Source organism: Podarcis melisellensis, assembly GCF_964234715.1.
Source record: "Podarcis melisellensis genome assembly, chromosome: 6".
NCBI lineage: Eukaryota > Metazoa > Chordata > Lepidosauria > Squamata > Lacertidae > Podarcis > Podarcis melisellensis.
The window spans coordinates 31299336-31520771 of NC_138538.1; the positions used below are offsets into that span (position 1 = coordinate 31299336).

General features: G+C 42.9%; 7 protein-coding genes and 2 long non-coding RNA genes across 20 annotated transcripts; 3 read left to right on the forward strand and 6 right to left on the reverse strand.

The window, feature by feature from the left end:
* Positions 1-829: 829 nt before the first annotated feature.
* Positions 830-30338, reverse strand: LMOD1 (leiomodin 1). Its single transcript, XM_081914419.1, has 3 exons — positions 29893-30338; positions 6188-7927; positions 830-3725 (listed from the first exon to the last, which is right to left on the reverse strand). Exons 1-3 carry the CDS (start codon positions 30151-30153, stop codon positions 3699-3701), a joined length of 2028 nt encoding a protein of 675 aa, XP_081770545.1. The 5' UTR covers positions 30154-30338; the 3' UTR covers positions 830-3698.
* A 4169-nt stretch (positions 30339-34507) lies between these two features.
* On the forward strand, positions 34508-42398 carry TIMM17A (translocase of inner mitochondrial membrane 17A). Its single transcript, XM_081914489.1, has 6 exons — positions 34508-34654; positions 36451-36550; positions 36920-36983; positions 38501-38629; positions 39082-39192; positions 41225-42398. Exons 1-6 carry the CDS (start codon positions 34629-34631, stop codon positions 41293-41295), a joined length of 501 nt encoding a protein of 166 aa, XP_081770615.1. The 5' UTR covers positions 34508-34628; the 3' UTR covers positions 41296-42398.
* LOC309371637 lies at positions 39100-41213 on the reverse strand. Its single transcript, XR_014169234.1, has 2 exons — positions 40488-41213; positions 39100-39846 (listed from the first exon to the last, which is right to left on the reverse strand). It is a non-coding gene; the product is annotated as an uncharacterized lncRNA (long non-coding RNA).
* A 2270-nt stretch (positions 42399-44668) lies between the features above and the next one.
* LOC309371634 lies at positions 44669-45935 on the forward strand. The gene is made up of 2 exons (XR_014169230.1): positions 44669-44717; positions 45605-45935. It is a non-coding gene; the product is annotated as an uncharacterized lncRNA (long non-coding RNA).
* On the reverse strand, positions 45736-58191 carry LOC309371606 (alpha-1,6-mannosyl-glycoprotein 4-beta-N-acetylglucosaminyltransferase-like). Of its 4 annotated transcripts, XM_081914434.1 has the most exons (5): positions 58055-58151; positions 57446-57479; positions 56225-56404; positions 51886-52033; positions 45736-47531 (listed from the first exon to the last, which is right to left on the reverse strand). In XM_081914434.1, exons 3-5 carry the CDS (start codon positions 56324-56326, stop codon positions 46387-46389), a joined length of 1395 nt encoding a protein of 464 aa, XP_081770560.1. In that variant the 5' UTR covers positions 56327-56404; positions 57446-57479; positions 58055-58151; the 3' UTR covers positions 45736-46386. The 4 variants fall into 4 exon arrangements, with proteins under 4 accessions (XP_081770560.1, XP_081770558.1, XP_081770561.1 ...); XM_081914432.1 differs by lacking the exon at positions 57446-57479 and having other exon boundaries at positions 58055-58191; XM_081914435.1 differs by lacking the exons at positions 57446-57479; positions 58055-58151 and adding an exon at positions 57951-58027.
* Positions 58192-73303: 15112 nt separating this feature from the next.
* On the reverse strand, positions 73304-76109 carry LOC309372569 (putative G-protein coupled receptor 139). Its single transcript, XM_081916243.1, has 2 exons — positions 75981-76109; positions 73304-74599 (listed from the first exon to the last, which is right to left on the reverse strand). The coding sequence occupies exons 1-2, from the start codon at positions 76051-76053 to the stop codon at positions 73674-73676; spliced, it is 999 nt and encodes a 332-aa protein (XP_081772369.1). The 5' UTR covers positions 76054-76109; the 3' UTR covers positions 73304-73673.
* A 2503-nt stretch (positions 76110-78612) lies between these two features.
* Positions 78613-87041, reverse strand: TMEM183A (transmembrane protein 183A). Its single transcript, XM_081914455.1, is given in 9 exon segments — positions 78613-78900; positions 79121-79276; positions 79481-79555; positions 81532-81712; positions 83326-83485; positions 84910-85062; positions 86635-86724; positions 86820-86886; positions 86889-87041. Coding segments are annotated over 9 exon segments (1101 nt in total). The 5' UTR covers positions 86925-87041; the 3' UTR covers positions 78613-78717.
* Positions 87042-92028: 4987 nt separating this feature from the next.
* Positions 92029-195709, forward strand: PPFIA4 (PTPRF interacting protein alpha 4). Of its 8 annotated transcripts, XM_081914377.1 has the most exons (32): positions 92068-92147; positions 97859-97945; positions 124796-125670; positions 143482-143583; positions 145205-145369; positions 146046-146120; positions 147040-147141; positions 147546-147767; positions 148845-148991; positions 149789-149923; positions 150814-150897; positions 151758-151889; positions 156032-156094; positions 157005-157096; positions 161195-161336; positions 162999-163204; positions 164891-165131; positions 165486-165521; positions 169169-169302; positions 171216-171382; positions 172208-172301; positions 172910-172991; positions 173999-174199; positions 175563-175625; positions 178282-178308; positions 179452-179627; positions 180612-180709; positions 181328-181503; positions 181749-181817; positions 190909-191086; positions 191939-192035; positions 194498-195709. In XM_081914377.1, exons 3-31 carry the CDS (start codon positions 125434-125436, stop codon positions 191995-191997), a joined length of 3705 nt encoding a protein of 1234 aa, XP_081770503.1. In that variant the 5' UTR covers positions 92068-92147; positions 97859-97945; positions 124796-125433; the 3' UTR covers positions 191998-192035; positions 194498-195709. The 8 variants fall into 8 exon arrangements, with proteins under 8 accessions (XP_081770502.1, XP_081770504.1, XP_081770505.1 ...); XM_081914376.1 differs by lacking the exon at positions 97859-97945 and having other exon boundaries at positions 92029-92147; XM_081914378.1 differs by lacking the exons at positions 97859-97945; positions 191939-192035 and having other exon boundaries at positions 92029-92147.
* A 1143-nt stretch (positions 195710-196852) lies between these two features.
* Positions 196853-202487, reverse strand: MYOG (myogenin; the record flags this gene model as incomplete). Of its 2 annotated transcripts, XM_081916562.1 has the most annotated exons (4): positions 196853-197763; positions 198868-198949; positions 200821-200940; positions 201933-202487. In XM_081916562.1, the coding sequence occupies 4 exons, from the start codon at positions 202485-202487 to the stop codon at positions 197642-197644; spliced, it is 879 nt and encodes a 292-aa protein (XP_081772688.1). In that variant the 3' UTR covers positions 196853-197641. The 2 variants fall into 2 exon arrangements, with proteins under 2 accessions (XP_081772688.1, XP_081772689.1); XM_081916563.1 differs by lacking the exon at positions 200821-200940.
* Positions 202488-221436: the final 18949 nt, after the last annotated feature.

The following is a 221436-nucleotide window of genomic DNA, read 5'->3' on the forward strand; positions in this document are numbered from 1 at the left end:
TGACTGAGGACAGCTGTGTGCTGATGGCAAAGACCCTGGTGGCAATGACAGGAGAACCACAGGTGGAAGAAGCACCAGATGAGGGAGGACCGCAGTGCTGCTGTGAGTGTAGCTTGGTAACGAAGGAAGAGGTCCTTGTGAACTAAGCCTTGTTTTCTCTCCTCTTCTTGGCCGCTCTGGGCAGTTGGAAGGCTTCCCACTATTAGGAAGAGCAAAGGAATGAAGTTTTGCTTGGGCTAGTCTATGCAAAATGCCCAAATATAGACATTTCTCTGGACTCTTGAGGAGCAGTTCAGCTGCCTTTGGAGTCAGCCAGACCCTCGTCAGCCATGATTGACTTCTGCACAGAGCTGGCAGGCAACCCTCTGAATTGGCAGCGACAGGAGGGAGAAGCTCCTCTCTGGCCCCGTGCCCAACACACTCAGGCTGCAGGGTGGGCTTCTTGTGTTTGTACACAAAGAGAACCGTCCCATCCCAGCTGTGGATTTCTGCAAGTTCCTGACATGCTCGGGTGAGTTTTTAAAAAGAACAGAGAAAAGGAACCAATTCTCCACTTATTTTATCACCTATTTTGAGCCTGACCCGAAATGAAAATTCTGGACTCTGTGATCAGACCAACTACAACTGCAAGAAAACCATTGCTTCTTAACCTCAGTTGCCCACGTGTCAAGTGGGTATCAGTAACAAATGAGTTCATGGGGTATTTGAAACATGATTCTGATGCCAGATGCCCGTTGACACACCTACAAGGCTGTCCAAATCTGCACGTACTTGCATAAGTCTAAAGGTATTCACTGCCCACAGCCTCAGAATTTTCCACTACTCGCCATCAGCAGCATTTTGTGAGCTTTATTAATGAAAGTGTGGGTGATTTTGTACATATTTCAAATAAGATTTACATTCATGAGTTGGAACTGAAAACTGCAGCAGCTTCTGCACCCGAGATCACCTGCTCAAGCAATTTGTCTCTTGTTATTTCTCTCTCCTCCTCCAACATTTGTCCAAAATGTGCTACAGATCTAAATCCAATATTACTTTCTTTTTCAGTAAGCAAGCACAGATTCCCTCTCCAAAGACTGATTTAAAAAAACTAAAACCCACAAAGAACAGTTCTCTTTCAAGTGCTACATAAACCCCCTCCTGTATTTTACCCTCACTTATTAGGATCCCTCGAACTGCAGAGTTTGCATGCTCAGCTGGATAAGAGAAGAGGCAGGGAAAGCCTTTTTGAGTTGCGAGGATCTCCATAGACACATTAACAGGAGTTCCACTTGTCCTTCATGGAAGGATGAACACATGTGCAGCTTGGGGGAGAGAGCGTTCTATACTACCTGTTCCTGGGTGAGAAATCTTGCTGGTTTCTCTCCTACCGCAGAGGAACCATGAATGAGTTTCCTGATCTGGAAACTGATTTAAACAGACCAGTAAGCGAATCACTTCCCAGTCACTTGCACCTGCATCACTTGGCACCATCTCAGTGCAGACAAGCTCTGGCAGTTTGTGTGAGAAATAAAACTCTGCTCCTTAGAGAGTACATCTATTAAGATATATATCCATCTGTCTATATATTAAACTCTTACAGCCACACAAATGCATAGATAATCTTTCTTTATGTACAGGCTGAGCCACAAACTAGTTAAGCTGCAGGGAACTGAACTGGGCAACATCCTTGTAGCTGAACTGGTATACAGCTACAGCTGCTCTATTATCCATCACTCACTCCATGCAGGAGTAAGGGAGAAAGATGATGCCATTGGTTACTCTTCTTCTTGCAGGCCCCCTCCATACATTCTCTTTGTGGCACATTTGCCACTTCAAAAGTGCTTCCATGTGCTTGACCCAAATGCCCATCAGCAGCATATGGATGTTCCTGCACACTACCCAGGGAGTCTGAATTACATACATGGGCAGTGCCCCTCCACTGGAATTGCTGTTGCTGGCATGGGAAATACTCTTGCGATCCAGGCTATCTGCAGAGATGCAGAACATCCACATGTTACCAGTGCATAATGGGAAGCAACCTCAGGAGAGCATTGAGCAGCCACCATGCTGCAAAGGTAATGTATGAGCTTGGTTTTGCTTGCCTGCAAAGAGAAGAGACAAGACACAGAAGCTGAATCTGACACATAGGTTGGTTGGAAGACATAGTATCTTCACAGCCCACATGCCATGGCTTGTTGACCATAGTTCAGGAGACACTGGTCAACAGGCCACAAATGCTACTCCCTTGGGAGTGCCTCTTTCACTTCAAATGAGCAGATGTTGAACTATTTTGAAAAGTTCTGAATTGGCACAGAAACCTTCTGGTCCCAAAAACAAGCCTTATGCTGTTTCTGTAGCAAAACGAGTGAAGCAGGAGTTCTGTACTCTCTGCTAGGTTACTGTCATCTTGACCAGGCTTCCTCAACCTCGGCCCTCCAGATGTTTTGAGACTACAATTCCCATCATCCCTGACCACTGGTCCTGCTAGCTAGGGATAATGGGAGTTGTAGGCCAAAAACATATGGAGGGCCGAGATTGAGGAAGCCTGATCTTGACTATCAAGTCTCAAGTGCCAGAAATATATGAATGAGAACTTGTGTGCCCTGAGCACTGGAGATTCTGAATGAAGGTTTCCCAGTGCAAGCTTTCAAGCTCCCCCCGCCCCATTCTGGTGTACACATAACAGCCACTGCTTGCGTTTGCCATCACCTCCATTACATGGCCAACCATAATGTGCACCTTCCCTCCCATCAGGCCTCTTAAGATTAGGCATCACAATAGTAGTTTGGAAGATGCTGCTTATGTCAGAGGTTCAAGCACCATGTAGCTCCCCCCTCCCCCCACCACGGCAGCACAATCCGTAATCCTTTCAGAGCCATTGTCCACGCGTGTGCTTAAAGGTTTGATTGCAGTAGGGTGAGAAGCCGTTTACATACACACACATTCAAAACACAGAAACATGCAATGCTTTTCATGCTTCTTCAGGGAACAAAGCCAGCCTTTGCACGATCATCTATCAGAGAAATGGAATCCTTGAGATCACAGAGACATTAGGAAATTAGATTTGGCCCAGTGATTTCTCCTCCAACCTTCGGCTTCATAATATTCCAGGTAGAGTAACATTGGTGCTACCAGTTAGATTTAGCAGCAAATGGCAAGAACATGCTGCTGCTTTTTGTGTGTGCGCGCAAACACACACAATTTTGGAGTCATTTTCTGCTGAAGATGAGCCTGGCAGTTTTCTTCTTCTGTGCTGCTACCCCAGTGTGGCTTTACTCTTGTATATATTTCTAGTGGCAAGTGATTGCCGTGCTGTCTTAAGATAAGCAGGGATGCTGCAAATATAGGCTTCTTCAATACTTCCCACTTTTCTTTCAAAACTCGGAAAAGGGGGGAGGGAATTGGACAATTAACCCAGCTACATAACACTCTGAGCATCTGCAGACCTCTCCTCTCACGGGGGAAAAAAGTTTCGTGGTTGAAAAGCTCTAAAAATAAATATTGCTTCTTCCTGCCACAACGTCTCCTTGGCAGCTCATTCAGTCCTTCCATCCAATTCAGTTCAACCCCGTAGAGAACACTGCTCATTTGGGACTGGAGCAAGGCAGCTTCCTGCTCCTGCTGAGTCCTTCTCGTGTAAACAGTCACCTGAGAGACAAACATAGTGATTCAGCCTTGGCAATCTCATCCTTCCAGGGAAATCTGGATTCCGCTCCCTATTGCAGTATCTTGGGAACCTCCACCTGCCAAGATAAAAGGTGTGCTTGTTAATGCAAGATCTAAGACCATAGAAAGCTATTGGTGATGCAAATAGCAGCTTGCAGGAAGGGGGAGCAATTTTCATCCAGACCTGCAATCCTAGTAGTGCTCCCCATGTGTACCACATCTGCTATTTACATTATAAAAATGTGCCTGTTAATTGCATCTATGTGAACCTTGCTTCACATATGAAGGGCCGTTCATTTTATTTTTCTGTATGTGCTTTTTCCTGCATGGATCTACAAGCATCTACAACATATATTTAAGAACACAGTCTCTGAGGTATATGCCATGGATATGCTCCCAGTATGTTTCCGAGCACAACTGAAAGTGTTGGTGCTGACCTTTAAAGCCCTAAACAGCCTCGGTCCAGTATACCTGAAGGAGAGTCTCCACCCCCATCATTCAGCCTGGACACTGAGGCCCAGCTACAATGGCCTTCTGGTGGTTCCCTCACTGTGAGAAGCCAGGTTACGGGGAACCAGGCAGAGGGCCTTCTCAGTAGTGGTGCCCGCCTTGTGGAACGCCCTCCCATCAGATGTCAAAGAAATAAACAACTATATGACATTTAGAAGACATCTGAAGGCAGCCCTGTTTAGGAAAGTTTTTAATGACTAATGTTTTAATGTATTTTAAACCTTCTGTTGGAAGCCGCCCAGAGTGTCAGATGGGCAGGGTAGAAATAATAAATTTGTTGTTGTTGTTGTTGTTGTTGTTGTTATGATTATTATGGATTTGGTGGGTTAGTGGTCTGAGATATTATAAGCTGCTCTTCAGTTAAAACTCCCAGAGCATAACTAAACCAATGCAGTATTTTTTGAAAGTATATACAGTATAACACCAAAGCAGAAAGTAATAGTGTTAACAGGGCATGATATAATAAAACCTCCACAAGGCCTAGGTAAATAATTGATTTACCCATACAAAGAACATGAAACTTGGTTCAAGGTAATATTCACCAGGAAAGCATTCAAAACAAAGGGAGCCACCACCTGATAGTTCATATCCCTGTTTGGTGGGGCACTGTGGGGGGGGCACCTCTTATTTTCGGGGATTATCTTAATAACCAGGAAGTCCATGTGAGTGCAGGTGGTCATTTAGGAACCCAGATTCATGATCAGTTAGGGTTTTAAAGATTAAATATGTCCTGGAAATGTTTTAAGAAGCCTATTGGTGTGTGAGCATCACAACATGCATAATACTGGCAAAGTAGATACATGTGGTTCCTCATATTTTAGTTTACATATTTTGTACAATGACTCAGTTCAGGCATCATACCAGATTTGATCTGAACATCCCAAACCATGGTCTGAGCTTTCAAATGTACAGCAAACCATGGTTAAGAAGTATTTGTCTGCTTTCATTTTCCATTCTTTAAGCACCTAAGATCCACAATGACACTCTTATCTCAACTGCACAGCAGTCTCTGAAGACAGAACTACCACGGTAACTATAGCTTATCAATTGAACCTTGTTTGCACAAAGTCTAGTTTGTCAATTCAGTAATTTATTATTCTGTTTCTTTTGTCAATTGCAAACAGTGGTGTTCAAACATGGCAAAGCTTCCTTTACCATGGTTTGGCACATTGTCTGAAGTGTGTAGTGCATCAATGGTGAAGTATGAAAGTATCTATTTAGCCCTGAGTTCACATACTGGAAAGCTGAGCAGATGCTTAGATGTCACAAAACTGTCAAATGTGTGTACATATTTTGTGGATTTTACATCAATGCAAGAAACGTTTCATGTATCAAAAAGGGATCATGTTTGTTTCCAGTTCTCACCTCTTCCCCTCTTCCTTCCTTTAAATTACCAGTATTCTGTGAAATCAGCTCCCAGTGTGAACCTGATAATCCAGCTATCATCCTTGCAAGGACCCCAGAGAGGCTCATTTCCTTTTATTTTGTTGTCATTTTGGTACCTTTTAATTTTCCCAGGCCTTTTAAGCTGTCTCAGCTTTAAGGTGTTTTTTTCATCTCTGTTAGAAGCATTTTTACATAGCCCAACACTTGTGCTTGTTCAATTGTTATTGAGTTTTCAGGGGCTTTATCTTTAATAATAATTATTATTATTTATACCCCGCCCATCTGGCTAGGTTTTGCCAGCTACTCTGGGCAGCTTCCAGAAGAATATCATAAATTGTGAGCTGCTTTTAGAGCAAGGTGGCCTACAAATACTATTAATAAATAAATGCACATGTTATTTAACAGCAATGAGCCATTCTGGGCTTGGTACTCATTGGGCAGTTCTCAACAACACTCCATACTTCTTTAGAACGCAAGTGATGGAAAATATGCCTTTTATCAGACCCAGGAGATTGGGATGGGCTAGGGGGAGTGTGTGTATGTAGCACTAAACCTAGATAGCTGGCATTATTAAGAGTGTAGCTTCAATGAACCCAGCAAGGACTTCACCCCAGGATGCTTCCCACATTTGCCCTTGACTTGCCTTCTTCAGCTGTTTGACATTGGTGGAGCGAATGGCTGCCAGAAGCTGGTCTCTGGAGTTCTTCTCTTGCGGTGGGAGAGCTTTCTCTACCATCTTCCTCTGAGATGCCGGAGAGAGCGACAACCGTAAGTTTTCATTGATCAGGGGAGGAGCCAGGAGAGGAGCCAGAGGAGGAGCCAGAGGAGGTGGAGGTGGTATTTCTGGGGCTCCAGCTTTCTTAGGGGAAACTTTAGGGGACGTTTTGGGGGATGGCTTTGGTGAGGCCTTAGGTGAAGAAGCAGCTGGCAGGCCTCCTGCCTTTGGCACCTCCAATAAGTCCTTCTTCTCCCCTTTTCCCTGAGCCTGCTTCTGCTCCTGCAGGCGCTTCTGCCGCTGCTTGTCCATGTTGCGGCTCAGCAGGTTGGTCACGGTCATCCGGGGCCCTGCCAGCTCAAAGTGGTAGCCTAGCTTCAGGAGGGTGGTGTTTTCCTTCAGCAGAGTGGCTATCTCCATCTCCGTCTTCCCTCCGCAGATATGCCTCTGGTTGTGAAAGCGGAGCTCGGTCAGAGTGTTGTTCTGCAGCAGAGCACGGAAGATGGCCAGGATCCCTTTGCCCGTGATGTGATTGGAATCCAGGTTGATGCTGGTCAGCGTCTTGTTGGCCTTCAGCATGATGGCAATGGCAAAAGCCACATGGTCATCTGCGCGTGTGTTGGCCAGGGCAAAGACCTTGGCGACGGTGTTGAATTCCAAGGCCTCGGCAAAACGCACCAGGATCTCATTGTTGATGCAGTCGGAGTTATTGACATTGATCTCTATCATCTCTGGGTCATTATTCTTCACTTTCTCCAAGGGCTCATCAAAGATGCTGGTGGCTTCCTCTTCCGTGCCCTGGCTGGAAGAGCCGTCTGCCAGTTTAGAGGGGCTGCTCTCAGGATCCTCTGTTGTCCCTTTCTCTTGCCCTGACATTGAGGTTTTCCCCTCAGAGGTTCCTTTGCTATCTGTTGGGGATTTTGCCTCACTGCCAACCTTTGATCCTTGCTTTAAAGCTGGACTTTTCTCTCCATTTCTCTCCGATTCCTTTTTGTCATCTCTCCGCCTGTCTAAGCCAGACTTTAAAGCGGAACCTTTTTCTCCTGTTTTTTCAGGTTCCTTTTTATCATCTCCCTTTCTGTCTAAGCCTGACTTTAAAGCGGAACCTTTTTCTCCTGTTTTTTCAGATGCCTTTTTATCGTCTCCCTTTCTGTCTAAGCCTGACTTTAAAGCGGAACCTTTTTCTCCAGTTTTTTCAGGTTCCTTTTTGTCTTCTCCCTTTCTCTCTAAGCCTGACTTTAAAGCTGAGCCCTTTGCTCCTGTTTTTTCGGGTTCTTTTTTCTCCCCCATCTTTTTGTCCTTTTCAATCCCCCTCTTCAGCTCTGTAGCCTTTTCTTCTTTCCTTTTTTCCTCAACTGCTTTGATCTTGGCTGCCAGGCCCTTTTCTTCCCATCTTCCTTTAATTTCATTGTTGTCCACTGAGATGGCTTTGTATTTGTCTTTGGGTAACTTCTTTGCCTCCTTCTTCTCTTCATTGACTGGCCCAGTGTTCTTAGTAGTGTCCAGTTCATCCTTCCCTTTCTGATTAGCTCTCTGGACATTTTCTTCTTTTCCCCCTTCTTTTCCGAGATCAGAAGATTTGTTTCTTTTCAGATCTCTACCATGGGTTTCCTTTCGTTTTTCTTCAACAATCTTCACATCTTTCTTCCTCTCTGCTGCTTTCTCTTCCTAGAGCAGGGGGAGAAATGCAGAAAGAAATGTTTGTTGAGACAATAGCATGCTGACGAAGCAGCAAAAATGCAGTTTGCTCCTGGAGGCTATGTTTGTCATATTTAATAGGAGAAAATGACAGTGGTTAAGGAGAGCCTATCCATTTCCTCCCCAAATCAGCTTTAATTAGAATTGAGAAGAAGAATAACCTAGATGCATTTTAAGATAGGAATGTGTACAATGAAAACTAGAGAGAGATCTTATTAACACTCATTTGACTCTGACGTGGATCCATGATCAGCTCATGCCAAAACCTCCACATAATGAACTTGCCCTTTGGATCTCAATGAGCATTTCTATAAACATCAGGTCTTGCTGTCCCTTATGAGCCAAAATCCTACATCTGAATCTCTTTGGCTTACACGGATTTCATTTCTGGCATGGCCAGGACCCAAACCTTCTAGAATCTGCATATCCAGCTTCAACATGCCCTCTAGCTAAAGGACACCCATAGAAAAGGCAATCTTTTATATGACTTTGGTCTAAGAAATCTGGAAAAACAACAACCCAGCACATAGTTAAAACAAATTTGCCTTAAGACATTATTTACATTATGACCATAAACAGACTCTCTTTTGAAAAAGCAAGGATCCCTGTATTTAGTTAAGAGATTACGAGACTCATTTGAGTTGCCCTTCCAGGACTGGAATGCAAACAAGTGGGCCAAACCCTCAGACATGGTTTGCTGCTGGGTCAGAAAGGCAACCTATAGCCCCATGCCACCTATAAATGCAACAACAGCCCTTTCTCTTGCTGGCCTTTACAATTATTTTTAAATTTAAAAGCAAGAAAGGAAATAGGATAATTCCTTTTTTTTTTTAAATGCCAAAGTGAAAAAGCAGAGAGGGACAAGAGGCAAGAACCTAAATTGGTAGCTTTGACAGTAGATTAAACAGTAATTTATTATGTTTTTATATAAGTTGGAAGCCACCCAGAGTGGTTGGGACAACCCAGTCAGATGGGTGGGGTATAAATTAATACAATTGTTGTTGTCGTCGCTGAAAAGGACGCCCCTATTTTCATCGGAGAAATGCTGGAGGCTATGCAATTCACTTGCAGCCCTACCTCTGACCTACCCTCTTATACCATCCCATGAGTGGACAAAATGTCTCCCTAGTCACCATGCCTTGCAGCGATTGGCACAAACTTATTATGCTCTGACCCTGGCCTTTCTTTAAAAAGAACCAGCCTGTTGCTTGTGCCGATTAATCACAAATGTTTTGACAAACTAAAGCGCTTCAAGTTCCTCCTAAACATACTAAAATGAGCATTGCTGCTGCTTGCTGGCAATTACTGTTCCGCAGCCCCACTCAGATGTTTCCTTAAAAGGAAAAGGAGACTTGGGAACTTCTTGTTTGGAATCTGGGCATTGAGGCACTAATGATCCCCTCCTTGGTCCTCTCCCTGGTGCAGCTAGCCTTCTGGACTGGTGCCCAGGGGTGGCTGTGTGCAAGTGGTATTATTCAGCAGGTACCAACAGAGTGACTTAACTGAGCTGCAGAGCTTGGCAGGTGTTTGGCAAGGGATGTGAAAGGCACACTTGGGTTCGAGGGTTGTTAACAGCCAATACTTACTAAGCGACATCTCTGCTCTTCAGCCTTGCAGAGAGTCAGTAACAACGACTATGTAAGTATGAATGCAACCCCTAGCAGCAAATCTAGATTGGTCACAGAGAAGAAAAGATTATTTGCATTAAACATCCAGTGGAAGACAGTACTACGCTAAAACAGTCCTCAATAACCCTCAAGTAATTATCCTTAAACCAAGGCTGTGGACACAGGGCCAGCTTAAAACACAGCTAGGTAGTTCTTTCTCTCAATTCGGATTGATGCTGGTTTGAGGAAGAACATATAAAAATGCAGTATTTTGTAAGGAGTGACAGGATAGATGCAGGATAGTATAGATGCAGGATTGTGGCTAACACCGTGTGTACATTGCTTCCCAAACTAGCAGTTGGAGCATAATGGATGCAGAGTAAAAAAAAAAAAAAAAGGTGTGTTTGTGTGTGTGTGTGTGTATACACAGTGCAAGAAAGTGTGTATATCTTTCAAGTTGCAATTGCACTTGCTGTACACACCAGAGAGGGAGGGTCTTCACTCGATGCACATTACCCTATTTGTTTCCCTGTGCCCAAACACCCTCTGCACTCCTATTCAAAGAAGTCATTGTCTGCACAAGTGTCTGAACACAGCTTAAGCCTTTCTTGCATTTTCAAATCAGATTGAAGCTGCAATCCATTCGGAGTATTCCTCGAGAAACTACAACTATATGGATTGTGGCCAAGGTCATGGGTACTCGACTTTAAACACCAGTGGTGGGAGCACGCAAGAGCCAGAGTAAATGGTAATGTGTACACAGCCTAAGCTGTAGTCTGAAAAGACATGACCTTGGCAAAATTCTGAAGGTCAGGAAACTCAGAATCCCAGGAGCCACCGGCTCGGCCCACACGGGACAGGAAATAACTCCTAGGGGTAACTGGCAGGCATCAAATCTTGCCAATGATTCCTTTACTCTAAGAAGTACCTGCGCAGGGATGGTTGGGCAGGGATTTCCTCCCCCCCCAAAGTATTATTATTTCTGGAATGGGCGTGTGCACATTAAGCATATGTCTGGAAAGCATGAATCTGATCTCCTTCCTGGTCTTCATTCCTGTCTTAAATTGGGCTTTCCACATTGTTGCTTGGCTTACAACTGGGATCTGAAGTAGGCACAGGGCAAACATTTGAAACTGAAGAGCTCAAAATGGTTTCCTCAGATACAGGCCACATTTGTGTTGGGTTGCGTGGAACCCTTTGAGCAAGAGGCATGCACCCTCTACCACATCACCTGCTACTTACTACCCAGTGCCACCATAGGCCAGTGCATCTGGCTATTAAGCAGAATGCTGGTGGTTCGAGTCCACCCAGGGATGGCTGTGGGCGGGATTCCTGCATGGCAGGGGGTTGGACTAGATGGCACTTCCACCTCTATGATTCTTCCACTTCTCCAAGCCAAAACACCTTTGCAGAGGGAACTACGGGATCAATATCGATCGTCATGTGAAAGTTGTTGCAAAAGCTAGCAGCAGGAATGCGCTGATGTGGAGTAAATGGTAATGGGAACATACCCTGACTGACCCGATCCAACCTAGTCATTTAACAGAGGACTATAATCAGAGGGTTTATAAGAGCACCCAAGGAAAAAAATGTATGCTGTCACATATAAACACACCCCAACAAGCATCTCTGTATTCCACATTAACCCTCTAATTATGTATTTAATAATAATTATATCTATCCTACCCATCTCTGCAATGCAGACGCAAGGCAGGCACCAGTTCTAAACAAAAAAGAAAGGCCCCTCTGGACATCTTTTTTAAAAAAATCTTTTTTATTAATTTTCCAATAAAAAATCCAATTAACATATCCAATCATAATCCAATTAAAATAAAAAGACCAAATTATAACCCAAATTATAATTGTTGATTTTTTGGGGGCTCCCCATAGTCTGGACCTCTGAAGCATATTTCCCAATCTCAGTCCTGCCTCTCCTCGTTGTTCCCTCTGGACATCTTTTTACTTACAAGGATTTGTGCTCATGATGGTATGGAGGTGGTTATACGGGATCCTGATTTCAATACTGTTTGCATCTGCAAGTTTTGGGGCAGACATACTACTTCGTTTCCAGTCAGTGCATGTGTACCATAGCTTCTTGCTGAATCCCTGAAACTTTTCATACCACAAATGTTCCAGAGTGAGTTCGTTGTCCTTCTTTGTTGCATTATGGTGCAAGAGTGTCCCTCTCAACTGCAACAATATGGTGACATTGGCAAAGCATCACAGAACAACTAATAAAGCAGAATGATGTGTGGACAGTCCAGAATAAATCTGACACTAATGCACTATGCTTAGGCCTGCTCCCAGTTTGAGATTCTATTCTATTTCCTTTGTTAAATATTTTGTGGTAGTCTCCAGTTGCTATTAAAAATGTGAGGTTCGCCCGCCCCCAAAAGGGCGAGCAAATAAGAATAAGTCTTTTACAAAGGAAAAGATTTGCTTTTAACAGATGTAAGACCAAAACTCAACAGGCATTTTCTCAGTATAGAGATGGAAAACTTCATTGGCTGCAGGATATTTTTTTTCTAAAGAAAAGGATTTGTGAGGAATAATTCAGTAAAACAATCTAAATAATCCAAGGAAGTAAGCCAGTCACACACCACATGGCACAGCAGAAAATGAAACACCACTTCGCATTGGGAAAAGGGGCATGATACACAGTATCTGAGGATGTTCATTACAGGAGGACTCAAAGGAGGCAAAGTGTATCTAAGTCATGAAAACTAATTCCATAACTCATCTTGGTCTATGTACAGTGGTACCTCAGGTTAAGTACTTAATTCGTTCCGGAGGTCCGTACTTAACCTGAAACTGTTCTTAACCTGAAGCACCACTTTAGCTAATGGGGCCTCCTGCTGCCGCCACACCGCCGGAGCACGATTTCTGTTCTCATCCTGAAGCAAAGTTCTTAACCTGAAGCACTATTTCTGGGTTAGCGGAATCTGTAATCTGAAGCGTATGTAACCTGAAGCGTATGTAACCTGAGGTACCACTGTATTTTATATGACCACTCACAATCACAACGGATCTCTCTAATGCTATTTATGAACATTGCTAACAATAAAGTGCAGCTTATTCTTCTTGTCTGAGAAGAGATGCATTCAGAAACATGACTGCGGATAATGTTGACCACAGAACTAGCTCCGTAACATCCAAAAGCCTATTTCCACGAAGAAACATTTCAATTGTGCAGCATCCAGCTAAACTACCGCATTCAGATCAATGCACTCCCATCATAGATGAGTTGGTGGTGCCAAACTGCAGAAAGATTATGCAGTTAGCAACAGCTTATGCAGTGCCAACTGCATCTCTCAACTTGAAGGTGTCAACAGTTCCTCAAATGTCAACTGATATTCAATTACCTTTCAATGTGAACCGTTCAGACGGTGTGAAAAAAAAGAATATGGCTAAATACAGTAACATTGTTGCCCCAAAACAAACTTGAGGATGATCAACTTGATGTCTTCATCATTTTGTCAGGTGCAAAATTCGCTTGCTGGTTTTTGTGCTCTCTCTGAATCCAGCTGTTTACCCCTATTCAAATACTGTAACTTGCTCATTCTCTGCCTGAATGACTTTGCAGACAATGGATATTGTGAAAGAGCTAACAGAGCAACTAAAGCTGGGGCAGACACCTGTCACTAGGAACATAAGAAGACCCAGGTCAATGGCCCCTCCAGTCCAGCACCCTGCTCTCATAGGGAAACCCTCAGGCAGGAGCCAAGCACAGGGACAATTTCTCCTCTTGTGGTTTCCACCAACTGATATCCTCCAAGCATACTGCCTCCAGCAGTGAAGGCAGAACAATGCCACTGCGGCTGGTAGCCATTGATTCAGAAGCATGACTTCTGAAGCCTTACCAGGTTGGCATCTTTATTGGGGTGGCCACTATGACCCCTAGGTCTCATTCCCAGTCAGTCACCACCATGAGTATATGTGCAGAGATATCTATCGATCTTGCCTTATCGATAGAGCCGCAACGTCAGACAGCTTTACGATCCGCATCAATCACCTACAGCGGTCCGGCAGGCTTCCTCTCAAGCTGCGCAATAACTCCTGCTGTCTCTCCTTTCAGTCACGGCTTTTTAGCAGAGTAGAAGCACAGCGTGTAAAGCAGTCTTGCTTCTTGTAAGCACACATAGACAGGTTTGTCTATTTACAGTTCTTTATTCATACATTACAGCATTAAAGTCCAGGGCTTCTTTCAGCCATGTCCAAAGGCACGTCTTTCTCTCTCAGATACACAGAGAGAAGTGAAAGTACAGGGAAAAACTCCTCCTTCTTAGCTTCTAAAAGCTTCTGTCTCCGCCCAGCTTCTGTAAGCTGACGTTAGCAGGTGACACACACCAGGGGAATTTAACCAGATAAATTCTGAACCATCACACCCCCCCTTGTGTCCCTGCGTGATACCTGTGCAACATCTTCAGTAACACCTTGTGAGATCGATCCCTTCCCTAATGCCTTGTGCCCTCCCTTGGCAAACCTGTTTGGCATTTGTGGAACCACCTCACAGCTCTCAGAATCGCACTGTGCGAAACTTACCCACGCACCTGTGGCCTGATACCTCTCTGGTGGGATACCCTTAGTTGTGCGACTGGACCTCCTAGGCACAAACTCAGGTGTTCCCCCTGACTCACTTTGATCAGCAGGTGTATCCTCTGCATCATGGGATTCACTCTCTGACTTAAAGCGTCTTCGAATCCTCTCCATTACACTCACAGGAGAACTAGGCGCACTCTTGGGCAGTCTCATAACAGCTTGTGGAGATGCCACATCCTGCTCTTGACCCTGGTCAGTGACCTGGTCGTCATCAGCAGCCTCAGCCTCTTCTTCCGCCTCATCAGAACTGTCTTCTGGGTCAGAGAGACAATCTGAGAGAACATCACGCCTGACAGGAGTCTTTGACTTTACCTCCTCCTCTAAGAACTCAGCGTGTTTACTGATCAGCACCTTACTCTGATCACCTGATGGGTAAGCAAAACGCCATGCATGGGCATCTGGCTCATACCCACAGAAGATCATTTTCTGGACTTTGGCTCCATCTGGCCCTTGCAAAGCCTTAGGCAAAGCGACAAGCGCAGGAGTCCCAAAAGTCCGCAGAAAGTGAACCTGGGGTTTGCGGCCATTTAACAAAGAAAACGGTGTGTCACCTACCAGTGAGTTGTAGACACGATTCCAGGTGAATGACACAGCCCTAGTAGCCTCCACCCAAAACTCAGGAGGCAACCTGGCTTCTTTCAGCATCACCTGTGCAGCCTTAACCAGAGCTCCACTCCTCAGCTCTGCCCCCCCCCTTGCTGGGGTGAATTAACTGTGTGGCGTATCCCTCTCTTCTGCAAGAACTTCTGCAACGCAGAACCAGTGTACTCAGCATTTCTGTCACTGATGATCTCTTGAACCCTGGTGGAGAACCTCTGTTCCACCCCCTCAATCCAGCTCTTGATCAGCTGTGCTGCATCCTCCCTGGATTTGAGACCGTGAGCCCAGGAACTCTGCGAGAAATTATCCAAAAAAGTTAGGAGAAACCTGGCCCCCCCTAGACTTGGTTCCTTGACAGGACCGGCCAAATCTATGTGTACCAACTCAAAAGGTTTAGTGGCCACACGTTCCACCTTTGGGTAACTGCACCCTCTCACCTTTGCCTGCTTGCAAGTGTCACAATCAATGGCACTTCCACAATTTTGAATCCTACACCCCGTGGCAACCTCGGGCAGAGTCTGCAAGTCCTCTACCGACCCATGAATTGTTCTCTGATGCCATACGCATGCACATGTAACATTATGAGCGGGAATTGTAGCACGCTGGTTGGGAACTGTAGCACGCAACGCTTGTGCTTTCTCAACCTTCCCCTCACCTCCAAGAGACGTTTTAAGAATGAAAAGATCATTCTGTCCCTTCTGCACTTTGGCCAGTAACCTCCCCTCTCTGGAGATTGTGCAGACATCATTTTCAAAACAAACTTTGAACCCCTTATTCAACAAATAAGGCACAGATAACAAACAGTGATGAATCTCTGGAACAATACAAAAATCCACCGTCTCCTGTAAAACAGAAAGATAGGCATTAGTGCATTTGCGAACTCTAGTTTTCTGTCCATTCGCGAACTTAATAGTTTGTCCCTTCGGAACTGCTGTGCAATTCCACCTCTCAACTGCAGGGGTCTCTGGAACCATGTTGCGGTTAGCTGCAGAGTCTATTACAAGGCTGAGCTGGAAATTTTCCACTCCGCCGTCTTCAAACACTGCCATACTCGCAGAAACTTGATAAGACTCTTCCTGTTGTTTACCACGACCACCTGGCTCAGCTCCACGCCTGCCTGTCTTCCCAGGCCTGTTGCCATGGAAACCTGCCCGATTCCCATGAGAAGAGTCCTTGAAAACATCCTGCATCGGCTCTCTGCTCCGGTGGGGGCAACTGCCACGCCGACGTTGAACTCCAGTGGAAAAACACTGCCCGGGGCTCCTCCCAGCTGGCCTGGCCTTCCTCCTTCTGGAACGGTGCCTTCCACCAGCTTGGCCCACCCTGAAGCTCCTCTCTGCTTCAGCACAAAGCGAAAGCCTTTTAAACTCGCCTTTGGAACTCTTCGCCCCCCCGATCTGCTCACTAGCGCTCCTAGAGGCTAAGACATCGGGAACAGGGCCTGCCAGTCCAGCCTCTCCAGGACTCAGTCCATCACACAGACGTGTAGAAGCATTGCAACAGCTCCCCAACACTGTCTCAGCCCCCATTGGGCTTTCTGGGCATCCTTCTGCCTCTCCTGGGCTTCCTCCAGGGCTCTGACCTTTCGCTGACGCCTCACACAAGCCCTTCAGCAAATTCCAGGCAGCCCACGCTGTCGTTACGCCCTCCAAATGAGGCCTCAGTGATGCATCAACGCATGCTTTGAGCATCTCTAGCTCAAGTTGCATTCTCTGCTGGCTATCTTCAGCCCACGCAGCCCCACAGCTTGCAACTCCTGCTCCAGCTGCTGGCCGGCTAAGGGGTGATTTTGGCTCCCATTGGCATGCTTCCCAAAGCCCTTCGACCAAGAACCATCCCCTTATTTGTCTGGACCACGTTGCCCAACTCTTTAGAGTGAGCTTTTCCAGCGGTATATTCTGGCTTTCAGCCATCTTCTCCCGTTCTCCCAAGGTGCCCCAAGCTGTACTTACTCCGTACCAGCTGCTTGGCTCTCCCTTCCGTGGAGAAACGATATTTCAGCTGCGTCTCAGCTTTCAGCTCTTTGTGTATCAGAAGCTCTCACTGTCTCACGGAAGCAGGCAATGAATCATTCTTGCTCTCCGGTACCCACGCTGACTTCAAAGCGTTCCTGGAGCTCACACCGACTGCTTTACGAGCGTTTTCTGGGCCCATAACCTGTGCAGAGATATCTATCGATCTTGCCTTATCGATAGAGCCGCAACGTCAGACAGCTTTACGATCCGCATCAATCACCTACAGCGGTCCGGCAGGCTTCCTCTCAAGCTGCGCAATAACTCCTGCTGTCTCTCCTTTCAGTCACGGCTTTTTAGCAGAGTAGAAGCACAGCGTGTAAAGCAGTCTTGCTTCTTGTAAGCACACATAGACAGGTTTGTCTATTTACAGTTCTTTATTCATACATTACAGCATTGAAGTCCAGGGCTTCTTTCAGCCATGTCCAAAGGCACGTCTTTCTCTCTCAGATACACAGAGAGAAGTGAAAGTACAGGGAAAAACTCCTCCTTCTTAGCTTCTAAAAGCTTCTGTCTCCGCCCAGCTTCTGTAAGCTGACGTTAGCAGGTGACACACACCAGGGGAATTTAACCAGATAAATTCTGAACCATCACAGTATATATGAGAAATCAAGATTTTTGGCCTCGGCAAGCATTACTTACACTTTCTTCTCCTTCTGCATGACCACGTTTGTAGGCTCTATAAGCAACAACCTATTGGACAAGTAACTGATAAACCCCTTCCAGATTCCTATACACTACCACTAACCTCAATTGTCCTTTTTCGTTGAGAAGTTTCCTTTTATGGTCCTTCTATTCCCCCCCCCCCCAACAAAGCAATTCACAGGCTCCAGCTGACTCATGTGTTTGGACTTTCTGGCTGGACATAGTGTGATTCTGGGAATGGTGAATTGACATTGGCTGCCACACCAGCATCAGCTGGAGATGTCACAGAGGTTAACTCTGTTCCTCATTCTGACCCTGGTCACACACAACAGAATATGCTTTCGGGTACCTCTCTTGGCTTCTTTTCCTGGATTGTAACAAGTATTAGAGAATTACTTAAGTACTTTTGTAAATTCTTATGTTCACTGGTCTCACAGAGAAAGGCTGTTTAGGTCCTGCTTCTAATCAAATATCTTCCTTTTGTTTCTCCAGTTTGGGCTATATGCCTGAATAGGAACTCACTGCCTGAGTTTGCTATTAGAGGAAATAATTAGAACAGTGCTTTCCGAACTTTTCATGTCGGTGATGCACATACATAATTTTGCAACACAGTAATTCAGTTTTACTAGCAAACCGGAGATTAAACGAATCCCTTTCCAGCCCTGGGAGGAGCACAGGGAGCGTTTGTGCGACACACCTACACACTGCAGCCAACACACTAACATGTCGTGACACACAGTTTGGAAAGCTCTGGTGTAGATGCTACATAACCTGTTCACCTCTTAGGTTTCCCTTGGGCCTGATTTTCTTTGCAGATCTGAGAGCTGTTATGGTCCTTTCCTAGAGAGACGCTTTGCTAAAATTGGGGAGTGAGAGGGTCATCTCTAGAGAGATGTCCCTAGCACCATCATCATCAGCTTTTAGACACCAGGCAAATACATTCTTGTTTACTGTAGCATTCAGTTCTTAACCGGGATCATATGGTATGTTACTCTAGTCTGGACCAGTCTTTTAATAGGGTATGGCACAATTCACCCCTTATTGCAGGATAAGCTCTTTTACTAAATAATTTTATCATGTTCCTCCTTTAGTGGGTTGGGGTAGATTTGTCTTTTTATAACGTTGCTGGGTGAGTTTTATCTTTTTGATGTTTTAAGTTTTGTATTCTGCAGATATTATGAAATGAAGTAGTAGACCCACTAGAAGTAACAGACCTAATGTGCTTTAATTTTAATGGGTCTGTTCTGAGTTAAACTTCATTGATAACTAGGTAAGGTAAAAGGTAAAGGTAAATGACCCCTGGACGATTAAGTCCAGTCATAGTCAACTGTGGAGTGCGGTGCTCATCTCGCTTCAGGCAGAGGGAGACGGTGTTTGTCCACAGGGGAAAGGCTTTGAAACATTTTATGTAGTTAGTGATGAATAAACACAATTATAATAGCAATCCTTTCACTACCAATAAGGTTAATTGATGCCTCCTGAGCTGTGTGCATTTGGCTCTTTGAGTATGAAGAAGTCATAGAGATGCTCATTTCTATTTTAGGTTGTTTATAAACAGCTTCTTGGTTACCTATGGTTGTCCTAACCATCAGAGAAAAAGAAGACCTGTTATTATGTAGTCAAAGTAGTTCCAAATATAACTTGCTCTTCTGAGATTCAGTAGAGAACCAAGATCATAAATGCCTGCTACTTTCCCATCCCTGATAAATTCCAAATGAACCTCATGGACCTGGCTTCTGTCTTTTTCTCTCATTCCAGGAAAATGATTGGTATTTCCCATACAAGGTTAAGCAGATACAAGACCACCCCCGTTCCTCCACCAGCTCAAAGGAGCAGAGTAGGTAAAGCTGTTTGGGAGGAATGGACATTGGGTTAGCAATCTCCAGCACAGCTGGCAGGTTTGTGGGTGTCTGGTCTGATCAAAGGTGCATATTTTAGATAGCAGCAAAGTCGTAAACTCCAGATTAGTCAGCTTACTGTGAAGTATCTCTCAGCCCTTCAATATTTTGCCTTGTTAACCAAACACCATCTGAAAACATCACTATAATATATGGGGTCCCTTCAACTCATATACCTACACAGAAGAAAAGGCTGCAGACTGACATCCAGCGTGGAGGTGGAAACATGAGGCAAATAGAGGAACACAGGAAGCTGGTTTCTACTATGTTAGACCATTGGTCCATCAGCTCTGGACTGTCAACACCGACTGGCAGTGTCTCTTCAGGTTTCAGACAAGGAGTGTCTCTCAGCAGTACATGGAGATGCCAGCAATGGGACCTGGGATCTTCTGTATGGAAAGCAGTTGTTCCACCACTAAACTATGGCCCTTGTGCATGCGTGCACAGAGTTGGGAAAGGGAGCAAGGATGCTGTGATGGGGCAGTTCAAGCAAATGATGGGATTGTGGAGTCCATGCAAGTTGCATGGTCCACCTAGAAGAATAGTGTGTATAAAGCACCACTCAACATGGTACCTTTTTGTGAGGTATTGCTTCTGGCATGTCTGGTTTGATTTTGATTTGCCAACTAAGGACTTTAAGAAGTTCCTGTGTGCATTTATCACACAGACTTCGGTGACTTGAAGGTAGAGGCAAAGCATGTGGCTATCCTGAGTTGCAGCAGTGGCTTTATTCTCCACCTAGGGCAGGGGTCTGCAACCTTTAAGACAAAAAGAGCAACATGGACCTGTTTCCGAAGGAAAAAAAACCTGGGAGCCGCAGCGGGCGGGAAGGTGAGGTCGGGGCGGTGCGTGACTAACGCACGCACCGCCCCCATGCGATGTCATAGCCAGTACAGCGCCCGCCACAGTGGAGAGTGTCGGGGCGCACAATGTGCCTCCTCCCCTCGCTAGTATCCGCCCCGGAGCTGCGGCAAAGGTGTAAAAGAGCCACATGCGGCTCCGGAGCCGCGGGTTGCAGACCCCTGACCTAGGGCATCTCTGCTTGCAATGAACTCATCTGCAACAAGCAGAAGGTGCTGCTTCTCCCGGGTGGTATGGTGCTTAGCATGTTGGACTAGGTTGGGGGAGCTGTCAGCTCAAATCCCTTTCCAGCCACAAAACTTGCTGTTGGTTCATCATTATATCTCGGCTTAACCTACCTTCCAGATTTGTTGTGAGCATACAAGCAGGGACAAGAAGGAACAGTATATGCTGCCCTGGGCTCCTTGTAGGTGCACTGCCTTGCAGGGTGTGATAAAAATGTAATAAGCACATTATAAATACCACCCAAAGGCCTGTCAATTGTTGGCATGCAAAACTGAATATGAAAGAACTGCCTTGATGGATCAGATCAAACCTCCACTTAATCTCACACTCTGTCACCAACAGCACTAGTAAGATGCCTTTGGGGAACTTCTAAGCAGAGCATTTAGACAGAGATTATTGCAGCTCCTGGCAAATCAATGAGGAAATATTTGCTTCAGGCAAATGCATTGCCACAAGCGGTGATTTGCATGGGCTAAGAGAAAAGGAAGTAGCCGTGAACTGGGCAGCTCTATGGACCATCCCTCAGCTCTAAGGATGCTTTGAGTCTCAGCCTGAGCACTGTCACCTGCTAAGCAGGCCTTCAACCAAGCCTTCACTCTGGTCTTCTACATCTGTTTCATTATTGTATTAATTCACTTAATCAGCCGTGGAGAACAAACCACTGACACAGGACTAAAAGCTCCATGGTTTGACATATTACATTTCCATGAGGTAAGAAAAACTGATGGGGAATCTGTGGGTCTCCAGTCAAGAGAAATGGGATGATGATCTCAATGTGTGAGAGATCTTCATGTTATTACAAACTATAGAACAACTATAATGTTACATGTGTTTCAATATATTTCAACTACAGTGGTATCTTGGCACTCGAATGGCTTAGTTCCTGAACAAATCAGCTTCCGAACACCGCAAACCCGGAAGTAAGTGTTCTGGTTTGCGAACGTTTTTCAGAAGCCGACTGTCCAACACGGCTTCCAATTGAGTACAGGAAGCTCCTGGAGCCAATCGGAAGCTGTGCCTTGGTTTTCGAACAGTTTCAGGAGTCGAACGGACTCCTGGAACAGATTAAGTTTGAGAACCAAGGTATTGTATTGTTTTTAACTAGTTTGTTTATACTATAGTACTATGTATTTTATAATGGTGTTTTAAAATGCTGTGAGCCACCTTGAACTCCAATTTGGGAGAAAGACAAGGTATGAATACAATAAATATATAAACAAACAAACAGCTGGAGGGCCACAGGTTGCTCATCCCTGCTCAAAATACAGTCCAGTGCCTCAGATGATCATGACAGAAGTCACAGCATTAACAAAGACTGATTCACATGTTATTCTTGTATAACCCAGGGGAGATGGGAGGTTCTGCATACCTGGGGTGGAGCGAAGGGTGGGGTGAGATGATAGCAACATGCCAAATAGTGACACTAGAATCTCAGCTGTGACTAGATTGAAGTAGCCCAGAATTAATTTCAGCCTTGAGAAAATTCCAAACTAACAGAACTTAAAAAGTTCCAACCATTCAAAAGGGTTCGGCTGAAACAAGAGAATGCTAAAGTCCCTCCTCTACTTATGGAAGAACCAGAGGAGCACAAGGAAGACTGCATTAAGATGATGAACTTCTCAGCCTGTGAGAGATCTTCATGTCATAAGAAATTTGGCCCCGGTTTCAGCCCCGCTGCTGCTGGGATCTGGGGTTTCAGGAGTGTTAATCCCCCTATTACTAACAAGCCCAAGGAGGAGGAAGGGATTGGACAGGGTATTTTTTCTTTCTCTCCGGGGATGGAAAGAGAAGAGAGTCAGCTAGGCAAGATCTTATTACTGCAACATGATCTGAAGGGGCAGATTTACCAGGCAGCTTGACCACCAGCATAAGTTCTTTGTCTTCTACAGTTTAGCTCTGTAGTACATACATCAAATTAAGCACGTTGGTAACTCTTTGAAGATGCCGTTCAATATTTTAAAAATGTGTATTTGGGGCCTTTCTTTAGCTTGGGCCATGAAATAACTATTCCATGAAATCTACTCTTTGCAGAGCTTTGCACTACAATGGAAGTAAATCCAGTGAAACTGGGTATGCTATTTGGAAATGTGCTTTCTTTCAGATACTGTTATTAAATGGATTTTAGAAAGCAAAAATCCGATTGTGCCATATGCATTCTTTTCTTAATAGGCTGCAGATGTCCTCTGGCAAAGGATATCTTAAGGTGAGGTTCCCAGGCTTTTAAGAGCAATAAAACAAATCCAAATGACCAGTTTATTTGGTGGCATTTAACCTTACCCTTGGACTCACAAATCAAAGAAAAAAGGAACAAAACCATATGATCCAAAGGCACACCATATCATTTCTTAGGAACAAACTTTTTTGGGGGGCGAGGAGGGAACATTGTTAAAAATAACAATTAATGCTTCACTGACCTCTAGCATTGATAATCTATATGAGGATACTGGGGTGGGGCATCAGGTGTGATCCTGTCCCCATCCTCCATGTGATGATTCAGTACACATTTATATGGGTTTATATTATTGAAGGTACCATTAAGGCACACATGTGCTGTCCACATGGGGACCTTAGTAGGAGCTGTATCCAGCTAAGGCTATGTATACATTAGCAGCCTAAAATTCAATGAAGTTGTTTCCTTTCACTGCGTTTCAAGTTGCATTTGCCCATTGCTGTACACACTGGAGAGGGGGTTTGGACACTTTCACCCAATGCACATTATCTGTTTGGTTTCGCTGCACACAAAACCTCAAACTCCTATTCACAAAGCTGTCATCTGCACGAGAGCTGTCATCTGTGCACACACAATGGCTACCTCAAATGTGCACACCTCAGCTGAACTGAGAAGTGAATGTGGCTTACATTTTCAAATTGGATGGAAGTTTGAGAGAAAGTACACAAACCAGCAGTATTTCTCAAGAAGCTACAGGATACATATGGATAGCAGCTTACATTGTATGCACCTGATGACTCCAAACACCAGAGGTGGGAACACCCTTGAGCCAGTTTTTTTTAATGTGTACAGATTGTCCCACTCAGAGTAGATCCAGTGAATTTAATGGAACAAAGTTAGTTGTGTAATGGGTCTGCTTTGAGTAGGATTGACATTGGATGCAATCCCAGATTTCTCTCTTACTTCAAAAGCTTTACATTTTACACTTATCTGGTTCAGCTTCAGCAAAATTTAGCTGTCATACCTTAAATAACTTGCTGAACAGTTGAAGTTTTGAAAGGAGCTCTTCTTATACTGTATTACCTAACCCCTTGAGCAGCTTATTTTAATCAGTATTATTACTATGAACAAAACCTCAATGAAATAATAAGCACAGTGGTACCTCGGGTTAAGTACTTAATTCGTTCCGGAGGTCCGTACTTAACCTGAAACTGTTCTTAACCTGAAGCACCACTTTAGCTAATGGGGCCTCCTGCTGCTGCCACGCCGCCAGAGCACCATTTCTGTTCTCATCCTGAAGCAAAGTTCTTAACCTGAAGCACAATTTCTGGGTTAGTGGAGTCTGTAACCTGAAGCGTATGTAACCTGAAGTGTATGTAACCCGAGGTACCACTGTACTTTTTGTAGGACTACACATGAAACTGATTTCATCAAAGACAAACGATGGAGCAATGAACAGGCAGGGAGGTTGATCACCTGAAGTAACAAAAATCTACTAAACAAAGAGTAGCTACAATTGGCACTTTTTAAATGCCTTTCCGCTGGCTCTTCTAACTCCCTTTTTACTCTCACTATATTGTAAGTATTTATTCCTTGGACTTTGGTTGCTTTACATTAACTGATTCTCTATAGCTGGCTCTTAAGTCCAGAACAATGTTGAAACCAACCCTATGTTCTTGCTTCACAGCAACAGACAATCACAGAGCAAAGCTTATGACTTCCCATGGTGCACAAATATAAAAGTAACACTGGGGTAGCACCAACCATTGAGACTACAGCATTGATCCTAGGGGGACGTCTCTGTGGTTCAGGAGCTTTAAAAAGGCATGGAGGCAAATTCATGGTAGTCTTGTCAATAGCTATTAGCAATAATAGTTAAATGGAACTTCAGTATTCAGGAAAACACGAGGGGAAGGCTATTGCATTTATGTTCCTAGAAGCATCTAACCTGACCAAGTCTGGAAAACCTGTGGCCCTCCAGATGTTGTTGAGACTTCTATCAGGCTCAGCCAGCATGGCCAATGGTCAGGAATGATGGAAGTTAGTTCAGCAACATCTGGAGGGCCACAGGTTCTCCATCCCTGGACTAGTCACTGTGAGAAACAGGATGTTGGATCAGATGGACATTTGATCTGATCTAAAAAGGCTCTTCTTCATCCTATGTGTGTTTGATTTTTGACCAGGTCGTGGGCAGGTAGAACAAGAAACATTTTGAACCCAATCATGAGGGTTGATAGCAGCCTCACAATCTTGGCACCAACAGAAGTTGGTGCTAGTAAGGATGTTCCCTGCACACAAGTGTGTGTGTGTTTGTGTGTGCATGTACACTCGCACACACACACACAGAGACACTGACCAATGGGAAACCAGCTGGGTGTATGTGTACGATTGTAATCATAAAAATTGCCTGTACGAAAATTATAGAATTGTAGAGTTGGAAAGGATCTTGAGGATCATCTACTCCAATCCGCTGCAATGCAGGGATCTCAACTAAAGCTATCCGATCTCTGCTTTAAAATCTCCAAGGAAGGGGAGTCCACCACCTTCCGAGGGAGTCCCTTCCACAGTTCTTTCAGGACATTGTTAGTGCTGTGGCTGTGATCAAATTTCCACACACCCACCCACCCAATCTGAATGATGAATTTCACTACAAACAAAGAAACATGAGATTGATAATTTCCATGGAGCTGAATGCTGGCGAATTCAGGGCACATAAAAGAAAGTACTTCATTACTCAGTGCATAAACTGTGGAACTGTGGGATAAACCACAGAGCCTAGGGCTTGCTGATCAGAAGGTCAGCGGTTCGAATCCCCGTGACAGGGTGAGCTCCCGTTGCTCGGTCCCAGCTCCTGCCAACCTAGCACTTCGAAAGCACGTAAAAGTGCAACTAGATAAATAGGTACCGCTCTGGTGGGAAGGTAAACGGTGTTTCCGTGCACTGCTCTGGTTCACCAGAAGCGGCTTAGTCATGCTGGCCACATGATCCGGAAGCTGTACGCCGGCTCCCTCTGCCAGGAAAGTGGGATGAGCGCTGCAACCCCAGAGTTGGTCACGACTGGACCTAATGGTCAGGGGTCCCTTTACCTTAAACTGTGGAACTCACTCTCCACAGGAGGCACTGATGGCCACCAACTTGGCAGACTTTAAAAGTAGATTGGACAAGTTGTGGAGCTTAAGGCTATCAATGATTACTGTGCTCTGCCTTCATGCTCAGAGGCAGTAATGCTTCTGAATACCAGATACTGGAACCCATGGAGTGGGGGAGACTGCTCTTGTGCCTGGTTCTGCTCATGGGTTTCCCACAAGTGTCTGGGTGGCCACTGTGGGAATAGTGATGCTGGACTAAATGGGTGATTTGCCTCCTCCAACAGGCTCCTCTTAGATTCTTACCATCACAAATCTCCTAATGTCATGCGTAGTTTTAAGAGAGGCAAATGGGACAGAGCTGTCCACCTGCCCTGTTTGCCTGGCAAAGGGTGGCACAGCTGCTTTAGCAACTGGGTGGAAGGAAATGTTTGGCTACAATGATGGAAGCTTTAAATAGGATTGAACTGCTTGTGCACTCTTCGCAGCACACAACTTGGCAGTACAGTGTTCATGAAGCTCCTTTGCTAAAGAAACACTCTCTAGGAGAGATGTATTTTCTCCATAGCATTCAAGTCAACCCTGAGCTACAAATAAAAACAATAATAAGGGTTAACAGTGCCTTCAACTGTCTACTTCCTATTACGGAGGTTTTTTTAAATCATCCTGCATGCTCTAGTTAAACTCATTTTTTAAGAAGATGCCCTTAAACTGGATGCTTACAAAGAATTGTGCTGCATACACAGTGTGCTTAACTTTATCTAGTGGGAAACCAAAGAAATAAAGAGAAACACTGCATAATTATTTGCAGGACTAGAGCTATAAAGGAGGCATGATCTATGCATGCATGAAAGAGCCTGTGATTCACCAAAAGACAGCCAATCAACCCACAGTCCTAGGGGCTCAATGAACTTGTTGATGCTTCCTGGGACTGAAAACACGCAGGGGTTTTATCACACACCTGGCTGACAAGGATGGCTGGTGGGCTAGATTGAGTCCGGTGGGTTCACAAGCCATGCAAGGCCCCATCCACAAGCTGCTATGTTTTTCGTTTGTCTCATTGGTTTTCATCAGCTTTGCAGTTCAGAATACTTCCTGTTGATCTAGGGCGAGACTGAAAAATGAACTGTCAAGAATGACTGTTCATTGAAATACCACAGTTGTGTTGTTGTTGTTGTTCTGGCCTTCGTTCAGCTCATCTTGGAGCAGAAAAACAGGCATGCATTCCCAGTTACATGCTCCAAACCCCTAGGCTGGACCAAAGAGCCTAGCAGTCTAAATACAAACAAATACAGAACCTGCACTTTAAAAGCCACATTTTCCTTGGTGCTAGTTTCATACACATCACATGTTTTAGTTTCCAAACAGAACAGCCAGTGCAAAGAAAAACACATTTTATATATTTTGATACTCGAAATCAATTAACTATTGCCAACTTTATTCGCATGCAAGAACACAGGGTCGAAGTTCAGTGGAAGAGGACATCCATTCTTTGCATGCAAAAGCCCAGTCTAGGAGGAATGACTGCTGGATGGAGCGCAGAGAGATGAAACGCCATGGTGCATCTGCAGCAGCACAACCGAATGCCTTCTTCTGCCCCAGCTGCAACAAAGCATGTCTTTCCCCCATCAGTCTCTACAGCCACAGCAGGCGCTGCAACCTTCAAACAGTTTGACTTCACCTCGAAAAGCACACTCCTCTATTGTCTCCTGAGACACATAGATGCCAACCAATGCCTGGGTTCTCCAGGTACGGCTGGGAAAGACGCCTGCCTGTACAGTCACTGCCAGTTAGTGATGATGATTTCAAGCTATAATACCTGTCCATCATGGGCACTGAAGATCTCCGGGGAGAGTTGCTCCCTGTTGTCTCAAAACAAATTCAACAGAGACCAAGTGACTGAAAATAGTTTTTTATATTTAACCCCTCTAAGTTATCTGTTACATTTCGTAAGTTTTTCTGCTGTTGCTTTCAAACAGAAAAAAGCACTATGTTTCAACGCAGTAAAGGTAAAGGTAAAGGTACCCCTGCCCGTACGGGCCAGTCTTGCCAGACTCTGGGGTTGTGCGCCCATCTCACTTAAGAGGCCAGGGGCCAGCGCTGTCCGAAGACACTTCCGGGTCACATGGCCAGCGTGACATCGCTGCTCTGGCGAGCCAGAGCCGCACACGGAAACGCCGTTTACCTTCCCGCTAGAAAGCGGTCCCTATTTATCTACTTGCACCCGAGGGTGCTTTCGAACTGCTAGGTTGGCAGGCGCTGGGACCGAGCAACGGGAGCGCACCCCGCCGCGGGGATTCGAACCGCCGACCTTTCGATCGGCAAGCCCTAGGCGCTGAGGCTTTTACCCACAGCGCCATTGTGTCCCAAATTACAAACAGAATTTCGCAGGACTGCTGATGTTAATGTTAAAGATAAGCCTATGCCCCTGAAAGCTCTTACAATTCCCCCCCTTTCCTCACAAGTAACTGAATTCTTTTGAGCCCCCACAACCACGCGCCTGTGTAGTGAACACTTAGATCTGCAAAAGTGATCTGTGTGTGTGCAGTGGGGAGAGATCAAGCCACTTTCCCCCAGCTCCATGGCAGACAGAAATAGAACAGGGACCTCTAAGCATGGAGGTTCAATTATGGGAATTACTTAACCTGTTGAATTTCTGCCTGCTTTGCAATTATTAAAAAAAAAAACATGGACAACTCCTGCACAGACTGGTAGCAACCCCTCCAAGACAAAATATTGCAACTTTTCAATTGTGTGAAGTCAACATTACTGTGACTCTGATTTTGTGAAGGAAATCACCACTGATAATAAACACATCTCCTTTCTCCAGCTTTTCTTGCTCAGTGGCCTATGCTCCCCAAGTCAAATTCCAGCATCAAAGCAGCAGCAGGAGGAGGCATCCTATCAGAATATAGAATTGGGCAGCTTGCAAAGGCTACTGCTATGCACACAATATTATCTAATTTTATAAAATACATCAACAATAATGAAGGAAGATCATTTATTTTACCCCAGTTTTTATTCCTGCCCTGGCTTCCTGTCTGTTTTCAGATTTCTTCCTCTTGCTGTCAATATCCTCCATGGCCTTGCTTTCCCTTCTCATTTTACTGTTTTATCCCATTTATTTACCATTTTAGTGTGTATGAAATTGAGTGTCGCTGCAACTGCACTGCCCCCCACCCAGCTGTGTTGATGCTGTCATTTGCCAGGACCAGCGATGAGGCACAGCAGTGGTAGGGATGGAGGGGTAGCAGTGCTGGCAGTGGTGGGCACAGATGCATGAGAACCTGCCACCTCTGCCAACTTGGTGCTTGTGCCATCCTCACCACAACATGCTCCACCCCATCACAGTACCAGAAAGTACCCGTGTGCCATTGCCTCAGTTTCTGTTCTCAGGCACAGCTGGTACAACCATTCCCAAGGTCAGTATCACAGCCTTTGGTAAGGAAGGTGGCAGGAAGCAAACAGACCTGGAACCCCAGTCAGGCCTGAGACAGAATGGCCCTTATATGTTCCTGACCCTTATATGTTCCTGCCCCCTGCTGGGCTGGAGGACACAGAGTGGCATAGTCCAAATGGCAGAAACAAAGATACTGTATTGTGACAGTGACTTCTATTTCATAACTCTTGGGGACATATTTGCGAGAGTGGAAGGCAACAAAATTCTCCTGACACAATCATAAGCATCCTTTTGGCACCAAGTTAAAACGCATCCCTTCTCCCAGGCATTTGATGGATTATTGTTATCTATATACGGCATGTGTATGCTGCTGAATGTTTTGCTGCTGTTCTATTGTATTTGTTTTACAGCTTATTGTATGCCTTTTATTGTGACGCATTGTTCTTTCCTCGCTGAGTTTATGTTATGCTTTAAAAATTCTGAAGCCACTTGGAGATTCTTTATGTGTGAAGCACTAACTAATACAATGAAATAATATTAATAATAGAGGTAGCAGTTAGCAGTAAAACAGACACCTTGATGTTCCCTGCTGGGTTTCTTGATTATCCCCTTTTGGAAGAGCTAACACTTAAAAGATGGTTGTATTAATTCTGCTGCATCTTACCATGCTCATTACTACTCTCTAGGAGGGACAGTCCTCAGCTATTGACTCATTGATTTGCTAGTGTCCCTTAAGTGGTTTTCATAACACATAAGTTCTGTTCCTGCCTCTCCCCCCCCTCAATTGCACAAATACTCCCTTTCCCAACACTCAGTAAGAGCAACAACTTACATCCATTGATTGTTCCCTCTGAAGAATTTTCTTGCTCTCCTTCTCACAATAATTGAGCATTGCCTCTCGGTTGTATTTGCCACTTGGTTGCTTGTCAGTTTGGTCTCTCTGCCGCAACCCCACAGGAATGTTTGCATCTGTATCAGAGGCATCCAGCTCTTTTTCTAGCTCTTCCATCTCCTCAGCAGAGAGCGTAGACAATAAGTTGTCAATATCTGGATCCTCACTGACTTGACTTCGGAATCTTGCTACCCTAGACATTTTGGTAGCTTGCAGATGAAGCACAGTATGTCTATATATTGAAAAGGAAAAGTGCCAAATTAATAGGCTTTCAGGGGAAGCAGTCCAGTGAAACCAGGTTCTTCTTTCTCTCACTTTGGAGGTGTTGAGATGTTACATGAAAGCAGCTGTGACTTCCCCACAGCCTTGAGTATAATGAATATGCAGTTGAAGAACAGTTGGCCAATGAGAGTCAAAGCGGTGCGGCCTGGTTCAGATAGGCCAATCAGACATGGCAGGAGGCGGAGCTGGTGTCTATCAGAGGAGTTTGAAACCTGAGGACATTCCAGGGAATCTTCAAGTGCTGCATGACCAAATTTAGTCCTGCACATTTAGCTTTTTAAATGGGAAAGAAAACATGTAAAAAAGAAAAAGAAGAAGAAAAAAAACCCCACCCCCAAAACAAGAGATTAAACAAACGCTGCATGAAAAGTATCAGAATTGTTTGCAGGACATCCTCTACTTCAACATCACATTTATTCACAAAGTATTGTTGGCACTTAGCATCCTTTTAATTAACAGTCAATTTGCAAGAGAATGTAGGAGATCCAGGACATGCTTGTGTCTTTCATTTTCACTAAATGTTTCCATTTTAAAAAGGGGAGTAGCACATGCTCTGCTCTTTATAGTATATGAGCATCTGGGTCTTTCTTTGGAATGTTATGCAACACCAGTGGCATAGCGTGGGGGGTGCAGGGGGGGCCGGCCGCACCAGGCACAACATCTGGGGGTTAGGGTTAGGGGGCGCAAATCCACGGGTTAGGGGGCGCAAATTACTTGCCTTGCCCCGGGTGCTGACAACCCACGCTACGCCACTGTGCAACACAATGTGCTTCTATGAACCAAACAAACAATTGGGGGAGGGCCATAGTTCAGTAGAAGAGCCTCTGCTTTGCATACAAGCATTTCCTCCTTCAATCTGGCATCTCTAGGTAGGGTTGGGTGGGACCTACCGGTAGGACTAAAATCCTGGAGAGCTGCTGCCTGTCCATGGATGCTAAGCTAGGAGGACTGATGGATTCAGTATAAGGCAGTTTCCTCTGTAGAAAATGACAGCCATTTCTCTGCTATGTATGGTATGGCACACTTTCAAAGCACTGCAAAGCACACACATACTCCAACCAAGCACACAGATTAGGGCTGTAATATTAGATTACACATTTCTAGCACATTGTCACTATGTGCATGTGAAAATACAAATTAGATCATTCAGTCTTCCTGGTTTAATTCACATTGTCAAACGTATTTTGATATGGTTTTCTGATCTGGTGAGATGAAGAGCAAATTAAATGGTGCATCTCTTCTACCCTGCAGGTTGCCGGGCCTTAAGCTAACCTAAGGTGCCTATGCCTTTAAATCAGGGATAGGGAACTTGTGACCCTCCTGATCTTGTTAAGACTGCAGGTCCCACCCTCTCTGACCTTTGGCCATGCTGGGTAGGGTAGATAGAATTTAGAGTCCAACAACATCTGGATGGCCACAGGTTCCTCATACGCCATTTAAAAGCAAAAGGTCCCCTTCCTGTCCCATTTCCCCAGAGTTTCCTTTGCCTGTCTCCCTGTTTTGCCTGCTGCTGTGGGACAAAACTGGAGTCCTACTTTGCTACTACAGCAAGCAAGAGGAGAGGGTGTACAATGAAGAAGGTGTGACAGTTGCATCTTCTCCTACTGCCTCAGAACACAGAAATGGTTTGGATGATCTGCAGTAGTGGTCAAGGGAGTGGAGCAGTGGCACTTGCGGTACCTGACCTCCTGTCACTGCAGTGCAATATACCAGTAGGAAGAGGGGCAAGACAGCTGCAAGACTGGTGTGGTGCTGACACACCAGTAGAATCAGTCTGGAACCACTGGTGTGTTTCCACTGTACTGACCTTGCACTGCTTGGCCCCTTTCGCTACCAGTAAGCTTCAGTGATGCAGGAGATGGGAGGCTAGGTTAATGCCACTGTCCTCCCCCACCAATCACAACTGCAGTTCATCCATCCAATCTGTTTCTGCATTCTGAGGCTCTTGGGACCTGGTAGTTGAATCTGGCTCATTACATTTGTTATTTAGATTTACAAAGGAATTATAAAATCATAGAACTATAGAGCGGGAAGAGACCCCAGGGGTCATCTAGTTCAAGACCCTGCAGTGCAAGAATCACAGATAAATATGGTTATTTTACTCATATTTACACCTGAAGCCTTCAATGGAGCAGCTACACAAAATTACACCGCAAGAGTGTCTCTCCTTGCTCCTCTCATGGTTTCAGCAAGCTTGGGTCCAAAGCAGGAGCCAGCTATGGTTCCTGACCTCTTGGTTCAGCCTCTCCCATCCAGTGCTCATGGAGTTCTGCTTACTTCTCCCTTCTGGTAAATTTGCTTTTGCAGTTTTCCAGTTTTCTGCAAATCTTAGTCATCAAAAGGCTAAGCTCCTGACCAGCGAAAAAGAAATTAACTGTAAGTTCTCATCACTCGCTTTCAGATTGCTGCTCAATATTTTTGGTGTAGGACTTTGTGGTTTGCTTGTGCAGTTTTCTGGTTTTGTGCAAATCGGAGGAATAAAAAAATAAAAATCCTCCAATCAGGAACATACTGGAGATAGTTATGAGCAAATCCAGAAAAGAAATGAAAGCATTGAGTGGGCACAGAAAGGGGAGTAGCAGAAAGTGACAACTAAACCACCAACTCAAAACACCAAAACAAATAGCCTGCAATCCATAGTAGAACAGTTTAGAGCCTGATTTCCCCCTCCTTATAAGATTATCTCTGTTTTGAGTAATTCTGATTTTTTAGGCGCAAAGCATCAACACTGGTGGTGGTGTTGCTTGAGGGAATGTCATGTAGGCTACACAAATTAAACGGAAAAGCAAACAGCTGCAAACACTCATTAAATTCCAGTGTGGACGAGCCCAGAAGCAATACAAACGATGTGCCCCATCTGCTGGCGGCTTTTGTTATTTTTTGTTATTTTTATTGTTATTTTATTTTTTTTCTTCTGAAAAAAAAAAGCAAACAGAAACCCACTGGACCCCATCCACAGCTTTTTATGATCATTTGAGGATACCTGGTTTGGATCTAAAAGTATTTTTTTGTTTTGCTTTGTTTTAACACTGCTTTTTCACTCAACTGTTTCGTAAATTGCCACGTAATTACGGTACTCCTGTTTGTGCTTTTCTTCCTTCCCTCCCTCCTCCCGCACCACCTCACTTTCTACACAAACCCGCCCCCATGTATTTGGGCGTCAGATACTCAGGATAACTCTTCCTGCATCTGATGAAATAGGCTGTAATCCAGGAAGGTTTATGTCATAATAAATGCGTTAGTAAAAGATCATTTGTTGCTTTTTGAATATTTAAAGCGGCGCACGAAATGAACTCCCCATAAAAAACTGCCGACATTGACTCAGAGTTGTTCTGCCGCAGCATCTCCACCGTCGGAGACTTCTCTGTCTTTTGCTTTGGAAGAGCAAGTGGAAAACCAAGGAAGAACACATCTATACTATTTCTAGTTCTATGGCGGAATTTCAAAAGAGACTCCGTGTTAGCCTCTTTGCCGTCTCTTCCGGAGGCGCTCCTCGTTTGTAAACATAGAGATATAAATGATGTAGAGTCACGCTCTTTCGCAGACATAATCGGCACTCTTGCTCTCAAATCGAACTAGTGTCCCACTCTGCAAAGTACAGAAAGTTCCTCTCTTGGTGTACCACATGCGTGAGCGACACCACACTTGCCAGAATTATGACCGTTCCCGCCCCCCAGCCCGCGTCCTTCACCAAATGTTAATTTGTTGTTGTTTAGCCGTGTCCCACTCTTCGTGACCCCATGGACCAGAGCACGCCAGGCACTTCTGTCTTCCACTGCCTCCCGCAGTTTGGTCAAACTCATGCTGGTAGCTTCTAGAACACTATCCAACCATCTCTTCCCCTGTCCTCCCCTTCTCCTTGTGCCCTCCATCCTTCCCAACATCAGGGTCTTTTCCAGGGAGTCTTCTCTTCTCATGAGGTGGCCAAAGTATTGGAGCCTCAGCTTCAGGATCTGTCCTTCCAGTGAGCACTCGGGGCTGATTTCCTTAAGAATGGAGAGGTTTGATCTTCTTGCAGTCCATGGGACTCTCAAGAGTCTCCTCCAGCACCATAATTCAAAAGCATCAATTCTCCAGCGATCAGCCTTCTTTATGGTCCAGCTCTCACTTCCATACATCACTACTGGGAAAACCATAGCTTTAACTATAGGGACCTTTGTTGGCAAAGTGATGTCTCTGCTTTTTAAGATGCTGTCTAGATACGTATCATTCTACAGTGTGTCGCTCTCTTTCCCCCCTTCTCCTCATTCCTATTGGCTCGGCTCCTGGAAGCCGGACGACCAATGGCCTTGCTCAGAGGAGTCTCGCGGGGAAGCGGAGGTGCGGGGCCCACGTGACTCGCATGCCGGCAGCCGGCTGAGCGAGCGCGTTAGGTACGGAAGCCGGGAGCCAAGATGGAGGAGTACGCGCGCGAGCCTTGGTGAGGAGCCGCATTTCCGCCTCCCGCTTCTCCCGGGAGAGACGAAGAGCGGGACGGAGGGGCGGCGGGTGTGGTCCTTAGCAGGCAGGGCTGGCAGACCCGCTTAGCCTCCCTTTCTTCGGGACCGGCGGCGGGCAAGTGACCTTGGGGAGCCGCGAGTGGGTCAGCCGCCGCCGCCTGACCGGTTGCAGGGGCCGGGGAAGCCTCTCTTGGCCGGGGCGGCGGGGAGCGCCTTGCTTCTGCCTTGGCCAGCTCCCTGGCGGGTGGATGAAGTACCCGATCCCAAGGGATCCCAGAGACGCGGGATGGGCTGAAGCGCCATGTGGCCGGGCAAAATGGGCAGGTCTATTTTGTCCTTTGGCGGAACGCAATTGCAGAAAGGAGGGCGTCTTTTTGCTAAACTGGAAGCTCCTCGGAGTCCCCTTTTAATCTCCCATGTGGCAACTCGGGTTTATAACTGGCTATAAGAGAAGGTGCTCTGCAGGTCCATGGGGGCAATACTGGCCAGTTTTCGTTCGTCCTTCACCCATAATGCTTCCAATTTGCTGAGGCTTTGTAGGAAATTGCTGGACTGATACCACCAGTGCATTATGTGTATTCTTCAGCAACATGGTGCATGCTCAGGTTACACTTAAAAGCGGGTTGGTTTAAGAGATGCTGAGTGTACACTTTTGCTTTATAAGATTAAAAACACATTGTAGGATTATGCAAACAAAAAATATAATACTGCAGAACAGTAGTATCAGCGCACACCTTGCCAGCACTTTATGGATGAGGTTGCTAGATCCACTGTACAGGGGTTGGGGTGGGGAGATGGCTTGCATTTGTAAATCATTCATGAGGAGCATGCAGCCTTTGGCCTAGTATTGGAGGGGAGAGTAGGAGAATGGAAGGGGGACACTTGAAGTGATTAGAGCAATGTAAGAAGGGAAACCTCTGCAAGTCATTAGTTCTGACCTGTGTTAATGAATGGGGGGGGGGGGCGGACCATAGTGGATGGAGAATTGGAGAGACACAGGGTGCGCAGACAGACATCACCTTCAAAGACCTTCCCTGGCACCCACAGGTTTCCCCCCTCTTGGAAAAAAATAGTCCTGAAATTATAGCCAATATAATACATGTGTCTGCTTCGTGGTGTGTTTGTCCACAGCAGCTTCTCTAGCTTACAGATGAGTCCAAACTGGTTGTTGAGCTCTGAAGTATAGTTTAAAGCTTAAGTGTTCCAGACCCAATAATTTTCTGCATTGGCAAAAAACGGACGAGAGATTTTGATTATATAGTTAATGGGAAATTGCTGTTATACTTTTACAATGTCATATGTCCTTCCTTCATTTATTTATTTCCATTTATGAATAGCTTCCTATGAAACATAACAAAGCAATTAGCAATAATAACATCAACGTTTAAAACCAGACCTGGCGGGGGGGGGGATCTCCACTTAAAAGGATTGTGGAAAAAGAAGAGTCTTCAGTAGGTGCCAAAAAGACAATAGAGACAGCGTCTGCCTGATATGTAATGGGAAAGTATTGTAAATGGTGGGCACTGCCACACGAAATGGCCAATTATGACATTATACAGAACAGATGCCTTGATGAGATGTAATCTGCAGTAGGCCCTCTCCTGCAGAGCGCAGCGATCTCTTGAATATGTAAGAGGTGAGACAGTCTTTTAGGTAGATAATCTTTTTAGGTTTAGTGAATAAGGTTATAAAATAATAAAGTGATCCATTTGTTTGTTTTACTATGATGTGATGTTTGCGAGACTGAACACATTAATGTATTTGTTTTTTCATTTAGCCCTTGGAGAATAGTGGATGACTGCGGCGGCGCTTTTACAATGGGAGCCATTGGCGGTGGCATCTTTCAAGCTGTCAAAGGATTCAGAAATTCCCCAGTGGTGAGTTAAAATGATGATTTTTTTTTAGTGATAGTGAAAATTAATGCACTTTTTTTTTAAACGGAGACAACTCTATCAAGGTCTATTTCAGGATGTGGCAGAATCAGGCATAGAAGGGCCTTCCATGAGAGAGAAAATTAGATGCTTAGAACCTCTTGAGCTTAGCTCAGAAGATGACACCAATATGCAAATAAAAACAGGGTTGTTGTTTTTTAAAAAACCAACAACCCTATTTGCTGACAAAACATACAACTTGCAGCAAACAAAATATGAAGTGTGTTGTTTTCAGGCTAAATGCATCCTAAATTCAGTATGTGAAGAGCTTCAACTATTGAAATTGTTCCAATTTCGTTCTTTTATTTGTTGCAGGGTGTAAATTATCGGTTGCGGGGTAGTCTGACAGCTATTAAAACCAGAGCACCACAGTTGGGAGGTAATTGCACTATTTACACAATCTTTTTCTATTCTGTTTTTAAAGGGATATTGGTTACAGTTCTCACTTCCCTTAGTTTACCTTCAGTACATAATCGTTCTGAAATGAACGTGATGATGAAACATTTCTGTTCCAAGAGCACATGCGTATTGATTCATACAACTGGTTTCTTATGGACTATGTTGTTTTCTGCTTTCTATGTTTCCCCTCACTGCTACCTCTTAACATTTCCCTTTTTTTAAACACAACCCATATCCAATACCAGTTTTTAGCTCTGTAAGCCTATCTTGGGCTTTACATAGCTTGCTCTCCAACTTTATGAGGTACTTAATAATATGTACTGTTACACGGTCTGGAAAAAGTGCAGATGAGACTTGTTCAGGGTTATGCTTCCTTTTTTTAAAATGAAAGAATCTAATGTGGACAGGTAATTGTACGTAGAATCTATGGAAATCAGTGGCACCTGCACACATTTTAAGGATGTGTGCGGGATTGTGGCCCTGACCAAAATATCTACTTGGTGCTTTTCTGAAAACGAGCAGGGTGCCTTTTCTCATGTTTGTTTGTTTTTAAAAATCAACGCCTCGTAACTCATGCATGTCATGCCAAACTGTGGTTTAGTGCAATGTGCAAGCACAGCCAACATCAGGCATTTGCTTCTGTTCTCCTGCCACTGGGCAGGCAGCCAAATAAAACAACTGTCTTGTTTCAACTGATTTTGTTTTGAAGTGCCTGGTTTTTCACATACTAATTGCATTTTATTAATATTTCCAAGCGGATTGAGGACTTGCACAGAATATAGTACTCCAGAGCTTTGAACTGTTGATGAGAAACGACTGGTGGCGGCCAGTAGATTCAGTTGTAGAGTGCAGTGAATAGAGTCTGTTAGGAAAGGAGAATCTGGATAGTGAGAGGCTTTATTGTTATTTCGGGATTTTTAGTTAACGTGATAGGAATTATGGGACGCGGGTGGTGCTGTGGTGTAAACCACTGAGCCTTGGGCTTGCCGGTCGGAAGGTTGGCAGTTCGAATCCCCGTGACGGGGTGAGCTCCTGTTGTTCGGTCCCTGCTCCTGCCAACCTAGCAGTTCGAAAGCACATCAAAGTGCAAGTAGATAAATAGCTACCACTCCAACGGGAAGGTAAACAGTGTTTCTGTATTCTGCTCTGGTTTTGCCAGAAGCAACTTAGTCATGCTGGTTATATGTCTATGGACAAACGTTGGCTCCCTCGGCCAGTAAAGCGAGATGAGCACCGCAACCCCAGTCAGTGGCCTTTACCTTTTTAGGAATTATACTTATGAAGACATTTGTGTATTGTCAGCTTCCTGAATAATTATTGGCAGATTTTGTCATGAATTTGTCTTTGCTTCTGTTGTGGGCTAGAAGCGGAATATCTACAGTAACCATTGCCTTTGCTGGGAACATGAAACTAATATCCAGAAACCCAAATAAGGAAACTGCTGTTAAGTACTGTTTTCGCCAGTTCTGAACCCAGGTATCTTTCCCCTTCAAATAGGTAGCTTTGCTGTGTGGGGTGGTCTCTTCTCCATGATTGACTGCAGTATGGTGAAAGCAAGAGGAAAAGAAGATCCTTGGAATTCCATCACTAGTGGTGCCTTAACCGGAGCTATATTAGCTGCAAGAAGTAAGAACACCAGTTTGGAGTGAATGTTTTTTGGAAATATTTCATTGAAAATATTTTAATGTCACTTTAAAAAAATGTTAGACAGTCTTATGTGCACATATGCGCTTGACCATTCTTTCCGCGGTAAGGGTTGTATTGTTTATAAAAGTAAGAATTTATAATGAACACATGATTGCATCCATATTGCTAAGATAGGAACTTCGACAATTTTAGCATTGAGAGGGGAGAAAAATGAGTTGTAAATTCACTCAAGAATAGAATCATTGAATGCCTTTTATTTGGTAAACAATCCGTACTGCTATTTCTTTCCTGTATTAGCTCAATTATTCTTCCTAGCAAAGATGCGCACATAACACATAGCTGACATTTCCAATAGTGTTTGTGAAATAATCTGCTGTACCATTATAAAATATTTTTAAAAGCAACCTTTTTCATATTCTACCTCTTTTCAGATGGGCCAGTTGCCATGGTTGGGTCTGCAGCTATGGGAGGCATTCTTCTGGCTTTAATTGAAGGAGCTGGTATTCTGTTAACGAGGTTTGCATCTACACAGTTTCCAAATGGTAAGATGCCTACCACAGCTTGGGATGCAACACAAGATGTTAGTCATGATTCCTTGAGACTTTCCGCTGTTTAGCCATTTGAATTCTGTTTATCTGAGGGAAGGCTATTCTAAACTATATAAAGATCTTTAAACCAAATGGTTTGGAAATTAAGATGGTATAATATTGAGGAATCTGGGAGACCAGGAGTGTGACAAGATGAGCTTTCTTATGAATTATGGATTAATCCGTAAGATTAATATCTTGAGATCTTCACAGAATTGGGAAATGCAAACTGATAGAAACCAACTATTAAGAACCATGGTTCTTGAACCATATATGGATTAATTCTCATTGAGGTGGTTGCCTTTATGCACACCGTTAAACTTTTAATGATTTACACTAAAGCTTGGGTTATCAACAGAAATGGTCAGAAATAACAACTTTTCAGGTTTTATCCTAGGCTTTCATGAGGATACAGTGGGATAAGTGGTTGTGCTTACAGTTGATGGGAAGATGCCCACAATGCCATGTGTAGTGCCTATGAAAATCAGTAATGGGATCTGTTTAGCCAAAGCAGCAAAGATGCTTTGGAAAGATATGTATGAATAGCCTAAATTGTCCAAGTATGCAGATTTACCCAGGAGTAGTCCAGTTGATTTCATTGAGTCTTACCTGCTTCATCAGTGAGGCGTTCTCAAAGTAAAGGAAGGATTGAACTCTGATTAATAAGAATACATACAGAGGCTTGAACCAGCAAGACTCTGGGAAGGGTGTGTATAATAATCTCCGGCCCAGGTCATTTTATTCACGAAAGAGCTTTTTACAGAGTGTTCGTAAGAACCTATCAGATTTCTTCTGAGCATTTCAACAAACCCCACGTGGGGACAAAGTTAAACTACAAACACTAATTAAGCATGCACTTTTGGGGTAAATAAAGAACAGAACTACAAAGGAGTGCCATCTGGCAACCCCTGAGGTCAGAAACAAGCAATACCCTAAGATTAACATCATAAGATTAACATATCAGAAAAGCTACATCAAAAGAAGCTGCCCACTGTCTTTCACAGCCCAGGATGCATGCCTGCCAAAGCAACTGGGCTGTGTATGCTGTGTATGTGACTTGTCAAGAAAGAGAAATGGGCAGTAGAGGAAATGGCCAGAGATGCAGAGTGTTGTGGGATTTGATCAGAAATTCTTGTCAATGAATTAAACCCAGTCAACACAACGCATTCATCGTGGACACAATGGCTTGATGCATATTTTATAATTCCTCATAGTAATCCCACCTGACCCCACACTCTGGATATTTGCACGCCTACAATCAGGACTGTGAATGTTTCCTTGGCAACTTGCAAATGTCCATGTGCATTTAACTTCCCACTGAAATATACAGCTTGTAGCTGAAAGTCCACTATTTCTCCACTAACCTCCTGTACTATATCCTCCTGACCGTAATTCCCACCTTCAAGATCCTTACTATAAGCTGATAGGGCATACGTGAGCAACCAGTAAGCTGCATGTACCCCTCTTGCTGTGTGGCCTGCCAGTTCCCCAATGCCACCATTACTGCCATACTTGCTGCTGCTGCAGCCAAGTTCAACATAAAAGGACTTCTGCTTGCTTGCCCTCCCACTCAGAAGTTTTAGGGGTGGTTTTCCTCCCCTTCATTGCTGCACTAAACTCATATTTGATCCTGCCGCCCTTGTCTGATCTTCCTTCTTCCTGTTTCCAGCCACAGAACCTGTGCCGTAGATCCTCTAGATACTTTGTGGGCTCTATGGCCTGGCTTCCTTTCCATCAGCTCCAGTGTTATTTTACAGTGCTGAGGAGCTAATCCATGCCCCTTTTCATACTCAAAATCTCCTATTGCTCAGCACTGGGTATGAAACAGATTAATCTCAGTCTGTGTTTGCAGTTTATGTTTGGTCTACTAGTAGGTACTTAAAGCAATTGTAGAGTAAATTATAAATGCTTGATCTGAAGACATACCCACTGTTAATATGCTGCAGAGCATTGAATACTTAATGTTTGTTTTGTGTTTCAAATGCAGGCCCTCAGTTTACAGAAGACCCATCTCAGTTGCAGCCCTCTCCATTTGGGGACTATAGGCAGTATCAATGATTTTGTGTGTCCTCCTGTTTTGTGCGGTACAACCAATTGTCATCCTTTATGAACGAGCAAAATGCAGCGTTATTTGAAGACTTTTCGTTGGATGTGTGCACCTTGGTTTTCTGTACTTTTCACAATATTTAAAAGATAATTATGAATAGTAGGATTCTATTATTGCAAAGTGGATATGAGGTGCTTGAAAAACTCTCTAATTAAGCCTTGTGGTAAGAGGATCAAGCAATGTATTACAGAAAGAAAGGAATCTGTGGCCTTTACAGTGTAGCATTTATCACACTGGTGCCAATTTTAAGGAAAAGAACAGTCATACTGCAACAGAGCTGCCTAGCCCAAGATCTGATGTCTTCTACAAGAGTGGACTAGTATCAGGGCAAATGAGGCTGTCTGCTTTCAGTTTTATACTAGACAATTGGAATTGGAGACAGAAGTGAATAGGGAGTATTTATTGTCTTTCTCCTCCTTACTATCTTTATTGCACAGACAGGTGTGAGAGGTGGTAATTATTTTTCTTAATACAGTGGTCCAACATAAGCACTCAAAGGGATATATTCATAGCAGAACTACTGGAGATAGTTCATAAAAACTCTACCATTTCTTTGCAGAGTACCTAAGGACTTCAGTTTGCTTTCTCCAGAGTTGTCCTGGGCTACAGGACACTCACATTTGAATGGCCATTTTGCATCCTTTACAATTAGATCTTCTATGTAATTCACAGATTAATGTAAGAGTGGAATGTTGATCATTTTATGGTGTAATTTGCACGTTGTAGGGTCTACTTCTCAAACAAGAGAAGCATTCAGAGTAAATCTATTACTCCCAAAACGTATTCAACACTTGCACAGCCTGAATATCTCTTTAACACTTTGAATGGACTTTCCACATCCAAATATGAATTGACAATATATTACATCCACAGTCTTCTTAACTGGATCAATGATGATTACTTTTGCCTAAATTAAAATCTGTTTGCAGGTGTCTATAAATGTGGAAAATTGAACAAGCTGAAATACTCCTGCTATTCCAGTCATTCAGCATTGTTCAGTGTTCCTCGTTACTGACCGTGCTTTTCCATTAAATGTGGTTATTTATAAATGTCATTTGTCTTTGACCTAATTATGTGAATGAAGAACTTGAACATACAAGGTGAAAGGCTTCAGAAGCCAAGTCAATTAGAGGTTTGTTTTGGCTCTCAGCAAGTGCAGAGATACAAATTTGGGGGCTGGGGAGGGAATTGGCATCCTTTGTGGCTCCAGCATTGGGAGGAAACCTTGTGTGGGTCTCACTCACCAGCCTGCCCTTTGGCATGGCAAGAGGGGCAAGCAATATTGTCAGACTCTAGTCCCAGATAAGTCTGTCTACATGCCTTTCAGATAAACTAGTCTTTGGAAAGGGAATGGTAAAAACGATAAGAGCGGATTTCTAAAGAGACGACACAGATCAGGCAAGAGCAATCCATATAGGCCCATAACTAGCCCCAAACCTACAGAATAGCTATGCAATGGATTGCCTGCACCTGAGAAAATCGTGCAGTTGTTCCATAGTGTTGAAAATGTTGGCTTTTATGAGCTCTGGAGAAAACTGAACAGGGAAAACAAGGGAGAGGGATGTTTTTGAGCACAATGTCATGCTAATGCCTCATAGAAGTGAGTGAACAAAGTGTGGCTAATCCACAGAAAATGGCTGACATGGAAGCAGGTGGTACGAGTTTGGCCTAGAGCACTAAGGGCCAACATGATGTCCTCAATACATTATTGGACTATACCTCCCAATTACAACTTCCCTAAGTGAGAGTAAGCTCCTGAAGGAACACTGGATACTTACAGCATGTTGCAATATTTGGTTTATTCACAAAAACATAGACTTAGTAGAACATAGATGGATACAAGCACCACTGCATTTATAGTCCACTGTCCCACATCAGATCCTCAGAGAGAGGCACACTGCACCCCAAAATACTCCTAGGTTCCTGCATTGCAGGGGTTGAATCAGATGACCCTTATGGTCCCTTCCAACTCTACAATTTTATGATTCTGTGAAACTGTTTGAGTTGTTACTTCACACAGAGAGACCTTCCATTAGCCCAGGGATGGGGCTTTTGCATTCCAGAGTTGATATCTGCTCAACCATCATAGATACAAATAGCAAAGATCACTGGGTGTGGTTCCATCCATACACAAGAGAGGTAGCAGCAGGTTTTGGGTGTGCAGAAGTACAAACAACTTTGTGTACAGGGAGTTCCAAAATGGTGCCCAAAGGCCACAAATGCTGAGGGATGTTTGAGGGGAATGGAAATCTGGAAGGGGGGGATGGCATGGAGCACCCTGGAATAGGGCAGGATTGGCTGGCTGGCATTGAGCAGGAACACTCCATAATTAAACTTTTTGTTTCAGGTCCCATGCATTCTAAAAATCTAGCAGTCATTCTGTGCCATCAACATATATTCTTCCAAAGGAAAGTCTCCTGGTCACCAAGAGTTTTTTTAGATATACGAGACTGAAGTGCCATATGTCCTTTGTGGGAAGGGGTTTCTCAAATTTACAGTACAATGACATAGATTTAAGGTACATTGACATACTATTCCATGTTGATCAAAACTGGTAGTGGCTTAGTTCAGGACTGCATTTTGAGCACTAGTCGAGCAGATGAATTAAAAGGCAGACAATATGATAAAAGTAAAAAAGTTAAATCTAGTTACCCCACTGAACAATAGAGCCTATCTGGCTAAATAATGGGAAATCTCAAATGCAGCAAGGTTAACACAGGTGAACAAACATGGCTGTTTAGGGGAAACATCTTTAGAGACAGAATTTTTGCAAAAATGTGCATCAAGTCATTTTGATGAGAAGTAGATACCACTCACTGCTACTGTCTTGTTTCACTGTCATTTCAAGGGGCGCTGTGCTACATTTTTGACCCTAGTACATTGTATCAGGTGCCAGAATTAGAATCAGAATAATCTTTATTTGCATCAGCCGGTAGCCGTAGCAATAAAGTAAAAGACAATGTACTGAAGATAGAGGTAAAAACTTAACTATACAAAATACATTCTGGAAGTTTACGTTAATAATAAAATAATAGATCTTCTTCTGATTGCCCCTGGTAAAAACTTGGCAGTTTTTGCTGTCACCTGATTATCTTGATCTGCTAGGACACAGTAGCAATGGTTGAGCGATGTGGTATGGATAGTAGTAACCTCACTCCTAAAATCTTTATGAAGAGTGCAAGCTAGAAGCACATGAGCTACTGACTGAGCGTTTTCCCACTCACTGAGACAAGTGAGGTTACAGGGAACCAGGCAGAGGGCCTTCTTGGTAGTGACATCCACTCTGTGGAACGCCCTCCCATCAGATGTCAAAGAGATAAACAAAGATGTCAAAGAGATAAACAACTACATGACTTTCAGAAGACATCTGAAGGTAACAGTTACGGATAGGTAGCCGTGTTGGTCTGCCATAGTCAAAACAAAAAAAATTCCTTCTTGTAGCACCTTAAAGACCAACTAAGTTAGTTCTTGGTATGAGCTTTCGTGTGCATGCACACTTCTTCAGATACACTGAAACAGAAGTTTCCAGACCCTTCTATATAGTGAGAAGGTGGGGAGGGGTATTACTCAGAAGGGTGGTGGGAATGGGTGATTGGCAGATAGCTGTGATGATCCTGTTGACGACTCTTAATGACTGCAATAGGTCTTGCAAGAAAAAGCAAGGGGTGAGAAGGTGAAAAGTGGCTTTGAGATAAGAATCCAATGTCTTTGTTCAGGCCAGGTTTCAGGCCAGACCTTACGCCAAAGAATAAACGGACATAAATCGGACATCAGGAATCACAAAACAGAGAAACCAGTAGGAGAACACTTCAATCTCCCAGGACATTCTATACAAGATCTCAAAGTAGCTGTTTTACTACAAAGGAATTTCAGAAATAGACTGGAAAGAGAAGCTGCTGAATTGCAACTTATCACCAAACTTAAAACCATGGAGAAACCTGGCCTGAACAAAGACATTGGATTCTTATCTCATTATACATGACAAAGCCACTTTTCACCTTCTCACCCCTTGCTTTTTCTTGCAAGACCTATTGCAGTCATTAAGAGTCGTCAACAGGATCATCACAGCTATCTGCCAATCACCCATTCCCACCACCCTTCTGAGTAATACCCCTCCCCACCTTCTCACTATATAGAAGGGTCTGGAAACTTCTGTTTCAGTGTATCTGAAGAAGTGTGCATGCACACGAAAGCTCATACCAAGAACTAACTTAGTTGGTCTTTAAGGTGCTACAAGAAGGAATTTTTTTTGATCTGAAGGTAACATCTGTTTCAGGAAGTTTTTGATGCTTGATGTTTCATTATGTTTTTTATATTCTATTGGAAGCCACCCAGTGTGGCTGCAGCAACCCAGTCAGATGGGTGGGGTATAAGTAATAAATTATTATTATTGTCATCATAATCATCATCAGAGTTTGCATTCTTGGTCATAATAAGCTGCTATGGTAGTTACAAATCTTTGCATTCACCAATAATGTAGTATTTTCAGCTGCACCCAAAGAGTGATATTCTCTCCTTAAGTTCTCTGTGTCACCAGATTGGCCTAGCTTGTGCCCATCTTCATATTTATGATCCCATTGACATTCCCTTTTTTTAAAAAAGTGTGTAGCCGCACATAGAAATGTCAACATAACTGGAAGATGAAACAGAGAAACCACCTCACAGGACTTTTCTTTGCTTACTGCCACCTATAGCTACTCACCCTGGGAAGGAAGTGAGCTGTGATTTTGCAATCACATCTGTGCATCAGGGAGGCAAAAGAGTGGAGGAAGGACACTGTCCACCAGTTCTCTAGCTCTAGTACTGCCCATCATGTTGACTGCCACCTGAACATCTAAGTTCCTAAGGCAAAAAAGTCTCTGTTCCATCCTGTGTTCCAAATGCTTCTTAGCGCTTGGAGGCTAATCTCCCCTCTGTTGAATTACAGATTTGGTGTAGGATGTTTAATTACTGGCTTTGGCTAAATTAAACCCTCAACGGTCTACCACCCTTAGTATCACAAGATTGTCATGAGAGCGCTTGAACTAAAATTGTCATCCAATTCAGGGACCAGCCTTTGTCCAGATGCTTATGCTGCTTATGATCAGCCACTCACTCTGAGTCGTAGTCACTGTAATGCGCACACACTCAGGGGCAGAGGCAGTCCTGCCTTCCAGGCCTTGCTTGTCAAAGCTTCCATGCTCAAAGTGTCCAATTGGGGAGTAGCTAGTACAGCGCAAGCCACCCCGGCCCTTCTGGGTGCCCAACTCCACAGTCCCCGCCCGGAGATAGTCTCCTGGGCGCTGTTTGGAGCCTGTGAGGATCTGGATGCGGAAGATTTGGGTAGCTTGCTTAAAAACAATTGTGAATGAATTCCCAGCAGAGGGGTCCTTGCCCCAGAAGTAGTCTTCCATGTTGCTGTAAGCCTTGCTGGGAAGGTAATTCTCAAACGTCTTAATATCTGTAATCATATCTGCAGGAGGGTTGTCGGGGTGTGTGGAGAGGTCCTCTTCAAAGTCTTCATCTTTCAGCTTGTTTACTGTGCCCTGGAAGGAAGAGTAGTGGCCAATGTGCTGAAAGAGGGACGGCTTGAAACGGATCGCGTCCTTCTGGGTAAGAAGGAGGCGGAAATGCACGAAAAGCCAGTCGCAGGGCATCTCTTGGTAAAAGAGCAGAAGGAACTGAGCGAGACGGGGCAGGTCGCTGGAGTGGTAAAGCTTGCCAATGTAGCCAAGCTTGGAGAACTCCAGGGTAACCCAGGGGGAGCCTTCCCGAGATGCCACAGACTTTCTGATGGCCGTGGAGAAGGACTTGGAACAACGGACGTCATCCTCAATCATGAGAAAGTAGGTGGAGAGGTTGCCTGCAAAGTTCATGAGGTAGGCATAATCCACATTCTGCTTCGATCTGAATCGCACACGGTCTTCGGCATCGTTGAAATTCCGTTTCAGGCCTTCCAAGGGAGGGTAGTATTCAGAAGGCGCATGGATGACCAGCAGGCGGCCCAGCAGGACTTGCGGAGCAAACCTCTTGGCAATTTTCTCCAGTGCTTGAGAATTCCACTCCTGGTCTGGATCAGCTAAGTGGACCACCACCACCATCTCTCTCAGCTCTTCACGCGTTGATTGTTGAAAGATGGACTGCAGGGTTTCCAGAAGGTAGTTCTCTTGCTTCCGCTTGACAGAACACAGCCCCACAGTCAGAAACTCTGAAATCAGGAGCCAAAGGGGAGACACCTCATGAATGCAAGGCAGCAGATTATAACAGGCATATTGTTCCCAATCAATGGGAAAAGCAGTTCCTTGCATCTACACAAATCCGCAAGAACATCGCTAAATCAAAGTGGCTGGCAGTAAATTCAAGACAGACAAATGAAAGTGCTTTTTCACTGAAGTAGGCTTCTTTCAAAGCATGCATTTGTGAATCCAGGATTTTATTCTGGAAAAATCTCTAGCTAATGTCAGACCAACATTTAGCAAAACTGTTGTTTAGAGTTGCAGAATAGAAAAGGCTAAGTACAGTGTTGTTACTGTTTGATGCAGAGTTATTCAATTTCTGCTAAAATGTCATCTCAGGACATTTCTGACCATAATTTTTTGCTGAAGTTGACAAAACGGACTTGGAATATATGAAGAATTCAAGGTCAGCTTAGTATATTAAAAATAAACTCGACCATGGTTGCATGTCTGTGGGGATGATTTTTCCCACCCTGTTAGCTTTATGAGTTTGGATTTCAAACTCTGCTCACTCAACATGCGCCTGGATGAGGCCAACAAATGGCCATCTTTGTGTATGAAATGATCAGCCCAGATCAAAACCTTTGCGCTCTACATCTTCAACTGGCTTTTATGTAACTCGCCTGGAGCTAGATTCTTCTGTTAATTTCAGAATGTTCTGAAATCCTAAATTTCAAATTTAGATAGGTCCTGGCTAACATAGACAAGTTTGTTGCACAAGTCCTATTCACTAGTAGCAAGAAAGTGATAGTGTTTACTTTTAACCCATAAGATGGTTGTGTTGTACCAAAGGTGAACGGCTCTGGAAGCTATGCTAACATCATCTTGGCACTCACGATAGGCCTACAATTAATTGGTAGTTGCTATGGCTATGAGCTCATATATGTTTACACATGCCTGATTTGATATCCTAATTGGTTTGCTTTGATGGTACCCTTATCAGTGGGAACTGGGATGTTGGGCACAGAGCCCAGAAGAAGAACTACCTATCATGTTTTGAGTATTGGCTATCTGCAACGTGGTCAGGTGGCTGACACAGACTGCCCTGCTGTATAAATACTGTATATATCTTTGCTTGGGTGCAGACAAGCTGTCTCCTTGCTGTAGAGTCTGTCCCACAGAAGGCTTTGAGCCAGGGCAAGGGGAACAGGCAGGCTGCTTTGCTGTAAGCCCATACCTATCTTCAATAAAGCCTCAGAACTCTGGTGGTTAAGACTCTTCTTGGAACTCCTGCTTCTCACGAACCCCCATAGGCTTTCTTCCAGCTCGGAGCCTGCGGCTTGGGTTCACAACAACATTGTTGAGTGCCAATGGGATTTTAAAAATCAGAATGTTTTAGGAAACACGACAATTATAAGTTTTGAAACCAGGTTGCCTGGAAGATCTGGTCAATCTGAGCAAAAGTGAAAAGAATGTGATATATATGCTCCTTCGCTCTCTTAAAAAAAAAACCCTGTGAATTTTACCTGTGGTACAGCAGCACGAATGTTTCTGTACCTGTCCCAGCATCAAATCAGAAAACAAGAAAAATCACCCCCAAATGAAGTGACAGCAAAGCACAGGTGAGCATAAGGCTGAGAGGATGGTCCCGGCTTGTTCCGCTATCATTTCCATTTGCTGAGAAGGGAGGTGAGGGACCATCATGCGTCTATGCAGGGCATAGGTTGTCTTGAATGTGTGTGCACACAAAGAGGACATGGATAGCTCAGTTGGTTAGACCATGGTGCTGATAACGCCAAGGTTGCAGGTTCAATCCCTGTATGGACCAGCTGCATATTCCTGATTCTGTGCTATGCTATGCTATGCTATGATTCTGCTATGAAGGTGTTGTTGTTTGTGCCCATGCACACCTGACTACTTTTGGTGCATTGCTAGCCAGAGATCCTCTCACACCGAGGCAGTGGGAGAGGATATAGCTGCAGTGCCTCATACCCCTTTCCACTGCCTCTCCCTCCATTTCCTTCCCCACATCTGTGGTACTATAGGAACCCAGTGGCCTCCTGAGTACAGTGGAGAAGGAAGGCAAGTGAGCAAAAATATGTTTTTTGGATGGGAAGGAAGAATTTCCATTGTCTGAGCCACTATGCCTCTGAATACCAATTGCTGTGAATGGCAGGTGGGCAGAGTGCTGATACACCCATGTTCAATTTACAGGTTTCCCACAGGTCAGCCACTGTGAGAACAGGATGATGTTCTAGATGGGAACAGGCCTGATCCTGCAGGCTTGCCTTCCATTCTTATGAGATGCATCAACCACATCCTCACCTGTTGCCTTGGACATGCAGAAAATGAGCAAATGGACAGAAGGGGCAGTTGCCCCTTTCCTTCTTTCCCTGATAGCAAGCACAATAATTGACGAAAGCTATGGGACGCAGGTGGCGCTGTGGGTTAAAGCCTCAGCGCCTAGGACTTGCCGATCAAAAGGTCGGCGGTTCAAATCCCTGCGGCGGGGTGCGCTCCCGTTGCTCGGTCCCAGCGCCTGCCAACCTAGCAGTTCGAAAGCACCTCCAGGTGCAAGTAGATAAATAGGGACCGCTTACTAGCGGGAAGGTAAACGGCGTTTCCGTGTGCGGCTCTGGCTCGCCAGATGCAGCTTTGTCACACTGGCCACGTGACCCGGAAGTGTCTCCGGACAGCGCTGGCCCCTGGCCTCTTAAGTGAGATGGGCGCACAACCCCAGAGTCTGGCAAGACTGGCCCGTACGGGCAGGGGTACCTTTACCTTTACCTTTATGTGTTTCTGTACACTGTAAGCTTCCAGCTCTATTTCCCCACTGGATGGCAGTGTAAGGCCAGAAATGGACAGAAAACCCAACTTTTACCCATTCAGGTAAAGAAGGAAGCAGCCACAAGGGGCTCTCTTCTGTCTCAGATTTACAACCTTGATGGCAGAAAGTGAGGAGGAATTAAAGAATCTTTTACTGAGTGTGAAAGAGGAGAGCGCAAAATATAATCTGAAGCTCAACATCAAAAAAACAAAGATCATGGCCACTGGTCCCATCACCTCCCGGCAAATAGAAGGAGAAGAAATGGAGGCAGTGAGAGATTTTACTTTCTTGGGTTCCATGATCACTGCAGATGGTGACAGCAGTCACGAAATTAAAAGACGCCCATGACAAACCTAGACAGCATCTTAAAAAGCAGAGACAACACCTTGCTGACAAAGGTCCATATAGTTAAAGCTATGGTTTTCCCAGTATTGATGTATGGAAGTGAGAGCTGGACCATAAAGAAGGCTGATCGCTGGAGAATTGATGTTTTTGAATTATGGTGCTGGAGGAGACTCTTGAGAGTCCCATGGACTGCAAGAAGATCAAACCTATCGATTTTGAAGGAAATCAGCCCTGTGTGCTCACTGGAAGGACAGATCCTGAAGCTGAGGCTCCAATACTTTGGCCACCTCATGAGAAGAGAAGACTCCCTGGAAAAGACCCTGATGTTGGGAAAGATGGAGGGCACAAGGAGAAGGGGATGACAGAGGATGAGATGGTTGGACAGTGTCCTTGAAGCTACCAACATGAGTCTGACCAAACTGCAGGAGGCAGTGGAAGACAGAAGTGCCTGGTGTGCTCTGGTCCATGGGGTCACGAAGAGCTGGACACGACTAAACAACTAAACAGCAACAAAGGCAAACTAAGGCCCAATCCCCTTCTAAATCTGGCCTGCAGAAGGTCCGGGAATCAGCGTGTTCTTACATGAGTAGAATGTGTACTTTTATTTAAAATGCTTCTCTGGGTTATTTGTGGGGCATAGGAATTCGTTGCATCTCTGGGTTATTTGTGGCGCATAGGAATTCCAAAATATAGTCCGGCCCCCCACAAGGTCTGAGGGACAGTGGACCGGCTCCCTGCTGAAAAAGTTTGCTGACCACTGCCCTAGAATTAAAGGCAGAAACATGGTTCTACTGCAGAAGTCTGCGCTTAGCAAAAGATGAGATCCTATTAGTGAGCCCACAAAGGCATCCCACATTCCCAGTTCTCTCTGATCACATCCGCACCGTAAATTTAAAGCACTCTCATAGCACTTTAGCTGTCTTGACTTCCTCCAAAGACTCCTGGGAGCTGTAGTCTGTTAAGGGCACTGACCACAAAGGCCTGCAGTTCCCAGGATTCTTTGGGTGAGAGCCATTACTGTTAAAGTGGTACAAGAGTACATAAAATGCATGGTGCCAGTGTGACAGATCTGTGCGTGCACAGTCCCACATTCTCTTGCGACAGCCTGAAATGCAAATTTATTCTATGCAAACATGGACTTCAAAAATGGACCCATTGCCTGCTGTGCACCTCTGAAGTTTTGATCTGCCTTTTGGGAGGTGTGCCGTACTCACTTTTCTGGGGTGGGGGGATGCCAGCAAGATAGCGATAAGAGATGTTCAGGAAGTTGGTGGCATTCCCTAGCTTTTGGAGGCTACGTTGGTTCCAGTCAGTGTGCAATTGCTGTAGCCCCACATCCTGGGCCCACTGTCGTACTTCCCTCTGTGAAAAAACAGGACAACAACACTTAGAAGAAAGTATATGTTCCAGAGCACATCTGTGGGCCAACACAATGGGCTCCGCATCTCTAGATACGGGGACAACAAGCAAGGTAGGTTCTTGGCAACTCCCAAAGTTACCACCATCACTGCTCAAAATAGGGGGTAGCTGAGTGCCTATCAGTTTGGAAGCAGAAAGGGGATGGTTAACAACAACAACAACAACAATTTACAGTATTTATACCCTGCCCTTCTGGCTGGGCTTCTCCAACCACTCCTGGCGGCTTCCAACAAAATATTAAGCTTCCCTAAACAGGGCTACCTTCGGATATCTTCTAAAAGTCTGATTGTTGTTCTCTTTGACATCTGGTGGGAGGGCGTTCCACAGGGCAGGTACTCTGTCTGGTTCCCTGTCACTTGGCTTCTCACAGTGAGGGAACCGGCAGAAGGCCCTCGGCACTGGACCTCAGTGTCCAGGTAGAACGATGGGGGTGGAGACGCTCCTTCAGGTATACTGGACTGAGGCCATTTAGGACTTTAAAGGTCAGCACCAACACTTTGATTTGTGCTTGGATATGTACTGGGAGCCAATGTAGGTGTTTCAAGAAACGAGTTATATGGTCTCAGCAGCCGCACCCACTCACCAGCCTAGCTGCTGCATTCTGGATTAGTTGTAATTTCCGGGTCACCTTCAAAGGTAGCCCCACATAGAGCACATTGCAGTAGTTCAAGCGAGAGATAACCAGAGCATGCACCACTCTGGTGAGACAGTTTGTGGGCAGATAGGGTCTCAGCCTGCATACCAGATGGAGCTGGTAAACAGCTGCCCTGGACACAGAATTGACCTGCGCCTCCATGGACAGCTGTGAGTCAAAATGACTCCCAGGCTGTGCACCTGGTCCTTCAGGGGCACAGTTACCCCATTTAGGACCAGAGAGTCCTCCACACCTGCCCGCCTTCTTTCCCCCCCAAACAGTATTTCTATCTTGTCAGGATTCAACCTCAATCTGCTAGCTGCCATGCATCCTCCAACTGCCTCCAGGCACTCACACAGGATCTTCACCGCCTTCCCTGGTTCTGATTTGAAAGAGAGGTAGAGCTGGGTGTCCGCAGATGAAATAAGGTCTTCTTCGCCATCGTTATCACCAATTGGTAGGCTCGACATTGAGCTCTAACCCGTGTCTGGTCAGATTCAGAATGAGTTATCAGCCACTGGTGCTCTAGCTGTCTCAGTGATTGTTTCATTGCCCTCAGATTCATGCAAACCATGGGCTGTCCAGGCTCCATGCAATCGGAGAGGGCGCTTCGGAGCCAAACAGTCAATAGCCCTGGTTAACTCCACATTCCAGCGGCCACCAGGGAATCAGCTGAAAGGCCATCAGCATGGGATAAAACATCCCCTACCACTCTCGGGAAACCATTTGGATCCATTAAGTGGCGGGGGCAGACCATCCAAATCGGTCCCACCTCCCTGCAGAGAGGAAGAGTTGCATCAGGAAGTTGCACCAGGAAGTGATCTGGCCATGGCACTTCTTTAGTTTTGCTTTTACTTCATGTCAGATCACCAACATCCATAGAGGTGAACACCAGGTCTAAGGCATGTCCGCGGCTATGAGTTGGGCCATACAGTGGTGCCTTGCAAGACGAAAAGAATCCGTCCCGCGAGTCTCTTCGTCTTGCGGTTTTTTCGTCTTGCGAAGCAAGCCCATTAGCGGCTTAGCGGATTAGCGCTATTAGCGGCTTAGCGGGCTTAGCGGATCAGCTGATAAGCCGCTTAGCGGCTTAGCGGATCAGCTGTTAAGCGGCTTAGCGGATCAGCTGTTTAGCGGCTTAGCAGTTCAGCTGATAAGCGGCTTAGCGGCTTGGGAAAAAGAGGGGGGGAGGAAAACCCCCCCGCAGGAACTTGCAAGACATTTTCATCTTGCGAAGCAAGCCCATAGGAAATTCGTTTTGCGAAGCACCTCCAAAACGGAAAACCCTTTCGTCTAGCGAGTTTTCCGTCTTGCGAGGCATTCGTCTTGCGGGGCACCACTGTACTTATTCAGGGACAGCCCCATGGAGGCCATGCTTTCCACGAAGTCCCTAGCAGCCTCTTGTAAGGTCATGTCAGCGTGGATGTTAAAATCTCCTAGGACAACCAAACTAGGTATCTCCAGGAGAACACCCGCCATGACCTGAAGCAGCTCGGGCAGGGATCCTTGGTACAGCAGGGAGGTCGGTATACCAAAAGGAATCCTGTACTGCCCCTATTGCCCAGCCTCCAGAACATGCACTCAGAGAACTGGATCTTCCCAATAGGGCACCTGGTGCAAACTAATGACTTCCTAAAAATCACTGCAACCCCCCCCCCCCCCACAAGGCCTGGGTTGCTGTGCGTAAGAGAAACCTGATGGACAAGCAGCAGCTAGGACAGGCCCATCTGCTTCATCCAAGTCTCTGTTACACATGCCAGGTCAAGTCCTCCATCCACGATCAAGTCATGGATCACAATGGTTTTATGGATCATTGACCTGGCATTGCACAGCAGCACCTTCAGATTGTGTGGGTATCCCTTGCTGATTCCAGTAACCGTCCGGTCAAGACCAGACCTGGAGGCAGGGATAGTCCTCAAACAACGACTAAGCCTGCCTCCTCGATAATGACGTGGTCTGATCTTAGCGTAACTCCTCCTCCTACCCGTGATCACTGAGATCGGTTGTCCCAGTGCTCCCCCACCCCCGTGGAACCTGCCCCAGCCATTTTTTTGGCTGGGACCCACTCCCAGGCAGCCCTGACCCCTCCCCTTAAAATCAAATTAAAACCTATACAACAACAACCACAAAACAATAAAAACCAAAAACAGTAAAAGATACAAACACACCAAAATTAAACAAATTCCCACACCCGGCTAAACATCCATCCCACCCCCACCCCGAAGCCTCCTTGGAGCCTTATAAACTGTGGTGGTGAGTATGGGGCCAAGGTGGAAAATGGGCTTCATACTCAAGGGACTCCCAAGGTATGCAGAAAAAGTTTGTAGAATCATAGAATTGCAGAGAGAGACCTGCCTTAAATGTATGGTGTGTATGAAGCCAGCATAAACTCCTGTTGTTGTTGTCGTTTGTGTGTAAGCATACTTGCTTCCTAGCCACAGCTACAGGAAAACCCCGGGTTTCTCCATTATCTGTAATGAACAGCTGATTATGTGTGTCTATCAATGACATAAATCACCAAGGGAAGTCAAGACACATAATAAGGTTGGGTGTTAATTTTCAGAGAGGTAGGGAAGAAAATGGGTAGCAGAGGGAATGGTTTGTTCGAGCTGCTTGCAGCTGAGAAAGAATGCTGGAGGAGAGGTTGTTGGGTACAAGCCTTCCCTGCAATATGTTGTGGCATGTTTCAGGAGGGAGAAAAGAAGGAAATGACACCTTTTGCCTTTCCTAGTCTTTAGAGCCAGTCACACTCCACCCGCTGCTATTTAGCAATACAATGTGAAGTTTAGGGTTGGCAGCCTCCCCCTCCCCCACTGCCCGTCCGCTGCAACCTGAGTCCGAGGACTCTACATAACACAGGTGGATGTAGGAAGCTCTTCTACCTTTCAAAACCTCCCCCTGTCCCAAGAGGTCTAAGCAGCCCTGAACAAGAGTTTCTTAGGGGTGAGGATTCACCACAATGTATTTTTGTAGGAATCACTTGGAAGGATTATAATGAGGAATCAGAACCCAAGATATATATGGTGATTTGATGCCTGTCACGTTCAATCCATGTTCCTGCTATCAAGTGAGAGAATGGGTGCAAGACCAGTTTCTGAGGAAAAGAGGAAGAAGACCCTACATCTGATTTCAGGGTACCATTACAAAGGCTTAACATTTTCAATCCCATCAGTTATTATTAATTGTTTATCCCCAATGAAGCACCTTTTGGCTTTTCTGCCTCAGTAGCTGTGTCCACAGCTATCTTTGACCCCCTCTCCCCAATGAAGGACGTGTCACCAGTTATATGTAAGAATCTGGATCCCCACCCCCCTGCAAAAAAAGATGGAGGTGGGGGTGAGGAGTCAGGTCCCTATGTTCCCTGAAGAAATTTTGCAGAAATGTCTCGACAGAATCCCTGGCTTCTAGCCAAACAGCAGAACAACAGGATGGGAGTAGCAAGGCCTGTTGGGTATCAGTTTCCTTTTATTCTGCCCAGAACATGTGGTTTATGCTATACTCACCGTCTCAGAATCCTCTTGGGTCCAAGGAGACAGACTTACAAGGAGCAGGAACACAAGCAGGGAAATAGCTGCTGCAAGTGAACGCCTTAAGAAGAACCGCATGGCAACTGGAAGCCTGGATATGAGGGCTCCTTCCTAGAGGCTGGCAACTCCACAGGCCCTGGGTCCTCACGCTGTTACCTGGGGGGCGGTAATGAAGATCTGAGTAGAAAGGCTGAGATCTGTGTTCTTTTCTTTTCTTCTAATAAAAAGTAGTAGTAGTAGTAGTAATAATAATAATAATAATAATAATAATAATAATAATAATAAAAAAACAACCTTTACTGTCACTACACCACCTGTGTGCAGTGAAATTAAACAAGCCCCCCCATACACTCAGTGTTGTTCACGCTCTGTGTACTTGTCGGAAGTCAATTACACCACTATTTTTTTTCCCATTCAGCAGCCCAACAGCCCAAACTGTTCTTTAATCTCTTGGTGCGGCTGACTATACTTCTGTATCTCCTGCCCGAAGGTAGGACATTAAAGACGTGCTGGCCAGGGTGTGAGTCGTCTCTAAGAATTTTCCTCACTCTCCTGAGGCAGCGGTCCCCCACGATGTCATCTAGCGAACTCTGAGGACAGCCCATGATGCCATGTGCTGTATTCACCACCCTCCGTAGGGACTTCCCTGTCCGTGGCTGTCAAACCAGCATACCACATTATTATACAGTATGAAAGGACACTTTCTATTGTGGTCCAGTAGAAGGAGATCATCATTTTTTGTTTGACATTGTTCTTTTGCAAGACCCTGAAGAAATGGAGTCTCTGTTGGGCCTTCCTAACCACCTGGGTTGTATTGATTTTCCAAGTGAGGTCTTCACTAAGGTAAACTCCCAGGAATTTAAAGGAAGAGACTCTCTCCACACACACACACCCCTGATATACAACGGGCTAGTTCCTCTCTCTTCCTCCAAAAGTCCAACACCATCTCCTTTGTCTTGCTGATATTTAGGTGCAAGTTCTTCTCTAGGCACCATGTGGAGACTTTTTGAACCTGCTCCCTATACGCTGATTCATCTCCACCTGTAATTAGACCCATTATGGTGATATCATCTGCAAACTTAATAAATGCAGTGGATGGATCAGATAAAATGCAGATTTTCACATTGCCATATATAGTAACCCTGAAACAACGTAAGTTTAAGGTTCTTTTACCCAACTCTCTTTATAAATATCTACCTGAACTAGTATGTGGCTGACACTGGGAAGCCCCCTGTAAAGAAAATAAACAGAAGGGAATGAAAGCAAAATAGGTTAGACCACAAACGAAGTATATGGTAGAATATTTTCATTTATTTTATTTTTTCTATAAATTGATAATCTGCTCATTTATAAATATGTAACAAGACAGGGTACAAAATATCAAGATAATGTCAACAAAATACTAATAAAACAGCCATAAAACATCCAAAAATATCAATTAATTCTGATTGGCCTAATATCTGCACCTCACCTTTTAAAGTGATGCTAGAGAGGTTTAAGATTGTAACTCTACACCCCCTTTCAAGTCGGGAGGAAGTCCCACTGAATTCAACGACTCTGCTTCAAAGTAAAAAAAGCACAGGACTGGGCTGCACATCTGCCCACAATACTATTCCCTGTGCAGCCAACACTCACACAAGGCAAGCTCTCCTTTCTTTGATATGATCTCCCAGTCCAAAAGCAAAATCAGTGCTGCTCTTACCCAGCCACTTCCTGCTCAGTGCATTTGGCAATCAGCCGTTAGTGTTTCCATTTAGCACCAAAATGAGATGCAAACTAGCATAGCCCAAGCACTACTCAGCCTACCTTTTCACAGACCTTTGTCCCGTCCCAGCAGGGCAGAGTGCACCTCTCTATTTCTTCATCCAGTGGGTTCCTTTCATGGGTGTGGCTAAGCAGGTGGCTGGAAGTGACAGCAGCAAAAGAAGGAAACTGAAAGTCATGCTCCATTGAGAAGTGATGTATTGTGAAGGACCCCAGTCTTCAAAGTCTCCCAGATAGGTTGGCTATAGAGAAAGGCATCATCCTAGCCAAGGGAGGGACAAGTGCTTTCCAGCAAAGCACAAGATTCAGAATGGTCTTCCAAGAGCCGAGTGATGCAACCAGACTTCCACAACCATCCTTCCACTGGCAGCTGGCAAGGACCCAGGTATTTTCAAGATTCTCTCATCATTTGCTCTCTTCTCCACATCAGGTGGCTCTTTGCCCCAGTCTTAGGCAGATAATATGAGGGGAAATGCCTGCGGAGAAAGCAAATGTTTGTCTCAGAAACATTATACACCTATAGAGCTCTCTCCATATATTATTTATACTACGGAGTCAGCACAGCTAATGCTCTTTCCACTTAGCTTTTATTGCTTAACCACTTCCCAGCAGTTTCAGCAGAGACTATCCATGACAAATCAGTGAACAGATGTGTGGTCAGAAGCCTCCCCATTGGCCCAAGGCAGAGCCAGTCAATAAGGCCTTTGTTGTACATTGAAGAAAGGAAAGCAAATACAGAAAGAATTGGAGGAAGCAACTCTCGAGACACTGAAACCCAGAGCAGGATAAACATCTGCAGCCTGCACTTGTGTATTTAGAAGAACACGATCTTACGCATACCTACTCAGAAGAAGTAAGCCCCTCTGAATTGTGTGAGATTCTGGCCAATCCAGTTTATTGAGCACTCATTCTGATTCATTTGCAGGGATATTAAACAAGCAAGTTGTGGCAAGCAAGTGCTGTCCTACACTTCCTTGTGCATTGCTTCCCTGTTTGCAAAAAGTCTGATTCTGGGTGAGTGGGGAAAGCAGGCTTGTTGTGCAAGAACACCAAATCAACATCAATTGTGCAACGTGAATTTGCAGTTGAATCCCAACAGAAAATAGCAACTGTCTGAAAGTGTCCTTACTCCCAGGTGAGTGGGCATAAAATTCCATCCTCCATAAACATGGACAAAACCGACATTTGGAAGACATAAGTGTAGGATAGGAATGGTTTGCCTTGTGGGTGAGTTATTGCAACAGGTATGGAGAGATGGTCCCTTCTGCAACATGCAGCTTGCAGGTCACTTAAAGAGCTATCAGAACTCCAAAGGCAATGAGGTAGTGAGATCTGAGCTGAGCGATCAGATCTCTGGGAGTTTTGTCAGGTGCGTTGTCCATACCTATTCAGCAGGTATTGAGGAACATGGGTTACAAACTAGGTCTGTGTACACACCATACATTTAAAGTGTGCACACACCCAATAATTCTTGTTATTGGGTGTGTTTGTTAAGGACGCTGGGACTTGTAACTTTGTGAGGGGTAAGCTGCATTTCCTAGGATTCCCAGGAAGGGTGTGTTGTTTTAAATGTACACAGATAGCCCTCAAGGCATATTTTTGGATCACTGACAGATTTTGGATCACTGACAGCTGGACCACTAATTGAAGCTGATGGAAGGCACTCCATGCCAGCAAAGCTACTTGAACCTCAAGTGACAGCAATGGAGCCAGTGGCACCTCCATGCTACTCCTTCAGAGGGAGTGTAACCCCATCAAGGGGAGGCAACCTCCCAGCCATGTGGTCTAGGGAACCGCCCACTAACAGTCCCTCTCTTATCTGGAAACCTCAAGGTTAGATTACTGCAATGTGTTATACGTAGGGCTGCCTCTGAAGATGGTTCGGAAACTTCAGCTGGTGCAGAATTCAGAGGCCAGGTTGCTCACTGGAGCAAGACGGTCTGAGGATATTACACCGATCCTGGTCCAACTGCACTGGCTATCGATTAGTTTCCAGGCCCAATTCAAAGTGCTGGTTTTGACCTATAAAGCCTTAAATGGCTCAGGACTGCAATACCTCAAGGACCACCTCTTTCCATATGAATCTACCTGGATCCTGAGGTCATCTTCTGAGGCCCTTCTTCGTGTGCCGTCTCCTTGAGAGGTCCAGAGGGGGGGAACACAAGAACAGGCCTTCTCTGCAGTGACCCCCTGTCTGTGGAATGCTCTCCCCAGAGAAGTTCACCTGGTGCCTTCACTATACACCTTTAGGCCCCATTACTTTTTAACCAGGCCTTTTGTTGACCTGATCAACATCCCATCCCATACCCTTTCAAAATGTGGCTCTTTTGGGGGGGGGGTATTATTGGGTTATTGCTTTTATTTTTATTTTATATACTGTGATCCTTTTAGGTGAACCTCCCTGAGACCTCTGGGTATAGGGCAGTATATAAATCATCATCATCATCATCATCTGAGCTTCAGTTTGTTGGCTCTCATACAGTCCATTACTGAGGCAAGACAACAGCCACACTTGCAGATGTAAAGGAGAAGTAGAGCTGTGTGTCACCAGCATATTGCTGACCAGATACTCCAAAACTCTGGATAAGCTCACTCTGTGGTTTCATATTGATGTCAAACAGCATGAGGGATAAAATCAAACCCTGAGGAACCCCACACTGAAAGCTCCACAGGGCTGAAAAGCATCCCCCTCTGGAAACGGCAATCTAAGCAGGACCAGAACCACCACAAAGGGAGCTGGCCACTTTTTGTAATATTTATATAGCGGCAGGTGCATGGGTGAATAGGATCAATTCACCTGCCCAGCACTTGTTTACTCTTTCTCTTATTTATCCATCTCCCTCTCTCGCCATTTTTGTTCAATCAAGCATCTGTTTCTGCTTCCTCCGGACTCCACTCCTTCCTGAGTGATTAGCCCAGCCTGAGCCACCCACTGACTGACTGCCTGTGCTGTCCCCAGGACTCCTGCTACCATCCTCCTCTGTGGAGGCAGCCATGCTCTGCGTGTGCTGGGAGGAAGCCCTTTTGCTCACAGCAGGGTTGAAAAGGTGGGGGAGCACATCCGAAAGCAACGATTTAAAGAGACCGCAGTTGCTACTTTCCTGGCCTGCCCTCAAAACCACAAAAAATATGGGGAAGGAGATCCTTCACCGAGAGACAAATGATAAGCTGGTCTAAAGCAAGAAGAAACTGCTTCTCCCCACACTTGCATTTCCAAAATTAATACTGCGTATATTGTTTAAAAAAACAGCATATATGTGTATATGAAATTTAGCATAGAAATACTAACATTGTGCAAGGAATAAATCATTTTAAAACTCCAAATCACTCCTAGATCCCCTCCTATAAAATTACTTCAATGGGTTGCCTAATTCTCTTCCATGTGGGCAGCTGCCACTCTGAATTATGCAAGCTGGGGGGTTCAGGCTAGGCTAATGGGGGCCAGGGACAGGGTCTGCTGTAAATGAACTTTAGATATATGGTGTGTATTTAAAGCCCCATCCCAGAGAATCCTGGGAACTATAGTACACCACCCACAGAGCTACAATTCCCAGCACCCTTAACTACAATTCCCAGGATTCTTTGGGGGTGCTTTAAATCAACGGTGTGTGTAGACTCTGGACATAATAGGAAGAGACTCTGTAGATGCTAATGTGTTTCGTTTTTCTTAAACGGTCTTCACCCACCCTCCATGGTAATGTGTATTACATCACTTTCTTCAAAGTGTGATGAGCCAGTTTGCTGTGTACAGTACCTTGTTTTGAGGTCCCTCCTACTCATTCTGCGGAGTGAGGCCCCTGGGCCTCTGCCACAAAGCCATGGCGCTCCTACTGCCTCTTGCATTCTGATTTGACACCTCTCCTGAGCACCAAAGGCAGCTCTTTTCTCATATGCTCTGTGCAATTTCATAGTTATCCGAGGTGCATTTCCAGGGAAGGATCCCACCCTACCCGCCTCCAGAGATTCCTTTACAAAATGTTTAGGAACAAATACAGTTCTTGTTATCTCACCGGAAAAAAGAAGTGGCAGCATGGAAAGCAAATGTGGGCTGGTTGAGAATGTGAGTCACAACTTCCATTCTTGAGATGAATGAGTGAAAGCGAGGGAATCAGAAATGTCATGAGCGGTAGTAGGGCCCTGTAGCATAATGAGTAAACTCTACTTATTCTTTCAATCTGCTTACGCCGGGAATCTGCTCTAAAGCAGATTCTTGTTCTGGGTTGAGATTTCTATTCCAGCTGACAAGCATTCTTTGTAATTCCAAGGGCTGCACAACTTTCCACTGTTTTATTTTGGGACAGAGGTAACAAAGCTTTCTAGATCAAACGCATTCTCGTGGACTAGTTTTATAGCTCACTAGTTTTTTTTCTTTTACAATGCTTTGGGGAAAGGCTGCAGCTCAGTGGCACGGCACAGCTAGGCTTGCAGATGGTACCAGGTCCAGTCCAGACTTGAAAGACCACAGAAGAATAGAGTATGCACACTATATATCACAAATGAAAAGTGGCAGGTTTGCAAGTCTGTGAGCAAGTGACTTGCAAGTGACATGCCCATGGCTTCTCAGTCTGCTCATTAGGTGTTAACCATTGATGAACAGCTTCAAGACTCCTGCTCTTCTCTTTGTTTAGCATTGGAGCTACTAGGCAGCCCTTCCAGTAGATTTCTGCTTGAGTCTGCTGATTTCTGCTGGAGTCCAAGGCTGTGGGAGAAACAAGACCCTTTGGGGCTATTGATGCTGTGAACCCCTCCTTCATAGGTTCAGGTTATATATATGTGTAAATAAACCATATTTCATAAAGACACCCCAGTTTCTGCTGTGCCTTCCAAAAGGCAACACAGACCTTGAGTCTGGAACCCCTGAAACCTTGCACTACTCAGAGACGGAGGAGGTGTGCAACAGTATGAAGCTTAGGTGGTGGTGAGGAAATCCAAGAAAGTGATTTTTAAAATTCTATTTCTTCCTGCAGAGCTTCTGGCACTGTCTCTTTGGCATAGCTACAGGATTAGGGTAGGTCTGAGTAATCTCCCAGGAACCTGTTGCAGCTTGGTGGCTCTTGGTTCTACATGGGGTAACCTTGTAGTTCAAAGTTTCCTCAACGCTGCCTATTCATAAATTGACTTTCCTGTGAGTCATGTCAGCAAAACCAGCAAGGTCAAGTTATAAATGAGGAGCATGTGGTGGTGAAGAGATCCAATTACCTACGTACATAATCCAAAAGGTGAGCAATATAACAGAAAAACAAACGTCTGAATTAGTTGCCAAGCAACCACAAAAAACTGGCACAGTAAGTATTTTGTGCTCTTCCTCCCCTCGGTCCCTCCTCCCGGCTCCTGTCAACCAGCTTGAGGCCATTTGCCAGGAAAGGAAGGGACAAGGCTGTCCCCCTCCCCACCCCGCTTTATAGCAGTGTTTAAAAACAGGTGTACATTTATGGTAAATATGCACCTTTTGTGCTGGATTCTTCAAAGTGCTGCCCAAATATGCTAGAGACGTGGGTGCTCCTCCTAGGCTCACCAAAAGTCATTGGGCTGTGCCCTCAGACCCACCAAAAGTAGCTGTAAAATCTACAAATAGGCAAGGACCTTTATAAGGACCAACCAAAATGCCCCAAATGGTGGCATGTCTTCAAGTTCTCCAGAACACCAAGCAACATCATGCACAAAGCAGGAAATTTGAGGTGGTTTTTTTTTTTGGAAAAGCATTCCTTCCTTACTTCCTATGTCCTCATCTCCACATACCACTATTTCATGACAGTTTGCTTGGTTTTAATAAAGGTACTGCTCAGCTGTGGGTTTTGGAGGGTTCCCCTCATGAGCGTAGCCAAGTTTTTTTTGAGGGGGGCAGGACTTTTGTTGAGGGGGCAGAACTGAAGTGATCGGTCAGTTACTTAAGTATTTCTATTGTTTTACTTGATTGGGGGGGCATCTGCCCTCCTGCCCCCCTTGGCTACATGCCTGGTTCCGCTCCCCCCCACATGGACCAAGACTGCTGCCTTTACTTTTTATGTGCCTTCAGAAACAACTCTGCTCACTAGCTCCACCCACAACCCTTCACCAAACTCTGCCTAGGGGAGCTGAGAGGGGTGGCATCCCCCCTCCCACATTGTGTTCATCCAGCCATCTGATGCAGTTGAAGAAGCCATTATTATGTCCTGTGCTCAGTTATTCAGCCGAATATATCCAACTAGATCAAGTCTATAGCACAGAGTAATGTAACATTAGTTAAAATTGAAAGAAGGCTCAGGATTGTTTGACAAGCCACGGCAAAAACTGCACACGGGTTGCTGTGAATTTGCGTCAGAGACCTGGAAAATCTATTTCTGCAAATATGCATTTGCACCCTCTTATCGGTTATATCACTGAGTGCACCTTCAGTAAACTGAATTAGGCACAAAGCATGGGTGAGGGAGTTTGTTTCAAAGGAGGCAGCTGTCAAGTCAAGCGCAGCGGAGGTAAGAAGTGAGGCGATTTTCATCACGAAATCATGAACATAATGTAGAGATTGGCAAGAACAACAGGCAGAACGAGGGACAGCATGAGAGCAAATGATATCAAATGTGCTTGTTTTTTTAAAAAGGCTTGACAATTAAGGAAGTGCAGCACAGTGACAAATCAACACCACATCATGCAAAATCCTGCTTAAGTCCCATGTGCACACTGCGTGCTCATCACCAGCAACATTGACGCAGTTGGGCTTAAACTCTTCTCTTTCACACTGGAGCTGGGAGGTATCAGGATGAATAAAGAATCTACTTCATCATCTTCCTGACAGAATCAGGCACCCTTCATAATTCAGAGCCACACAATAAACGAGCTTTTTGCAAACCAGCAATGCCTGCCACACCTTTTAAATTATTGTATATATTGTTTAAGAGCTCTGTGCCACCCTTCTGGTGTCTATACACCACTTGGGGCAGTTAACAACTACATGAAAGCACAACACAATTATATATTTTACACACACACACACACACACACACACACACACACACACAGCAGCAGCAGCAGCAGCAGCAGCAGCAATAAAAATACAGGAAATATGCCTTGAAAAAGTTTAAATGACTGAGATTACACTTAGCAGGAAAAAAACACCCCTACTGACATAAAAAATGTATTTCCTAGCTAGAGATTCGGAGACAGGGTCTAAAGTTTTTTTGTTCTCTTTTTGTGTGTGTGGCATTTGATCTATGTTGCAAAAAATCAGACTTCTTGTGACAGCTGGTGCTGCTTTGTAACCTGGCAAATACCTTAACTGGTTTCAAAAAAACCCCCAAAATTGATGTAGCTGCATGTTTAGTCTTATTTCTGTGTTGCATCCCCTTTTGTTGAATCGTTTCCAGGGGGAAGCTGTGTTAGTCTCCGAATCTGAGGAATTGGGTTGCACTTCACAAAATTTATGCCATAGTAGATTTGTTGGTCTTTAATGTGCCACATGAGTCCTTGTTGTTTCTCTTGAATGAAATTGTAACTTACCTGGAAAGGGCTTGTCAGCATCTTGTTTTGGAATGCCTGCAGGGCTGATCTCTTGCTGTGTACTGTATTAAACTTCCTGACATGAATTATTTTAGACTCACCTCCGCCCCTTCCTTTCGTGATATTACAGGCCTGAGAAGTAGAACTTCCTTTCTTTTACAGTACAGGAGCAAGTGGCGCTGTTCAATGACTGTGGTGTTAGTGTGTTAGTGCCGCAGATCTTTCCGGTCATGCAGCTTTGGTTGAAATAAACTTCCCTTAAACTAGGTGGGTGTTTAAAGTCAAATGTCACTGAGATGACAGTTGTTTGTATTTCCAGTCTCCCTAACTGTACTCAACAAAACAATAGAAAGAAGGGGAATCTTTGCTTTAATTTCTGAAACAGTGCGTATTTAATCTTCACAAACATTCCAGAAATCGAATGTGATCACTGTCCCCCACTTGTGTGGTTTTAAAAACCAAAATATAAATCTATTAAAATGCACGCACACACAAAGCCATTATTAGAAAGGCAATTCATACATATCAAGGAGGCTGACTTACCCTTAAACATTTCCAGCTGGCCATCTGCTGTTGCCTAATGAAACTGCCTTGTCTGCTTCACATGACCCAGTTGCCTGGACAATTGAGAGGAAGCACTTACTTTTATGTGAACAGACTCACTGTAAAACCAAATTGCAAGGATCAGTTTACAGCACTAGCTCCTGGAAAAACACCACAATGCTTACGCCCTATGATCGTCAGACAAGAATGAAAGGCCAAAGATATTCAGAGACAATTAAGCAGGCTAGGTTGGCAGCCTTGAACTGTCCCAGTCTCAAGTGCTTCTGAAAGCCTGTATGACTCTAAAGGACTTTTTAACAGGGTTTTCTTCCTGCTGGTTGCAAAGAGAAGCTTGCAAATGTCACCTCAGATTATAGACTAAACTCGCCTGGAGCCAGACATACAAATGGATAGATTGGTGAATGTATGAAAAGTCACTTAAGCTGCACAGTCACTTAACATATGCACTCTATATATTACCTGCCTCATTTTTAAAACATGTTCAAATGACCCTGAATACTTAGGAGTATTCCTTCCAGCCCCAGCCACAAAGCAAGATTGAGTAATGGGTTGTGGTTCTATATTGCACAGCTAACAGAGTGGCTGCTACGCACTTAGCTGAAGCAGTCGGAGAACAAAGTCAATCCCAAGTGATTGATTATTGCCCCATTCTTCCATGCAAGCAGCATCTCAGATAAGGAATATATTTTAAACTACTTGAGTGGGAGAGAAGCCGTAATGCAGAGACCCAACTCCACACAGACTCTGTTGTTTTATGGCTACTTGCATTCTCTGAAAAGTGGAGCGATATCTTTAAGAGATCCCAGGAGTAACCAACAGTATCCCACAACTTGCATTTGTGGGGACAGCTGCTTCTCAAAATCACCCTGGCATGAATGTGGGTGAATCCCAGGGAAGATTCAGTCCCTTGTGGAGCTGTGGGTGCAGGAGACACGGATTCAAATCTCCACTCAGCCATAAAGCTTACTGGGCAACCTTGGGACCGTCACTGTATCTCAGTCTAACCTACCTCACAGGGTCGTTGTGAGGGGAAAGGGGTGTGAAAACACCTTGCGTGCCACATTAGCTTCTTGGAGGAAAGGTGAGAAAGAATGAATGTAAATAAATAGGTTTGGGGACAGCAGTGCCCTTTGGAGACTCTTTTTCTTCCTTTGGCCCTTAATTAGATTACCAGAGGGGATGGAGTGGGCTAACAATTTTGGGGTCCTTGAGTCCCACAGTACCCAGGCTCCTCTTCCTCCTCCATGCTTGCCCAACAATATACGGTAAAGTAAAAGACATAGAAAGCCATGTGAGGGAGTGTCTCCATGCAGAGTTGTCACTGAGGAAGGAAATTCCCTCAGTGAGATGAAATTCTATTTTTCATAGTAGGAGCAATGGCGCCATCTTCTGGAGCAGTATTTTGCCAGTGATGCCTGTAAGATTGGAATACAGGACAAGCTGTTGCTGCTGGAGGAAAATGTGCCCCCTCACAGCCGCCACCTTCTCCTCGTCTGCTGTGCACCACCTGCCAACTGCAATGGATACTCAAGGGAGGAAGCCGTGGTGGGTGTGCAGATAAGGGTGCATGTGCAGAGGAAGAGGGGGCTGACATGTGCAGCAGATGGATCAGCCACCTCTCCCAGTTATCTGGAGCCTGCAGTCCTGCGGCAATGGCTTCACCCCTCATGGACGGGGCTGGCACTGCTCAAATGCTTTGTCACCAGTGCAATGCAGCAGTTATTATAATCTTCTGGTTTGCATGGATAACATTTGCTTCGAACTTCTCCAGGTCTCCTCCAAACTGCCAAGCTGAACTCACGGAGGATGTGCAGGCATGTTTCATGCAGGGTCTATCAAAAACTGCAGAAACAAGCAGCGCCTGGTCCAGAGGAGACCTGACCTGGTCTCCCTGCAGCAGAATTTCTGCTGCTTACCAGGAGGGCCAAGGTGGAGGGAACGGTGACCAGATACACTGGTGGAGCTCATTTAGTGCTCTAGTCCAGTGTTTCCCAACCGGTGTTCCGCGGCACAGTAGTGTGCCGCAAGACGTTGCCTGCTGTGCCGGTTGGGAAACACTGCTCTAAGCGAGAGGGGACTCTGCTCAGGCTGCATCCGCCGTGCGCGAGGGAGGCGCTTCCTCTCGTGAGGGAGGCGAGAAGAAGGGAGGCGGGGCCGAGCAGGCGGATTGGCCCGGCGGCGGCCGTGACGTCACCCTGCGCGCGGCGGCAGATTCGAAACTCCTCAGGCGCAGGCGCGGCTGGAGCAGGAAGGCCGCTCTGCTTGAGAGGAAAGAGAGGGAGCCGCCGCCGGGATGAAGAACACCGTTCCGCGGAGCACCGTGAAGAAGCTGCTGAGCAAGCACAAGACGCACTTGCCTCAGGGTCTTACTGCCCACCCGCCTCTGTTTCCTTGCTGTGTTTGCTCAAACGGAACAAAGAGCAGGGAAAGCCCCTCCCCTCCAGGCAAGCAGAGGGAGAGAGAGAGAGAGAGCGTGCGAGCTGGCTGGCTTGGGTGCGTAGGTGAGGGAAAACTTTTGCCTTCCTTTCCTCCCTCCCAGTTATACCCCTCTCCTGCATGCTTAGCCAGCTGCACACCCCTCTCGTGCTCCTTGTCCGTTCTGTGTTTTTCCTTCCCTCCCCACTTAAAATGTGGTTTAAAAGCATGGATCCACATGGATCCTCAGGATCTTTGCATTGGGTCACCCCAAATTCACCAACAGATCACATAGCATGTCCATGGCTACAGCCTGCCCTCCAAAAATCACACACCCACTGTTGCCTGGGGCTGCAGTGGTGCAAAAACGTGGTTACAAAACATGGATCCACATGGATCCTCAGGATCTTTGCATTGGGTCACCCCAAATTCACCATCAGAGCACATAGCATGTCCATGGCTACAGCCTGCCCCCCCAAAATCACACACCCACTGTTGCCTGGGGCTGCAATGGTGCAAAAACGTGGTTACAAAACATGGATCCACAGGGATCCTCAGGATCTTTGCATTGGGTCACCCCAAATTCACCATCAGAGCACATAGCATGTCCATGGCTACAGCCTGCCCCCCCAAAATCACACACCCACTGTTGCCTGGGGCTGCAATGGTGCAAAAACGTGGTTACAAAACATGGATCCACAGGGATCCTCAGGATCTTTGCATTGGGTCACCCCAAATTCACCATCAGATCACATGTCTGTGGCCACAGCATGAAGCACAAAAATGATACATCATTAATATTCACTGCCCACGGCGGCAGCCAATCGGCTGCCGCAAAGGGCGGGCCCTCACAGGTTCACTTAAGGTCGGGACAGCCCGGGGCTCGCCCCTTTCGTTCCCCCAGCAGCAGCGGTTTGGAGGTCTTGGGCCCCCTCAATATTTTTTATAAGTCGGTATGGACCCCCCAATATTTTTTATAAGTCGGCGCCCCTGGCGCATGGTAAACTTTGTAAAGTCACGACCCGTGAAAAGTCGCATATTTGCAGCTTTGTGTGAGGAGATGGGAGCGAAGCATAAAACCTTGCTGTTTCATACGGAGGTCAGGTGGTTGTCGCGTGGCAAGGTCTTGGTTCGTGTGTATGAGCTGCGGGAGGAACTTAAAGTGTTTCTGACAAATGAGAGGTCAGATTACGCAAAGCTGCTTGCAAGTGATGAGTGGTGTGCAAAGCTGGCATACCTGGCAGATATATTTCATCATCTGAATGAACTGAACACACGAATGCAAGGCCGAAATGAAAACCTGCTTACAAGTACAGATAAAATAAATGGATTCCGTTCCATTGTGTTTATTTGATTCCTATTAAAGAGAGTTACTTTATATATAGTCAATATAGGCACAGAGTTAATTTTTTAAACATTTTCTAATGGTGCTGTGCCTCGAGATTTTTTTCATGAAACAAGTGTGCCTTTGCCCAAAAAAGGTTGGGAAACACTGCTCTAGTCCATGTGCTTGCACTGCACCCCTTCATGCTGGATACTGCTAGTAAAAAATTATTCAGCCTTGGTGAAGGTGCAGACCCACTTCTTAGACACATAGAGTGGGAAGGAACCCTCGTCCAACCCCATGCAATGCCACACAACTGTTCCTTATGGGGATCGAGTCTGCAACCTTGGCATTACCACCACCACACTCTAACCAACTGATTCTAACACCATGTAGTGATGGATTTCAGCATGGCTGCCTCAAGTCTCTAAAGACCTACATTGGCTCCCAGTACATTTCCGAGCACAATTCAAAGTGTTGGTGCTGACCTTTAAAGCCCTAAACGGCCTTGGCCCAGTATACCTGAAGGAGCGTCTCCACCCCCATCGTTCAGCGCAGACACTGAGGTCCAGCGCTGAGGGCCTTCTGGTGGTCCCCTCACTGTGAGGGAATTAGGTAGAGGGCCTTCTTGGTTGTGGCGGCTGCCCTGTGGAACACCCTTCCATCAGATGTCAAGGAAATAAACTACTGTATCTGACTTTTAGAAGGCATCTGAAGGCAGCCCTGTTTAGGGAAGTTTTTAATGTTTGATGCTTTATCATGTTTTAATATTCTGTTGGGAGCCGCCTAGAGTGGCTGGGGAAACCCAGCCAGATGGGTGGGATATAAATTATAAATTATTATTATTAATAATAAATTGTTTATTTGTGATTTATATGCATGCATGCATGCCTGAGTGGATCATGCTTGCATTTTGGGACTTACCTTTGAAGTGCAGCTACGAAGGCTGCCACGATGAGCTCCTGAACTTCAATTTTTCCCACTGGGCTATTGGGTGTTGCTGCCAGGAATGTTAAGAAATGCAGTTTGGCAGCCTCCAGGAATTCTCCAGCCTCCAGGGCTGTTTTGGTATGCATCACAGGAGCAGTTTGAGTGAGTGACGGTTTAGAGGCAGCATCATGTTGCAGCCCCAAGCACTCAGTCTGCTCCTTCACTAGAACTCACAAAGACAATAGACTAACCTGATCCCACAAAAGTAGGGATAAGAGCAGATAAGATGAAAGCTGGAAAGAGACTCTGGAGGAATGCAGCACCCTTGAATCAGGTTACAGCTGACCTTACCCCTATCCATTATTCAAGCTCCCCAGCCTGTCTAGGAGTGCAGTCAGGAGAATAAAATGAATGAGCACAAGGTAAAGAGGAAGACGACTACGGAATCCTAGGCATCACATTCTCCTCTAATCCAGAGAAAGTCATGACCAGGGGGCACATTCTAGGCTCCTCCATTTACAGGCTTGACCTTCAGGAGTAAGTTATGTTAGGGAATGCAAGATAATTTGGTGCATTTTCTAGATGGCTAAGCAAGTGGTTGTTGGTTCTTGTCCCCCCCCTGCAATAGGTTGTTTTGGAAAACTCTCTCTCTCTTTTAAATTAAGTTCCTTCCCAACTATATTGCTATATGCCATGAAGCTCCCTAGGCGACCTTGGGCCAGTGACTGTCTCTCAGCCTAACCTACCTCACAGGGTTGTTGTGAGGATTAAATGGGGAAGGGAGAACCATATAGGCCACCTTGGGCTCCTTGCAGGAAAATGTGGTGTATAAATTTAAGAAATAAACAAAGTAAAACAAAACAGGTAGTGCTAGGGTTGCCATATTCGGTTCAAATCCAGGCAGAAAAGTGTAAAATTGCAAAAAAAGAGAGAGAAGTTTTTGAGCTATTTTTAAGGGAAATCGCCAAAAATGACACTGTCAACGTGAGTTGCCATACGTCCGGATTTTCCTGGACATTTTTAGCGATTTCCGCCTGTACACTGCTTCCAACTGCAGTATTCCAGCAATGTCAAGGAAATTCCGGATGTATGCCAACCCTAGGTTGTACCAAATGAAGAGAGAGACACCTTTCAGGTTTTTGTATACTTGTTAACAACAATGGCCCATCAGAGTAAGCTTTATGCCTAGTCACTGGTCCATCTAGGTAAGTGTTGTTTAAACTGACTGGCAACAGTGCTCTTAATTCAGATTTCCATTTACTACAGAAAAACTGTTAAACAAAAATAATCTGTGATACATCTGCAGTAGCTTTATCACATTTGGGGGGTGGGTTGATGGTTTGTCATGTGTCTGGTGATGTTTCAGTGGGTGGTCCCTCTCACCGCACTCCTGCTGTATTTTTGATACAGCTGTTTTGTGCAAGAGCAAAGCAGCTGTTTCAAGCATAAGATATACATACAATGAACATGTCTTCAGGGATGTTGTTGCCAACCCCCCCTCACCTCTAGATCTCTTGCACCAGGCCCCAGAACTTTTGCTGCCTTTTAAAAACATGTTGTTTATTGATATATATATTTTAAAATACTTACAGAGCTGCTGGGCATGCTGCAAAGCTCAGTGTCAGTGAGAACTGAGCCACTCACCACTTTAATTTGCAGAGGTCCCAATCCACATACGTACTGGGAGCAGAAAATCCTGTTCATGTCCCATAGTTCAGGATGAGAACCAGCATCTGTCATCCCCTGCCCTCCCTGAAATTCAGCCTAAGTTTGCATCCCTGTTTACAAATTGTGCCAGGTTCTTTAAGGAATCTAGCAACACCCCTTCTTCCTTCCTTTCACAATGCCAATAACCATCTTTTCCTTCGTGTTTCCCAGCAAGCATATTCTTGGCAACAGAGGAAAGAACGGCAGTCTTACAGGAAATTAAATGTATGGGGAACTGATAGTACAAATATATTTCCCTCCCCGCTTCCCTGTATGTTTGTTCAGCATTAATAAAGCATGTGGGTGTTAAATCTCACAGGAATCAAGTACAAGGGCAGAGAGGCGGCCATTTAATCCATGATTTCTGCTTCCAGTGCCAGGGCTGTGCTGTTTAGATCTGTATTGTGGCTCTGAAATGATACAGATGTCCAACCCACCACAAGATTGGACAGGCGTTTTACCGTACACAATTTGACACCAAAGCAAAGCAGAACTAAGCAGTAGAATTCTGCTATACTCAGAAAGGTACACATTACTGAGCAAATGTAAGGGTTATTAGTAGTGTGTGGGAGGAAGAAACAGATTTCTCTACAAGAAGCAAAGTCAGCGCTATCGGCTTCCGCTACTTCAGGCAGTGGGCTGTTGCTATTTTAGGCTGGGCTTCAGCTACACAGAATGCACAATTATAGTTATTATTATTCAGTGCTTCTTTTCTGGGGGTACGCAAGGGTATGCAGTACCAGCACTCCCCGCCCCCTGCAAATGTTAAAAGTGCACTTACTGTAACAATGGTACTGTTGTTGTTATTATTATTTATTCCATTTACCGTATATACCACCATTCATCAAAAGATCTCAGGGCGGTTCACAAATAAAGACCCTTCTCTCTGCCTGAAAGAGTAGGAGGCTGGTGATCAAATGAAGCAGACGGTGCTGGTACATGTGGTGTTTGTGTGTGTGTGTGCAGAGGCTGTTTAAATAGTGGGAGGCAGTGTGAAAATATATGTATCAGTGGATTGGTAATGGCCCAGCAAATTCTTTCAAAATCATGGGAGAAACTCATCCCTTTGGGTGCCTTTGCTGCTGTCACTGAAAAGCAGGCATCCAGGTAGGCTGAAGCTGTGAGCCATTGGGACATGGAACCAGTTGCATCTTCCCACTTGCAAGAGCACTGAAGGCAGAGCTCAGGTGGCCTGACTCAGCTGCAAAATAGATGTATCATAATATCTCTGTTGGATGGTATGTTGTTCTATGCCTGGAAAACAACAGGTAGGGTTTTTCTTTTTGCTTGCCAGGGATGCACGATGATCTTCAGATACCGGATAAGCTCCCTTCGGAAGGCAGATTGGGTGCAGGCATAGAGATACATATTGGCAGCAGTGTTGGTCATTTCCAGCATGGTCCCTATATCTGCCACAATGTTTATGGTCTTGGAGTAATCTTTCCTTTCTATGTCATAGTAGCAGGTCTTGATGATGATTTGGGTAACAAACCTTGTGGTACAGAGATAGGCAAATGTCATTGAAACTGTCACCAGGAGGATCACGGACTTCTTTTTTGGTTTCCCTAAGTGGGTTTTAGGTGGGGTTCTATGCAACACCTCTCGAGAGAGACAGTGCACTTTGTTATGGCGCATTATCTGTCTTAGAATGAGGCTGTTCAAGGTGAAGATGATGGTGTATGGGATAATATAGAGCAGAGAAGTCTGAAACCACACAAGCCCTTCAACGTATGTTCTGGAGAGCTTAGGGTTATACTTGCAGATAGAAAGTCCTGTAGCATTCTCCACCGCCGAATAGTTTGACCAGTAATGGGGAATGGCCACAATGTAGCTGCAGACATGGATCACACCAATAGCATACAGTGTGTTCCTGGCAGAACAGATCCTCATCTTTAGCCTGAAGGTGTTGATAGTGATAAAGCGCTCAATGGTGAAGGAGACCACCAGCCAGACAGAAGTGTTGACTGCACCATAACAGAAAACATCCCGCAGGGTACACCAGGGGTCACTGTACCAGAATGGTCTTTCACTGAAATGTTCTGTGACCATCTCAAGGAGGACAAAAAGAACAAGGACCACTGTGTCCGAGAAGGACATGGCCATGAGGTGGTACCGACTGGAAGGGGCAATACGACAGTTCTTTCGCCACAAGATGAACAATGTCATAATATTTGCTGCAATGAAAAACAAGACCATGTAACCCAAGAACCAGGACCAAATTCCGTACCTGGAAGCCTGTAATCAATAAACCGTATGCCTAATACACGTCAGTGTAGCCCTGACCCCACCCGCTTTGTGCCTTGGCCCTGTATTTTCACAACACTTTTGTCTTCTTGTGTCCCCTCCACTCTGCCGTTCCCTAGACCTGTTTCCTCCGCTAACCCTTATATCTGCTTGTTCTGTTTATTCCTTCAGCTACCCTTCACCTCAACTGAGGGACCTCGTCTCAGTTTAGCAGCCCGTTTACTCTCCACATACCTCCCCAAAATCTGTATGAAGTATGGATCCCAAATATACAACATTCTCCTCTCTCATAGATGTTGAGCTACAAACATTCCGTTGCTGTTTCCTTCTCCCTGAGCAATTCAAATATTTGGAAACACTGTCCCATCAGCTCACTCAATTGGCTTCCCCATTGCAATTATTACTGCAGATAAGTCCATCGTACATGTTGGGTAAACTATTGCTCAGCTGGCAACCAAGGATCAGGTTCCAAGAGAAAATAAAGCCAATAGAGCTTCCTCTTTCATGGCACTATGCTAAGGGGTTGTATCCAGCATTTGGCATCCAACCGAGTAAGCTTTTCAACAAGTTCTCCAGTTGTAGAGTCAGAATATAAAAATGCATTTCTGCCAATGGACTCACACAAGGTATCTAAAATAAAGATACCAAACCACCTTGTGTGAATACATTGACAGAAAGGCACTTTTTATGTTCTGACACTACAACTGTGGAGTAAGTCAACAGAATTTTCTCAGGCCACTGGTGGTCCTTCAGGAGCTAAATTCTACCCTGTTCTATCCCCTGCAAATTGGGAAGAAGAGGAGTTATTTAGATTATCATTCAGCATCCTAAAACATCTATGACTGTTTCTCTCATATTATTTTTAAATAGTTCCAATGCTATCAGTGTAAACACATTTGAAGTAAATTTCAAGACAGTTGCAAGTCATGATATGTCAGCTGAAGATCACCGAGAAATAAGCTCAAAGCAGGCTCAGCTGGAATACTGATTTGTAAACATCTCTAATGGGTGTCAGAAGATGGAAGAACTGCATGAGAATCACTTACAAACATTATACAGGCTGTCAGAAATCCCAAGGACACAAGAGGGAGAGCAGCTTCTAAAGCACGACCCAGACTGTTTTTCTCTCCTCATTCAAAACTGTATTTTTCTTCTCCCCTTTTAGTGAGAAGCCCCCCCCCCCCCGCATCGCTGACTGTTGCTGTACCAGACATTAAATCTTTGTTGCTTCTGTGGTTGCATCCCTTGCTCAGGAAGACAGCCCAATTTTGGAAGACATTTCTAATTGCTGCTTACGTCCAGCATACTTACACGGGATCCCGATTATTGCTAGAAGTGGATAGAACACTTTATTTAGTGTTACCATCCAGTGTTCTGACGGCATTCTGAAATCCAGTTCTCTGGCAAATGTCTTGTCTGCTAGTGTTAAAAGACAGCCCAGTATTTTCTTATGACAGGACTGTCCTGTGTTTATCTTCCTAATTGCTATCTGTTTAAATAATCAGTAACTTAATTTAATTTAGCACCTACAAATCTCAGGTTAATTATTATCAGGTTAGTTATGAAAGGAGAGGATATGCACAGAGACAAGATTATGAGCACAAAATTAAACATGATCAACTAAAGTGGTAGAATAAGGTAATGGATATATCCGTAAATTCTCTAGTGCAGGCAAAAAAAAGGATGGATGCTGCTCTAGGTTCATGATTAAATTTTAGCCTTATTTTGTTTTAAATTTGTCCCACTTGTCTCTGATTTTACTCTTTAACATGTTTCTTGCTATTGCAACTTTGATTGCCTTTCATATGACAAGAATTTGCTTTTTGTATTTCAGTTTTATGGCTCACGAGGAAGGAAAAATTTAACTCAGAAAATGCCAAATGCCACTTGACACCAACACCTGAAATGTTCTTCTGTTTGGAAAGCCAAACACACTGATCTTTGCAGTATAGAAGAACTACGCACCAAGCAGAAAGCCTCCCACTATTAAGGTGATAATCAGATAAAAGGTCCCAGGAGAACTGAAATAGGGGTATCAAATAGAAGAAAAGGAAATGTGAGGAAACCGTGCCGTTGCAAAAACCCATACAAGATCTAATAAATGCAAGAGTTGTAGAAGTCAAAACCACAGTGAAGAGAAGCAGCAAGTGCAAGAATCTCTTGAGCCAGTCACCAGTTTCACCTCAAACCATGTTATGTGTAGTTTGAATTTGATCTTTATAATAATAGAGTTTTAACAGTATTCAAAGTAGGATTATATATAGATGTTATTTCTGTTTACTTATAAGCCACTCTGGCAGTTTTTCTGGCTGAAGAGTGGGCTATAAATGCTTTGAATGAATACATAAAATGCCCACCAAGTGTGCTCTCTGTGTGTGTATATAAAGAGAAAAGAGCTGCACCCGAGTGGGAGGGATAGTGCAAATTCAGGTTCCCTTTAAAGCTAGCTCCCACACCACTTTCTTTTCCTTAGCCTGTGATTTTCCCATTGGTTCCTTCACTTGCATACATCTGCTGCTCTTAGCTGTTTCCTATTCAAATAGAACCCACCTTCAATTTGTTAGCAAAGTAACTACTGCATTGTCCAAGCCTGAGATAGTACTTCCAGACAATAGCCATCTCATTTGAATGCCCAGCTTCAATTCTTTATCCTTTACTTTGTGGCTTGTTAATGCAAGTCACAGACCCCTTTCCTTCCTATGCATCACCTGTTTGATACCTAAATGGGTAGGAAGTGAGGGTTAGGTGTAGTGTAATGACCATGAATATGAAAAGGCAGGGTCTCCCTCAAGTAGCATTTAGCAAAGGTGCTAAATAGACAGGGGGGAGACACTATTTGCCAGATGAAAGGTTGCAGATTTCCTACATATTTATTGTCTTATCTTACTTCCTCACATCTTGTCAATGGGCTCTTCATCGGCCTGCACTACTGAATAGCTCAAGAGGAAGAGGCAAGACTTGCAGAGGTTTAATAATTTCTACAATTAATGGGTGGTATTAAATTAAGTAACTGTGCAAGCCCAAGTTCCACCTGGGCAACAGGACTTTCCCTCCCCCTCCCTAACCAAAATATACTTCAAAGTATTAGGGAAAGCCACAGAACATATTTAATTGGTGCACGGGGGGAGAAGGGGAAAATGTTCTGTGAATACAACCCAATGACATTATGTTAAAACTTGTTTTGCCCAACTGTCTACCCTAACACTACACTTTGGTGACCATGTATCTTCTTTCTATAGCTAAGAAAAATGGAGCCTTATGAGCAAGTTGCTTATAGAATTTTCCAGTATTTTGGCTAGTATATTATCCAAGTCAGAAGTGACTTTGTTATAGACCAATTACTCCAAGAAATCCTAATAAGCTAGCAAGGTAGTAAGCATTCCTCCAATTACTGCAAAATGGAAACTAAACAGTTCCCTGAAGTACAGTACACAGGGAAGTAGTTAAATAGCATGTGCAAGCAGACCGAGCTAAAGAGAACTTTATACTACAGCCAGTATCTTCTGAAGACACACATTTAAGCAATTCAGCTCTCAGTTCTATTTCACATTTGTTCTACAAAGATAGTCTGCGAACCGTTATGTCCAAGGCATAGAGTGAGTAAGTCCTGCTAAGAGTAATCAAGACTGGTGAGGATATATAACCCTGCAGTCCTTGTAGTTTCCTTACTGAGTACACCAGTCTAAGTATGCTGTAAAGAGATCACCAGAAACTATCACTTTAACTTGGATATACCACTAGTACCTGAACTGTCATTCTATATAGAAACAATAGGCTTTTCTCATGTAGGTGGTGATAATTTTCACTGGCACCAGACAAGTTTTAGCTGAAGCTTCCCCCACACCACCCACCCCAAGATCATAAAATGCCTTCCGTAAGTGCTCCTGCAACCTTATAATAAAATATTCCTTCCATTGCTGACCAAATACAGAGACTTGGCGTATCAAGTTTAGTCATTTATGGAGATGGTATATAGTATATAGTCTACAAATATAACCAGGATTCTTGAATTTTTTTCCAGTTCATATGACAAACTACTTGAGAGTTTTCAGGTGTATGAAGAAGGGAACTGTGGATGCCACCAATCAAAAAGACGCACACTGTGCACAGGGTCCATTACAACTTGCACTCCATGGTCAAATCTGTGTTTCTTGCCACTCCAAACTGGAGAATCATGGAACACCATTTTCACTCTGTGATGCCTCATGTCGGTGCTCACATTTATCGTGAACTGCAAATAAGATAAATCAGAAACATCAAGATCTGGACCTGTCAAATATGAACGCTATTTACTATAGGATTTGAATGTGCAAATTTTAAGAATAAGCTTTATCATTTGAGGAAATACTTCTTCACAATATAATATTTTTTTCTAGCAAAACTGGTAGAAAGATTGCACAGGACATAGTTTTGAAGCTATGGTTGAAAAGTACAGAAGTTCTAACACTTACCAAAGTAACTGTCATGCCCATGACTATAGGAATATATATGAAATCAAGAGTAGTGATCTGCAGCAGACAGCAGTCTTGGTCAGGGTTCATGTGGACATCTTTGTACCGGATGGGTGGTTGAAGATGTTTCAAACACTTATTCTTGAAAGACTTATTCTTGAAAGAAATATGCCCATTAGTTTGCTAGAAATTGATTCCATATCTATAAACTTTCATAACTGCAGACTATTCCTGAAATACTGGATTGCTGCTTTTTATGTCTGTTTTTAATTGTGGTTTAATATTATAAGTTTATTATTTTACTATATTGTGGAATATAAATAACATCCATGAAATTACTAAGTTGTTTAGCTTTCATACCTGCTTTTGGAATTTGAAGCTGAATTCCCACAGTGAAGGCTGTCGACCAACTTTTTTAGACCAGAAAAGCAGACACTGATGCAGGAAAGAGAAAGGTTTCTTTTTAAAACAACAACAACACTATAGCTTTAAAGCAGTTTGTACAAACATAATCAAATTAATACACTTTGCATTGCCCATGAATCAAATTGTTATTTTTTTACAGTGCTATGAGGCAGCATAACACTTGCTAAAAGCTTAAAACATGCTTCTGCCCCAAACATTACATGTGAAATCTGTGTCAAACATGACACAAACCAGTCATGCAATATAGCTATTTGCACATAGCACTCACATTGAAACACCTGAAAGTAAAGAAACCAAGAGCAGAAAAGTGACAATAAGATGAACTAGTGGTTTATTATTAGTTGAAGCTTCAGGGCACATAGCTGTGCATTCAGGTTAGGGGCATATATTCTGTAGAGAAGTTTATAATCACACGGGGCAATTTACACCTACAGTTATCAAGGTGCAGTTGGTGCAGAATGATTGCTGACAGGGCTAAAGACTTGTCAGCATCTTAATGCTCAGAGATCTACAGATTGCAGATTTGCTAGCGGGCCAGGTTATGTATTTTAACTTGTGTATGTTTTCAAGTTGAGTTGTATTTTTCTTGACTTTACTGTTTTATCTTTTGTAAACCGCTGAGCTTTTATTATTATTAAACAATTCCCTCCAAAAGAGAGAGAAAAAGACCCAAGCCCAAAGGCAACAATTGCTGATTCATTCTTCTTATAGACAATAAGAGGGACACTCTTTTATTCAAGGGTGATTCTTCCTTTTAGACCTAGGTATTGTATAGATAAGAGCCTACACTAGTAACAGTCTGTCTATTGTAAGCAACAAACCTTCATTCTTTATAAAGGAGACATGCACAAGCCAAATTTTAGTTAAGTTCAGAAGCATGCAGCAAGCAGCTTTCATGCAAACTTGCCTCTCCTCATAGCTTGTCAGAAGCATGCTCCCCTATTAATTATCCCACTCCTCTGAGCAGCCTTGGGTATGAGTTACAAGGAGGAAAGTAGTTTAACACATGAATACCTCCTAAGGGGCTGAGGACGTCATCCACATGTCAGCTGCCCTATCCTTCAGATGTGTACCATGTGGCCTGCTGCTCCAAACAGTGGGGATGTCTTTAAGGGCAAACTTCTGCTGACACCACAACGGCTCCAGTGTCCCACAGAAGCTACACTGGGAAAGAGAAAGGGAAATTAAATACAAGATCTGGATTCAGTAACCAAAGGGTCCAAGCTCCTCTGCCTTGCATGCTCAATGCGGTCATCTCCCGTAAGAGAGAGACTAAATGAGGAATACCCAAATCAAAGTGTAGAGGCTCTGTGGCTGCACAGTGCGCAAACACACTGCTATATACACAAGTACGTAACTTGCATTTCAATAATGCAAAGGTGCAATGAAGTAAGATTGATGGCAAATGCCTACGCTTACAGAATTTAAGCAAAACCATAACTGTTACTGCAACACAGATTTTTGACATTTAATTTCCTTTTATAAAGTTAATTTACAAATACATGGGATGTAGATTGTTAGTATGACTGCACTATTAGCTGTGGACACCAAAGCCGTTGTGATGTGAACATGAAGAATCAAAGATGTCAATCCTTCTTTTCCATTAGATTGGGAACTGGCTAGCTCACAACCTCCTAGGAAAGAAAAAATTGACAAGGGAGTACAAGCTGCTTTGAAACAGATATTAGTTGTGCATACAACTGCCAATGGACAAGGAAAATGTTAATCTTGTATTTTAAGAGTAAACATCTTAATTTCTGCTTTGGCAGGTCAAAGATCAGGCACTCATAGAATAAGATGCCCTTAGAAATCCAGAGCCAAGGCTTTAATAAACAGTAAGTAAATATGCACAAATGTGCTGTTGGCAAAAACAAATCCTGTCCAAAATGTGAGTTGAGAAGTAGGCTCAAACACATGCATTTCATTGCTTCAACAGAAATACAACACCACACCACTTGGATAAGAGCACATTTATTCAAACTTACTTTTGAATTTTTGAGAGTGCTTGGTGTAGTTTCTGGGATAGCTGGATTCCTGGCTACCTGAGAAACAAAAGGTCTGTACATGTGGTACAAAGACCGAATTACACACGCACGAAGGCAATACAACTTTTCCACTGACTCTGGCTGTAAACGGACCGGAAGGCATGCATTTCTGTTGTAGTGCCTAAAATGCAAACAAAAATTCATGTAAGACAAATACTAAATTTCATGCAGACTACTTAAACCAGTGTTTCTCAGACAGAGTTTGCTCCCCCTTTTGAGATGTATTCTGTTTTTGGCCACACCCTCTCCAAATCCAGTACCAACTATCTGTTCCACATAATGTCGAGCATAGATTCATTTGAAGTTATGTTCATGTAGCCTGGCTGTGTGTCAAAGAGGTCTATGGATTGGAGCACTAAGCCAACACTGGAATTAGAATGAGAACTCCACAAGGCATCTTAACATCTCCTAATAAAAAAAGTGGAAGAGCAATGACCCTCACTAAAACTAATGTGAAGAGTGCATGCAGCCCACTCATATATCTTAGTTGGTGAGGGAAGGGAGGTTCCATCTGCCTCAGCATCCCTGTCCTTTTAGGTAAACCCAGAAAAATACTAAAAATGGCAGGTATCTGACAAAGTCAGACTAAGATTTGACCCACTGAAATCAATGGACTAAAGTTAGTAAAGTTCATCATTTTATTTGGTCTGCTCCAAGTATGAAAGTCATATATCACCCTATAACACCCCCCGTCACATTTATTTTAAATGTTTGCCACCATGGATTTTTCTCCTGCACTATTCGTCAACATATGGATAATCAAAGTCCAGGTTTATAGTGGAGAACCAGATAGTTCAGCATTCTAAAAATGCTGATCATACCTACGTGAAAAATCTTGTTAGTAAGATTAATATAGAAAAAAATTGAGAAGGAATACTAGTTGAATGTACCATGTCATTATGCCTTTCCCCATTCTCATTCATCTATTTATCATGTACCATATACTTCTGATAACCAGATTGTTGGAAAATGCCCTGGGGGTGCCCCTGCAACCCCGAACTCCAAGCGTCCTCTGGTATGCGCAGCTCTGGAAAAGGCATTTCTCTTCTTCTCCAGTACACTTCAGCGACATATATCAAATGATATATGCACGCTAATCTTCTAGCTTAACACAGCAAGACGTGTGAGACACTGTAGAGCTAATCTACGTATTTATTTACACACCACGTACAGACAAAGGATTCAGGCGTCTTCTCTCTCCAGTTCCGAGAGAACAGGCAGAAGTAAAAGCAAAAGAACAGTGCAATAGCTAATACAGCGGAAGAGATAAGACTGTCTAAGCATTGCTCACCCATATTTTAATACCCTCCCTCACACAGTTAAATACAAGTGCAGTCACATTAACAGCAATTAGTATATTTACAGTTACAGTTGCTTTAGCAGAAGCTGAAAAAAATGAGTACTACACAAAACACTGAGCTGGTCAGCATAGTGATATAGCCAATGATGCCTCTTTGCTGTGATGCAGACACTGGTGTGCTTTCCTTGTCCATCGTTCATAAAGCCGATGCAAAGCTTTGTGTCAAAATCCAGTGAGCCATATAATATCTCCCTACTGCTGCACAAGAAAAGAATTCCATTAATTTGACCTCCATGCAGTGTGCCAGTTATATGTAATGCACATGGGAGGACTGCAGACCACATCCTGCACCAAAACTAGCCTACAGTTCCATTCTCCATTCTTCCTGTATGATGAATTACTACTGACAAAAAAACAGTTATAAATTGTCATACCTTCTATAAAGTCTGGTCCAAAAGGCAGCAGTGCAAGTGACAATCCAGGCTTTTCTACAGATAAGAGAAAAATTCACAGTATCTTCTGGACGTATGTAGGAAGCCAGCACCAACCAAATATCAATGGGATAGTCTTTGCCTATCACCTCATCAGAATCATCTGAAGGAAAGGGGGGAAACCGTTACTGACACTCATCCTATCAAGTCTTCAAGGCTAGCAAGACATGGACATTGCTTTGCTAGAACTAGGCTCCAAAGTGAAATTTACAACACCTTGCATCATGGTGTAAAGTTAGCCCTCTCCATTGCCCCTTTTCTTGGTTGATTATTAATGGCTACTTTATTCTGGCAGGCTTTTGTCATATGTGGTTAATAAATGTTTTTAGGCTTGATTTTAATTGTTGATCCAACCTCCTTGGTTGACTGTTTAATATCTCCACACACGCTGTCAGGGGCTCAGGAGCAGAGGCACAGGAGAGGGAGGAAATGGAAAGCGAGGGGGAGGAATCCGAGGGGAGCGTAAGCGATGACAGTGGTCTGAGGAATTCCCTGAGTCTCTCCAGCGAATCGGAAGATTCACAGAAGGGGGCGCCCATGGCCAGAGCAAGGGGGGTGCCTAGGGGGACACCCCAGGAAGAAGGGGCCAGAGGGGACTCAGAGAGCAGCAGTTGGAAATCAGGACCAGCTTCCCCACCAGAGCGCAGTGGGGGGGAGGAGTCCCAGGTATCGGGATCAGGCTGCTCACCACCAGCGAGAGGAGATGAGTCAGGATTGACCACGCCTCCATCGGAGAGCGCGGAAACGGTCGAGAGGAAGGTTGGAGGCTGGGCGCGCGTGCCAAGTTCAAATGTACAGGCGAGCGGCACAGCAGGTAGCCCGGATAGAGAGCCAGGTCCTAAAGCCCGCCGGAAGGAGGGACAAGAGTCAGGGGGGTGGGTCAGCGTAAGAAGAGTCCTGAAAGGAGGAGACCCCAGGGGGCAGAAGGACCCAGAGGAGGAAAGAACAACGGAAGAGGTGGAGTAAGGCTAGAGTCTTAAACTGGTGTACAGGGGGCGGAGACTCAGACGGAGCTTCGCCGGTCTAGGTTCTAGACGTAGAGCTGCATGCTGCGGCTTGTAAATGGAAACTGAACTTCAATAAAGACTTTTGTACATTACAACCGGCTAGCGTTGGTCCTCTGTGAGCTGGGACCTGGAGGCAGCTCTGACACACGCCTCAAGGCAATGTACAGTGTCAAGTATGTTACAATCAAGAACCTGGCAGTTAGTCTTTGCTCCCCAGCAAGTGCTAGGAAGTTATCAGCATAGTTAGCTGTAATATAAAGAGTTGCCCATTCAAACAACTTCATCTTCTAAGATCATATTTCAGGCAGCCAATTAACTGACTCAAGTTCAACCAGTAAGTTTCATGGCTGGAACATGTCTACAATGGCTTTTGGCTAAGGTTTTTACCAGCCTCAGAGGTAGTAAAAAGGAAGCTTGCATACCAAATAAGGATAGAAACTTGAGAAACTATATAGCTCTCTCTCACACAAAGTAATTAATTTGACAATTGGGAATGAGATTAAATCAACTCAGCTCTTACCTTTATGCCTCTTGCTTTTCTTTTTTCCAGACAATATTGTATCATTGGTGATATCCTTAGAATCCATTTCATCACAACTATCACAAGATTCTGCCACTGATAACACTTCATCAGTAGGCACATAAGAGGCTTCCAAACCACAAAGTGATTTTGCTAAAACCACAAAGAAAGAACATATTAAGATACAAGAGCTGGCAAATATATGTTGAATGTTATCCTAGTAATCCAACTGTTAGAGCAAAAATAAATAGCCAACTGGTAGTTTCAAAAACAACATGGAGCCTATTTTACCAAGTGTGATTTGCTATCTGCACTAGTGGTGAAATTTCCAATTACTGGAAGTAGTGTGGTAGCACAAAATGTTCAGCTTCAAAGTAAATTAGTTTACGGTCCAGATTCCCTAAGGAATGGAAGTTACCAGTTTGGCTCTGATTAAAACTTTACACAGGAGAAGGTCAAGAGCAGGGAAGCTATGATGGGAATTAGGCAAGCCAAGACAGGGAGTCCAGAGGCAGTCTGGACTCTGGGTCTGAAGGAAGGGTGAACAGCAAGCAACAGACTAAGTAAGAGAAATCTGAACATATGGTAAGAGAGAATGGGGCTTGAGAAAAAGTTCAGAGGTGACAGGGAAACTGATACAAGAAGAATCAAAGAAAAGTTTGCTTAGTATACAGAGGACTTTTAGGTAGGCTAGCTCATAACACATTCTGGTTACAGAAAGCAAGCAAGAGAGTAGTGGTCTGAAAAGCAGGAAACTTGAGTCAATAGATGATTGAAAAATGGAGTTGGGGAGGAAGAAATAAGAAGAGCCAAAAAGAAAATGGGACTGGTGCAATGATATATGTTTGTCCTACACCTAGAGGAGAAGCTGTGTACACACATACATGTTTTTATTTGTACTCCGCCTTCCCATAGTTAAAACCATGCTCAAGGCAGAATACAACAAGAAAATACACAATTACAAACATAATTAAGGTAGTCATAAACAATAATTGAACAGCAGAAAGTACACAACCAAATCAAGCATTTTCCAGATAAATCATAAGATGTAAAATGGGGAAGGGAGATTTGGATTTGGAGCATTGTGGAATCGGGACATGAGAGGGGATAGCACTCCTCAATCTAAACTGCACATAGAAATTCTGTCATTTGCATCTTCAGCTGTTTGTGCATTTAGAGCAGTAACGGGGCCAAAAAGCAGATATGATAAAAGCAAGTAGCTGAATTTTATTTATTGATTGATACTAACCATCTGGTTATTTGACTACAGGGCTCTAATAGTTTGTTAGCCTATAACAGCGTTTTCTACGGTTCTGATAGCGAGCATACCATTTCTTCAGAATGAAAAGATTACAGGGATGTGCTCATTCTTCTGTTCTAAAGGCCTACATATACATGCATCAAGAACACATGGAGCCTCCTACACTGATAAGTCTACAGTGATGAAAACAATTAATATAGTTGCTTAGTGTCTTGTCCTGGTGGGCAATGTGGTGGTCCCAGGTGCCACGATTAGACCATACATTGGGACCTAATTCAATCCTGCAGTGTTTACGATATTTTTTTGGGGGGGAGGGTAGAGGAAGGCAAGAGGGCACCCGAAAGCGTTGGACACCAAAATACAGACTGCTAATTTTTTAATGCCAACATGCTCTAAGTGGCCTCTGTAACGACTCTCCAGGTCGGGGGGAAAACTCCCCGCCGGCCATTCAAGCCCGAACTCACCTTCCTGCTGCAGCGCGTTGGCCACAGCCTTTTTCACGCGGCCGGATTTCACCACGGAGGGGTCCGAATTCGCATAATCGGCTACGGTCACTACGGGCAAAAAAACGAGAGTTTAAGGATCCGGAACAATAATGGCCGACTCCCTCCCCCCGCCCCGTCACTAGCACTGGGCCTCAGCGACTCACCGCGCTCTAAGCAGACGTCGCCGGCCCGAGCCTTGAGACGTTTCCGGGCCCCGCGTTTACGCATGGCAAAGTGGACGCGGTTACTGGCCGGTCTCGGGGCGCCATTTCCTCGGCGACAGCCAGGCCGTGGAGCCTCGCTCGTCGGCTCCAGGCAGCTCCTCAGCCATCCCCGCTGCGGCCGGCCCCGTAAACCGACGTTACCGGCAACTCTCGCGACATCCAGAAGCGCCCCGGCGCGCGAGACGGACGCAATCGGCCGACGACGCCGACCCGCCACGTCATCAGCCTGCGAAAGTCGCGGCGGCCAGTTGAGGCGCGCAGGGCAGTGTGGCTTCTCCCCGCTGCACTTGCCTCGTTTCTCACCGACGGGAAAGTGGTTGTGCGCCGCCGCCGCCGCCGATGCGTTTTCATGCGATATCTCTTCTTGAAAACAACACCACGGGTCCTTCCTCTTTTTAAGGCTTTCCCACGATCCTGCGCCCCAAGTGCGCCCCTTTCAAAGGGACAGGGTGGCACCGTATAAAGAACTGCGATCAGATTTCCGTTCAGCTTAAGCTTTAAATCACTCTCAGGCGACCCATTTAACAAAGTTGTTGAGAGATCTTTTTCAGGATGAAACGCCAATATATTGTGAATTGCCTTCTGGGCACTTTCCCCATCCAATAACTCCATACCACTCACTGATGAAAGAAATGTTGCAAACTTCGTTGATACCTCTAAGCGACTTTTAAAAGTGTTCTGCAGCATGATAGGCGAGATAATGAAATGTACATCTTTTTATTACTCTCCTCTACAGAAAGTTAAACAGAGTTCCTCCAAGGCAGGCATAGGCAAACTTGGCCCTCCAGATGTTTTGGGACTACAACTCCCATCATTCCCAGCTAACAGGACCAGTGGTCAGGGATGATGGGAAGTGTAGTCTCAAAACATCTGGAGGGCCGAGTTTACCTATGCCTGCTCCAAGGTCACCCCCACGGATCAGCAGAGTAGCTTTTACATACAACACCCCTTAAAAACATGGGGCAAACATCCGTCCCCAGCTATGCCCATGCTAGGTAGTAAAGTGGGTGATATCCAGACTAACCTACGGGAGGCCGCAACTTAAGTGAGGGTTACACTTCGGGGTTTGTACCAAAGCCAAAATTGCATATAATCAAAGCATATTGCTAAAGTTCCCTCCCCCTTGGACACCTGTCTGCCTTATTTTTTGCCATCTGCGTAAGCTGAATGTGCACAAGTTAAATGCATGTAAGTTGCCAGTGTACTGTACTTCAGTTTATTTCAACCTTCCCCACTCAGGTTCTAATAACTTTTACATTTTTTTCTCTCAAACAGTCGCCTCATCTTTTCTCCCAAGTTTCCCCAACTGAATTTGTATTATAATATCAAAGGATCTCACTCTAGCATAAACCTGAAAGCATTAAATTCTGATATATTGGCCTAGTTCACTTACCATCAGCTTTTTCTAGATGAGAGGAATCAATACTCTTTCTTCTTTCACACAACACTTACAGTTCCCCCTCCCATCTTCTAAACAGCTATAGCTGCTCCTGCTGATAAAATCATTACTTCCAGCAACTTAGCCAAGAATTACATATTTAGAGAGCAATAGGCTGTGATTTTTTTGTTTTACAGTAACGAAATAACTTGATTTATATAGACTAAGAAAGCCTATAAAAGCGAAACCAACAGAGCAGAATTCTTTATGCAATTTACCACATGGGGGGGGGGTGACCATAAATATGCTGCAAACAGATAAGGGAGGGGGAAAAGCTTAGCTTTCTCATAAGTGCAGATTGTTGATTTGCAAATATTAGCAAGTAAATTTTTTTAACATTGTCTCCTGCTTAATTGTAGATCAAGCTGCTGTTAAAGGCACAGCTGCAGGAACTGATTAAAATATAGATGTGTTGCCAATCTCAGAAGATCTAACAAAAAGCCCATTTTGGTTCAATCATTGTCTGCAAAATGTGTACACAGTTATATATTCAGTGTTAGAGGACTAAAGCCATTTATGTTTAAAATTAATTTCAGATAAATTAAGACTGCAATCCTAAACATGCACTTTCTGAGTAAACATGCATAGGATTGTGACAAAGTTTAGCAGTTATCTCACATGGGAAATTTAATTATTCAAATTTAGCTGATGATTTGCTATGTAGAATGCAGCAAGCTAAGTGGTCCAATGTCTTAATGTAATCTACACCAGACGCTAGGAAGCTGCTTTATTTTGTGCTGGTGTACATCCTAAGGCTTAATTAGATTTAGGCTGCCTGTAAGAAACTCCTTTTTAAATTTAAAAATACTTAATGGTTTTTAGCTCAAAACCATTAGCAACAGTTTAAACAGCTACAGAGAGTATGAGAACTATACCATTAAGGAGGCACTTTGTAGTGAATATAAATACTGTGTTCATCCTCCTAGACTACCTTTATGGTCTGCTACAGTGGATTGCAACCCTAAAGCCGCAGGTATTCATCCCTACTACTGTTCTTGTGCCACTGAAGAAAGTACAGAAGGCTGGAAAAAAATTGAAGTACTGTATTGAATTCAGTGGGACTTACCGGTAATCCTCAGCACCTTATGTATCTGTATTATACACTGTGCTTTGATGCGCTCAGACCATGATGTCAGATTTTTAAAAACAGGTGTTGGCACTTTCTGTGAGCTTGGACATTATTTTTTTGCCTAACATTAACTGGTTTCCTCTCCTATTTCACCTTTCTCTGCTCCAGCTTAGCCTTGATGCCAAAGGATATCTCAATATTTCATACTGCATCATGAATTAAATGTTTATTTATGGAAGTTGGCACTGGCTAATAATTCAGAACCTTCCTTCCTCTCCCAAGTACAGCTAGAAGTCATGTCTCCAGCAGAATAGAGAAAACTTGGAAAGAGGCCCATTTCCTAGCAGTAGTACATACTCCAGCCTAATAAGCTCCTTAGCTAGACTCCTTTAGATTAGCACATGGAAAATGAGTTTTTCAATCTTTTTACTTGGATCGTATATATATATATATATATGCAGGTTTTGGTGTCCTCGGGTGTCTTCCCGTGTAAAAGTTGGGGTGTCTAGGCGACGTTTCGACGAGGTCTCACTCGTCATCTTCAGGCTGGTGCTTTCGGCTTCTTGTTACTGGAACAGAGCAGGATCTCAGTGTTTGAGTTCCTATAAATACTGTTGAGGGGGTGTGGTGTATAGCCTCCAATGTTCTGGGCAGAGAGGAAGTTCCCAGGCTAGTGTGCCTTTTCTTCTTTTGTTCCTTAATTACTTGAGGGATATCTTGAGTGATTTCTTGAGTGATATCCTGAGTACCACTTAGGTGGGTCATTAGGTGTGGATTAGTTGCTAAAGTCTTTGTGTCTTGACCTCTTGAACTTTGTGAAGAGTTTTTCTGAGAAGATGGCTGTACTGCACTTAGTTGTGCTCTGGCTTGGCTTCGTGTATAGGGGCGAGCTGTGGTTTTGTGGCCTGTGTCAGCCAGATCTGTGTAGGGATTGCAGGGGGGTGCAGCATCCGGAGGTGCCACCATGGTTTGGCTACTGGATGGTGTCTGTAATTTATCTGTGGAGAGGGTCTGGGTTTGGGTCTGGTGTGGTTGATTGGTGATAGCGTTCTGTGTGCCTCTGGATCTGGTGTCAGTTTTTGTGGGGAGGGCTAATGACCCACCTAAGTGGTACTCAGGATATCACTCAAGAAATCACTCAAGATATCCCTCAAGTAATTAAGGAACAAAAGAAGAAAAGGCACACTAGCCTGGGAACTTCCTCTCTGCCCAGAACATTGGAGGCTATACACCACACCCCCTCAACAGTATTTATAGGAACTCAAACACTGAGATCCTGCTCTGTTCCAGTAACAAGAAGCCGAAAGCACCAGCCTGAAGATGACGAGTGAGACCTCGTCGAAACGTCGCCTAGACACCCCAACTTTTACACGGGAAGACACCCGAGGACACCAAAACCTGCATTCCTGTACCCGTGAAAATCTACGAAAGCAAATATATATATATATATATATATATATATATATATATATATATATATATTTGCTTTCGTAGATTTTCACGGGTACAGGAATGCAGGTTTTGGTGTCCTCGGGTGTCTTCCCGTGTAAAAGTTGGGGTGTCTAGGCGACGTCGAAACCTCGACGTCGGGTGTCTTCCCGTGTAAAAGTTGGGGTGTCTAGGCGACGACGAGACCTCGTCGAAACGTCGCCTAGACACCCCAACTTTTACACGGGAAGACACCCGAGGACACCAAAACCTGCATATATATATATATATATATATGTGTGTGTGTGTGTGTGTGTATGCAGGACCTTCTCCCAGAATTGAATAGCAATACTGTAGTGTGCAACTTGCACCCCAGTGCTATTTATTGGACTCTCAGCATAGCTGTCCATTTTCAGATTTGAAAATAAGGGGATCAGTAGCCTCACCTGTCCCGGGGACAGTCTACGGGATATCTAACAATCCGGGATAGCAGCGGGAAGCCGCGGGAAATAGTGCTGGAATAAGGGAATTTCCCGCAAAAAAAGGGAAGGTTGACAGCTATGACTCAGATAGGCGTCCATATAATCCCATTAATTACTGTGTGCTTTTAGGTAGCTCCCACTGTTTCCAATGGACAGTATTACTCATTTTAGTACATCCCCGCATAGGACTAAACCGGGACGGCATGATCTTATGCGCATTTACTCAATAACCAAGCCCCTTAAACCTGTGTTCCCTCACTTAGCTTGTGGGGAAGCCCCACTGAGCTCAACAGAACTTCAAACACGAACAGAATCGGGCTGTTGAACGCAAGCAGGTGGGTGTGCACTGCTATGTCCCGCTGAGAATGAGCATCAGCACCCACTTCCAAGGAGCAAGGATCATTCTGACTCCAAGCCAGCCAGCCACTCAACTCAAATGCTCTGATCCTCAGTATGCTTGGAGGAAATCCATCCCTCTGACATCAACGCGACTCCTTTTGCCAGGCAGCCGCGTTTAGGCTTGTCGTTTAGCAAATGACAAGGGACGTAAGAAATACTCCGTACCGCCAGCGCCGCTTTCTCCTTTTCCGCATGCGGAGAGGCGGGGCCAGAAGGAGCGGTCCTGAGAGCGCGGGGTAAGCGAGGGGGCGGGGCCTCGTCCTATTGAAACGGCGCTGGGAAATAATAGTGGAATAAAAGGGGGCGTGGCCTCCCAGGCAAGAGGCCGGCTCGGGGGCGTGGCCTCCGGCGAGCAGAGAAGGGTGAGGCGGCATGGGGGGCGGGGCCTTCCGCGAGCAGGGACGCTGCCGTGGTAGCGGCTGCGGTGCGCGAAAGCCTCCTTTCCGAAGCCGGTGAGTGGCGGTTGCTCCTGAGGGGAACGAGATGATGAGGGGGGAGGGGGGGAGAAAGAGAGCGCGGGGTGCTGCCTTCAGGTTGGTTACCTCAGCGCGCCTGAGGGCGACTTGCCCGGATGGAAGCGGGAGCAGGCGAAGCGAGGGAGCCGTTGTCTCGCTGAGGGGGCATTTTGCCGTGGTCGGGAATGCAAGGCGGCGGGGCGGTGGAGAAACGTGGCTGCCCTGTACCATCTTCGCCTCGCCGTTCTGAGGCGCTGCGGCTCGGCCGGGGTGGAGGCGGCTCGGGCGGGCGAAGCGAGCGTGACCACCCGCTCTTTCTCTCCAGGCCTCTGCCTGCCCGTCCTTGCCGCAGCATGTCAGTCAGAGAGCCCCCCTCGCCTGTTTCGCTCCGCCGCCGACGCCGCTGCTGCGGGGGGCGAATGAGGCCGCGAGCAGGTGCCCAGCGTGGCGGGCGGAGGCGCATCCATCGACGCCACCGTCCCTTTGGCTTCTCGGGCTCGCGTCATACCAGGGATGCTGGGAGTCGGGCAGGGTGGGAATGCGAAGCGAGGGTCTTTCTCAGCCCCTCCAAACCTTGGGGGGGGGGGAGTCTTCTGAGCTTAGCAGATATCGCCTGCCTCTCTTCTTCTGAAGCTACTTCGCTTCCACAGCATTGGAGGTAAAGGTGATGGGCGTAGACGGCGGTCACTCAGGGACCGCGACGCTTCAAGTGCTGGGAAAGAGTACCGTGCTCGTGTAGCCAAGCCTGGCCTTGCCAGTTCGCCACAGTCCAGTGTATTGATACTGATGATGCCCACAGAGTGAGAAGAGGGACGTGCGGGCCTAGTGCCATGTTTGCTGTGGCTTGTGGCTCTCATTGTGGAAAAGTAAAAAAGAATAAAAAGCTCCTGCTGGTTTATTTTCATTTTAAAACTTGGCACCTGCTTCTAATAGGAGTATGAATTCTTTTCCCTGTGTCTCTTAGAAGGTGTTCAGTTTCAGCTGCTTTTGTGTGGATCAGGGAGGGGTTATATTCAACACTTGGAAGATTATTATTAGAACCCAATGTATTTAGCTTAGAGATGGATTCTTTCGGTTTTGTAATTTGAGGCACAGATAGAGATCTGCAGTTGATATTCACTGTTTTACAAAACTGCGACTTTGCTTTCAGTTGGCGATTAGGATGTCATGTTATTGCATAATTATTATTTGCTTGTTGGGTGGTGTATTGTGAAATCCAGCCCATGTCACAGGGCTGTATTCCTTCCTAAAATATGAATGATATGTTTTTTTTAATATATATGATTCTATGAAATAGGAGCACTACACCATGGAACATTTGCATACTCTAATTACTTGGATCCCTCTCTTCTCAGCATTGCCATAATTTCCAAAGGTGATATGCGAAATGGCCCCTCCCTCTCCAGTACTTGTCCCGAAAATCTTAAAATGAAGCCTGAAATAAGGAGGAACAGATGGATGTGACAAATGGTTGAAAGAAACACAAGGGGAGAGCATGATAGTACAGAACAAGAGAAACAGCTGTCATAACACACCAGCTGCTGAACCATTCTTGAGCATTCTGTAAGCATCATGGCTGCTTTTTAAACTGTGTGTATGTATACACACACACAGAATTAGACAAAATAAGTGATTTCATCTACACTCAGATGTCACAAATGAATGCCTAAATGAAACTATGCCCCTTGCTTTTTAGTATCAAGTAATAAAATTCAGTCCTACATAAAATAAAAATGACAAGGTTGCAGCCTCCTACTCTAGCTCTTTAATCTGAAGCTTTTTTTAAGTGCTAGGAGTGTTCTTTCTATCCATGTGCCTCATACTTGCAAGCTATGTGGGGTCTATTGGTGATGCCCCTGTTAATCACTGTAGCCTGGTGTGAATGGATGAATAGGGTTGGCATAGGTAGCAGAGACAAATTGATTGTAGCACTACCCAGCAATGCTTACTGCAGTGGTTCTCAAACTTCTGTTTCTGGGCCACACTTTCAGAATAAAAAAATTGTTCATGCCACATTTGATAAGAAATACATGGGAAAATAAAAAGAAACAACTTCTAGCAGTGATTTATAACATAGAACATGACTACTCTATCATATGATCATGGTATAAAACAATGCAGATACTTAAGAATCTTAGAGTTGGAAAGGACCCTGAGGATCCTCTTCAATAAAGGAACCTTACTCAACATGTGGTCCCCCATTAAGTTTGAAACTATATCAGACTGCTTAGCTTTGCAAATGTGCTAGCAGTTTCATTGCTGCACCACTAAGAACATGAATCATTCCCAAAATATAATATTGATTGTCCTTGAATCTTCTCACCACACTTGCCATCCTCTCCTGCCACACCAGCATGATGCTTCACACCCTTTGAGAATCAATGGCTTAGTGTCTCACCTATGCTTCTAGCTTTCTGCTGTAGCCAAAGGAGAATATGCTTTCTAGACAAGCTCTTGATCTCCTGAAGTCAAGAAACAAATGGGTTGAGCTGCTTGTAAAACAACTCATCTGTAATATCTACAATAAAGAAAGACTGTCTTTTCTGGCAGCGCATACAGTACTTTTATTCTAAACATGGACTTGGTAAAACCAATGAGGGGAGTGGGCAGTCTAGCAATTGTCACTACACAGAAGGGATATTGTATCTTTTGTCTTCCATAAAGAGCACACAACAAGGAGAAGAACATCCTAGGCTCAGTTTTCAGGGAATGAGCAGCTGCAAGGACCTTATTTCCCACCTCAGTTCCAAAAGACCACCTCAAAAGTCTTATGCTCATAGGGATGGAGGGACGGATAAAACGATTAAAGAACCAAGGACCTCTGAGTAGTTGCATCACCTTAATCTTAGCAAGAACATCAACAGATTAATCTAACTCCCAACTGCCTGTTAAAAGTGTACTCATTGCTTTCCCACTACAGTATCAAACTGATAGCTGTCATAATTTACTCTTCAGCCTTGTGGGTCTGTTGTTTTAGATTGCAAGTCTGTATTCAGTTTGATTTATGGATAGCAACTATTTAATGGAGGCTCTTTAGAAATAATAATTGGAGAAAGAATGAAGTAGAGGTCTTTCTTTGGGCAGAGTTTTGTATATTCTGGGCTCCAAAAATCCAAATATATACTTACACTCAATTATCTAATGTATACTAAGAAAAACAGAATTTAGTTTTGAGTTTTTGTTAAACATGACTTAAAACATGATCCTAAGCATGTTCTCCATTAGTAAATGCAGGGGAATGTACCTTGCAATATTGCCCTCACAGTGTGTTACTTACACAAGTATTCAGGTTTCTACAGGGTTGCCAAACTTTTTTTGGAAACCCAGCCACCTGAGTTGTGCCATATGGGTCTCCCTTTCTATTCTGGGTGTTAATTCCCTTGCCTTATTCACATTTATAAATAAAAAATGGATGGTTGTACTCTTTAAGATATTGGGGACTACTAGAACTTGGTTTCTGAAAAATGAGATGGGCATAGTTCGGTGGAAGAGTACATACTGTGTACTCTTCAAGGTGGGATTAGGAAAGGCCTGTGTTTGAAATCCTGAAGGGTTGCTATCAGTGTAGAACATGGGTAGGCAAACTAAGGCCCGGGGGCTGGATCTGACCCAATCGCCTTCTAAATCCAGCCCTCGGACGGTCCGGGAATCAGCATGTTTTTACATGAGTAGAATGTGTCCTTTTATTTAAAATGCATCTCTGGGTTATTTGTGGGGCATAGGAATTTGTTCATTCCCCCCCACCAAAAAAAAATATAGTCTGGCTCCCCACAAGGTCTGAGGGACAGTCGACCGGCCCCCTGCTGAAAAGGTTTGCCGACCTCTGGTGTAGACAATATTGTACTAAGTGAACCCATGGTTTGATTCACTATAAGGCAGTATCACATGTGTAAAGCTTAGAAAGGCACCATGTTGGCTACCTTTTGCTTAGGCACAGCAGTATCTAAGCCAGAGGTAGCCAACATAATGCCCTCCAGATGTTACTGGACTCCTGTTCTTTTCTTGTCTGCCTACCACGAGTAAAATAAACAAGTTCATAGTGATTATACAGTGGTACCTCAGTATATGAACAGTTCTGTTAATGAACTATTCGGGCAACAAACTCCGCAAAACCAGAAGTAGGTGTTCTGGTTAATGAACTTTACCCCAGAAGACAAACGGAAGCCGAACAGTGGAAGGACACCGGTGGCAGGAGGGAAAGCATGCCTCGGTTTAAGAACGCTTTGGTTTAAGAACGGACTTCCGGAATGAATTAAGTTTGTTGACCGAGGTACCACTGTACTTTGGATACTCATATTTATTTTTGTTAAGGTGATTTCAGTTAAAAGATTTAAAGTGATACAGAAAAAGAAGGAAAAGTGAGAGGGATTCTAGCCTTATGTCTGCATCCTTGAAATTTAAATTCATTGGGCTGGATCCAGACTAAGTTAGATGAACTATGACAAATATGTCAGGAGTGATTTGTTCCATTGATTTGAATAGCAGATTTTCAGTTCACTTAGTCTGGGTTCCCCTCTTAGTTTTCTTGTTTCAAGACAATTCTCATCTCTTTCTTGAGAAGGTAAGCACTGGAGTATATTGAAATCAAGGCTGAAGATTGTATCTAAAGCAGTGCCAGCAGAGTTCTACTGGTGTAATGATATTTCCAATTCATTTTTCCCCTTTGTGTTCCATCCAAAATATTCTCCAGAGGGTTCCCTTTGGAGCTGATTTTGAGGATACATGTAGTACAAGTTCTGTTCTGCTACTGCAAGTCTCTTATGCTCGCAGAATGGAAGCATTGGATACCACTCTACTGTATATTGGCAGATTTCATGGAGGAATTAATCTGGACTGTAATCTGTGTAGCTATCAGCTTGTTGGGCTTCCAAGACTTTAGGATAATTCTTTCAAACTAGTTTTTAAAGCCATATATTTACATCAGATTATGAAATAATCACTAAGTCAATCAAAATAGTAACTGGGGTGCTAAATCTGAATGTCTAATCAATAGAAGATGGCTAGCTTTCTGTAGTGAGAGAGCTGCACATAAATGCTTACTTCATGCCTAAGAAATTAAGTCAGATTTGTTAAATAATGTTAAATAAATCTAATTCTTGCTGCAGTTCTCCTTTCATAGCAATTCTAAGGTTGGAAAAATATTCAGGGTTTTTCATGTACTGACTTTCCATAATGGCGTGTTTAGTTTATTTCTATCTGTTGCATAGGCACAGAAAATGAATGCAGTTTAATTTCCTGCACCATGAAATAGTTCTTTGCAGTATTTAAGAACCTTCTCTGCCTGTTTCCAATGTTAAGCATTCTTATGTTTCTAGGAATGAGACATTGCTTTCACTGAGACATTATGCTAGTGTTGAAATTGCCTGTACTGCAGATTCAGGCCAGTGAATACATGTACACATTTCTAGAGTTGCCTAGCATATTAGGAACCCAAACTTCAGACTATACTTCATCTTTGTCTTCAGTCTTTATTGTATTAGTGTTTGCCTTTGTACCACATCAGCATTCAAAAATACCAGAGATGGGGAAATTGTGGCCCTCTTTATGTTGTTGGATTCTAACTCTCCATAGCCCAGGAATCAGGACCAATGGTCAGGAATGATGAAAGTCGTAGTCTAACAGCATCTGGATAGTTAGAGGCTTCCCACACCTGATACGGATATTTTTAAATGGGTAATAAAGGAAACTTTCTCCCCCTTTCCACACAGCATTTCAACAAACTTTTCTTTGAATACATGCTCCACTTCTCAACACCATGGAACGTGTTTCCTGGCAGGTTTGCAACTAGCAGGAGGGTGAGCAAAGATTTTTTTCTGTAGCAAGGCTGCTGCCCTGCAGCAAAACCTCTCCTCTTCTCTGCATCATACGTGCACACTCCTGCTTGTTTCATGAGTATGGAAATCATTGTTTTAGTAGTCTTTTCCACTAAGCCAGTTAAGATGTATGGCCTCTTTGTTTGTTTATTGCTATTTTCTCTTAGATATTAGATAATTGTTATTTTGTATATTTACTTCTATAAGTAACTTTAAGTATTGCATGTTGTTGTTGTTATTATTAAATTTATTATCCACCCTTCACCAGCAGGTCTCAGGGTGGGCTACAACAATTTAAAATTCAGTATTAAAAACAGTTAAAATTAATCACAGTCACAGAAATAGGGTGGGTTTTGAAAACACCATCTCATGTTTCAAAGGCCAGTGTAAAGATTTGCTAAAAGCTGTATAGTGAAGGGACCAGACACATCTCAATTTAGGGACTGCCACAGAGAATGCATTCTTCTGGGCCACCTTGTTTCCAAATATCTAGGGTTTGGTAACTACCAAGTGGGCCCTCTCTTCTGATCTTCACATCCAAGGAGGTCTGTAGGGAAAGAAGCAGTCTCACAAATTCAGGGCTTTAAACAGTAACCAAAGAACCTTGAATTGGGCTTTGAAATGAACTGCCAGCCAGTGCAGCTGTTTTTGAACAAGGGTTATATGAATTCTAAAGGTAACCCCAGCCAGTAATCTGGTCACTGCAATTTGAATCAGTTGAAGTTTCAAAGCTGTTTTTAAGGGCAGCCCCATGTAGCCCCATTGCAATAATCCAGTCTGGAAATGACCAGAGCATGGAGTACCATGACCCAAGGGCTTGTCTGGATTGCCTTTTATGCTACCTTTCCAGGTACAGGGCCAAGCTTTAAAGCTCCATGTCCAGGCAGTTTTTGGTTTTAGTTTTTTGTCTCAGTGCTTTCCCCAGGAAAACCATGTTTTACCATTGAATCAGAACAAACAACATTTTTTAAAATCTCATAGTTGCAGTGTAGACTAGTGGAATTTAATACAAATTAAACAAAAAAATTAAAAGATAAATTAGAGTCTCTTGAAATCACCAGTTATTTAGCAAGCATATGAAGCAAAGAGAATTCTTTGTTGATGAATTAGTAGATAAGGGAACTGATAGATATTTCTAAATTTTATACATTGAAAAGAGTTGCTGATGTTACTACCTGCTGATAGTAGTTAAGAGAACTATGTAGTTATGAGATCATTTTTGGAGACAAGGGAACTTCAAAGTAAGTGTGATTTGTATGTTCCATTGAAAACAGTGGGAATTCTAAGAAATGTGTGTAGGATTGACATGTATTAGTTGGTGTTAAAAAATTACTACAAGTTATTCTGTTAGGCAAGACCTGGGAGAAATGTCTAGGACCCCACTCAGCAAAATGAGAGATGTAGTAGGTCAGTAACACCAGTATGGGCCTGGCATATTCAAGTATTTGAAATTATAGCAACTCATCTAAACATCAGGCTCTTGTGAGTCTATTTAGTCAAGAGACTAAAATTACCTAACTAAACCATGAATGCAATTAATTGTATTATGGCACTCATTGCCACAGAATGTGGTTGAAATGAGGCTCTGGTAAATTGGCAAGAGGGTTGTCCTCTGGCACATAATTGAGTTCTGAATATTTCCTCTGGATAATAAAGTGTGTACGTTCTCTACTTTGAAAAAAGATCATAATTCTATATCAAGCATAATTCTGTGGCCAGAATTAATTATAGAATTTAATGTCTTTCTGCTTATTTTCAATAACGTATTCTGTTTCCAACATTTATGAGATGAGGAAGGAGCTTGTAGGACACTGAAGCCCTGTTGCTGCCCCCTGTCTACAGTTTATGGTATTTAAACTTGCAACAACTCTACTTCTAGCCTACCATTAATATTTTGTAAGGGCTAGGAATGGGCTTTTCTAAAATTTGAACTTGAGAGTCTCAGTATGCTAGATTCTCTGTTTAAATATAAACTTCAAGAGCATATGTGTTATACATCCTGCTCAGGTAAAATTATTTTTCTGTGTTCCTCTATAATGAAATACCAGCATTCAAGTGAGAATTTGGCACCTAGCACAAAGTTAGATGTTTCATAAATAACAGCTGGGGCTGAGGACTCTCATAGTTGGTCATGGTGCTCATCATATATGGCATTACTTATATTCTATATAAAATGCATTGTCTCAAAGCACCCATTTCTGTGTTTCAGTTCCTGTGTCAATCACAATTCTCCATCCAACTGCTTTAATTAGTTCTTCCCCAACTGATTGTATTTGAACTGTCTTGCAGTATTGGGAAGATCTTACTTGTTACCACTGGGTTTTGATCCTGGCCTCATTTAAGTGGTTTAAGCAAGAGATTGGCATTGCATTGCAACCCTTATGGTATGATATAGTTATGCTGATTATTTTGTCACCATTTGATTTCCCCAGTGCATTGTGTTTTCTTTAGTACTGTCTTTTGTGAACACTTCCCACCTTTCAATTTTAATTCTTTCTGGTAAGGGAGTGTTAATGAAGCATTGAGTCACACATGTGCTGCTCTGCAGCTGTATTTATGCTTGATTTCCCCCCCCCCCCACCATTTGAAACTTTTCACTGGTTCTATTTCAGTTTGGAGAGCATAAGTACAGCATCTGCTCATCATTATAGTGACTCTGGCCTGGCTTTGATGAAACAATGCTGTTTGCCATGACACTGAAACACTATTTTCCATACCTGCCTGCCTGGATCTTAAAATATTCAGTTGAGACTCTTTTCCTATGTATTCACAAACAAGAGAGTATTTCCTGTTGTAATATCCCAGCTTTGGAATACCTTCCCCTAAGAGGTATGACTGGCACCAGTCAAGAATGTTTATACATTCTTTTTGTATACACAGAAAGCCAAGCAGAAATCTGTCTCACCTCTGAATGGATATTAATGTGCAGGGCAAAAGGTTTGTGGGTTGTATGATGAAATATATTGAATTGCACTGCTAGGTGGTATAAAAGGTATAGTTGCAAATTAATTAGAATAAGCATACTTATTCTGGAAACACTTGACTTTTAGAATTGGACATTTGATTTAAATGGATTCACCCATTCATTTACAGTTTGATTTGCCCTAATCCACCAAGCTGGGGGGGCATTCTTTAAATTATAATGATAATTCTTTTGATAAGAATTAGTTTTGTATTTCCCGATCCATGGAAATAATATGCTTTTGAGGTGGCTAAAACTGGATTGGTGGAATCGTTTATATCGTTAGATAATCTTTGCACAAAGGTTGAATAGTTGCAGTATCCCCACATGTTTGTAATCTAATACAGTTTGAGGTCTCACACTATGCTTTTGTGAATTGTAGAGCAATGGTATTATGGTAGTGGGAAATACTGTAAGACGAGGATAGTGGGTGGTGACATTACAGTCTTAGTAGGGGCTACGGTTATGTAAGTCCAGGTCCTCAAAGAATGTATGGCAGTAGAGCTGAACAAATAACATTGTACCTAAACGTTGCTGGTTCAGCCATGAAATACTACATTGCAGAAGTATTGCTTTGAAGTCCTAGATATTATCTTTGCTTAATAACAGTTGCTGCCCTCAGTATCACTGAACTTTGAATTAGTTGTTGCTAAAGTGCAAATCTTAATGATCTAATTATGTTTATGAGCAGACAGATAGTCCTGCTCATATTCTTCTTTCCACACTTCCTTTTACCAGTGTTTTGTAGCAGTGGTTTTGAAACTTAAAACACATTATTTATTTAATTTAAAATAATTTATATTTTGCTGTTCCTATCTGGGGAGGTCAGAGCAGCATACTTTAAAAACAGTAAAACAATGTTATAGCCAGTGCCAAAACTCATGGCCATTGTACCTTTTCATTGTAGTTATTTTCCTGAATGTTAGCTCCCTTACCTTGACAGATAACAGTTTCTTCTCTAGCACAATTCATAAATAGCATTGCATTCCTTCTGTTTATTTAAAAACAACAACACCTCACCCCTACTTTGCACTGCCCAAGCTGTTCAACTCTAGGGATTTTTCAGGCAGTTACTTAAAGAAATTACAGCAAAATATTCCATACCCTCAATAGGATTATTTATAAAGTAAAGTGGGGAACAATGCTTGCTTTCTTATGTCATTCATTAATATAAAAAGCAATATCTTTAGAATATATTTCTCTGTAATTATCCACATAAGATCTGCAGCTAAAGTAGTCACTTGCTTATAAAGGCATGTTTTGTAATGGTTTATTATTAGTATCTGGAATTAGCAGTGAGAGCTTTTTCAGCCATGCTTTCCATCCAGTACTCAATTAAAAAATAAAACACATGACTGTGACAATGAGTAGATTCTTTGGCACCAAGACTGACTGGGAGACTTAGTTGTTCTTAAAACCAAGTATTCTGATTTAGCTGGCTGGAATATGAGGGGATAGGGTGTTGTTCAAACTGCTGAAGAGTAAATGTTGGCTGCATCCTTACTTAGCATGCATCTGCAATCATGGACGAAGGAATGTTTAAGTTCTGAAGTGTCTCAGACTTCAGCTAGTGTCAAAAACGTCAGCACTGAAAACTGACAAGCATAAAATCTGTTAGCCAGTAGAGATTGCCTAGAAGGCTAGATCATTTGGACATTGTTCAGCAACCCCAAAGCAGCTTTGGTAGGTAGAGCAAGCATGCATGACGAGGGAGCAAGACTGATGGTAGTAGAGTGCAGTTTCTTTTCTTAACAAGTATCTGACTCTCTTTGGAGTTTTGAAGAATTCATAATAAATTATTTCCATCTGAAAATTAACTTGCTATTTTATTTGAGGGTATGGATGTAAACTCCTAGCAACTCATTTTAGTTTCTCTTACTATTTTACTTATTGTCTGAGGTCTTTCCCCCCCAAAGCCTTGGCTTTTATTTCTATATTGCTGAACTGATAAACGGAGAGCTCCAGTTGTGTAGAGCCCATGCAGTGCGGAGTGGGACTGTACCTGTTATCTCTGACCACTAGGGATATCTGATAGCCACACATTGAAGATTATGTTGGAAAAGGGCCTATGCACATACTCCAAGTATGCACAGGGCTGGTATATATTATGGCTGAATACACACTTTGATTCTGAGGGGTAGTATGTGGATTGGGCCTGTGAGTACTGGATTCTGTACTTTCAGCATTATTACTATTTTGAGTCAGATGGCTGTACATATGAGCTGAGAGGCCAGTGGACATTGTTCTACACTGAGTGGGTTTGACACACTTTTATGACTCTTTTTATTTTTTGTTTTCTGATAGAAACAATTAAAGTCAGTTTTGAATCTAACATCCACCAGATTTTTGAAATTCATTGTATATATTCAGTAGGGAGAAATATTTTGTCTCTCTGAGTTCCAGCATCATGTTAAGCATTTTGGTGGGCAGATGCCTAGAATCTAGAATATTTCAAGCCCTGCACATGTTCATGTCTTTGAATGCAGTAAAGAGTGTGTGCCGTTAATTGGTGTCTTGGCTAGAAGAGCCAGTTGAGCACTCTTCTTGTTTTTTTGCTTGCTGATTCCAATACTTGCCTGCATTGAGATAACATGTTCTGTTCTTGCTATGTACATTAGAGAGAAATCTACAGTTCACAAATGCTTAATGCCACATTTGCACTGCTAAGTCTTGGTCTGTCAAATTGCTTGTAGGGTATGTTATTTTTTCAAAATTGTGACAGATTCTTCAGTAGCGATTTTGAGATAGAGGGTTCCAAAACAAGTGGTGTTGTATGCCAGTGAGCATCTTATTATTAAATAATAATCAGCTGAACATTGGGGATGTGAAACTGCATTTCCCCCTTGTGCTTTGACTTAAATTTGCTAAACATTTTACTGATGTCATCATTTGTTTCAGAAACCATAGGGAAAACAAATTTTGAGTTTTTTGTACAGCAAGAGGTATTCTTTTCATCCAACCGTTTACTGGTTTCAGCTAGAGGACCTAGGGCACAATGTTAAATGTCTAGGTACCCAACAAGTGACATACAGTACTTTATCAGTACTTTTTCTTATCAGCCAACCCTCGTCTGCTGCTGCTGCTGTTGAATGCCAGGTTGGCTCTGAATAAGATATCCCTCATCCATGATCCAACTGTGGATGAAGAGCTGATCTGCTCTGTATCACTGAGTCCTGTGTAGGTGAGGTGGGTGGTCTTATCCAGCTTTCCCACCTGTGTACATGGTGCAGCATCAGGGTAGACTTGAGGGTTGAGGAAGGGGAAGTTACTGTGGTCTATAGAAATTCAGTCTCTGCTGGTTTACTGCCAGCATCAGTGCCCAGCAATCGAGCTTACAGAGCTGTTCTCCAAGGTGGTGTTGAGGACTCAGACTGATGGTTTTGGGGGACTTCCATGCAAGGTGGTTGCAGTGACAGCAGAAACCACAACTGAATTTCCTTGTCAGAATCTAAACTTTAGATCTATCAGCTGTCATCTTGGTCTGTAAGTTAATGAAAACAAAACAAAATACTGTTCCAAATTATCTTTGTTGAGTCTCATCTAGTGAATAAGAGAGGCAGTTCTGATCTATGATGCGTGCCTTGGAGACTACAACTTCATTTTTTTCTTGGCAAAGGATTCTAAGATTCTAGACTCATGATAAACTGATGTTGATGAGACAGAAGATAATGACACTGACCAAAGCATCTTTGGGGCACAGGTAGATTTTTATGCTGCTAGGCATAATGGTCTTCTGACATGGGATCAAATTCTATGTCGCTCTTTCTGCTTTTGATTCTGCTCTGTGATCACAGAGCAAATGTGCCTGTTGTTTTCAGGGAGGGTCATGGAGTATTTCTAAAGTTTATTCAGAATCTCCTCCTTTATTAGTTTGTGTCACAGATTCCTTGCCACCTCTGTTCTTCATCCTCAAATCTTCTCCAACTATCTATCCTTCATATTTGCCCTTCAAGCCATTGCTTACTCCATACTTTTCTCCTTGTCCTATAGCCTCACTATGCCCCACACAATAAAAAAATTCCTTCCAGTAGCACCTTAGAGACCAACTAAGTTTGTTATTGGTATGAGCTTTCGTGTGCATGCACACTTCTTCAGATACTGCTCATACCAATAACAAACTTAGTTGGTCTCTAAGGTGCTACTGGAAGGAATTTTTTTTATTTTGTTTTGACTATGGCAGACCAACATGGCTACCTACCTGTAACTATGACCCACACAGTACCTCTTTTCCAAATGCAACTTACCCTGTGTGTGGCTTTGAAAACTAATCAGTTTGACAACTTTGCATTCTCTCTGAAAACCCAGGCTGCAGTTTTCTTCGTTTCCCTTTTTAATTTCCCAAATATTTCACACCATTAGCCAAACTGTTCCAAAGGCTTTAATGCCACAAGTGTAATACAATATAAAGTGGTACCTCGGGTTAAGTACTTAATTCATTCCGGAGGTCTGTTCTTAACCTGAAACTGTTCTTAACCGCAAGCACCACTTTAGCTAATGGGGCCTCCTGCTGCTGCCACGCCGCCGCCACACGATTTCTGTTCTCATCCTGAAGTAAAGTTCTTAACCCGAGGTACTATTTCCGGGTTAGAGGAGTCTGTAACCTGAAGTGTATGTAACCTGAAGCGTATGTAACCCGAGGTACCACTGTAGATTTTTAAAAATGCTAATAAACCAGCATGTGTTAATAGAACAGTTCAAGTGTCATGTTCCTGGCTTAATAAACCATAAACTATGGTTTTGAAGCCAGGAACAAGCATTGTTCATGTGGTCTCTTCCCCTTGTTCACTAGTGTTGACTTGGAGATCTTCTTTGTTTTGGATTACATGCAGAGTGGGGAACTTTGTTTTAAAGAAACAGGATATCTGCTTTAAAACTGGTGCACAGTGGCAGGACTCTCAGTCCTGTTGAAGTTAGAAACTTCATAAACTGCCTTCCATGGATTATGAAGTTAGGAATATTATGTCTGAACCAGCCCATTAGTATGTGTCTTGTTGAGGCATTAAAAGCATGTTAATACATTGTTTGTTCTGTTAAAACTTTAAGTGAGCTGTAACACCCTATTGTTACCAGTCCTCAAGGAAAATTTGTGTGAACAAATATGTTTTGACAGAGAATGCTAATCTGTGTTAGTAACACAGTGTACTTTCCTAATATAGACAGTCCCCCACTGCTGCTGCTTCCCAGCAGCTCTTTTCAGAGTTCTCATTCGCAACCTGTATAGAGAATTATCCACAGTATTTCTGGCATGGAGCATCACGGTGCTCCTTTGTATTTGCTATTTACTCATTAAACATATTTTAATCAGGGTGGCCTTCCGCAAATACTGTGGAGCAAGAATTGACTACAGTTTCCCCACCTAGGCTTAGAAGCCACATTATCTTGCATGAACAACATATGTGTCTCTTTTTCCTCTGCTGGTGAGGAAATGTGCATGCCTGAATCCACCATAGTGGCTCTGGAGACCTGCAGATAGTACAGGATTTTTTCCTGCAATAATCTGGGCACAGTTCCATGTGAACAGACCACTGTTGTACATCATCTGTTCCCTCAGTGTGGGTAACAGAAGATCACAATCTGGTCTGTGAATACTGCATCCAGATAATTTTGAATCCAAATTCATTGCCTGCCACAAGAATTCAAACTAAAAATACTGTTAGCAGTGCTATTAAATAATTAAGAGTAATCATGCTGCATTCATACAATGAAATGGTTTCATAGCCCCACATCACAGCCTGATGGCACCTGGTGTAGCTCTGTTTCTAAAGCTAAGTAAATTGAAGCCAAGCTAGTCCTTGGTTGGAGACAAACTTGGAACCCCATGTACCCTGCTCTGAACTCATGTTGGACATACGCTAATTGCATATGAATAAAAATAAATGTGAAGTACTTGAAGAACTTTTTGTGGAGTCAGCAGCACCTTGTAGCATCTGACTCTTCATACAACTTCCTGTGTGCAGGATCACTTGCAAGCAGCTTACTTCTCTGTTATGCACACCATTAAGCAGAACGTGCTTAATGCACTCAGACTTCTATGGATATTTCCCCTTTTTTATCTTAAATAAGTCTATTTGCTCATTTTATAAAGAAGATACTGGTTGGGCCAGTTACTGGAAAATATATGCCTTGAATTCTGGGGAAATATACTTGTTGCCCTCCAGTGGTTAGTTGAATATTAACACATGTTTGGACATGGGCATGCATACCTGTAACTTCTAAAACTAATATGCTAATCCTGAAGCAAGCATATTTGCCTTTTTTTTTTAGCTCACTTGCATTTAGCATGGTGTGGCTGCCTTATATGAAGGATTGTGAACTAAATAATTCGTAAAGTTTAAAACAGGTCCAGTCATTCTATTTAGTACTCTCTTGGCACAGCAACCTTTCAGGACATTGCTGAAGATGACCTTAGAAGCTGAATCCATGTTACTCATTAACTACTCCAATAATTGCTTGATGTTGAGAGTGTGAGGTGGAAATTGGCTAATTGGCAGGATCAGCACTTCTGTGGATTTCTGGAAATCTAATAGTTAAACTACATCAGCAGAATCTGACTGGAAACAGAACTGCTACCTGGTGTGTAATTGGAGCTTTTTGAATATAAAAGTGCATGCTACAGTGCTGGGAGTTGACCTTCTATTTTTATTTGTTACAGGAGCACAATCTGTAAGCATGTAGCCAACACTAATATCTTAGAGCATCTCTCTTTCCATGATTTCTAGAAAAGATAAGCGTTATAGTTCCTTGTGTGAGTTATTTCCCAACCAGGGGGTGGGGTCTTGACATGCAAATCTGCTCCATTTCTAAGTGGGGAAGAATTGCGGTGGATTGCGTGACCACCCGCTCCCCACCGGGGGCGGGGGATCCCGGCCATGTCAGAGCCCAGCCAGCCAATCCGCTGGCTGGGGCGCGCGTGGCCGGGTCCGTTTAAGCTGAGGCGCAAGCTCGAGGGCTTCCTCTTTGGCTCGCTTCCTCAATCACCTGCCCTCCCTCCCTATTTTGCAGGTTATAGGCACTGGCCTTGCTATGGACCTCGGTTGGTCGCCGTTAAGGGGCCTGGTAGGAATTTTTCCACATGGCAAATTGGCACTGGCCATTTGGTTTTCGCCTACCTCATAGCAATCGTCACAACTTGGTTAGGGTTGCGGTTAGGCATTGTATGACCTTGTGGTGGGGGAGAGGAGGTATGGCCATCACCTGCCCCTCCAAGCTTAAGGGTATTTTGTTAAAGGAATCCGGGGGTGTTGATCTTGTCCGAAGCCCAGGTCAGGGGCTAGAGCCATGACACGACCCCGACGGGAACACCAGGGGGAGCTCGAGTTGGTATGCATCGACAGGGCTCCCCCTTCTGGTGGTTTACCCTTGCCAGACTTCCTGCGCATCGGGCAGGAGTCAGATATAGTTGGGTCCATTCAATGCCTAAGCCAATACCGCTCACAATCTGTAATCAATAAAGTTGCGGGCATGGCTACGGGGTCTTGACACGCAAGCCCTATTGTCCCTTCCATCTTGCTGTTTTATGATAATGGTATATATACTTCAACCTATGATCGTCATCAAGCTTTTGAGTTATCCTTTGGCAAACATTACAATGGGGAATCCTGAGAATGTCACCGCACAGTGGTACCTTGGGTTACATACGCTTCAGGTTACATATGCTTCAGGTTACAGACTCCACTAACCCAGAAATAATACCTTGGGTTAAGAACTCTGCTTCAGGATGAGAACAGAAATCGTGCAGCGGCGGTGCAGCGGCAGCAGCAGGAGGCTCCATTAGCTAAAGTGGTGCTTCAGGTTAAGAATAGTTTCAGGTTAAGAACAGACCTCCAGAACGAATTAACCCGAGGTACCACTGTACTGCTATTTCTCATTGCCCCAGATCCCAAAGTTGATCAGCATGTAAAGCTCAATTTGCCTCTCTTAGTGCTTTTAGCCTTCCCAGCCTTTTCCAAACAATGGAAGGTATCCATTCAAAATTATGTTGGCTAGGCCAGAGTTCAGCTATGCTAGATTAGTTTTACATCTTTAGGCATCTCAGTGTAAGCTTTGCTTTTTGGGTGGAAGTCTAAAGATGTGGGAATAATGACTATTTTACACAAACTATTTCCAGGGGTGGGCAACAGTTATCCTTATGAGTAGTTTTCACACCTGTGATGAGAACAAATGTCAGAGGATATTCAACCTCTAGATGCTGTTCCTGAGATGGCAGTATCTAAGAACAGCCTCTTGATTTACAGTTAAGCACATCTGTGTGAGAAATGCTCTCAAAAATGGATTTAAAATAACACAGGACTTAAAAAACTTAAGATGAGAAAAACTCTGTAAGATAATGTCATCTAATGAGCCCTGCAGACATAACATAATGGAGCCTTATAAGTCCAGTAATTTACTTCTTCAAATGTTAATAGTAAGGAAGTTTTAAACCCAACATTCAAAAAGTTTATTTATGTTCCTTGGAGTGAAATTTGCATTGTCATTTTAGCAAATAACAGAAAGAGCAGAGAAATGATTCTTATGTCAGTTCTGAAGGATTTCTTTTGAGATAAGTCCACCTGTTCATTCGATAACTGTAACTGTACAAAACCAAATTCTTGAATATAATATTATCTATCTTATTTTAACTAGTTTTAAGCTTTCTTTGCCATTTGTCACCACTGCATTGCTTGCTGACTACTAGGGTTGTTTTGTTCAAATTAATTGGTCTGCTATTCTTTTTAATTTCCCAAAAATAAATTTTACAGACATGGTAACTTTTTATTTTCTTATTCACCAGTCATAATTGTATCTCACAACAACCTTGAATGGTAGGTTAGGTTGAGAAATGGTTACTGGCCCAAGGTTGCCCAGTTAGCTTCATGCCTGAGTGGGGATTTGAACCCTGGTCTCCCAGGTCCTAGTCCAGTACCCTGACCACTATACTACATTGGCTTTCAAAATTAGGAAAAGGTTTGCAGCTGATGGTAGAAGACTAGTTAAGGAGGTATATGGGGAGGTGCAGAGGGGGTTCAGAAGGAATGGTTTGGGGGTTGCTGCTCCCCCCAGTATCTACCTCTGAGGCAGCTAACTGGTTTACACTACTTACATAGCAACATATGAAGCGGACTTATACTGAGTCACCATTGGTTTGTTTAGCTCAGTATTGGCTATGTTGACTGGTAGAGGCTCTCCAGGATTTCAGACAGGATTCTCTCCTAGCCCTAACAAGAGATGTAGGGGATTGAATCTGGGACCTTCTGCATGCAAAGCATTTGCTCTATTACTGATCCAAAAGGCTTGACACTGCTTTTTGGTGTTAAGACATTGACACTTGGAACATTTCTGCATTTTTTGTGGATTGTATGTATTACACCTTGAGGGAAAACAAATGTTGTTTATGTGCGTATTTATAGAAAACTAGTTTAAACTCAAATATGCAGCTGTGACATTTGTGATCTTCTTTAGTGCAGAATGTTTCTCAATCCAGACCACTGCATATGTTGGTTTTCATCTGTTACAGATGATTCACTTATTAAATAGCCAAACCATGTCTAGATCTGCTTCTGCTCGTGTTTGAGAAAAAATGTTCCTTGAAAGAAAGCACTTTTGTTACAGCAGAAATAAATCTTCTTGTACCTTTAAAAACAGATTTATTGTTACTTCTTAATTGTAGACCAGAGCCCACTTACTCAGAGAAAAAGTGTTACTCTTGGCAGGCAGAGGTGAGATAAGGGCTATAGAAAAATAGGACAAAAAAGGGCAGGACACATAAGAGATACATAAGATCCTATGTCTCTTTTGACTTTTAATGTATCTGCTGCACTTACGTAATGTTAAAAATATTAACTCCATTTAGGAACGTAGCAGCTAAATTAGTTTCCGTTGCTAGGAAGCAAACAGTAAAATCTGTTATGTAGGTCTCTGAAGAGAATTAACAATACACAACATAAAAATCAAATAAAAAGGTGGTAATTTTCATAGTCATAGAATTCGTTTTCCAGATAGGGAAGAAATCCTTTTGCTGCTACAGTTGTTGCTGTTACTAACCTATCCATGTGCTTGGATTTATTTATTAAATTTATATCCTGCCCTTCCTCCCATAGGATCCCAGGGTAGTTGCATGATGCTCAGGACACTGGCAGAGGAAGAGGCTTGCGGGAGGAGTGCACCGCCCCCGGCAGCGCGATCCTGGCGGGGTGCCATAGCCGCTGCTCCCCTGCCCGCACTGGGCGCCACACTCATATGAGTGGTGCGCCACGCCCCTGTGACGCGCACCACACCCCTACGGGCGGCGCGCCATGCCCCCGGGATTTGCACCAGCTCCGTCCCCGCCTGCTCTCCATCCCCTGGTGCCAGAGCATGAAGCTCCGCTAGCTCAGGAGTGTAAATTCTGGTTTTGAAGTGGACCTTTGATGGCCTAATGCATTAAGAATAAACACTCAAAGCCTCATTTGGCTTTGTTTCACTTTTATGCTTAAGAGCATATTGTGCTACCAAGAACAGAATTAATTGAACAGAGTACTGTACTTCTGTGCTACTAAGGGAGCCAAACATCTGCTAAACCTTAAGGGCCAGAGGTAGGAGAATCTTATGACTCATTCATTCCTCCTTTAGCAAACAAGAATGTGGCAGGTTGTCGGTCTGTGTTAAAGACAACTCAGAAAAACTCAGACTGGTGAGACTTGGGTCCCAAGGAGTTAATGTTCTATAGATTATTCCTGTATTTCCAAACTAGTTTTGGGTTCTGTAGTGGCAGCTCCTGCCTTATCCATGTAAAACTTTCTCTCCATAGTGGCTTTTTGTCAGATCTTGGAACAAACTCTCTATGCCAGGGAGATCAATTACCATGACCTCTAGGAAAGTAGGAATATTATAATCTAATAGATAAGAGTGAGGGTTATCTAAGTGTGTATTGAACCTCTTGGGTAGTTAGGTGCTTATAATATGTTCTATACAGATAAATGTAGAATGAGCCTTCGGGTGCAGGAATTCTTTGGATGTCAAGGGGTACGCACATGTCTCCTGCTGGCTGTAATACAAAAAAATATATTCATATGGTGCAGTTTCCTCATGTGAATCTTCTAGTACCTACTGTCCTTTCCCTGGTTGAAAGTTACGATATTGGCAAACGAGGCTTGTGTGTTTTTGTCCTCCGCCCCCAAAAGTAATAATTGTCTATTGATGTTTCCCAAACTTAATTCTTTGTTGATTAAACAAAAATTTCACATGTGTAAATGAAAATAGTCACTGTGCTGAAGGGTCTTCATAACTTACAGGCAGCCAAGTTTAACAGAATAGCAAAAGAAATACCATTGATTTGATATTGTAGTTTAAGCCTTGCTGTCTGTCTTTTGAAAAAATAAAATATGTTCAGCAGTGATGTGGACTGTAGTACTCATTCCCACAGGGTTTTAGAAGTCAAGACTTTCTGGCTCTGTATTGGTTCCAGGAAATTTCATTATGTATGGTGGACTGAGGCACACATGAATTCCCAAAGCGCATTGTAGCCTCTGGGCAATTTGGTATAAGAGGAGCACCATTCAATCTTTCTCTGTGTTCATAATATTGTGATAACCATAGACATCTTGTTCAGCTGCAGTGTTAATGTCTAAAGGCTTCAGTTTTGCAGTCCTTGAGCAAAATTCTGCATTGATGTCATGCCTCTGCAGTCCTTCTCTTCTAGACATTTGTAGTGCTGCTACCTGGATTATAATAAATTCACGTTTATGTAACACTGCATGATTAACTTGGTTCATAGATTTGATTTAAGATCCTGAAATTTATATTTATTTTTTAAAATGCAGAATCACATGAACACTGGCAAGGGATGAGAAATCATGTTTCATTATACCTCCAATGCCTCTTAGGGTTTTTTTTTACCTTTTATTACAAGTACAGTGGTACCTCCAGTTATGAACTTAATTCGTTCTAGAGGTCCGTTCTTAACCCGAAACTGTTCTTAACCTGAGGTGTGCTTTTGCTATTGGGGACTCCCGCTGCCGCCGCGCTGCCAACAAGCGACTTCTGCTTGCATCCCGGGGCAAAATTCTCTACCAGGAGACCTACTTCCAGGTTAGCAGAGCTCGTTATTTGAAGCGTTCGTAAGGAGGACGGTATGTAACCTGAGGTTCCACTGTAGGGAGAATGTTTCATCCTCCAGATATTGCTGAACTACAACAGTCACCATCCCTGGCCATTGGCCATGATTAGTGAGATAGGATGGGATTGCTGATGGGAGTTGTAGCCCAGCAACATCTGGAGGGCCAAAGGTTCCTCACACTTGTTTAATTAAGATGATTTGGGGTTCTTTGCAAACATGAGGACACAAAAACATCTTGAAGCAAAAACTTGTTATCGTATAGAACAAGGACCCAGAATTTAAAGAAATAGATTTATCCTTGTATTGCAGAACCAGTGCTGCTAATGCTGCTGTTCTTCTACAACTGTACACTGGATTGGCCATTTTTCTAACTGGTTGTTGAACGTTTGGAAAGTACTGTAAAAAGTGCTGTATAAGGGACTTTGACACATGTCAATTATTGTGATGCCAGATGATTGACGTGGGGTTTCCCAGCTATCTGTTGAAGGTGGCCTGCAGGGGTAGGGAGGAGATAAGCATCTGGTCTGCTGGGTCAAAAAAGATCCCCACCCCACCTTTGCACAGTGTCCTAAGACAGCAGGTTCCATCCGGCTCTTCTATTCTTCCCTCTGATGGGTCAGGAAAAGTAATTGGACTTCATCCCAACTTTCTTCTGTTTGTTTGGCCTAGAGCACCTGTGTGTACCCTATTGCACCTAGCAAGTGGAAGAAATGTTTAGAGTCCTGTTGAAATATAATGCAATATACAAGTTAAATAAATAGAGAGAACTTGCCTGATGTATGGGTCATGAAAATCAAATGGAATATGCAGACATGTATCATGGGCCCTCTTTAACAATCAGAAGAAGGGAGGTGTTGGTGTTGTCACACAATGATTGTACCTTGGCCAAGTCTCCAATACCCCAGAGGATAATTTATAAATAATAAATGCTTCCTGACTGAAATATTTTACTCTATTAACTTTCTGGCAATTGGTTATGATTCCTGGATCAAGAATATCTAAAGAAAAAACAAAAACCCTTATGTATGGTCTGATTTGAAAAATCTGGAGCTATCAGTTGATGAAACTGATGATGATGACGGCAGCCCGACTGTTGTCTCTGAAAATCCCCAAAAGTGAACCTTGAACCTGTTACTGATACTTTAGAATAATATAGGGTAGACATGGCAGCAGACTGGTCAAATACTGTAAAAGCATTTCAGCAAAAAATTAAAGAATTAGCTGTATGGGTTAAGGATACCTCCAAAATTGCCACAGAGGCTAGGGATCTTTGAAGCATAAAAGGCCATTAGAAACCTTGTAGAGAAACAGCTAGTTATATAGAGACAAATGGGGTTTTTGGAAGGAATGCTGCTGCAGACAACCTTAGGGTAAGTTTGATGATGAAAATAATGCTATAAATTGCTATACTGATCTGCTTGTATGGCTGAATGGTCTGTTTCCTGAAATGGAGCTGACAGAAAGTGATATTGACAGAGCTCACCAACCCCTTTACCCTAAGCCCAGGGCAGTAGACAGACTGGGAGATGACATTATAAAATTTCAGAGATCCTGTAAAAGACTTGTTTTATTACATATGCTGCAAAAAAGGACAATGCTTTCAATCTCCCAACTTTAGTTGAGTACTTTTGGTTGACGGAGAATAAAGAGGGGGGTGGCAGAGAGAAAAGGTGACCCTACCTACTTTGGGCTTAAGCCCCACCCACTGACTGTGTTATGTACTGAAGTTCTCACCCTGGGCCAGCAGGGGGATAGTGTAGATAGTTCAGATCCACATATGCAAATAAGGGATCGAAAGTGACGTTCAGTGATTGGATAGTTACAGAAAATGGTTACTGTTGTGTTCTAGTGGAGCTCTATATAAGCAGGCTGGCTGAACCCTTCAGTTCAGTTCAGTTCTGGCCTGTGAATAAACAAGAGCTGTTTGAAGAATCGCTGTGTCGTCTGATATGTTCACCCACAACTTAACAGTCTGTATGCAACCCCAACAGATTATCCCCCAGGGAATGCAGATCTCAACAGAAAAAGGTTGCCTACCCCTGAGCTAGGGGGAGCCAAGGTTCTGGGTTTTGAAATATTTAGGATTCCTGCATTCTTCTTAATCACACAAATGGGATCTGTATGTATGTGCCTGTGCAAACTTTCTCCAGAATGTTCCAGTGCTCTAGATAGGGAGCTGTCACTGCTACTCAGGAGGACAGTTTCAACTCTTTGTGCATTCCTTGTGGCTGGTGCCCATTTCCATGTGTATCGCAACAGGCTGACAGAGGGCAGGGTGTTTGACCCACACAGCTCTGTCTTCCCAACATCTCCCTACCACTCCCCATCCTCCAGCATCCACAGCCTGAAGCGGTAGTCTCACTCTGTCTAATGATAGACCCTGACTGATGGTCCATTCCGCTCACATCCGTAAAGCACTACTGTCCTTGGATATGTGTGCCAGATCAAACACTGCCTTTGACAGTGTTCTTTATACACTTTTCTCATAGGTACATTCCTTCTTGTGTTTTAGCCCCCAGGCGCTCTTACATGAGACTGCAAAGACCCAAGAAGAAAATACATTGCTTACCTGAAATTGGCTCCCTTTGCTTGGCCATAAGTCTAGTCCCACAATCCATTGTCATTTCCTGCTTTACGTGTGTCTTGCTCTTAGAAGGTACTCCTCTTTTTGTGCCAGTTGTGATGAAAGTCAAGATGCTGAGAGTCAAAATGCTTTTCCTAAGAGGGTGGGCGGGCAGGAGACCACCTCCTTAGTTAAAGTGCTAGAAGGTTCCATGGATGGCTCTGCACATGTTCTGATCCTGTATGTGTGGCAGCACAAATGACCTTTAACCCCAGTAAAGGTAAGTAACTTGTTTTTCTTCCTCCAGGGTCTCTGCGTTTTCAGACCTGTGGTGAGACAGATGTTCAGCCCATTTTACTATTTCCCAACTTCTTTGGTGGTCAAAATTAAGCTCTATAATTGAGGACGTCTCAGTTGAGTAAGCCAGCAGGGAAGCTGTTAACTTGAATATGACTTAATTAGTGTTGGTTTAAGAGACCCCAAGTGGGATTTCTTTTAAATGCATGCCCAGGAGGACTAAAGCTCAGTCAGAGCCAGTCAGAACTCGCTTTGGAGGCAATTTCATAATTGCCTGCCAGTGTATGAGCTTAGCCATGAAATACTAATTGGTTCTCTGACATTGCATCTAAACGGCCTTGCTATTGTGCTGACTACTTTTCTTGTCTGAAATAAGTGGATAGTGAAAGTAACCATTAACAAGCTTTTTAAACTGGTGGGAAAGCAGAAGCTTGTCTGATTAATTCCTGGAGCTTTGAATCTTGAATGATTGGACTGAGCACACACCTTATCTTCTAGTGGAAATAAAAAAGTAAAATCTAGGAAAACGTGTGAACAGAATCTATGTAATGTTCATCCAGGAAGCTCAACACTAACAAAGTGTGCATATGTATAAATGATGCCAACTTGGTTCCTTTTATGAGAGTATTTATTCTTAAATTCTTTTTTGTGGCAAGAAAAAACATTGCTATGGGCAGGTGAAAGCGATGGGTAGAGATGAAGATAAATGCATAAGGGACTTTACACTGGAAGCTACTGAAGGACAACAAAATGCATATAGTATTGCTGGGCATGTACGGAACATGACCTCTGAATGCTAGTTGTTGTGAATCATAAGTGGCTAGAGTGCTGGTGTGCTTAGGCTCTTCTTTGGGGCCTCCCATAGGCATCTGGTGGCCATGGTGAGAACAGGAGTTGTCTTTAAAGAGTTGTCTTTAAAATCTACAATAGAGTGGGATGACTGCTACAATGAAAAAATCCTGTATATAGGCATGCAGATTGTCTTCTGGAATGCCCATGTAATCCCTTCCTGAAGGTCTCCATCTCTAAAATTTCAATGTGCCTGCTTATTTTTGCCTCTTGATGTTTTGTCACATGCTAACTGCTAGTATCTAGCTGGCAGGGCTTTTCCTTCTAGTCTGAGAAGCCTGCTGGCACGCTTAGATAGACATTTATGTTAATTGACAGCATAGAGACACATTTGCCTGTCTTTCAATGCAGCTGGGACATGTCCCTTCTTTACTTGTTTTAGTTCTGGGGAAGGCCTGTAGAGACAGATTCTGTGTCTTTCGCTTTCTATGACACCTTTATTATACCTGAAGGTTACACGCGAACCATTTCTAGTGCAATTTCATGTCACTCTTGGTGGTTGATAAAACAGGCTATGGTTGGCCTTTTCAGCCTATCTGAAAATCAGTGTCCTGGTCTGTCTTGCTAAAATATGGCACCACTTGTTTAAAAAGTCATGTAATTGGCACGGCATGGTTGATGGGTTAAGTTAGAAATAAAAGATGGAATTCAGTGCTGTGTTATCACAAATGTTCTGTCTGTGTGTGAGTATTGTGGAAGACGATTCCTCTCTCCCCAATGTGCTGGTCTCAGGGTTCTCCTTTGCCCCCCTGCCAATTCGGAGGGGGGTGTAGGAGGAGGAGAGTAAGGTAAAACCCCATTGCACAAGCAGAAGTTCTTGTGCAGAATTACCACTGATAGTGCATTAGATGAATGCCACCCAATACATATAGCCTACCTTAGAACAGGAATTTGAGTGAGATATTATCTGCATGTTTTTATAATGATGCTTTTTGAATTTTGAGCTCTTTGTTTGGTTTCTCTGGCTTGCTTTGGCATTTTGTGAGTTCCATGGAAAATAGGTTCATATTTTGAGGCTGAGTAGCTGCTAAATTGTTGCAGTCATTGCAGACCAATGTGTTCTATTGATACAGAAAGAGGCAGCTGGTGGCAAATGCTCTTACTGATGCTGGCTTTTTCATTTTCCAAATAGAATGGGCGGCCGGACCCCTCCTTCTCAAGAACAGTTTTCTTGTCTGTGATCTAGAGGTGAAATCACTCCCCACTGTGACTTGGGTGCTAAGGCAGGGGGCGTGATATGTTAAAGCTTGCAACTGATGAAGAGCAAGGCATAATTATTTGTCTCATCAAAGCTTTAGTGCGTTATAGCATAGACTTCGGCAGTGCTGCTCAGTGCTGGTGACTCTGAATAAATTAGCACTTGTTGTCATGATCTCAGTAATGCAGAGGAAGAATTGTGTGTTGAGAAAGCAGTGACTGCTTTAGCTGCAGAGCTGCTCCATTTCCACAGTGATACTGATAATTACTCACTGATATATTGGCACTTGCATGACACTGGGAGCTCCTTCTGCTTTGATGTCTGAAAGGTGAATGGTAAATAAGTGCTGGCACCACTTCTCATTTCTGAAATAAGGAAGGCTTGCCCCCATTTAAAGCTGTGCATTTGCTTTGTAGTTTCTGAGCTGCTGCTTGTGGATTCCTATCCAGAATCCATGGTAGAATGTTGAGTTTTGATTAGAACATTGATCTTTCCTTTGGCTGGAGTAGCCAGAAAAGCAGCAGCTTGGACTCTGCAGCATCCTATCATTTATCAGTGGTCCTTGGTAGTTCTGACATTATTTAATCAATAATTCTTTGAAACTGTGTAGTCTTCAGCTTGGAAGCTTGCTTGTAAATAATTTTTTATATTTAACCCTCACTCATTACCAAGTGGTACTTCCACATTTCATTGGTTCACCCCAATACGGAATACTTTCTTAGGCTCAGTGGCATAGCGTGGGGGGTGCAGGGGGGCCCGGCCACACCGGGCGCAACATCTGGGGGTTAGGGTTAGGGGGCGCAAATTACTTGCCTTGCCCTGGGTGCTGACAACCCACGCTACACCACTGCTCAGGCTTGCAAGTCAAAAGAGACAAAATGTTTAGCTTGACCGCTGAAGCATTGTTTAGACCAGAGACACACACAATGTAAATATTTATTGTAACCCTATAAGAGTCATATTGCCAGTGGTGGATTTATAGGTATGTGTAGAATTAGACCTCCCTATAGCTGATAGCCACCCAAAGTTACCGGTATTTGTAGACTGTACATTGTTAACTGAGACTGTTAACATTTGAAACATAAACCTATGAACCATGAATTGCCATTGTTGAATTCTGCTATTTCAGTTTATTTCATTGCTTCCACTCTTTATTTGTACTACTTCCTGATTAAAGTGCATTGCAGGGGGTTGAACTAGATGACCCTGGGGTACCTTCCAGCCCCAGAACTTTATGCTTCTAAAGTTTGTGGAGGCTTGTCAATTAGGACAGGGGTTGCCAACCCAATTCCTTCGTTGGCCTTAATTGGTGCCCCAGAACGGGGCACCAGGCTCTGAGCTTTCTTTTTTCTAAATTTAAGTTTCTAGTCCTTCTAGAAAGAAATAATGAAGTATAATGTGCTGTTTTTGTTAAATGAGCCAGTCTGGCAGCTCCTGCCTGTCAGTGTTTTTAGCCAATGAGTAAAGTCAGAGTTGGGACTGGGAAGTGCTTTGTTTACCTGTTGTTGAAATATTGCCAGAGAATGCTGTATCTTAATGACTCTACCTTAAATTAGACAACAGTATATGCTTGGCTGTCTGGTGAAACTGTTTCTCCTATTCCTATTTCTATAGCTTGGGAAGTAAGTGGTGGTTGTTTTTATCACTGGAGAGATTTTTTACTTGAGCTGCAATTCAAATCCCCAATCTTTTGCACTTGTGGTGGAGGGTGGGGCAGAGGGCTCATTTCACCCAGCCCAAAACACAGCTGGCATAAGTTTCCCTGCCTTCCACCCTGGCTGGCATGAGCAGCAGAACTGTGGATGTGGCGGCTGCACCACACTGCCATGTCCGTCAGCCATCTGGCAGGGGCTAGGATTGGTCTTTTTTTAGTCCCTTTTTATCATTTGCAGAAAGCTGATCTTAAAAAACAACATGTGTATCACATTTTACTCTAGTCAGTTGTTTTAAGTGCATATATAAATAAACATTTATAACACCAGTGGTATATACAGTGCTGTATTTTTGGAATTACTTGGCTATGGAACAACTGTTATGATTATTCTCTTTGTTTTCTTTAGGAAATCGTATTTCTACAAGATTGCTTGAAGCATATGGCTTTCTGAAAAAGCAACTGAAAGATATAGTTTCCTTTTTCTGATGCTCTCTGTGTGTGTCACTGAATTATGTTTTAATTGAGCATATGAATGTGAGCTTTGCTGAAGTATTCAAAGTGCTCTGGATATAAAATAAGTTTGTTCTGGGTATAAGCTTTCATGTGCATGTTCGAAAGCACGTCAAGTGCAAGTAGATAAATAGGGAAGGTAAACGGCATTTCCGTGCACTGCTCTGGTTCGCCAGAAACGGCGTAATCATGCTGGCCACCTGACCTGTAAGCTGTCTGCGGACAAATGCTGGTTCCCTCGGCCTATAGAGTGAGATAATAATAATAATAATTTATTATTTGTACCCCGCCCATCTGGCTGGGATGAGCGTGCAACCCCAGAGTTGTCCATGACTGGACCTAACGGTCAGGGGTACCTTTACCTAAGGTGCTACTGGACAATTTTTTAATTTATTTTGACTGTGTCAGACCAACACAGCTACCTACCTGAATCTGGATGTAAAATAGTTTGAGCTCTTCTTTGCTTCCTCCTTTGGCACAGTACAACCGAGCCCCTCAGCTCTTTCCATTGCTGCTTATGTCATCCTGAGCTGTTACTCATACTTTCAGGAAAAGTGACAGCTCAACTGAGAAGAACCCTCCAGTGTAGAATTATCTTCACATGTGAGCACACACTTTCCCATGGGGTCTAGGTAAAAATTGGATCCAGTAACCTGTTTCCTTGTGACTCCACTATATCAGAGAGATGGGACATAATATGTTAGCTAATTACTTGTTGATTTACACATTTAAAAAACTCAGCTGGCCTTTCTCCCATATAGAAAATTATGGTACAGGATTATTGGCCAAAGAAGGATCTTCTTCCACTAACTGTCATTTCATTATCTTATACAGAAGAAATTATTTCTAGAGTCTCTCCTGTTTTGCAGGTTAGGGTGGAGAGAATATTCACATTGAAGGTTCTGAAGGTGCTAGCACTTTACACAGTTTCTCCCTCCCTCTGGAACACCCTCTAATTGGATGTCAAGGAGATAAAGAACTATCTGACTTTTAGAAGACATCTGAAGGCAGCCCTGTATAGGGAAGTTTTTAATGTTTGACATTTTATGTTTTTATATGTATTGGAAGCCACCTAGAGTATCTGAAGAAGTGTGCATGCACACGAAAACTCATACCAATAACTAACTTAGTTGGTCTCTAAGGTGCAACTGGAAGGAATTATTTTATTTTATCTTATTTATTTTGTTTTGTTTTGACTATGGCAGACCAACACGGCTACCTACCTGTAACCAGCCAGGTGGGCAGGGTATAAATAAAGTATTTATTTATTTAATTAATTAATTAGTTAATTATTTGCCCAACCCCCTAAAATCAATGGTATAATAAAGATCTTACTGAAAACCAGACAATTGTGTAAATGGCTTAAAAAAAGTAAATGGTATGTGTTGGAATTCACCATTATTATTTTTCTAGGCATTTCTCATTTCTGCTGTGGGGAGTGTGGAAAGTCTAAAGGGATCAAAAGTTGGACCAATTATGTGCATCTATAATTTTAGTCTATGGGTGAGGGCAGTAGAGATGCAGAATGTTAGGAGGTCTGGTGAAAACAAGTAAACAAAAAGGGGAAAAAGAGAAGAAAATTGCCTGCTTTACTTCCTAACCAGGTATCCTGGAGTTAGAGGTCTGCTCTGTCCTAAACATCCAAGAATGCAAGCTAGCTCTAGTTTCTATTCCAGGACAAGATGAGAAGTCTTGAGGTTTGCATTCTTGGTCTGCTGCTGTCATAATTATTTATTCTGAATGTGTGATGCAAAGATAGCAAAATGAAATCAGTTTCTATATTTCAGCCTCTTTGTGGATATAAATTGTACAGCTCATAGCTGAAATGCATTTCATGTCATTGGAGAAATGGCTTGAATCTGAACCATTGTATCCAAGGAAGAGTTAAAACTGAAAATATTCTTGACCAATACTTATAACCCCATTCTTTTTTGTCACAAACAATGTGCACTGTCTTGATAAGTGAAACACCCCATCTTCATTAGGTCAAATTTCAAACATTTGAATTGTTAAGGTGCCTTGATATTATTTGATTGAAAGGCAACAAATAATACTGTATTTACAGCATCCTTCTTGGTGGAATGGCATATACATGGGGGTCCTAAGAATATTGGGGGTAGTACCCTGACTTGGGAACACCCTCTCCTAAGAGGTATGCCTGGCAGCAGTTTTACTGGCATTTTGTTGCCCGGATAAAGCTCACCTGTTCATCTGGGTATTCATTAGTGGACTGGTGATGACTGCATATTATTTTTGGGTTTTTTATTGCTATTTTGTAGGCTATTTATGTGTGGCTTTCTGTGAACAGGGAAAGTTATCAAAGTTGCCATTGCGGCCATGTTGGCTACCCTAGCTTTAGTAGTTAAGGCATGGCTCACTCATTCAAGAATGAAACATGGTCAAGGTTTAAGAGAGAGGCAGCATGGTTCATGAAAATGTTCCTGTTATAACTAATGATCAGGAAAGCATACTCTGTGAAATTAAGGGTTGTATCCTTCACAGTAACAGTGCTTGTAGAATAACTTCTGCTCACATAGTGGAATTTCCCCTCAATCTCCCCATCCCCACTCCCAAACCTACTCTGGTGGTAGTGGAACAGATTCAGGCCTCCTCTTGCCATTGTTTGCCAGGCAGTGGAAACTTTTATTCCAAAAGACTTTTGTTTTGCCAGGCGCTAGTTTATTTGCTGAGCCTGTCCCTGGTTTCCTTTATACTCTTATGTGTATTGTGTGTGTTTGTTAGATTATTGTTTTAAGGATAGTAAATCATCCTGAGTAAAGATTTTGCATTATAATAGTGAGATACAAATCTCTTTGTAAATAAATATTGCTTCCTTTCCTCGTCAATACTTTCTCTCCATCAGCAGAAAAGTATGTCATTGAAGCATACTGACTTCAGTCTCTGGAAGAAATGACACAAAAATGCTGTCTCAGTGATGGTGCTATCTCCAACATTCTGCTATGTCAAATATGAAGACCACAAGTACTTGAGCTGATCAGGGTCTTCATGCAGCTCTAGCATTCAGTAGCATCCTCTTCAGTAAAGCTTGGCATTTGAATCTGTATTTACATACTAATAAATTGCAGACTGTTTTTTTCTGAGAATGTACCAGTATATTGTCTTCTGCTGGTGGCATCTAGTACCCTCTTTCCTGGCAAAGTGGTGCTGAAAAACCTCTTCCCAGAAATGCTTGACATTTATCTTCTTGTAACAGAAGCAGAACTGTTTCAGCTTGAATGACTCTAGCAGTGTGATAAATTTTCCCCTTGAGTGTATTTTTCATCAAATTTATGGCTAGATTCTCCTTGCAACTCCTTCCTTTTTGTGTGGATAATAATTCCTTAAAAGATAACTGATTTCTTAGCTTGTTACTGATTTTAGTTTGATGCTAAAACAATTCATTGCACTCATGTAACAGTGCCTGACGTTGCTAGCGCAGGAATTACTAAATCATAGAATTGGAAAGGACAAAAGTCTGCTTTGTCCACAGGCATGTGTGTGTCTACATATGTGGGTACATGAGCACCTACACACAGCAGAAGCACCACATACCTGAGTCTGTGATTGGGGCATATGGTTGAGTTGTGTTATCTGCACTGGTTACTGATGTGTTTCTGTGCTGGTTATTCTCTTTAAAGCCCCATACAGTTTAGGAAGAAGATATCTAAAAGTCTCCTAACATGAATCTGCCCACTCTCTTATAATCTGGAGGGTCCCTATTGCTAATAGTTACGGCTCATCTAGCAGGAATGTGAAATAATGCTTTCTCAGTTCCTTCCTTTGTAGAGCTGGCTGATAGAGTTTCTATTAAGCCATAAATATGGCATAGAAATGCTTTAAACAAATTATTATACCTTTATTCCTTCATTTCCCCAGAATGGCAGGGTAAAAATTGTTGTTGTTGTTGTTGTTGTTGTTGTTACTATTATTATTATTATTATCTCTGTCCTCCCTGTTTTTGCATATTTCTGGTTCTTTCTCCTTTTAAAAAAAGCTTTACATTTTCTTTTGTTTAAATCAGTTTCATGTCCATTCATTAGCTAGTCCTTGTAGCTGCGGTATATTATATATCAAAGCATGATAATCTGCATCTCATTGATTCTTACAAGAACATTTTAATTGATATAGTGTATCTTGACTTTATTATTTTTACCCCTCCACTTTTTTTTCTTTTCTGTTTATTTGAATTAAGCTTTGTGGCAGGTCCTTGTATTTTTATTCAGCTTGTATCATACCTACTTACTATAAGTGCTCAATAAATAATAAACATTACTGCTTTTTTATTGTACCTGTTATCTGGTCATGCAGAAAGGCCAATAACTAAGATAGCAAATAGAAATAATGTATACAATATTCTTCTTTGGAAATGTGGTGGAATGATGCTAGTGAATGTGATACTTAACTCCAAGACACAACCTTATAAAAATGGGCTGAGGAAATGGAACCTCAAACAAGATAAAAACAATCGAAATGAGGGGAAGTGGTCCATGGCATCTATAATCTATACATAGAAATATCATGTCTAAATTAAGGGTGGTAACAAGAAACAGATGGTAAACAAGTTAATTGAAACCTGTGGTGCAGAGCTTGCTGTAAAAACACCCTCTTTTGGATTATCTCATGGAAATAAAAAAGGAATTATACTAATCTAAGTTCTTGAGAGGAAAAAAATTGCAAAGCAATAGATGGACACTTTTCTAATGCATAAAATGTTCTTTTCCCACAGATTCTAGATCAAGAGCGAAGTACGACAGGTATTTGGCAAAGGCGTAACCTTGCTTGGAGAGTGATCAGTCTGCTCTGATGCCACTCAAGACTTCACAAGCCATTGGCTGATCTGTCCAAGCTGACTTCCTGCTAACGATATCAAGGAAATGAAATATTTCATGGACTTCCTAATACTTCTGAATCTTTCAAGGCAGCAAATGTGTGTGTATATGTGTGTTGAAAGGGGACATCTTATTTTCTGAATGACAGAGAGCTCTGCCATGGCTGGTGACCATCACTGGAGGGGTCTCAGGAATATATGCCAGAGTTATCTGGAACAACCCTCACAGGATTACCCTTTAGTGCTGGGGTCTTGCTGGTCTTAATTACTTTATGTATTTGATGTTAAAAATGCTCTGATGATCTTTTCAGACATTGATAGATGTAATGTAAACTTCAGCTGTTTGCAAAGAGAAATGGAGGGTTTACGGACCTTACCATGCAGCCTGCATTTGACAGTTGCCACAACCTGCAGTTGGCTACAGTAACCATGTGACCTTAGCTTACTGTTTATAGAGCCTTAAGAGGCATCCTGAGGAGGAATTTCCTGCCAGTCTCTGATCTTACTGTAACGCGGGGCATTTGCCAAGTATTGCCATGATGTGTGAGGTAATGCCTACCATCAGCGAGAGTGACCCCTTGGGGTCACAGCCGGGCTCTGATTCTGATGCCAACTTTGAACAGCTGATGGTGAATATGCTTGATGAGAGAGACAAGCTGCTAGAGACTCTTCGGGAAACACGTGAGACTCTGTCTGTGACTCAGGGCCGGCTACAGGAGACCGTGCATGAGAGAGACCAGCTGCAGAGGCAACTGAACTCTGCTTTACCTCAGGTAAGATAAATACATGGATTTTGTGGAAACTAAAAGATGGCAACAGCAGGAAAAGTCATGGGCAAAGATACTGGCATGCCAGGACAGCGGGCATGGCTTTCTTAGTCTAATTTGAGAGGATATGGCTAAAGTTGGACATGAATGTAATGCATAATGCATTGGTTTCTCATCACTGTAGACACTTGCCAGGGATGGAGTTTTGAAACCTTTTCTAATTTCCTTCTAAATTAACTGCATAGCTGCTTATAGCGGGTACTATATAATACGGCATTTTCTGCTTTAGCAAGGTGTTGGACTAGGTGATCTTTGAGGCCCCTTCTAGCTCTAATTGCAGCAATCACTTTATCTGTGTTAATACTTTCTTGCTCCCAATATTTCAGTAGCATTGACAACAGTGTCTTTCTGGACTGACGGGCACAACTCTGCAGTGGTTTTGCTCTGACTAGGAGATAGTGTTAGAAGACCACCAGTTGGCTCCACTGAAATTCATCTTGTTGGATGTAATAAGAGTCCAATCTTGCCTTCTAAGAAATTTAACATCCATATGAAACTTGTGGGTAAGAACATAAGGGAACCAGAGGTGACATATCAGTGATGCCTAACTCTTTTTATCCTTGTCCTCGGATCCAGGTGTGTCTGGATTCTCTGAGCTGATGCTTGAAGTTGGTGGTGGGCTAGATGAGGTAGAAAAAGCTTAAGTGTAATTAAGATATGATGGGAGCTGATAATGGATGAGCCAGTCAGCCTAGGAGCAGGTGGGTTGCCTCTTCTGGAGGGGGTTGCAGTTCCCTGTGAATGAGTAGGTTTACAATTTGGAAGTGCTCAATACAGCTACTTTTCCAGCTGATCGTTTGCTGGAGAAAAACTAGACATTGTTATACATGCTGCAGTAACTTTATATATACAGTCATAACTTCATATGTCTATCTATCATGATTGCAGGCAGTTCCAAGCAGGATTTGTGGGGCTCAGGAATTATAGGCCTAGGTCACAAATGGCCATAACTGCACCCATGTCTGATTACGATGGAGCTTAATCTCTCCACATGTCCAGGAAGGCTGTTCTGAAAGCTTGTGTAAGGAACATAAAATCTGGTTCTTGGGGAATTGGCCAGCTGCCACATGTAAAATACTACATTTAGCAACTAAATGTTGGTCTTTTTTGTAGCTATTTATTTAAAACTAGAGACTGCCTCAGTGCCCCAGGCTAAATTCCAAGGAAAAGAACTGTTCAGTCATAATTGTTTGCAGTTTTATTTCCAGAGTTCTAATTAATTTCCAACACCTTAACTATTAGTGTGCCAATAACAGATTTCCTCTGATCTTCATAGTCCTTTTAATTCTGGTTCTCATTTCTTCCTAAGTCAGCTTGTATAGCTCAGTTGTTTAGAGCGTTATGCTGATAATGCCAAGGTTGCAGGTTCAATCCCTGTTTGGGACAGCTGCATAGTCCTGCATTGCAGGGGGTTTGACTAAATGACCCAACTCTACAATTCTGTGATTCCCTCCTGACTCAGCTTTCATGGAATTTGATGCAGCAGTGTGCTACCTGTTGGATGGGGCATGATGTGTATGTACATGTAGTGAAGGTTACTTTGTAACTAATTAAATGAAGTACAGGTAACTTGCATCTTATGCTTATTATACTGTACTTGAGTACAGCTTTATGCTGAACACCATTAAATAATCAAATAAATTTTGTGCATGGGGGTGGGAGGAGGCAGAGTGAGGAAAAAATGGCCAGCAATCCATCAGTCTTTGGGAGAGTGGTTGAGAGAGTAATTGGAGTGTGGAGAGAGAGTGGAGGAGATAGCAGAGAGTTTGGGAGGTGGTTGAAGAGAGATTGGTGGAGGCCAGAGAGACTTGTGGAGGAGTTTGGAAAGACATTGGGGGAGGTTGGAGTGTGGAGGAGGTACTTGGAGAGAGTTGCAGACTGCAGAACAGCCCCCAAACACAAGGTATCATTGTCATCAGCTACTGAGCTCCCGTTGCTCGGTCCCTGCTCCTGCCAACCTAGCAGTTTGAAAGCACGTCAAAGTGCAAGTAGATAAATAGGTACCGCTCCGGTAGGAAGGTAAATGGCGTTTCCGTGTGCTGCTCTGGTTCGCCAGAAGCGGCTTAGTCATGCTGGCCATATGACCCGGAAGCTGTACGCCAGCTCCCTTGGCCAATAAAGCGAGATGAGCGCCGCAACCCCAGAGTTGGTCACGACTGGACCTAATGGTCAGGGGTCCCTTTACCTTTACCTTTACCTTTACTGAGAAACCAAAGAAGCAGAGGGTGGCTCCCATGCTGGAAGAGAAAGTGGTTGTGCTGGACTGTTTGAAGGCTGGCATGCCTGTGTGTGCTGCGGCATGCAAATATGGACAGAACAAGTCCAGCCCCTGTGCCATCATGGTGAGTGAGAAGGAGATTTGTGGCAGCAAGCACATCACTAACTGCAAAGGTGACCAGCCAGGTGTGGGACAAGGCCTTGGTGGAGACAGAGAAGGCACTGAACTTGTGGCTGGAAGACATGAACTGTAAATGTGTTCCTGTGGAGGGCAGCATCTTACTCCAAAAGGCTCTCAGCCTCTATGACCGCTTCAAACCTTCCACCATAGTTGTGGAAAGCCAGCCCAGTTTGGCATAACAGCTTTAAGGTCCACTTCAACCTCATGAATGTCCAAATGACTGGGGAAACTGCAGCTGCAGACAAGAGGCTGCAAAAACATAACACGTGCAACTAAAGATGCTGATGTATGACAAGGTATATCTTCAATGCAAGTCTTCAGTGCAGACAAGATGGGGCTGTTCTGGAAGAAAATGCCTGAGGTGACTCAGATTGCCAAAGCTGAAAAACAAGTCCCTGGCTTGCAAAAGATCCAGTGACTGTGCTGCTCTCTGGCAAAGTGGCTGGGCACCTAATAAAGCCATGCCTGCTGTACAGTTCTCCTTCCTGTGGCTTGGCAATCCAACAAAAAGGCCTGGATGACTTTCCCATCATTTCTGGACTGGAAGGAACTGATAGAGTCTCACCTGGAGTTTAAAGTGATGCTGCTTGTGGATACTGCTTCTGGGTAGCCCAAGGCACTCTGCTTTGCACATAGTTCCCAATACGACTTCCCTCATTGAGCCTCTGGATCATGGTGTGATTCACTGCTTCAAGGTTGCTTACATGAAGCTCACCTTCTCTTGGATGATCAATGTGATGGATGTTGGAAGTCCTTCAGTATTGCCCATTGCATCACCTACATCAAACAGACAGTGAATGCAACCAGGGCTGAAACAGTGAATGCATGCTGACAGAACATGTATTTGCATGATTTTGCAGGATTTCCAAGCATTGCCACTGAGCTTGAGGACATTGTGCCAGGCAAGTGGGTGGTGATAGCTTTGTTGACCATATTTAGGGGGAAAGCTAATTGGAGGCCAACAGGTATTGACTGTTGAAGAGCTTGAGGAACTGGTCAGATCAAGTTCAGAATATGAGGATGGTGAGTGTGAGACAGCAAGCTGGAACCTGCATAACTTTAATAAACTCATATCTGAAGAAGTATGCATGCACACGAAAGCTCATACCAAGAGCAAACTTAGTTGGTCTCTAAGTGCTACTAGACAATTTCATATTATTTTTAATATATATTTCTACTGTGTCAGACCAACACGGCTACCCACCTGAATTTTATAAACTCTTTCAAGTAACAAAGCACGCAAATCTGATTCCAGAGTTTCATGCCTCCATGGAATGCAGCCTCAAGATCATCCGTGGCATTACAGACACTATGAGACCATAAAAGGAAATGCTTGACAAACCCAAGAAACAACAGTGGCAGTTGCCAATCACAATGTTCCTGATGAAGAAACCACCAGTAGCAACATTAGATGAGCCCACGCAACCCACCTGTGGTTCCAAACCACAGCCAAGCCCTTTTTCTCGTCTGCACATAATCCCCCAAAGCATCAATTAGCAAAGAAGAGGAGGAGGGAGACTAAGAGCTGCATTTGTTCCTCATTGGTAAGTGAAGCAATGTTTTTTGAGGTTTCAAGAGGTTGCTCTGGTTTTACACAATTTTGCTTATACACTAAATGACCAGGAGCATAACCCTTGTGCAAGATGCGAGTTACCTGTATTACTACCTTTTATGTACATGAGGGAGAGCCAAATGTGAAGTTCTAAGCTAGCACATAGCACTGTAGGATATGAAGAACTTAGCATCTTTTTGCAGTATGCTTATAAACAGATTGTCAAAAGCAGTGCTACAAACTTCCCAGCATGGACTTTGTGTGTGCCCTTAGCACAAGTACCTAAACTCATGAAAGTTTTAATAAACTTTTTTGACACAATAATTGTATTCTGTGCAAATTCATAATTAGCATTTTTTCTACAGGTACTCTAACATTAATACTGTGATGCTATAGAGTGTTTATTCTCATGAAAATCCATCCCTGATAACTGAGGGGAAGCTGAGCAGGTTTGGTACAGTGTTGTGGCGTGGTAGTACCAGCAGGTGGTGCTGAAATCTAGGGAAGACCCATAGCTGGTGCCCAGGGTAATGTTTTATTTATGCTAGCTTCCACCCCCCACCCCCTGATTCAGGTGGAATCGGAGGTGTTCATTTACAATGCTGCAGGAACTGCTTAATCATGCCTTTGCCTGTTTATTTTCTCCCAAACTGTTCCATTCTGTTACGCGTTTTAATATGTTAGGTACACGCATAATAACATACTATGTGTGTTCTTCATTTATAAGAGAACTTGGATGCCTCCAGTCACAATTCCAAGTATGAGCATTGTATCTTATCAACATCATTTGTCGCTTCTTTCGTGCATTCTTTTCAAACCCAAACATTTATTCCTTGCTCACACCATTTGCAGTTGATTCATATTATATCAAGGGCATTAAATACAGATTTACACTTGGAAGACAGTTTATATAGGGAAAAGATACAGTGTTTATACTTGGAAGCTTGACAGAAGGCATTCAGGTTCTCTTGCAAAGGAACAACATACATACATATGACAATATTTGTCATAGGGAAAAATATGTGTAATACAGTTCCAGGGTGTGGTTAATGCCTCTGTCTTAAAGATGGCCTCCCTGGATCAAGAGGTCTTAGAAAATTACTGTCCCCTCTCTAGTATTCCTTTCCTGAGCAAGGTGATTAAGATGGTGGTGGCAAGCCAGCTGCAGGTACACCTAAAGGAAGCAGATTATCTAAACCAGGGGTTGGCAACCTAAGGCCCATGGGCCACAAGCAGCCCACGGGGGTTGTTTTACCAGTTCACGAGCTGCCCCCGAACCAAGCGGCCCACTTAATGAGTCCCCGCGCATTGCACTAAACCGGCACAGTGCAGTGCCACAAATCGCATTGACTCAGACGCTGGAAAACACGTCTGCGCAGATGCTGGAAATTGCGGGCGCGGGCGCTCATGTGCACCCACAATCCGGACTATGGAGGGATGAGCCCAGAGAAAATAGTTTGCTCAATTCAGCTTCGCACAGTACTTAAAAGGTAAGAGAAGACAGAAAGCCCTGTCCTTAATATCTTGTTTTATCATAAATCTTGCAGACCTCTAGGCTGCGGAAATACTCCAATAATGGAGTATTGTGCTATTGTGCTATTACATCATCTAGCACAGTAATTTTCGATGTTTACTGTAACAGCCTAGGAAAAGGCATATCTTACCCAACCGAAGATGCTGTGGGTGGAACACATTTTTTTTGCTGACAAAGTCCCACTCAGTTTATACTCAATTGAGGGTCCCTGTTAGCAGCTGTTGGTGGCTGTCAGTGGAGGAGGAACAAGCAGCCTGAAAACAGCCCATTTGGGCTGCTCCTTCCTCCTCCACCTTTGTCGCTGTCGGCAGTGGAGGAGGACTGTATACTGTCAAACAGGTGGAGGTTGTGAAATTCACCTCAGAGAGGCAGATCTTGCACAGAGCAGGTCTCTGGGGCTATGGCCTTTTCATTGCCTACCCCATTAGCTGGTAGTTGAAATCCGGGCACCATAATGGGTGTCTCCCATATATTTATTATTTAAACTTCAGTGCTTAGAAGATTTCAAAGGGGATATATTTGGTCTACTTCCCACGTTACTCCTCCTGGAGCAGAATCTAGAAGTCATTCATACAAAATCAGAAAGTGGAATTTTTTTTTGCAAGTATTTGAGTCATACAATGGTGTACTAAGCTGCTACTGATTTCTTGGCACACCACTATCTGTCTCTCAATGAGATGTGAGTAAGTATTCTACCCTTCCCACACACATTATAATTTTACTCCAAGAATGCATAAAATCCAAGCCAAAGTTTGACATTGGCTTGAATCAAAAGTAATCCATATACCTAGGTTTATTTATGTTTGTTTATTTCACAGCTAGATTGTAATAAAGCCTCCAAGTGGTTTACAGTAAGAATTATCAGTAAAGAAAATAGTTAAAAACAACTATTTAAAACATTAAAAAAAATTAAATTCAATTACGGTATATGCTTAAGAGCCAGGTTAAAGTGCATGTCAACATTTTACATATTGGATAGGTTTGCCTAAACGAAAATATTTTTAGCAGGCACCAAAAAGAGTGCAGTGAAGGTTCCTTGCCACTAGTAACAGCTGCAGTTTTAAAGCATTACAAAGATTTTGCACAAAGTCCAACATTAACTGACATGGACTTTTATTGTCTAAAACAAGTGCAGACAATGTGATACCCTCCAGAAGTTGTTCAACTATAATTCCCATCAGTCCCAGTCAGCATGGCCAGTGGTGAGGGTGGATGAGTGTTGTAGTCTATCAACATCTGGAGAGCATTGTGTTTGGCTACCTGTGGTCTTAGCATTCTTACTGAAGAAAATTGGTAGGCATGACACTGTAACACTTGGGAGCTTCCAGGCAGGAGGATAATAAGCCAATCCTAAGTGTAGTTGTCACTGTCTCCTTGTTTCATGCAGATGATTGAATGTGTATGTGTGTGGAGTGGGGATGGTTGAGTTTACCTTCAGTAAAATGCAGACAAGATTATTTGAAAACAGTGCGAGTGGCTGTTACTAATATTGTGTGTCCAAGGCTCTGAGTCTCATGTGCATATCTTTCAGAACAGAAGAGAGCCCAGGGTTGGGATTAACCTTGGCAGCCATGTTCTGAGGTGATTATTTAGCAGGTCAACCATGAACCCCAAACTGAGATGCTAGGCCCTGCAGCATGCTGCAGAGCCTAGCTAAGGGTATGACAGCTCACTTTCTGGCTTGTAGTGAGAAGGGGGAGGACCTGTATTTTTAGAAGGGGGAAAGAAACTCAAATATTTCTTGCATTATAGTACTACCAACCCCAGGGTACTTCACATTCAGCTGAGCAGCGACAGCAGTCTGCAAGAGCTTGGCAAGGGAGGGAGAGCTAAGCACTCAGCCAGACAGGCTGCTTACAAGCCCAGTATGAGCACCTTCTGGCCTTGACACATTTTGGTCTTTCTGCTTCCTCACTGAGCTGAATGACCTTCTGCCCTTGGCAAATTCCCAGTTGGGTCAGCCAGATCCAATAAATTCCAAGCTGGTCAAAAGGTACCCTGGCCCTAAATGGGCTCTGCCGTAGCTGATTTTCAGGCACACGCCCCTTTGTGGCCTCACATGCTCAATGCCCATGTCTTGGATTGAGAGCCACAGCTCTGGTGTCTGCACTCATCCATGTTGAGCAGCTGGGCAGAGAGCATGCCAGGTCAGCCAAGGGAGGGTTACGCCTCTCGGGCTCTGCAGCCGCTTGGATTAAGGGGCTATGCGGATTTACTCTCTGCTCTTGCTTCAATTCCTCTCCCTCCGACGTTCTGTATAGGGAACATGCAAGCAATGCAGAGCAAACTAGGTCATTGCAAAGGGACTTTGTGCATCTGTGAGATCCTCTGGGGGAGGCTGCTGGCTCTCCCGGCTCCCAGCTTCTGCTTGTAGCATTTTTGCCTCCCTTACCAAGTCGCACTGCTGCCTCCCCTGGATCTTGAAAAGGGATGTGATTAGCACAGGCAGCAGATGGGGAATTTCCGTGAGCTCCAAATGCCTCCTCTTGACAAGGGCTTCGCTGACACTATTCCAGTGCCCAGTTCTCCTCCCGGACAGACAGATTCTGCAAGAAGCAACTTCCTGCTGGTTTGAACCTCAGGCACCAGGGTCTGCAGCAGGACATGGAACTTAGGCTGCCTCTACTCTTCATCTCTGGATTTAGTTGCTGTTCTCCCCTCGGCCTGGCAGAGCCATGGATTTACAGATCAAGCTGGCTATGATTCCCCAGCATGAATACAGGGAACAAATCCATAACCATCCATCTGTCCAATGGCATTAATTTCAGCATGTACATGTATCAGGTAAGCAGGATACCCCTTGCAGTGTCTGCCCACCATAGCTTTTCACCTTTTCTTGGTAGATGGAAATACTCCAGGCTCTTAAAGCAAGTGTTGAGGCCTATCCGAACCTCCACAAGCAGCTGCTTTTCTTCTAGTTCTACTTCTTTCAGGAGTTGTGTTGCCTATAGGCATGAACTTCTGTTCATATTTGTTTGTTAAGAAATTGAAGTATCAGTGCTATAGGCTACTCCAAATGTCTTGAGGGGGAGAGGAGGAAAGAGCAGTGTTTTTTTCCTTAAAAAATGTTTAGGGGTACTCTCACTTTCCTATTCATATTGAAATACTGCTCCTCAATAAGGCCAAACTTAGAGTCACAAAATGTTTAGGTGTATGCGTCCCCCCGTGTCCCCCCAGAAAAGAACCAATGGGAAAGAGTGTTGGGCACAGTTAGCGCTATCAGGTGCTTCCCCTGACAGATAAGACAAAGAATATTTCCTAGGGAGTTCATTGAGTACAAACAAAAGAGCAGTTGACCTTTGGGAGCTTCTGATTTATAGTGATCTGTTTACCTTAACATGCTTGAACAAACAGACCTGCAGGTTTGGAATTTAGAAGTGGGAAATGCCGAAGTATGAACATATAGCCTGTTGCTTTCCCCCTGCTGTTTGAAACTACTTTGTGAGCTGCCCACTGTACATCATGATAAAATGGCTAGATCTTTGCTTTATTTTGAAGGGTCCATGTGAACTAGGCTCATACTTTCAAAGGGCTGAAGTTTTTCCTTCCTGGTGGACGATAGGTGATTTACCTTTTTGGCAAGTAATTGCCATAGCTCCAAAGGCACTTCCCCAAGCCTGGGCTGAAAAAATTCCAGGGAGTCTGTAGTCACCACACTCCTAGAATTTTGATTGGTAGCACCACGGAACTGGACAAAACACATGGCATGCATGTGGGACCGATACCTAAAAATTCACACCTATCAAAAAATGTGTGAAATTTTGTTTTCCACCCTCAAACCTGCCTACTCCTTCCTTTCATTTCTGTCTTTATGTATACATACCTCTCAGGCAGCCTGTGAACAGACAATACATTTTCCTTCAGGAGCACGACCAGTGTTGCTGCTGCAACGTATTTGTATTTATTTTCCTGTGACCATCCTGGGCATCTATTGGATATGCCCAAGAGGAATAATAAAGTCTCTTTACCTGCTCTATATGCTTGACTAGTTTTGGAATTAGGCTGTGATTAGCATCATGGATTGCACCTGACAGTCTCATTTTTATTCTCCCCTGATATCTCTCAGAAAGGTGACTGTTTGCATAATGGTCTACCTTACATCTCGTCATTTTCTAGCCCGACCTAGTGGCTTTCCCCTGACAGTGGGATTGTAGGAAAAACCAATCTTTTAAAAGGGAATTAGACCAATTCATTTACAATAAAGCTACTAGTCATAGCGGCTACAAGCAGCCTGCACAGAGCCAGCAGACGTCTGAATACCAGTTGCTGGGGACTAACCATAGAAAAGAACTATTGCCCTTATGTCCTGCTTGTGGTCTTCCCCTGAGTATCTGGCTTCATAATGTGGGAAGCACAATGCTGGACTAGATAGGCCTTTGGTCTGATCCATCAGGAGATGGGTTCCTTAAGTCCAATACTGATTCATTTGGACATTCTTTTTTCTTCTTTAAAATTCTCCTATGTGCACATTGGACTAATTATCTGTGATGCAGTTAATAACTGCATTGTTTCTGTATCTCTTTTGATCCACTATGCCTGGCACAAACAGTTATTCCAGTTAGATGCCAAAAAATGTGACTTACATCCTAAGTAGACTCAATTCATTCCTTGAACTCTGAGGCAAAGCAGTAGGGAAAAGAAGAATTGTCCTTGTATCTGAAAAAAATGTTCCACATGCTCAGTCATTGCTGTATTTGGCTCTTCCGATGTTAAGAAAATCACTTTACATAATTGATATGCTCTTAACATTTAAAATCACAAGTTCTTTTGTTTTTGCTCAAACAGTTGAGGTGTGACAGATATCCCTTAAGGTAGCCTGTGCCATATCCACTTAAGGCTTTAAAATTAAACTTGATACCTTCAGCTACACCGGGAAGCAAACGAGAAGCAAGTATAGGTTTTAAATCTCTGATATAAAATGCGTCCAATAATTCATTGCTTTCGAATACTTGAACAATCGCATTTGGTGTCTTCTGACGTTTCTCAGTAGTCTTAAGTTTTTAAGAGTTCTTAATTGAGCCAAGATTAGGCATCCGTGTTTCACTTTCTAATCCATTTATAGGTGTCCCTGCCTAATCTGGAAAGCTTATGGCTATGCAATTTACCATCCAAGGGTTGAGAGAAAAGGTCTGGTAAGGTCTAATCTAAAATGTCTGTTGGAAAAAGTATAAGCTTATAAGGGATTTCAGTAACTTGAGGATGAAGGACTTGTTAAACTTGTCCACAAGACAACCATCTTCTAACATGGTACCAAAGTGACTAGGCAGCATAGGACTGAAAGGTAGTATTTAGCTTAACATTAGAATAAATCTCCCAAATCTTCATCTAATTGAATGAAAGCTCATGCCATAATAAACCAGTTAATCTCTAAAAGCTGCAGCCTTTTTGTTTTCTTGCTTTTATGTTAGGCGATTAGAACATCCTGCCTGGGGATATTGTAGAGACATTCTTCCTCAATGGGATCATTCCATATCAAGTGATCCAACTTTTAAATCTCATGTCATCTAATTTTCTTAATATTTTGTACACTTGTTGAATGATCAAATCTAAGTTTAAATCTAAAATTTAAATTTTTTATCTCATCCCATTTTTGAGTTATGAGGGTTTGAAATTTCAAAAATTTGACAATTTTGGCCTTCCCAGACCTACACAAAAACCTTAAAAGCTCAGCCCAAGATTGAGATATGTCAAGACCTAAAACACCAATCTCTTCAGAACTTCATGGGCCTTAATATATGTCACATGATGAACTTACTCTAAATTTTAAATTTAAGTTACAAAATTTTAAAGTGATTAAAAAATTAATAGGATTTTAAAATTCCAAAAAATTGTACAATATTGATCATTTAATATTTCTAAGAGCTACCTGCAGAATTTCATCTTGGGATCTCAATGGGATCACCTTACAAAAAAATTTTTTTTGTACATGTCTGCCTTATTGGGTTCTATTTAGGATAAATGGGTCTTCTCAAAGAAAAATATAACAGAATAAACACGGCCACAACCATAATATTAGTTGCTTTAGGCATTTCGTTATAAAGTTATAAAGTTATATAAAGCTAGTCAGGTTTTTCTTTTAAAAATGTGTTCCAAAGCTGAGTGATAGCTTGCTATTGCATGATAGCATTAACACTTTGAAAGAATTATTGTTAGTACTTTATTTCATGAAGCACAACAAAATACATATCAAACAAAATTATGACACGGCTGGAACTGTTTAACTGGTGCTGAGATAACATCCCTTCTATCCAGTTCTTATTTCCAACAAATGAGTACAGAAAAGAAGAAATGTTCCTGAAAGACGCTTTGAAAGAGTGAAAGTGCTCAGGGGAACACAAGGATTTCATTGCTACATCCAGTCCAACAGAAATTGTGACCAATGTGTACTCCTTTAGCAATGAGAGTGAGAAGTTTGACAGTGAAGGAGGTGCAAAATCTCTGGATATGACTGAGATAACTGGATATGTGACCTGTGGATACAATAAAACATGTTGCTTAACTTATATGCTGTTGGTGGACTATGAAAGTGAAGAAGCAACTGTGACCTCCTTACACCCGCCAGGGCCAGCATCATCATTTGTTTACCCATCTAGTCAGGATGTACTTAAGTTAGGGTGAGCACAAGTTCCAACAAGCGTTGAACCAAGGACTGCAACTGGCCGCACCCACACTTTGACAAAAAATGAAACGTGCAACCAGTGCTCTTGAAAAGCGTTTGGTGTAAAGTATAATGTTTTCAGCCCCATTTAATGTGTAAGAATCCCCCTCTCTAATTTTGTTTGATATGCATTTTGTTGTAGCTCTTATAAATATTAAATAATACATTTACCGGTAACAAAAATTATATTAATTTTTAAAATTGCCTTTTAACTTTTTAAATTTTGTAACTTACATTTTATATTTTGAGTACACCATGTGACATATCATATTAAGGCCCTAGTCCAACACTTTTACCACTTCTAGTACATAGCTCATTTTCAGGCATGAAGGCAATCAGTAGCAAGCAACATTCCTACAGGTGGCGGTGCAGTCTCTTGAACCTAAAGATAAATGCAACTGAATTTAAGGAAATGCTTATTTAACTTAAAAAAACAAAGTTATTAGCCAAAAAGTAAAGTACAAGTCAGATGCTCTACATGCACTGGTGTCTGATCATAGGGTTGATGATTAGGGCAATTTTCGTTTTGGCTACAGGAAATTTGTCGTGAACAATTCTTTGACGGTTTAAACATACACGTCGCACAGTCTCTCTGTTGCCATGCAAGGCCCAGAGAAAGAGTTTGAAGTAAAATTTGTCACTTGCCTTAATCCCTTTGTGTATACATCCTTACCAAATTTGGACTTCAGAAAAAAGGTGTGAAAACATTTTTCTTTCTTTCTCCTCTTCCCCCTCCCAGTTCACAAGGAGACTTCACATTCCCAGAAATTAAGATGATACAAGATGGGCTATTGATCAGTTAGGGGACATATTTGTCTATCTGTTAGACTAAATCTTAAAAGCAATCATGCAGCATTCCATCACATGCAACATTCCATTCAGATGTGTATCTGAAGAAGTGTGCATGCACACGAAAGCTCATACCAAGAACTGACTTAGTTGGTCTTTAAGGTGCTACTGGAAGGAATTTTTTTTGTTCATTCCATCACACTTAGGGTAAAGAAACAGAAACCAGAATATGGTTATGCAGGAAGGAGTATGGTTTATATAGAGTATGTGTGGTGTCACCAGGGAGGAAATGTAAAGCACTGCATTTGAGTAGGGAGGGAAGATTAGAGCACCAACATGTTGCTGGAGAAGAGAAGGGATTCAAGGGAATAGTTGGGGCAGTGTTCAGGGGAGAAAGCCAAGGGTGGTGGTGGGAGTGCCAGAGAGATGCAACAAAAGGGCAGGGGATAAAAAGAATGAGAACCAGGGCGTATTGGATGGCCATAAAGAAGAGAGTCCTGGTAAGAGTTTTAGGTTGTGTTGAGGGCAGGATAGAGCTGAGTTGAAGGGATGGGGAGAATGATGGAGGATGGAGCTAAAATCTCTCCCTTCCCCCCATGACATTTCACAGTCATTTGCTAGCTGGCAAAACACAGGGCATTTTTAATTTAGATCCATAACATCAGAGATCTAGCTGCATCAACAACTATTCTTGGGATGTTTCTGCAGTTGCCGTTATATGCAATCAAGAAAAGAGACTTATCATTTCAAAAAGGATTCTAAAATGTCTCAAAATACCTGCTACTCCTAGATTTGTCAAGACTTGGATTCAAGCTTTTCCTGTGCCATGGATTCCTCAAGATGGTATTGGGAAAACAGTTACAAGAACATGAGATGAGCCTTACAGGATCGGAACAAAGGCCTGCTAGTCCTTTAATGCTGTATATGGATTAGGATGCAGGTATTTGAAGTATTACAAGGTGAAGTTTACTAAATGGCATTGAACAGAAGTGTTAGTGGTAAAGAATGTATAGTTCATTGCCATCACCATTGCAAGGTGCCTTCACATAGGTTTGTGGTTGGTCAGATTTGTCATGGGTTTTTCTCCGTTTGTGTTCATGTTGCCTTCCCAACTGACTCATCACTACCAGCTAGTGAGATGACGTGTGTGAGTAACCATGTCTTCAGCATGAGATACTCTAGATTTTAAAGATCCACTACAGGAGCCTTCTTCCCAATGTTCTAGATCAGGCATGTACAACAGGTCGATCGCAACTCTGGGCAATGACAATGGGTAGATCACTGTCAGTTTTATACTGGGAGTAGATCACAGTCTCTTGGGAGTTGGATATGCTTGTTCTAGATAACAATTCATATCATTCCTGACCATTGGCTGCTCTGACTAGAGTTGGAGTCCAACAACACCTGGAGGGCACCAGGTTGGGAAAGGCTGCTTTCACAGAACTTCCAGCCATGTTAGCTAGTAATTCCTCCAGAGTTATCAGAAAATGATCAAGATCCATCAAAACCCAGTGTTTTATTTATCAATGCCTTGATGGGAAACCACTGGAAATGTAATGAAAACTGCTTGGGTCTTTCCAAGAAAGATGATAAAATTATGTATTAAGTTTTAGTGGCAGGCCATTCATGGGATGGCTCATGAATTTTGGAAACTGGTTGCAGTGCATATAGTCCAGTTCTAGCAGACTATTATATCTTCCTGTTTCTGTTAATGGAGCTTGCTACTATAATTCTTCTCTAAAAGCACTATTATTAATAACTAGCATAATGCCTGTCATGATGATTGGTGCGTGCCTGCAAAGGAATTGTATACTGCATACTTTCTACATGTCTGCCTTGTGGGCAGCAATTCACTTGTATAAGAAATGCACATGAATACCATTGGAGAAGGGGCTGAAAATGTACCCTGCTTCTCAGTGTCGTGCGGTGAATTCTTTTCATAGGGGACAGTTAGGGCCAGAGGCACCAGTATGTGAGGCTGATTCAGGGGGTCGATGTCCTGATGCCCCATGTGTGGGCATCACACCTCCCTCCTTAATCTGAGCAGAAGCTTCCTGGGCTTTGGAAAGGAAGCGCCAGGCCTCTGACAGGATGCTGGAGCCCTGCTGCCTCATTCCCAAAGCTGGGCAGGCTTTGAGAAGGTGGCTGGAGGGCCCTGCACCTTACCCAAGCATCACAACCCACCCCCCAAGCCGGGCAGAAGCTTCCTGGACTTTGGGAAGGTGGCACTAGGCTTTAGTAGTTTAATATACCAAGAACATTTAGCCTAGTCCCCCTAGTCCATTGACCACACACCACTGCTGCTTCTACTGACCCAACATTGAGAAGCAAGCCTGCTCCTGTATCTAGCCCAGCACCTTCGTTTATATAGTTTCTTTCTGGATTCTGTTTCTTGGTCACTTTAAAAATATGCTGGAATGTTGTGAATTGGGTTTTCTGCATTTGCAGATGATGAAATCTTCTAATTTCTACTCTTGAAAGTCAGGAATATTAAAATTAACATGAAGCTTATTGGATCCTTTCCCATTAACTTGTCTGAATCCTCTTACAGACTGCCACATCTAATATGCATGTATTCAAGCTAGGCCTCTAGTGTCTCAGTGAAAAATCAACATGCACACAGGAATTTTTCTCCTCCTACTACAGTATCTTAATTTGTATGCCGAACTACAAAGCAGTGATAATTCAGGATGACTGCATAAATGCTGTTCCCTTGTTTGCATTCTGAAGCTCAGGAAACATAGCGACAGGCCCACTCGGTTCCCTTCAAGCTATTTCAAATGCTTCATCAAGTGGGTGGGTGGGTGGGCTCCCGGCACAGTTCTTATTTTGGTTGCCTGTTTTGAACTCTGTTTGGTTCAGCCTTGCCCTTTCAGAAGTAATCCCTGCAGCTGTTAGAATTTACCAATTGGAATTTACTTTTGTAAGGCCTCCAGTTTAGAGAAGGGACAATGAGGAAGGGCTGGCTGGCTGGGAAGTGTCTGCCGTTATTTTAATTTCCCTAGCCGCCTTCCTTAACTACCTGCTTTGTTGTGCATATCTTTGTGTTGCCAGGGAGGTTCTACACCCCTAGCACAGACATAATCACAGCAGCTTCTGTAACAAATGAGTCCATATATGTCCCTCTTGTTATAAAAAGCAAAACAGTACTTATTGAATACTTTTGTGGGAAACATACTTCATGCTCATTGTGAAGATTGCATTGACGGGCACCTTTGACATTGCTGCCTGGCTGGGACAACAGTACTTTGACTTACTTCCATTTTTTTAGATGTGTAGCCTGCCTTATACCAAATGTTCAGGGCAAATAACAGTATTTGTGTTTTAAATAGTTCAGATATTGTTACTTCCTAGAATTGTTTCTACAAGGCATTGGGTATAGCAGAAAAGGTGAAGAAAATCTATTGAACATAGTGGTAGACAAGTGATAACCTGCCTCACTGCCCTACTTCAACCCGTCTTAGGGTATTTTGAGGCGGGTTTAGCTTTTCATTGGTTCTAATTAATGCAAGGCTCATTGGTGTGTGACCCACACCAGTTCCTTAGGGATGCTGCGTGGAGTATGTGTGTATCAGAAGTATCAGTAATCTATAAAGAAACATTGACTAAGAAGTTATCTGATTCTCAATACATAGATCTTTAGAGGGCCAAGATAAACAAGGAATTCTCCTCTACACAATCACCTTCATGACTGAGATAGTTTGTATTAAAACTATTTTACCCTACCTAAAGATCCCCAAGCTTAGGACTCTTGGAAGCTGAAATTATTTCAGGAATAGTCCATAATGGAAGCAAAAGCTAATCTGAAAGGAAACAGTAAGAAGTGCCTGCAAATTTCTTTGTTGTGTTTAGTTTTATGATGTCTGAGTTCTACTGCTAAAAAAGTAGATGCCCACATTGCTTATTTTTAAAGAGGGTATTCTGAATTTTGCTGGATGTGGGAGGAAAAACCAACAAAAAACTGTATATCTGCACTACTGTGATTCACATACAGCAGCAGCTGGCATGTAAGTCTCAAGCTGTTTTCTGTCCAGAAGATACACTTGATTGCTGGCATGTTGCACTGCTTTAACTGATTGGAATGAAATGCTTTACCTGCTGTTTCTGCTTTCCTTAATTGGTACAAAGGGGAGCAGGTGAGAAGCTCTTACCCAGGAGAGAAGTTCTGGTGGAACCAGTACTGCCTTATTAGAATGCATTGGGATGGCAGTTTTGATATTGGCGTTGCAGATACATAAGCTGGCTGGGTGACAGATTAGTCTGAATATCATTTATTATACTGTGGTACCTTGGGTTACAAAGGCTTCGGGTTACAAACACTTCGGGTTACAAAATTCACTAACCTGGAAGTAGTACCTCGGGTTGCAAACTTTGCCCCAGGATGAGAACCGAAATCGTGCAGCAGCAGGTGGCCCCATTAGCGAAAGCGCACCTCGGGTTAAGAACAGTTTCGGGTTAAGAACGGACCTCCGGAATGAATTAACCCGAGGTACCACTGTATGTCAAAGTACTGTAATTCACTAAACAGAACCTTTGCTTACCTTTGCTTACCTTTGAAGTGTCACAAAAACCCACCAAAGATCCCAGAATGAAAAGTTGTAATACTTTTCTGTTGTTGTTAATTCTGATTGTTGTTTTGATGACTTTCATTCTCTTTTGTGTGACAGCCCATTTTTGGTAATACAAGGGGATCCTCTTGGGTGCATGTGATGCAACCATGTTTTTTCATGCAGATACTTCTTTTCTTCATAAAAAAGCTAACTTAAAGCTGCGGAATCTGAGGAAACCTGGCTCCGCATGATTGTAAAAATGTGATTGCTTTGCAGGAATTTGCAACACTGACTAGGGAACTCAATGCATGCCGAGAGCAGCTTTTGGAAAGGGAAGAGGAAATATCTGAACTGAAAGCAGAGCGTAATAATACAAGGGTGAGTAGAGAAGCCCAGTTGGCTGCCTGGTTTGAAAGAAACACCCCCTGCACCTTCAAAGGGAGCGTTTTTTAAAACAATCAAGCTGTGTATAAATTTTATGAAACAAACACAAATAGATAAAAATTCTTGGTTTGACCTAGGCTCAAGGTATGCCAGCATAGTTCAAGTTCTCTTGGGTGTGCCAGAGGTATCCAGTTTGCCCTCTCGATAAGGTTTAACAGGATAGAAGGCTTTTTTATGGAATTTCCCACCCAGTGAATAGAGTTTGATAGGAGACTTACATTCTTGATTGAATGGGGAGGGTTTAGCATAATCTCTGTAAAATCCAATTTAATTTCTATAGAATGTTGCTGTTTCTTTATTCTTATTCCAGTACAGCTTATGTTTATGCCTGCAGAGACCATTCAGTCCTCTGTCACCAACTATCTTTGCCCAACATCTCAACAATCCTGAGCCTCCAGGTGTGCTAAGAAACCTCAGCCTGCAGCATCTCCATTAGTAGTGTGCAGATTTAAACTTGCCCCTTCTAGGGAAATAGCTTTGTGTACACTTCCAGAATTTGCCTGTTACTGGACCATTTCCGCATAGCGCCCACCCTTTACTGTTCAGATGCTTTTTCTGGCATGCTCTTTAAGTGCTGCAGAAATCAAGTTTTGTGATAGCCCTAGGTCTGGGATTATAAGGGAAAGCCAAATCCTTGACTGGCAAAAAGCCCTTGCTGATTGCTATACTCGACTATTTTTGCCTGCTGAACCCACATCCATCACCAACATTGCCTGCATCACCAACATTTGGGAACAAATGTGAACATCACTGATTAGATTCTTGAAGTAGGTAGGTAGCCATGTTGGTCTGACACAGTCGAAATATATTTAAAAATTCTCCAGTAGCACCTTAGAGACCAACTAAGTTTGTTCTTGGAGAAGTGTGCATGCACTCGAAAGCTTATACCAAGAACAAACTTAGTTGGTCTCTAAGGTGCTGCTGGACATATATATATATATATATATATATTAGTAATCCAAGACATGGAATCTTACTCATCGGACTTAACAAAACGATCTATATAACATATTTTGCATGCTGATATTCTTTAATGACATACATCACACTTGTTCCGAATGTACATCATTAGTTAATTTAAAGCAGCTTGCTGCTGATGTTAGCAGGAGATAGCTGTTTTTAAGAGAAATGAAAATGTCTTGAGAATGCATTGCTTCCTATGATGTGTACATACATTTTTTGGTCCAACTTTTGCTTGTGGTACAACAGGCTGTTTTTTTATTGTTATTACAAAAACCTGATTATCTGAGGCAAAAGTGACAAGGGGGTCTCTTTCAAAATGTTCAGCTCTGGAAAAAAAAGTCATTTGTGTCATCATAGTTTTGTTTGAGCAATGTGTTTATGAGTGCTTTTTGTTAGAGATTCTGGCAAAGTTATTTCAAGTCATGCTCATGGCAGAAATTGCCTGCTAGTAAAACTTGGCTACTTTTTTTTGGTTACACTCTAATATTAGTTTTTGCTATACTCTGAAGTCAACAAGAGGACAGAAAAAGCCTTTTCTTACCTCACATTGACTTTGAATGAGAAATGTCTAGAGCTGTTCCTTGCCTTGCAGCTTTTGTTAGAGCACCTGGAGTGCCTGGTCTCAAGACACGAACGCTCCCTGAGGATGACTGTGGTGAAGCGGCAAGCTCAGTCTCCATCTGGTGTCTCCAGTGAAGTTGAAGTTCTGAAAGCATTGAAATCTTTGTTTGAACATCATAAAGCATTGGATGAGAAGGTAAGGCTGTTTTGGGAAGTGACGGCATAGCTTCAGCAAAACCAGCTATTTATAACCCACAACCTTTAAGTTCCTGGTCTCTAACGGCCCAAAGTATTGCTTTCGGTCAGTGCTAGCTTGCAGATCTCCCATCAACTTTCTGGTTATGAGTAATTTCCAGCCTGAGCCAATCATTTGCCCTTTGAAGAATGGTCTCAAAAATTACTGCTTTGCATCCTAGAAATATGTTAGCAGGATTGAATCTGTGCCAATGCTCCTTTGAAGGAGTATTCTGGCCTTCCACTCTCCCAACCCCAGTTCAGCAATACACCCAGTGATATTGTTATATGGTGTTAGTGTAGTAGCTCTTCCAAGTCAGGCAGATCTCTGCTGAGATCCTTTTATGCTTATTTTAATTAGCAGGTTAACTCAAGATTCCAGGCTTTAGCCCACTTCATCATACCTAGTGTTTCTTGTTGCTTGCAAATCTAGCTGAGATGCTGTTCTTCTGGAGCCACGTACTGTTCTTTTGTGCCCTTTCACGTGATGAGGGGAGTGTGGCTTAATTAAATTATCTGTGTTCTGAACTAGATGTCCTGATGATTGGGAGCAGGGGTGGTGGTGGTGGTAGGCCACTAAACTGCTTGAAGGGCTGTGTATCAACTCTGCCTTTGAAAATATATTTTTTTCTTTTCAGGTGAGAGAGCGCTTACGGGCAGCACTGGAACGAGTAGCTACACTAGAGGAACAGCTTTCTAGTGCTCACCAACAGGTAAATATTGGGTTTTAGATTGTACTGTGGATTTCACGGAGGTGAAATCAAAGAAACTAAGACTGTTGATTGCAGAAAAAAATGTATCTGCAGCACTATGTGACATGCGATCTTTATATTTTTGTTTCAATTGTTGGACTTGTGACACAAACTCCTGTATATTTCTCTCTTATTTTCTTTAGACAAGAATCCCTTTTTAAATACTCCTCTAAAGCTATTTTATACTGATATAAGGAATTTTGGTAACAACCAAGGTAAACTTGAAGCGATTGTTATGAGAGATAATTAAAATAATTGTGGAAAGCTACCCAGGCTACATGGGGTTTTGTAAATGGAAAAAAACAAAAAAATGTACAGGAAGGGGGAGGAAGGACCAGTTGCTAAGAAGCACACATTGCAGCAGCAAACATATGTCGAGAGAATATTGCAAAGGGGGGGGGGATCAAATAAATTGCTGTACGTAGTGTGACCAGGTAGCAGAAAGAAAAAAATATGTTACAAGATTCAAGGTGAAAGGGAAGATACAGGATACACCCCTGCATGTCACAGACCGGATCAGCTCATACCTCACGGCTTCTATTTAAAAAACAATAATTGGATGCATTAAATGTATTCATGCTTTTACAATATTGTGTGGTTGGGCCCTTACTTTCCAGGCTGGTCTTACACAAAAAGAAGTCAAATTACCTGTTACAGTGGCAGTTACCTATGCTCCCACACTAAGTTATTGAATCACTTTGCATAGTAAAAATCCTGGCTTTTACAGAACTCTCATTCATAAACGTGTGCAATGACAGCTTCTTAACAGTGACAGCAACAATAGAAGGTGGACAAGAAGCTCTCTGCATGTTCTGCATTCTTATTTTTCACACTTAAGGAAACCTTAAGTACAAGTGTATATTTAAAATGTATTTTGCAGGTAAGTGCTCTTCAGCAAGGCCCCTCCCAGAGGGAAGCACCTGTAGGAGAAGATGATAAAAGGACTGAGGGAAAAGAATCTGGGCAGAAGCTACTTTGGAAGGTGAGAGTCATCTTTCTTGGAAGTGGAGAGTATCTAATATAATATTGAAGTACTATGTGTTTACAGCTGTTGGTCATTCAATCAAAGGTACAAAATGGGAATCCTTTGCTTACTGATAAATTTTATCTTCCCTTACTATTTTTAAACTCTGCAATAATAGGCCTGTTGAATAAATGTCCAGTGGCAAGTTACAGCTACCTCAAAATCCCCCCTTTTCAGAAAAGACCAGTGTTACAGTAGCAGTCTAGCATCTCTTGCATACTGTTAGAAAGAAGAAAAACTGATAGTTCATTTGGTGAGCTAATTTATTGAAATGTCGCTCAGTGGCCTTTGTTTGGTACTGTGTTTGACTGGGTAGTGCATATTCCTTGGAAACATAGTTCTTTGTTATATGACGTTCACAGAGACTTCCTAATGGCTCTATACATCCGGATGATGAGGCAAGCCGGACTGTGGAACTGCAGGAACTTCTAGAGAAGCAAAACTTTGAGGTAGCACAAGCTAAAGAACGAATAGCTGCTTTGGCTGCCAGTGTTGCTGAGCTAGAAGAAGATCTAAGTACGGCCAGGAGGGACCTAATCAAATCAGAAGAAATGAGCGGCAAGTACCAGAGGGACCTAAGAGAGGTGAGAGAGTTCTGTTCCAGCAGCATAAACTATGTTATCAAGAGAATCTCTGAAGCAACTTTAAAAGCCATCTTATTTTTTCCAGGTGTAGCAAAAATAAAATAGTCTGAGCATCTGCTTGCAGAAAGTTATTGCTGTTTCTAGCAGTGAGCTTAGTTATTCAGTGTCAAAGTAAAAAAAAGAAAATCTATCATAACTGGAGATTTGCGACCCTGCCTTCTCTCAGTTTGCCCAGATAATTAATTGGGCTTTCAGTGTTCTAGTAGAATACTTTGGGGCGGGGGAAACAGTTTTTCAGGTGTTCCCTGTGAGTACAGTGGTACCTTGGGTTACATACGCTTCAGGTTACATACGCTTCAGGTTACAGACTCCACTAACCCAGAAATAATACCTCGGGTTAAGAACTTTGCTTCAGGATGAGAACAGAAATCGTGTGGGGGTGGCACGGCAGCAGGAGGCCCCATTAGCTAATGTGGTGCTTCAAGTTAAGAACAGTTTCAGGTTAAGAATGGACCTCTGGAACGAATTAAGTACATAACCAGAGATACCACTGTACTCTGAAAGTACAATTACCATTTTCCTGCCACTTTCCCTTCCTTGCCAGCTCTCTACTTCATCAAGCCAAAAACCCTGGGGAAGAGAAAGACATGACAGATAGTGGGAGGGTTCTCAACAACACAGGAAAGGCCTTGTAGTTGCAAATGGTGCATAGAGCATTTTTTCTTGCAGTCATGAGGTTTGACTGTGGTGGGAGCCTTTACCACCATTGGCCTTGTCCCTCAAGTTATGGTTGTTTTGAGGGGCAAAGATAGATGAGGCTGTTGGGCAGGACTAGAGAGTGGTGGAGGCAACTGTGAGCCCAACTTTCATTTGGAATCAGCTTAAATGGTTCCAATACAACCTTTCAAAATGGGGCAGCTTATTACTGCAGAGAGAGTTTGCATTTTGAGCTTCAGTGTAGTACCTCAATAGTCATAACAAGCCCTTCTCATGCTGTGGTTCAGGCAGATTTTTCTATCATCATGAGGGCCATACAACCACAAAGTTCATGACTTTCTTCATGGCTCATCCTACCAGGCTTTGGCACAGAAAGAAGACATGGAGGAGAGGATCACCACCTTGGAGAAGCGCTATTTGGCAGCCCAAAGAGAAGCCACCTCCATTCATGACCTCAATGATAAACTAGAGAATGAGCTGGCCAATAAAGAGTCTCTCCATCGCCAGGTAACAGGCTTTAATGGCATACTGTCTGAAAAGCCAGCTTCCTTCCTCTGAGTCGAGGGCATGTATGGCTACAGTCATAGGTACTTCAAGACTCTCCTTTGACACACTCTCTTGAATATATATATGTATTCTTTAATTTTTAATTTTTAGATGATTTTAACTCTAATCAACCGCAAGTAGGTATCAGCATGGTGTACAGTATAAGGCCAAAAAAGTCATACAACCAAAAGTGCAACCATGAAATGAAAAACAATAAAATACAGTCAAATACACAAATAAAATGCCTGGGGAAACAGAAACGTTTTCACTTGACACCAATAAGTTTGCACCAGTTGGGGTGCCATGACGGAAAAGGCTTAGCTTGGTTGACACACTTGTGTGTAGAAAGTACTTTAAGAAGTACTTTAAGAAGATCTTAAGATATAGGCAAGCTATATAGGAAGAAATAGTCAAGCTACCCAGGTTTCAATCCTTTTAAAGTTTTAAAGATTAAAACCAACACATTTATTTGAGGCAAGAAGCAAATAAGCAGCCCAAGTTGTTCTCTTGGAATTGGTGCAATAGCATCCCCTTAGTCAATGCCCAATAACATTCTGGCATCCACATTCTGCACTAGTTGAAGCTTTGGTAATCTTTAAGGACAGTCCCCATGTACAACTTGTTACAGTAAGCCTGTGAGTAACTTACTAGAGTATGGACTACTGTAACCAGACTATTCCTGTCCAGGAACGGATGCAGGCTGAAGCTGTGTTTGGTCACCCCCTTTTTCATGACTGCCATTCTGCATTGTTCTACAGTGTGAGGAGAAAGCACGGCATCTCCAGGAGCTTCTCGAACTGGCAGAGCAGAAACTGCAGCAGACAATAAGGAAAGCTGAGACACTGCCTGAGGTGGAAGCTGAGCTGGCCCAAAGGATAGCAGCACTCACCAAGGTAAGTACACAACCAGAAGCTGGCTTCAAAGCCCAGGGTACAGAAAGGGTTTAGTGTTGCTCCAGAACTTAGAACTTTCCTGAGATGGAGGAGAAAGGTGGAAGAAAGAGGAGCTTTTTAATTCATGCTACAAGTATTACTTTTTCCTTTCTGCTCTGTATTGTCTCTTCTGCAGTAGCTGGGTATCATGAGCCACCTCTTCGGATGGTAGCCTCTCCTAAGGAGGGTTTTGTTTGTTTTTAAATGATGCTCTAGCAGGTCATGCTGCATTTTTAATAGGTATGTTTTAGGCACCCAGAATCTGAAGGCAGGGCTTGCTTCTCAAGAATGACCTAAAGTGCATTCTTTTCAACCAAGAAGCCAAGCACTGCAAACTTAGAACAAGGGCTTGAGGTCCATTTACCATTCCTGAGTCTTTTACCTCAGAGATTGCTACCTTTATACAGGCATTTTAAAAATGGGTCAGGAGCATAAATCTCTGTTAAACCAATTGTTCAGCTTTTAAATGAAATAGGCATTGCGAGGAGTGAGATGGACCAGGAAGTTGCTGTGAAGTTTGTACAGCAAGATTCAGAAGGTCCATATGACACTTCCTCAAGCCTAGCTTCATGCAAGGTTATTTTAGAGTAAGAATCTCCAGTGTATTAATGTGCTAGTGCTTGTGAGAGACCTTTCCCAGCATCCCTCAGCTTATGTTTAACACCCACCCAAAAATCTCATGAGAACAAATCCACTATGGTCACATTCCTATATTTTTGGGTAGTACTGCCTGATTGCTGTGTCAGTATGTTCTTATGTAAGAACAGGTATCTCTTATCCCCGCTCCCTATCCTAATTCCCAGAGCTTGTAAGAATTGCTCATTCCTTTGGGACTGTCTTGTTCTGTGTAGGCAGAAGAAAGGCATGGCAGTATTGAAGAGCGACTGCGGCAGCTGGAGACTCAGTTGGAGGAGAAGAACCAAGAACTAGCAAGGGTAGGTTGACTTCTGTAGAGTATATAGGACTGCTTTTTATAATTTTTAACACCTTATTTACAGCACCACAGTTTAGGTCAGGATCCTGTTGTGGGAGGGAGAAAGATGATTTGGAGTTAGATTCTACATTAGCTTCTAGGATTTCAGTGTCTTATTCACAAGTGTTGCTTCACATGGTTGCTGCAAGTCTTTGACCATGCTGTTACAGCCTGCTTCTTTAAGGCTGAGTTTTGATGGCATGGTTAAAGTTGTGACACCCAGGCACACAGGAAACTCCTTTATAATACAGCTCTGCATAGTGGAACAATTGTATCACAGATGGTGGTCAGCACTTCTGAATTCAATCCAAGTTCTGAAATAAAATGGGACTTCTTATAATTTCACTCCTACCAAAATCTATTCATCTTCCTTCCTGATAGCCCTATAATGTATACTAACAAAACATTTCTTTCGGGTTGCCATTTCACACACTTTTAATACTAATTTCAGTAGGCAGTTTCACAATAGTAAAATAGTTACAAGGAAAGGTGTTTTTTTGTCATTATTGTACACAAGAATAAATCTGTACCACTGAATGATATAAAGTCACTTCTTAATTTGCAGTGTAAATAATATCCATAGGAATTGGGCAACCCACTGGTATAAGCTGATGTAGTGAAACCAATAACAGTTTGTAAAGTGGATTCTCAAATCTTCCAATTAATGTGGTGGACATAGTATGCTTGTGAAAACTTTACTACATTAGGTTGTTAGAAAGAAGGTTATTTTGGAGGAGATTCTTCAATGATTAGGGCTAATTTCAAGGCAAATCTGCTTTGAATTACTTGGTTGATCATGATTCCCCCTCAACTCCCAAACAGGCCCGTCAGAGGGAGAAAATGAATGAGGAACACAACAAGCGGCTGTCTGATACTGTGGATAGACTGCTGAGTGAGTCCAATGAGCGGCTTCAGCTTCATTTGAAAGAACGGATGGCAGCCCTTGAAGAGAAGGTATGTATGTATTAGACACCTCATAAAATTAGCTCTATGGGTGTCATACACAACTGGCTTTTTTGCCATGGTATGTTTAAGATCGAAAGATAATTTTGCTGACAGTCAGGATTTGACTGGAATGTTGGGGCCATCCTCAAAGAAACTGAGATCATAGCTATTCTTGATCAATTAATTCCAACTATTGAGTCGGGCCCAAGATTCTTTTTAAAATGAATGTTAGCAAAATACCAAGTGGTTCCCAATTTTTTGGTTGCTGACCCCAAGGGGTCTGCATAACCCATCCAGATGGTGACACTACTTATGTGTAACAAAAACTACCATAGAGATAACAAAAATTTCAAAAGTAGGGGGTCCATGGCTTGGCTTAGCTAACTGGACGCCACAAGTTGAGGATCTTAAGAGACTGGTTTTTCAGAGAAGGCCTCCTTCTTTGTTGCCTTGGGCTCTGCTGGTCCCTTTGCATCTTCCTTTGGGCTTAGTGTATTCTAACTAATTCTAAGGGATCGAGGATTGCACTGATGGCTTCTTGAATGCTGCTGCAATAAATGTGGAATAAAATTTTGGCGAGATCAAGTCTCAGCTACCTACATCTTCATGTATTGGCATCTAAGTATTTGTAGTGGTGATTATCAAAAAGCCATTGTTCATTGATGATGGATGGGTGGGAAGATTTTAAAAATGTTTTTGTTACTTTACTGTGCCAAATTATTAGCTCATGTGCATGGTTTTGAAGGGGCAGTCTAGCCTGTACTTTTGAGATAAATACTGCTGTAATGGCAAAGAGTCTATAAATATTTGTTAGTAATTTGGATGGCACAGATATCAATTCACTTCCTACCTCATACCTCAGCTGAACCATCTTAAGTTTCCCTACCACTTTCTTTTTCTTCTGCTAGTGTGTAGCAATTGTAATATCTATACTGTGTGAAGTTGGATCTTCACTGGGCCAACTTCAATGAGAATAAGCTCCATAAGAATCAATCACTCCTTTCTTTTCTAATTATTATCATGTACTTAGAGTGCAATGATGATCAGCTGCATTGCACATGTCAAAAATGTGATAAAAAGAATGTCATAAAGAAAACAATCTTCATTTGGTCTAGTTGTCTGTTGAGCTCTGATTGTGTTAGGCCAGGGGCTGCAAACTTTTTTGTACCCACAGGCACATTTAGAATTTTGAGAGTGTTATGGGGGCACCAGTCAAAACTTGCCTTCTGTGTGTGGTGCGGCATAATGCAAAATGGATGCCATGAGGAGGGGCATAACAGAGACAGCCACTCTGGACAACCTTATCATAGAATCATAGAATCATAGAGTTGGAAGAGACCACAAGGGCCATCGAGTCCAACCCCCTGCCAAGCAGGAAACACCATCAGAGCACTCCTGACATATGGTTGTCAAGCCTCTGCTTAAAGACCTCCAAAGAAGGAGACTCTACCACACTCCTTGGCAGCAAATTCCACTGTCGAACAGCTCTTACTGTCAGGAAGTTCTTCCTAATGCTTATCATAGAAAGTCAGCTCTGTAGTATTGGTTTTGATTGTGGAGTTCACACAATATTTATTTTATATACGCACATGCTGACGCTGTTGCTGTCTAATAGTAACAAGGAGCAATTCTCAATACTAGGAAAATACAGAGGTTAGGAACACCACTCACATTTCACTGAGTTCACTTCGTAGGTACCTGCACATTTTGCCCCATAACTCTTCTGTCCAGGAGGGGTTGATACTTACCTAAAAATGAATAAATAAATAAAAGCTCAGAATGTGGGGCACCTGTCCAGGAGCACCAGCAAAATCATTTCCAGATGCTACGGTGCCTGCAGATGCTGGGTTGATGACCCCTGTGTTAGTCATTCCATCTCAAAGGGTGGTTTGTTCTTTTTAAATGGCTGTTGTGCTGGATATTCAGACATTAGTGACTTTGACAAGCTCTGCTCAAGGTCTATCGAAAGTATTCCTCTCTGCATTTACAATTCATGGACCTGATTAGAACACCTATGCATTTTGAATGCTAACTTCAATTGTCTCAGTTCTCCTGTAACTAGAGTTGTTTAGCTCTTGGGGTGTGACAGGTTCCAAATTGCACAAAAGGGAGTCAGTGAGGCACAATTGCCTGGCTGAAATCTGCTAGGGAAAGACAGGGGCTTCTTCAGTACAGTACATTTTCAGGCGTGGAATGCATTTTTGAAGCCTACCCATTTTTCGGCCCTAGCTTTGCTATGTTGCCAGTATGATAGAGACCTGACCAGGGCCGTCTTTAGCAGATGCGGTGCCGGGGTGCATATATCCGCTTAGCGCCCCCAAATTAACCATGGATAGTGGGGAGGGGTGCGAAGCTGCACATTGCCAGCCATGGGAGGGGTGCGCAACTCTCCCCCATGCTGCTGCGGGAGAGCAATCCCCACAGAGACTTGGGAGGGAAGCTGCGTGGCTGCCAGCCATATGGTTAGCGGGGCGCAGCTTCCATCCTAAGCCTCTGCAGGGATCGCTCTCCTCCCGTGGAGGCTTGGGAGGCAAGCTGCACGCCCACCAGCCATATGGTTGACAGGGCGCAGCTGGCGGGCGTGCAGGGAAAGGGGAGGCTGCCAGCAAAGCTGCACAGCTCCCCCACTGACTGGGGTGCCCCTGAGAGGCTGGCGCCCTGGTACAACGCACCACTAAGCTGTATGGGAAAGATGGCTCTGGACTGACTCACACCTCTTCATATTTTTTTAAGGATACACTTATTCTCTCCCCCCACCCCCCGCATGGAAAAGGGAACAGAGCAAACTCCCATACAAGCAGTTAGGTGTATGGTCAGGTAACACACAAAGCAACCATTAGGCTGAGCTCATCTCCTCTCTGAATTGCAAAAAGGTCCACCATGTAGGGATCTGCTCTATGGGAGCCAGCTTTTCTTCCTATCAACAAGGATAGCACTCAGTGCCATTTATAGCACATTCTTCCTCTGTAGCTAATGAGCCCAGAATTTAGGGCACCAATGGGTCATTACCTCTTCCATTATCTCATTTATACTGGTGCTGAATAATAATAATAATAGCATTTTGCATGCTCTGCATCCAGGTGTAAGTGATTTTATGTGAGTTTAGGGAGTAATGCTGTGGGCTGAAATCCTAATTGTTTGACCATCTGGGAACCCCTCCTGTTCTACTGGTCTCAAGTTTAGAAACTTGGCATAAAGAACTTTCATTGGCTCAGATTTGTCACTGTCAAATCTAGGTAGCCTTGTAGGTTCCCCAATACCATTTGCCTTTATTAATGCTAATAAAAATATTAAGTGCTTAATTTGTTTGTAAATTGGCACATTGCTGCCTTTGGAAGTGCACAACAATTTTTAGGTTAGACTGGTATTATGTGCAGTATTCCTGTACAGGAGTTTGTGTATTTTTTAAAAGACAGATTTCTGATCTATTATCACATCAGAGGGAATTCAGAATTAAGGTCAAACTGGCCATCAAATTTGGCACATAGATTTGGCATGCAATACTTTGGCACGCAAATTGTTCATGCCATACTCCAGATCTGGCTCATCCCACCCCCAATTTTATTTTTTTAAAAACCTTGCATGCTTTGCCTATCCACTTGATAAATATTGCATCTAGTTTGGCCTTCAGAGGCAATTTTACTCCAAGGTAGCTCCTATCCATGTCTAAGATTCTTTTTAGCTATTAGCAGTTAATTTTTGGCAGCCTCACTAGAGGCTCATGTGAACTCTTGTGGAGGGATCACTTCTACAATTATCTTTTGGACAATGCAGATGTCTGTTCTGATATATAGCTTGCAATCCCAATACTCAGAGTTATTCAGAAAGCCACTTGAACAGCTTTACTTAGAGACCTATATAGTCTCTTTGGTCCCTTGCTAAATGAGCATTCAGCCTGATTAGTTTGTGGCGAGATGAGACAACATTGGTTTCTTAATGAGTGTTCAGTCTGATTTGTTTGTGGGGAGATTAGATGAATTGCATCAAGAAAGTGTTAACCCACACTTTCCAGTGCATTTTTCTGTCATATTCCTTACCTCAAAAAGTTTGATCATTTAGGGAAGTGGATTTGTTTTCCAAGAGCTCCAATTTTAAATCAAATTTGAAGCACCCTTTCTCTCTCTTGTAATTACTCACCTTTGCTTTTTAAGAACACATTATTACAAGAACTGGAAAATACCCAAAAACAAATAGAGGAGCAGCAGCATGACAAGGTAAATGCCACTCTGGGCAACTGTGGAAGGAGTGGCAAATATATTTGTTAAGTGCATTTTTGTTGCCTTGAAATTGCATGATCAGAAACTGTCAAATGGTTGTATCATGATAACTATAAATAGTTTTATAGATAACTATAAATAGTTTTTTGCTTCCCTGCTGGATCCTCTTTTAGAAGAGAAGCTGATCAAACACAGTTCATTTCCAGTGAGCAGGATGTCCTCATAGAGGACTGAAGTGGTTCTGTTCTGCCCACAAAAACTGCATTTTGGGCAGAATTTTAGTAGGGATAGGATCTTAGCTAAAAGGTAGTAAAGTAAACTGCAAATAACTCACTTTGGAGTCCTGTCTAGTGTCATCTCAACATTTTAACTGGAGACCTTTCCAATCCCATTGCCCTCGCCAAAGTTCTTATGTAGGCTTTGCTGGCAGGGCGCATTAATTGACTCCCACCCTTTGTATGGATGTAGCAGAACTACTTCACTCCCCTACCTTTAATATGTGGACAAAAATTGCACTATATTGCATGATATTCTTGTTTATGGTATTGAGGCTTTCATCCAATGATTTTTAGGATAAGCCTTGGCTTTTTAGTCACTTTTGTTTACAGCTATAGATTTCTCACTCTTTTGTAGCATGACCAGATACATTCTCTAAGCAACAACAGGAATACAATTAGTGTCCAAGTAGCATTCACTTGCTGCATGTAACAGCCAACAACCAATTAGTGCCTGCTTTTCCCACACCCTTTTGCCTGCCTCTTTGTCCCCTTATTCTCCCTTGCTTTCCCTTCAGCATGATAATCTACAATTGCTGCATGACTTTTGACTTCACAGATGGTATGAAATGTGTGTGTTACCATAGTTGTACTGGCTATAGAGAAACTATTTCTTATTTTGTTGTGAACAGAGAAGGCTGTCAGATGAAATTGACAAATTGAGATTAGAAATTGACCAGTTAAAGACAAGAAGTGGATCTTTTCTTGACAGTGTACATACAAGGTGAGAATATTATTTATTTTTCATGGCAAATACCTCTGTGACAATTTGTTGTTGTTGTTATCATCATCATCATCATCATCATCATCATCATCCTAATCATTTATTAAATTTGTATACCTCCCTTCATCTGAAGATCCCAGGCCAGTTTATAACAGAAAAATACAAAATACAAAATAAAACGAACACAAACCAATGACCCCACATACTGATGGGAGGGGGGTTGTCTCTCTGACCCAATGCCTCAGCTTGTGTTGCTGTATCTGCAGACTTTTCATTGATGTTTCTCACACCCCAGAGTTCTTCACATTGAGGCAGAATGTGCAATCAGGTGGGCTGCATTTATTGAAACTTGTAAAAATGTTTTGGCAAAATTTTAGTTTTGGCCTCTGTAACTTTGATAGATGCTGCTGAAATTGAAGGGCTACCAGAGCCCAAGTGGCTGTGTCACAAATTGTTTTCATCTTAATGACAACTAAAACATAGGTCTTCTGCATACCTGACAGTTGTATCATAGCCTGCTTTCTGGTGGTCCAGCTGGGTTTTAGCTGCACAGTTCATAGAATAGAATTGTAGAATTGGATGGGACCCTGCGGGTATCTAGTACAACTGCCTGCAATGCAGGAACCTTTTGCCTGACATCTGGCTCGAACCTACAACCTGAGATTAAAAGTCTCATGCGGCTGGGCATCCTGGAGATCTGAACAGGAACACTGCAGACTGCTATGTTTTGTTGCAAGTCCTTGCAAATAACACAAAAGAAGCTTTCCCACTCTCTTCTGCCTCTTCAAATGCTAAACTGGCCTAATAAAATTTATCTGAAAGCAAAATCTGACTCTTTGCTATCACTGTGTGATCCAGTAGAGGGTGCAATTACACAACATGCCAGTAAAATAGATAAGACAGCAAGCACCTGCAGTGCTCTAGCTACCAGTGTTTTGCTTTTGTTTTGGAGCCTCACTGGTAAATAGGAAGGATGACCTCTCCAATGGGCATCTGTTCTCTCCACACATTACATGTTTCATATATTGATTGTATTTCAGTTTATAAAACAGGGCGAAATTCAAACCTGTATTTTTAAAAGGGAACTTTGGTGTGTTTCATTTTGTACCTGATTATCTTGCTACAGTTTATTTAGTCAGTACATTGTGCTCTTAAATGTTACCTGTCTTAAGCCTCTGTGATTTAGTCTAAAATAAATATTGATCCTCTGGTATTGTCTTTTGATTGCAACCTTTAATAGGTTTAGTGGACACAGTAACCTTTAGTAGGTTGTCTATGCCATTGTCTATGCCATTGTGCTTATCCTGCTCTTAGTAGACAATATAATCGCCCACTCTGCACCTTTTGTGGTGGCCCACAGTCCTTGGCATGTCCAATTAAAGATTCTCCAATAAGCAAGCTGTTGAGAGAACTCTTCCTGAGATGCTGAAGATAAAGTAGTATTGGGCTAGATAGATGGACTATTGGTATGATTTGTAATAATGCAGCTCTGAATGGAATTTGTCCTGTCTTTGACAGTCATGTGATTGCTACAGTGAACACGTTGTTGCAGTTCAGCCCACATTTACCCTGCTAGTATGTAACCCATTTTTAAAGTAGCTTCACTGTGGAATTATCAAATCAGCATTACAGCTGCGAGTGCTGTGTTTAACCATGACTATTCATGCAAATTGACTTACAAGCCAGGAAAAAAGGGATGATGGTGAGAAAAGAAAGTTAAAGCTGCATTGTAAAGGGAAGCCATTGGAACTGTCGTGCCAAGTCTTGCTAACCCTTGTAATCCGTAATCTGTGAAACTGTAATCTTCAGAGAAAAACCACAAGCCCTGTAATGTGCTGTGTTGTCTGATCACAGTTTCTGGTAATAAGAGGCATACAGACATAGTTGAATATGTGGCTGCTATGTTCATATATAATGACATGTTCTGCTTTTTATGAGATAAGGAAGAAAAGTAAGATGAAATATGAAATATGAAATCATGTCACTTCACTCCTAATCCATCACTTGTGGCAGTCTCTTCACTGGAAGAAAAGAGATGATATCCCTTCTATGTACACTTATCATTGCTTGTTCAAGCAGCCTACTGACAGATCCCTGACAGCATAATCCTTTGCATATCTATTCAGAAGTAAGCCCCACTGAGGTAATTGGGGCTTGCTTCCAGGTAAATATTATGTAGGATTGCAGCCTGAATTCTCCACACTGTTCAGCCATTATGGATTGAATTCAGCCTCTTTTGTCTGAATCATGCCTAGTTTAAGGAACACCTGACAGGTTTTTCTTTCCCCTGCTTTGCAGAGGTGGATACTGTGTCCCCCTACTGCTGTCTCCAAGCAGAACAAGAAGGTGCATGTACTATAGATACTTGAGTTTGAAGGGGGAAAGTGAAACACTATTGTCTTTCGCCTTCTCACATCAATTACTCTTGAATATGTTCCTACTAATGGTCCATTTTTGTGTTCAGGTTCCATACACTCTGTAAATTATTCATTTAGCCACAGGGGTCTGCAGTCTTACATTACATGTATTGTACTATGAGGGGATTTTACAATAATTCCCCCCCCCCCTGGTTTCTCACAGGCCCCTAACTTCTTCAAACACCATTGTTTGAATACCTGGGGTTTCAATGATGATTTTCATATTCTGCTATTAACCTTAGCAATCTAGAATAACTTATTGTTTAGGGATATGCTGCAAAATAAACCATAACAGTCTTTTTGAGCCAAAGGGTGAATGGAAGGGTACATGGGACTGAAACTGGCTCTGTAGCTTCTGCTACAGGATGTGTCCTTGTATTTCAGAGGCAGATAATTGTGTTGGATTCTCCCTCACCCCCAAATATCCTGGAACACTAGAGTGCTCAAATGATTGGGCTGGAAAGTGCTGCACCCACTGGGGATCTCAGCTGTCACTTTCACTTTGATCTCCTTCTCTCCAGACTGAAATGAGGCTCTTAGGCTCAGCCAGTGTGATGAGAGATGGCTTGGTAGCCTGTATGTGAGCCTGGTGTGGCATGTGATAAGCTTGGCATATAAACATTTAAAATATTACTTGAGTATGATTTTAAATTTCAAAAGTGTGTGTGTGTGCACTGTCATGCACATGTACTTTAATAAGAGACCCTGCATTTCAAGCTTGCTTCTAAAGAACTGAAACTTAATACCCTTTCAATTGACCTGGTGGGCTTGCATTAAACTTTAAGTAGAAAATTATGAGCTGCTTATTACTTGCTAATCAACGGAATGCTTCTTTAATATTCAGGGTCAAGTTCTTCAAAGTTTGGATTGTCACATCCTGCACTCTTAAGTGCTTGTTTAGCTATATATATATTGGCCTCTGTCCAACAAGAAGGGACATGGAAATGGGTGTTGCACATGTGTTTCCCAGCAATGAAGAGATTCTGGAGCAAGATCTTGAATACCACTGATCATCTATTTGGAGGAAATGGAGGTTTCCTTCCTTGACTGATGATTGGCAGCACTCTAACTCCAACTTAGTGATTGCTATTTAAAGTCTGTTGTGGCATTTGTTTTAAGCTTCTTGTGACTACTTTAAATTATTTTGTTATAGAGTAAAAAGCATTGTAAAAAAAATGAATTCCTAGAATGTTCTTTTCACCCTTGGGAATCAGGGCGCTACTGAATAGCTTGCTTTCCTGATTTTACTGACGGAAGGTCACTGGTTTTCTTTAAAAGTAGAACTAAATTCAAGGTGTTTTATTTACCAAGGGGTGGACCTGTGTTGACCAGAACTGTACCCTGTTCCCCACCCAGTTTGGATTTCCCTGGTACTGGCTATGGACCCACATTGCTGTCTGAATCTCAGTTATCCAAAACTACATTCACTGTTCATCCTTGTATGGACTTCCTGTTTTTCCAGACTTACAATTAGTTGAATATTTTGGCTGTGAGACAATGATCGCATACTGTGTTTCTCATTGTGTGTTGTGTTATACTGTCGGTATCTGAAATTACTATCTATTTTTAGACTGGTGGTTAAAAAGATAAGTAAAAAATATTAAAACTATTTATCATGGATTAAACAAAACTAAATTGTGCTATTTTTATTTAATTAGGACTTTTTTCCTTTTTTTTGTAGGTCGCTTGTTGGAAGCACTCCAGACCTCAGGTATCCCCTGAGTACTATTGTCCATGCACCAACCGAGCCCTTTGGAACACCCTCCAGTCTTCACCGGGCACCAAAGAGCCGATTTGCAACTCTGCGGGAAGACCCCTCCAAGGTAAAGCTCCTGATGTTTGCCTTGCTCCAGCTAATCTTTAGCGGGCAGCTCCAGTTACGCCTGTATCTTGGAGCATATCACAAAATCTTTGTGATGGCAGCAGCTGCAGCAGCTGTCCTGCGCCTTTAAACGAGGGGCTTTGGCCTTTCACTCGGCAGTAACAGCTGCAGACCTAAACCCCTTCTGAAGGAAAGAGACTCCCTGTTGTGCAGAAAGGCCACTGGATGGTGGCCAGGATAGTACTTATTTGATGGGCTTCTGCAGAGGATGGTGAGATGAAGTTTCAAAGGTCTTTGCTATGCTGTGAAATCTGGGCAAGAAAGAAGCCTTATGCCTTACTACTTAGTTTGAGCGTATACTTGTATTGTTATACAGTAATTACTCTTAGAAGCCACAGGACTTGCTTGAATACTATAGATGTAGCTACATGTTGAGAAGAAAGAGAATGTGTTGCATATCATCCCTTTAAGGCCCACTTTCAAGCTTGAATGCAACTTGAATTCACTTAAGTTTTGTTTTAGTGGACATGGCTCAATTCAGTCCATTTAAAACAGGCAAAAGTCAAAGTGTGAACACCTTGGTGAATTTTGTTTGTTTGTTTCAAGGGTGGATAGATGTAGTATCTGCCTTTTTTCCATCAGGAAACTCAAGGTAGTGAGTGTATTATTGGAAGAGTTCAAAGGACCAATTACCGTAGTTGCAGAGTACAGGGAACAAGGATTTTCTTGTTAAGCTCTAGTGCATCTTTCCTCAAATTTGGATCTCTAGATGTTCAATTTCAACCCCAGCCCAGTATGTCCAATGGTCAGAGATGATGGGAGTTGTAGTCCTACATCATATAGTAAACCAAATATGGGAAGACTACTCTAGTGTAATGAATTTACAGCTCTGTATGGAGCTCACAAATACAGTTAGAGAATGGGCAACTATGAAATTAATAGCAGAGACATGGATACTGTAGAAAAATTAATTCCTTATTCTTTTGGGAGCAAACTGTCATATTTATGCTGAGATTTAAATAGTAGACTGTTATGTGTACTGTATATCAAAATGTTTTATTGACACTTAAAACCATGTTTTGCATGATGTTCTGGCAGACTATAAATTGTGTTTTTGTGCTTCAACAATATGTGGTCCAGACAAAGCAACATACCAGTACTGCTTGCTTACTTTGAGATGGTTTAGTAAGACTACAGAACGTCTTTCTACACAGTTATTTAAAGGCATGCTGCTGACCTGTATCAAATATGGCAACTCCAACGCTATAGCAAGCCATTCCCAGACTGCATTAAACAAAAGAAACTATGTTTCTCTTAGCCATTTCTCTGGCCTTCCATTTACGCTTTGCTCTATTGTAGCCAAGTGAATGCCAATGAAGGCTGCTTAATCCACAAAATAATTTCCTTAAGTCCTCCTGTTGCTGCTATACCTTTCAAAAGTTGGAGCTTTTCAGAGGAACAAATCCAAACTCCCATAAGTTCTAGTCTTAGCATAGCTCTGTCAAGGTTGGCTAGGTGAAATCACCCATAGCCCAGGATAAATGAAGGTCCTTCATTTCAGAGTACAGCTATGGGAAATGGCATTCTTCCCTTTGGCCCCTTCTTATTGGAGTTTTAGCATGGTGGTGGTTGCATGAGTTATTTTGTGGTTTTATGTATTCAGGACTGGGACCTTGCTCAGCCAGGTGGGGTCCTTGCCACTACATCTCACACCTTTGACAGTGACCCAGAGATCTCTGATGTTGATGAGGATGATCAGGAGACTGTGTTTAGTTCCATGGACATGCTGTCTCCAAGCGGTCACTCTGATGCCCAGACTCTTGCTATGATGCTGCAGGAACAGCTTGATGCCATCAATGAGGAGATCAGGTATGGAATGGAGCAGTCTTTCTCATGATATTGACTTGAATTTATATTTTCACAGTGACTCTGAAAAAAAATCTAAATAATTTTGTTTGGACTACCTCTCAGAAAAAGTGAACTGCTTTCAGTCATCTCTAACCTCAACCGACTGAAGATCTCAAAGCATAGTATAGATGAAATTAAAAAAAGATACAGTAGTCTGCATAATCTATAAAGCCTGAAGACATACCTTGTAGCATTCTCTCTGGAAACCTTAAAAAAATAAGATGGGAGGAAGACTTGAACCTGGGAGGGTTGAAACAACCAATTTTGGTTGCTGCAGAGTAACCTAGCCACATGGAGGCACATGATTAGTTGCTAATGTTGTCTCAGCACTGGTTTGAATGGTAGTACTAAATAGAAGCATATTCACATCCAGTGCTCTAAGAAAACTCAACATTGCTATATTAATTAAAGAAAAATGAGTAATCTTCCATCTGTCCCCAACTCAACATCATAGTTGCAAGTCCACAGAAAACATTTTGTTGTGATTCTAATTTCTTCAAGTGCAACTGTGAAGTTTTTTGTTTATTTTTTAAGGTTGAGGAAACTAATGTGCAGGAAGCTTGGTGATTTCCATCAAATATTTTCCTAGATTCTGCAACGTGATAAAATAGGAACAGGGTGGCTTCTAGTTCCTGCTTTAATTTTCTAATTTAAGGGAAGAATTCAACATTGAGCTATGTTTGCCAGACAGAACACACCCTCCCTCCACTCTTCCCACATGCACTGTTCTGGGGGTTCTCACAAATCCACTCCAAAAGCCAGGGTGTGTGCTAAGGGAGAAGGCGAGGGGACAGCTCTCTTGCCCAAACAGAAGTCTTCATGCAGGACTTCTACTGATGGAACTTGTTAGGTGAATCCTACCCCAAGTTACCTTGCATTTATCATTTGTCAATAAATATGCCAAAGGAGCTTATGGATTGAAGCATATGGAGGCCTATCTTAACTTGTAATAAAAACATTAGTTTGTTAGCCCTATGGATTTTGAAAGTATTATAAATGTGATCCATATGTAAGGGATACAGAGTATGAGCTTGAGAGCCTGGCAAAACAGGTGTTAGGAAATAGAAATAGAGAGTGAAATATCAGAAGCTGTGTTCTAGCTCAGAGTTCTTCAGACTTGGGTGCCCAAGGTTATACTGCAGCTCAGTACTTTTCTTCTAGATAAAAGGTGACAGTACTCAGCATGAAGTTGTTACAGTAAGTGCCACACCTTTAACCAGTGTTTTTCTTCCAGAAAAAAGGTGTAGGTGCTGTGTATCTTTGAGTACCCTCAGAAAAAAGCATTGCTGCAACTCCCATAATCCCTGTCTATTGGCTAAGATGGTGGGAGATGACTGGAGTTGTAGTTCAGCAACATCTGGGGATTCCAGGTTGAATAACTCTGCTATAGCTTGTTGAGTCATGTAGATGCATAAACCATGGAGGTCTTGAGGAGGCCCTTGGGGAGATGGAGGTAACTAACACATCAAGGAGAAGTGGGGTAGATTGCTGCCCTCTGGGTGACATGGTTCTGAGTTGGAGCCATTGAATACCTTTATATTTTTCTGCATAATACGAGTAAGCGGATAAGAATTCCAAGTGGTGTTTGTCTAAATAAATGTTTTAAAATGCATTGCAAGCGGAGCTGAAATGCCTGTTTTCCTTTAGAATGATCCAGGAGGAGAAAGAATCAACGGAGCTGCGGGCTGAGCAGTTGGAGAGCCGTGTCACCAGTGGTAGCATGGAGGCCCTGAATCTAACACAGCTACGCAAAAGAGCATCTATCCCCACCTCCCTTACTGCCTTATCCTTGGCCAGCTCATCTCCTCCTATCAGTGGGCGCTCTACTCCCAAGCTCACCTCTCGCAGCGCAGCTCAGGATCTTGATCGGATATGCAGCATGACCCTGGTAAGCAGGGCAAGAGGAGGGGTGATAATGCAGAAAGACAGGTCGGCTGTTTGATTATATATGCTCTCCTTGGAATTGTCTTGTTGCTTCCGAATATCGTTTGTGCAGACTGCAGGACTTCTAATCTTTAGCATTTCCACTTGGGTTCTATTTATCGTGCATAGGCATTTACTTCAATGACAAAATTATATGCTGATTTGTTTGTCTTCAGGAGGGCTCATCTATCCTGGTTGATGCCTATAATCTCATGATGTTCTCTTCAGTCCAAGTTGTAGCAGGCATCAACAGTTTGCTTTCTCCTTCATACTGTTATTTTAAACTAATTTCTCTACTCTTGTGTCTTGTTTTTCGCAGCCCAGTGACTTGAGGAAACACAGGAGGAAGCTACTTGTGAGTTTATTGGTTTATTTTCTCTTTTATGTGTATTCTTGTTCCACTTTTGTAACCTCGTTGCCCTTCTACTCCCTCGCTAACCCTGTCATAACTATTGTCAAGCAAGTCTAGTGCACTAGCATAGTGGAGCTGGCTTTATTCTGGAAAACCTCTGTATGCTGAAAAGAGAAGCGGTGGAGGTTGCAAAATATTGAGTTGTTTTAGGTAGGGACTCTTAACCTGCTTATACTACCTTCATTGCTTCCACAAAATGTTGTTGGCATCTGTCTCAGGAGACAATGAAGGAGTGCGCATTTGGGGGTGAAGTCAAACTATTGGAGAGTTACAGCGCCTGCTATGGCTGTAGAGACCAATATGGGAGAGACCTATTTTGTTGCAGCTGGGGCAGATGAAGGCATCCAGTTTTGCTGCTGCGCTGCAGATGCACCATGGTGTTTCTTCTCCCTGCACTCCTCCAGCCATCGTTCTCCTTCTGGTCACTGCTGTGGCTACATGACATAATAACCTGTCTCCAGGCACTGTGGTCTTCTGCAAGGGATTCCCACACAGCAGGGTTGATGTTGACAGCCTTCATCTTACGTTTGCACACAAAAAGCAGAGAATTGGCTAAATTCTTCCTTAGGGCTGCCAAGTTGCAACCTGGAGAATCTGATTTCACCTTTGTCTTCTGTGTACCTTCTTCCTTTGCGTCCTGTAATGGAATATTACAATCTTCTGCAACAGGAAGATCAGAGGAGGAATCGTCAGAAGCAGGGCTGCAGGACAGTTTCCCTCTGCTAATGCTGTTAATGATAAATGTAAAATCAATTTTTTAAGATTGCAACCTAGCAACTGTATTCATCTGTAAAAGATAGTTACACTGAAAATGCTTTAAACAAGAATCTTTGCATAGGAAATTTCAATTATTTGTTGTTATAGTTGGCTTAAGGTGAGACATTCAAGATGCTGATGAAAGTTTATCCTGTAGCTGTAGTCACAGGTACTATTTGGTTCTCCATGTAAATGCTATATAGATAATTGTATGTCAAGCAGTAAATACACTGCTATTACTGAGTTGGTTGCTGAGGATCCAGTGGTCTTTAACCAAGATACCCTGCACTCAAACCAAGATCTATTGAATGTGCTTTTCTGCTGGAACATATATTGCAGTTTATAGAGTGGTGTAGCTATGCAAATATTATTGTAGATTCATATTGGTCAGTGTCTGTAACATCACTGACAAACATAACTCTACCCACCATGACTGTGCCATTATTTATTTTAAAAATAAAGTCCATAAGAGGACCTTAATCTATGATAAGTCACTATGCTGTGCTACGCATACATTGCTAATGTAGTTTTCTCAAGTCTGTGCATCTCCTCAAAGTACATAATGGTTAACATATGATTGATTAAAAATGTCATCTCTGGGCTGTGCACAGGCAACATCTTCAGTGAGAAAGGAAGAAAACCTTGCCATCTTTTAATTACAGTGGATACAAACATTTTCATTCAAGCTTTGTTGCCATTTCCCCAATACCTAAACTGGGCACTTCAGACAGTTTCCTGAAACTGCTGTGCTGGTTGTATGGCTGTCAGAAGCACTAGATTAGAGATTGTCAGGTTGAGGCTAGAACTGGTTTGTGGCCATAACTAAACCTGGAGAATGTATTCTCTGGCTCAGGGATCCCCGACATCAGTAGTCTGAGAAGAAGAAGAGAATTGAAGCCTGAGGTGCAGTAAATGGAATATACTATTTTGTTCAAGCAAAGGCAGAAGTCCTCCCATCATCCCTAGCTAACAGGACCAGTGGTCAGGGATGATGTGAATTGTAGTCTCAAAACATCTGGAGGGCCGAGTTTGCCTATGCCTGATCTATGCCATGCCTGGGCAGAGACTGATGCACACCCCTGTTTCCCTCTGTAGCCTTAGCACAACCCATGGAACTTCACTGGACCAGTCTCCAGCCTTGTACCCTGAAGTTCCCAATTCTAAGCCTCATAATCCTTAGTATACAGTAGCTATGGCATTATTGATGACAAGGAACTTGTGGGGGAATGTGTGCTGAATTTAGTTCTTTAAAAATAATTCTTCTCAGGAAGCACTTCTTCACTGCAGTGTTGCAGTCCTTGTGTAGAGCTTAAAACATGGAGAACCAAGAAAAAATAACCAATTCTCCATCAAGTAAAAAACGTTTTGGTGGGAGAAATCTACAAACCCATTTTATTTTGGCAGGATGTGCTTGCCCTGTTTAACCTTTTTAAATGGTGGCAAAGTGGCTCTTCCTCATAGTGACCCCTCCACACCCATCTAGTTTGGCCAATTATCTTCCACTATTGGTGCAGGATTGGAGCTCTATCTATGAGTGCCCTTAACACAAGGAAGTGTTCCTTTTGCTTCTGAAAAATTACCTCCATACACAGTTTTAGGATTCTAAAAAAAACAAACACCCTACCAATTTTGCATTCAAAACCCACTCTACATTATGAATAGCATAATTGCAGCCTGGCTGGCTATGGTAGTGTGCAGCAGCATACCCCTACCATTCCCTGCATGCCTCCGCCCGCTTCTTCATTTTTATCTGTCTTTGTGTTCAGCTTCAGTGCCTGCCTGTGATTTGTTTAGTGCAAATGAGTTTGGAGATGACTCCTGTTTAAACAGTAGTGTGTATTTTGTCCACCTACCTCCTGTCCCAGTGGCTATGCCTTATGTCTCTAGAAGCATGTTTACTTCCTCTGTTTGGGTGCTTAGATCTTGCTTGTAGTGTCAGATTCTATTTACTTTAAGGAGAATGCTTTGGGGAAGCCAAAGCAGTTTCCCTTGACTTCCTGTTTATAGTTCAGCATGACAGAAATGGAAGTCCTAAGATAATCATAACACTGAGAATCGTGTCATATTTATAAGAGACCGTAAGAGGCTCTTGTCTGTGAGAACAATACATTATTTTGGCACATGCTTAGCTTATGTTTACCACTTTTCTCTCACCTTGACTTAGTGCATGCAGTGCTCTTTAAGCCTGCCCCTTCAATTGCTGTTGCAAAGGAGGCATAAGCAGGGTACATGTTCGCCCTCCTGTCAATCTCTGGATAGTGCTGATTGAGGATTGTTCCTTGGCTTAGGCAGTAAATTGCCTGCTCCCAGTTGTGGACAACATACTATGGAAGGATACTTCAAGGATGACCCTTATAACAGTGGGAAGCTACTTTGGACCTGATGGTACCAGATGGAAATATGCTCATTTAATGATGACAACACTTACCTTCTTCAGAGATCTGTGCAGTTTGAATGGTCAGACTCAAAAGCAGCTCTGTATATGTGTTGCTTCTAAGTTAGAGCATAGGCCTTGGGAAGGCAGAGGCTGCTTTCCTTGTTGCTACGATGGTGATGGGTTGCAACCTGTCTCCTCCTTCCTGCTGTTATTGGGCTCCATTCCCTCCCATTAGGGCTACATCACTCCAAGTGACACTGATAATTGTCACTCAGTCATCCAGGGCTTTGGATTAGGGCATGCAGTGAGCAGCAGCCCCCGAAAATGCATGTGACCCTGTTCCACCTTCTCCTTTAATTGAACTGGCAGGTGAGCTATGCTGATGGTGAGTGAGATAGAGATGGGAGGGAGGTGCTTGGACAGGGATCTGCACTCTGACCTCCCCTTATTTGTTCAGTCACCAGCTGGTCGAGATGAGAGTCGAGAAGATAAAACCACCATAAAATGTGAGACTTCTCCTCCTTCCTCACCCAGGACACTGCGACTGGAGAAGCTTGGACATCCTGCTCTGAGCCAGGAGGAAGGCAAGAGGTATAGGGGGCTGACAAGAGAGGGGAGGAGGGGCTCCACCTACTGTAGGTAGCCAGTAGCGTACTGTATGTTCAGTTACATTGACAGGTGGATCAGAGGTTATGGAAAAGTAACCTGAAATCTTTTCCAATTCAGTTAGGAGAGTGTCACATTGGTGTTGCAGAATAAAGTACATACTTGATCAACATCTACAAAAGTTTCCTGCAGAATAAAGTACTTGATCAAAATCTACAAAACTTTCCTATGTCTAAAGCTGATTTTGTGTCCCAATTCTGATGAGAAAGGTATCAGAATTAAATGTGTACTGCAATCTGCAACTAGCTGTTAGAAACCCAAGCATGAACTTTTCATTCCTTTGAGCTCCTTCAAAGATAGGTGGCAATAGCTCTTCAGAATGTCCTGTAGATGATCTGACCTTTCCTTTGTGGAGAAAACTCCTAGTAAGGGATTGATGAGGCATCATTGGAACATTGAAGGCACAAAGAGAAGGGGACGACAGAGGACGAGATGGTTGGACAGTGTTCTTGAAGCTACAAACATGAATTTGACGAAACTCCGGGAGGCAGTGGAAGACAGGAGTGCCTGGCGTGCTCTGGTCCATGGGGTCACAAAGAGTCAGACACGACTAAACGACTAAACAACAACAAATTGGAACATTACATCTAATCACTGAACTGTCCATTAAATGACAGGAATGGTCATGAAAGTGTGGCTATAACATCAGCTCCTAGTTGAGTGGTTGGGTCAGTGATGTATCTCACCCTTATATGCCCACAACTTTGTTCTTGGCCTTTTGCTTTCTGGCCTGTTAGTATGGCATTCTTTGCTCCTTGATTGCATGGCATGCAAATAGGTGTGAATTTGAGATGTGTGTGGTGATTGTTTTAATGACTGCGGATGTTACAAAGGCGTGAGTTCCTAAAGCAGTAAGAATCTCTGTTTAATTCCTAAGAAGGGTGGGGATCTCTGCCAGGTGATAGGTTGGCTCTTCTCCAGACTGTTGGCTGTTATCTTATTGTTCCTCTTAACTTTCTAACAGTACCTCTCCTTCCCATGAAGGCAAAGTTGTTCGGAAATGGAAGACTGATGTTTTCTAAGACTTGTCCATAGGGAATTTCTAGGGTCTTTCTGATAACTATCATTCCCTGTATTTGAAAGAATAACACATCCCTTTACACTAGGGATGGGGGACTAGATCCAACTAGTGAGCCAGATTCCCAATTTCCATACCCGTGCAGGCCAACTTTGACAGTTGGACATAATGATGTCTGGTGGTTGACGGCTGTCAGTGTTCAGAGGAGGATGCTGTAGCCGGCAGATTCTGGAAGCCCTGTTTGGAGGAAGCATAGGAAAAATGCTATTTTTGGAGGAAGCAATTTGAATGAAAACTGTTTCCTCCCTTGGTTATGCTAGGGAATTTCCAATAGGGAACTCTCTAGTGTAGCCAACCTAACAGGGCTCCCTGTCAGAGCCGTTCAGCCCTGCTTGCAGAGCTCACTTGGGAGCTCACTTTAAATTTCTGATACTTCTTTTGTAGGCATGTCTACATCCAACCCACACCTGATGTCACATACAACATCAGGTGTGGGGCAAGTGGCCATGGGGAATGGCTTCATGGCCAAATAGGGACATGTGTCAGGCTTAATTAGGTCCATGGAGGTTCACCACCCTTCCATAGGCAGAACTCCATTTTCTGTCTTTCTCCTGTTTTCTTATCCCCAGTCATTTGGCACATGTGGATGCTGACTGCTGTCCTCCTAAACAGGGAGTGATTGAACAGTTCACTGTGAAATGTATTAGGGATGTTTTTTGTAAAAAGAAGAAATGGGACTGCCTCCAAGAGGGCAATGGCATTCACTTCATTGTAGATTCTGACAGACTGAATATCTTGCTGTTTCTTTCACACTCTTTAGCTTTTTAGAGGACCAAGCAAGTAATCCCAGCAGCAGTAACAGCAGCCAGGATTCTCTGCACAAAGGTTCCAAAAGGAAAGGCATCAAATCTTCTATTGGGCGCTTGTTTGGAAAGAAAGAGAAAGGACGCTTGATCCAGCTCAGCAGAGAAGGCGCTACTGGGCAAGGTCTTTGACTCTCTTCACTCCTTCTAAAGAAAGGTTTCTGGGGCAGCTGACCATTTTGGATAGGGTCCTTTTTTCACTCACCCACCCTTAGTAAAAAGGAAAAATAAATGTCAGCCTGGATAGCTCAGTAGGTTAGAGTGCAGTGCTGATAACACCAAGGTTGCAGGTTTGATCCCCGTATGGGATAGCTACATATTCCTGCATTGCATAGACTAGATGATTCTCAGCATCCCTTCCAACTCTACAATTCTATGATTTCATGATTTTAAGTGATAAGATCAGGACGCTATGCCAGTTATACCTTTTCCCTGAATTATTGTAAGACTCCGATTTAATTTCCCTTTAGTACTGGTGTGGATCATCTTTATATGGTGCCCATGTAAGTAAGTAGCACACTGCAAATAAGGGAGGAAATAAGGACAGGGGATTCAGTGGGGATGAGGAGCAGGCAGCACAAAAACTGGTGGAGATCCATACAAGGCATAAAAGCAAGCACTGCAGCCTATCTGAATTTGGGCTGCTTAAAGCATATGGAAATCAACGTGATTTTAGCAGTCCAAGTGTGTGTAGATTTGTAGCCAAAGTGGATTCTGGAGATGCAGAGCAGATAATAAAGTTGATGGCTTGATGATCAGTTGAAACTGCCTGTATTCACATGTAACACTAAGTCATAGTTAAGTTCTTGGTAGCAAAGGAAATGCAACAACTGGGAAAATGATGCAAAATATTTGTTGGGTAGATAAATTAGCTTATTTTTAGTTTTGGGGGGCCCTAGCACTTGTGAGTCACAATCTAATCTAATTCTTTATCTGTTGTGTTTCTCAGTTATGTTGACAGATTCAGAGATAAACATACAGGACTCGCTTGGTCTTGGCAAACTAGGAGCTCAAGCAGAAAAAGACCGACGGCTCAAAAAAAAGTGAGAATGCCTGCTTTAGTATTCCCTTCAGATATGTTGTTTAAACATACTACCTTCAGAGAACATTTATTTGGCTGCCAAATAAAATGTTCCTTTTGTACATTGAACACAGAATCTTTGTGTGGTGCAGAGGATTCTGGGAGGTATGCCAGGGTAAATTCTTATGTAGGGCACCAGCCAGCCCTATTAGAACTATCACACTTGGTCTGTAAGTGACTCTAGTTACTTTCTTGCAGCTACACTCTGCAAGAGAGTATTGTTTATCTTTTTAAACCTATGGTTTATTAGGGTAGCTCATGGAATTCTCTCCCAAGGGAGGTGAAACTAGCCCCATTCCAGGTGGCATTTAAATGGGCAGTGAACACACACTATGTGGTTTCTAATGGTGTCTAATATATGACTGGAGGTTTTCATTCTTCTCATTTTTATTTCAAGGTTTTAGCTTTATTGTTTGCTACTTGATTTTTAAAAAATGTAAACCACTTGTTAGGACTGAAAACAGTATAATTTTTTAATATCAGTTTATAAATTACTGGCTGTGAACTGTTGAGTGCATAGCTAGCTAGTAAGGAAATGGTTGTATTACTGCTTACTGCTTCTCCTTCCAGACATGAACTTTTGGAAGATGCTCGAAGAAGGGGCATTCCCTTTGCTCAGTGGGATGGCCCAACTGTAGTCTCCTGGTTGGAGGTAAGCCTGCCTCTAGCTTCAGATGATTAATGGTATCTAGTAGATGACTTTGGCTCTTTGTAGACAGGTTATTTACCATTTATTTCAATTATTTGACTTAGTGTTTTTTCAAACAACCAGACTCTCTACCACACATTGAAATTAATTCTCGCATCTTCTTTAAAATTGTGTCCCTAAATTAGAATATATTTTTAGCTAACCTATTTGAAGTTGCATATCAGTATTGTGTTGTTAATTTAAAGCAGCTGCCTTTTAATTTCCCACCAGGAGATAAATTGCAGCCTGGTTCCTATCTTCAATAATGGCTTCAGCCTCCCAATTATTCATCTATTTATTTGTTGTATTTGCCTCTGCCAGTTTCAGCAGGTGTGTTGCTGAGAAAATTTTAATTAGATTTGCAATGCATTCTTAAACATGTCTATGCAGAATTCCCAATGAGAGCTTGCTCCTAAGTAAGTTGGTATAGGATTGCAGCCTTATTGTATTTGTTCTTCAAAGCAAGTGAACAATTTAATGCTACCATGTGTCACAGGTCAGGGCTGTAGATCTTTTCTGAGACATAGAAAGTCCATTTGTTTCATGAAAGCATAGATGTATAGTCTTTTAAAACAGAAAAAAGCACCTGAGGTTCACTCTAGAGTGGTGAAATTGACTAGACCAGAAACCGCTTGAGTCAATTTTATCACTTTGTTTGTATTGAACTAGGAAAAGCAGCCACAATTAGAAAGATGGAATGGAAAACTTTTTTTTCTCTTGCAGAAAATCTGCCCTTCCCTCTTTCTCGGTTTTGTTTATTAAGCTGCCAATACTGGACCAAAGTTACTGTCACAATAGTGAGAAATCACTCCTATTGCTCCTTATCAGTACTCTCAGACTAACAAAGTGGTTTAAGAAACTTGAATCAATTTCCATCTCTCATCTATGTAACAATAATTCTGCTGTGGGGAAGGATGAGTATCTGAGTAGAGATGTAAACATAAGCTTACCTGTGACTTTCTGTGTTGTAGCTTTGGGTAGGCATGCCTGCCTGGTATGTTGCAGCCTGCAGAGCCAATGTAAAGAGTGGTGCTATCATGTCTGCCTTGTCGGATACAGAGATCCAGAGGGAGATTGGCATTAGTAATGCTCTTCATCGATTAAAACTGCGTTTGGCAATTCAGGAAATGGTATCACTAACAAGCCCTTCAGCTCCACCTACTTCAAGGACAGTAAGTGCTTCATATTGCATTCTTGAGATTTACAAACTGGCCTAGAAAACTGCAGTTGCTCATTTTGTAGCCAACGTAAAAGGATAAAACCCAAGCCTAAAGCCTTTTAGTGAGAGGCAGTGTAGTGCAGACTGTTGCTAGCATATTGTATTCTGGTAACATTTGTAGTCAGAGTTTGGTAAATCTTGTGCCTCGGGTGTAACTGGTAAAATTGATCCAAGAAGGCTTGGCCGTTACTTCACCTTGTGAGAGCCAGTGGCTTTCCCTAGGGGTTCATTTAACTTAACATACTTATTTGTTGGCTCTAGTGGGAGCCTGTAGCCTTTCTGTCAAGATTGCAGGTAAAATTGCTCAGAGGTATTGTACCTTGTCCACTTGTTTTGCCATTGCCAGTAGACAGTTCAAAACAACCTTATCTCTGGCTTGTAGCTGTTCTAGTGCTAGGTGTGCTAGACTTGTCCCTGTAATTAGTGACAGTAACTTGTTCCTGTTCACCCAGGTTTTGGAGGGCTGAAGAATACTAAAACTTATTGTTTTGGGCAACCTTTGATATATTAGTTGTGATTATTTTAGGTTCTGTTTCAAAATATTAAAATTGACTTTTTATTTTCTTGTTTGCTGCCCTGAGCTCCTTTTGGAAGGAAGGGCCAGATAAAAAAAATCTAATAAACAAACAAACATTATTTCCAGGGCACTAGCAGGATTGGTTGTATTTGAAGAGTGCTTGGCTCTCTCAGAAACTTAATCATATTCTTGCTTTGAGTTCCCTGCTTACTGGGTGAGAAGTAACAATAGGTAAAAATATAAGGACTAACCAACAATATGCTGAGAGATCTCGCCTTCCCCCTTCTTTTTTCTGAAGAAGCAAAGGGTATGGTGACTTAATGTTTGGCATAAGCAGGGGAGGTGGAAGGAAATGGGGCAGAGCAGACAGAAACTGGGGCAGTGAGGCACAGGAAATACAGGGCTGCAATTACAGGTCTTCTAATATGGGGTCACGAAGAGTCGGACACGACTAAACGACTAAACAACAACAATATGGTTGAAAACTCTAAAGAGAACTGCATATTCATTCAGATGGCTTGGTACAATGTCTACCATTTGGGAAGAAAGGAGGTTTTGTTCTTTAAAAGCCTCAAATATTTTTCTGAATGAACTTAATGTACAAAAAAATCAGGATCTTAATGTAAATTGAGCATGATTTTTCATAGCATTATTGTCATTTCCACAGCCATTGAAAAATATCTTCATCCATACATTAGCCATGGTTTAATTTAAGTTGACTTCAGATTAAAATGCTTTACTGACAAGATCACAGTTGTTCCTTCCCCTCTCATTAATTTATTTCAACTTTCCCCCCTAGTCATCTGGAAATGTTTGGGTGACACACGAAGAGATGGAAACTATGGCAACTTCAACCAAAACGGTAAGTTTCTTCTGTGTGATAGTTTCCTTTGAATAATTTGTCCTTCAGTGTCTGAGATCCCTGCCATCTCATCCTCATAAAAACAGGCAGGGAAATAAGTTTGCATCTAATCAAAATGTAAGGCTTTTTCAGGACTAATACTACAGTATACCTATTTCAGCATACAGTCATACCTCTTCTTGCAAATGCTTCATGTTGCGTTTTTTCGGGTCAAGAACGTAGCAAACCTGGAAGTGTTTACTTCCGGGTTTTGCCGCACGCGCAGAAGCGTTCTACATGATTTGCGCATGCACAGAAGCATTCTGCACAGTTCGCGCATGCGCAGAAGCGCTCTATCGTGCTTCGCACATGCACAGAAGCACTGCTCTGGTTGCAGACTTTTCGGGGTGCAAATGGCACCCTGGAACAAATTGTGTCCGCAACCAGAGGTACCACTGTACTTTACTCATGATAAGAGGTTGGTTCAATTTTGGCCAGGTGATTCATTTCTTTGATAAAAATACAAAATGTATTGTTCAGGACACTTCATATTTTTGAGGGTTCGACAATCTTTGAGCCATCTTTGGTGTTTACTCCATTGGAAATGTGAGCTATAACTAAATATATTATTCTTTTCTATCGGGTAACCATGACCCACAATATTTAGGAACCCCCTCAGTATGCATGGTAACTGACTTATTCTAGTTAACTGTAACTTTTAAGAACATATGCTTAAGCTTGATTATTTTTCTTCCCTCCCATTCCCCTTCTCTTGTGTGTCATGTCTTTTTAGATAGTGAGCCTGAGGGCAGGGACCATCTTAGAACTGATTTTTGAAAGTTGCTTTGAGAGCCTTTTTGGTTTGGCAGGTTATGAATCCTGTAGATTAATAATAAATAACAGTAAAGGGTCTCTTTTGAGATGTATCCATAAAGGATGGCTGGCAGCTGTGCCTTTGCCCAGCCAATATTTATGTAAGGTGACTGGCAGGTTTCTTGCTCTTAATTAAGCAGATACAAGTGTAATGTATGTGGGTTATGCTTAACAAGAAGCACATTTATCTGTTTCATGTAGTTGGCAACTTGCTGTTCACCTTTTTGTGTGGTGACCGCAGCCATAGGTAGCTAGCAGTTGTTCACCGGCACATGTCAGCATCATTTCCTTTTTTGTATTTGCTGCTTGCGAGCACTAGCGGTTGAAGATGAAAGGTATACATTTATCAGGAAAACAAATTAATTTGTGGCTATTGACATATTGTGGCTACTGTTCACCCACGTCAGCCTGTGAGAAGAGGAGAGTTTTTGTCACCTAAAGATATATAACAAGCAAGTGTGAGGCAAGTCTCCCTGTGGAGAGCATTCCAGAAATGGGGAGCCATCCCAGAAAAGGCCCAGTTTTGTGCTGCCACCCTCCAGACCTCTTGTGGAAGGGAGCACATGAAGGAGGAACTCAGATGATGATTGCAGGGATGGTGTCGGTTAATATGGAGAGAGGTGGTCCTAAAGTATTTTGATCCCGAGCCTTTTAAAGGTCAAAACTAGCACTTTGAATAGGGCCAGGAAACTAATTGGCAGTCAGTGCAGTCATACCAGGATTGGTATTACATGCTCAAACCCTCTTGCCCCGGTGAGCGACCTGGCTGCAGAAATTTGTACCAGATGAAGTTTCCGAGCTGTCTTCAAAGGCAGGCTCACGTAACATGCATTGCAGTAATTTAACCTAGAGGTTACCAGAGCATAGACAACAGAAGTTAGGCTATCCCTGTCCAGATAGGGGTGCGGCTGGGCCACCAGCCGAAGCTGATGGAAGGCACTCCATGCCACTGAGGCCACCTGAGCATCAAGTGACAATGGATCCAGAAGTACCCTCAACCTGCGTACCCACTACTTTAGAGGGAGTGTAGCTTCATCAAGAACAGGCCACCACCCCTCCATCCAGTTTAGGGAACCATCTACTAACAGTGCTTATGTTCACACTGCCCATTTTAATAAGTCTTTTAAGAATGGATGTTAATGTTTTTGTTACTATGCAGTGCATTTTTGTGTTTTTATTTTGTAAACTGCCCTATGTGAATGGTTATATAGAAATTTAATAAACAACCAATCCCCAGGAAGTTTCACCTGCTCCTTCCTTTAGTGCAGCATCTGTTATTTATCTCTTGAGTTTTGAATATACTTCTCTGTTTGAGTCATGTAACATTATGGTGGCATGTGCAGTATAATATGACTCCTTTGCTCATTATTGAGAGATTCAAAATATTGCCTACAGTGAGATCCCTCATGTTATGTGTGCTGAAGAATGAGAGCCTGAAAGTGAAATAATATTTGTGCTTGTGCCATGTGTGTGGTCTGTGTGTGAAAGTATCCTGATTATTTTGTTTTACACTTATTGGAGAACCACTGGGAGACCAGAGTTCAAATCCCCACCCACTGGGGTAACCTTGGATCAGTCACTTTCTCTCAGCATACCCTACCTCACAAAGTTGTGAGGATAAAATGGAAAGGGAACAACCATGTACTGCACCTTGAGCTTTTTGGAGGAAAAGGTGGTATCTAAATGTAGTAAATGAAAATAAAATAAAGGACTCTCTGCTTGTATCCTAAATATTGTCAGCCCCCATATGGTGATAACTTACTTTGCCTGTTGTTTTGTTGACATGCTGCATTGTTACATTTAGGACACTGAGGAGGGCAGTTGGGCACAGGTGAGACTTGTATATTATCTTGCCTTTTTCCACTGTGCTTAGACACACAGAATTATGTGAATGGTCAGAACACATCAAAATTGATTCCACAATGACACAATCTGATTATATCACCTTGCTTTGGTTTTGATTTTGTTTCAATAAGCTGGGAAGACTTTTCTCAATGAAGACAGATGCAGAATGCTCTTAACCCTGCTTACACTTTCTGATTACTAATGCTATACAGTTTTCTCCAAATAGAAAAAGGTTTCCATAATAAAAGAGAGCTCTCATTTCTCACCCCCTCACCTAGTTCCATTACAGCTATAGTTTTGCAAACCATACAGATCTACTTTATTGATTTACTGCTGTTTCCCACATTAATTTTAGTATTCTTTGTTCTCAGCCAGATTTGGAGAACCCCTAAATTCCTATGCAAAGGGAGCAAATACCTGTGGCCCTTTGTTTCCTTATCAGATGTGTCCTCATTTTGCCAATAGAAGGCAGAGATAATAAAATTCTGGCATGCATGACTAGGCCATCACTGCTTCCTTTCTTTTCAAATATTTCTTCCCAATCACTGGAAAGTCTGAAAGTAGATATAGGGTAGAGATAGATTCAAACCCTTCAGTTTATCCAAACCCTTCAGTGAGAATGGCTGATCTTAACTGGCTTCGGTGGGAAGTATGTCTAATAGAGCCCACTGCCCTAGGTCTTTAGACTTAATAGCAGGATCCAGAAGCCACTGCATCCAAATGAGGTTGTAAGGAAGGATCCCTGCACAGTACTTTGCAGCTTTGTTCCTTATATTTTGTTGTATATTTCTGCCTAAGGGGCTGAAAATGGAGCACAGATTATGTATGTTTTATTCATGATTAAGGTTTTCAAGATATGCAATATTTAGGACACTGGTTGATCCAGACAACTTGCCAATGTGGTATCACCAACAATATGAGAATCTTTCATCTTTGTGATAATCATTATCACGCACAATAGTGTATATATATTATCAAGGCATCAATAAACAATCAAGATAAATCCAAGACATGAGAATACTGTACTTTTATTAAATTATTCTAAATTACATTTCTGAGACTTCCCAATAGGATTCTGTTAATGCTTCTGAGGGACCTGCTCTTACATTCTTCTTCTTTACTTTCAAAGACATTGGCTTATGGGGACATGAATCATGAGTGGATAGGGAATGAATGGCTTCCTAGTCTGGGTCTCCCACAATATCGCAGCTATTTCATGGAGTGTCTTGTGGATGCACGAATGCTGGATCATCTGACTAAGAAAGATCTTCGAGTGCACCTCAAGATGGTGGACAGTTTCCACCGGTAAGCAAATTCTTAGAGGGTTATTGTTTCATCCCAGGAAACTAGAATTTCTTGCAACCAATTTAAGAGATGTTTAATGTGCTCATTTCCCGCCCTGCCCCCATCTGAACTTATCTCACCTAAAGTCTTTCAGTCAGTTTATTCTTTTGGAGTGAAGCACACTGATGAAGTTGAGGTTGGTTTGTGTGTTTACTATATGTATTAGAAATTGCATGTTATAATATACTTAAAGCAAAAGAGGAGATGAGTTCAGTGGTTATCATTTGCAATGAAACTACAATATATTGCTATGCATATTTGCCACAGACTTAAAAAACAGCAACGAAACCTTTGGAAATAGATGTGAAGAGTTTCACCTGTTAGCATAAGTAATTGGGGAGGGGGGGGGACAGAAACACATTTTGGGTTGTGTGGTTTATACAGCGATCTGAGATGGTTACAGTTCATTCTCAAGCCTTATATGTGTGGAATTAGATGGCACAGTTAGGATTAGCCCTGCTGAATAGTCCAGAGCACTGTCTTAGGCTTCCTTTTAGTTCTTAGGATTTGTGGTTGCCACCATCCTTAAACCTTTCAGGCTTTTGGAAATCTACAACACTCACACAGAAGGAGCTACTCTATTCTTTGCCTGTCTATGCTCTTAATAGGGCCAGATGCTTTGGGGCTTTCCCTGCAACTGCTTCTATACCCCTCCCTCCCTCCCTCCCTCCCTCCCTCCCTCCCTCCCTTCCTTCCTTCCCCCCCCCCCCTCAATTCCACACCTCTCCCTCAACAGTTATGCTTTATCTCTGTCCACTGGGAGAGGAGACAGACCTTGTTTACCACTGGTTGAGCCTTCAAGGACTCACAGAAGCATGGCACAAGTGCTGCAACCTCCTCACAGTGTGTTATAATTGCTGCAATTAAATATAATAAACGATGTTTCAAATAGTAAGATTTTGGTTTGAAATGCATTGAAGTAAGTGCTGTATTGTATCATTGCAGCACAAGCCTGCAGTATGGTATCATGTGCCTGAAAAGACTAAACTATGATAGAAAAGAGCTGGAGAGGAGGCGGGAGGAAAGTCAGCATGAAATCAAAGGTAGGTAACAATGAAGAGAACTGCTTGTGGCAGGCTTCAAAGGAACAAGACAATGAGACTGAGCTCTTGATACCATTTTCCTTTCCCCTTCTTGAGGCATCATCAGTGCTGTTTTACAAACTCAACATTTGTCAGTTGCAGGGGAAGCTGGCATCTCTTCTACTTCTATTACTTCTAGAGGCTTTTCAGCCACTGAAAAACTATGTCAGATGGTATGATGAACAAATGCACCTGCATTTGTTCATTATAGTTTTCTGTGGATTTATCTTCATTGGTTGACTCTTGTTTACTACGTGGTTGGGGCACCAGCCTTCTATGTTCTGCATTTTAATTTTGTCCTCCTGGGATTTCTTCCTTCAATGCTAGAGCTCTGACCGTTTTGTTTTTGGTGTATGATAATGTGAACAAATGAGACTGCTACACTTTGGGCAATGTGACTGATAGGTGCAAGCTTAGGAAAATGCTCCCACCTGTCTGTTTTTAATCTTGTGGCTTCCATTGCAAACTTTAAACAATATATCAGTCATTGTGCTTTTTTCTATTTTTTTCTTAACCAACTTATGTGGACTTAAATATTGTTGTGTTTTGTCCTGAATGTATGGCTTCACTTCCTTCTAGATGTGTTGGTTTGGACCAATGATCAAGTAATTCACTGGATTCAGTCTATTGGACTTAGAGAGTATGCAAACAATATTGTTGAGAGTGGAGTCCATGGAGCCCTCATAGCATTGGATGAAAATTTTGATTATAATAGTCTGGCACTTGTGTTACAAATACCCACTCAGAATACTCAGGTAGGAAACTGATGTTTTTAGGATGACCATTATATGTTTCTTTTTAAAGAGATCGGAGTTGGATGTGTTTTTATTAGTGGCAGCTGGCATCTCCAAAAAATAAGGAGTCTACAAGTTTCCCTGCTAAGTTACTTCCCCTACGTGCCTCATTTGGTTGATTCTATGACTGGAAATTTGGCAGCACTGTTAGTGTTGTTTTTGTTTTGATAGACAACTATTGTTGGCTTAACTAATGTTTTTTGCAGGCACGACAAGTGATGGAGAGAGAATTCAACAATCTGCTTGCCTTGGGCACTGATAGGAGGCTTGACGATGTGAGTACAAAGTACTATCCTCTGACTAAAACATGCTGGGAATTTGAGAAATTTTGGGCCCATACTGTTGGCTAAGAAACTGATGAAGCAAGAGAAGTGTTGCAAGTAGAACTGGCAGTGCAGTTATCTTCTGTGAAGGAACATTGTAATTGCTGAAATTCTGTTCATGAAGAGAGCAAGTGGATTTGGTAAGCCAGAGAGATTTCAACTTGCAGACAGGTATAGGATCCCCTGTTATGAAATTGTCTGCTGTGAGAAGAGCTGGAACCCAGGCTGCCTTCTCACTTATGTGAGAAAGGATTGGTGTTAGTAGAGCCTATGCTGTTTACTTTTTTTTTTTTGTAAATCTGCAAGGAAATTTTGCTTGTGCTTTGGCTCCAACAAACCTGCTCTTCTTTCCTTTAGGAAATGTAATACCATCCCCGCATGAATGTTCCTATTTTAGTTTACCATAAACCATTTTCAATTGAATAGGACTATAAACTAAAATCTGAGCAGTAAAATGGTTGCATACATTTTAAATTTATTCCACTAGTCAAAATTGTGTAAGTATGTTGATAGACAAAAGCTCAGCCTGTGGACTATCTGAAATCTACTCCCCTAAGTAGTAGGAATCATATGTTTATACTGCTCTGGACAAAGCTCTGAAGACCAGTGATGCTGAAAACACTCCTAACTTCAGCTGGGACCTCCTAGCCCTCCTTTGTCATAACTTCTTGTGAACCAAACCCCATGAGGCGAGGATCTGCTCTCCCTGTCAACAGCATGATCTCGTACTATTGTAACAGAAGTGAGTTTACACAGACACACTGCTCTGTGGAGTACAACCTTTTTGTATGCTTTGTGAATCACTGTCACACTGCTTGGTGTACCAAAGTTATCTGTATTGGTCAGTCAATAAATTATAAACACTGGACTGGAAATATATTGAAGGGTTTCTTTAAACTTGGGGATCTGGGAACATCTTGATGTAGTTGCCAGTTCTGGCTGAGCCTTTTAAATAATCATTATGAGATCATACCAACACACATCTTGCAGACATAGTTGAGGGAAGGATATGGGAGGGAGGATGGAGTATCTTCTGGAATGCTTAGTGCAACAATAGAAGACACTAATTGTTCCCTCAGTGATCCTAGCGCAAAGCTATAGGTGACAGTAGCGCATCCTAACACAGGTCATGCAAAATTCTTCTATAGCAAAGGGCAGTAGGGGGAGTTTTAAAGTGCAGCATGGGGAGGCAGGAGGGAGAGCCAAACACTTACTTGCCCTCCCCTCACATCTTCTCCCCAGCAGTTTTTCTACCAAGAGGAGTTACTTTTGGCCGGAAATTAGCTATTTCATGGGGAAAGCGTGAGTAGTGCACAGGTATACTTCTTACGGAACTTGGGTTGATTGCAGCTGCTTGTTGAGTATAAGCCTGAGGATTTTCCTCAGTGTAATGCATGAAATGATCCATTCATGAGAAGAAACTCTGAAGTGAAGCATTAATCAAGGACAAGGGTAAGGTATGGATATCGCCAGCAATCTGTTGCATTTTCAGGAAGGGAATGTATCAAGTGAAAAGAACTGGCACACACCTGAGCATTGCATGTGCATTTACCTCACTGAAATGTTGGCTGTATAGGAAAACAATTATAGATAAAGAAACAAACATACAAACATCTGGGGACCCAAGGTTGAAGACCACCGGTTTAGATGATGAATATTACCACCTAAAATTTCAAAGTGGAATAGAAATTATTCAAATGGTTCCCCAAAGCTGAAAACTCTATTTTCTGTTCAAGAAGAAAAATCTGGTATATATATGTACTGGTTACCTAGTATTATGTCAGCTTGGTTTCTCTTGGTGGTGCATCCTTATTATCCATAACTGCATTTGGCTGCTTTAGGATAAAATCTGAGGTACGCTCAGTTATCTGTATGTGAGTTAGGCAATATATCCTTTTGTGACTTAGTCCTCATAAAAAGCAGTAGCACTAGTTGCAGTGTACCACTTTCTGCATGGGCTGAATATTCTGGAGTACTTTGGAGTTATTTTTCAAGTGGTTCTGTTATTCCACTTCAACATTTACACTCATAAGATTTTGCAACCTATTCTACTTATGTAGAGTCATCTTGACACTAAGATTATCACATAGATAATAGTACATGCCCTGAGGAATATATATGTGTTGCTGATACTTCTAAAGCACTCATAATGTGCAAATTGTGGGTCAAAAATAAAAACCCTTGTGAGGATCTACTCATTCTAAAGGGGTGATCCACTGTTTACAGAGTGAAGAAATATCAGTGGCTTAATCTTTAAAGCAACATTTTTCTACAGAGAGATAATCTCTGTGCAGGTAATATTTACACCATGTACACCACAATTTTGGAAGGCAATAGCTTTATTTTGTCACAGTAACTCATGATGGAAACTGGTGTATAGATCAGATTCAATGTTCATGTAACTGAAGCAAAATGGAGTACTGTGCCACTTTCAGACATAATTACTATGCACACTTTTATTTTCACCAAAGTGTCAGTTTTGAAGGCAGAAAATCCAAACTTCCTCTAGTGGGTAGATGTATAATAAACTATATCATCAAGAATTTACAACCATTTAATGAAATTGCACAATCTACTACCTGAGGTTGGGTACAGCCTAATGGTAAGGCAGGTGATGTTAAGCAGATCATAAAGTAAGAAGCAACATTCTCTAGGAGAAGAGAGGACACATAGGATGGTATGTTCAGCTTTCCACAATATAGGGAAGGTTCTATCAATCAGATGCAATGGATTCTGTACCTTCAAATCTTTGGAGATGGAGGAAGTTTCTAAGTGATATACAGGTAAGCACACAGATCTCTGTGAGCTTCAGTACTGGTAAGTATGTTGCAAATAACTGTATAGAGACCCATAATCTCCACTTCAGAAATGAAATCAAATAATCTGGCTATCACAGCATAACTAATACACTTTAGCCCAGAATAGGAGCATGTGCTTTGTATGCAATATTTGTAGCCCAGCCCAAATTTTGCAATTGGGAGGAATTCAATATCACAGTATTTTTTTACGAACTTTCTGTCTATGCAAGCGTTTCAGTTTGCCAGATGGAACAATAGCCCCTCCCCTCCCATGCTGTTTCAGAGGTTCTCTTGACTGCCCTCCAGAACCAATTTTGGGGGGAATATGGAGGAAAAGCCCCTTGCACATGGTTAGGTGAACTCCACCCATTACCTTTTTGGCCCCAGAAGGAAGTTTTTAAAAAATCAATAAAATAAAATCCCAGGCTTTTATATGTATTGCTAGTTTAGTATGCTGTCACTTTGATATTGCATTTTATCTCATTTTTGTCATTGAGCATCGTTGCTGAAGGGTGGTGTATAAACCAACAAGCCTTCCCCCAGTGTCTCAGGTAGCATATATGGGAATTATCCCACTTTATCTCTTTGATGGGACAGGGGTGGCGCTGTGGGTAAAACCTCAGCGCCTAGGACTTGCCGATCGCATGGTCGGCGGTTCAAATCCTCGCGGCGGAGTGAGCTCCCATCGTTTGGTCCCAGCTGCTGCCCACCTAGCAGTTTGAAAGCACCCTTAAATGCAAGTAGATAAATAGGTACCGCTTTATAGCAGGAAGGTAAACGGCGTTTCCGTGTGCTGCTCTGGTGCCGGTTCGCCGGAGCAGCGTCGTCACGCTGGCCACGTGACCCGGAAGTGTCTGTGGACAGCGCTGGCTCCCGGCCTCTAGAGTGAGATGAGCGCACAACCCTAGAGTCTGGCAAGACTGGCCCGTACGGGCAGGGGTACCTTTACCTTTTTATCTCTTTGCAGTGGATTAGACAGAGGATGTGTGACTGGTTCAAAGTTACTCTGTGGTTTTCATGGCTGAGCTGGAATTTGAACCCACATCACATCCAACATTCAGTCCTCTGTGCTACAGTGGGAATGGGCTAGAGGGGAGAGATCCCCCAGATACTCTGATCTCCATGTACCCAATTTCTACTATCTGAGGTGGAGTGATAGTTACAGGCCAAAGGCCAGGTTATAGAGGAAAGGTTTTGCCTGGCACTTAAAGATAGATAATGATGGTGCCAGGTGAGCCTCCATGAGGAAAGCATTCCACAAATGAAGAACCACAGAAAAAGCCCATTTTTGTGTTGCCACCCTCTGGACCTCTGGTGGAGGTGGCACATGAAGATCATGATCACAGGGTCCCCGTCAGTTCATATTCAACAAGGTTTATAGACCATTCAATTAAACATTAAATAAATCTCTCAGAGGTTTGCATCAAATAGTATAAAATACTCATAAGAAACTGCTGAAAATATCAGCAGACTTTAAAAACAAGTAGACATAAAATGATCAAACTATATAAATAAGATCTGAGTTCACATAATGAAAATACATTTTTTGGTAGGCTTTCCTAAAGAAAAAAGTTTTTAGCTTGTCTTGAAAACAGTACCACCGAGTTGCTTGCCTGATATTAATAAGCAGTTAGTTCCAGAGGTTAGGTACTGCCTCAGTAAAAGACTAATTCATTGCAAGTGTGGAACGGACATTATATAGCACGTATAAAAGTTGGGTGGTCAAATGGGCACAAATGGGGTAAGGTGATCATTCAAGCAAACTGGTCAGAAGCTGTGGTCAGCTTGATATATTGCCAGTAATATCTTTAATTTGGTCTGCTAACAAATTGGCAGTCAGTGCAGATCTTTGACCAGGGTTATAATATACTGATAAAGTCTCCTGTCAGTAATCATGCTGCAACATTCTTTGCTAACTGTGGCTTCCAAATTCAAGGACAAAGGAAGCCCCATGTAGAGTGCATTGCAGTCACCCAGTCTTGAAATTACCAGTGCCTGGACAACTGTGGTCAAGCTATCCCAGTCCAGCAATGGCAACAGCTGTTGTACCAGCTGGAGTTGATAAAAGGTGCACCGAGGCTGCCTATGCCTCTAGTGACAAAGCTTAGATCCCCATTAGACTACGTAGTTTCAGAGTGCAGCCCTCTCTACAGCAGGCAGCTGATTAGTTTCTCAGAAACCGGGACCATGTCCCCAGAGCGCCTTCATCTTTCTGGGACTCAAATTCAGTTTATTTTCCACAGCTAGCCCACAGCAGCATTCAGGCACAGAATCCCCTAATTGTGAAATGAAGAAACTATGCTGAGTATCATCAGCATACTGATAGCATCATGCTCCACATTGCCTCATCCTCTAGTATTAGAGCTAAAATAGTACCCTGCAGCAATCCTTAGCATAACTGCCTGGTGTCTAAAAAGAACTCTTCCAATTCTGGTCTTGTAGATAGCACTGGAGCCATTGTAACACTGTGCCCCAATTCCCATCCCATAGAGCTGATCCTGTAGCATGTATATGTGCTACTTTGGAGGAATAAAACCCCTGCTCTAGCCCACTTAGCACACTGCTGTATTGTGTTTCCTTCTCAAGGGCATTCCTAGGAGACTCTGCTGGCACAGAATAGTTCTCTCTTTTGCAGCAATGGAGCTTCAGACTACTCTGCTCATCCATAAAGGACTCTGCCTAGGCAGTAAATGTCCCTTCAAAATCTAGTTACCAACCTTGTGGCTTCCTAAGGCACTAATACCTCTCTCCCCAACTCTTGACTGAACTGTCTGTCTGGGGAGAAGAAATGTATTCTGTACCTTGATGGGCATTTATTAATCTACTTAAGGGATGGGCAAACTTTTTTCTGTCAGAAGCTGCATTCACGTGGGGATAATTTGGGGGGACTGCATGCTGACTCCTGGGCAGGGATAAAGCCAGTGATGAGTGAGACCAGAGCCAAAAGTGGACAAGGCCACCCTTTTTCTCTTTTTCTGACACACACTCCTCTCTCCCCTTTCTACTCAGTAGGCTGCTGGGGAGAGACAGATCACACTTTCCAGAGGCCTGAACAAGTCATTTGCACAGGGCTTTTGAAACTAGGCCTATGATTGCCCACTTCTGATCTACTTCAAGGTTTTTAAGGTGTAGAACATGAGTTCTACCATATTCAAAGCTGAGCACCCATAATTTAAAGGAATAATTTAGTGAAGGAGTGGGCATTGCATTTTGTTTGGTTAAGCCACCCAGAAAGCTGTTCTGCTGTTGCCATTTTGAATACAGCTGAAAAAAATGAGCATGGAAGTTTTGAAGGGAGCATGGCAATGCCATATACAGAGTTTGGTTTAAAGTTTTTAAGTGTTTTTAAATGTTTAAGTAGCTAGAGAGAGTACATTACGGGGACTTCCTCCCTTTTGGAAGAGAGAGTGAATGTATCTCGCGTAATATTGCATCTCATAGTACTAGTCCATCCCATAATAACAACGAATTTTGTGGTATTTTCAACTGGAGATGCATTTAAATTTTAAAACATTTATTCTAAGGCAGCTAACTAAAAAGAGAATACACACGCAGTAAAAAAGAAGTTACAAATACAATGAAAACATGGAATGCATTGTTATTAAAAAGAAAAGCAGCCAATGATGAGCTGGTAAAACCGTAAGAATAACCACTGAAATTAGTAAAGCAGGTTTCATTTAAGCCACTAAAGATATAAGAAAGAAGGCTTTCACACTGCGGTGGAAGGCCATCAAAGAAGCAACGAGGCAGACTTATCTGGGCAGGGGGTGTCAGAGCCCGGACTCAGCCACCAAAAAAGTCCGCTCCCTCCTCACAGAGAGCAGAAGGGCCTCTGTTGATGATCATAATACTCGAGGACGCTTATATTGGGAAAGGCAGGTCTTTGATTTTCAGCAAATAAAGAATGATAAGGAAATGGTAAATTTGCTCTGAACTTGTGAAGACCCTGGCCTTTATTTATTTATTTATTTATTTATTTATTTATTTATTTATTTAAGCTATTATATACTTGGCTTTTCTGGCCAAGTTTCCCAAAGCTACTTACAGCAATAGAATAGAATATTAAAAATCAAATAAAACACTAAGAATACCCAGTAGCTTTAAGAACCAACAGAAGGCAATAAAAATAGAGTTAATCGTTGAATGCCTTCTAGAATAAACATGTTCTTCTGCCTTAAAAAATGGGAACACCTCTGATCTCTCTAGAGGGAGAATTCCACAGGTGTGGCATCACCATTGGTATTCACCAGTCAGAAATTGGCTAGTGACAGGCCAGAGAGAATAGCTCTGGATGCTGAACTGTGAAACCTGTACAATTTATGTGAGTGAATTTGGTCATAATTGCTAAGATTTCACCAGCTTAACATTATTGGCTTCTTTTGTAAAAATGCATTTTGGGAGCCATCAATGCAAACATGGAACTAGTGTCATGTGCTTGGAGTCTAGAGAGGCTAGTGGTCTGTTTCCTAGACTCTAAATGATTTTAGAAATGGACTAATTCAAAGCCCAGTTATTGGCCCCATCCCATTAGGATGAAGAGATTTTTAGAATTTTTTTTCCATTTTGTGTACTGCGTTCCAATTGCTTTGATTGCCTTAAAAATGAATATATCTCTTTTAATGAGGTGTTTTAATTTTATCTCTGAATTTGAATCTTCAGCAGCTATCTATGTGCTTAAACAACCTATTTACCATTAGCAATATGCAATATTTTTGTTTTAGAGGTCACAATGAGGAAACTTCAAAAGAAAGAAAATAAGGGGCTATGAGGAATGATGACACTGGGCAATCTTCTTTGGGTTATCACACTCTGAAATAATCTTTTGTGATGAATTTTTAAAATGTTAAAAGGGAAACATCTGAGGGTTCAAGGCAAGGAGGCTGGCTTTAGAAAACTCAAGGCAAACATTTTTTAAAAAACTGATACTGAATCAGAAACTTTGACACCAGATTAGAAAGTACATAAAAAACGGATTTGGTCATTTCAAGTAAACAGCATGTAGTGTTGTTGTTCTGGCAAGTCAACTCTTATTTCCACTTGAAGCAAATTGAAGTAAATTTGATTTCTTTCACATTTCTGTTAATCACCATCAGCATCTCAGTATTTGTCAGTGAGTGAAGGAAAGAATAAAGCCCCCAAGGGCTTCTTATTAATTTTCCATAACTGTGTTCTGCTTAAGTTTCCTTGTATCTGAGATAGAATTATCACTTGACCAAGACAAATGCTGGTTTAAAACACTCTTGGCATATTGTTATCTTCATTATCCCACTTTGTAGGATGGCCCAATTTCTAGATGGTTTCCATAGGGAAATAGAGCCAATTGCTGAAAAGTATGCGACTCAGTTAGAAAACTAGAATATAATCATTGAGCGATTTCTTACTGAATGCTGAGGTTTTTGTACTATTTGACTCCATAAAAAGGAGATTGAAGGCCTATTCACACAATTTCATTGAGCTGATTTGTGCTGTGTTCAGCATGAAATATAGAAGTGAGTGATTATTTCACCCAAATCCTAGCCTGCAACTGAATCCAAATGTATTACAATACCACATTTTAACCCACTTTCAAAATCTTTGCATCAGTGTAGTCTATGTGAGTTGAGGTGGATATATAATGAAGCAATCACACAACCTACTTTTATCAACATGCCTATTTGGTAATGAAGATTCAGCCAGTGGACAAAATGTAGAAGAAACATGGGTTCGGCATGGCACACTGAGCAAATTAAGAACAGATATACACCAGTATGTGGAAGACTAATTGCAGGAAACAAAATGTGCACTGTGGAGTCTTGTCTTAAAGTTTCAGGGGAGGCCAGTTTGATGCCAGGGTACTCACTGATAGCACAGAAGTTGTGTGCCAAAGAGCAGGATCATGACAAAATGGGTAATCCGGTCGGAGTCAACTCTGCTTGATCCCAGCCGGGAAAGCAGGACAGAGCAAAAGGCAGCTTGTCAGTACCTTGGACAGCTCACAGTGGCCAGTGCTGCTAGCTAAGATTCAGAGAGATGTTGCCTCAGAGGCATGCCCCAAACCCAGGAAAACTAGCTGGTCTGAACCAGCCCAACACCCTTCAATGAGTTCTCTGCCAATGTTTTTCAGACTTTGTCGATCTTCCTGTAGCATAAGAGACCTGCACGAGTCTTTTCCTTTCCACAAATGCCAGTACTTACTACTTCTCCCTGAGGAAGGCCTACCTGATTGCTTTGCTTGGTATATGGTATAATCTTCTCTTTCCTTACAGGGTGATGACAAGACTTTTCGGCGAACTCCCTCCTGGCGAAAGCGCTTCCGCCCCCGAGACTTTCACAGCATCAGCATGCTCAGCGGATCAGCAGAGACGCTCCCAGCAGGGTTCCGAGTGACCTCCTTGGTGCCCCTTCCACCTCCTTCAGCACCACCGAAAAAAATGCCACCAGAAGGTAAGGTCCAGCTTTGCTCTTGTTCATGAGAGATGAATAAGACAGTTTCAAACTGCCAAGTGTTTGGATGCTGCATGGTGTGTGATCTTTGATGATAAGAAGCCCAACACTCTGTTTTCCTGAATAAGATTGTAACTACTAATTGGACTTCTAACATGGTTTGCCTGCCCAGACCACATATGGACCTTACTTTTGGTTCGTGTACTCCCTGCATCTGATGCTGTTATCAGAGAGTTTAGATAGGCACAGAAAGTTCTGAGAACAGTTGATGTCCCATTTGATCTTGCCAAGATTACCCCTTTCTGAATCCCATGCAGGGGATTTGCTGAGTTGCTTTAGCCCAGGGATGAAGGTATGAAAAGATAAATGAGAAAGCTATTTTGTATATTTTGATGAGTTTCTAATCAGTCTGAAAGAAAGGACCTTTCAAGGATCTGACCTTGCAAATCGGGTATGTTGTTCTGTGGTGTCCAGCTGATGTGAATTTACACCCTCACATAATAGAACAACTCCTCTCCCTCCAGTTCTGCTCCATGAATAACATCCTTGGCTGCTTTAGACTCCTGTCTAGTTAGTCATTCAGTAGTCTGACATTTTATTTCTTATTGAGCTCTGAAGCCATATACCTCTGGTGCTAGGCAGCTGCACTTTCATGCCTTTTAAAAAGCATTAGTTAGTACTTTTTAACTGACTAAACTTGCTTAATTGACTTTGATTGCTCCTGACCTTTGTAATAAGCCAAGCTAGGCAGTCAGGCAACAGGGAACCAAGGGTTTAATGGTGTGCTTTGCATGAGAGCTCTGATCTCACTAATTGCATGCTTTTTATGTGTTGTTGCTAAATGGTTTGCAGTTGGTGCATCTGGGTCCCAAAGGCTGGAGACATCCACAGTTCGCACATACTCCTGCTGAGATTCAGTTTCCAATGGGACCATTGGCCCAGGGCCCAGGTAAGTGTAGAAATTAGGGTAGAGCAGCTATATTTTCAGTAGTCTAGAGAACTTCCAGAAACTAATGAAATAAACCAGAAATCAATTACTCTGTCTTCAGGCTTCTAAACACAATTTTTGTGGTCTGCCTTAATTCACTTGCAGGGAAGTTTCCTGTATCACCAGTTCAGCTTTTTGTGTGAGAGTCAGTATCATGACAAAGTTGCAAAGGAGATTGTGCTGTATTCCCATGTTTGAACTTCAGCACCCCAGTGGCCTCACAATTTCTCTAGTCCATGTCAGACCAGAGGACCCAGCACAGTTGTTATATATCTGATGGGTGCCAGATTTATTCATTCAACAACCCTAGTCTCAACAGCAACAAACATGGGCTTCAACACTTTAGCTCTGTCTTGGTGTTTGCAGGAGCAGTTGTTAGCACAGCAATATCTAGCATGTGTCATAGGTGATTTCTCAATGCACACCAAACATCCAGTACTGCTTCAGTGGCCTCTTTTTGTAGGGCAATAAGGCACAGGCACATTTTTCTTCAGAGATATTGCAATCCAACATTTAAATAATAGAAAGCAAAGACAAGTGGACAAAGCCATGGAGCCCATAAAATAAGCCAACATCCATGAAGAAAGAGAGACACCAAGAAGCTTAAATCTGGCTTGATTTCAGATTAAACCTCTGAATTACCAGAACAACTTATAGCAATTTTATCTAACTCCTTTTTCCCGATTTGTAATATATATTGCAGCCAGTACATAGAGGGCCACTCAGTGTGTTATGAAGCTATTATTGTCTCTCAAAAGAAACCAAACATTTTCTTCCAGAAGAGCCAATCCCTTAGTTGATACTTATTTAAGGTCTGTGCAGAGCTCAGTTCAGGAAGAGAATAATCATCTAAAACATATTGATAAGCTGTTTTCCAGAGTTGGTTATCACCCAGTTCTATATAGCACAGTGCAGGAAAGAACTTAATTGCCATAGTAGCTGTTCTTTTATTATACTTGATTGAGTGCAGTTCACTCTTGGTTTAATTGTTGGCCACCCGGGTTCTCTACAAAGAAGAACTGCTGATATTCCTGATGGTAGAGGGTTTAGCTTCTGAAAAAATATTGTGCATGGTTTCTTAAACTTTAATGGAGTTCACACATTACTTTTACATGTGTTTGATTCAGCAGAGAACCATACTGTATATTGTTGGGCTATGATCTGGAAATCCTGTCTGTAATTCTGTGCTCAGCTCTGAAGCTCTCTGAATGATTTTGGGGAAGCCACTCTCCCTCAAGCTAATCTGCCTTACAGGTTTACTGTGAAGTTAAAATGTCATTCTGAGTTTCTTGGAAGAAAGGAAGAATAGGATTATAACATGAATATATAGTAGAACTGATAGTACATGACAAAACATCTTGGATCTTGCCTAGCAGATGCACCTACCTACCTACCAGGGACGAGCAACCTGTGGCTCTGTCAGTATTATTAAACCCAAATTGCCATCAGCCCCAGCCAACATGGCAAGTGGTCAGGGATAATGAGAGTTGTAATCCAACACTATTTGCAGAGCCACAAGTTGCCTACATATGAATTTTAGGTCAATATATTCAGCCCGACTATCAAGCTGTTATTCCAACAGAAGCTTCATTTTGATGAAACTGCTTCCCTTTTATAAAGCTGTCCTCCAAGACTGGTTTAATAGTTAGGGTGTTTGTAGGCAGGGCCCATTTACTGGCAGAGAAATTGCTACAGTTGAACCATTTGGATACTTTCTCCTTCAGATTATTATAGAAGCTGTTTCCTGCCTAGTAGGAAACTTTCTAGTCTAGTTGCATGCTGTAAGCTCAATAACCAAGAAATTCCGGTGACTGAAGTGTCGGCAAAATCTTCATGGATCATACTAACAAAGAGGAGGAGGAAGGAGGAATGTGCTGAATATGGGCTGGAGAGGCATCTATAGAAATGAAGGGGACAGCTGTTGGATAAAGATAGCAAAGTTTATCCCTTTCTCCCCAAGGCAACATCAGCACTGACGCTTCCAGTGACAAGAACAGACTTGGCCATGTTCATTGTGGGTCTCACAGTCAAAATCCATGGATCAGCCATGACTGTGCTTGTGTCTAGCTTCTGCTATTTCTATGCTGATCCGTGTGGACTCTAATCTGTGCTAAAGGCTGGTGAACAGCAGTTTGCCAGCATCAGGATTCTGAGGATTCTTGGGTGGGATCTCCTAACCTGGCAGAGGTGGGGTGTGCAAACTGCGGATTCTCTCAACCTTTCTCTGACCCTCTTAGGTACTCCATGCAAACAGGTGCTTGGAGCATTGGGCCTTGTTGTATCTGTTGGGGCTTTGTTGAATGCCTAATCTTCCACTCGGTCCCTAGAGAATAGCCGTAGGAGGAGCACAGGCACAGAGCAGATTTTCCACAGCATCACATCCTTCATGTTTAATGTAGACATTGTACCCTTTTGTTTTGCAGCACATTCCCACTACTTGTATGGTTATACACTGGCTGCTTTCCGAGATTAGGCCAGAGACCAGACTGTGCCTGCTCCTTGGCTCCAAAGAACAGAAGCTACAGGCCAACCATTTCAGGCCACATGGCCAAAAGAAGATTCTTCCTCCTGCTTGTACACAACCCCTGATCTCCTGTTTGGTGTCCTTAAACCCCAATTATATCTGTGGCTTCCCATTTATCTCCCCTGTTCCCTTGGCTTTAGACATGCTCTCACTGAGAAAGAGAACAGACATCTCTCTCCCCACTGTGTGTGATGCAGTGATCTTGATGTAGGTCTGGTAAGACATGGAAGCACCTTAATACTGGTCTGCAGCAGTCCCTGCACCATTATCTGCCTGTGTTTCATTTTGCCAATATGCCTGAGAGCAGCAGTAGCTGCTTGTTCCCACCGTACAGCTCGGACCCCATAAGACAATCGCTAAGGAGACAAAGGCAATGATGAGACTATGGGAGACTCCAGCTCTGAACTCTCCCACAAGCGCAGCAGCAGGCATTTCTGCTGGGACTGTCCACCATGCCACAGGCAACAAGGAACGTCTGCCAATGGGCAGTATTGTTCCTCTGATGTGAAAGGGCCAGGGCTGAAAGCAGGGCATGGAGGTGCTTGGTGGGAAGGAGAGAGTAGCTACCAAACAAGTTTGTATGTCTTCCAGGTCCCTTTGTCATGTATGAAATGAAATCTGACGCTGGGAGTTCAAGTGATGTCCTCAGATCTCTGTTGGGTAAACAGTAAATGCTCTTATCTTTCCCTGTAGACAAACAGAAAATCTCCCCTTTCTTCTCTTTGCATTTACAGATAGCCTGTGATCCAAAAAGGTTCCTAGCTGTTTCTTCCTTCTAGGGTAGGATCCGTTTGTCTTCTCATGCTGCCTTTTGCCTAGTGTGGCCCTCTTATTACTGACGTGGTATTTCTTGGTGGCTGGAATGCCCTATACTCATACTGTGCTGTTTGGAAGTGCAATATCCAAGAGACTGTACAGTTGCAATGTCTTTTTGGTGTACGACTTGCCTAATACAGTATTAAATATTTTTTTAATTTAAAGAGTAAGTGATCCCTTTATATCAACAACCTCTTTCTTTTGTCATATTATTGGTACTGCATGGATTCCAAACCCTGCAAAAAAAGTCAGGAATGGGTGTATGTGTGTTCCAATAAATCTGATTTTAAAGCAAGGCTCGGTGGATTCATAATTCTCTTCTGCATTAATACGGATTCTCTGGGCACGATGTTTGTGGTAACTGGTGGCATGTGAGCCATATCTGGCCTGATAATGGTGATGCTTAATTGGCCCACTAGTTGACTGAACACTTCCTATGGCTTGATGGAGCATTTTAGCACCATCTTACATCCTTATGGCTGGGTGGGATGAGAAGTAAGGAAAAGCCCAAAGCCATCCTTACTTCAACAAGGCATGTCATTCAGAAGCTTTTAGACCAGTCATCTAGGAGTCCCTTGGCAGCCCAGGGAGTGAAGATGTAATGATGCTATTCTTTTGGCATCTGCATCAGGGGTGTTTCAAGGGTCTGTGTGCACAAAACATTTTGGGGCCTTGGATGCACCAATTCCTTTTTGGGGATTTCACAAGGTGCACATCCTTTGTGCTGATCTTACATATGTAGATCCCGTAGCAGTACACATAACAGACATGGGCAGTTGATCTCTAGACATCCAATAGCTGAAGCACATTTAAATACAGGGATACTCTCAAAAAAAGATTTACTTGAGGAATGTGTATGAGTTACAGGGCTCCCATGCACATCAGATTGGCTACTGTGGAAAAGAGACTGCTGTACTAGGTGGGCCTTTGATCTGATGCAGTACAGCTCTTTAATTTATAATTCATGCAGAGAAACAAATGACAGGCTTATTTGAGGGTGGGCAATTTTGCTGTTGTGTTTTTTTTACACTGGGTTTTGATGGATCTAATCGTATCCAGTACAGAGATATGAGATAATTATCAGTTACAACACAGGTTGAATGGCAAAGTATCAAATGAAATAGGATCGAAGAGGGTGATTTTTTTGGTAGACGAATGCACAGAGCCACCCCAAAATCCAATCACTACCTTCTCTCATTGAACCAGGGTATGCTGGGTGTCTGACACTTGGGATATAAGTGGACTGCCCCTTTGGTACGACACAGCATATTTTGCTTTGTTCTGATGGAATGAATGGGGGCAGGCATCAATTATAGTAAGAAGGGGGCAAAGACCACAAAGTTATATTGCCCAACACATTTCAGTTAGTTTGATTCAAGACTTCCATAGGAAACCCAAACTCTCCCACACAATCTCAAAAGAAATTCAAACAAAAAAATCCTTTATTTTTTTTTTAAAAAAGAAATCCCACAATAAGTTAGCAAAAATACAAAAAAATGGCAACTTCACACAGTAGAAAAGACTTCAGAGGCAGCATTTTATATGGCTTCTGGGCCTGGAAATTGCAGACTGCCAAAAGAAGTTGGTCAGACAGTATTTTTAAAGTAAAATAAAAAAAATACACACTTGCACACACCCACATTTCTTTAGAAAAAAGACCATTGGCCCCCAAAAGAAACAAAACTTCTACAAAAACGGAAGAAAGAATAAAGGCCACACTGGAATCCTTCCTTTACACAGGAGTGTAATTTCTCACACACTTAGTGTTCCCAGTAATACATCAGAATGCTTTGATCAGTCAACTCCAGCCCAATTTCCAGAGGAAATGAGATCCATAAGCTTATCAGTAAAGCCACAATACCCTTCCTTTCTGGAAAGCAAGCAAACTATGAAAATTACTAGGCCCCTCTCTCATTAGCTTGCTTCTGACTGGGGGAAAGCAGAAGAAAAAAGAACCACTTTTCAAGTGTATGGAATTGGATAAGTGGCTTCAGTGGTTAAAGTCTATGACTTTGGCACGGGAAATAAAAAAAAAATCCAGTGTTAGTTGGGAAGGAGACCTTTCCCCGCTTTGGAACATCATCCAGTGTTAGTGAGGAGAGCAGAGAAACTTCTCTTAATTGTAAAGTCCTAGTATCATGTTTCTTCTACCCTACAATCTGCGGGTAATGACTTTGGGGTTTTTTTGAATAAAGAAAGACTGAGATGGACATTGCTGTCTGGATCCTCAGTTCTGAGCCCTCTCCTCTTGGAACGCAACGGCCACATCCTCCACAGCAATACTGTCCACAATTGAAGACAGCGAGTGAAGATTGTGGTCTTCGGAAGAATCATCACTCAGCAAATGATCTGCGGAGAACAAGAGAGTGACCTTAAGCAGGTGGCTTTCTCTGAGAATTTGGTTGCTGCTGAACAAGGGTAGAGGGAATCTTAGGTGGGGGGAAATAAAGGCTCAGACTATTTGTGGAATGTAGCTTAGTGCTGTGTATGCCTCTCTCTGTCTGAAGGATGTGTTCTCTCCCCCCTACTCCACCCCACAACCTTCATACTAAATTTAATGATACTCGATTGCAGGCTAAAGCACACCAACCCCATTTTTTGTACAACTCAGCATCCATTGCACCTGCAAGAGAGGATTCTGTTCCAGTTCATTTGAATTTCCTCTGGTTTCTAATTACAGAGGAAACTCTATTCATTTGTACAATGGCAGGAATTTAAGAAGCAGTGTTATTAAACATGGTTATTTAAAAAATTGCATTTTAAGTTAAAATGTTTTTAATTTTAATATAAGGTGCGGAAGATCCTTTGCCCTTGATGACATTCCACTGCATGGTTACAAAAATGAATCCTGGGACTTCTGGTTTGGGCTATTGCTTTAGTTTTTTAATTTCTTGTTGCACTTTAGCAATGCCGTACAACTGTATTGATACTTTTGCAGAGCTTTTTATCCCATCAAACTGTTGGTAGACACCTTTGAAAGTTTGTCAGAATGATATGGCATATTTTAATATGGAACAGACAGGTTCCCAAAAAAATATGTGCTCTATCAGGGGACAAATGGAGTCAAGCCCATCAGCTTGTCTCTTCCTAATCAAATGGTCTCTCAATTCTGATTTTTTAAAATCAAAGCTGATTCAGATCAGAGGGAGAAAGAGACATCTTGATAGACCAATGGATTTTTATATTGGATGTTCACTGCTTATGGAAAAACAATGGTTTAATGATCAAGCCAACATTTTGGGATGCCTGTGCTTAGAAACCCAGAAGCTTCATGACTGTGCATGGCTTTCCTGCCTCTAGGACCTTGGAAGCAGGCAGCAGGAACATGCCTAGAGAGGTGGAGGGGAAAGAGAAGAAAAGCCTGGAAGGAGCTCTTGAGAGTGATGGTGCTGGCTGATGACAGGGTGGAACCTCTAAAGAGGACTTGGTCATTGGACAAGGCTTCCTGCTTACCTCCAGGATGAGTGCTAAAGTCTAGCTGGGTGCTCCATTCAGGGCTGCATGAGGTGCTGCTGGATCCATGGTCACTAGTCACCTGAAATTGGAAGATGGAGGCTGTTAGGATTGGTTACATTTAAGGATCTCCATTAGGAATGTGCCCTTGCATTTGTTCCTTCACTAACTCTCAAAAGTTATTTTTGTCCTTTTAGCATCCTGTATGGAATTTATTTGTTATTTTGCCAGGAATGGTCTCTCAGCTGTCTGATGGAAAATACTGACAAAGTCCTAAAGGCAGTGAAATGGCATAGTATGCAGGATCCCCCTGGAATTTAGATTGGGGTGTGTGCATGAGCTTATTGTGTGTGTGTGTGTGTGTGTGTGTGTTTGTGTGTGAGAGATATGATGATTTAGTTTATAGCATGTGGTACTGATGTTCCCACTGTTCTTTTTGCTTTATGTCTGCATAATTAAAGAAGTGCCATAAATGTGTGTTGGGGAAAAAAAAATTCCTGTAAGCTGAATTCCGAGCCAGTAGTACAGTAACCTATCCTCACTCAATGGCAATGTGTGTACAGCCATGCTGTGTGCATGTGAGTTGGGGGGGGGCAGGTGGGTAGCATGCAGCTGTTCATTACTCTCTCTTAAAAAAAAAATCAGTCTGGATGAGCATTCCAGAGCCGGCTTTGTGCTATATGGGAGTATGCAGCCTACAAAAAGTAAAGACTACTGAAATGATAAGGTAGCTGGAAAGAAGATGGGGTAACCATGCTGCTCTTTGACCTTAAAAATAAAGGAAACTACTGCTCGTGGATGAGTGTTTAATTTAGTCCTGCAGAGCCAGAGGGCAAGTTTTGCAAAGTGAGGCAGATATGAAAGGGGGAGTTCTGTTGATTTTCACAAAATATCCCCCACAACAATCAAGTTATGCCCGGCCACCACATTCTTTGTGTTGCAGTAAGGAGGATACATTTGCATGTGTGGAAAATTTTCCAGGTATGAAACATAAGGAATCCTTCAGGGCTAGTCAACAGAAGTGCAGCTATCCTCTGTTTGCAACTAATTAACAGCTGGGATTTTCCTGGGCTAAAAAAGTGACCATGCAAAACACTAGTTTTCTTATTCTTAAAGAAAATGTAGAGGAAATGGGAGTTTTTTATTTAAAAAGGAAGACTTCACCCTGCTTTTTAAATAGAACTGTTAGATGTTGCAAAATACCTCAAAAATTCTCTAGTGCTGTTCCTCCCAACCCCTTTTTGAAATTGATCAACAGACATCAAAACACTTATTGCTGCTCAACACAATGGAAGGGGAAGATCAGTATAAGCTGCAAGCAGCCCTGAAGTTTACAGTTTTGGTTTCAGACAGCAGCTAGTGTGAAACAGCTTTCAGAAGACAGGGAGAACAATTGCTTTCACACATTTCTTTCTTTTATCAACAGCTGTCTTCCTTCATTTCTGTATTATTATTTTTTAAGTGCAGACATAGCAAAAATAAAAAATGTAAACCATAAAGTGTCACAGCCTGGAAAGTACAGTGCAGCTCCAAATGAATAATAGTGTTAACTCATGCAAAGATCACATTTACAAATAATAAAGCTATAAAAATATTCTCCACCTGTGCATTCCATCATTATTGATGTTTACATGTCAATGTCAAGAAAACCATGAAACAAAATGTGTAACAAGATCTAGATCCTGAAAAGGATGCCCTGAAAGGTGGAGCTAAGCAAGTCCCTCGGCTACAGGGATGCTTCAGAAGAGAAACTCAGTAATGTTTCTAAAGCATTTGTTCACCTTTTAAGCACCTCTTCTTCCCCTTTGGACTGTAGGTCCAGGTTTGTACCCAAATGCCCTTGTGCATCTTTAAACGGAGACCCAGTAACCCATCTGAACTTGACAGGTGTCCAGCTATCAAAGCTCCCCTCCCCCGCCATACTTTCTCATTGGCACATATGCTAGAACTCGCTTCTGAATTGTCATCTGTTGAATAAAGTCCTGTATGCTGGTCACTTTGGTTACAAGGGGTGTGCCAGTCATGGTTCTGCTGTTTATTCCCATCTTCTATGTAGACAATAAAGGGAACATCCTGTTGGTATGAAAAGCATCTAATGCACTTTAAGTATATTTCAAAATTGATTTTTTTTTATTCAACCCAGCTTTGACTACCACAGTTCTATTGCAGCCTTTTAAATAGCTGAATGGTACTTAATTGTAAGTGGGAGGTAGCAAAGTAGCCACAACTGCACTTTGGAGAAACGCAACGAAGAAATATAATATATTCCTGCAGGTTATCCACTAGCACTGCATGCTGAGAACATGAAGGCTGTAACTCAACCAATGCTATATGGCAACATAATACTAAAATAACTTTCCCCCACTGTGATAAATTCACTGGGGGGGGGGAATCCTCCAGTCCATGGTGACTTTTCTGCATCAATTCTCAGGCTGGCTTTACAGTTGCCTTAGGCTGCATAAATGGTGAGAACCAGTGTGATTTTTCTAGGAAAAGGGGTTCTAGAACTCACCACGGACACCTCCTTTGTTCTCTTTATAATGGCAATAGTGCCCACCTGAGAGGTGCTGGAACTGAATTCCCGTGAAAAAACCCCTTGTGAGAAGACGTAAGGAAACATGATGCATGCTATTCCCTGCGAAGATACAGCTAACTCAAAATATATGTATTCTATGGAAGATAGGTATGGTGTAGGAGCCAATGACTGAAACTAGAAAAGCTGGCATTCACTGCCAACTTAGAAATTAGGAACATCTTGCTGGGTGCTGTTGTGGAAGGGCCATAGTTCCATTCTGCTTTGCATGCAGAAGGTCCCCAGGTTTTCTCGGTAGGGATGGAGATGCCCCCTGCATGAAATGCTGACTGTCAGTGTAGACAATACTGAGCTAAATGGATAATTTATCTGCCTTGGTATAACTCCTATATTCCTATGTCCATGGGCCAAAATAGTCATTCGGTAAGAGTGACCAGTAGAGTAGTCATTTGGCTCCTACAGTCGGACGGTGGTGTGGGTGCTCTTACGCTTGATGGCAACAGCTAGCTCATACCCTCCCCATGGCACTTACCACCGCTTGGGTGCTGGAGTTGCAGTAGCGCAGTTCTCGCTGGTCCCTCTCCTGCTGATTGAGAGTGCTGAGCAGAGCTTGCAAGCGCTCAATGTACTGGATGGCGCTGCGCAAGATCTCCACCTTGGGAAGCCGCTGGTTGGGGTTCAATAAAGTGCTCCGCTTCAGAGCTTCAAAGGCCTCGTTGACTTTCTTCAGCCGGCGCTTCTCCCTCAGGGTGGCAGCCCGGCGCCTGTCGATGGAGACGCTTTTCCTCTTGCACACTTTGCACGCCCAGGGCAGACACTGGCCGGGACTGTGGTCTGGCAGGGATGAGGCCTTCTCCTCTAAGCCAGCCCTGACTTCGGGGCACAGGGTCATGGCTGCTCGGTCTTGGTAGGCCGTCTGCTCGTAGCCGTGCAAGCGAGGGCTCAGGTAGTTTTCCCCGTCGTAAAACCTTTGGTCTGCAAAAAAGTAAGGGTTGGTCTCGAGGAGTTCCATGGTGAGCGTCTGGCAAGGCAGAGCCTGTGTCAGGGAGTGAAACTCTGGCTCCTCGCACCAACTGCTTGGTGGCATTTAAACCCCGTGCGGGCATTAAATCATGGAGATAAATATAGCAAACCTCCAGGAAACCTGAGCTTGCCCTAAGCTGCTGCTTCGCATCAAAACTTGTCCATCTGATTTCATGTACTCTCCCTGTGGGGATTAGTCTGTTGGTTGGGGTAGTGCTGTGTGGCTGAAGGGGGGGGGGAGAGAGAGAGCTGGCATGTGCTCCAGAGAAGCCCAGCCGCCTCTCAAACAACGGCCCCATTGGATTTATTTTCACTTGCTCTCCTACAATGATCTTGATGATCAGTCGGCTCCCTGAGCTGGCAGCTCTGCACAACATTCCTGCCTCATCTGCTGCTTTCAATTACTGCTCCCTGCCAGTCCCAAGGCCTCTTGGCCCTCCTGAACAGCAGCAACGCAGGGACAGGCACAAAGGCAGCTCCAAAGCTGTTCCTGAGCTGAAGAGCCATTTGCCTGCCAAACACTTCTGCTTCTGCCTTGGCTCAGGTGGCATAATTAGCATTGCACCACCTGTTTATGAATAGAAACCATGTGTCCTTAACACAGCAGTGTGAGAGGCTGAAAGTCAACAGGTGAAGTCCCTTTCTGAACACTGCTGGAGAAGTTCCACTTGTTGGTTTTCTGTCTCGCAGGTAACTGTGAGGGGCATGGAATTTCTGCCTATAGAGATGGCCACCCTAATCATGGCACCTGGTGATGAACAGCAACCCAAGGCAAGAAGTCATTAGCGCTCTTGTCACTACCAGGGTTGGGATCCTGTCATGTATTCTCTGTGGGGCTGCCCACGGATGTGGCCCAGAAACTTCAGCTTCACTGAACAGATATATGGAAGAGGACCCTTCTCAGTAGTGGCAGCTACATGACAGAATAGCCTCTGTGGGGAAATATGCCTGAGGCAGTATCACCTCATGGTAGGCAGTGAAGATGTTTGCAGGAAAAGCACTAATACTTCATTCTGGTGGTTTATATTGGTGCCAGCTTGTAATTCATATTGGCATTTGTTTGACTACATTGCGATTGGTTTCTGTTGTTTTTATGAGATGCCTTAAGTGGTTGCCTCATGTGGCAGGGAACAGGGTTATGTGTTTCAGCATCATTTGACCCTTCCCTTGCCTCCACGACTCTAGACATTTATATGAAATGATCTTAGGGAGAGTTACAATCCATAAAATGACAACATACAACCTTACCATCACAAACATTCATACTGCATATTTGTGATGGTGATTAGATTATAAATTTAAATCCCAGTCCTCAGCAGTAAGAATCAACATAAGCAGAACAAATACAATGGAAGTCAATGCCACCCAAATGCTTAAGTCAATATTACCTTGGTGCTGGAATAATGTCAATGGCGGTGCCAGCTGGGCTTCAGAAAGAATGTGTGTGGTTCTCTCATTTTACCCTGAGAGAGGTAGATTAGGGATCTTTGTGCACTAGTGCAAGGGTTAGTGAACAGGTGAGTTTTTATGTGGCACAACAGAGGAATCCAACACAACACTAGCACTAGCAGAAACTCGTTGTGCAATGATAGTGCAATCTATTGTGCAATTAAGCTGCCAGCAAACTGCTTATGCATTCTCTTGCACAAGAACGTTCCGCTGGTGCAAATAAGTATACTAGTCAATGACTTTAACTTTTGGATATAACCCTTAGCCTACAAGGCAACAAGTTGCACAAAAACCACTCAGTGACCTTCACAGCCATGCAGGAATTTGAACCCAAGTCTCCTCCCTCTTTCAAAAGCCCAGAATTCTAGCTGCTATACTACAATACCAAGCAAGCTTTTATTTTTCAGTTGTTCCCCACATAATTCCATTGGCCACTTTCAAGGTCTGTGGCTGCAAGCCTAGGCATGCCTACTAGGAAGTCTGTCCCATTGAACTCTGTGGGACTTAACGTCTGAGTCAACATGCATTGGAGTGAACTGTCAGAGTCTCTCCTGTCCGCTCATACATCTGGGTACAGCCTTCCCTTAGGCCAAATACCAGCCAAGGGACTGGTCAATGGAAAGAATGTCAGCCAAAAATGTGATAATATTTTCCCTTTCAACATCCCCCTACCAGTAGGGAGGGACTTTCTATTTTATTCACATTTCTCAGCCCACAAGCTCAATGGGGAGGGACTTTGGGCAGATGGCTCGCATGTTTCAAGTTTGCCTCTTCACAGTTAGACATCAAACCAGCCTATGATTCATCTGAGAAGTCTGAGCCCCTTTTGGAAGTTCATAGCTGAGCTGCCGAACAAGACCAGAATCTTAGGTTTAATTTTAAACAAAGCACAAATATCCTTGGTTTGAGAATGCGTTCCTCTCCCTCGCTTGAAATTTTGGCTGTATTCAACCAAGGAATTTCAACAAGTGCAACCTATTCATGTCATCGCGCTGCAGGGTGACAATAGTGGCAACCTGTCAAAATTCTCTCTTCTATACAAATATGGGAGCTTCCCTACAAGTCATCATCATCTTGTGTGTGTAATTCACTGGACTTTGCTGTCGTCTCAGGGCCAGCCTGGATAGTAAGGGAGAGTGAGGCAGATGTCTGGGGTTGGAGGAAGAGTGGCAGCAGTCCCCGCTTCATATTGTTCATAGGAACAAAGCAACATACCTTTTAACCAGGCTTCCTCAACTCGGTCCTCCAGATGTTTTTGGCCTACAACTCCCATGATCCCTAGCCAGCTGGACCAGCGGTCAGGGATGATGGGAATTGTAGTCCCAAAACATCTGGAGGGCAGAGTTTGAAGACACTGACCACACTGACTGGCAGCAACCCTCCAGGATTTGAGGCTGAGATATTTTCTGGCCCTACCTGGAGATGCTGGGGGTTGAACCTGGAACCTTCTGTACGCAAAGCAGATGCCCCACCACTGAGCTATGGTTCTTCCACTGAACACACACAGTGTGTCTCCTGGAGGGCAGAGTTGCATATATCACCCAGACAGAGCTTTGAACACTCTCTAAACTAGCCTGCTGCCCTGAGGTAGGGTGGGGGAAGCGGTCCCAGTAGCTATGAAGTAGCTATGAGAGATGAGAGAAGTAGCTATTGAAGTAGCTATGAGAGATGCATCTTGGCCAGTGCCGGATTTACGTATAAAGGGATGCGGGTGGCGCTGTGGTCTAAACCACAGAGCCTTGGGCTTGCCGATCAGAAGGTTAGAGGTTCGAATCCCTTCAACGGGGTGAGTTCCCGTTGTTCAGTCCCAGCTCCTGCCAACCTAGCAGTTTGAAAGCCCGTCAAAGTGCAAGTAGATAAATGGGCACCGCTCCGGTGGGAAGGTAAATGGCATTTCCGTGCGCTGCTCTGGTTTGCCAAAAGCAGCTCAGTCATGCTGGCCACATGACCCGGAAGTTGTACGCCGGCTCCCTTGGCCAATAAAGCGAGATGAGCACTGCAACCCCAGAGTCATCCACGACTGGACCTAACGGTCAGGGGTCCCTTTACCCTTTACCTTTAAACATGCTATAGCTTAGGGCCCCACTCTCTTGCCCCCCCAAATCTCACTATTAATATGCTTCTTCTTAATTGTATTTCAGTTCAACAATTACTTTGATAAAATACATATTTTGTTATGTGCAAATGGCTTTAGATACCTATTAGGTCCATAAATTACCATGTAGCATATATTCAACACAAAAAAGCGACAATGTGTTGTTGACAAAGGACAGCTGGACATATAAAGGGCCCCATTACCTTCAGTAGCTTAAGGCCTCATCAAACCTAAATCCAGCCCTGATCTTGTCCTTTGCCTTTGGCAGCAAAATATCTTGGCTAGTCATCTCTTCTTCTGCCACAATTCACAGGCTGGGTTTGGACAGTCATCTGAACCAGTGGGGAGGAACCTCAGATCTGTAGGTCAAATATAGTCCTCCAGGCCTCTCAGGAGTCTTCCCAGGCTACATCTTTCACTAGTTCTGTCCCACATCCTCCTAGAATACTTTTGCCTGGCCTTGAGCTGCCTGGATTGAGGATGGAGATGTGCGTGCATAGAAATCTCTTACTTTGGCATGGCTGCAATGTAAACCATGCTATGCTACCACCCTGACATTCAAGGTGCCAGCTTTACAGTGGTGCAGGTGGTTCCCCTACAGTGGGCATCAAACCAAGGGGGTGCAAGATACTGCTATCTTATACAGGTACCTACTAAGAAGATCTATAAAAAGCAACTTTACCCAAAGAATTATGAAATTAAGAAATATTTAGCCCCCTCCCCAATTTTGTCCTCGCTCAGGACGCCAAGTTACCAAACTCTGCCCCTGCTATCTCTCATCCTTTTAGTGGATTGTGGATCCCAGTGGGCTGAAGAACACAGAAGAATCACTAGGGTTTAGCCATGGAATGGGAACAAACCTTTTGTCTAGGGCCTTTGTAATCCAATCCTCAAACTGAAATCCTCTGTCTGCTGAAAAAGCAGTACTGTCTGATATTTCAAGACAGACTGTTTTACAAGGTATGCAAAAACCACTGGAAGGACAATATAAATTTTAAAAGCCAGCTCAAACACCACAGTCCGTGCAGGAAGAACGCTCAACTCAACATTCTTAAGCAGTTCTGCTAAACTCAGTGGGACGACTTCACAGATGTGAAATTTGTACCTTTGGTGTATTGTGATAAATCTGCTTAGAAAATTTAGTAACAAAGGTAAAACTCTGTGGTTCAGAATTGAATATGAAAATACTGGGTTGTAAGACAGTATATGTTAAATTGTGCATAAGGTCCAATGGAAGGTTATCTATAGGTTTCCTATTAAGACCCTGTTCTTTCTTTTTATTTAGGATCAGTACCTGCTCTCTAGAAAACCATATAAAATTGAGACTGACTGCAGCTCCAGTGTTTCAAGGGAGGTGCTTTTCCTGCATGGCAGCCCCTTTAACTACTGTTTTTAAAAGTAAAAAAAAAAATCCTTCCAGTAGCACCTTAGAGACCAAGCTTGTTATTGGTATGAGCTTTCGTGTGCATGCACACTTCTTTTTAAAACCTTTTTAAAAGGTTACAGTGCGGCTTGGTCTGGCTAAACCTGCACGGGATCAGGAGGTGAGGTATGTGAATTTCCTTAAGGACCTCTTTCCCAACCATTTACTTCATAATCTCAGCACCGTTAACTTTTGTTTAGAACCATGCACAGCATCTATAAATAAAGGACCCCCAAGAAGGGGGTGCAAGAGGGCCTTGAAGTTGCCCATCCACAGCGAGCACTTGGGCAGCAGATGGAGCAAGCACACAGGTCCCCTAGCCCCACTCTTCCCTACTGTGGCGAGAGTTATTGCGTTTCTATTTAAATTAGGATATTTCTAAATTCGCCTCTATACATATGCAAATCTGACCTCTTTTGGCAACGTGTCACCCCAGTAATGTTTTTGCACCTGTGCCTATTTTATTGTTTTAGCTCATTTTAAAAACATTGCTCCTGTTATTTAGTCATAAACCACTTTTTTTAGTGCTTTGGCGTGAGATGGCAGGGTATAAATATAGTTCGTATAAATAAATATGTAAAAGCGCAGAAGCCAGGGCTAGTTTGTAGCTCAGTCCTACACATGTTTCTTTGGAAACTAGCCCCATTGCATTGAATGGGTCTTACTGGCTTGTAGCCAGCTAAGTTTTGCTCAGAGTAGACCCATTGGTGGAGCTAAATTAATCATGTTCATTAATTTCAGTGAGGTGACTGTTTACACAGAGTAAGCCTCCAGTGGAGTTTAATCCTGGTAACTGTGTCCAATGGGATTTAATTCCCAATAATCCCTGGTAGGTCCTTAATTCAGTGACAGAGGATCTGCTTTGCCTGTAAAAGGTCCCAGATCAACTCCCAGCATCTCAAGGTAGGACTGGGAGAGAAACAGGTAATAGAATCATAGGTTTGTAGTATTAGAAGGCATTGTGAGAGTCATCTAGTGCAACACCCTGCGATGCAGGAACCTTTTTGTCCAAGGTGGGGCTCAAACCCACAACCCTGAGACTGAGCTGTTCTGAAACCCGGGAAAACTGCTGCCAGTCAGGGTAAGGCAATGCAGCTTCTGTTGCCAGTTTGTGTAAACAGTATGGAGCTAGATGGACCACAGCTCTGATTCCATATAAGGCAGCTTCCTATGTTTCTATTAATTGCATCCCCATCCTGTCTCATTACAGTGGTACCTCGGGTTACATACGCATTAGGTTACATATGCTTCAGGTTACATACTCCGCTAATCCAGAAATAGTGCTTCAGGTTAAGAACTTTGCTTCAGGATGACAACAGAAATCGGGCTCTGGCAGTGTGGCAGCAGCAGGAGGCCCCATTAGCCAAAGTGGTGCTTCAGGTTAAGAACAGTTTCAGGTTAAGTACGGACCTCCCGAACGAATTAAGTACTTAACCCAATGTACCACTGTATATAACTTTTGTGAAATCTAAGTTTGCACATTTTGAGCTGGCCTGAAGTATGGGGTGATAGACAAAAATCCTATGTATTCAGAAGAAAGTTCAACTGAGTTCAATGGGGCTTAATCCTAAATAAGTGTGTATAGGATGGCAGTCTCAGTGTGGCATCTTGCCATCAGCCTTTCTGAATTTTCCAGGCAGAGCTTTCCTTTCTTGCTCATTGCCCCTTCCATTCATGGCTCTCGACTGCATTACCCTACGCCACAAATCAGTCTTACCTATACCATCTTGAATCAGTCATGTAACATCACACCTCCCTGGGGATACGGCTAATTGCAAATTATTTGTACTTGAGAAAATCTAAGTAGCTCATGCTGTCTACGCCTCGTTGCCAGTCCTGATCAGCATGGGCCTCCTGAGTTTCTTATCATTAAAGTTAGAACTTCTTAAAATGGATGCTAATCTTCCTGCAATGTTTCCTCCACTTGGGGTGACTAAAACCTCACATTTTGTTTCTTATTCCACCATTGCTCTGTCATATTGACCTTGTCCTGCACTCCGCAATGACAGCATTCCTCCCTTTATAAATAAACAAACCAGGTTTTGTACATATCCACCATTCTCTCATTTCAACAAATACTCTTTCTGAACTTGCACAACTCCTGGCAACTTTGCAGTCCACCAATGGTGCCTGCCTGCCTACCTACCTCTCTCAATGAGAAGCAGGGATAGCTTTCAAATTTTACAGAACATTATTCTTACTTTCTCACCACACTTTGGAACTAAATGCCTATTGATACGTGGCAGGTGGCACCTGATAAAAACAATTTAGTTTATTGACATTTTAGCATTTCAAAGGTTTTTATTTATTGTTAATTTTACTTTGTGATAACCATATTTTATAAACCACATAATTTTTTTTTAACAATCAAGCAGTGTACAAATTTCCTGAAATATTATTATTATTATTATTATTGATGATGATAATGACAAGTAAAAAGGTAAAAGTAAAGGGCCCCTGGATGGTTAATTCCAGTCAAAGGTGACTGAGGTGTGGCGCTCATCTCACTTTAGGCTGAGGGGGGCAGTGTTTGTCCATAGACGGCTTTCCAGGTCATGTGGCCAGCATGACTAAACCGCTTCTGGCACAACAGGACACCGTGATGGAAGCCAGGGCGCATGGAAATGCCATTTACCTTCCCGCCACAGTAGTACCTATTTATCTACTTGCACTGGTGTGCTTTTGAACTACTAGGTTGGCAGGAGCTGGGACAGAGCAACAGGAGCTCACCCTGTCACAGGGATTCGAACTGCCGACCTTCCGATCAGCAAGCCCAAGAGGCTCAGTGGTTTAGACCACAGCGCCACCAATAATCTCTTGTTCTTTGAGGACAATGTGACCAAGACAATTTAAGCCAAGCAGTCACATGATCCCATACTTCAGCACTCATAACTGCCTTCCTATGTGCACATGGCAACACACAACCTGCCAACACTTGTGCAGACCTGTGCAAGTGAACTGCCTTATGTGTAGCAGTCTCCTTCATTTGTCCACTTGGCAGGGCTGTCCAGCCCTCAACTTGTCTGAAAGCAATTGCACTGAGTGCAGCCCGGGGACTAGCAAAGCTTCCCGACTGAAGGTCTGGTGCTCTTTCTGCTCTCCCTCAACATTGGGAGGAGGCTGCTGTGTGGAGGTGGCTTCTGTGGCCGCGTAATTCCAAACTGGCCTGAGGGATTAGGGTTCTGCTGCCGGCTGTCAGGTTAGACCATGATGGATGGTCACTGATGGTAACAGCACAAAGGCAACACTGTGTGTGCAAGAGGCGAACGTGTTCCAATCCGTCATGGGCTGACATTTTTGTGTTAAAAGGAGGAGGGCGGGGGGAAGGCCCTTAGCGGGGGCAGCTCACAATCAAGGAGGAAAAGGAGTTTCAGGGCAGAGATGAGCCCTGACTTTAAAAAAACACAACAGAAACCCACCGGAAAACTTTTTGAGGATGCCACAGGAAGAAAAGTTCTGTCCTGAACCCCTGGCCTACCTGGCAGCAAGTCAGTATGTTAAATCCCCAGTCTAGAGTGAACCCACACGGTCAAAGTCCAAAGCACAGTCCTGCAGAGATTCTGGAGCATCCAAGCTGAGGTCCATCAACAGAGGTAGTTGACCTTTTATATTTTGCCTGCTGGTTGCAGCTTCTGGGCTTGATGAGGCATGTGACCTCCCCTGTTCTAAGCCTACTCCAGGTGAGGAATCACACACCTTCTCCCAGAGAACCCCACCTGGCCAGCTAATGAGCTGGGCTGTGGGTGTTTGCCTGCCTCAGCCACCTGGAGAAGCCTGTCTACTGCTCTCTATGCCTCAGAGCAGGCCTAGGCAAACTCCTGCCCTCCAGATGGACCAGTGGTCAGGGATGATGGGAACTGTAGTCCCAAACATCTGGAGGGCCAGAGTTTGCCTATGCCTGCCTCAGAGCCTGCTGTGTTCATGGAGACAGGAGCCACTGGCTCTGGTCCTGCAGCTCTGGTTCCTGTGCACTGACCCCCATCCCCTCATTGCCCTCCATCGCCCCATGAGTACTTCTTACCCCAACCTCTCCTTCCCCATCTCCAGTTTGCCCCAGTCTCAGCTACACCCCTGGGGTCCTCTTCCTCTCCCTCCACCATTGTCCTGCCAGTTCATGACAAGTTCTGCATTTCCACTATGGTGGAACTAGGAGGGAAATGTTTTTGGAGTTGCTAAAACTTTAAACACACACTTTAACCCCCCCTCCCATTTTGCAAAATGTCGCAGTAGTGCAATATTGCTATGGGCAACTCCTATAGATAGATGATAGATAGATGATAGATAGATAGATAGATAGATAGATAGATAGATAGATAGATAGATAGATAGATGATAGATAGATAGATGATAGATAGATAGATAGATAGATGATAGATAGATAGATGATAGATAGATAGATAGATAGATAGATGATGATAGATGATGATAGATAGATAGATGATAGATGATAGATAGATGATAGATAGATAGATGATAGATAGATAGATAGATAGATAGATAGATAGATATAGATTTTGCAAGGTGATAGAGAAACAATATTCCACCACTGTGACACCCCCCCCCCCTGGTTCTAGGGTTTGCAGTTGCTGGTGTTGTTTGTTCCTAACTGAGTTTTTTGTGGGGGGGGGGGGAGACTGGGTTTCCTACTATCAATCTACGCCTGTTGCATCATATTTCAGAGATGTGCAGTTGCTTCATTGCTGTTTAAATTTCTAACCTTCAAAAATGGGCAATGCATCTGTTCCATCCTCCTGAAATTAGGAAAGCTGGATTTTTGCATGGATTTCAATTGAATTGGGATCCACCAGGTGCTGAAAGCTCAGGACGATTCCAAAGCAGAACCATTCCGTTCCACTCATTCCCTACTGTAAATCAAAAGCCTTAGCGTCATTCGCAACACTGTCTTTCTATGCCAAGTTATCACCTTACCAGGAGACAGTGGGAGATTTAACAAGCTTCACACTAAATTTCCTTGGCTGCCGCATCACACAACACTCCATCATAGTTACAAGCAGCATTAGGGTTGTCAGGTCTGGAGTACCCCAGACACTGAGATTTCAGGTACCAAACCTGAGATCTAAGGTTGGCCCAAGTGATGTTGCAGGGTGGACCCCTGTGATGTCATTATTAATGACTCCTTAATCATTGACAACAGTCACTGGGAGCATGTCTTTCAAATAAAAAACACAAAGTCTAATAAACCGGCAACCTGAGCCCTGGAGATGGAAGTTAATTGGGAAAGGGGAGGAGGGCGGATTCCCCAGAGAGGCAATGCAACCATTTGCAGCCAGCCCACTCAGGGCATAGCTCTCAACGTTTCCCTTTTTTTTAAGGGAAATCCCCTTATTCCGAATAGGATTCCTCGCAAGAAAAAGGAAAAGCTGACAGCTATGACTCAGCGCAGTTTAAGATGTTGTAAAATCTAACAAAGTAAGCAAAGATTCAGTCAGACAATAAAATAAAGCAACACTAAAAACAGCAGAAGAGCAAAAATAAAACAAACAATTAGAAGAGAATTAACTTTAAAAATGCATGCTGGACAAATATAGTCTTCAGTGTCCAGAGGCCAACCATCTCTCTGTAGATTTTCTCAAAATCTGAGTACCACATCTTTATCAGCTGAACTTTGGTCAGAGGAGGGGATAGCAAGACGGCCTCAGAAACTGAGTAATCCCCACCCCCCTTAATAAATAAACAAATAATAATCTTGGCACTTTGAGCCCAGAAACTTATTGAAGTTGACATAAAACAAAACCTAGCATAATGTGATTCAATCTGCTACTTAAAAGTATATACAATGGGCCCAGAAGCCTTTCATCAATCTCTTTCTTTGTGTCCCTGCTAATTAAATACAGTACAATCCAAATGATTTACATGTGAATTTCATCTGTGGCCAGAGTCATGTCTTAAATAACCTCTGGAGCCAGGATTGACAGGAGTCTTTATAATGAGACCAGATACAAACGAAGACTGGGATCTCAAACCTTTAACCTTGGCCTGGACTGAGATTTCCTGCAACACACAGTGTGGAACTCTCTCACACAGGAGGCAGTGATGGCCACTGGCTTGGATGGCTTTTTAAAAGGGGTTTGACAAATTCATGGAGGATAAATCTAACTACGGCTGCAAGTCATGATGGAGGCAATGCATTCCCTCCGTGGTCAGAGGCAGCCATGCTTCTGAATACCAGAGGCTGAAAACCGCAGGAGCAGAGAGGGTTCTTGCGCTCAGGTCCTGCTTTCAGGTTTCCCACATCCTATTGTTGTACTGTGCATTTTGGGTCTATGGACCGCAATAAAGCTGTGTTTGTGTGGTTTCCCACAGGCCTCTGGTTGGCCACTGTGAGAAGAGGGTACTGAATTAGATGGGCTGTTGGCCTGATCCAACAGGCTGTTCTTGGCAAGGACTCCAGTCTCAGAGGTAATATGAGGTGAAAACGGCTCAGGACTGCAGTACCTCAAGGACCACCTCTTTCCATATGAACCTACCCGGACATGGCAGGGGACAATTTACATCATCTTCTGAGGCCCTCCTTCACTTGCCTCCTCCTCGAGAGGTCTGGAGGATGGCAACATGAGAACGGGCCTTCTCTGCAGTGGCTCCCCATCTGTGGAATGCTCTCCTCAGGAAAGTTTGCCTGGTGCCTTCATTATACACCTTTAAGCGCCAGGCAAAAACTTTCCTTTTTAACCAGGCCTTTGGTTGATCCGATTTACATCCTATGCCCTTTTAAAATGTGTTTTGTTGGGGGGGGGCTATTGAGTTGTTATTTTTATTTTTATTAGGTATTTTGTGGTTTTATATCTTGATTTTATTCTGTGAACCGCCCTGAGACCCCTGGGTATAGGGCGGTATATTAAATAAATAAATAAATAAATAAATAAATAAATAAATAAATAAATAAATAAAAATAAAAAAAATATAAATATAAATAAAAATAAAAATAAAAATAAAAATAAAAATAAAAATAAAAATATAAATAAAAATAAAAATATAAATAAAAATACATCCTGCAGCAGCAGCAGCATAAACCCAACTTCTTCTTGTGTTAAAAACCCCCTGAAAGGTATATTTACCACTCAAATCCCTTCAAAATTGCCCCCACTGCTCTGGAATAATTGCATCTGTCTTCCTGACTGAAAGGCCTATTGCTTTTAGTCTATCAAATGGATCACCGACTGTACCCTTCCTACTTCTCCCAGTCTTCAAAGAATCACTCAGCCTCTCCCCACCTGGGCTTTCATTTACCACCCTTCTCTTCTTCTGAAGATCCAGGTCCCCTCATCGTTCCACCCACTTAGCATATATTATTGCTCCTTTGACAATGACAAGTTGTAACATATTTTGGAGCAGCTGCTCATAGCCTTCCCCAAGATGCTAGGCTGACTCCACCCACCCTCAGCCTCCCTCTTGCGGAATGTGGAACAGGCCCCTTCCCCTGTGCTGACATACAATATTTCTAACTGTGCTGGTTCAAGGGGAAGCCTCAATGGAGACTGAAGTGAAGGGAACAGATGCTCTGCCAAAATACAGTTGGAGCAACTACCTCTTCCTGGGTGCCATTGGTCCCAGATGACAACGTTTAAAATCTACATGGAGTTACACAGCAGGGGACAGGGTAAAAACCTGTAGTCACCTCCCAGAATGCACACAAGAACAGCCTCTGCAACTTATCACATGTGATCAGTTTTCTGTGGATAGTCTAGGTGTACAAGGAAACTTTCACTGCTGCTGGTTTTTAATTATGAAAATTATATTTTATAGTATTGTTGCATTTTGATGTTTTAGGAAAACAGTTCTGTAATGTGCCCTGAAAGACACACCTGAAATGTATTGAAACCAATAAATGTTGATCAGATGTGCATTCCCTGTGAAGAGAAATTTATTGGTCAATCACTCTGGGAACTGTAGCTCTGGGAGCCTCCTTAACAGCTCCTAGCATGCTTAACAAACTGCAGATGCCAGAATTTTTGAGGGGAAGCCATGACTGTTTAAAGTGGTATCATAGCACTTTAAATGTATGGTGTGGATGTGCTCCAGATAGGTCCACATTTTATGTTCTTAAAATGACTTGCTTTGCTTGTTGTTACTGGAACTGGCCAAAGGCTAAACAGTTTCACAGAACTGTTGTCTACATGATTATATAAGATGGGTGCCATATTCTTTTGCACTTTCTGTGCCGGTGCACAGAGTTTGGCTCTTTCTGTATATGTGGAAAAACAGTGATGACACAGATTTCTTTCTCATCTGGAGAAGGCAGTGGGTGATGAGACAGGTGGCTGTTCTGGGGCAGAGCTCTGAAGGAGACGGATTCTGAGCGATAGGCAGCAGCAACCAGAAACCAAAGGAATGACAGCTGTCTGAGCATTGAAATGATCTAAGGAATGGGGATGATCTAAGGAAAGAAGGAGGGCTTGAAAATGGCCTGTAAGGATCAAACAAGCCAAGTTTAGAAGCCACTTCAAAATTTATGTTTTTAGCACTTACTTTACTGCACACACGAAAGAGGTGGTGCTTAGCCCACAAACCTGTGCCTGCGTGTTTAATTTGGCCGCATCACTTCACAGTTGCTCCCCACTTGCCACAGCACCCTACGACGCCATGCAGCCATACTGTGAGGCCTGTGTTTTAGGCCAGGTCTTTTGAAGTGGCCCTAGCGTAGACTTTGTCTAATCCTCTGCCACTACATTTTGTGATAGCAAGTTCCATAGTTTTACTGTGAATGGATGAAGAAGTGTTTCCTTTTGTCTCTGCTGAATCTTGCAACATTCGGCTTCATTGAATTCTAGTATTATGAGAGAGGAAGAGTAACTTCTCTCTGTTAATTTTCTCCATACTGTGTATAATCTTATATACTTCTATTATATCCACCGCTTAATTGCCTTTTTCCCCTTACCTAGAAAGTCCCAAATGCTGGAACCCAAATGTTGGAACCTCGGTTTTCGAGAGTCTCAAAAGCCGAACGATTTGGAAACTAAATGCTGAAAACCCACAAGTAATTGCTTCCATTTCTGAACGTGTCTCAGAAGTCTAACGGCTTCCGCTGTATGTTTTTCCATTTTTTTCAATGGATTTTGCCGACCACCCATTGATCCTCTGTTTTCGAATGTTTCGGAAGTCGAATGGTCTTCTGGAATGGATTACGTTCGAAAACTGAGGTTCCGCTGTAGTTGCCTCAGCCCCTTGATCATTTTGGTTTCTTGCGTGCTCCTCAGAGATGAAAACTGAAACCCAGCTGATTCCAAAAGGAGAAAGGAGGAGCCTTGTCTTTCTCTTTTCTCCACAACCTTTCCTTATCCATTCAGCCAATTTCTTCTCATGGGGCAGCTGCATCCCTGACCCTCCCCTCATACAGACCCAGCTCTTTGGAATGATAACCAAGCTGCCGAATGTGAGACATGCGTTGGGTTCTGTCCCACACAACACGGTGCATTGTAAACACACTGAGTCATGCCAGGATTCTCAGCTGTTGGGTTGCTGAATGTGGTGCCAGTGCCAAGGAAAAGGCTACCAACCTGGATTCTAACATATGTTATGGCCCTGGTCACACTCATGTAATCCCACAGGGTCAGGGCACTATCCGCTTGGCAAGATTTCTTTCGAATAATTGGCCTGCCAGCTTGAAGGGTTGTGCCATTTTCAACCTGTGTGGGTCACTCTTCAGTATTCTCTTTGTCCCTGATTTCTTTGCCTTTGAACTCTCTTTGGGGCCATGACAGGTGCCCAGCTTAACGTCTCAAACACAGAGGTTTTGCAAATTCTCTTGCACATTTTTTAAGTGTGTTTGCAATGAAAAAATGGCAAAGCCCCCTCAGGACTTTAAGGGAACTGCAGTCTTTACAAAAGGCTGGAACTCTTCTAGCGTGGTCAGTGAAACAACAACAACATTAATTTTGCCTCTTGACTGTTTTTCTACAACTCAAAATCCCCTCCAGCTTTCTTGCCACCTGAAGTGGAAAAGATATATACTTTCTGCTAAGTGGAGGAAAACAGCTTGTGTGTAGGAGAGGTTTTCTAAAGCAGAAAGTGGGTAAGGGTTAAATGCCTCCTCCCCTACCTTTTCTGTGCTCAGAGCAGCTGGTTTATTTATTAATTAAAATGTCAGGTGTCACAGAACCCTCTTTAAAACAGTAAGAGAATGGAAGGAAATGAATTACCCCTGATCTAATCAAAAGCTTATAATCACAAACCTTTAAAAAGTTCCCTAAAATCATGACACAGCCACAATCAGCTATAGGCCTCTGAGAACACACTGCGATTTGCAGAACGGTACATTAGTTTAAAACTGAAATTATTTAAAAGTTAAATGTAATTTAATAAACATCTGGTGCTTGTGTGTGGGGTGTGTGTGTGGAAACAAAACAAAAAAACAGGTGTGTATGAATCACTGTTTATGACTAATATATGTTGCAAATGAAGGAAGACACAAATAATAAAAAAGAAACAGCTACAGTCACAAGGATGCTCTTAGAAATTTTGGACAGTCAGCCTGGGAGCCAATAGTAATTGTCATTTGCCAGTAGTGTCTGAGCCCTGTCTGCTAAAAACTATTCTTTGCTCTGAATCTAGTGGAGTCTTTCTTTAGCTCAGCCTATGATGCAGGGCAATTATCAATTTTCAGGCATTCGAATGAATTAACACATGCCTTTTTTAGCATAGCTATAGCGCAAAGTAACCTTAAATTGGCATACATTTATTCAGAGGAGTTGTGATGGTACAAGTAGGCAGTATAAGTTGATGCACATTCCTTTCTGCCTTTCTCAGAAGCCCTTTGGAACTAATTCTACACCCGAGTACCAACAGACACAGTAATGGAAGTAGAGAAAATAAGCAGTCAATTTATAATCCATAGCACCCTCTAGTGTGAACAACATGTAGGAGTCATCCCAGTTATATACGTTCTGGTGCTTTGTTTTCATGTGTCATCATTTTTGCTTTTAAAAAATATGGCTAGGGACCTCAAAAGCTGCTGGAAGTAGACTTGGTATCTCTGGAGCTCTGAGAGGGCCTAATTCAAACAATAATAACTACAGATACAAGTTACATTACACTTCCTGCAAACCAAACTCTTCTGTTTACCGTCCTCATTTCTTCTCAACCTGGTGTCCTCCAGGTGTAATTGGACTACAATTAGCCAGTGATCAGGGATGATGGGAGCAGCAGTCCAATAATTTCTGGAAGGCGCTAGGTTGGAGAAGATTGATATACTTAAGCTAATTTTGACTGATTGATAAATCTATAGCTCCAGAACGAATAAAAGAAAACCTGAAGTAATATCTTTGAATGCAACACTCCTGAATAAACACATATTCAGAATTTATTGGGTCTGAAATGTATGAATAGACAGTTATGATTATTAATTATTACAGTTATTCATTGCTTACAGCAGGTATTTGGGATTTCCAGAGATATTTGGGAGCAAAATTGTCCACCTACCTTCCATAATGATTGAATTTAAACTATAGTACACTTTTAAATGATATTTAAATAAAGATTGGCCCACCTAAAACTGCCTTAGTTTCCTAAAGTAATATCCCAAAAGAAAAGAGAACATGTCTCAAGTTGCTGGGGGGAAAACGGATTTTATTTTCTGAGCAGCCTGCAGTAACCCAGAGCAGTAGCCATTAAGACAGCAGTAGCCTCCAGAATTCTGCTTCTGTGATTTGATTATTTTGTGCACTGTGCATAGAATGAACTAATAAACAAAAACTGTCACTAACCCTTAGGAGGAAAGACCACATTTAATATTTTCTTTTCTACCAAATTTGGGAATATTAAATACATTAATATGATTTACATTAGCATACCAGTGACTTCCAAAATAAGTTCCAGACTTATCAGACACCCAAATTTGAAAGGCACAGCAAGGTTGATTTCTGCTGATAATAGCCAGCTGTAGTTGCCTGTAGTTCTTATCAGAATGAGCAAAGCTGTAATAGCAGAGCCCTGAAAAGTCAACTATTGACTCTGGATATTAAGTAGAAGTACAAGCTATATTCAGCATAGAAAGAAGGGCGCTGATGTATTTTTAATCTTTGTTGGAAGCCACCCAGAGTGGCTGGGGAAACCCAGCCAGATGGGTGGGGTACAAACAATAAGTTGTTGTTGTTGTTGTTGTTGTTGTTGTTGTTGTTGTTGTTATTATTTCTGTGATGCATCCTTCAGGATTTCTGCCTGTAGTCTATTACCCATAGGCCAATTTTAATTGGCAATAAAAGTTGGCCAATCACACCTGATACATTGATGAGCATGGAATTTGCATTTTTTCCACTGGTCCGACATCTTCACTGAGGCATCCACTGCAATTTTAAGGTCTCATCTTGCAGTAAAATAGCTTTCACGAGGGTGTCTAGTTCAGTGAAGCTATGCAGCACCACTAACTTCCCAGAGTAGCTTGGATCCAGCTTATTCAAGTCAGAACTATGCCTTAATTAAATCTAATTTGAATTTGTTGCTTCACATTTGGGAGACTGTGTTCTTGTTAGGCCAGAGGTGTAAATGCATTCTTATAATAATCCTGCCGCTTTGGAAGTGAGAAGAACTATGACTGCTTCACAGTGAAAACGCTGATCGAGCGCCTTCCCAGTGTAGCAAAAGATGCTTATCTGGTAGCAAAGAAATCATAGCTTCCCTGAGTTTAATTTCAGGACCTCAACCTTGAGCCTGTGCACACCCTTCCCTTAATGTCAAAGAGCAGTATCCTGTGTGTGGCGTTCTCATGCTCTTGAAGCAAAGCTACAATGTTTGCATTAAGCACCCTTAATTTTCCCTGCAGCCACCATTAACCGATGGGATTCTGTAAAGAAGGCTGATTGCCGAAGAATTGATGCTTTTGAATTATGGTGCTGGAGGAGACTCTTGAGAGTCCCATGGACTGCAAGAAGATCAAACCTCTCCATTCTTATGGAAATCAGCCCTGAGTGCTCACTGGAAGGGCAGATCGTGAAGCTGAGGCTCCAATACTTTGGCCACCCAATGAGAAGAGAAGACTCCCTGGAAAAGACCCTGATGTTGGGAAAGATGGAGGGCACAAGGAAAAGGGGACGACAGAGGACGAGATGGTTGGATAGTGTTCTCGAAGCTACCAGCATGAGTCTGACCAAACTGCGGGAGGCAGTGGAAGACAGGAGTGCCTGGCGTGCTCTGCTCCATGGGGTCACAAAAAGTCGGACACGACTAAACAACTAAACAACAACAACAATTCTGTGTGTCCTCACAAGAGGGCAGCAGTGGCCTATTGAAATTAACTGAGGGCAATCATCGGTCTCTGTCCACATTCACTTCTCGTGAAAAATTCAGAGCCTAATCACACCAGCACTTTGTCACATCATGGCAACAGCTACATTGTGTTCAGACAGAACCTGAGAATTCAGTATTTGTATACTTAAGGGAAAGGATCATTACTTGGGGAAGGGAGCTCCGTTCAGAGGAAGATGACAGGATTTCCATCTCAAAAGTCCTAGGTTAAATCACTGTCGTCCCCTATTAAAGAAAAGCAAGCGATGCAAAAGATGGCAGAACCGGCCCGCCCTTGACATGAGTGAGGCAGCTGCCTTGGGGGGCAGAAACGCAAGAGGCAGTGCTCCTGGGGGGTCTCCCAGCCAGACTGCTGCCACCAGAGAAGCAGCTGTCAGTGCTGCAGTTGACCAGCGGCACATTTTCATTTCACCTCAGGTGGTGAAAATGGAGTACACCACTCCTGAAAGAGGAGTTGGACAAATGATCAAGATTTCCCCGATGATGATGATGACGACGACGACGATGATATATTATTTATACCCCACCCATCCAGCTGAGTTACTGCATTCAGAGCATTTTAATTTAGAAAAAAAGGTATGGTAAATAAGAGGGGACATGGTAGAGAGGTATATAAGTTTATGTGGATATGGAACAGTTTTTATCTCTCTTTTTTATCCCTCTTTTTTATCCCTCTTTTTTATCCCTTTTTATGGAACAGACTCCCTTGAGAAATGTGGACTCTCCTTCATTTAGGGTTGTCATATTTCAAAAAGTGAAAATCCGGACACAAATGTTGTTGAGGTGTTT

Excerpts from the sequence above, each read along its gene's own strand:
- PPFIA4 (XM_081914376.1), top strand. The coding sequence starts at position 125,434 with ATGATGTGTGAGGTAATGCCTACCATCAGCGAGAGTGACCCCTTGGGG. Across the intron at positions 145,370-146,045 it reads ATAAAGCATTGGATGAGAAG|GTGAGAGAGCGCTTACGGGC; the intron begins GTAAGGCTGTTT and ends TTTTCTTTTCAG. Across the intron at positions 169,303-171,215 it reads AGCCAGGAGGAAGGCAAGAG|CTTTTTAGAGGACCAAGCAA; the intron begins GTATAGGGGGCT and ends CACACTCTTTAG.
- LMOD1 (XM_081914419.1), bottom strand. The coding sequence starts at position 30,153 with ATGTCTAGGGTAGCAAGATTCCGAAGTCAAGTCAGTGAGGATCCAGAT. Across the intron at positions 7,928-29,892 it reads AGAGGGAACAATCAATGGAT|GAAGAGAAAGCAGCAGAGAG; the intron begins GTAAGTTGTTGC and ends CCCCTGCTCTAG. Across the intron at positions 3,726-6,187 it reads ATGTCAAACAGCTGAAGAAG|GTGGAGGTTCCCAAGATACT; the intron begins GCAAGTCAAGGG and ends TTATCTTGGCAG.
- TIMM17A (XM_081914489.1), top strand. The coding sequence starts at position 34,629 with ATGGAGGAGTACGCGCGCGAGCCTTG. Across the intron at positions 34,655-36,450 it reads GAGTACGCGCGCGAGCCTTG|CCCTTGGAGAATAGTGGATG; the intron begins GTGAGGAGCCGC and ends TTTTTCATTTAG. Across the intron at positions 38,630-39,081 it reads AGCTATATTAGCTGCAAGAA|ATGGGCCAGTTGCCATGGTT; the intron begins GTAAGAACACCA and ends ACCTCTTTTCAG.
- LOC309371606 (XM_081914432.1), bottom strand. The coding sequence starts at position 56,326 with ATGCGGTTCTTCTTAAGGCGTTCACTTGCAGCAGCTATTTCCCTGCTT. Across the intron at positions 52,034-56,224 it reads CCCAAGAGGATTCTGAGACG|AGGGAAGTACGACAGTGGGC; the intron begins GTGAGTATAGCA and ends GTTTTTTCACAG. Across the intron at positions 47,532-51,885 it reads CATCCCCCCACCCCAGAAAA|AGTTTCTGACTGTGGGGCTG; the intron begins GTGAGTACGGCA and ends TCCTGATTTCAG.
- LOC309372569 (XM_081916243.1), bottom strand. The coding sequence starts at position 76,053 with ATGCCGTCAGAACACTGGATGGTAACACTAAATAAAGTGTTCTATCCA. Across the intron at positions 74,600-75,980 it reads AGCAATAATCGGGATCCCGT|CAAATATTATGACATTGTTC; the intron begins GTAAGTATGCTG and ends TTTTCATTGCAG.